At 37.5% G+C, this 288,358-nt stretch overlaps 3 protein-coding genes and 1 pseudogene across 4 annotated transcripts; 2 read left to right on the top strand and 2 right to left on the bottom strand.

Moving 5' to 3' along the window:
• Positions 1–8,821: 8,821 nt before the first annotated feature.
• Positions 8,822–10,273, bottom strand: FANCF (FA complementation group F). Its single transcript, XM_047071045.1, has one exon. The coding sequence runs from the start codon at positions 10,261–10,263 to the stop codon at positions 9,184–9,186; it is 1,080 nt and encodes a 359-aa protein (XP_046927001.1). The 5' UTR covers positions 10,264–10,273; the 3' UTR covers positions 8,822–9,183.
• Positions 10,274–42,891: 32,618 nt separating this feature from the next.
• Positions 42,892–164,617, top strand: GAS2 (growth arrest specific 2). 2 transcript variants are annotated; one of them, XM_047072359.1, is made up of 8 exons: positions 42,895–43,039; positions 55,542–55,663; positions 85,389–85,530; positions 98,058–98,121; positions 107,699–107,840; positions 114,891–114,998; positions 128,562–128,615; positions 164,331–164,617. In XM_047072359.1, the coding sequence occupies exons 1-8, from the start codon at positions 42,895–42,897 to the stop codon at positions 164,547–164,549; spliced, it is 996 nt and encodes a 331-aa protein (XP_046928315.1). In that variant the 3' UTR covers positions 164,550–164,617. The 2 variants fall into 2 exon arrangements, with proteins under 2 accessions (XP_046928316.1, XP_046928315.1); XM_047072360.1 differs by lacking the exon at positions 128,562–128,615 and having other exon boundaries at positions 42,892–43,039.
• A 4,921-nt stretch (positions 164,618–169,538) lies between these two features.
• Positions 169,539–179,240, bottom strand: SVIP (small VCP interacting protein). Its single transcript, XM_047071003.1, has 4 exons — positions 179,105–179,240; positions 176,996–177,046; positions 176,172–176,285; positions 169,539–171,559 (listed from the first exon to the last, which is right to left on the bottom strand). The coding sequence occupies exons 1-4, from the start codon at positions 179,156–179,158 to the stop codon at positions 171,545–171,547; spliced, it is 234 nt and encodes a 77-aa protein (XP_046926959.1). The 5' UTR covers positions 179,159–179,240; the 3' UTR covers positions 169,539–171,544.
• Positions 179,241–191,524: 12,284 nt separating this feature from the next.
• LOC124505165 (glyceraldehyde-3-phosphate dehydrogenase-like) lies at positions 191,525–192,507 on the top strand (annotated as a pseudogene).
• Positions 192,508–288,358: the final 95,851 nt, after the last annotated feature.

The raw sequence follows: 288,358 nt of genomic DNA on the forward strand, positions 1-288,358 counted from the left end.
TAAAAATTGACGGACCCTATGCTAACAGTCCCTGATGTTAACATTGCAAATAATATCTTCTGCTGAGGCACTTACTTTTCAAGCTAGATTTTTCTTTCTCTTAGATAGAAAAAATAAATCTGTTTCATCAAAACACATTATTGAAGAATGAGAAAAACCATCAGTAGATAGTAACACTAAAATGACATGAATGTTGGAATTGTCTGACAAGGGTTTTAAAGCAACAATCATACAAATGATTCAATAAACAATTACAAGCACTTGAAATAAGTAGGAAAAAATAAAAACAAAGGAAAGGTCCCAATAAAGAAATAAAAAATATAAAGAAGAACCATGTGAATATCTTAGAACTACAAAATTCAATAGAAATAGAAATTCAAAGGAAGAGCTCAACAACAGAATGGCAGGGGGTGGAGGAGGGCAGAAAAAGAATTAGTGAACTCAAATACAGAATTCTAGGTATTACCCAACATGAACAAAAGAAAGAAAATAAATTGCAGGGGGGGGGAAATTATGAGCAGAGCTCAGTGACTTATTTAAGTAAAACAAAATAGTTAACATCATGTCATTGGACTCAAGGAAAGAGAGGAGAAAAAGAGTGGGACTGAAAAATATTCTAAGACCTAATGGCTGAAGTGTTTCCATATTTGGCAAAAGACATAAGCCTATAGATTCAAACATGGATGGACCCTGAGGGAATTATGCCAAGTGAAATAAATCAGACTGAGAAAAGCAAACATCATATGATTTCACTCACATGTGGAATCTAAAAAACAAAACAAATGAATGAATAAACAACAAGCAGAATCAGATCTATAAATACAGAGAACTGATAGTTGCCAGAGGGAAGGGTTTGGGGGATGGATGAAATGGGTGAAAGTGGGTAGGAGATATAGGCTTCCAGTTATGGAATGAGCAAGTGTTGAAAATAAAATGCACAGCATAAGGAGTATAGTTAATGATATTGTAATAGTGTTGTATGGTGACAGATGGTAGCTATACTTGTGTGAGCATAGCATAATGTATACAAAGTAGAATCATTATATTGTACACCTAGAACTGATGTAATATTGTGTGTCAACTATACTCCAATAATTTTTTTTAAAAGAAGCTGAGTAAATTCCAAATGGGGTAAAGCCAAAGAAATCCACAAAGATATACCATAATCAAACTTCCATAAACTATAGACAAAGAAAAAAATCTTAAAGCAGAAACAGAGAAATGACATTTTCCCACTAGAGGTAAAACTTCAAATGACAGATTTGTCATCATAAACCAGATACCAGAAGGAAATGGCACGTTTTCAAATGCTGAAAGAAAAGACATGTCAGCCCCAAATTCTATATCTGGCTTCAATTATCCTTCAGAAGTTAAGGGGGAAATCAAGACATTCTCAGATAAAGGAAAATGAAGAGAATGTATGGCCAATACACCTACCCTAAAAGAATGCCTGAAAGAAGTTCCTGAATACTCATGCACTTGATTGTTTCACTGAAGAAAGGTGTAGTTAGTATTCTTATCCAAATTATATAAAGGAAAAGTTGGAAGCTTAAAGCTATGAAAAACATTATTCAAAGTTGTCCAGAGATAGTGTTTTATGATAAAAATCAGTCATAAAGAAAAAGCTATTTAACATGTTTTATTTCCTCCTTTTTGGGTCCTTAGTTACACTTTAGTTCCTCCACCATAAAAAGTGATTGTTTTCTTTAATCTTTTAAAACTCTTTAATGGAATTATAAATGCCTTTTAATTGTAATATAAGGTGTAATATTCCATTCATATAACTAGACTATAAAAATGGGTATAATACCTTTAACAAATTACAGAAACTATGTTCTTCAAATATCCTGCCTTAGCTAACGTCTATAATGACAAACAGTGAAATTATTTTGAATCTACTGGGGCCAATTTACTGGTGCAGCGCACAAGGTCCAGTGCTTCCAGCTATAATTAGAAAATGGCGCCTGCTCTCGATTAGTTTCGGTTACTATAGTAATTCCATATGCAACCTATGCCTGCTGACTAGTGAACTAGATCGTGTATCTTTTGTAAATTGCTCTTGTTAGTCACTTGCAATTTATTTTATGTTTCCAACAACAATTTTAAACCAGCATTGTCAGGAACACATGTTTTTGCAATTATTGGAAAAACAGACCAGAGAATGTGCACCCTCAACCTCATCCCCACTATTGGCTATCAATATTCATGCAAACTACTGAATATTTTTGAAGATAATCAAATCATCGTGAACATATTTTTTTTTAATACAAGACAGAAAACATACTTCCTTTTGGCCAGAATATTGCAAAACTATGAGATTGCATAGCATATGAGAATCTCTAAAAGAGACTGTAAAATAACTTACAGTCTGCATTGTTTTCCCCATTCTGCATTCTGATAGTCTTTATCAGTAATAGATTTTTTGAAATTTTATCTTAACATCCACTGTGGATTCAAATTCAGGGAATATTTTTAAGGTACCTAATGTGTCTAAGGTTAGCAAAAACCTTTTACCCGTTCTTGTCCATGGCTGCATCTATATTCAGTGGAAGCTAACAGTGTGCTATTTTCTTGTTCCATTCTGGCATATTGTCAATGCTCATAAATGTATGCATAGCCTCAAACAGAATATCCTACAAAATAAGTATTGATAATATGTCAGATGGTTGTTATAATAATGAATATTTCAACAGCTATCCCATAGAGTTTTGAACAATTATAGAAGGTAAAATATCCAATACTGATTTACACACATATCTATATTTTATATATTTCTTTCCAGATGTACTTTTAAGAAATAAAAAAATTGGTTCGTAACATAAAAATATATACACTAAATAAATTGGTTTGTAATAAGTTTTAGTGTATTAAATCACAGACTGGTGTATAAGTAGGTGATCAAGTGCTATTTGAATAAATGAGTAAACATTTGCAACACAAATATGAAACTGAAAGGTTATAGTGAGGAGGCTTTACTCGTGGTGAGAAACAAATAAATTTGTCTTTAGAATAAATTTATTTTAAATATTTATGTGATATATATTTTAAATATTTATTTTAAATATTTCAGTACAAATTTCAAATATGTCCCTAACATTAAGATTATAATAGACCTTATTCAGAACTTGATAATGCTACCTGTAATATATGCATAAATGTGAAATGTACACTGATTATTCACATTTTATAACCCTATGCTTATACTTCTGAATTACTGCATAACAAATTTTCTAAGATTTAAGTCCTGATCATCCATGAGATAAAAAGATAAAACCACAATGAGACTTTAAAACACTGTAAGCTCTTTTGAACCCAAACCTTTACCCCAATATTAAGAGTAATGAAGCTTCAAAAGACAGTTGTATACACATTAATTATTGTAATTATTCAAGCTGCTTTCCCTTAGGGCCACCAGATTTCTAAGCTGAAAGGGCATTCTTAGCCCACCAGGACAATTAGTACCTGATAAATGATGCTACTGCCACACTTCTAAGATAGTGATTGATCATTTCCAATTAATTCCTGAGAGAAATCAATGCTTCCTTCCTAGAGCATTTATGTTAACTAATTTATGTTAATATAAATTTCTATATCCACAATTATCTAGGGAAGATGGGCCATTCTATTTATAACTGGCCCAGGAATTTATAACTTTAGAGCATTGTTTCAGAGCTCCAAAAATGTGTAAAAGAGCTATAAAACCAAATGAAATTAAGCAATTTAATGACAGCAACTAAATCTTGACATTGATGAAGGTGGATCCATATCAAACACAACAAATAAGCTTTAGAAGGTTTTTCAGATTGTTGGCTTACAGTTTGAAATAGCTACCACATATTGAGGGCTCCACTCTCTTTGTTTGGATTTATATTCCTTGGACCTACTAGGAAAATGACTTGTGTTTCTTAAAGATATGACCCAAAGGGTGACACTCTAATGAATAGGTGACACTCCTATTTTTTGTTGAGTCCATTCCCACACACTCATAAATAGTTATCAACTACTTATCATGCCAGTATGTCTAATGCTATGGAGAGGACAAATAACTTGACATCAGAAAGCTATCCTTTGAATTTGGCATCAGGTATTGAGGGCAGAAGTTAAATTGGTGTGGGTTAAAGGGAGAATGAGGACTTCCACTCTGGCGAAGCTATAACTGTATGTCCCATAGGGCTCAACTGCTACAAACATTTCAATTCTCAACAAAATATACTTTTAATGCTTCATTGGAATTTTAGGAAATAAAGGAAATTTCCTAGCCGCCTCTCTCACACTTCACCACCCTACCCCTCCACCCCCTGCCAAACATATATGTCCAAAGGCAGGGAGATGTGAGTAGCATGCAAACGTGTGGCTTCATGTTTGGGGCTACAGAAGTTCCAGCTGACTTCAGCTATATGATTCAAAGTAGCTCACTAGCACCATACTAACATTCCAATACATTTGAAGGGAGAAAGGGCATAAGGAAAAATAATTTCATGATCCTAGAGTGTGAATCCTAAGCTGTTCCTATCAATTCTGCTTATATGTAATTGGCCAAAACCTAGTGTGAGGACCATACCCAACTGCAAAAGAAAATTGGATATTTACTAACTGGGTGGCCATTTCTAGCTGAAATGTGGGGTGAGATAGTTTTATATATCAAAAAAGATATGTAGTACATCAAAACACAAGACTTTCAGTGAAAGCAGAATTCAGAAGTCACTTTAAATGTTATATAATAATACAAAAAGAGGGTGCCTGGGTGGCTTACTCAGTTAAGCCTTCAGCTTAGACTCCGGTCATGATCTCCCAGTTAGTGAGTTCAACCCCACATCAGGCTTTGTGAGGACAGCTCAGAGCCTGGAACCTGCTTTAGATTCTGTGTCTCCCCCTCTCTCTGTTCCTCCCCTGCTGGAGCTGTCTCTGTCTCTCTCTCAAAAATAAACAAACATTAAAAAAATAAATAAACATAAAAAGAAGAGTTACAAATAAGCTAAATGTCTTTGTTCAAGAAGGAAAGAATAGAATAAAGCAAAAAAAATGAACTTTTGAAAAGGAAAAAAAATGTATGATAAAGTGTTAGTTTGCTGGTAAAAATTATGTAACATTTAACATCTGAAGAGACTAACTGAAAAGAAAGAAAAGACAGGCTATGTAAGAAAAAAAAAAAAGAGACAGAACTACAGATAACTAATGATGAAAAAGCTGAGAAGATACTACTGATTAAAAAAGTAAGAAACTACTTTGTTCCAATAAATTTGAAAAGTTAGATGAAATAAATTTTTAGATAAGTGTAACCTACCAAAACTGACTTAAGAAGAAATAGAAAGTGTGAATAGCTATTGTAACCACTAACAAAATTTGAATTTTAGTTAAGCAATTCAATTAAAAACCATCAAGCTCATATTGTATTAGAGAATAATTCTCTGAGCTATCAAGGAATCAATCATTCCAATTTTATAAAATTCTTCCATATGGTAAGAAAAACAGAAATAGTCCATAATTCAAACTGTATGGACAATATAATCTTAATTTCATACAAAAATAAGAATAAAAAATTATAGGCTAATTTCACTCAAGAACTGAGAATCAAAAATCTAAGCAAAATATACATGAAATTGAACAGAATATTAAAAAGTTTATACATTTGACCAAGTTGAGTATCCCAGAAATGCAATGACAAATTATCATTAGAAAAGTTAACATAATAAAGGTGGAAAAATACCTCAACATTTTCATCTCATTAAATGTAGGAAAAGCATTCAACTAAAATTTATTTAGGGCTTAGTCTATAATCAGTGCAGGTTTTCCTAATTTTAGAGACTAAATATGAAAACATTTGATAACTTTATAAAATTTAGGAATGGTATGTACATTTATTATAGCTATGGAAATAATAGACTTATGACCAAAAGATGGGAAGGAATACACAGACATGTAAATAGTGCCAAGGTGACAGGCTATCCCTTTAATATTGTCATTATATTATTTATACAACAGAAATGTGTTTAAAATATTAAACTATTTTATTTTTAAATTTATTTTATTTTTATATTTATTTTAATGGGCAAATCTAAATAAGTTTCATTCTTAGTTCTCATTATACTTGTCTGTATGGTTGCTTTTCATACTAATACTAAAGGATTAAGTGTAGATCATAATTTACAAACATGTACTTATATTTATCAGCTTAAAGAAGAGAAAATAAGTGAATCTGCCTATTTATAACTTGTGACATCATTTTCATAGGCATTATCATTTTATCTTTTAATTATGCTAATTAGTAGACAAAGTGGCATTTTTCCATTTTAAGATGAATAAACTCTCAGAGAGTAAAATAACTTGGTAAAAGGTATAGCAGGTGACAACCCAAACATAAAGAATATTGAAAAAATGTAATGCTTCCCCTGTGCCAGACCCTGTGTCAATTTGAAGTATACAATGATGACACAGACCTTTTAATTGAACATCGGTTTTCAAGTTACCAGTCACCTAAGATTACCAAAAAGATATGTGGAGCAATTCAAGTTAGAAAAGATCCAGATCTATGTTGACTTTACCACCTAAGAGCCATGCGGTGTTGGACAAATCGCTACCCTGAGCCTCAATTCCTGAGTCTCAATAAAATTGGAAGCTCATAGGACATTGCCTTGTTTTACAGAGGTTCTGCTAGATGATTTAATTGTAGAACTTTGTGAACTATAAGACACCATACATAGGACACCACACATATGCCTTATTTATTCTCCAAAAGCCAAACCTTATACGTTTTCCATTAAAATGTTACAAGTAGCCAGCATATAGACAACAGTATTTAAATTTGAAATATTTTAATATACTTAATAAACGTACAACTAGCCTAATAGAAGTTCTAAGAGAACATTGAGATAGATGTCGTTAAATAATACTAACAGCAACACAACAGACATGAAGTTGTTTTATTTGCTGACTCATGAGAAGCTTGAAGCTATTTACTCCATTTCCCATTCTTTCCTCTCACTTTTTCTTATAGATTCCTAGAGGAATAAGATTGCTATATTCAATAGCATATTTTCAAGTATTTAATGTTGCTTAAAATAAGATAAAAAATACAGATTAAGGTTCTAATCTTAGCTTCATTTATTGAAACATTTGGAGTACCTACCACATGCCAGGCACTGTGCTAGGCTCTGGGGGAAATAGGAAAAAACAAGATAGGGCTTCTGCTCCCATGTCGCTTATTTTGTGTGCCCTTGAGTATTCTACCTGATCTCTTTCAGCCTATACCCTGATTTAAAGAATACAGTCTTGGTGTGAAAATTAAACAAGATTATCTGTGTAATGAACATAACAGAGAGCCTAAAATAAGGTATGGGAAGTATAAAAATGATTTTAAAATTTTCTTTACTTAGGTCTATGTCCATTTTTATCATTTTAAATAAGAGTTTTCAATGTAGCTGTAGAACTAGGGAAATAAGTTTACAAACTGTCATTCTCTAAAACTAAAGCTTAGAATTATGGAACTTAGAGTTATGGGTCACAATTAGGACCTACCCCCGTAAAACTTCTCAGGGTTGTTTCCTGAAACAAGACTTTCGTGTAACTGATAAAAGGAATTGCCTTTCTATGGCAAGCAATCTAAAAGATATGGATGAGAGCTAGAAAAAGGAATCGGACCACAGGAAATAAAAACTGGATACTGTTAACCCAGATAATTAAAAAAAAAGTGTACATGGTAGGGGAACAGTAGTTTACTCCAGATTCTACTATAGAATTAAAAATTCTACAAGATTACACAACTCCTCATTCTAATTCCATTTCTGAAATTAGAAATTAACTTTCTGAAGCTTCATATGTTTTCCAAGAAAATGTTGCTACCAACTAACTTGGATAGGGACAAAAATTTCTTGATGAATGCAAAGCTATATCCCCCTAACAAAAATTAACAAATTGCTCTTAAACTGAGTGACTGGGAACCACTGTGCCAGCTGTGGAGCATCTGGGTAAACTCACGAAATTAGGTTCCTACAAACACTAGACAAATATTCTAAACTGTCCCCAAAGGGCCGCCACCAAGGGAAAAATGAGGAAGTTTAACTATTTTAAGCACTTCATTTAACATGAGGCAACTGTAACACCAAAGTTGTGATTTATTAATCTAGTTGGTGACAGAAGCTGCTCTAAAATCTGGGTCTTCTAATTCATGTTTTGTTTGATTCTTTTACTATCAAATGCTATATTAAACCCATGGGCATATATTCGTATTTACTATACTTTAAGCAAAGTTTTTCCTCATCCTGAAGTCAGCGCTTTAAAGTACTGTTTGGTCTTTGAATTTCAGGGAGTAGTGATTTGCAGAAATGAGAAACAAACTTGCTGAACAACACAATTTCAGTACAGGTTGAGGCTGATTAATTGGTTAGAATATTAAGTTAAAAAGGCCAAAGTCCAGGGTTTAAACTCCAAATAGCCCAGTTAGCTTTTAAAATGAATACATATATATATATATATATATATATATATATATATATATACACACACACACACACACACACACACACACCAACACATGTTGTTGGTTAAAGATTAAAGAAAGCTTTTCACTACTTGGGGGGCAGGGGAACCTAAAAAAGTAAATTATACTGATAGAAAAAAAAAGTGTTTTGTCACTTTGAAAACTACATTATCTTTTCAGCATTCGTAGAAATGAGCCTTTAATAAAACTTTTTTTTTAATGCTTATTTTTGAGAGAGAGAGCACGAGAGCACAGAGAGAGACACAGAAGTGGAAGTGGGCTCCAGGCTCTGAGCTGTTAGAACAGAGCACGAGGAGGGGCTCAAACTCAGACAGCAAGGTCATGACCTGAGCTCAAGTCGGAGGCTTAACAGACTGAGCCACCCAGGCGTCCCAGAAGTGAGCCTTCTAATATGCAAACTATTGTTAACCTCATGGCTTTAAGGTACTTGCAATGTCACTCCTCTATCCACAAAATCCATGACAACACGAGGCAGTTACTTTGCACAATTGTAATTGTAAATTATAATTCCGTCTATTACAAATTAGCACCTAAAATACTATTTTGTACACATGAAAGTACAGATCTGGTGCAAGCACTGGAATTTTAATTTGGTAAACCATACATTCAAGTAATAACAAAACATGGCCCAAAGTGAACTGGGGCCCGGTCTGAGACCTAAAACTTCTTTTTTCCTAAGTGCAGTATCATGACCCACACCCAAGAGCTAACAACAGGTCTGTCCAGATGCTGAGACCACGGACTTGAAAATCTCCATCCTTCGCCTTACAGGACTCCAGGGCAGCTAGAACGTCATCTTTCAGAGGTGGGGGGGCCTGACAGAGGCTTTGAAATTTGCCATACAACTCCTCCCAGGGCACATGTTGGGACTCAGTTCCAATCCAAATGCCTTTCTGAAGGTCGTAGTGCAGATGTCGGGCCCAGTCTGCGAGCAGACCCAGATAGACCCGGGAGAGCTCTGGGTGGCGGCCTGCCACCGAAGTTAAAAGCCCGGCTGGGAGGTTACGGCAAAAGGCGGCCATGGCATCCGACTTCGTCAAAAGCCAACGGACCAGCTCCTGATCCCCGTCTGCGAGTGTTTTGGGGGTTCCCGGTTCCAGCTCCTCTTTTTGGGGCCGGGGAGACGACGGGGGGAGCAACAGCGCGGCCGCTATCACCTTCAGAAAGTTGTTCTGAGGCAAGCGCTCCCACAGTATGCTGAGAAACCGGCTAGGGCCCTCGGCTTCGGCCTTCGGCACCTCTTGCAGACGCGCCAGCAGCAGCTCCGCCTGGGTCTTCAGCACTGAGTCCTCCTCAAGCACCGAGTTCTCTCCGTAGCCACTGAAGCGCAGCAAGTGGACAGCGGATCGGCGGCGGGCGAGGCGGGCCAGGCTGCCTTGGAGCGTCTCCGGGTCGGCGTCTGGGACGCCAGGGCCCGGAAAGAGCTCCTGCAGCAGGTAGTGATAGGCGGCATCCCCCAGGGCCCGGTTCTCTAGCAGGCGCAGAGACAGCAGGAGGTCACAGCGCTCCAAGGCCTGGAAGTTCGTCAACCCGGGGACCGGAGAGGACCCAGAGCCGCCCTCCAGTCTCCACTGGTTTTGCAACCACCGTTCCAGAGCCATGCGAATGCGGACATGGCGTCCAAAGCGCCTATGGACGTGGCGCAGGTAGCGAGCCCACTGCAAGGCCCTGCGCACTGTCGCGGGGTCCCAGGTCCTGACGTGGGTCGTGCGGGAGACCGCCAGCACCTCGGAGAAGCGCTCAAAGTGCTGCAGGAGCGATTCCATGGGGGCGTGCTTACTTCCGCGTTCACCTTGGAGACGCCGACTCTCTGCGTGCCGATTGGAGCGTCTGTGTAAGGATACGCCTCTCTACAATGCTATTGGATAAAGTCCCTGTCGCTATGACAAGGACGTTCATCCGGGTACTTTGACCCTGGGAAATTTAAACTGCAGAAAAGGCCCCGCGGTTTTAACTTTTGCCACTAAAGTTAAGGAGGGAGGGGGGGCAAATGTGGGGTGTTCAAAACAGAGTTCTGTGCGTCACGTGCGAGATACTGTTAGTCGCGAGAGTCTCCATGCTTCTTTCACTTTGGAAATAAGCCCAAGTAGAAATTTCTTGAGCTTGGCCTGAGATGGTCTGTGCTGACGTTTATTGGGTAATGCCAATTGGGTAATGCTGTTAAATATTAAATGAAATCTTTAGTTCAATTCAGCTTAGTAAAAAATGTACTGACCACCAATTAATTAATGCCAGGCACATTCTTAAATTCTGGGCCTTCACATTGTTATTTTGCTATTAGGGCTGAAGCCCAGATTAACTGAAGCAAACAAAAAACTTCAATACTAGTACTTCTAAATTTTTTAAAGGAATTTAAATTTTTATTAGAAAATTGCACTTTTTTTTGTTTTCGTTATTCCCATGGCAAAATAGCTTAGTTGACTTTCATTTCACACAAATAACTGAGCAAAATGACAGTTAAGACACTATGACAGAAATATATTTGACTAAGATTGTGGGAAGAGAGGGGAGAGGAAGAAGGATTCAATTCTGGAATGTCATCTGGATTATTCACTCATTTATGCATTCAAAAAATACTTACTTGAAAACTTCTAGAGGTTGCATTGTCTAAATATGACAGTTTCTAACTTACTGATGTTGGTGACATAATTCATTTAAGCTGAATTTCTTTACAGTCCTAAAGACACTAGCCAACACTTTTAATTTAAGTAGGCAGAACTGATGTTTCCTTTTCTTTTGTTTTAACAAAAAGGGGAAGAGAAACAAATTTAAGAGGGGGAAGAGTCATGTTTTATTAAGATGAGCATTCCCACACTTTTTTTTTTAATGAATAAATAAGGCAGTGGTGCTTATGCTGTTAATTCAGTTTTATTTTTTTGATATTTTTCAGCCCACATTCTTTTGGTCTTGAAGTATTATTTGATTTTATGCTAAGGATACCGTATCCTGAAATTCTTTGTATTGGCTACTAGAAACTTTGAGCCCAGTGTGCAGGCTGCCTTTAGAAAATGTACAGACTTCACTAATTCACTCATTTATTCATGCTTTTATGAAGAGTACTTATTACATCACATCCTGTAAGATACTAAGGATTTAGTGCTAAAGAAAATAAATGTGACCCTTGTCCTGGTGGAGAAGTTCATCTCCTCACTTTTGAGAGTGACATTAAACAAATAGCCTCAAATGTGGTAAGGAAGATATAATGGAGATAGGTCAGCAAGACTTAGGTGATAAGGAGGCCTCTTTAAGAAACTGACTTTTCCGGGGCGCCTGGATGGCTCAGTTGGTTAGGTTAGGTTAGGTTAGGTGTCGACTTTAGCTCAGGTCATGATCTCACAGTTGGTGAGTTGGAGCCCCGCATTGGACTCTGTGCTGACAGCTTGGAGCTGGAGCCTGGAGCCTGCTTCCAATTCTGTGTCTCCCCCTCTCTCTCTGCCCCTCCCCTGCTCGTGCTCTGTCTCTCTCTCAAGGATAAATAAACATTAAAAAAATTTTTTTAAAGAAACTGGCTTTTCCCTGGGAAGTTCAAAGATGAGTGTTGAGAAAAGTTTTCATGACCAAGGGAACAGTTAAGTTGCAGATACCTGAGATGAGAAAGTCAATCCATTCAAGAAGGTGAGACATCTTCTATTCAGGATGGGGTGAGACCTTATGGCAAGAATGGTTCATAACTTTTCCAGCTTCATATCTTTCCACTTACCTCTATAAAATGCTACTTTAGGGGCATCTTGTTGGCTCAGTTGGTTAAGCTTCCAACACTTGATTTTGGCTCAGGTCATGATCTCATAAGTTCATGAATGTGAACCCCGTGTCTGCTCTGCACTGACAGTGTGAAGCCTGCTTGGGATTCTCTCTCTTCTTCTCTCTCTGCCCTTCCCTGCCTGTGCATGTGCTCTCTCTCTGTCTCTCTCTCTCCCTCAAAATAAATAAATAAATAAACATTTTTTAAAAAGCTATTTTATTTTAAATCCTTACTTGAGCATTATAATGCATAAATGTATGCATATTTCACATTAGCCCATTTTCCTTTTTTTTTTTATATATATGTTTACTTATTTTTGAGAGAGAGAAAGACAGAGTGTGAACAGAGGAGGGGCAGAGAGAGAGGGAGACACAGAATCCAAAGCAGGCTCCAGGCTCTGAGCTGTCAGCACAAAGCCCAATGGCTGGGAGAGGGGGGCAGGGTGCAGTGCAGTGCTGGAACTCATTCAGGTGCCCCAGCCTATTTTCCTTAAACAATGTCTGTGAAGTTTTCCCCCTTAGAAGAAAAAAAAGGAAAAGCCTAGGGTTTAGAGCTTCTTCTCAGTGTTCCATTTAATTCAATAACATTCAATGAGCATTTATTAAGCTTCTACTCTATGTAAAGTGTTAGAGACTGAAAGCTAATTATGACAGGGCTTTCACTTCAAGAAATCTACAATCTCGGGGCACCTGGGTGGCTCACTCAGTTAAGCATCTGACTCTTGATTTTGGCTCAGGTCATGATCTCACAGTTTGTGAGTTTGAGCCCCGCATTGGAGCCTTCTGAGGCTTCTCTCTCTCTCTGTCCCTTGACCCTCACCTCTCTCTCAAAAATAAATAAATAAGCTTTAAAAAAAGGTGTCTAACAATCTTGAAGCAGGGGTGGGGAGGGGCACAAAAATACTTACCTGTAATGCAAATCGGTTGTTATATGTTTTAAAAACTGTAAGAATGATTCTATGAGAGACCAGTTGTAATCTGGAGAGTTCTACAGGAGCTTTATAAAGGACCAGTACTTTATTTAGGCCTTAAACTGAGCAATCAGGGAATAAAGGAAGATTGAAACGAGAGGAATAACACAGTAAAACATATAATGACGTGACCATGTACCATGTGGACTACACGTACCAGGAGCAATCTCCCATTTCTTGGTTATGATCCCTAAATTCCTGGGAGACAGTAAATTAAGACAGTGAATGGAAGGCTGACAGCTCAGAGCCTGGAGCCTGTGTCTCCCTTGCTCTCTGCTCCTCTCCCGCTCATGTCTGTCTCTCAAAAATAAATAAGCATTAAAAAATTTAAAAAAAAAGAGTGAACGGAAGGCCAAATTTCAGGAGATTTTTGTTAAAATATGATAATTATTCAAACCATGGCTGTTAAGCAAAGGTTAAGGCTTTTCCAAAAAAAAAGGCTTTTACAAAATACATACCTCATAGGGTCCTGGTGAAGAGCAAATGAGATAATAAATGTAAAATGCCATACTTGATATTGTGACTGTCTTTCAATAACCATGCTGTCATCACTCCCACAATGCAATAACAATGCAACTGGGGATACTGACTCAGCTCAGCCCAAGGGGTAGTACCTGGGAATTTTGAGCGAACCATTTTAATCCACCCCGCTCTTAATTCAGTAATTAATTTAGGAACCCAGTCTTTTATTTACTTTCTTAAGTTTTTTTTGTTTTTGTTTTTGAAAGAGAGAGACAGACAGAAACAGCACGAGTGGGGGAGGGGCAGAGAGAGAGGGAGACAGAATCCAAAGCAGGCGCTGAGCTGTCAGCATGGAGCCCCAAGCGGGTACACAAGAGGAGTATCAGTCATGCTTAAGAGCTAGTTTCTGTCTTCCTCTTGATATTGTTATACGTTTATATGAAGTCCGCAGCTGCCGCAGCCATCTCCTTCCCCAGAGCCAAGAGAATCTCAGAATCACAAAGAATCCATTGAATTAAGACAACCCTCAAACTAACCCTGTTTAGGATTATAGCCCGATATATTCCCAGTTGTGGTGGGTGTGTGTCTTATTTGTTTGGCTGATGGTGGGTTTTCTTGTGTGTGTGTGTGCCAGTTTCAGTTTCATTTTTGTCACTTTCAGCTAAATGCACCCAACTAGTACAAGCCCTTTAGAACACTGTACAGCACTTGTAAACAATAAGCATTGGCTGTTGTTGTTATTATATAAGCCTCCAAAGCATACATTTTCTCACATCTGCTCCAAATTCCACTCCTCCCAAATATAAAAGAGCAGCCACCAACATTGTTATGGGTGATGGTGAAGAAAATTTTATTGAAGAAAGATGCAGCTTGCTGCTGAAGTATTTACTCATGGTCCTGCGAGTTTTCTAATACACTCTTGTTCAATGGACTATAAAGACTAGAGAAATCAAATTGATTTTATTCTCTAGGTTAGGTCTAAATTTCTGATTATTTTAAGATATACCATCAGCCGGAAATTATAGGACACTATCCATCTGAGAGACCACCGGAAACAAAACATGCTGGTATCCCTTTATTCTACTCTGAACAATGTCATAGTCACATATCACTACATTAATTTCAGCTACCTGGTTGTTGAAATAATATCTTTCTATATGAACAAGCAGACCTGGACTCCCCATCTTCAGGCAAGGTGGACACAGAGGGTTTTCCTTTCATCCAGGAATGCCTTCATGAAAGGAAAGTGTTTTGACTTTTTTATAGTCCCTCTGAGAGCAAATATTATGGGCAATGATAACACCGGATCCTGACTCCATTACCTCATTCAAAACAGGGGTAAGAATAGGTCTGTCTGTATTCTTCAGTAACAACAATGAATAACAAGCTGGTACACCTTTTAAAGAATTTTATTATTGAAATATAGTTGACATATAAGTTATATTAGTTTCAGATGTGCAGCATAGAGATCTGACAATTCCGTACATTAAGCAGCGCTCACCACAATAAGTATAGTTACCATCTGTCAAGTTGGCACAACTTTTGAAGACAGATTTCTCATAAAAACTTTGCAGACACTTTCGGATTTTTTTTTTGTTTTTTGCAACAATGCAATCTATCTTTCTGAGAAACTCGTCATGGGAAAGGGGCCCAGGAAGTTAGTGGAAGCGTTCCAGATGTCCAAGAAGGACAGGGCATAGAGGAAGAAGGGATTAAAGGTGAGACTCTCCATGTAGGCACAGGTGTAGATGTCCACCCCAAATCTCTGTTTTTACAAATTTGAGACACTCCTTTCCATTTGCAACTATATGTGGCTTTAAGTGGTCTTTTAGTAGCAGAAAGGCTGCTCTAACAATGCACATATATTCTGAAAATCAGAGCTTTCACGAAAACTTTTAAATTCTTGGTATTAGAAATTTTTGGATTCAAAATTCATTTGCAACATTATTGATGAGGTTTAACATTATGTTGCCTTTATAAGGAAAGAAGAGCTTTTCTTTTAAATATAATCTCATTTCTTGGGGCACCTGGTTGGCTCAGTCGGTTAGACGTCCGACTTCAGCTCAGGTCATGATCTCGCGCTCTGTGTGTTCGAGCCCTGCCCCGTGTCGGGCCCTGTGCTGACAGCTCGGAGCCTGGAGCCTGCTTTGGATTCTGTGTCTCCTTCTCTCTGTGCCCCTCCCCTGCTCATGCTCTGTCTCTCTCATTCTCAAAAATGAATAAATGTTAAAAAAATTTAAATATAATCTCATTTCCTATAAATTTTAATTGGCACAAAAATGGTTGTATCTGTTTTATTAACAATATTTCTAGTCAATGGTGACTCTCAATGATGATCAAGAATTGTGATGGACCATACCAAACATAAAACTAGTATCTATAAAAAATCATGGACTCAAGAATTTCCCTCTAAAAAATCTCAGAGTTTCAAATGTCGTTAAGAAGTTTATTATAAATTTAATATGTAGATTCATCTCTATTCATACTAGCATAACAGGAAAGTGCAAAAAAAAAAAGTTTTTTTCACCTCTTTGTTGACTGCCAGGTGCCACCATGTGAGAAGGGTGGAAAATACTGCTCTAACATAGGCATTAGCACAGCTAAGGAAAGGGGAAAAAATAAAGGGCATTGCAATTCAAATTAGCCTGCCTGAGGTTTTTATAAATATGATGAGGCAGAAAGTTAAGTGGTTAATTATTCTCTTTTTGTACCTCCCATTTTATTTCATCCATTTTCTCCCTTCTCTCCCCTGCTCTGCACAGAGGACTGGCCTCATCCTTGACTGTGTCCATCTCTTCTCTTACCCTCTTGCATGCTGCTGAATTAACCAGCCAGAGGCATTAGCAAGCAATCAGAAGGAGAGAGTAGTAGGGTTTTTCTTTCTCTGCTCTCAGCTAAGACCTCAGGATTCTTGTTCCTTCCTCTAAAAGTTCTATCAGGCCCCCTTGAGCTTTTGATAGCAACTATTACTCCCTGCAGTCCTGGGGACTTCCTGCTGTTGCTAACCCTGGATACCTTAACACACCTATTGATTTCCTTAACCCTGGCCATACCTCTGTAAATATTGCTCTGCTAAATTATTTTCAAAATCCCTGCTGACTGAGCCTATTTCCTGCCAAGACCTTGACACAGTTATTTGAATTCTCAGCCACTCCTATAATTAACACAAGTCTGTGAGTCATAATATATCAATCAGTATATGTTTAGGGAATGCTGGGTAGTCTAGTACAATGATTCCCAAATACCTTTCATTACCATACACTGCTGCCAATCTATTACAAAGTCATCATTATTACAGTGATACATGAAAAATAGACGACAGCACAATGTGAAATGTTTTCATAAACATAATTAATTTAAGCAAAGGGAAAAAAGCATTTCTTTATAAAGCCATGGTGATATTAAATGGTAATTTTGTGTTTTCATTACTTGGAAAAATGAGAGTCTGCAAGTATTATCTTAGATGCCTGCTTTAAAATACCTATGTGTGTGGGGCGCCTGGGTGGCTCAGTCGGTTAAGTGTCTGACTTCAGCTCAGGTCATGATCTCTCGGTTCGTGGGTTCGAGCCCTGGATAGGGCTCTGTACTGACAGTGTGGAGCCTGCTTGGGATTCTCTCTCTCTCTCTCTCTCTCTCTCTCTCTGCCCCTACCCCACTTGCACACTCACTGTCTCTCTCTAAATAAACAAACCAACGTAAAAAAAAGAATATATATGTGTGTATATAGATATATGTTTCTATCTAGATATATAGATAGCTTATAAATCTATGAAATCCACAACTCTGAAAATCTCCTGTCTACTGTAGAAGTGTTTATGAAGACCTTGGAAGATTGTACTAAGTAACTGGGTCTGTGCTCAATTGGCAATCAAATGCTACTGACAACTTTGGAGCACAAGAATGACATGATTATATCTGCTAGAATGCAATGTAGAGAATTGGTTGTAGCCAGCTGGGGAAAATGGCTAGAATGGAGGTCCAGTAGGAAAATATTGCAATAGTTGAAGTGCATAAAATGACAGTTTCATTAAGGGAGTAGCAGAGGAAACATTAAGGACGGGTGGGTAGAAGTTGTGGTAAATTGATAGGAAAATTCTTTGTGAACGAGAATCAATATCTTAATGGAGAGGAGAATCAAAATTACCTAGCATATTCTCTTTAAGTGATTGGTGAAATCTCTTTGTTTTTAATTTTTTTTAATGTTTATTTATTTTTGAAAGAGAGAGAGAGACACACACACAGAGTGCAAGTGGGGGAGGGGCAGGGAGAGAAGGAGACACAGAATCCGAAGCAGGCTCCAGGCTCAGAGCTGTCACAACCCAAGCGAAGTGGGTTGTTTCACCACCTGAGCCACCCAGGTGCCCCTGGTGAAGTCTCTTTACCTTTGGAATGGAATGCTTGGATTGGTATTGATTTTGATTCATAGCAGTATTTGGGAAAAAGAAAAAAAAAAGCTCATAGCAAAACATGGCTAAGTAGACGTTTTAATGAATTTGTTTAATCCCAGACTACTGTCATCCCTTACCCTCTTTAGGGTCCTCTGGATTAGCATGTTAGATAGTAGAACAAATAATTCGTGGATCGTATGCTAACTTGAGAAGACATCTTGCCTGCATGAGGATTGAGTTATTAAAAATATGGATTGAATTATGCAAAGGGAAGAATTTAAGCAAGAATCTCTCCAGTTCCTTAAATAATCTCAGATTCAATTCCCAGAATCTGAGCATTTAAGTTGATACCTCTTGGATTGATGATATTCAGAAACTATTTAAATACTTGAATTAATCACACTTGAAGAAGCTGTTCTGACTTTTATCATTTTTATGTATTTTCCACTGCTTGGCACATGTTTTTTTTTTTTTAATTCTATATAAAAAGGACAATGATGAAATTCATGTTGACATTAATAGAATATATTATATATAGTTTTATCACTATATATCAATACACAGATTAACACCTTTCTCTATTTATATGTGTGTATTTGTACAGAAGTAAATGACATGAAATTTCTGATAAGACACTGGAACTAAATAATTGAACTACACTTATTTTTAAGATTTCATTTTTCTTTCACAGTTGGTGTTTTTTTTTTCTTTTTTCCTAACATTCATACCAGAAAGAAAAAAATAAGATGAATCAGTTTCTTTCTTTACCTTTGAATTAGGAGTTTGATTTCCATGGAGGAGAGCTCTGTAATAATGTCTGGATGCCTTTATTTTTATCCCACAGTTATCAGTATATTGCTATATAACTACCTGCCAGGAAGGGCTTTTTTTTTTTCTGGTTCAATAACTTTTTAAGTGTCTGTTGTTCCCATTTTCAAGTCTCCAAAAACTTTTATGTGAATTCTTTCAGCACATTTTTTTCATTATTTCCCAACCTTCTTTTTTTTCTGGATGGCTGAAGTTTCCAGACATATAACCTGAAATGTCCTGAGAGAATTAATATATAAAAAAATAAAACTAAGGAAATGGAAAGCAAAGTATGCATGTATAATACATGTATATAGATACGTCAATTCATTTCAAATTTTCCTTGAAAAAGCAATAGATGAATCTAATTTTCCTTATTAATATTCTCTTACAAAATCGCAAATATGGTAGAAAAGTTCTCAAGAAGCTTTCTTGTTTTTAATAACTTCCAGACCTAATCTTAGTTCTTAGATTGGGCTAGTCTGTTAATATCATTAATGTCAAGAAGTGTTTTCCCCAAAGATTCCTAACATTGCAAAATAAACGGACCGAAATAAGCCAAATAAGTGATTAAAACAAAATTCACGGTATCACAGAGACATTTTATTGGAATGTAAAAATTCTTTCTGGTAATGTTTTTATCAGTAAGTTACAGAATTTTAAATATAAAGGGAGGCTTTAAAGGGAATATTTCACTGTCAGATGTGAGGGAAACACTGCATTTGAGGGGAGGGAGAGATGTTTGAAGCAAAAGTGCCATAGTAATATTTCTTTTTCCTTTATTCTTTTGAGTGGGATAATGAAAGTTGTAACTTTCTACCTACCAGTTTGTGTGTCTTTACTTCAGCTGACCTAGCGAGTAAAAGCCCCTATTTCTTGTTATCTTAGAATATGATGAGTCTTCACCTTCCTCTAGTTGATATATTTTGGTATTCATCTGTTTTATTGATGCTGGACATAGAGGAGGAGATACATACAACTGAGCAATATCTCTTTTTCCAGGATGTTCATAGTACCTGGATCCATTTAAAGACATTTCAGTTTTCCTTGGACATCTCAGAAAATGCCAAGAGTTCAGAACAAGACAAAATTATTGAGGGAATTGTAAGGTAGAAGGAAAAAAAGCAGTTATAATAATAAAGGCAAGATTTAAAAAAGGTATGTAGCAAGTTAAATTTGACTGTATAATGGGAAACACTGAGAAAATTGTTTTTCAGAGAGATATGTGCCAAATAATGTTATTGAGATATTACAAAGTTAGGGATATTACAATCAACAATATAATTTTAAGCAAATTTGAAAATGTCAGATTTTATAGTAAGAAGCTTTGTGTATTAAAAAATGTATTTTTTAAAGTATGTCAACCTAAATAAACAGGTAAACTGAGGCAACATCAAATTACCAGAAATTGAGTCTATTTGGGAATAGCAATTTGAGAAATGCATACTGTAGCAAGCTACATATGAGTGAGTCCATTGAGGGTTTGGGGTGGGCTGTGTTTATGGTCCAGAAGTGCGAAGAGTGGGGAGTTCACCCCCAATCCAAGCTGCAAGCTCATGGGCTTGAGGATGGAGAGGGATTCTTAGCAGATGTTAGCTGGTTAAGAGATGTCTCTCTCTCTTCTGTAAACCAGGTGTTTATGGGAAATCAGTTTCTCCAGATCTTAAGTTCGGTTCTTCTGAGGGTGCATTCATGAGATTCTCTGTTTCCTATTTCCTGGGTTCCGTTGTAGATTGAAATTCTTTCACCAGTGTAATGTTCTAACTTTTCCTAGTTCAAATAGAATTTTCTGCTCTTAGGGTTCTTGGTTGTAAAAATATAAAATGTGTTTGGTTTTATTCATTTAACTGAGAAAAAACAATTTCGTATTTTTATCCTCTGCCCAACCAGGAGAATATCAATTAATATCTGCAATTGTGTATAATGAAAAGTGATTAAAGTGAACACTGTTCTCCTCTAGCTTTGCAATGTGGAAATTTTAATTAGTTTTCTTTTTCTCTCTCTTTTTTTTTTTTTACAGATTTTAGTAAAAAGGAAAAAATAGCTTACTTTAAACAAGATGACTGAGTATCTCTACAGCGTGGATTATGATGAATTTACCTTTCATTGCCTATATTAGCTGCCAGATTTTCCCTTACTTTCCTCTAATTTTTCAAACTTAAAGTACACTGAAGCTAGCGCTCAAGTTCCAGCAGTTCAAGCATTTTCAACTTAAAACAAATTTTTTTTTAATGTTTATTCATTATTTGAGAGACATAGAGAGAGAGCATGAGCAGGGGAGAGGCAGAGAGAGGCAGACACAGAATCCGAAGTAGGCTCCAGGCTCTGAGTTGTCAGCACAGAACCATAGGCGGGGCTCAAACGCTGGAACCCAACCGTGAGATCGACCTGAGTGGAAGTCAGAGGCTCAACCAACTGAGCCACCCAGGCGCCCTGCATTTTCAACTTTAAATCCATCTATGTGTTCTTGAATTTTGTAATCTCATTAGGTATATAGGTGAGGAGCATGATCTATGAATATTAATCTGACAACTAAATGACAGGAAATTGGAAGGACACCCCGCGCACATAGTTAAAGGAAATGGACCACTGGAACTACAAAATAAAACTCTATTTTGAGAAAGGTGGAGTGTTTTGGAAACAGAATCATAAGACCTTTGACTATGTTAAATTGTTTTTATATGGCATGTTTTTTAGAAGGTAATCCAGAAATCAAAAACCTCCTTCACACACCAGTCATGTCAGCGGCTTAATGAAGTAGAATTAGCACACTGCCAAGTTTGTTTTCTGTTTCTGAACTTTCCTCCCTCCCTTCTTCCTCCTCCCTCCCTCCCTTTCTTCCTTCCTTCCTTCCATTCTTTTTATCTTTCTTTTTTGTTTTTTTTTGTCTTTCTGTTCACTCCTTTTTTTTTTTTTTAAATATATATGGTCAGAATAAGACTCAACAGCTTTGCAAGATACAAAGCCCTAAGGAAAAGGGAGCTAATATTATTTTGTGCATATAACAGCTGAAAAAGTAGCAAGAAATATATGCAGGCTTTATTTTATGATTTTTTTTTTAAATATGCACCTTACCTCTAATCTGACTAAAGTAGTTTCATTTCTATTCCAGAACAGTCTTGTTTTTTCTTTTCTCAACCATGTTGGGACTAATGATTCTTGCATCTGGAACCATTGTCTTCCCTTCTGCTTTACATGAGACTCTTACTTCCACGCTACAAAACCTAAGTCAAGTCCTACCTTTTTTATGAGTCTTTCCTGATAACCCCAGCTGAAAGTAATCTGTTTCGCGTCCAGATTCCAATAACGCTTGTGGCTGGACTGTTAATTTGTCATTTACTATTTACTGCCTTTTACTACAAGTTAGGTTCTTTTTATGATGCACACAGCATAATAGTTTAATGACATGAACCTACTGGATCCGTCACCAAGCTAGGTATATTGCTACTATGAGATCCAATAGTCCAGGTTCATTGTGCAGGGTCTCTCCTCCATAAAAATGGCAAGAATACACAAGTTAATTACATTTTCAAGTGGATATGTGCATCTTAGGTCTGACTTCACATTTTTCAATGGGATGGCTGTGTTCTTAAGAGTATTTTTAAAGTCCACAATACTTTTTACAGTAACTTACAGGATGCAGGAATGCAAGATGATGGACTGGAAAGGATATTTGTCTTCTTAGATGGTAAGACTTCTTTTCAACAGACGTTGAACTTCTAGAGGGGAGGGACTAAGGCTTTGAACTTTCGGTTCTTTGAATAATCACTGTTACATAGTTGGTGGTTAGTAAGTGTTGAGCTCAACCAAAGCTTGGAATCAGACAGACCTGGGATTAATATCAGTGTTGCTTTTAAATTTTACCTTGGACAACTTACTTAACTTTTCTGAGCCTGTTCCTTCATCCGTAAAGAAGACATAATAATATTTGTTGTAAAGACTCCGTGAAATCATGTTTGCAAGGCATGTAGCACAGTTACTAGTACATCATCATGTACAATTCATATTAGAGAGTTCTTTTTCTCATTAAGGATATATAGACAATAGATAGAGATGTTAATTGGCAGACAGGAGATTGAGAAGGGTATTCTAGCTACAAGGACTGGCAATATGAAAAAATCAGGTGAGCAAGATGCATTTGAAAAATAGTTTATTCATTTTTTCAACTAATACTTTTTGAACCCATATCACGTACCCTATTATGTGCTAGATATATGCTAATGAATACAATAGAGCCTGCATCAGCAGACCCAGTCTAAGAGAGAAGAAAACTTCAAATAGTCAACAGTCATAGTTGTGATTGGGTTACTGGGTCTGGCAGTTTTAAACAGGGTCCTAGCAGGGTGCCAGGGTGACTCAGTCGGTTAAGTGCCTGATTCTTGATTCTGGCTCAGGTCAGATCTCAAGGTTTGTGAGTTCTAGCCCTGCATCAGGCTGTACTCTGACAGTACTGAACCTGTTTGGGATTTTCCCTCTCCCTCTCTTTCTGCCCTTCCCCTGCTCGCACTCTTTCTCTCTCTCTCTGTTGAAATAAAGGAATAAACATTTAAATAATAATAATAATAATTGGGGCGCCTGGGTGGCTCAGTAGGTTAAGCGTCCCACTTCGGCTCTGGTCATGATATCGCCGTTTGTGAGTTCGAGCCCCGAGTCGGGCTCTGTGCTGACAGCTCGGAGCCTGGAACCTGCTCCGGATTCTGTGTCTCTCCATCTGCCAGCCCCTCCCCTGTTCATGCTCCGTGTCTCTCTGTCTCTCAGTAATAAATAAACGTTAAAAAATAAATTAAAATAAATAAATAAATAAATAAATAAATAAATAAATAAATAAACAGGGTAACAGAAATAGTTGACACTCCTCCTATTGAAAGGATAGACTAACATTGCACAACAGAAGGCATGCTACAGGACTCCTGAGGCTAGATCCGAAAAGGGCCTGCGGCTTCCATGGTTCTCTCAGACTGCCTGCTCTCAGGACATTCCTCCAGGAACACTCTCTCTAGGAATCTGGCCACCCTGCTGTGAGAAGGCCAATTCACATGAAGAAGCCTTCTGTTATCCAAGCCCAGACACCAGATGTGTGAGTGGCAAAGTCTGCAGATTATTCCAGTTCCTAACTGAGCTTTCCCACCTGAGATGTCTTGGAACAGAGATAAGCCGTCCTGCACTGCTCTGGTTGCTATTTCCCATCGAGTTTGTAAGCAAAACTATGTGGTAGCTGTTTTCCATTGCTAAATCTGGAGTGCTTTGTTGCACAGCAGTAGAAACTAGAGCACGAGGGGATACCTGGGTGAAGGTGCTGAATTCAAAAACGAAGTTAAAGACTATGAGGTCATTATCACTTAATGGTTCGCTACTATTTTTAAATTCCTCCAGTCGGAATTATTTAAATACTTTTCTTCCTAGGTAAGTGTAAAATAACTTGTAAAGTAACTCATAGGTCCAAGTGATGGGAAATAAATAATAAATAATATAAAACTTACCGCTTTTTTCCTGATAAAAAGAGACATTCCTTCCTATTGTGTAGTGTCTACCTGGATCTTTATTACGAAACTAAAAGACCATAAAGAGTTAAATGGTTAACTATACTATTGCTCATGGTTAGAAACACAGTTTTCATTAGAGAAAAAAATATACTGTGTGATGCTTACATCTGAATTGATAACCAACTCTGTTAGAAAATTAATTGAAAGCTTGAGTTATACTATTAAGGGTCCAAACTTCTGTTTTTTAAGTTTATTTATTTTGAGAGAGAGAGAGAGAGTCAGGGAGGGGCAGAGAGAAAGGGAGAGAGAGTATCCCAAGCAGGCTCTGTGCCACCAGCACAGAACCTGATGTGGGGCTTGAACTCACCAACCATGAGACCATGACCTGAGCCGAAACCAAGAGTCAGACACTTAACCGACTGAGTCACTCAGGCACCCCAAGGGTCCAAACTTCTTAATATTGTATCCAACACTATCTAAAATCTGGTCAGAGCCTCATCCCCTGTACTAGCCTCTATGATCTGAAAGCCCAGGCTCTCCAGACTGCCTCTCATTCCCTGAAGACTGGACATGTTCACACCTCCGCTCCCGGGCTCACCTCCCCTAAGGTACCATCTAAGGAAGGGTCACCCCACCTTGCCACCTGCCCTGATTCCCAGGGACATGCTGACTCTGCATCACTTTGTACTTCTGTGGATGGCCTTTTGTACTGATATTTAACATTTATTTCATTTTGCGTTAGGCTAATTCTTCATGCCTGTTTCCTCCACCAATGGAAGATATTTCAAGGGAAAGACTGTGTCTAATTTATCTTTATATTCCCACAGGATCTATCTTCGGTACTTAATAAAGATTTCCTAAATGATAAAAAAAAAATACAGAACACACTCTGAGGTAAGTGTGTAACATGGCAAGAAGCATTCCAAAAACACTATCAGGGTCTCCATCTATTCTTTAATTCCAAAATTTGTTCAAAGAACTTGAAAAACAAGAGCAAAAAAAAAATTACTGTACTTTGTCGAAATCATAAATTCCAAATAGTAGAAAACTGCCAGTTTGTTTTGGAAAAAATTAGTGTCTCTATTGATGAAGACATCTGTCTGTATAATTCCCATACATAATTTAGTTCTACTTATAAACTCTGTCTCAATGAAAAAAATTAATGTATGGTTTGGCAGGCCTCATACATGCCTCATCTGCTGGAAAAAAAAAATTAAACCAAACCATAAAATGTAAGTAGTATTCTTTCTTGATACAGAGCTTAGCTTTATTCCCTTACCTTCTATGTGTGTAGCACAAATATTTAGGGTTAAATATTAAATTTTAATTAGCAAGATTAGTGCAATGATTAAGGGTGAGTATATGAGATTTTTAAAGTTATTTAATAATTCTGAGGAAGAGTGTCAAATAAGTTTTTTGTTGATAGTATGTTTTTGTATTTTCTGTGCCTCTTGGATCGTACTTTATCCCTGTTATTTCATAGAAATATTATTTAATAAAAAGTAAAAATATCTTTACATGGCGTCATATTGTCTGACTAAAACTGCAGACCAACATTATTCATGAACAAGGAACAAAAAGTATTTCTAAACGAATTGGAAATTTCTTATTTCAATCACAATCATAATTTCTACAAACCTTACACCAGAGCGTATCCTAGTTTGTTGATGTGTCTTCTGATTCTTGCCTTAGAATTCCGGTCTTCAACTTGGCCACATTTCCTGAAACTTGAAGCTTTCCCTAGTCTCCTTATGAGTTACAGCAACATATGTCATTAATGAAGGGAGTTGGGTAACCTCCCTGCTCTTGTTCTTAATTCAGCACATGACAGACACCAACCATCAATTAGGGAGATCTGCCTTAGGCACAGAACGTTGAAAATAAGTATCTGATGAAGCAAAGAGGATGATCTAAGAAAAAGAAAAAAAAAATAGAACAGGACTGGGTAAAGAAGAAATTGAATGAATGCGAAGAGTATGTCCATGTGTTGGAGAAGAAAAACAATGTGTAATCCAGGTAAACTATAAAGAATTATGGGAAATTAAAAAATAAAAACAAAATCACTGAGAAGTAAATCCTATGCTTCAACGAATCCACAACCAAGTGGTAAAGCAATATGAACAAATGAAAATCATCCCCATACTTTATTCACAAGCTACAAGATATATGAGCTAAAGAAAATTGCTGACAGTGGAAATAGTCAAAGGTAGTTCAAGTTACGGTGGATATCACACAGAAGTATTGCTTATTACTTTCCCACTGTTCGTGTCTGTCATGACTGTGTGTATGTCACTTATAACACCTATTTTTGTACTCTGTGCTGGATATTTTCATTTTTACTCTCTTAAAATTTTAATATTTTTCACTCTTCTTTAGTTTTCTCTTTCACATAGTATTTTGAGATAACTTTCAAAAATTTATGAGCACAGGGAAGAATGACTACTGTATTTCTATAGCAAGGAGATAGTGGGAAGGAAGGAATATTCTAAGAGAGAAGAACAATGAAGCAGGAAGAATCCAGTGACCCTGTAAGAGGGGAAGAACTCTGGAAATGTGAATAAGGTGAAGAAAGAGCAGTAGGATAAAAACAGAGTTCTCCATCTCTTCCTTCTTATTTTATAAATTTAAAGATTCTTTTCATGGCAGGACACATCAAAACATAGTGACCCTAGGAGTTGAAAGTCAGAACTCTTTGTTACAGCTCCAGATGAGAGAAGGGTGCCAGGCAGAGTCATGTAAAGTATTGCATCCTGGAACAGGGTAACAGCAAACAGGAGCTGTAGGGGACAGCTTTTATATGGCAAGCTCAGTGGGTTTACACAGTTTTTCAGAGTTCCCTGTGGACTGAATAATTTGAATAGCTTTGCAGACATAGGGCAAAGGGGCTCCCCCAATTGTTGATACCTGGCTTCAGGAAAATTAGAGTGGTTGTGGGTAAATAGCTCCTTGTCACCTCTTTCTCCTGTGGTGCTTAAGTTTATGTATCAGCCTGACTAGGCCCAAATATTTGGTCAAACACTATTCTGAGTGTTGCCATGAGGATGTTTTTAGATTAACATTTAAATTGGTCTACTGACTTCCCTAGTGTGGGTGGGCCTCATCTAATCAGTTGAAGGCCTGGTAGGCTAAAAAGACTGACTCTCCGTTGAGTGAGAGGCAATGCTTGACTAATTTTGAACCAGAACATGGCCTTTGTTCCCACCTTCAGGCTCAGACTGAAACATTGGCCCTTCCTCTGTCTTAAGCCTTCCAGCCTTCAGACTGGAACTACATCAGCTCTCCTGAGTCTTCAGCTTGTCAACTCACCCTGCAGATCTTGGGACTTGCTAAACACAAGAGCCAATTTCTTATAATAATCTCTTTTGGTTTCTGGGCTATTTGGCCTGCTTATGCAGTGGGAGCTAATTAACAAGAAGCCTTTCCTGACTCCCAACTAGCCTTTCCTGCAGCCAAACCCCTTAAGGAAGGAAACTATTTCTTCTTGACTTTTCCTGGTCAGAAAATCTGTCATCAAACCTTCTGCTGTGTTTCTTTCTGTGAGCTCTTTTTTCATACCGCTATAAGGCATTTGATTAATTTTACATGACATGGAGCCCTTGGCACCTGGGGCAGTGTATCGGGCCTTGAGTGAGGATATCTGACACAAATGGTCTTCTCTTTTCAAAATGATTCTACTATTTTTCTCTCAGAGTATTGCATTACCATATTTTAAACTTTGAACATAAATTCATTTTAGTTTTATCTCAGAAGTAAAAACTGTTAATGTATAGCTCTTCCCTCTGCTTAAAAAGAAAGTAAAAAGAAAGCAAAGTCAGAAGGAAGGAAGGAAGGAAGGAAGGAAGGAAGGAAGGAAGGAAGAAAGGAAGGAAGGAAGTGAGGAAGGAAGGAAAGAAAACATGAGTCTGAATCCCACCTCTGTGCCATTCAACAGACCATTTTTCCTATTATATTGTGAGCTCCCAGAGAGCAGGGCATATGGCCTCATTTTTATATAAGAAGTACACAGACAAGGCTGGAGAATGAATGAATAAATGAATGAATGAATGAATCATGAAGCCATTGATGTAAAAGGGTATAAAATGGAATGCCATAAAGTGGGGAGGAGAGAAAGTTCAGAGAAAAGATGAATAAAATTCGCTGATCTTCAGTACATTTAATGATGGTAATGTCCTTATCCCTGGGGTTGGGATGAGGAATTACTGTAATGAGACAATGAGATGATTTAGGTGCTCAATTAGTAATAAAATACCTAATATGCATTTCACACTTGCTATCTGCCAGAGAGTAAACTAAATATTTTACAGGTATTATATTATATAGCACTCAAGTCATGCCTATGAGAGAGGAGACATTTGTTAATTTCACTTCACAGATGTGGAAAGGGATAGCTGGAAAGGTTAAGTAATTTACACGTAATTTTTAGCAACTAAGTGAAGAAACTAGAACTTGACCTTGGGTTTGTCTTTCTCCAAATCTGGATTCTTAATCATTATGCTAACTGTAATGACTATTATTTTTTACAATTTAATATGTTTATTCTTTGACAGCTTCAGTGGGGACAATGGCTGGTGACATCTCTTTGCAAATCTCGAGTCTGAGTGGCTACTGTGAAAGCAGCTGCACTTTCCTCTGCCAAAGGAAGCCCCTGGTCACTTCCTGTATTGCTCTCTCACTTTGGGCCAAGTGTGCCACATTTCGTGGCAAGTTGCCTGGTCTAGAAAAGCCCTTTGATGAAGAGCTATTTCTCTAAATGTTTCATGTAAATCAGCGGTCGGCAAAGTTTCCCTGATTATAAACTAGGTTATAGTTACAATAATGGAAGTTTCAGCAAGTTTTCTCATTCTTCAACAAAGTAATCCTAAGTTTGTCATTATCAGTGTTCTTAAAATGTAATGGACAGATGGACCACGGTCTGCCTTGAGTCCCAAGAAATGTGACAGTAGAATGTCACTTATAATGTAAATTGTTCTACCCACAATGATGCAAAATCGGCAGCTGGTGCCATCTTTGCAGAAGAATTTCCATTTAGTTCTTTTTTGATGCACACAGTTCTTCCCTTCTTGTATCAGTTCCATCACTATTTATTCATTCATTCAACAACCTTCGGTTTGGTACCATGCTGAGGACCAGCTATGCAAAGATGTATAACCTAGTCCCTGTTCTCAAGGGACTCACAGTTTAGTTGGGGTGGGGTGGGGTGGTGGAGATATAGATACATAAGAAAATCACTGTGATGTTACATTATAAATAAGATACACAAGAGATGGAAAAATTCTCAGAGCACCAGAGAGACACAGCAGTATTTCTGCCAGAGAGAGTAAGAGAACCACAAAGAAGATGAAGCCACTCCTAGAAGAATGAATCTGATTTCTTCTGAGGGAGAAAGTAAAAGGTAAAAGATCATTCTAGTCAGCATGAGCAAAGGCATGGAGGTGTGATGGTGTACAATGTTTGGAATATTGTGACATTACATCATGTCAAGTCTACCGCTAACAGTATATAGGAACATCTGTTTTGTAGTTTATAATGAAACCATCTGTTCACTGATACCCTATCTTCATTTTGACTGATTCCCTCCTTAGTTTAGTTTCTAGGTCAGATTTTTTTTTTTTCAAACTGTGGGTTGTGAAATGTATTTAGCAGTTCTTCAACAGCATTTCTGTTCAAATGAGTGGCATAGGAAGACTAGAAAAAAGCCAAATAGAAAAATATCACAAAATTTTTTTTTTAAAAATATCAGAGTGCACTAATGGAGGAAGGTAAGTACTGTTATGTGAAACCTGGTTTGCTCCTGGGTGTCTGAGTGTGTGTCTATGGGTCTGGTCCATAATGTATTTTTTATCGTGGGTCACAATAAAAAAAGTTTGAAAGCCACTGAAGTAGTAATTTTTTCTATTACTTTTCACTGCAATCATATTATATTGGTTATGATTAAACCTTGAGTCCAAATCAACCTTGGTTTTTAATGAAGTGACAAGTGACACAGACTGACCTCATTTATAAGCCTGGCACGCAGGCAAGCATCTGTTTTACTGAACGCTAGTTACATTTTACCAGATGAAACGATTCTAGCTTGGGAATGAAACCATCATTTACAATGTTATTTTAACATTAGTTTTCTATTCTGAGTTCCAAACTACTAAATTAAAGACAATATATAAAAATCTAACCAATTAGTAGTAAGTTTCCTAAGAGACTGGCTTTTACTGTAATAGTCATTTATTCATTCAACATTTATTGAGTGCCTACTATATACCCATTGGCATTCTTTTTTTATTTTTATTTTTATTTACTTTTTTTTTTAATTTTTTTTTTCAACGTTTATTTATTTTTGGGACAGAGAGAAACAGAGCATGAACGGGGGAGGGGCAGAGAGAGAGGGAGACACAGAATCGGAAACAGGCTCCAGGCTCTGAGCCATCAGCCCAGAGCCTGACGCAGGGCTCGAACTCACGGACCGTGAGATCGTGACCTGGCTGAAGTCGGCCGCTTCACCGACTGCGCCACCCAGGCGCCCCACCCATTGGCATTCTAAATGCTGGAGATAACAGTGGTGTAAAAGAAAGACAAGGTTATTGAAATAAAAATAATTTATATTAAGCACTCATTAAATTTGAGCTTCTTGCAATTAGGACGCCATGATATTTTAACAAAAGGTTTAGAAACAAACCACAAAAAAGTTTAATGAAAGACAAGTTAAAAAAACCCACCTCCAACCTAGACAAGGAAAATCACACAACAGTCTACATTGTATAGGGTATTTAAAACTAGATGAGATAAATGGCATATTTCATGAAATGATTTTAATCTATCCCCTGTGTAAAAGTGAGAAGACATAGGCTTATATATAGCACACATTTTGCAAAAATATGAGTCTTGAACAGTAGGGAATGAACATCTCTGCTACTGTTGTGCTGTGCTTATAAAGTTTAAAGTTCTCCATTGAGAGTAAAGGCAATAGATTTTTTTTTAAGTTACATGTCAAACTGAGTAAACCTTGAGCTTTTCCCATGAAACTTCTCTCGTTTATTCTTTGTAGTTTTATACATGAATGGTGATGAAAAGTCACAGCCTCCACTTTTTATCCCTAACAGTATTTGTAATTATCACGACAGGACTTTTGTTTGCCTTATGATATTTAGAAAACATTTATTTCAATATATATCAGTTGAAGGCCTGCACCATGGGCCAAGATGCTAGGTAGGGAAATATAAACATGTTTTACATCACGGATAAAGTATTTCAATAAAATGTAAGTGTTTCACTAATTCCATGTCTTCCTGTGATTCTCCAGCATCACCACATGTGTCTGCATGTTGCTTTCTGTATCATTATTCTCACCTGCTTTTACAGCTATCACTTGCCGTCTTTAAGTGCCTTTTTGAAGTTATTTGGCAATATAAGAGTGTCTTGGTTACCTTTGCACATGTATCTTACCCAGTATATCTTTCCATGTTATTTAATGTATTCCAACACGCTTTCTGATCCCCATCATCTAGTGAAGGTTTGCCCCACTTTTCAGAATAAGTGAGTATTGATTATTTCCATGAGGGAGAGAAATGAGGGAGAAGAGAGAGAGGGGAATGGGAAGGAGGAGAGGCTGGCCTATAGATGAGGAAAAAGTAAAGAATTTATTGCTCATTTTCTCTATGTATATATTAAAAGAAAAGGCACACAGGGGCGCCTGGGTGGCTCAGTCGGTTAAGCCTCTGACTTCAACTCAGGTCACGATCTCGCGGTCCGTGAGTTTGAGCCCCGCATCGGCCTCTGGGCTGATGGCTCAGAGCCTGGAGCCTGCTTCCAATTCTGTGTCTCCCTCTCTCTCTGCCCCTCCCCCGTTCATGCTCTGTCTCTCTCTGTCTCAAAAATAAATAAACGTTAAAAAAAAATTTAAAAAAAAGAAAAGGCACAGTTCATATACGAGATGATATCCAAGGTTTAGAATGCCCGAAACACATATTAACCCCAAAACTTTCAATATGGAGATCCTCTAAATTGTGATAACTTGAAAAGGAAAACTAAACTATGCTTTCTTTAAATCTGGCTTGACTTTTCCTTTTTTCTGCTGTCAAGCTTCAGGAATGTATTTTGACATTGTTTTTTACCTCATTAGATGAGGCACTTGTTTCCTGCACCGTCACGTTGGGGAGGTTATAGTTGGGTCTGTTGGGCCATGGTTTTCTAAGATGAACACATTTAGGTTGAGACCAAGTCAAGAAAATTATTGGGTGAAAAGAGTGTCTGACAAATGTATCAGTGGCCAATCAGAATACATAAACAAGTTTGATTTTGAAAGTCACAAAATAAAAAGCAAACAGGAGTTGTTAGAAATGCTGAAAAATTGTTAAATGAAAACATTATTTTGATGCCTCATCAGAGCTCTTTTGTATTATTTCTCTTTTGTCACTAAAAGAATATTTAGCGCAATGCTCAGACGTGAAGGGAGAAAATGCATATTTCTCCTAGCATTTTCCTTTTGGCTCTTGCTAAAAGGACAGAGGATGTGCTATAATGCAGATATTAAAACTAAAAATACCTGGATGGAAAGGCCTTGGAGGGAGTAATTTGAATGACTATGCTTTCCCAATGCCTCTGTAAGCTTCTTTATTGTCCCAGATTGGGTTGAGCATTGCTCTTGAATCAACAATAATACTGCCTTAAGCTTTGCTTTTTATATTATCAATATTGAACAATATGACAAGAATATTGGTATCTGGAGAGAAATAGGATAAAAGATTTTCAAAATGCATGGTATTAGATTCTTTGAACTCTTATTATATACCCTGATGATACTTAAATTAACATCTATTGGCTGATGATATTTTGATCACAAAAAAGTATCAAGGATGTTTGATCTTCTACTTAAATTGCACAGATTCAGAAACTCCAGATACTTTATTGGGGCTCTTGGAATACCCAGATCTGGTTACATTCTGAGAAATTTTTATTATTCAGCATCATTCACTCAAATTCATCAGTAAGCTGCTCGGTATGTTTTGTTGTTTATGTGTGTCTAAGCAATAATATAAGCTTTTTATAATGCTATTTCTCCTTGAAATGAGGAATGGCTCTTTTCCCCTTCTTGTGGGAAGCCAAGGAGGACTATGGAGCTGACAGCTGCGACATCAAGCCAAATTAAAATAAAAACCTTGGAGTTCAATGACGCCCAGCTTTCCAATCTTTCTTCATTCTTTGTACTGCTACAACAAGCAAATAACTGATGCAGTTTCTAGATGTTGTAGAGCAAATAACCACTTCCAGATGAAAGCAGTAATACACGCAAAATGCCTTTTTTCCCATTATATCTAAAGTTATGCACATCACTTAGCTATGTGGACCTACAGGTAGTTACTACCAGGAGCGGGGGCAGGTGGTCTAAGTTACTCACCAGGTAAGAATATGATGTTCAACAGAAGATCAGAATACGTGTGTCCTGCAACCACATGCATGGGATGGAGCTGTACAGGCCACTGATGAGCATGTAAACACAATCACAACACAAAAGTGTGATGGTTTTCATCTACCCTCCGTGGAGAGGGGTAACCTGCCGCTATGAGGACACTCAGCAAGAGTCACATGTAGAGTAGAGGTGAAGCGGACGCTTGAACATCTGTCCGCTTCATGGGAAGGCTTTTCATCTCAGAATACACGTATTAATAAACAACAGTTGGAGAAAATTGTCCACGACATTCAACATGAAGCTGAGCTTTAACTGAGAGAAGGAAGGGTGGAATTGTACTTCCCTTTGCAAAGCGAAAACAGCCGTTGAGCGCGGCCTCTTCTAAAATCTGATATTTAAAAAGAATTGTAAGAAATCAAATTGTTCAATTTGGGACGAAGAGTGGCTGAAGTTACTGGAAAGCTCATGCCTCTGAGTCTGCAAAACCGCGGGCCAGGAGAGCAAAACTTTTCCAACACCCAATTTGAATATTGTGCTAACGCCATTGACTCTGTTAAAACCCTGGAGTTAAATAGGATCCCCTCCCCACTGCACCCCCGCCTTTTCTCTCTTAGGTTCGTGTTTGGGGGACAAGGGGGCTGGAGCTTGGCCCCAACCTCGGAATTGCTGCCAAGGGCTTGTAATACAATCTCTCCCCATTTGAAGGGTAAATCAGTGTCAATTGGGTTTGCCGTCCACCAGAAAAAGTAAGCATTTTACTTCCGCTCGGTCTATGTGGACTGATGAAATGTAGGAAATCTGTTTCTGGCAGGGGGGAAAATCGTTTTCCCAAACAGCACCGAGAGGAGCCATCAGAGAAGTATGAAGAGGGGCAGTGCGGCTGTAGCTGCTGCCGCTGCCGCCGGGCTGCTGGGGTGCGGAGCGCGGCTGCTGCAGGACCTGCGCCGGCAGGGGGCCGGCCCCGAGACGCTGCGGGAGCCCAGCCGGGAGCCCCGGCGCCCCTGAGAGCCGCCAGCAGCCAGCTCCGGACGCGGGGTGAGCAAGGCGGGCCGGCCGGCTTCCCGCCGGCGCCGCCGCAGCCGCAGCGCGCGCTCCGCAGCCGGGTCGCTGGGGGGCCCTGCCCGCCGGTGCGCGCGGGGCGGCGGGGGAGGGGCGCGCCTGACGGTGACCTCGGGGGCGCGGCCGGGAAGGGCTAGGAGCCGCGGCCAGGCGGACGGGCTCTGGCGCTGGGTGGGTGGGCACTGCAGTGGGTGACTCGGGTTCCCTGGACGCAACCATCCCTATTGTGGAGCAGCCCAGATGACCGCGTCAACGAGAGCCCGCTGGGGCGGCTCAGCCAACCAGGGACGGAAGTGAGGGTTTCTAATCAGCACATCGATTATACACGCACACTTCTGCATGCGTGCACAGGGGTCTCTGTGATGCAAGCTCAGCGTGGTCGGTTCCCGGGAAGAGGCGAGCGGAGCGAGGGCGGTCTTCATGGATTGATGTTGGGTGTTTCACTTGAGTGGGGGAGGCGGGGATGGGAGGAAAAGGGACGACACTTGTGATTTGGGGAGATACTCCTTGTTTTCAACTGATGGGTTTCACAGAGTTGAGTTCTTTTACGTGAATAACAAAAACGCTAGCCTATGAACCAACCCCTTTGGGGAGATTTTGCATAGTAGTATTGTTCTTTTCATCCAAAGAGCGGAGCTTTGGAATCCGCAATTGTTTGGGGAGCAGAGGAGCCAACTTTGCTTTGGAGGCATTAGTTATTCCGGCAAAATTAAATTCTATCAGCCCAGTAGGGTAAATTGTCATTAACCCGGCCCAGACACCCGAAGTTTCCACGGCCTTGAATAGAGAGGGAGCAAAAGCAGGGGTTAACAGATTCTGTTTTCTTCATTCCAGTACAATTGGGGTAAGGGGTGGGGGTTGGGGTGGGTTGTTCAGTACTTCCCTCCGGAAATCAAAGCCTTCGCTTCCCCACCTTCCTCGTCTTCATTCTCACACCTCCTTCACTTCCATCCACTTCTAGTTAAGAGTTTGCAAAACTTTACCGTCCCTCTTGTAAACTCCTCCCTCCCCCCAAGAAGCCTCTCCAACAAAGCTAAATCAGCTGTGTAGGGGAGATCTTTTGTGGGGGAAATAAGATCTGCGTGTGCACAGGAACACCCATTTGGCCTCCTAGTGTTAAAATAAAGGTGCAGACAGGTCGGATGTGCCAACCAGGCAGAGAAGTCCACCTTTCCCCCTCACCGAGCCCTGAGGTTCACCGCCGCAGGGCTGGAAACAAGCCCGTGTCGGTTATTGATTCCTGCCCCCAACCTCTTCCCGGGGTGGACACTGATTAGCTGCAGCTGGGGTCTAGTTTACCCAGCCTTTGAAATCGATCAATGAGTTCCCTCTCGAGGAATGCTCCCCCTTAACTGCGGAGGAGAGGGGGGTGGCTGTGGTGGTCTTCTCCAACATGGGCGTCCTGGTTCTGACTGCCTAAGAGAAGGTAAGGGGCAGATGTCTGAGGCATGGGGCAGGCGGCCTTTGCAATGCACACTGAAGCCTTCACACATGGCCCCCTGAATGGGCTCTGGAATGGAAAGGTAGCTTGAATTTCAGCCTGTGTGTTACTAAACTTTGGGCTTGTTTCTTCACCCTACTTTTTGTGATGTGGACTGCGCTTTACTGGGATATAAAGTCATATGGCACAATTTATTTCTAGTATCTTGGTAAGAAATCTTACTTAAACTTGCAGGTGTGGTGAAATGGTGGGTCTTGCATTAATCCAAGTGTGTTATGTAGAATTTTAGAATTTTGATTCAAGGCTGCAAGTCTGTATTCTAGACTTTTGGAGCCTTTGGAAGGCCAAAGTTACCTTGGGTGAAAGCAAATAATGAGGTGCTGGCAATTTGTTTGCCAAGTTTTGTTAAAACTGCAGTTGATGTTAAGGCTGTTTTGATAGCTTTGTGGTTTTGATGTTGGGGCACAAACAGGATGGCACTATTTCTTTTCATTTCTCCTGAGCAACAATCAAGATTTTCCACTCAGTGTTTTTGGACTAGAGAAAAGAACTGGAGAGAAGATACAAAATATCCCTTGTCAAAATGAGTAATGCTTGTGTAATCTTTCTGACCTAAGTGTTTTCAGGGTCAGTGGAGTTTTTACTACTGTTTTCCCCTTATATGAGACTATTCTGCACAACAGATGTATGTGTTCAATGGAGTGTAGAACTCTGCTAGCCCTCAATTACATTATAGCAATCTTTGCATCACAGACAACATCCAAAGCCCCAAAGTGTCCTCATGAATTAAGGTTTACTTACTCAACTTAGATGAAGTTTTGAGGTAAGTCTTTAGTCTAATTGATTAATTACTTTCAGATGGTTTTCTATTCAAATTATGTTTTAAGTTAAGCTGGTAGGGGTCCAAAAACCTGTGCTAAGTTGTTTGGAAAAATGGATTAATAGGGCTTTTAAAAACTTGAAAAAAAATTTTCAAGTGCCATGAAAATACAAGAATCGGTGTCTACTCTGTTATTTTTTGGGTCATGATTTGAGAAAGAATTATTATTACAGGTATACCATCATTTAGTTCAGGACAAATCATCATGGGGCTGCAAGAAGAGAAAGAGATTCCTGGAAAAAAAGTTAGCATTACTTGAAATTGGAGGCTAGGAGAGCTGAGTAGGATATTTTTAATGATTCTGTGACTAAATAGCTTTGTTGCTTTGGCCAAAGTATCTTAGGTCTCCAGTCTCTTATTAAAAACCAGAAATTTGACTGTTACATCTTCTATGGTCCTTTTGAGTTTAAAGATTTTGTTACATAATTAGAAAAATTAATAATGAGTGTCATTTTGCCTTTACTCTTGGTGTGTGTGTGTGTGTGTGTGTGGACAAGTTGTGCTTCTTAGCCGAAATGTGCGTCCATTTCTAAGATCTACAGTGACATTTCTGATTAAATTTTGGACTTTTATTTTCTAATTAGACCCTTAGGTTACAGTTTAGCATTCATGACTTGGTTGGGAAGGTGTAGCTTTGTAGAGATACTATTGGTTAGCCAAAATGGATCACATAGGAGGAAAGAACTCAGAATGATGGAACAGCACATCTAGAGTGGTCCTTGGTCATTAGTTCTTCGAATCTCAGTTGGAAGATAGCAGTTTCTCCTTCCAAATTTTGAAAGGGTGTTTGGCGTGGGGTGTTTTTTGTTTGCTTAATTAAAAAAAAATAGTGCTGGGCGCCTGGGTGGCTCAGTCGGTTGGGCGTCTGACTTTGGCTCAGGTCATGATCTCACGGTCCATGAGTTTGAGCCCCGCGTCGGGCTCTGTGCTGACGGCTCGGAGCCTGGAGCCTGCTTCGGATTCTGTGTCTCCCTCTCTCTGTGACCTTCTCCCGTTCATGCTCTGCCTCTCTCTGTCTCAAAAATAAATAAACATTAAAAAAAATTAAAAAAAATAGTGCTGTTGGCCTATAAACTTTGTTTCTGCAATGCTTCACACTCATAACACACAAAATTGAAAAGAGGTGAGGTCAGTGCTGTTAGATCAGAACAAAATTGGCCTTTAGGGATGGGAGCCCTTAACTGTGGGTTCATTAGCACTGTTTTAAATGGCTACAGTTAAGGAGTGTGTGTGTGTGTGTGTGTGTGTGTGTGTGTGTGTGTGGTGTGATGTGTTGGGGTGGGGGTGTGTTGTGAGATCTTTCCTCATTTGTTTTGGGAGGTATAGCATTCCCCCCATCTTAATTAATAGCTTCTGAGTCTTCAACTGGTGCCAAAAATGAAGTATAATTTGTTACCAAAATTTGTTTTTAAAAATACTTGTAAACTTCTCATTTTAGAACTTAACATGTCATTCTTCACCTTGGGGTTTCATCCCTGTCAATAAGAAAACTTTGGATTTTCCATTATTTATGGCTTTATTCCATCAATACTTTGTTTTCATTTCTCCTTTTTTTTTGGCTTTTCTTTGTGATTTAGTTCTATAAAATCTATTGTCTTACAGGAGTTTTATTTTGGCACATTTTTTATGAGGGTGATTTAGGCTTCGCTAGTATTTATTGGATATAAAGTATATACCTCAAACTGGCACAAATATTTAATCTTCAGAACTATCTTTGAGGTCTTTGTCTCCATTGTATACACTGGGGAGCTCCAGTACAAAGAGAAAAAGTCATCTAACTGGAGAAGAATAGCTATTCAATGTTGAGGTAGTGGAACCAGTATTTGACCCCAGCACTTCTGATTCCAATTCTAATATTCTAATCCATTAAGTAAGCTTCTTAGTGGATCTCATAGCAGACAGTAGTGATATAATGTTTATCATTTTATTCTTATTTTTCTTTCCTTCCACTTTATTTTCTATGCAATACATTTTTAATAACATGTCAGCAACTTCTAGAGATAGTCTGGAAACCATCTTGGTCATAATCAAAGCACACCTCTAGGTGGCGTGAAAGAATACTTTTTTTCAGAGTCAAAACTATGATGTCTTCAACTGGGATTGTGGAGCAACAGACTAAACAGTCTTTAAACATGTGAGATTTTACTTATGGAGTCATTAATTTTTTCTTCTTCCCCTGGGCTAGTTCAGTCTCATCATATTCATAATGGTTATTCCAGAATCAGTTCTACTATGGAAAGAAAGAAAAAATAATACACACACACATTCTTTGAAGAATTCTGTATTAAGTTTCTGCATGTTTTTCCCTTTAAGTTTTATTTTTCTGAATTCCAAATCCTGAGGGTTGCATTATCCATTTTTAGATAGACCTATATAGCTTGAAGAAGCCATAGCTCAGAGAGTCATGGAAGCATTTGAATCCTTACTTGTGTTTCCAAGGCGATTGGCTTTGCCTAGTACTTACCAAAGTCACTTATCAAGCTTTTAAAATATTTAGATTACATGAATTTTCATGGTAACATCTTTCAGTGCTTACATACCTGATACAAAACATTTTTCTTTCCCCCAAACCTAACTTTTTGCTTCAAGTCTAATCGACCATTAATCATTTTATTTCCCATCTTTAAAAGCTACTCCTTGGCATCTTTTTTGGTTTTTGAAAACTTTTGAATGGATTCAAAGGATCAGAAATTATCTTTTTGTTATAATTTGTTCTTTGTGATATAATTCAACTCATCCACTTGGTTAAAGTTGAAAATATAAAAAGATTACAATCCTGCAGTGATCTTTTTATCTGAGTGATATAAATTCATTTGGTTGTTACCTACACCAGTTTAATCATTTCAATTAGAAACTACTTCACGATGCAGTAATTCTTCCACATTCCAAATTTCGATCCGAGCTGAATTCATTTCCATGTTTCCTATTCATGTCTCTGCCATATTTAAATCCTAGACTTCCGTGTACTTTCAACTAAACCACAAAGGCATGCTAGGTTTGATGGTGATTTGAAATATGAAAAATGGATCAGGAGAACATGGATTGAAATCACGATTTTTTCCCAAGGCACATAAACAGAGGAGCCCTTGTCTATGACAGTGACCTTAGGTGTCTATGTATTTGATACATGTTTAATTAATTTCCATTATATGCTAATTACCCACTAAGCCATCTTTCTCCCCCCTTTTGCTTCCTGGGGAAATATAATCCTATTATTGCTTTTTTTCCCCCTTTGTATATAATTTTGATTATACCTGCAGCAGCATAACAAAAATTGCTTAGTTATTTTTACTTAATGATCATCTATAAATATTAGAAGATAGTTTGAATTACATTTCTGGCAAAATACAGGACAGACTACATGAGAAATAAATGTGCCACTGTCAAGGAAAATAAAAACTTCACTGTTTGGAAGGATTGAGGGGAAGGATTGTGTCCCTTTGGCTCATTGAAACTGTTACATGCCTTTAGGCTTACTGTAAACTATCCCTTGATGAATTCTTTGCTGAACAATGAGCTTAAGAATCTGAGGTGTCTTCTTCCTTTTACCGAGCAAAGTAGGCTTCTGATGCTTAAATGGAAGTTGCACAGCACATAATAGGATGTAGGTAAAGTTACTGAAGTACAACATCTCACTTTCAGGAAAGTAGTGGGAGAGATTGTGTCTTGAGAAGAAAGGCATTTTAGAGGTAACCCTTTTAAGATTTCAATGAGTTATTTAAATGTATCAATCATGTGCTTAAATGTATTATTACTTAAATGTTTGTTTCTGAGGCTAGCTAGCCTTTACCAATCCTAACCAGCCACAGGTAGACGTTTTGTTTTCCTGGGACTGGACCTATTTTTAAAAGAATTGGAGCAAAACTCTTTTAGGTTTCTGATATTTAATCACAGGGTTTGGAGAAAGCTTCAGGACATTGTATGAATAGTATGATGATTAACTGCAAAAAAAAAAAAGGCAATAATGATATTCTGGCTTCTGTAATGATAATTTAGAAACATAGGACAAATGTATTAAAATTATTTCACATTTGCACTGGTTCACTTTAGATAATTAGATATATAGAGATTTATAAAAAAAATGTTTTCAAAGACAATTTATGGGAATTTTTTTTTTTTTTTTGCAAAAAGTTATTCCAAAGCATAATTGCTTTGGAAATGCAATTGTCTGTGTTTTTAAATTATGCATCTATGACACTTTTTAGGTGTTTATTCACATTAGCAGTTTTTTCTAATACTATGGCAGAATGTTTGGGAAGCAGTCATGTTTTAGAATTTTCTAAACACCAATGTTGTCTTGTTTTTCTTTCAGAAGCAGTCTTTAAAAGGCAAAAAATTAGCCTATGATAAGAGAATTAGAGTTGGACATTAAGTAGAAAGGATTATTACGTAAAGTTTCAAAGAATAGAACTGACAAAAGTGTATACAACTTATATTGGTAAATTTAAAATACCATAAATAATGAAATATAGCTGAAAACCCCATTATATCTTACCATACTTCTTGCCAGCTGCAAATATTTTCATTTTCATTAGTCATACCATACTTGGTTATTTCATATGCACTATTTGTGTACAGAATAGAGTCCTGCACGTTGTTGAAGTGATGAGTTTATTTACTCCAGCTACTTCAATATTACTTCTATAGTCTTAGGTACTATAAATAATGCATACAAAGTGCTACATTCAAGGCCAAGTATATATTCAAACATCTCTTCTACAGCCCATACAGGGGACTGGGCTGCTCATAAGCCCATAAGGGACTGGGATAATGAAATCATCTTTTATTTTATAGACCTAAGACATTTAATTACTTCTACTCTAAAAATGATCACAAGCAAAACCTAGTGTGTAAAATATATAAAGTGGGAAGATACAAAGTAAGTTAAAAGAAAACCCTATGGTAGTATTTATTAGAATTCTGTTCAATTCTTGGGTTATAGTATGGGTTCTCGATGAATCTATTTTGTAAAAATGTATCATTCTGGCAAGAATAATGGTCTTAGAGTATGAAGACCTAGGTTCAAGCCTGACTCTGCCATGATCTTGTATATATGATCTTGGTTGAGTCACTTATCCTCTCTGGTTTTTGTTTTTCATTTTTGTTTTGCCTTTTTTTTTTTTTCCATTAACTGTAAAATGAGAAAAGTGTGGTAGGGTCTCTTTGAAAGCACCTTCTACCCTGTCTCCCCACCAATTATCTAAACTGTGAGTTCATATTAACTTACCCAGCTGAAAGAGCCAAGTGCTATACTTAATTGTATAGGTAAAAGTTTTGAGAGAGCTGACCATGTTTACAATAAATTGTGCAAATTATGTCATTGCTTGCACTCAGTTCTAAAATTTTGTGGAAATCTGTGGTTTCAAATATGAACCCAAACATTGGGAGTGTACAATTGAGATTCTAAAATTTTAATCAAGCCCTTTTCATTGCTTTTGAATAGTGGAATTTCTTGCCTTAGACGCTGACTTTTTCTAGTATGGTGTGTCACATGAGCTTAGAGCTTAGTGTTTGATTTTTCTATTTGACCTCAGATTGCTGCTGTTTCCTACCAAGTGATTGGTCAAAAGTGATAGGGCCAGTGCAGATAAAGCAAGTAGTGTTTTGTGGGGTTTAATAATTAAAAACCTCACCCGTCATCAAAACGTCCATGGATCTGGTTCCTTCCTGTGTCATTGGCAGAAAGATTTTCACGAGACAAGTCTATACAAAAAGCAACTCCTCTTTTTTTTGTTTTCAAAACAGGTATTACAAGTGGATAAATGATGTGCACTGCTCTGAGCCCAAAGGTACGCAGTGGACCTGGCCTTTCTGATATGCATCAGTATAGCCAATGGCTGGCCAGCAGACATGAAGCGAATTTGCTACCGATGAAAGAAGATCTGGCCTTGTGGTTAACCAATCTATTAGGTAAGGTTATAAGATCTTATTTTGTGAGCCAAGGTAACAGGCTGTTTTTTCTCCCCCCCTCATGTAGTGTCCTTCACCTAAGCATGTGACGGCACCTTGGGAAGAAAGATTTCATTATTTGGATTTTGCATCTGGGAAACCTGAGGCAGGTGGAAATTTTAAATGAATTTCTCAATATCTCTCACATGAACTGTGCTTAGTAATACCAGTATCATGCATTGAAATGTGGAAATGTGTGGTCAAATCTCTGGTTTTGTCTATAGGCCGGTCTGATTTATTTTTTACTTTTCTTTCATGCAGCTGACCAATTTGACCTGTTCTTTTGATACTGCACGCGGGCCACAGTCTGTGAAAATCTGACTTCTAAAACTAGATTTCTTCGTCCTACTTTTGTAGCACACCTTCCAAAACTGCTGAATACCCAGACTCTAGAACAAAATTGTCTATCCTTTGTCTAAATGAGCAGGCTGGAGTCGTCCAACCTTGAACTAAAGTTTTCTTTGCATTTCATTTTTGTTTGTAAGTGCTCTTCCAAAATTTGTCCCTGAGAAAAACGCTACCTCATGCTAAGGCTGCCTTTTTTTTTCTGTTCTGCCAGCATATTCATAGGATAAAATTTCAACCATGTGCACAATGGAATCGTGCATTTAAAGGATCATCATGTTTTCACCAGTAGCTTTTCACAGAGGATAGAATTAAAACCTGAAGAAAGGACCTTTATAGATATATGATAGAAGAGTTGAATACAGAGTAAACATAGAAAGCATGTGGTGCTTTATCATTTGCAGAAGGGATTTCACAACATTATTTTCTTATTTAAAGGATCCGTCAAGGCACATTTTTTATCTTCATTTTCCAGCTGATGAAAATGAGGAGCTTAGTGAGAGTGCCCTGTTTATCTAAAAACGTAGCAAGGTTTTGGCAGGGTTTGGCAAGATTTTAGCACATTTTCGCAAACGTTTCCTTTTGCTCACCATGGCTCTGGAGTTTTGCAGGGCTTTTACGTTTTTTAAGCCTTTATCCTAAGGTGAGATGTCTCCTTTTTCCTCAGTGTGTACATATGACTCTATGTGGTGTAGCAGGGCTACGTGTCGGTTTTCAGCGTGCCCAGCCACAGGGTAAGGACAGGAGTACCAAAGGCATTCCCAGGAAGACCCTTTATTACGCTATGACACTATATCCCCTGGAAGGAAGGGGCTGTACCCTTTTAGTAAGACATCCATACAAAGGTAGAGGTTTTATCACCATCACATACAGGGAGTCAAGTTTGTCTAGGCAGATGGATTTCCCTCTCTCTTTCTCTCTCTCTCATCCTTCAAGGGTTTACTAATGATTGTTACATTAGTACTTTATCATTAACTTTGAGCTGTCCTCAGATACACAGGCTATTGCAAGTGTAGCAGCATAGAAGAGAAATTAAGAGCACAGATTTGAAGTACACTGCCTATTGTGCTTGAACCCCAGATCGGCCACTTAACTAGCAATGTGATCTTGGGCAAGTTACTTATGCTGTCTGTCTCTCAGTTTCTTCATCTGTAAAGTGGTAATAATAGTAGTGTTATTCCACAGGGTTGCTGTGGGAGTAAATGATGAAAATACATATGCTAATTAGTACTGGGCATCTTCTAAATGCTATATGGTTTGTCATTGTTATTCCATTTATATAGTTTGGTGATAGTGTTAATTTGATTTTGTGGATAAGTTAATATATTCAACAAATATTTGAGTGTGCTACAGAATCATATATCAGTTTAGGGGCCCCTGGGTAGCTCTGTTGGTTAAGCTTCCGAGTCTTGATTTCGGCTCAGGTCATGATCTCATGGTTTTGTGAGTTTCAGCCCCACATCTGGCTCCACAATGACAGTGCAGAGCCTGCTTGGGATTCTCTGTCTCCCTCTCTATCTGCCCCTCTCCCACTCACACCATCTCTGTCCCTCTCAAAATAAAGAAATAAATCTAAAAATATATATATTATATGTATAATATATATTAGTTTAAAAAATGAACTCTGGAATCAGAGTGCTTGAATTCAAATCTCAATTCCATGAGTTACCAGCCCTGTGATACTAGGCAAGTGTCTTAATGCAATGTGCCTCAGTTTTCTCATCTATAAAATAAGTATAATATCAATACCAACCTCATAAGATTGTTGGAAATTAGAATGACATCACCAGCTTTAGAAATAGATCTGGCACATAGTAATCAACTAGCTAGGAAATACTAATTCTTGTAGTTAACTGTGTTTTAGACACAGTCTGCTAAGTCTGGAGGATAGAATAGTGATTAGGAATAGAGTACCGGCTCTTATAAGAGTTTGGAGTAAATTGAAAAAGAAACATTTTAAAGAAGTAAGTGAATAAATAATTCATTAACTGAGCTTGTAAACACTAAAAGATACAGGTTGCAATAAGAATGTAAAAAGAAGGAAGTGTGAATGGGCAAAGCTCAGGGGGCTTGTAGGGGGTATCCTCTTTAAAAGGTCTTATATTTGGGGCGCCTGAGTGGCTCAGTTGGTTAAGCATCTGATTTCAGCTCAGGTCATGATCTCTCAGTTAATGAGTTCGGGTCCCACGTCGGGCTCTGTTCTGACAGTTCAGAGCCTGGAGCCTGCTTCGGATTCTGTGTCTCCCTCTCTCTCTCTGTCCCTTCCCTGCTTGTGCTCTGTCTCTCTGTCTCTGTCTCAAAAATAAATAAACATAAAAAAAATGTTTTTAAAGTTCTTATATTTAAACTGAAAACTGAAGAATAGTTAACAGCTAGCCGGAGAAAGCATGGGAGAATAACCTGAGTGGAGGGAATGGCATAGGCTGAGACAGGAAGGAATTTGGTACCTTGGAAGAACTCAATGAAGGCTGGCATCAGTGGCACAGACCAAGAAGGAGAGAGGTTCATGTGACTTGTTGGGGCTAGATCACATACTGCTTTGAAGACCATGTTAAGGGGCTTTATAATTTTTTGTAGGGTGAAGGAAAAGTCAGGGAAAGATAATGATTAGAGTATAGCCTGTTTGTATAAGCATGTTCCAAGGTCTGGTGACTTGTCATCAAAGACATTTTATTTGGTGAATGTGATCATTTACAAAGCAGATTGATCAGGGTGAGCAGCCCAAGACATCCTCAAAGAATAGAGACTCACTGTGTGTGTAATGGAAAGATCCTTGGATTAAAAGTCAGGAGACCTGGCTCCTAACTGGGTGTCAGGAGACCTGGCTTCTGATTCTGGCTCTGCCACTCGGTAGGAAATTTGCCCAAAGTCACTCAGCTATCTGTTCTGGGCTCAGTGTCCTCAACCATAAAATGAAGGGCTTGGAGTGGATGATCTCTAATGTCCTTTCCAGTTCCAAAAGTCTAGGTTTCCAAGAAATCCATCTCTTGAGACCCAGTTTGAGATCATCAATATGCATAAACAAAGTGAAAACAATTTACATAAATGAATAATCTTTCTTTTAGAGAATAAGAATAATTTTTTTAATGCTAGTATTTGGTAACAAACATGCAACTGATGGTTTGTGAAATTTTCTCAGAAAGGGAATCTTAATCTCAAGGTACAATAACATACCACCTCGCATTGACTTATATTCGTAGAAGTAGAGAGATAATAGCTTTCAAGTGAATATTCACATGGTAACTTAGAAAGTAAACTCATAACTTGAGATTATTTTAAAGTGGTGAAGCATTTGGAGTTAAGAAAATGCATTATGTACTAGAATGGTAATGAAGAAGGGAGAAGAAAATGTATGGCTATGTTAGAAGATACTTTTATGGGGTGCCTTGGTGGCTCAGTCGGTTGAGCATCCGACTTCAGCTCAGGTCATGATCTCACAGCTCGTAAGTTCGAGCCCCATGTCGGACTCTGTACTGAGCTCAGAGCCTGGAGCTTGCTTTGGATTCTGTGTCTCCCTCTCTCTCTGCCCCTAACCCACTTGCATTCTGTCTCTGTCTCTCTCAAAAATAAATAAACATTTAGGGGCGCCTGGGTGGCGCAGTCGGTTAAGCGTCCGACTTCAGCCAGGTCACGATCTCGCGGTCCGCGAGTTCGAGCCCCGCGTCGGGCTCTGGGCTGATGGCTCAGAGCCTGGAGCCTGTTTCCGATTCTGTGTCTCCCTCTCTCTCTGCCCCTCCCCCGTTCATGCTCTGTCTCTCTCTGTCCCAAAAATAAATAAAACGTTGAAAAAAAAAAAATTAAAAAAAAAAAAAAATAAACATTTAAAAAATTTAAAAAAAGAGGGTATTTTTATTACACATAATAGATACATTTAGAATTCACATATTTTGGAAATGGAGTCCTTAAATTAAATTTTAAAATTATTTATTACTGACCATTTTGTCACCTCAGATATTTGCAAATTTATATTGTGTAGTTCTCTTTCAATTCTTGTTTTTCATCTACTTGAAAGTTAGAAATGTTTTGAAAGTAGTTTCAAAGTTGATACTGTCTCCATATAAAGTTTCTGCATTTTTTGGCAATGTAGAAATTTATATACTAAATTAAACCTTTCAATTAGATGGTGCCATTGTGATGTGGACCTTACTTGTGGAAAGGCTTTCTGCTTCTTTTAAGTAATTGATTAAAATATGACTTTTTTTGTCTTTCAAAAGGAGTATTAATGGTTGTTTAGATTCATATATTTCTGCTCCTATATATAAAATGTAAAATATAAGATATAGTTTCTTAAAGAACACTCAAAGTGTATTCAGATTTTTTGGTATATAAAAATGTTTGTTAGAGAAAATAATTACTTTGTTGGTTCAGAGACCAATATTCACATTCATGCCATATATGGAGTTATATAATACCGTAATTTCCAGGTACTTAATAGGTACTTATTAATTGGTAACAATAATAAATAGCACTTTACATTCTTAGGCATAAAATTAAAGCAACAATAGTGAGTTTTTATATGGAAATTTATATATTAGAATATTAAATGCCAGCTATCTTATGACAAATTAACTAGTTATGGTGAATAAATAGTTATGGTAGTTGGGATTTGTTTATGAGATAGCATACCAACTTGATTCATGAAAAGATCATCGTGTAATGTTTATTGACTACTCACACATTCTTGGAAATATCTACCCATCTTATTGAAAATAGTCTTTGTAGTCCAAGTATGTTTCTAGTACCTGGCACCATGGAGCGTTTTATGAGCAACATTCAGAAAAGACAGCAGAAGAACCCCAAAGACCCCTTTATTCTTCCCTATAAAACATTTCTTTGGCCATTGTGTCCTGTTACACATTAAATATATACATTTCATCTTTATTTTAGGCCTTCTGTTTTGTTACTTTTTTTCATGAACTAGTTATTGCCCATTTGTTATTTAACTGTGTCCTTAGGACACATTTGAACTTCAAGTGATTATACAAATAAATCTTGGGGAAACAATTATCACTTTGAATAAACAGCATGTTATTAAATTAACAGTCCCAGATTATAGCACCCACCCCTCCTTGAAATAGATGAGGCAGATTCTATGGATTTCATGATTGCTGATGGAGTATTGAATATTGCTGTTGGCTTAACTTTGAAATGAATATACTAATGTAAATGTTCTCAAGTTGTTTATTTCACTTGTGTTTCTTTAATCATTTAAAAATAATGGTCTACCTTTACCTTCAATTAGTATTTGGTTGATAACATTGTATGAACCATATGGTAATATATTTTTGAGAAAAGATTTTAGTTGTTAAGCATCCAAGAAATTGACATTGTTTTTAAAGATTGTAGATCTTTAGGATGTAAGTGTATAAGTATTTGGATATATGCAGGGACTTTGAGTAAATCATAAGATATATTACAAATTACATTATGCTGAATTGTTTCACTTAAATTTAAAAATGCATTATAGTAATTGATAGTATGGTGATTTACCCTTTGCCTGACTTTCCTACATGCACAGGAAAGAAAATCCAGTTATTATATGCTTAATATGATCAATATAGAATATTTTACAATTTTCAGTTATTTCTAAAATTAACCATATTTCAACATTAAAAAATTAAGCACCTGTTTATTGAAGCTGCTTCTGTCAAATACAACTGCTGTATAATGAGTTTGGAACAACTTTCTTTTCTTTTTTCTTAAAATCCTTTTATCAGATCCATATCCTGCAAAGTTTTCATATTCTTGACATAGTCAATAAAAATTCCTTAGGAGAGGTGGTATCTTATGCTAGTTCAAAAGTTTAGAGAATCAAATTCATGTTCACGAGTTAACACCTTTCAGAGAAGATACTGCCTCATTTTTTTTACCCATTTTTTCCAACAGAAACAGCTTTGTATTTTCTTGATATACATGCAGGGTAGATACTGTGAATCAGAGGGGACCAGATGCTGATCTAGGGTTTCTGGATATAATGAGTCCTTTCCTATCTCCCAACCTTCAAATTTCAATCTCAAAACACTGGCTAACCTGAGTTAAGCTAGCAGATGAGTTTCTTTGAGTTCTGCAATTAGTGAAATATGCTGGGAATGAGCGGTGCATTGAGCTTGGAGTAGAGTTTGGTCCTGCCTGGATCAGCTCTAGAGAAAACATACACCAGTTTTCTCTGCAATGAATCAGGCCTCACATCAGAACATGCCTAAATGACATTCTCAGCTATTCTCTGATCTACACAGTGGACTGCTATTCAGTTTTTAGCACCACTGTCTTCATCCCCAAGCTGTTTCTGTTTTTTCTTTTTGTTTGTTTGTTTTTGTTTTTGTTTTTTCCTGAAAGGCTTTTGGTGGAGTTTCTGCAGAGAAAAAGACAACAAGAATTAGGGAGAATGCTTTATTATAGAAACTAGTCATTTGTGTATTCAGCAAATATTTATTTAAGTAGCCAAGCACAGTGGCTAGCTAGGAGCATTGGACTGTAGGCGTAGACATCATGGGTTAAAAATCCAGATTCACTGAGTAATTTTAAGCAAATTGCTTAACCTAATACCTCAGTTTTATCATCTATAAAGTGAATACAATAATAGCCAAACTTCACAGTTTGGTGAGATGATTAAAAAACATGAATACCTGTAAAGTGCCTGACATATAGTTAGGTTTCAAATGTTAAATACCATTATTAGATGTTATCATATCTGCTAACTGATTGGGAGGAAAGCTTTCTTTCTTCGCAAGGTAGAAGTTAAAAAGGATTCTTTTTCCACGTGGCTCTAGTCCAAAACACTACAGGTTGATACTTAATCTTTATGGAAATTATGACAAGGCATATTTCTGGGAGGAATACACTGATGTGTAAAAGCGTGTGTGCTGATTTAGTTACTTGACAAAAAATTTCAGGCAGATCTGCATTTCATATGATTGTGCCCTAACATTTTATGAGGAAGTGAATTAACTACAATCTTTACTCAAACTCCCTGATCTTTGTCTATTGGCAAGCTGTCAGTCATGACCGAATTGGTGGTATGACGATCAAAGTCCGCAATTATGAACGCAAGAAGTAAAGATACTACTTCTAGACAAGACTGTTTTAGATTAACCTTCAAGTCAACAGTCTTTACATCCTAGTGTGGGTCAGTTGGTACTCCAAGATGATTTGATTATATCTATACATTGCCCTATCTTTTCTTTTCTTTTTCAAAATTTATTTATTTTGAGAGAGAAAGAGTGCACACATGTGTGTATACATGAGTGGGGGAGGGACAGAGAGAGAGAGGGAGAGAGGGAATCCTAAGCAGGCTCCATGCAGAGTGCGATTTGGGACTTGAACTCACAAGCTGTGAGATCATGACCCGAGCCAAAATCAAGAGTTGGACACTCAAGTGACTGAGCCACCCAGGCACTCACCCTATTTTTTCCTAAGCATACCAATAACCTGGGAAGACAGAGCTGGGGAAGAAGTGATTCTATTCTTCTAGAATCTTACTGCATCTAGTATTTATAATCTAATGTCTCAAAACAGTTACCCAATTCAGATTAAAGAAGATCTGGTTTTGCCTAGCAGAGATATTTCATTTTTTATAATGTTTACTTCAGAATTGGAATTAGTATTTCATACCTTGTTCTAATGGACTTGTCATGGTTAAATTGAGCTAACTTCATATACTGATATAAAAAAAACTGGTAATATTAATGTAATAAGATAATATATATCATTCCATCTAAAGTTTATATTGATTTCTTATAATTATAAAGTATGTTTAAAAATATATTTTATGATTCTTTGTGTGGAAAATATATTACACATGAAGATTAAAAAAAAACTTCTCCATCTTGCATTTTTTCCTTCATCCGAGGCAGTATTTCAACTATAAAGTATGTAACAGTGTCTGTTTTAGCAAAAAAAAAATCCACCTTTTGGAGCTATAAAATATACAGAATTGAAAGCTGACACCTAATATATTTTTCATTAGATACAGATGTTTAATGTAAACTCATTCTTTAAGTATTCAGGAAAATCAGGCTAATGAAAATTTTTCAGGTATAATGTATAAAAAGTAAAAATCATACCTTTTGGTAAATTGCTAATAACTTTTTAATGAGAGACATTTTTCTTTTTATAATTGACAAGTTCTTTTAAATTAACTGTAATCATCTTGCCACTTACCATTATGAATAGAATCTTTACATTGCCATGGAACTTCGGGAAAGACGAATACCTAAAGAGCTCTTTTAAATGAAGATAATCGTATAAGTAATTTATAAAGGGATCCTTCAACAATTTGGAGTAAAATTTACCTTCTCTACGTCAAAATGTAAATTTGGTAATTTTGAAAATATTTCTAATACTTATTTTTCCTACTTATTTCCAGAATTACTTTCTTACTAGACAATGCAGGCCAACATGGTGACTGCATAACACAAATTTTGCTGGACCAGCCTTTTGTATCTCCAGAATATTACTTTCATTCCTGAATGAAGTTCAGCTGCATACAATTTTGAAATAATAGTAGTGTTGTGTAGGCTACCTCTGTGGTGAGTAGTTAGGGCTCCTGATGTTTTGCCACCTGCAGAAGTCATCATCCTATCTGGGGGCTAAAATGCGAAGCATCCAGTAGGGAAGAAAGAACATTTTTAAAAAGTTAATTGTCTTTCCTTCTTTACCTGCCCTTCCCCCCAAACCAAATCAAACAAACAAAAAAGAATTCCAAACAGATGTTTCTTGAAATCCAAATATATTCTATGTTGTGAGTTGAACTTTAAGCCAGGACTTTATCTGTTGTTCCAGTTGGGTTATTTTTAGGTGTTCATGGAACTGAGCTGCATGCGTTGCCCTTACGATAAAAGCTGCTCCTAAGAGAGTCTCAGTACAAAACTTTAAAGCACTCCTTTTTTCCTTTTTTTGGCTTTAACTTAACCACTCTTTACAGAAATAATACCCAGCATTTTCTCCAAATTTTCCAGCAGTTTGTTTCTTTATTTGTTAATTTATGTGCTCACTGAACACATTATCTAGGTGCCTACTATGGTAATATCATTATACTTCCCTCTGTAGGACCACACACACACACACACACACACACACACACACACACACACACGATATTGCCCCAAGAGGTTTGAGGAAGACAATAGGTGCTTTTGGAGCACCTGGGTGGCTCAGTCGGTTGAGCGGTTGAGCATTTGACTGGCTCAGGTCATGATCTCATGGTTCACAAGTTTCAGCCCCATGCGGGGCTCTGTGTGGACAGCTTGGAGCCTGGAGCCTGCTTCTGATTCTGTGTCTCCCTCTCTCTCTGCCCCTCCTCTGCTTTCTCTCTCTCTCTCAAAAATAAATAAACATTAAAAAAAGAGGTTTACAATGAGATACCACCTTACACCTGTCAGAATGGCTAACATGAACAACTCAGGCAACAACAGATGTTGGTGAGGATGCGGAGAAAGAAGATCTCTTTTTGCATTGTTGGTGGCAATGCAAGCTGGCGCAGCCACTCTGGAAAACAGGATGGAGGTTCCTCAAAAAACTAAAAATAGAACTACCCTACGACCCAGCAATTGTACTCCTAGGCATTTAGCCATGGGATACAAGTGTGCTGTTTCGAAGGGACACATGCACCCCCATGTTTATAGCAGCATTATCAACAATAGCCAAAGTATGGAAAGAGCCCAGATGTCCATCGATGGATGAATGGATAAAGAAGATGTGGAATATATATACAATGGAGTATTACTCAGCAATCAAAAAGAATGAAATCTTGCCATTTGCAACTACGAGGATGGAACTGGAGGGTATCATGCTAAGTGAAATTAGTCAGAGAAAGACAAAAATCATATGACTTCACTCATATGAGGACTTTAAGAGACAATACAGATGAACATAAGGGAAGGGAAACAAAAATAATATAAAAACAGGGAGGGGCACAAAACAGATGAGACTCATAAATATGAAGAACAAACTGAGGGTTGCTGGAGGGGTTGTTGAAGGGGGGATGGGCTAAATGGGTAAGGGGCACTAAGGAATCTACCCCTGAAATCATTGTTTCACTATATGCTAACTAATTTGGATGTAAATTTTAAAAAATAAAATTAAAGAAAAAAGGAAAAAAAAAGAAGTTTGAGGAAGACAAGAACTTTACACAAAGCATATTACTAGCAGTAGAAGAAGTTTGGAAAGTTACCAAAATGAGTGATGCCTTTGAGTGTGGCCATGTAGAAAAGAGAGCAGTGTACACTGGGAGAATCTCTTTGTGGATTTCTGATTAAAGGAAAGATAGAACTTGGTCAGGCAGATATAAGGTAGGAAGATATTGTAGACAGGGGCCCACCAGGAAGAAAGGCTTGGTGGTAGGAATGGGAAGGTCTTGCTAGAGAAACAGTGAAGGCACTGTGTAGACCAAGAATCAAGGAGACTATAAAGATGCTAGGTTAGAAAAGTGGATTAGAGGCATAAGGCTCATCCTTTGGATATGTTAAAGTGGATATATTTCATATTTTGGGTAGCACAGAAGATTAGGGACTATGCAATAAAGAAGAATAATGACCCAGGAAGGGTAGTGTTTAGCAACAATAATTTTAACAATGAGTGTGATATGTATTGGAGAAGGAAGTTGAGGATACAAGGAATAGCCGTTGTTTTTGTTGCTAGAGGTTTAAATATCAAATCATGAAAATTAAAAAAGAATTTTTTTTCCATTTTATTTATTTTAGATAGAGACAGTGAGGGAGAGGGGCAGAGAGAGAGACAGAGAGAAAGAATCTTAAGCAGGCTCCACACTCAGCATGGAGCCTGACAGAGGACTCAATCCCATGACCCTGGGATCATGACCTGAGCTGAAATCAAGAGTTACATGCTCAACCCACCGAGCCACCCATGCACCCCCAAAATTTTTATTAATATTATGGTACCAGAAATAAAAGGAAGTATGGATCTATAGGAGCTGTGACTCATAAGTTATAGGAAATTAAGGCAGGAAAATAAAATATGTTGAAACTTAAGAGACTTAGAGTGCATGAAAAGGGGAGAGGTTAATTTGGGTTGCATATAAGAAAAAAATAGTGGTTTATAACACTGAAAGAAAGAAGGAATCAGGAGTAACAGGTTTAGGGTATAGGGTTTCGTTTTGGGGTGATAAAATATTCTGAAATTGTTCATGGTGATGATTGCACAAGTCTACTAAAAGCCACTGAATTATACACTTACATGGGTGAATTGTAAGGTATGTGAATTATATCACAATGAAGCCATTATAAAATAAAAGGAAAATGAAGAAACAAAATCTGTTTGGGGAGAATAGAAGAATGAAGACAAACGACCTTTAACTGGTTAACTGCCAGGGATGAACAATGGTAAATGATGGTCATAAGAGCAGTAGAAGAAGCCGAGTGGTTTTGAGGAGAGAGAAAAGCAGAAACTGAACCCAATAATCCTCAGTTCAAGGATGGTGGTAGGAAGAGGAATGGTTAGAGGGTAGTGTTTCTTTCAGGGTTGCATTAGTTTCACCTCATCATCTTAATCAGGAAAACAAACTCAATAGAACTTAGAGATGTGGTTTACACATTGGCCGTGCCACTACAGTTGCCAATGGTGGTTGACTTTTCAATGCACTGTGACTCTATTTCAAATTAAAGAAAAGAGAGCTTATGGTGTTCTTGTAGTCAAAGACATAAACAAAACACAGGATGCCGGCTCTGCCTTCTGCCTTCACCTTGTGGGCCAGAGTAATCAAATGGGCTCCTGAGGGTAGGTTGAGTGCATCTCAGAGGTCAAACTGCAATCATGGGAAAAACATTTTGAATTTCGTTGACTGGTTGGTTTTTATTCCTCTGGATTGCCAAGTGGAGGGACTCTCACATAGGGTATCTCTTTGCCATTTTGAATGTGAAATAAAACTTTTATGCAGTTGAAATTATGTCATGAACATCTAAAATGTTGAGATTCTTGCCACCAGAGGAAAACATAAAATTCCAGAGAAACATTCTTTTCCTGTGTTCCCATCCCAGATATGCAACCCAGCTGGAATAGAAGTTTTGGTGATAAAAGCTCTGTGTCAGATATGTTGGCATGAATGTCATATTTGCATTGGGGAATGCTTATGCTTTTATAATTCTCCTTTTTGTTATTGCAGGGAAGGAGATTACAGCAGAAACTTTTATGGAAAAATTGGATAATGGTGCCTTGCTCTGTCAACTTGCAGAAACCATGCAGGAGAAATTCAAAGAGGGCATGGATGCTAACAAGCCTACAAAGGTAGGGGATCCCCAGGCAAAATCATTCAGGAGGCGGATTACATTTGTAGTTGCTTATGAACAGAGGTTAATTTTAGTATTTTGTTGTCAATGGTGCATTAATATGTCTATTAACAAAACACAGAGGATGCATTTTAATCAGGCAACATGTAATTTGCACTGTACATAAATTACATAATCCTTTCAGTAAGTCTAATTAACTAGAAGGTTATGAAAATTGATGGTATTAATACAAAACAAGTACTGTGTATAAGCTGGTTGAATCTGATGTATTGATTACAAATTTAGCACAGAAATAATTTATGTAATCAGGTGATGAACAAAATCTGGTCAAGAAAGATTTACTGAATAGGTCTTTGTTTCCACATAGATTATTATAATAGATCATTGGAATAAAGTATCTGGAGTGTGTAATTTTTTTGTAAGTAGTAGCATTGAACTAAGTAACTTTAGACAAATTACTTTTTTCTGACTGCTCAGATTTCCTTTGTGCACATATTCTTTTAAGGTTATTATGAGTTCATAATGAGAGTGTGATGCTTGTTATCTTTTTAAAAATTTTTACATTGTTTTATTTATTTATGTTTGAGAGAGTGAGGGAAAAAGAATGAGCAGGGGAGAGGCAGAGAGAGAAGGAGATCCAGAATCTGAAGCAGGCTCCAGGCTCTCAGCTGTCAGCACAGAGCCCCACGCAGGGCTCAAACCCACGAACTGTGAGAGAATGACCTGAGCAGAGGTTGGACATCCAACCGACTGAGACACCCATGTGCCCCTGATGCTTGGTATTTTTTGGAAGAAACAAGATAGATGACACTTTTTAATTTTTAAAAGAGAAAGAAAAAGCATAAGAAAAAATAAGTTTAAAATAATGTTGAAAATAGCTTAACATAAAAACTTAAAAATTGTTAAATTTTCTGCAACTGTGGCAAAAAAAAAAGTAAATCTGATTACTCATGTATAGTTTCTTTATGATTACTGAACTAAAATTCAAACAAAACTCAAGCTCCCTAAAATAATGCATTTTTTTTACAGCTCTGTACTTACTTTGGAGATAATATTTTACATCACTCTGTGAAGTACTGTATGCTATATACAAAGCCCCTCCATTATATTTTCCATCTTAAAAGCAGCTCTTTGAAAGTGTTAGTTAACGCAGTGGTTCCCAAACCTTGCTGCACATTGGAATCACCTGAGTGTCTTTAAAAATGATTCAGACTGGGCTCCTGTGCCTGAACATCCTGATTTAATTTCTGTGGGGTGCAACCTGGGGATTGGGATGTCTCCAAAGTTCTGCAGGTGATTCTCATGGGCAGCAAAATTTGGGAACCACTGTGTTCATCTTTTTTTTTCTCTATCGGATAGATGCTAAGTGATCTGTGGAAGATCACCAGGCTAGTAAGTGACAGAGCAAGAATTTGCTGTGGACCTTCTTTTTCTAAGCCTCTCATTTTAGCGCACTGTGTGTAGTATAGACATGAAGAGATAGATCATTTATGAACATGCTTATGTCACACTTAGTGTGAGGACGTTAGGAAACCAATAATTCTTTTGCCGTGCTTTCCATTGTAATGAGACTCTATCAGCTGACCGAGCAGAAAACATAATGCCTAATAGGAGGACAATTTGTATAGAAGGTTCACTGTGAAATAATTAACAAAGAGGAAAAAACTGCTGGGTGCAAGATTGTTTTGAGATCATTATGTTAATATTGCATTGGTCCTGAAACTTCTATTTAAATTGCTGGTTGTTGAGAAGAGAGACCGTTACTTCAATGCCAAGGTCTTGAGCCCTGCATAGTAACAAAGAATAAACAACTCTACAAAGGCTGGTGTAAGGTTTTCTTGTTTTGTTTTGTAAGCTTATGTTTTATAAAACAGAAGCTGAGATCTCCAAATAGAATTGTACGGCCATCAGCTGTAAGAGAACCCCCAAAGCATTAACCTATAATTTAAAGGCTTTGTTCTTGGGCACATTTTGCTTGGGTTTTAGTTTTGTTATTTATTAATTGGACATGTCTATCTTTGATTTCCTTACCTGTAAAGTAGGAGTAATAATTATGCATATATACGTTCCAGAAATCATTGCACAAAGAAGACTTTAGAAAAATATTATTTCCCTTCCCTATGTGAAAGAGTTAAGAGATCCTGATGAGAATTTTTGATTTGCTAGAAGAAACTAGAAGAAAAAGATGAGTACTTTGTAAATATAACTACTCATAGTTAACACGATATATACAAATAGGTGTATCTTTTCTGTAAATCTCCATGAGAATATGTAATAGAATAGTTATGGATCAGGATTTTGATAGCTGTTTCTCCTTTGAAACATTCATTTCAAATTATATCATTTTTATAATACAACTATAAAACATAAAAAAAGAAACAAATTAAGTTTTCCTTTCAAAGTGAGTAAAAATAAAGCAAGGTCTTATTAAACTTGAAATACTTCCTTGACTCTAAGCAATTTGTTTAATTAAATATAAAGTTCAAATTTATTCTGATTATAATAAATATATTTTAGTATAAAAACTCAACTGGTAATTGAACAAGTGTAGATTTAAAAATACCCTTTATGATCTCACTTTCAGTGCTCAAAAAATCAAATTTAATTTGAGTTAGAAGTCGACACAATTACTCTTGACTGAATTACCTTCTGTGTCCTTGGCAGAATTTATATATTTTACAACTTACTTCCAACAATATGCAGCTTAAATCAAAATAGCATATGTCTTACTATATGAAAAAAGTGCAAAGAAGGTTAGTTTTCCTTTTTTACATTTTATGAAATATTTTTCAAAAGATGAGAAACCACATGGCTAATACTTCATTGCTATTACTGTTCAATTACTGTTCATAAATATAATTTTGTCAATCTATCCAAGTTTGATATGAGCAGTTTCATAAATCAAATATAATTTTGTTTTCAATCCATCTTTTGTCTAAAACAGGAATAGATGTTATATGAAACTGTACAGTATTTTGCTGTTATTAAATCTAAATTTAAACAAGAATAAATTCACTAAGACCCAGGTAGTTAGGTTGACATTGAATATTTCCCATAGAAAAACAAGGAGGCTTTCAAATTGCATATGAATAACCTATGGGTTACAATATTACCTGATTGTATGTGTGTGTAATTATTTTCTACCTTGGCACTTTAGAATCTAGGAAAAACAATAGTGGTAAAGACTGATAAGTTGGTTAATACCTTTGCTGAATTAGTGAAACTGTTACATTTAGGGAGATATTAAAACATAATTACTTTTAAAAAAATCAACCACAAACTTGATCCCTTCTTAAGTCATGTCACAGGAAGTCCTTTGTAATTTTCTCCTAGCACTTAAATCTCACATGTTCGTTCTCATAGCAATATTTTTACTTTTCCTAATTGATATTTAATTTGGAGATTTTATAGCTATGTAAACACATTCAGATGAGTAAGTTATACTTGGTACATGTGAAGTATGTCTGTGTTAAGAGTGACTTAAACAATCCTAATACTTGCAAGCCTATTTAATAAATATGTTAGACAGTTTACATCTTTAATATTTGAGTTATAAATCCATGAGTTATATCCTATTCTGGCTTGATAACATATCTCAATGAAAGTAAATGATATCCTATGATTCTTTCTTTCTAGGCATCAATAATAGATCAATAAAAGTAGCCTCTCTCTGTTTGTTAGCTATAAGTAGTAAATCCTAGCCTTTGCATTTTTTCACTTTGCATGGAAGCAATGCAGAAATTTCATAGAATTAAGCAATAGGTAGGTAGAAGTATTTGAGACTCACGTGCATCAGTTTAATGTATAATTTGGTTTTGATTAACTCATATATACCACAATATGATTAATTAAGTCTAACTATAAATGTTAATATTCCTGGAGCTGAGGACCTTAAAAGGCAAAAATCTAACCAAAACAAATCTTTCCAATATCATATCGGGGTAAGAAAACCAAAATAAGTGATAAGTCCAAGGTCATATTTTATGTTTTTTGACCCTTAGTTACCTGACTCAAAGTTAGCATCTCCAATCAGGACAGAATAATTGTTACCTTGATATATGAACTTTCACTTCCTGGTCCGGATAGTATTCAACTGTAGGAACCCCTTCTTATTGTGTATTTACTTTTCTTTTAACACCAGCCATCTTGTATACTTGCTGATTTGTATACAAGATTCTCAACGACTGGGGCATCAATATGGTGCCAGTCATTCAAAGGGTTCAACCTCTCTTTTTCTCCTAACATTCCTTTCCATTTGTCTCATTTATCTTGACAGTCTCTGCCCCAGGCATCAGAGTTTTCCTGGGTTAAGAGCTTTCTTTGACTTCAAAGAGCCCTGAATGGTTAGATCAGTTTTGAAGCACAAGAAGGGAAAAGAAAAGAAAAGAAAAAAAAAAAAAAAAAAAGAAGTTCTGTTAGCTAGTAGAATGCTACATTATGCTCCAAGGAAGGAACTGAACATTCACCATCTAAATGTAGAATCCAGGCCTTGTTTGAGGGAAAGAACATCCTAGTCAGATAGAATGTCCATAGTACATTTGCCCATCAAGAATATCTAGTTCTCAGGGCGCCTGGGTGGCTCAGTTGGTTAAGCGTCTGACTTCAGCTCAGGTCATGATCTCACAGTTCGTGAGCCCGAGCCCCACGTCGGGCTCTGTGCTGACAGCTCAGAGCCTGGAGCCTGCTTTGAGTTCTGTGTCTCTGACTCTCTCTGCCCCCTCCCCCACTTGCACTCTGTCTCTGTCTCTCAAAAATGAATAAACATTAAAAAAAAAGAAGAATATCTAGTTCTCTGAGCTGTAAGATAACACTACCTCAGGATGTCTAACCATCAAGGAATTAGATAAAACATAGAGATTTGAGTTTTTCCCTTCAAAATCGATAGCATGTTTTGTTTGGAGAACATCTTACTTATCAAGATTGATTTCAGAGAAATCCAGAAAAGTGTGTTTACTGCTGAAGCCTCTGACAGAACAAGGAAGTATGATAGAAATGATCAAAGGTTTTTCTTGAAAAGAAAATCTCAGCTGTGATTAATATAGAGTCATCTATATCTGGCTGTACAACTAAAATAATTGTGTATTTCTTAAGAAATTCATGGTTTTTAAATACAAATGTAATGCTAGGACTAGGACTAAACCAACAGAGTGAGTCATGATAAATGGAGGGACTAAAGGTGTAATGATGTGGACATAAATGTTTTTTTTTCTTTTGAGTTATTTTGCTGTCTGGGACTGAGAGGAAAAGGAAAAAAAAAGTCAGGGATAAAATCCAATTACTCAGGATTTAAAAAAAATACAAATATCTTCAAATTTTAAATATATAAAGGTGAATTATTTACCAATATAAAATTAATTCCTTGTCACCAATTTTCTAAGTCCTTGATCACCAGGAAAATCTTAATCAGAGGCCATGAAATATCTTGCTGAGTTTTTTTTTTTTTTTTTTTTCTCATTGGGGGTATTTCTGTTCTAGACCATCTTACAGGGTTATGTCTAAGTCAGGTTTCACTGCCATAGCAGTAAGTGTTGATGAATCATATAGAATGTTAGGAAAAGAAGCTCAACTTTTTTTTCTACCCATAGTCAAATAGTCATAAGAGACTTGATACTCAACTTGATCTGGGTTGCTGTATGTATGGACTAAGGAAAACAAAAGCAGCAATATGAAAGAATGGGTATAATTGGGAGTGAATGATGTACTTATGGAATTTACCTGTATCTTAAGGCCTAATTGAACGAATGCCATATGTGAGAGAATATCTGTAAGTGATAGAATATTGGTGGGCACCACCGAAAATGTGGCCAAGTTGATTATCTGGCACTAAGTTCATAGTAAACATTTCAAGTTCTATGGTCCCTGGTGTCCCAAGATGGAGATTCGACCTCCATAAGACAACAATAGCAAGTTAGGAACATGTGCATAGTATCCTTTACATAGAAGGCAGTGTTCCGACATGGCTCCTACTGCTGGATCCAGAAACTTCATTTAGTTAACAAAACCCCATCCTGAATTGTCACGTAACTTATCCCCTAGAGCGCATGTATTTTATGAAGCCATCTAGTTTGCCTGCTATTCCTGCTCTGTAACGTCAAGTCAGCCAAATACCGTGGACCTAGTAGAAGAATGTGTTGTGTGATGTTGAAATGTTCCTATAGTTTAGGTTTCAGAGCCTGAGCCGATATACAGGATAGTAAAACACTTCTGTTATTTTTGTCAAGTGTATGCAAACAGCTTCTGGAATTTTCTATGTTTCAGGATTAAGAAAATTGCATTTCCAGACCAAGAGATGCATGCTAAGTACTAGGATATTTTCTAATATGTATACTTCAATGGAAAGACCAAATCTGGAACAGCAACTCGATTGACACTATTGATTCATTATAATATCCCTGCTGTTCCCCATGTCCCATCCATCTTTCATATTGGGAATTGAATGGAGGTGTGATAGAAATCACTTTTCTGGCAATGTTCAGGTCACTGATAGTAGCATGAATCTCTGACTTTTTCTAAGTTGTGACATTTTATCCCATATGTTAGGGAACAAAAATTATGAAAGTTGCTGAGAATATCCTTGCCAATTATATATTCATGGAAAAATGTAAAAATAGCTTCTATATGTTCAAAGGCATAATAGTCATAGTGTAATTTAGGCTTAGGTCAAAATCCATCTGTCACTTGATCCCCATGCATAGCAAACTCTTCAAGTCCCTTTAAAGATTAGAAGGAAGCTTTATAGGAAAGACTTGAGATCATTACTCCTTTCATTCAATGGGCCCTGGGTCTATAAATTGGCTGTAGTCTAAGAACTAGGCCATCAGAAAGATTCTCTTATTGTGTTGCTGTTGCTGTTTCTGTTATACAACGCCAAGAACTTAGGAAGTTGCCTTTCAATTTTCAGCTAAAGGCCTCATGATTAATAAACCACATTCAGATCTCCTGTGGGGCAGGTTATTCTAAGAGATTTGATTGGCCTACTTTGTATGCTAGCAACCATATCCACCTTGCCTATGAAAGTGCTACCATGTATTTCTGCCACCCTGAGAATCCCCATTCACATTAATAAGAGAAAGCTCCTGTCACCAGCATCCTCTCTCTGAAGCGAAAAATCACATTAGGAAATTAGGGAACTCTCCTCACCAACCTGTTCTTCATATCTTAGCGAAAAATAGAGCATCTTTGGGCCCCACTGAGTGACACTGTAAAAAGTTTGCTTCGATGAGGTCCACATTACAAATTGCATGCTGCATTTCTTTTCCAAGGTTTGAATTCCTTCCCCTGTATTTTACTAAGTGATTTCTGGCCTTTTATTGTCATTTAGTGTGGGCTAGCATCACATCTACGTTTGTGTCAGCAAATCTAGCAGACTATTAACGGGATCATCTGTGGCTGTCCACGTTAGCACACCGAATTCTATTTAGTGCAGTTAAAGTGCATTAATTCTGCCAAATCTCAATTTACATCCTGTTCTCCTCAGACTAACACTCCAAGTCTATTACATTAATAAAGAAAAATCCTGCCATAATACACTTAGTGGCACTCAAGATTTTAAATGTATGTTGAGATACATAACTGGTTGGCCAGGGATTCCTGTGTTGGCTAGGAGTTATGCTGTGAGAGGGATCTAACTCCATCCTGATCTAGACTGCAGTATTTTGATACCTGATAGAGATCATCAGCTCTGACTATGGCTAGCTGAGATTTGAAGAACAGAGCAATGGTACCAGGAATGTTCAGGTTAATTCGTAGTCCTTTCTTAGCCTGGTCCAGGAGAATACCAGAGGTAGGGGAATCCACCATGTACCTTCCCCAGTTCCTGAGAAGGAGTGCTTGCTGTTTCATCCCAGCTTACCCCCACTCTTTATGTCTCTGCCACTCTCCCAAGATAAGAATGTCTAGCTGTGTCCCATTTGGAAACAGAAAACTGGTCAGGGGACAGGAATTAAGCAAAGGACAAGAGCCAATACCAAATGCAAGTCATATTACTTGAATTATTTCTATCACAACTATCCTGTGGAAAATTATTCTGCATGCAAAAGCTCACATGTAAAAGAAACTCGACAAATTTCTCTAAGTGGGACAACAGAATTTTAGTAGTTTTCAAAATTTATGGCATTTATTAATAATGAGTTATGAGACTGAAAGATTATTCTAAACTGTTAAAAAAGATTTCGTTTTGCTTAATCATGCTAAAAGAAAGACCGGGTTATCTTTCTATTCTCTCTGTGAAAAGATTTCCAAGTTACTGTTTGTGAAGGAGCAACCAGAAAGTATAAATAAAGCCAAAATCTATAAGGAAAAGTAAAATAGTGTTCTGTCAGGCAGTTAATTGATTAAGATATTATATTCTTTTTCTCTGATGGTTCCAGTGTTTATCCTCTTTAAAAGTTGTTTGTTTGTTGGGCCTTATTTTATTGCCCTAACTAAACATCTAATTCCCTATCTAAGTTTTTGTTCATAACCCTGTATTCTTTTTCATTAAGAGGATGCCAAAATAGTGTAAGCTTAAAAGCCCACAAAAACAGTTTATTCTCCATAAAGAGAATGCTAGTTTTCCGTTCCAGTATTAGCCTCAACACCAATTCCAAATATCCCATAGTTTTCTAATGCCAAATGCCTGAACTTTACTCTCTGAGACTAAAGAAATAAAAACCGATGGCTTTGGAGGACCTAGGATTTATACCAACTCTGAAGGTTATAAAGCGTGGATACATGGGCATTCACTTCAGAGTACCATTATTAGAATGAATCATTTTAAACACTTTTAGAGAGCTCAGCTAAATAGAGTGGTTAATTGTGTGGACTCAACAGGCATACTTTCTGGGTTTAAATCCTAACTCCACTGTTAATTAGCTTGGGAAAACTACTTAATTTCTCTGTGCCATAACATCCTCATTTGTAACCATGTAGCTAATAATAGTACCTAACGTATCAGTTGTTATGGAGGCTAAATTTAATATACATAAGCACTGAGTAATACCTAGTATACATGGGTGCTCAGTAACATTAAACTATTAAATCCATTTATCATTTCTCTCAAGTTTCAAATGTTAGCAAGAGGGAGTTTGTTTAGTGTGATGAACAGTCAGCTGTCTGACCAGGTCATGGCTTCACCTTGATTGATGTGTTCTCAGACTGAATAAAATGAGATAGGGAATATTTCCTAAAGAAAAGGTAGAGGGATCTTGGAAAAGTAGAGATGTTTTTAATATTTATGGTTTCCCCACCTGTCGGAGTACCTGTACTATATTGTTATACTTAGTTTTTTGCTTACCTTTATCCCTTTACTAGACCCTAAGACCCTTGAGAACTGGGTTAATGTCTTATTTGTATGTAGGTCTATCATAAAATCTGGCATATAGGTTTTCAGTAGATCTGTTTTTAGATGAATGAATAAATGAATGAATGGGCCAATATAGATATTTACTTGTAGATCCAGAATGCTGTTGTCAGTGGGTTTTAGCAATTCTCGATTTTTAACCCGAAGACTTTTGTCACCAAGTTTGAAATTCCTCCCTCTGCTGGTTTTGCTTCACTCAAACACTTTGATGTTCAAAATCATAAGGCACAAAGCTGACGTTTTAAGTAATGGGGAAAATAGAGAATCGGAGAATTTTGGGGTGGTTCAGGGAAAGAAAAAGGATCTGAGGACATTAAAAGTGCTGACAAGATATTGGTGAAGTAATAGACCATGGAGGTCTAAGTTAGTAAGGAAGTTCTGGAGGAGATGGGTCATTTAAGTTAATTGCAAATGAGATTATGTAGTCACACACTATGTTATATTATTTGAGTTCAGAACATTATCTAAAGGTAAAAATGATGACAAAAAATGAGCATATTAATATCCCAATGTTTTATTCCATTGAAGGATTACTTTTTAAGACCTGTTTATAGTGTTTGCTGTGGTTTGAATAAAATATAAAATATAAAAGGATAATAAAAGGATCAGATGAGTGATAACTAATGGCTTTATGAACTTGCTTATCATTGATAATTAAGAAAAAGAATAATTTTAGGATCTTTCATGGACTAAGTTCTCAAGGGGTACTTTTGACCTGAAATAAGGTACTACTAGAATAATTAAGGGTTGTGTCTTTCAATGACTGAGGAGCTGTAAAGATATAATCCCTGTGGAGGTGGGTTTTTTTTTTTTTTTGCATCTTTTTCTCAATAACTGCCCCTTTTGTCCAATAAAATAGTTGGTGAGTGAAATGGGAATATAAGAACCATTGTTTCTTTTCAGAGCCCTAATTAGCCATCTACCAAAACACTCTTTAACAACCAAGGTAAAAATACAGTTTCTGTAAAACTGCAGGAGGGAGTCAGAGAATTCCAGTGCGTAAGAACAACGAGCAATAAACGCTGGTGTCAGCTTTCCAAAAAAATGTGTTATTTTATTAACTAAGGGTTAACTCAAAAAGGAGATAAAAATGATCATGGAGCAGAGCAAGTTCATCATTTTAACAACCTTAAATAATAGAGAATAGTATGAACTACAAATATTTTACAATAACTGAGTCCTATTTCTTTTTTTCTTTTTCTTTTTTAATGTTTATTTATCTTTGAGACAGTGAGACAGTGAGAGAGAGAGAGAGAGAGAGCAAGGGAGGAGCAGAGAGAGAGAGGGAGACACAGAATCCGAAGCAGGCTCCAGGCTCTGAGCTGTCAGCACAGAGCCCAACATGGGGCTCCAACTCACTGACCAGATCATGACCTGAGCCAAAGTTAGACCCCTAACTGACTGAGCCACCCGGGCGCCCCTATTTATATATGTTATTTTAAAAGTTGATATATGATTGATGAGTATAAGAGCTCTTGTTAGAAACAAGAGATGACATTATTTACTGTGAATATTTCTGTGCGTATGTGTCATTGGTAATAATGGTTGTGATGTAAAGGTAGACAGTCTTCTCAAGGAATTTACTACCTATTAGGGAGAAATAAGATGCATGTGGTATTATATAGATTTTTGAGATCAAGCTCACAAAATGATTTGAAAACAAATTAATTTTAAGCAGCCACAGTTTAAATAAAAGAAAGGCAATATTTATCATGTGACTGAATTTAGAACAGAACTTAAAGCATATAGTAGTATACATTGAAAAGTTTTCATGCACAGAGTTGTTTAAAATTTTTATTTTGAGTGTGTCTCATCTGCTGTCTAAATCAAAAGGTATACCAATTAAAAACCATATCTGCTTTATAAAATAGAATGGCCATTGTGCTTAAGCCTACTGCAATGATTTTAAGTGGATTTCAGTATATTAATTTGATTGTTCCTACTACCCATACATTATTATTACAGCTTTTTCCTCTTTTATTATCACAGAGTCAAAATTTAAACTATTCTCATTTGGTTGTCCTCAGTAAATCATAGAAGAAATTGCCACTTTCCCTTATATATATATAACTCCTTCGGTGGGTGGCAAAGACAGCCAATGTCTAAGCCAGGTGGGCTGAAGTTTTTTGGGAATTACCTAAAACAGTATAAAGTTTGTTGAGATGTCTGTATGATGAAATTAGAAGTGGAACGATATTATGGGTTTACATACTTAAAATTATTTGGACAAGCATACAGGGCTCGCTAAATGGAATATAACCAGGTGCAAAGCATGGGATTAACCTTTGTGACAACACTCATGTTTGAGATGGTTTTCTTTTTATGTATAAAGAAGCAAATGAAAAGAATCAGAATTATTTTAGAATTTCCCTCAAATTACAAGAGAGTAAAATATACCCTACCATTATCATATTTGGCTCCCTACTTGTGTTCTAAACCAGTAGTTGCCAACCTCTTAATGAGCAAGAGTGAGTCACTTTCCCAAATCCTAAGCTTCTTTTCTTATTGGAGTTTGCTTCTGATGAGCTAAGAGATGTGAAGGGGTATTTCTAGCCCTATTCAGTACCCTGCCAAGAATCTCCACATTCCAGAGTGAGGGGGAGAAGAGAAAGACAAGGTGGCAGCACTGAACTTAGAAATTTGCCAGGTTTCAGAAGCTATATGTTTATGTGAATCTGCTGATAAATCGCCCTCCTTCAAAACTGCTCAGCGGTTCTTTTCTCTCAAAAGTTAAAACTGTCAGCTATTGTTTGGTAGTGTAAATAATGGTTGCATTAAAAGCATACGAAGCATAAGACTAAAAATAAAACATGTCGAATTGAAGTTCCAAAAACATGAAAAAAAAACAAAACAGATCTGGCTTAGAAGAAGCAGTACACACACACACACACACACACACACACACACACACACATTTTTTCATCTACATAATTTCATAACATCAGCAGAACATTGCCCCCGAGCGTAAAAGTAAATCTGATCGAATTTTTCCACAGTGACATCATCTTTTCCACTTATAGGCTCACATCCTGCATTTAACCGCATGCAGGCACATGGGCAAGGCGTGTAACTGGGGAACTGTTTTTCTGATATTTGATAGCACTGACTGTGGCCACTGCTGTTTCAAAGCACTGTGGATATAGAATACTATGTCAGGAAAAGTCACTCTCACCATATGGAAAATAGAAAATTAATTACTTTAAAATGAGCTGTTGCTAAATGCTTTGGAGAAATTCTGGTCCTTTAAACAAATCAATAATGAATATGCATGCCATTTCTTAAAGCAGACCATTTACAGGTTTTATAACAAGAACATTTTTAAGGGGCTGTAAATTCGAGGAAAAATGTTCCTTTTTAATTTGAAAATGTCTGAGGATTGCTAGATGATTTAAAATGTAAGTACTCACCATATGTGTGTGTGTGGTCCAAGGTATGTGGTACTGGTGCATTGCAGAGTAATGGCATAATGTTTTCTAGATGAGGTAATTGAGTTTATAGTATGTAGAGCTCTCCAACTGTATAAGCTTTTAGGAGCTGCCTACATGAATACCTGCTATTGTTTTGCTTAGCAGTTTGAAAATGCATTACATATCATGCATGGAGCTGTCTCGTATGTGTTTTGTGTTTATACCGCTTTGCTGGTCATGTCTGATTTCCCACAGGCTGTTTGTCTAATGGATGCTCCCTGTAAGAAGTAATAATGCAGCAATTCCTGTGTCTTGAAGCCAAAACTAAAATAGAAACAAAACAAAGAACTTAGCTCTATCTACAATTGTTAAAAAGAACGAAACCTCTGAAGTAAAAAGGAAGAAACGAATCTTTTTTTCTTTTTACATTTATTTATTTTTGCTAGGGAGATACAGAGCACAAGTGGGGGAGGGGCAGAATCCAAAGCAGGCTCCAGGCTCCCAGCTGTCAGCACAGAGCCCAGCGCGGGGCTCGAACTCACAAACTTTGAGATCACGACCTGAGCAGAAGTCGGACACTTAACTGACTGAGCCACCCAGGCGCCCCAGGAATCTTTTTTTTTTTTTTAAAGGTTTATTTTATTTTGAAAGAGAGAGGAAGATTGAGAGAGACAGAGTGTGAGTAGGGGAGGGGAGAGAGAGAGGGAGACACAGAACCAAAGCAGGCTCCAGGCTCTGAGCTGTCATCACAGAACCTGACACAGGGCTTGAACTCAACAAACCACAAGATCATGACCTGAGCTGAAGTTGGACGCCTAAACGACTGAGCCCCCCAGGTGGCCCAAGAAGGGAATCTTAAAATGGGAGTGAACTGACTAAATTCTGAATAAGTCTAGGGAATTTCTTGAGAGGCAGTTTTGTACTAGGTGTTATAAAGGCCAATAAGTCACCGACTCTGCCTTCTAGGTCAGAGACAATTATTTTTGTATCCTGCCTTCTTTAACCATTGGGTGAGGCCTGCCGATCCTTTTTCATGATGTTTTTAAATGCATGACATTAAGGATTATAAAACACAAAATAGAGGGTATCAACATTTTTTGAAATATGGTTACTACATTATTAAAAATAAATATTAAAGCACAAGCTAAAAAATAAGCAATGTGTTTGCTTATTTTTATTAATCTGGCATTGGTTTTGAAAATACTGTAGTTTTTTTAAAAAATGTATTTCAATTCTATTGTAGTTAACATACACTGTTATATTAGTTTCAGGTGTACCATGTAGTGATTCAACAGTTCCATCCATTACTCAGTTCTCATCATGACAAGTGTACTATTTAATCCCTTTCACTATTTCACTCATCCCCCACCCCCCACCGCCCCTCTGTTAACCATCAGTTGGTTCACTCTAGTTAAGAGTCTTGTTTTTGGGTTGCCTCTTTTTTCCCCCCTTTGTTCATTTATTTTGTTTCTTAAGTTTCATATATGAGTGAAATTATATGGTATCTATCTTTCTCTGACTAGCGTATTTCACTCACCATTATATCTTCTAGATCCATCTGTGTTGTTGCAAATGACAAGATTTCATTCCTTTTATGGCTGAGTAATAAGATTCCATTGTGTGTATATATATATAAATATATATATATAATTTATATATTATATAATATTATATTATAAAATATATACAATATATATATTGTATATATGTATATATATATACAATATATTATATTGTGTGTATATATATATATATATATATATATATTATTTACAATACCCAAATTATGGAGGCAGCCTCAGTGTCCACTGATAGATAAATATATATCTATCATATTTATATATATATACCACATTGTTTCATCTATTTATCTATCAGTGGACACTGAGGCTGCCTCCATAATTTGGGTATTGTAAATAAGGCTGCAATAAACACAGGAGTTCATATATCTTTTCAAATTACTGTTTTTGTATTCTTTGGGTAAATACCTACTAGTGCAATTACTGGATCTTAGGGGAGTTCTATTTTTAACTTTTTGAGGAAACTCCATACTGGTCCTCAGTGGCTGCACCAGTTTGCATTCCCAAACAGTGCATAAGGGTTCCTTTTTCTCCACATCCTTAACAACATTTATTGTTTCTTGTGTTTTTGAATTGACATTGAAAATCATTAGATCAGAGGGGTACTTATATTTTTAATTTTTTGAGGAACTTCCATTCTGTGTTCCACAGTGGTTACACCACTTTGCATTCCCACCAACAGTGAACAAGGGTTCTGAAAAATACTGTAGTTTTAAAGTATAAGAGAAAGTAAACTTAGTATTTCAGGTATACATTCTAGACATTACATTCATAATAAAAGTATATTGAAAATCAGAGGAGAGGGCAGCCTGGGTGGCTCAGTCAGTTGAGCATCTGACTCTGAATTTTGGCTTAAGTCATGATCTCATGGTCATGGGATCAAGCCTCCCATTGGGCTCTGCACTGAGTGTGGAGCCTGCTTAAGATTCTCTCTCACTCTGTCCCTCTCCCCCACTCTCACACTCTCTCTCTATCTCAAAAAAAAAAAAAATTAGAGGAGAGTAAAAATAAACATAATATTTTGCTCACCTCAAGTTCATGGTCTTCCCAGACCAAGAACTTATTCTGGATGATCACAATCTAGTGAAGAATAGTGTTATAGACATACAAAACTCAGAATAAACATATTTTACACAGGTACAGTGGGAACATTAAGACAGGAAAGATTAATCTCTATATTTGTATGTATATGATAAATGCATGTACAAATGTATAAAAAACATGTGTATGTATTGAAAATCATAAATGAGGAACCACCCCATATTTTGTTCTATGTTATCATATTTGCTATGTTTAAATATTTTTTAAAGTTTGAGAAGTGGCTATCTGATCTTTTTTTCAGACTTACTGAATACCATGAGATATGATAATAAAGTAAGCTTTTACTAAGTACTTATTCTTTGTCAGAGTAAACTTTTAACATAGATTAAATCATCAAATAATTTAAAACTTATATCATATCATGCTATTTTTTAGCTGACAATTCTCTAATGGCATCATGACTCACTTCAACTAAAAGCCTAAATCTTTATGATTACATACGAGGCCCTACATACTCAATTTCCTAGCTAACTACCTGATCTCGTTTTATGTGACTTTCCCCAAACTCTGCTTTGCTGCAGTCATAATGACCTCCTTGGCCTTTGAACCCAACAAATAGGTCCCAACTACCACAGGGCCTTTGCAATTGCTCTTCTATCTTCTCAGAATATTTTTTCTTCGGGCGCCTGGGTGGTGCAGTCGGTTAAGCGTCCGACTTCAGCCAGGTTACGATCTCGCGGTCTGGGAGTTGGAGCCCCGCGTCAGGCTCTGGGCTGATGGCTCAGAGCCTGGAGCCTGTTTCTGATTCTGTGTCTCCCTCTCTCTCTGCCCCTCCCCTGTTCATGCTCTGTCTCTGTCTCAAAAATAAAATAAATGTTAAAAAAAAAAATTAAAAAAAAAAAAAGAATATTTTTTCTTCAGAAATATATATGACTCGCTCCTCACTCCCTTTAGGTCTGTGTTCAAATGTTGTCTTTTGGCTGATGCCTTCTCTGACTTCCCTATATAAAGTCTTTCACAGATGATCTAGAATTTTCAATTGATAGATATGTTTTGAGTGCTGTATTCAAGATACTGATAAATAAAAAAAAGTGTAAAACATTCCTGTCCCCTCTCAAAGGGCTTAGATTCTAGTTAAGTTAATAAAATACGAACATGTAAGAATACAGATATAAATAAATGTTCAATAAATGACATATATCAGCAGTTTGTATCACCATGCCATCCATTATATTGATGCCATTCAATCAATTATTCAAAAAACATTTATTGAACACCTAAAATATGCTACCTTGTAGAGTAGCAGGTTGTTAGGAAGAATAACATTAAGCAAATAGTTAAGCTAACAGTGAATTACAACTGTGTGATGTGTAAGTATGGGAAAATCCAAGTATATGGTAACTTTAAAAGGGCAACGTTGTAGAAAGGGCAGTCTTGTCGAAAGGACTTTTATATTATTTTGAAGCAGGAATGGGAATTAGCCAGACAGAAAGGGGATCTAGAATGTTCCAAATATGGAAAATAGCACATGGGAAAACCCCTCAGTTGTGGAGGTGCATGATGACTTTAAGAAACTAAAAGTAAAGTAAGTGTTTGGATACTAGCATATAATATTAGTGTCCAGAATGAGACCAGAGCCAAATCTGTTGAATGTTGGCCCGTATATTAAGAACAACAAATAAGCTTCCCACTTTGGCTCAGGTAGTGATCTCACTGTTCACGGGTTCGAGCCCCATGTCAGGCTCTGTGCTGACAGCTCAGAGCCTGGAGCCTGCTTCAGATTCTGTGTCTCTTTCTCTCTCTTTCCCTACCCCACTCACTCTAACTCTCTCTCTCTCTCTCTCTCTCTCTCTCTCTCAAAATAAATAAATGTTAAAAAAAATTAAAAAAAAGAACATTATGCCATTGATGTATTTTAAACAGGGGCTTGATAAAATCTTTTAAAAAGATGACATTTGCAGTGTGGTGAATGGGTTGGAAGGGAGAGGTGAATATGGAAGTAAGGACCTCTCGTAGGAAGCTATTGCCCTGCTTAGGAGAGAGATAATGACCATCAACCTGAGGTGCTAGCAGTGGTACTGGAAAGAAGCACGTGGTTTTGAGATCTATTGAAACTTGGTGGGACAGGGATGGAAAATGTTTCCCGTCTTCCTTTCTAGGGTCTTTGGCTAGTCTAATAATTAAACTGACCCAAGACAGGTTAACAGACAGAAAACAAATTTAATTTCATATGTTTGCGAGTCCCATAAAAATATATGACCCAAAGAAGTGACCAAAGCAGGAAGCTCTTATAGCTTGTAGACAAAGAAACAATACATTTGTGAAGAATTGACAAGACAAAGGGGTTTGGACTTGGAGTAGTAAATTAGTGAAGAAGAAGAAGCATAAAGCTTGTTTACGTAGACTTTTTGGCCCTAAATTCCCATTCTCTGGTGATAAGGATGCTGTCTTCCCTCCTGGTACCTTTCACATGGGAGATTTATCCCCTGCTTGTTGAGAGACCAAGTAAGGTCAGAGCGCCTTTCTTGCTCTGGCTGTTTCTCAAGTATCTCTAATTCAGAATAATATGCCAAAAGGTAAGGGAGATTGGGTTTCATATGTGAAGAAATGGATGGCGGTGCTTTATTTTACAATTGGAAAATCGGGGGAAGAAAAGTTTGGGGAAAAATCATGGGTGTCTGTGCCATATACCCTCATGGGTATCCAAGAGTTATGAGCCCTGTGGGCTCATCTCACACCACTCCTTACATTTCTGCTCAAGAAAAGGAATAAGCAAATGAGTTGGCAAACTTACTTGGGCAAAGAGGTAAGGGAAGGACAGAGAGAACCTTTGTGTCAGGGCTGTGTGGTGGGAGGGAGCACGGGGAGCATCAAGACTGGGAGTAGAGGCTGGTGAGCCTGTAGGGAGCATTGAGGTCCTCTGCTAGGTCTGCAGGTAGGAGTGGGGCTAATACAAATCGTGGAAGCTGTACTAGAAGGAGCTTTGCTTTATCCTAAAAGCACTGGGACGCTAAATTTGCCTTTTTAAAAGTCTACTCTAATTGGAATGTGGAGAACAGATATGAATGCACAACATAATAATGAAAAGAAATTAGAAGATGGATAAAAACAAATTGTGATTAAATCACCATACTAATGTAGAGCATCTGCTTTAAATTTTTTCCCCTAATTACAGATGTGACGACGTAACTATTTTTCACTTCTCCTCAGGGCATTCTTTGTAAAAAGAACTGAAAGTAGACACATATTTGAAAAAAAAAAAAATAACATTCATCGAAGATAAGCTGTGGTCTAGGATAGACACTCCAAAACATCTTATTTAATTCTCAAAACATGTTACAAATGATAGATCTGAAGTTCCAAAAGGTTAAATAGATTAACTAACTTCTTGATGACTCAGTCTGATTGCTGATGAGTTGTAGTTTCAAGGCTTAAGCCTTTTCTCTTTGATTTACTAAAAGTTTAACATTTCCATCATTCAAATTTACTGAAAGTCTAGGGAGCTATCCCTATTGGTGAACACTTGTAGTGTGCCTAAAATCTGTAGTGCAGTGAAGTTACCAAAACAAAGTGAGAGAGAGAGAGAGAGAGAGAGAGTCTTTGCTCAAAAAAGTGTTTGGAAGTATGCTAGTCACTAAAATAAATTGGGTTTTCTGGAATCCATTCAGGAAACAATTCTTGGACTTCTGACAATGCTTTTCTTTGTTGGATATTTTAGAGATGCCTACCAAAAAGTAGTTTTAGCTAAAATATTAGCATCAGTGACTCTGTGAACTCAAAATTTGCTGCCAATCATTTTAAATTATTATGTCTTAAAATGTACAAAATGTTAGTGGGAAACGAAAAATTCAAGATGATGAGGGTAGGGGGTAAGCTGAGGGCAAAGTGCAGGCTAACAGCACCCCACCCCCACCCCCCATGGGACGCGTATGATACTCCTTGAATACTCCAGGCTATCCAAAAACAGGAAAGGACAAAAACAAAAACAAAACAAAACAAAATACAACTGGTTAAACAGATAAGAGTCTCCACCAGTTTACCAGAAAAAGGCAATCCCATCATAGCCTAAAGTCCAGGAACTTCCTACTGTCTTAATGTTAATGCTTTGCTAGAGGGAAAAACAACCTCAGCTTGACAATAGCTAGGCCTCCAGTAAGTCTTTAGCATATGAAAGCTTTTTTGGAAACCCTTTCTCCCTGACTCCATTAAATGGTCACCCCTCCCACAACCCCAGTGCACCTCTTCCTGCCCATGGGTCCTGTCTCTGTGCTTTATCAACATCACCTTTTTGCACCAAAGACATCTTCAAGAATTCTTTTTTGGTTGTCAGCTCCAAACCCCATGAACCCCAAATCATCCCAAAACTTCGTCACAAGATACATCTGATAAGACTTTTCTTGCTTGTTTCCTTAATATAATTCCTTAATTTTAGAAGGGACACAGAAAACTAACATACATTCTCAAGAACATGTTTGAAACTATCATCAATTTGTTTGAGCTCCTATAATTAATTAATAATTAAGAAATCTGAAGGACTGCTCTGCCTAGTATCCAACAGCCCTTTTTTTTCTCTGTGAAATCTTTCCGGTTCACAGAGTAAGTTTCTCTTCTTCTGATTGATGCCCGACTCGTGAAGTCTTGGTACTCTAGCTGTGAAGATGGAGATGGCAGAAGAAAAAGAAATCAGTTATTTTTTACTTCCATAGAATTATCTAATTTTTTTTATTCAGTCCTTTAAGTCACTGTTGACAACAAATAACATAATTATTTTTCCAGAGGATATGTGTAGTTGGATTACTTATTAGTTTATATGTTAAAATCGTTTCCTGCAGGCAAATACATGCATCTGTCTATAGATTCAATTGTTCAGAGTCAAGGAGTTTGCACATCAAAATGTCTAGATTTCCAAATTCTTCTAAAAAATTGAAATGTCTAACAACATTGAGACTGTATTTTTCATGGTGATGTCTTAGACTTAAATAAATATGTCGGCCCCTCCTGGACTGGTATGAGTTCTTCAGATTTCCACAATCCCCACCGCTCCTTATAATCTCTGGGAACTAGCTGCTTCATTCTTTTATTTGATCTGCCTGGCCACTTCTGGGCCTTTGAGTTTGTAACCCTGGTTGAGATTATAATATTGGCAATTCTCGCAAGGTATAATTATACCTTTTGTGACTCAAACCCAGTTGACTTTTCCGGTCTCATTTTCTCTTCTACGTGCATTTTATGCTCACCCATAGCAGCCATCCTGGTTCAGGCTTTGTCCGATGTTTCACTTTCTGGACAGTACTGTCCTTATATGCCTGTTGAGCACTTGAGATCCTTCAATTGTGTAAATTACTGCCCCTTTCTGAGGCTTTGCTATCATGATGTTCAATCAGCCCCTCCCCATTCAGGTTGAAATTTCCCAAAGAGCTAAATTTTAACTTCTAATTAAATACTTAAACTTCTATTGTATTTCTTATCATAAGAAGTGATGATTTTATTTATTTATTTATTTATTTATTTATTTATTTATTTTTGATGATTTTTTAATGTTTATTTTTGAGAGAGAGACAGAACATGAGCAGGGTTGGGGGGGCAGTGCAGAGAGAGAGAGGGAGACACAGAATCCAAAGGAGGCTCCAGACTCTGAGCTGTCAGCACAGAGCCCGACGTGGGGCTCGAACTCGCGGACCCCGAGATCATGACCTGGGTTGATGTTGGACATTTAGCCGACTGAGCCACCCAGGTGCCGCAAGAAATGATGATTTTAAAGTCTTTTTCTCAAAGTCACTGAGGGTCTCTGAAAAGCAGCCTCGGCTTTATCTTTTTTGTATTTCTGTCTGCAGTGCCAACCGTTGCAACTGATGTGGAGCTATGATTTAATAATGATTGCTTGAGTTGATTCAGATTAAATTATTTCTATTCAGAATTAGTAGCTGTGCCAGTTAACTGAATTTTAAAGGGTAGGACTAGACTTTTGAAATTTTTAAGAAGCTAATCTCCATGTGGTCATATGTAAATAATTATTTCGGAGAACAGAAGCTTTTCATAGTAGCATAGCATTTATATAATGATTCCCATGTGGGTGTATATGTAAAATTAGGCACAATGTACATAACAATGGAAACAAGGCATTTTTTTTTGTTTAACACCAAGGTTTTTTTTCTCCTTTGTGAAGCATTTGGTGCTTTTAAACACCTATCAGTAACATAATAACTTTTTTATATACTTTAATTTTTAGAGCAGTTTTAGATTCAAGGCATACTTGAGCAGGACATACAACTGGATGGTACATTTGTTACAAATAATGAACCTATATTGACACATCAGTATCACTCAAAGTCCATGGTTATAATAGGATTCAGTCTCCTGGTTGTGAATTCTGCGGGTTTTCACAAATGTGTAATGATGTATATCCACCATTATAGGATCTTACAGAATAGTTTCAGTTGTTCAAGTATCTGACTCTTGATTTCTGCTCAGGTCATGATCTCATGGTTTGTGGGTTCAAGGCCCATATCAAGCTCTGCACTGACAGTGCAGAGCCTGCTTGGTATTCTCTCTCTCCCTCTCTCTACCCCTCCTCTGCTCATGCTTGCCCTCTCTCTCTCCCTCAAAATAAATAAACTCAAAAAACATTTTTTTTAAAGTTAGTTTCATGTCTTAAAAATCCCATGTGATGAATCTCATGGTGAATCACCTATGCATCCTTCCCTTTTCCCTATCCTTTAATTATTTTACCGTTTCCATAGTTTTACCTTTTGTATATAATTAGAATCATGCAATACGTAGCCTTTTCACATTGGCTTCTTTCGCTTAGTAATATACAGTTAAGGCTCCAACATGTCTTTTAAGGCTGGATAGCTCATGTCTTTTTTTTTTTTTTTTTAACTTTTTTGATGTTTTTATTATTTATTTTTGAGAGAGAGAGAGAGAGAGAGAGAGCATGAGCAGGGGAGGGGCAGAGAGAGAGGGAGACACAGAATCTGAAGCAGGCTCCATGCTCTGAGCTGTCAGCACAGAGCCCAACGTGGGGCTCAACCCCATGAGTCGTGAGATCATGACCTGAGCTGAAGTTGGATGCTTAATCCACGGAGCTACCCAGACATCCCAATAGCTCATGTCTTCTTAGTACTGAATAATATTCCATTGTCTGGATGTTTGTAGAGCAGTTCCATTCACCTATTGAAGGGCATCTTGGTTGCCTTCAAGTTTGGGCATTTATGAATAAAGCAAAACTGCTATAAATATCCATGTGCAGGTTTTTGTGTGGATGCAAGTTTTCAACTCATTTCCATCTTAACTTTCCATTATCCATCTCATCCTTTCAGCCTGAAGTTTGAGCACTAGGCTTGGACTTCATTGCCAGCATCAGTTTACGTTATGCCAGAAGTATGTTTCTGATGATTCAATTTCAGATGATTCAAAATCTTAACATATTTTCTACATTTGTTTAAGTGATTTCCTCAGGATTTACTGGGTATACCAGAATTCTGATGTGAGAAACCTTTTTAAAAATATTTTAAAAATTTGTGTGAATATTTGTATGCCATACAGCATGGAGATTACACCAAATTTTGCTCTAAGACCTATTCTCTCTAGGGTAGAATATATCTGGAGAAGGAAAGGAGAGAAGAGGTTCATTTTGAGTTAAATCCAGTGAGTTCAGTTGTGACTGTACTAAATCATAGCTCACTCTGCCTGAGGCATAAAGTCCTATTGCAGAATTCCCAGGAGAGGTTGGTGGCACCAGAAAGAAGTTTCTCCTATTTTTCATTTTAATAATTGTGATCTTAAAGGATACAGTTTCATCCTTTCCAAAGCCACTTGGTAGTTCTGTTTAGATACCTTGATACTGTGAATGTTCAAATAATTTTATTGAGAGGTTTTCTTCCATAAAATATATCAGTGAAACTAAAAGCAGCAAGGGGATACAAGTGGAGACATTAATTCCATCATGGAAAGAGTGACTTTATTGCCTGTGTGTTTGAACAGTACATTCTATATACTCTTTGGAAAAGGAAAGATATTAGTTCTTGGCAATTTCCACATCTTCTTTTATGTATGTCTTCTGTTTTATATCTGAAATGTCTACTAGATGCAATCAAACTTTGGTGAAGAATGGATTATTTAAACTACTAGTATTAAATTTTCAGTTCTCTGCGTGCAGAGGACCAGAGATGCCATTCTCTCTATTCTCTTTTTAGTTTGACAGGGGAGAGAGAATACATATTCTTCATTTTAATGTTACCTGGCCAAAAAATGGGAAAATAAATCAACTGCTGAAATATATTAAATTCCAAGCATTGGTGAGCTATTATAGAACAGTTAGAAGCATATGGGTATAAGAGATTGAATAATTTGATTTAAACTATGTATGAGCTCAATTTTTTCATCTTGGAAAATGTAGAAACTGTTACCTACCTAATTCAAGGCATCATTTTTTTTTAAGAATGAAATAGGATAATCTATATGAAAGTAAGTTTTGTGTGCCTGAAGCATGGTTGTCACTCACAGTTTTAATCCTCTCTTTTCCCACCCACCATATGATTCAGACCAAAATAAATAAGTCAGTACTGCTTGTAAGTAAGGCACTAAGTAAGATTCTGGTTCTCTAGGTGTAGGCTATTGTAAGAATTATAAATAGATCTATAAGTACTATATGTAATCACGCTGCCCTTTTGAAGCTACAACACTCACAACCTTAACTAGGACATACACAAGTTGAGCTCTGCAGCATATAAGTTAACTCTTTGTAGGTGACCAATATAATTGTGTGTCTCATGTAACTATATCCAGGGGAACTATTGGTTTTGAGGGTAGTTGAAAGAAATGAAAATGGTATTAGTTCAAAGGAAACTAGTCAAGTGGCCAAATATTGGACCCTCAAACCCCAAAAGCGGCTGTCCTTTCTCTATTATGAATGTGCTAACAGGATAGCCATAAGCCACATGTGACTTTTGAAATTTAAATGGATTTTCCCAGTTTTATTGAGAAATACTTGACATACATCAGTGTTTATGTTTAAGACATGCAGCGTTACGGTTTGATTTACATGTATTATAAAATGAATCCATCATAGGTTCAGCTAACATCCACCATCTCACAGAGATTAAAATGAAGTAAAATTGACAAATTAGTTCTCTAGTTGCACCACAGTTCAAAGTGTTTACTAGCCCCATGTCACTAGTGGGTACTCCCATGGTAGTGGAGTAAACTTTATGAAACACTTGCTTCTGCACTCGAATTACATTATTTAACTCACATTCACACACGTATACCCGATGAGATGCATTGTCTTCTATGTGCATTTGAACAGGAGGCTGAGGCACTGAAACATTAAGTCATTTGCCCAGAGTATCATCCCAAGAAGGTGAGATAACTGACTTTGGCCTCTAAAGCCCTAGCAGATAATGGAAAAAATTAAAAGCCTTTAGAAGTAAATTTAAATTCTTTTTATTGCAACCTAACTTGTTTGTTGCCAGAAGGGGATGGGAAGACACTTTGGAATTGAAACCATTCTTTTGTGTGTTAATCATCCTGTCTGTAAGTATTTTGGGGGCCATGAGTACATATCCTGAGTTAATCCCACTGAAAGAAAAAATATAAACATTTAACTCGATACTAGAAAAATTAATGTGCACCCCGTTGAGTACTTGCATGTGATCCCAGTGATTGAGAGTCACTTCTCATTTTGCTAACACAAAATATCGAATCCCATGCTATGGAGGCTGGGATACAGTAGCATGACTCTTGCTAGTGAGTCAGTGAGCCTAAATTTTGACCCAGTCTCGGTTCAGTGTGGTGATTATTCTGTACTCAACCTTCTATATTCAGTAATTTTCAAAAACAGTTCAAAGGTGTTACTTTGATTTTTCAGTTATACATTTCTTAGTTTACAGAAATAATGTAATGTATAAGTTATCCTATGAATTTAATGAATTATAAAGGCCCTGGAAATGTGCCCCCTGGGAATGAAAAAACTCTGATGTAAAAACTTTGATCCTGCCCTACATTGATTCCAATCTAGTTTGAGGGGTCAAGTCTTAGCATTCATGCAAGTCTTACCAGTCATCAGTCAGGTTTTGGGGACATAATGAGTAACAACACTGCCTGGAAAAACTTACATCAGTAAATAATTGAGATGGTCTATAATTTAAATGTTGTAGGAGTTGTTTGAAGAGGTGAGCAGTAAAGGGAAAATTAATATGGACAATATGATGAGCCATGTGGGGAGGTTCCCTTTCAAATCTCCAGTTCTTTAGGGCAGAAGTATTTCTCTCCATATCTGTAGTCCATTTTCAGCTTTTCAAGTGTACACATCCATGATTACTTATAGCAGTTCTCTGTAATAAAACTCTTCTTCAAGATTTTCTAGGCAAGGAAATAGTTCGATTTTATCCAATTAGTTTTTATTTTGTTTACTGATATTAAAGAAGAGATCCAGAGTTGGTTCCCCACCCCCCACCCCAGGATTTTCATGAAAACCTAAAGAAATTAACAATTAAGAAAATAACAGGGAGAACCTGGGTGGCTCAGTCCGTTGAGCATCTGACTTCAGCCCAGGTCATGATCTTGTGGTTTGTGAGTTGGAGCCATGCGTTGGGCTCTGTGCTGACAGCTCAGAGCCTGGAGCCTGCTTTGGATTCTGTGTCTCCCTCTGTCTCTGCCCCTGTCCCACTCGCACCCTGTCCCTCTTTCTCTATCTCAAAAATGAATAAACATTAAAAAAAAAAAGAAGAAAGAAAATCACAGAACTGGAAGAGATATAATTGCCAAGGTGTTCAGAACTTTATAAATACTTTGGTATAAAATATGTCAAAAACAATTTTAAGTTCAAAAGGATTGAGGGCTGATATTATTAAATCATTTGTTCTGTAATTCAAATGAAATCAAACCTCTGCCCTAGGACTCTTAATTATAAATGACACAGTAACCCTGGAAAGACCTTTGATTTGGGGGTGGTGTTCAACCAGAAAGAATATTAGATTCTGTAAGTATGCTACTTCTCTTAGCCAGTGCACAGAGATCCTTATTCCTGGTTATGTGTTATGACCTTTATAGGTACTGTGTGTGAGGGCTCAATTAGTTAGCCATTTGGACCAATGAGGATGACTTTTTCAAATTTTGCCAAATAAAACATTTCATCTGGATGGAGATTGGAAGTTTCCTAAGTCTTCAGGTGATACGGAAGCACTAAATCTGACAGCTCCAGAACAGAAACAAACACCCTATAAATCACTTAAATAACACCTTGTTAGATTGCTATTACTATTGAATTCCTTGCACTGGAAATTCCCAAGTTATGGAGTATCAGTAGCCAGCTTTCATTTTATTTAGCCTACAATAACTTTCATGTCTTCAAATATGAATGAATTTTAAATAAAACTTACATTCAGGTATATGTTATGTAAATGGCTTTGTAAGGTTACAAGCTTATAGGGGAAAAATGCTATTTTCATTTCTGTGCTCAGTGCTTGTCCTTGTAAGTTCTTCAAGAGTAGGCTGAATGATATTTGAGGGCTTGTTTCTTGTGAGTATTCTCTCAAAATGTGTCCCTTGGTAGATTAAGTGTCAAATCAATCTCTAGCTTCTCGAGTGCAATATGGATATTGTATTCCTTTCTGCTATACAAGCTGTGAGCCGTTATGTCCTTAATGTGCCCTTAACTGTGTCAAATAGTTTATAATTTCTAGGTTATACTTCCTATATGAAAACTCATTCCTATGTTTTAAATAGCTTTACGTGTTCTTTCCCCACCCAGGGATAGAGGTGGTAAATCTTTTTTTTTTTTTTTTGAGGTGGTAAATCTTAATGTGGTTGTGTTTGAATCTGTTGATATTCTTTCTTTAGAGATGATCTTTGCCTTAGTCACATCATAAAAAACTTTATAGTCATCTCTTAGAGATTTTTTTTCCCAGAAAATCCTCTTTTATCTTTGAATGATACAATTGGCTGATTTTGACGATTTAATCTGAAAATATTGATAAAATAGTTAAAGTCATTTAAAATCATCCTACTCAGTTTGGAAATATGTAATGAAGTAAATGAAACTATATGCATCAATCACCTTCCTCAGTGATAATTACGATCAATTTAATGCATGTCATTCTTTAATTTTTCCTAAACTAACATTATTTAAGTTAGTATGATATTCATATTTATCATACGACATATTTATATGCAACTTAACCTTATATATGGCCATCTGTATCTCTCCGTATATAGTGTGTGTATGTATACACACATGTATACACAATCTTAAATGAAACTGTGGTATACATATCTGTTGGCAAATTATTTTCAAGTACGTAGTGAATATCTGTATAGTTCAATATACATACATTTTTTCCTTACTTTTTAAAAATAATTGCTTTGCATTCCATTGTATGTATACTATGTATTATTCCACCAACCAACCCTCTTTTGACATATTCTTGTTTCTATATTTTCTGTTCAACATATACTTGTACATATATTTTTAAGCCCAAATGCTATTATATCTTTAGGATATATACTTAGAAGTGAATTGCTAGATTTAGGATATATATATTTTAACTTTAATAAGTAGTGATTGATGGTTGTGAATATTTTTTAGAGGAAATATTAAACTATGCTATTTCTGATTATTTTTACAATTCATATAGAAAATCATTTCTTTGGGATGCCTGGGTGGCTCAGTTGGTTAAGCATTTGACTCTTGATTTCCACTCACATCACGATCTCATGGTTTGTGAGATTGAGTCCCATGTCAGGCTCTGCACTTGAGATTCTCTCCCACTCTCTCTGCCCCTTCCCCACCCTGTGCACATGCACCTGTCTGCTCTCTCTCTCTCTGTCTCTCAAAATCAATAAATAAACTTAAAAAAAAGAAAATCATTTATTTCAAAACCATTACTTACCCAAGATCGTTAAGGGGTTATTGCTACATAAGTAGCCCCATACATGATTTATGTATATGGCAGTAATGCTTAAAATATATAACTATAGACATATTTGTGTGAAAAAGTCTTGATCATGTCTCCTCTAAGTTAAATTCAGTCGGCAAGAAAAAGATAGACCTTTGTGATTGGACAGACACAGACTTTAAGTGAGGTAGTAACTGAATGTTTTAGGTATGTGGCTATAAAATCTTTGGACAGGAAGAACTCTAGTATGATGTTAGCAGGACTTCACCAATCTACTAAGGCCACTATCTCATTTTTTTATAGCTGTTCCTGCAAATGAACTCAACAATCAACAACATTTTGCTTCTATTTTTTCGTTTACAATGAATGGAGGAAACATTTATTTATGAATTTAAATCACAAAGTGAATTTCTCTCCTTGAGGCAAAGCTCTGTGTAGCCTCCACCATGCAAATGCATTGTTCACTCTTTCCCATCACATAGAATTGCATTCTGTGACTTCCTGGAATGCCATGGAAATTGGTTATGTTCTATTAAAGAAAGAAAGCCCACACAGTTCTTTATAACACTTGTTATGGTACCAGTGGAGATTTCCTGGCTAAAATTTTATGACAGACTGTTAATAAAAAAGTCTGTCCAGGTTCACACCCTCCCTTTATCTTAAGAATTTTCTTATCTCAGAAGAATGTCAATATGTTTCAGGGTCAGATAGCAGAAATCCAACCAGAATTGTTTTTATATTATAATGTAAAATATTAATAATATAATATATTGATATATGTGTATGTATGTAGGCACATAAGAATGCAGGTTTGTGTATTACATATTATCTATCTTCATATAGTATATTTGTGTTTCATTCTTTCACAAATGGAAACTACATTTATAAATAATTTGTGAGAAGTAATGATAGAGTACTTGGATGAAAGATAAAGCCAAAAAAAAAAAAATTAATACAAGAGAAAGAAAAGAGGCAATCTGAGCCAGGGAAGGGACTTATGTGTATTTCTACTAGATAGTAGAAAAGGCAAGGATTTGTTTATATGGACAGTTTTTTAGAATTTTTTTTTTAAGTTTATTTTCAGAGAGAGAGAGAGTGAGTGGAGGAGAGGGGCAAAAAGAGAGAGAGAGATCTGTGAATGCCAAGAGGGCCCTGCACTGTCAGTGTAGAGCCTGATGCAGGGCTTGGACTCACAAACTGTGAGATCATACCTGAGTTGAAATTAAGAGTAGGACGCTTAACCAACTGAGCCACCCAGGCACCCCTATAGTTTCTTAATGGCATCTAAATGTCATGTGCATTTCACTTCCTTTTCTATAGCTCTTCACTAACCTATTTATTGACATGAGGTTATTCTAAAACATTTTGTTGAAAACATAAATGTTTACTTAATGTGCTGCTGTGATGACTTTGCCAGACTCTCCACCAGAGTGAGATTTTTTTTTGTTTTTTTTTTCAGCGTCTGCCTTTGAAGAAGATTCCATGCAAAGCCTCTGCACCCTCAGGCTCCTTTTTTGCCAGAGACAACACAGCAAATTTCTTATCCTGGTGCCGAGATTTAGGGGTAGATGAAACCTGTCTGTTTGAATCTGAAGGTTTGGGTATGTATTTCCTTCAGAATTTTAGCTGATAAGATTATTATGTATCTTTGTCATAACTATCAAAGACTTTGTATAGCCATCAAAACTTGTTTGTGTGGTCATTTCACAGGTTAATTGAAAAACTTCATGTAAACTTGCAGTTTTGCTGTAAACTTGAATCTTTGAAGGTAGAAAAATATGCATGCCCTTTTACTGTTTGTCACTTTATGCATGAAAAGATAGGAATATGAATAGTGCCATTCTTTCCAAGCTAAAATCATGTATATACAATGCAAAATTCGGGTATTTGGAAAACGTAGGCTTCAATTTTACCACCAGACTCTAACCTGGACTAGAACAGTAGCTCTATATGTCTGCTACAGCCATAAAGGCACCATTGTCTTTTCACCTCTACAAAAGGATGAAACACCATTTCCTGTAAACTCTATCTTTGTTGAAATGGAAGTTTATTTATGTATCTATTTTTAGTGAGTTAAAAATCAGGTAAGCAAGCAGGAGATTGGGATAATTGAAGATGATGAAATAAAAGATACTTTAGTGTCTAAACCTACCCAGATAATTATGGGGTTTTTGACTTGTTTTACTTTATAATTGAATTTTGGCAAATCCACTTCCAGACCATAGAGCAAGCTTTTGTATTTCCTTGGGAGGAAACATACATTGAATGGTTCAGTGTTTTGACATCACTTGATTGGCTGCTGTTAAATGTTGAACCCTCCTGTGTCAGCTCTGCCCAGTATAGCTCTCGCACGTAAAGTATCGGAATTAAAGTCCCATTATAATGAAATAGAACTGAGTGAAGAATGGAGACATCTGTGGGGGAAGGATGGGAGCTTTGGTTCTTTTGCCTGAGGCTTTAAAAATCAATTCACAAAATCACATAATACCAAATATTAGCATCAAAGTAATCGGAGCATCCTTTAGAGAGAACAGGTATACAAATTGCCTTCCAAATGGTGAGAATAAACTTTTGCCCCGAAGCCTCACAAAACATTTCCCTGCTGAACCCAGGAAAATTGATGGTTAACAGCTAAAATCTTACCCATTTTATATGCTTATGGAAATTTGTGTTTGTACTAAGAGGAGGGAAGGTGATGTGGAAAAGATTGCCATCAAATTTCTGAGAATTCTCTCAGCAGAGAGGAAAATTATATGAATTTAGATTAGGAGAATATTTTATACTATACCTGAAAGAAAAAATAAACTGGAAGAATTGCACAGTAGCCTACCATACACAATCATGTGCTTCTTGAATGATCGTTATCTAAATGGGCTTTGACTACTGTTTCCACACATTAAAGTAAACCAACCTTGGTGGAAGATGTGTGTACGTATATCGCTCTTCTTCAGTCTTCTGCTAATTTTACAAATAGATTTTAACTTTCATGTTTATGGGAAACTATACGAGTGAGGAATTATAGGAGGGGATCGTGGTGGAATTGTTCACACGCACACACAAAAATGTTTGAAAGAGCAAGTGAATGAACGATAAGTTAAAAAATTCAGATCTTAGTCACAAGGAGTATACTCTTCCTATGTGGACAAACAACATCACGATTTAAAATTCTGCAGTGCCCCCGCGTTATGAAAGGAACTACCACGTGGGGAAACTCCTCTATTACTTGAGCATTTGTTTGTTGTACTGGTTTTCATTTAAGAAACATCTTTTTCAGTGACTACCCTAGGATGAGGAGGAGCTGGGAATGGGAGTGTGATGTTGTCTCAGTTTTCTCACTGCCTCTGAGTTCCTTTTGTTAATTGAAGTAATAAAACTTTTGGTTGGAAGCCAAGAAGCTTGGATGGCTTTTTAAAACCCCATTCAGATAATAAGTAATACATTTTATCTTGAAACAGTAAAGCCTAAAGCAACTGTATAATAAAGGTTCTGGTATATAAATACATACTCTGCAGCATATAAAATTATGTCAAGTTGAATTTTGTGATGACTTAGTTCTTCACTCTGCTTGAAAAAGAAAAAAAAACGCTGACTTTATAAAAAGAAAATCCAAGATAATTTATGCATAATAGCTACTGAGTATTTTATTGAAACCTCTTTCATTTTGAATATCTTCTATATTATAACGTGCAATTAAAATGTATTTATGTAAAATGTATTTATGACACCAAGTTTTCGAGTAATTTTTAAGCCTCTCGGTAGCAAACTAAATCAGATAGTTGGGCTTTCTGGTTTGTTGCTCAATGAAAGACAAATTTGAAATTTCTGCTGCTCAGAATAGGACATGAGGTGAGGTATAATAGACCCTGTGGAGACAGAAGGGAGCCAATATTATAGCGTTGACTTTAGGATTATTCAGAGAAAGGAAACAGCTGTGCCCGTAGATGCTAATGATAATCAAGAGAAGGACAATGAGAAATTCCATTTCCCCAAGTGGAACCCTTTCTTCTTAGATTTTTCTTATTATTCACTGTGGGTAAGGAAGCGATTGAGTCACTGCCGATGGCCTTGGACTCCGGATTGCAGAATTGACTTTCTTGCAACAATAACGCTGTGTACTCTGCTTGATGTCTTTTCACACTTCACTTTTGAAAGAGAATTTAGGGCAAGCGTTTTTCTTTTTTCCTACCTCAAGATTTCATTTCAGTGACACACAAGATGAAGTGCATCCTTTGTGTCCTGGTGTTTTGAACAGCAAATAAATGAAAAGATGCCCTGATGAAGGGGAAAAATCTGTTTGAATGAATGATAAAGTAGATCACTGTCCTGAGTGTGTATCAAGAGGCTTCTGTCTTTAGCTGTTCAAAGGTCTTTGCCTGCATAAAGCATTCTTATCTTTGTGGCAACTGATATGCTACCCTCTGTTGCAGTGTTTCTTTGTACAGTTATTTGCAAGGGGATCTAGATTCCCAACTCACTCAATCTGTTCTCTTTCCACAACAGCTAATGACAAGAAATCTCAGTGGTGGGGAAGGTATGCCAGGGATGAACTGGGGTGTATGGATAGCGGCTGACTCCATATGCTTCTCTCATGCTTCTTGTCTTTTTGATTCTTGGCAGATAGCTTTTTATGCCACCCGATATAATCACATACAGGGTATAACCTGCAGTTTATCTTCTATGAAATTCTTGATAATTATTCCTCTGTGAAATGTCAACTCTCAGATCATAAATTCACTCTATCCTAAATAGTGTTTCAGAAATGAGGCAATAGAAAAACGGACAAAAGTCATGAACAGCCTCGTCATAGAAGACATAAAAAAATCTAATAAAGATACAAAACCTTAGCAATAAGGTAAATGCAAATAAATCTATGGAAAATTAGCAAAATAGAAGAAAATTATATATTTAGGTTGAGTATGTGGGAAAATAGGATCTTCTATACATTGCTGAAGAAAATTGGAAATAGGCATGCCTTCATTAGAGGGCAATTTGGCCTTATGTATTAAAGACCTCACAAGTGTTTATTTATTTATTTGTTTTCAGCAAATTGTTCTACTTCTAAAAGTTTATCCAAAGGAAATAAGTAGAAGTAGGCACCAGAATGCCCACCGAAATGCTTTTTTTTTTAAATAATAGTAAAACAAAGGGAAATGAATTGACTCTATGACATTTAGTGATATCTTAAACTAGAGGCATCTGTAGATACGAACCAAAAATATTGCTGAGACTATTTAAGGATATAGAAAACCTACAATCTGCTATGAACATGAGGTCACACATAGATAGTAAATGACCATTAAAGTATTTTCAGAATTTGAAAGAAAGACAAACAGAAATCAGGTTATAAACGATATTATTTTCTTCTTATTGTCTGTTAACAAACATCAGTCAATAGAGGTGGCATGCCATCTGAAGTATGAGCAATTAATGTTATTTATATTAAGATATCATTGGAACCAATTTGCATAGAGAATTATTTGTTGGCCTAGAATTGTACACACTGAGAATTGTAAGGGCTATTTCCCATTGTCGAAGTTAAAGTGACATTTCAAGTGTTTGGCGAATTTTATACTGCTCTAAGAATAGATCACGTGGATCTTTGTGTGCTCTGCGGGGCAGGCTTTACCCTTACAGGTCTGCATATAATGCTCAGCTACAACCCCCACTGTTCAAACCACGCTGACATATAGGTCAGTGGCTAGAGGAGATTTGGGTTTTTTTTGTTTTTTTTTTTTTTTCATGTCTCACAATTGGTTTCATTGGATTCTTTAAAAATATTTAGGATTGTGCTTTAGATTCAAAAGATGAACATGAATGCTTCCTTAAATTTAATAGTATGTAGTTTATCATTCTAAAGACTAAATACTCCCGCCAATAATTATTTTAAAAGAAATGAACTTTTCTTTTAATGGTGGAGTAAAGAAAAAATGTTTAGAAGATTCTAGGTGTGAAAGCATTTCGGTTTTCAGTCTATAGAAGTTAATAGAATGTATTAATATTCTCCCTAATAATAAATATAATAATTTTCAAAGGTTAAATATTTTAACAACCTTTTGTAACCCAGTGCTGGATATTTTGATATGGTTCATTTTTTATCATTTAAATTAAGACCAAAAATCTATGATATACTCTCAGTCTTAAAAAGTTTTAAGTTATGAATTCCCAATATTGATGCTCTTATATGAATTACTCTAAGATATTTTAAGTAAGAAATTTTTTCATTCATTAGCAATGTTCTTGTATAGGGGATTTATTATTTGTAATTTATTTAACTATACTAATTTAGAAATTTTCAAGTGTAATTATTTTTCCCAGAGCCTTATTTACGTTGCTCAATATGTATACATTTCAGGGAGCTGTGAGATGGGGGGGGGGGGAGGATGGGGTGGGGAATACTTTAAAAATGCATAATGTTGTGTTTGCAGTAATTGTGTCTATATCATTATGTCATTGGATGATTATAGGATTTGGAAGCCAGTGACTATCCTTCATCTATTTCTCAGAGAAAGAATCTACTCAGCAAGAAAAGGGTTTGCTATCTGTTGTGCTAGCATGCAAATGTGTGTGATTTGTTCTTTATTTTTATTTTCTGTGTTTGTGTTGGCTGTGTGGCGTTGTCTTCTGTGGATGCATGACCCCAGTGAGTAGTTTTACAAAATCCTTTCTTTTACTGAACCTTGGTCAAGCACTGTTCTATTCACAGTATTGGTTTGATGTTGCTGCAGAAAACTAAAAAGGATTACGTGTGGACTTATAAATATTGTTCTCCATTTTATAGTTTAAAGTCACTTGTTAACATCAGAAAAGGAATCTATGCCTACCTTCCAGTGTTTGATAAATCATCTCTTGTTATTATCTTGTTATTATGGACTCTAGGAACATTTCTATGGAAAAAAGTTATATTAGTTTTATTAGTATAAAATAAAATATCCTTTTGTTAGGATGACAGTTTCAAGACATCCATTCAGCATTTGGGTTATTTATATTCAGTTTCTTTCCCAGAGACAATTATGTTAGACTTTTGTTTTTTTAATTTTAATTTATTAGCATCTCAGTTCACATTTTTACTTTTGAACTCAGAAATTCTTTCCAAATTTAGCTATTTGCCGTATGCCAGGGCAAAGGTATGAGAAAACAGTACAGAATCTGATTGAGAACTAAATGTCTCCCTAGAATGATAATTACATCAAGACTCAGCAAAGTCAAGGTTAAATTAGGGAAATGAACAGCTTTCTAGCTTTTCCAGGATCAAATTTTTGCTGTACAATATTCATTACTAATAACTATATGCTCAATAATGGTAGCTAGGCAGTGCACGTCTTACCATATCTACTTCTCCAACAACCTTCATTTTATAAATGAGATCCTGGGGCCCAGAGAATTAAATAACTTGCCCAATGTACATACCTTCTCAATGGCCCAGGTGGAATTTGAATTCAGCTCCATTTACCTCCAAAGATCATGCCCTTGTGTTATAGAAAGTTATGCTCTGAGTTAATTTTAGAAGTTCATATGATTATTTAAAGAGGAAAAATAAAGTGTAACTACAAACCAAATTAGAAAAGATTCTTGCCTCTAATTGCTATTCTGAGTGTTAGTGACTAAAGCCATTAATTTCACATGAAGTCCAGTACTAAAGAAAGGAAGGACATCACTTGGTGCAGGACATTTCTTGACTCAGTGGCAAAGGCACTTAACTACATTTCATTCTATACATATTCCATAACTGATGAGATTATGAATGAAATATTCTTATTTCTGTGAATTATGTGGATGTCATGGCCTTTCTAAATGTGAATAATGATTCTGAGAAATCTGGGTACACGCACACCCAGCGTTTATGAGTTGGTGAGATTCTTTGCTTTTTCTTTAGCTTTCTTGAGATCAGTTTCAAGGCACCTAAATTGCTGTACTATCCCTAATTGCCCCCTACCTTTAAGCTGAAAGGTTTCTGCATGGGTCTTACCAGGAGTGACATGATACAGGGAGCAGTTTGTGACGAGCCCTTAAATTTCTAGAATTTCTAGAAAAACATTTTTAGTACTTTATTAATCCTGGCAGGAGAGAAATGCCCATAGTACCCATTAAGGGCTAATTCATGCATGAATTACTTTCCCTCCATTCATCATCATCATCACTGCTATCTGAAACATTTGTAGAGCATATTATATATAGCAAAGCACATTGGAATCTTTTTAACAAAATAGAGGAAGTATAACTGATGTTTAATGTTTATTTTTGAGAGAGAGAGAGATAGACAGAGTGAGCAGGGGAAGGGCAGAGAAAGAGGGAGACACAGAATCTGAAGCAGGCTCCAGGCTCTCAGCACAGAGCCTGATGTGGGGCTGGAACTCATGAACTGTGAGATCATGACCTGAGCTGAAGTCAGATGCTCAACCTACTGAGCCACCTAGGAACCCCTGACTGATGTTTATTATAATAATCACAGCATTGGCTAATACAGTGCCTTTCCAACCTTAAAGTGCTTACTCATCCCCCGGAGAACTTGTTTAATTGTAGATTCTGATCAGTAAGTTTGGGGTGGGGCCCAATAATTTGTAGTTTTATTCAGCTCCCAGCTGATGCCAATGCTTCTGGTTTGTGGACCCCAATCAAGTAGCAAGGGAGTCACATTTATTGAGTACTTGCTATATGTACCAAGTGCCCTTCACCTCATCAGGAAGAAAAGGAAGAAGGCAAAATGCCTGTTTGAGAGATGAAAAAATTATGCAGCCTGGGCTAGAACTTCATCCTTCTGACTTCTAGTTAACTGTATTTCCTGTTATACCACTTTTCTGAGTATTAGAGCCTTCCTTATTCTGGGAAGGTGGACAGCTATTAATTTATGATATTTTCATGACTAAACAATATTCAGCTAAAAACATAATTGTATTTCAAATTTCCTTCCTAAATATAAATCTAAAAACCGGTTTCCCTCAAAGCCAATGTGTAAATATTGTAGTCTCTAATGTACAGACACCAAATAGACAACACAATTTTTCATGCTTTCGTTTCTTTGCCCATGTGTTGAAACTTAATACATTTAGCTAAACTATACATTTATGGTTGAATGCATTTTATACTTGCAGATTCTGTGACATTGAAACTCTACCCTTTGCTTTAGTGGAAGGCCTCATTTCTATTCCTGGAGCTAGCAGCACTCCATTTGACATTTGATGCCCATGAGATTTTTATAGAATCTAGGTTATAAGACTGAGTCTCTTGCCACATATTTTTGAATAGGGATCTGTGTTACTTTCCCCAGAGGTGTTCTGCATTCTGCTTTTCTTTGAGATGGTTTTGATTATTAAAAGAAAAACCTCAATGATAAAACCTTTGGCATAATAATTACCATTGACCAGAGAGCTTTTGATTTGTTTTAAAAAGAATTTTTTAGAGGACAGAAAAAAGTAGTGATCCCCTCTTCTAACTTAAAGGAAAAGACCATGTAAATGTTTCGATGACAGACTGAAAAAAAATGTTTTCTACTCTAAACTTCAGCATAAGTAGTTTTCTTGGTTTTTTTGAAAAGATGAATCAGTAAAGTGATTTAACATAAATATACTTAGGACTCAATACAAAGTCTTTAGTTCAAATACAATATACTAAAAGCCATATTTTTAATCATTGTGACAAAGACATGCCTTCAGTAATACATAATCAACTTAGGTAATTTACTAAACATGGACTCATCTAAATTATTTCATTCACAGATACAGGAAAATTAATGTAAGGTGTTTGCTGTTTCACAAAATCACATATTTTAATACAATTGTTACTTAAGCTCTGTATTGAGCACAAACTTGTAATAGGTATAGGATATCTGTTTTAAATTTCTTTATATGCTGACCAAATTGACCTACTTAACCTGGCATTTGATTTAGATTGGTTAATTTTTAATTATTTCTGATATAAAATAAATGATAAAATATTCAAAATACACTCATTATAATGGGACCACTTTAAATTATACACATTTTACCACTAGTAATTTTTTATTCCAAAGTTTTTTTTTAACGTTTATTTATTTTTGAGAGAGAGAGAGAGAGAGACGGAGTGTGAGTGGGAGAGGGCAGAGAGAGAGAGGGAGACACGGAATCTGAAGCAGCTCCAGGCTCTGAGCTGTCAGCATAGAGCCTGATGCGGGGTTCGAACCCACGAGCCATGTGATCATGATGTGAGCTGAAGTCCAACGCTTAACCAACTGAGCCACCCAGGCACCCCTATCCCAGAGTTTTTACAGTGCTTAGTGTAGTGACTAATATCTGACTGGTGCACACACAAAAACATGTTTTTAGGGGAAAAAATAAGTGAATTATTGTTGGCTAAGCTAAATGAAGTTAATCTTTAAACAAAGAATTTATAACAAAGATTTAAAAAATAATAAAACTAACCTCGGGAAAATCTTTCCTATGTGCCAAACACTGTGCTAAGAATAACAATAAATATTATTTGGCTTAACCCTCACAAAAATATTGCAAGGTGTAAACTGTTGTGTTTCCCAAAATGAGATTTTACAGAATAACTGCCCAAGAGAATACAGCCAGTAAGCATGAACACTCACACTCAGATCTTTGTGATTTGAATCTCTTTCTATTAACTTAGTTTAGAACTTGTTTCAGTGCAAAAACCAAATAAAGTCACCTCTTTGGAAAATTTAGATACTATTTAAAGACTCTTGAATTTAATTTTATAGCAATAGGGGAAGAATATTTGCTTTTACAATTAAACAAACATTGCCATAATTTGCATTTTCTCAAGACACCAGGTAAAGTTTTAGTCTTTATTTAGTTCACTGTCAAAACCACTATCATCGCCAGATGATTGTCATCATCCTTGAGTTTTGAGATATATTATTTATTGAGTCATTACTGTTTTGTGTTAAATTTTGCACCTGTACAGCTTCATCTCATTCATTGCTTATTAGTCATCAGATACTGTTTTTTTTGGGGGGGGGGGCGGTTGGCCATTATGAGCCAGTTATAATATGCCAATTAAAAAAGCCATTAATATGTGAGACAATAGCACAAGTGTGGTTTTGAAACAATGTTTTCCTTTATAAAATATATTTCCAAGAAAACTGGGCAGTAAAATATTATCATTCTACTAGTTTTTCCTAAGAAATGATGCTGAAGAGGTTCATTTGTCTTAAATTGTATAGGCTGAATCTGTTAAGGATACGAAGAATCATGCAGTTACTTTTTAGTTTGCCAAAATTAATTTCCTGATGAGTCCATGGTAGATTCAACATCTGAGTTTGGGCATGCTAAACCTGTTTTAAATTGATTAGCTCAGTTGAGGAAGCAAAGAAGTACACAACAGTAATCTGTCTTTCCTTTAAATTTTTTTTTTATTGTTTATTTTTGAGAGAGAGAGAGACAGAGAGAGAGAGTGGGAGGGGCAGAGAGAAAGGGAGACACAGAATCTGAAGCAGGCTCCAGGGTCCGAGCTGTCAGCACAGAGCCCAATGTGGGGCTTGAACTCACCAAGTGTGAGATCATGACCTGAGCCAAAGTCAGACGCTTAACCGACTGAGCCAGCCAGGTGCCCTTGAAAAGTGTCTTATGTATCACACTGTCTTTCCTTTACTAGCACATGATTGTTCTTTTCAGGATGAATTTTATTTTCCATAAAGTGTATCTATCCCAGTGCTTACATAGTCCTCAAAATATGTATAATGAGTTGGTTAAGGAATCAGTATAGTTGGGTCTGGTATTACTTTTTATATCTGGGTGTTGACTGCACATTGACACAATTTGGTCAGTTCACTAGTAATTTATATATTTTGACACCATTTCCATTAAGAAACGCATGAAATTTTATCCACATCTCCTGGTGCAGTAGCCATTTGCTTCACACAGCTTTCACCGAAGATGAGGGTATTAACAGAGCCTTGAAAATATTCCTGTCTTCAGTTTTTGTATATTCCTTTTTCCACTCAAAACTCCTGTTTATTATTTTGTTCTATGGACAGCATATTTTTTTAAAGAGTGAATCAGAAAGAATTGATTATCTAGACAGGAAGATTGATTTATTTGTTAGATTCTGCTTTCCAATGTTTGTTATTGTTCTCTTTTTGAAATTGATGCCTATGTGATATTACAGTCCATATGTTATATTGCACTGAAGTCGATTTAATATGTCAAAAGTTGTGATGTTTGTATCATTCCAGCCAGGGTCAACCAGTAGTGCATTTGAAATTAGAAGTAGTAAATATCCTTATTTTAAGATCTTTTAATTAGAAATAATTTTAGGTTTCTTGATTAGGGGAATTCACTGATGGTCAGCTAAAACTTTTATATGACCAAGAATTGAAATAGTCTATAATTAAGATTTTTCCATAATTCTGTCTTAAGGAGCATTGTTGGTGGGAATAGAATTTAATTTAAAAGCTTTAAAGGTGACATTTTATGTCAAGATGACAAAATTGTGTCCGTCTAAAGCCAAGTGAAATTATATACGTTTACAATCCAAGTAAATGTTTGTTTTATACTCATCACAAACAAATTCCACTCTGGCATCAGTGAACCAAATGTTGCCCCTACCATAATCTGTGGAGAGAAAGAATTAGATATTTAAATTAAAGGAATAGAATAATGCTGGGAAATGGAATTATAAAATTCTATGTTTAAGAATTAAAGCAAGATTACTTTCTTAAAATAGATCAATAAGCTATCAATAAGCCAGTATGTTCTTTTATCAGGATATTGTCTATGTAAAGACCATTCTCAAGTCAATATATTTTTTTCAGTATCTGTTGACTTTATTAGGTGATATATATAATAATATTTTTAAAATTCTCTCATCTTTGTTTAAAAGAAAGCAATACAAGCAGGAAATACTCTTTTGGTAGACTCAACAAATGCAAGCATGATTGGACAGCATTACTGAATGTGTCCAAAGCAATTAGTAAAGCAAATTTTATTAAAACATGAGATTATATTAGAATTTGATCCAAACAAAGAACAGTCTTCTAATTTTCTCATTTTATGGGCAAAGCTGGCTGATAGTATATATATACATATATATGTATATATATGTATACATATATATATATATAGGTATGTATTTGCAAATCCATTCATTTGAAAGTATATCATTCTAAAGTACCATTTAACCAGACTTGATCAGGAAGGGACATCAAATTTCAGAATCTCACTTGATGTTATTGCTTGGCAGATAACAAAGGATATTTTTTCTTATATAATTTTTCTCCTTATTCATTGCATTATTTCTGCCCAAATCACTGGTGGACATAGACTCAGGATTTTGCAAAGTCTAGTCTTTGCTCCACTGTCTTCTGTGTACTGTGTATTTTAGGAAAAAAAACTTTAAATCATTTTTGTAACATTTATTTATTTCTTTTTTAATTATTTAAAATGTTTATATTTGAGAGAGAGAGAGAGAGAGAGCAAGAAGGGGAGAGGCAGAGAGAAAGGGAGACACAGAATCTGAAGCAGGATCCAGGCTCTGAGCTGTCAGCACAGAGCCCAACACAGGTCTTGAACTCATGAACCATGAGATCGTGACCTGAGCCGATGTCGGACACTTAATCGACTGAGCCACCCAGGTCCCCCTGTAATGTTTATTTATTTATTTTGAGAGAGAGAAAGAGAGAGAGAGAGAGACAGAGAGAGAGAATCCCAGGCAGGCTTTGCGCTGTCAGTGAAGAGCCCAATGCAGGGCTCGATCTCATGAACCGTGAGATCATGACCTGAGCTGAAATCAAGATTTGGATGCTTAACCTCCTGAGCCACCCAGTTGCCTCATGTACTATGTATTTTAAAATATCAACTATTTATATCACAATACAGCTACTTCTGTTTCCGATATTGACTTACTAATATTAACTAATAAAGCATTTTCCGGGGGAGATTTACTCAGGATGAGATTTCCTGAGACTCATGGCTTGGAGGAGGGATATTGGGCAGAGTTTTGAAAGGGCTTTAAGACTTTAGTAGAGCTAAGTGTATCGTGGGATAGGATGGTTTCCGTGAATGTCAGAATGAAGACTAGCTCATTTACTGGAAGCATGAGAGAAGAGAGGTCATTGGCAAGCCTGTTCGCTATTGAGCTGCTTTACAATCCCTTCTATTGTAAAGGTGTCCACCTCTGTCTTGTCTTTCAGTCCTCCACAAGCAACCCAGAGAAGTGTGTCTCTGTTTGCTAGAGCTTGGCCGGATTGCAGCCAGGTAGGTCAAACTGCTGCCACTATGTCAAGACATGGACCATCCTCAGCATCGAAGCGATTGAGAAGCTTGCTGGTTTTTCGTTGCTAATTTAACCTGGGTTTTGAGAAGCTACTTTTTCCAATATAATCCGTCCGAACAGCTCAAGAGCAGTTGTTCAAAATAAAGCATGCCACTAATATTCTTAGCACCATGAGCTTGTCGAAGCCACTATGTCTGATAAGCATTTACTAACAGCATATCCTCCCATCCAATACATTTTTTCTCAACTGACTGAGCCACCCGGGCACCTGTCAGCTCTTTTAGCTTCTACTTCTGAGTAGGGGGATAGTTTTTAAATTATTCTCCATATTTTGGTTAGAGACAGTCCTAGAATATTATCCTTCATAAGGGGAGAGATGTTTGGAATCCTTTTCTTCTAGGAAAAAAGGAGTAATTGTAAAAGTCATAATCCTAGCTAAGTAGGCAGAGAAAGGGACTTTATTACCTCAGCTAATCTGCTTTGGTTTCACGTCTTCTCTTTTATTATCTGGCAAATGACCAAATGGAACCTCTGACAGTTCTATGAAGCCCAAAGAATTAGAAATGAGGATACAAGTGGTTGAAGAAGTCTTGATTCAAAATAAAACTTAGGAATTGATTGGAAGATGTTGTTTTCATCTAGATCTGGGTATACTTTTAAGACAGAGATAAGATGAACCAATAAAGTGAGAGCTGGCTCTGGGTGAAAATTCTCAAAGAAATTTAGAAAGAAAATCAAGGTAAAGAAAATACAGGGTGTGCACATCAGACTACAGCAGTGGGTAGAAAGCTTGCTGCAGTGAATAGACCTATGTTTTGTTTTGTTTTGATCTGACGGGAAACTAACCTGCAATCAGAAATAACTCCAAGTTCTGTAAAATGTGATAGCAACATAATCTCAAACAGTTGGACATCAGCTGTGAATTTTGCTTTACCGCAATAAGTGGGTATGAGAAAGATTTTTTCTTTTTTATTTAAAAAAATTTTTTTTAATGTTTATTTGGTTTTGAGACAGAGAGAGACAAAGCATGAACGGGGGAGGGTCAGAGAGAGGGAGACACAGAATCTGAAACAGGCTCCAGGCTCTGAGCTGTCAGCACAGAGCCCGACGCGGGGCTCGAACTCACGGACCGCGAGACCATGACCTGAGCCGAAGTCGGCCGCTTGACCGACTGAGCCACCCAGGCGCCCCTTTTTTATTTTTAAAGAATTCAAAGTAAATCTGACTGAGGCTCCACTCAAAGTGAAAAAGTCAATTTGGGACATTTGGAGGTTTCCCTATTCTCTCCCACTCTGTTCCCAGATACTGTGTGAAGGCCTTGGGAGAGGGTCCCCTAGGCCTCTATCTCTCTACCACTAGGGCTTAGTTTGAGCTTGTAGTGTCCAGCTGTTTCCTGGAACCCCACTCCCCTACAGCACTGTCACCTTCTTGGTTTCTATGAAGGAGTTAAGACCAAGCTATCAGTTGCTTCTAGGACTCTGCTAAACTACTCCTCCACCAGTCTTGGGGCTTCTGACCTGTAGGGCAAACAACCTTGAGTCAAAGGGCTACCAAGGACTCTACAGATGTCCCCTAAAAGGGGGGAAGTTAAATACTCAGGCAGGAGGAAAATACACCAAGTAAAATCTCAGTAAATGAGCAACTGTCCCTGAAATGGTAAAGTGAGAGAAACATGGATGGTCTAGAGTTCCTGCTTAATAGAAGGGTAGGCAGAACACTTTTTGTTCAGTTATTTATTAAAAAAATTTTTTTTAAGTTTATTTATTTGAGAGAGAGAGAGAGAGAGAGAGATACAGCACAGTGGGGGAGGGGCAGAGCAAGAGGGAGACACAGAATGTGAAGCAGGCTCCCGGCTCTGAGCTGTCAGCACAGAGCCTGACGTGGGGCCCGAACCCACGAGCTGTGAGATCATGACCTGAGCCGAAGTCGGACACCTAATTGGCGGAGCCACCCAGGCGTCCTTCAGTTGTTTATTTTAATTATACTGCTAGAATATTCTACAATGCCAGATTCCATTTTGTTGCTTTCATAATCTAAATATATGAATGAAATAAGCATCATGGTTCTGAAAGCTGTGATACGGAGGTAAAGAGAAGGAGTTGCACCACCTGCAGAATTAGCTGTGAGTTGTCATTTTCCTCTTTAATTTGTATTAGTTGCCTGTGTTTTGGGTTTGTTTTATTTTTTGTAATTACACTTTTTATGACCAGAACACTCTGATTAGGAATCCTGCTGAAGTAAACTTTCCATGACTGAGTCATCAAAGGAGAAGACATGCTTCCCAATGCCAAATTCCTTTAGAAATCTCCATGTCTGGTGTAAATTGCCCCTTGCCATAGTATATAAAACAAATTAAAATTTTAATTTTAATGAAAGAGGATCATAATGGCATGGTGAATTTCATGATGAAGGATCATGTCAAGTGTTATGGGTTTTTTTCCCCAAATCTTTCAAAATTGAGATTCTGGGTTGCTCCATTTCTTTCTTTCCTTTTTTTTTTTTTTAAAGTACTTTATTGCCTACGATTGGCAAAGAAAAAGCTGTATATATTTAATGTATACAAGTTGATGAGTTTAGAGATAAGTATACATCTTTGAAGCCTCCCTGCAGTCTATGCCATAAATCTAACCATCACCCCCCCAAATTTTCATCCTGCCATCAGCAGCAGCAGCATCTGTGATAGAAATGGGGTGGCTAAATTTCTCACCACACTATGACCATGTGAGCTGGTGAAAGCAGTAATTATTCACATTACAAAAAAATGTTACTAATTTCACAAAGCAGTTATCTAAGGATTAAGATAACCTTTATGTTACAATGCTTGATTTGTAAACATTGCTATTTTATTCACCTATTTAGGTGATGTGAAGTATTGCACACCTACACTGAAAACCAGAAATGTGTTGGGGTTATTCAGGGTGTTACTTTTGTTGTGTGCAGGATAAGGTAAAACAGTCAAATGCCAACTGGATAGATTGAACATTAAAATATAAATGTATAAACAGGGCGCCTGGGTGGCTCAGTCGATTAAGCATCTGACTTCCGCACAGGTCATGACCTCCGGTTTGTGAGTTCGAGCCCCACGTCGGGCTCTGTGCTGACAGCTCAGAGCCTGGAGCCTGCTACATATTCTGTGTCTCCCTCTCTCTCTCTGCCCTTCCCTTGCTTGTGCTCTGTCTGTCTCTCTCTCTCTCAAAAATAAATACAAACATTAAAAAAATAAAAAAAATAAATATAAATGTATGCACATTTTATCTGCACACATTTGAAGACCTTTTTATTTTTATTTTAATAGAAGGTCAGTTGTGTTTTATAGTCAACAACCCAATAAACCCAAATCTCATTACCTAAGCCCTAAGTTGGAGCATATTAGTTAAAGGAAAAAAAAAGGAAAATTCATCTACGTGATCTAATTTTACTCCTAAATTTTTCTGTAGACGTATTAAAACCCGTGTCTACATCTTTATTTTGTGCTTCCTCCTCTCCCCACTTCTCCAGAGGATTACATAAATTATTGAGTTAAAGCAGATTTAGCCAAAACTGGCAGTTTTGCTCTTAAAAGTCAATACATGAATTTGCACACACAGTAGATGAGTTGTGACTCTAACAAAGTCTCTAGTACAATCTTGTGAGTTTGTGTGCATTTAAAAAAATCACTGATAGATGATGCTTTTTTTTATATTTGATTGTGAACACTTACATCTTAAAATTACACAGACGTTATCTTAAAAGCATCAACATCACTTCAGATATGATTCTCAGGATGCTTCTGATTCTCTGCCATGTTCTTTTGCCTGGGAACACTCAGCTAAGCCCCATTGGAGCTGGGCTTCTCTGAGTTCTGAGATGGGAGAATGAGACCACTTGTTTTTGTTCTCATGGGTAAAATTTCCTTTTATTTTCAGCTAAATAGAGCTATCATCACTGGAGAGTGAAATCCCACTGTTAATATTTCAGAAACCAAGTCAGTTTCTGAGTGTAAAATATACATGTTTTTCTTTTGAAAAGTAAAACACTCAGCAAAAACAGGTCAATAAACACTGAAAGATCTTTTTAATGACAATGCTTTGATATTCATTGCTGAAAAATGTTCCTGTAAATTCACCCTCTTACAGACTGCAGAGTTAAGATTAGCTTTATGCTAAAAGTGAACTTTTTTTTTATATTTTGGTTTGGGGCCATAATCAATAATTAATATCTTAGTGGAGCTTTTTATATTTTTATTTTTGAGTACTTCCTTAATTTTGAACAAAATTTATGACCATTTGAAAGAAACATACTTGGTGAATATTTTCATTAGTCTCCTATTTCAATCCGTGGCCTAATTAAATGTTGCTTAAAGTAAATATACTCTTATACAAAATTTATTAATTAATGCATCCTAATTAAAGCACTTGACTCTGACTACTAAGAACATCACATGTGTTCATGTAGGTGAAATTTCCTTCCAAATGTAAATCTATCTTTAAATTACTTCAAAACAGAATAAAAATGGGCAAAACTGCAAGAACCTATAAACTATCTGTTAACCAGAAACTTATTCATTTATCTCTAAACTTATCTGCCCTAAAAAGGGGGAGTTTTTAAAATGTCACCCCCTAACTCTAGTGAAATAGGCCCCGGATGTCTTTTGTTTGAAAATTCTAGTCTAGTTAATAGTTTGAATGAATTCTCTCATTCAGGGCTCAGTTTGGAAGCTAAACCATGTCATCTAGACTAATCTCAAAAATTGTGTCATGTGCCAGAAAAATAAAAACACCATTCCTAGAACCTCTTGATAAAATCCTTAACCAGAAGAGCCTTCTCCTAGCCCTTTGCATTGTTTTTTCAATGAGACAAAACCAAATTCATTGCCCTTTCATTACTCACTCTAGTCCTCTATAACTGGAGTATACAGAAGATTTTTGTGCCTTCAACCTTCTTGCTATCTTTAGTTTGACCCTTATTCAGTGGGAAAGCAACAAACTCTCTTTTCCAAAACCCTAAAATCTTATAGCCAAAAAGGAATACAAGAGAGTATAGATTTGTGAAAGCCTCGCAAAGTAGAAATGTGAAGTGGTATAGAATTAATCATGGAAACCAGAACGGAGCAGCCTTTTGGAGAGTAGAAAAAAAAAGACCTATTTGGTGACTAAGTTGGCTTGCAGGTGCGGGCCCCCAGCCCCAGGGGAATGTCATGATTTACAGCCTGTTGACATCTCCAGACAGACAGGAAGCCAATGAACCGTATTTAAGTGTGCATTTTGGGACTAGCTGACTCTACCTTAGGCAGCTTGAAGTATTTAAAAGCCAATATAAGCAGAGATTTGGAGCTTAGTGTTGATTTTCTATGTTCAGTGGCAGAGCTAATTTTCAACATTCCCAGATAAAGAAAAGCCTCCAGGGCAAGGTTTTCTACATAAGACTTTGTTACCAACTTCATTCAAACTAAGTCTACTTTGTATCGGATACGGTGAAGGCTGTTGTTACTCTAGTAACATATTTTTTATTATTTTTCTTTGAAAAAAAAGAGAGAGAGAGAGAGGGAGGGAGGGAGGAAAGGAAGAAAGGGAAAAGAGGAAGGGAGGAAGGAAGGAAGAAAGAGAGAAAGAGAAAGAAAGAAAGAAAGCAAGAAAGAAAGAAAAAGAAAGAAAGAAAGAAAAGAAAGAAAGAAAGAAAAAATTATGCAGCCTATTCCTGAAAGGTGGCCTGATTCCACCAACAATTACAAATGAAATCATATTTTCCAATTGGCTTAATTTGTACTTTGAAATATGATGCTTTTACTTATGACTGACTTTTAATTGGCTGCGAATTCTAGTGTGTTAAATTCCTCTAGCTTCACTGCCCAGTTTGTGTTATTCTCTTAGGAACATTAAAACATAACACAATTTTATGCCTTGATGGACTAAGAATTCAAAGAAATCCAGGGAGATTAAAAAGGGTGAGGTAGTAGCAAAGCTGAATTTATAACTTGCTGTGTGACACTCCAGCACTGAGATATTTTCTGCTGTTGAAACTGGTATAAAGAAAGCCTGTAATTAGTTCTTTTGTAAAGGATACAAACAATAGTAATAATATAAACAGTAGTGATAATACTACTTTACATCTTAGTATTCAGGCTGTTACATTATTTCATCTGGTGGTGTAATATATTTTTCAAAAGCTTTGCCCAAAGTACCTTAGTGCTGCAGTTTCCTAGTGGTACAACCTTTGATATGTCAATTACCAACACATTTTCAGAGGCTATGCCATGTATTAGACCCTGTACCGAGCATATAATGGATACTCCTTTAAAATTCCTTCTAACATTATTAAAACTCAGGAGTCAGAATTTCCATTTTCCATTGAACTTAAAAGGAGCCTCAGAAATAATGTACGTCAAGATGCCCAAATGTGCTGGATACATTAAAGATGGTCAGCAGTAGTTGTTTTTCCAGCATTCTCCCTCCCTCCCTGCACTGTTCCATAGGACCTCTAGGGCAGGCCATTTTCATTTCTACTTTCCTGATAGAAAACAGACTTCCAGAGGTTAAGTGACTTGCTAAATTTAAAGAATAGGTCAATGGCACAGTTAGCTCAAGACTACCTCAGGGAAAAATGATACACAAATCTCCACGTGAGTGTTGTTGGTACTTGTCAACAGTAATGAGATGCTGGGTTGGGTTCAGTGTAATTAATGAAGTAGCAGAAAGGAAAAACAAAAGATGTATTTGGGTTGGTTTTGGACGGGGTTTTAAATCTGGAAAAACTTTTGGTAAATCATTTCTATGCACTTACTATTGACATGTTTTATTACAATGATAGGCAATTAAAGATCCAGAATAATGAAACCACATTCATATTTGGAACCCCAATCATTGTTATATGACACTATGAGGTTTTTATTTTCCATTCACATAGTAGCCATCGAGTACCTGCTGTGTGCCAAGATCTATGCCAGCTCCTGGGGTTGCTGTGAATCAGACTGTGGGCTCCACTGTTACAGATTTGCGGGCTACTGCATGCTGTCCTTATGCCCCATGAACTGAATAATATATGTAAAACATTAAAAATGCAGTAAATGGTGCCTAGGTCTTTTAGCTAATGATTTATGTAACTAAAAATTGTTATGTTCATTAGAGACATTTCCCCAAACGGCTATTGTTCGGTTGAGTTGTGGCAGCTTAAACTGTTTTGTACTAAATTCCAGGTTTTCAGCTTTCAAAGAGCCTCTGACACATCATACATCCTCAGCCTCTAAATTCTGAAAAAAATCAGAAATTGAAATAAGAGCGTTGCAAATGGAACATCAAATAGCACCTTTATTACTGATAAGATCCATGTTGACAGGCATGCTCAGCATCTTTAACTGACCTCCAGAAGTTGGCCAGTTTAACTACCTAATTACAAAGATGAGTCAGGGTGGAGTTTTCTTTAAAAAAATTTTTTTTTAATGTTTATTTATTTTTGAGAGAGAGACAGAGTGTGAGTGGGGGAGGAGCAGAGAGAGAGGGAGACACAGAATCCGAAGCAGGCTCCAGGCTCTGAGCTGTCAGCACAGAGCCCGACATGGGGTTCGAACTCATGAATCTCAAGATCATGACCTGAGCTGAAGTCGGACACTTACCGACTGAGCCACCCAAGTGCCCCAAAGTGGAGTTTTCCAATGGGGCCTTTTTGAAGGCAGCCTCTTCCCTAGAAGAAGGGGGAACTGAGTCAAGCGTGCTCAGTTGATTCTTAGATTTTACAATTTGATAAATTCCTTCATCTTGATGGAGAAGAGTGAGTAATGAAAGAGAGAGGCCAGGAATTAAACTAACTGAACACCCTTAACAGAACAAAACATCGAGAGTGGAGAAATTGCTTCCTTTACAAGTATGTACTGAACACATGTGATGATGTTAGTTAAGGTAACAAGCTGTTAGAACAGGACAATAATCTAAGCTTTTGGATTTAATGATCTTTTTAATAGACTATTCATACTAAAGTAGTAGACATACCTTCTACATAGTCTCTCTATATAGATTATTTACTTTGTAGGTTATTAGTAACCAATTTTTTAATATTTCCAAGGGACTTTTTCCTCTTCTTTCTTTCTTTTTTTCTCTCCTTTTTCCCCCCTCTCCTTTCCTCTCCATGTAATCACCTGATTAAAATCCCAGAGAAAAAGAGGCTCAGCCCTGCACTCAAAAAACTTGGATTTTCTTGTCTTGCTCCTAGCTAGTTCTGTACCCTGTCTGGATTGTTATTCTGTAAAAATGTAAGAGTATAACGAGATGATCTCAAAGGTCCTTCACAACTCCCAAATTCTGGAATTATCTTTGGTCTTCTCCACCTAAATAAACTGATACGCATCTAAGAAACCAAACCAATTTTAAATTTAGCCTAAGAAAAATATAATTATGGGAGATAAGAATGCTGATAACAACTACATCTCTTTTTTCCTTGAACTCCTATGGCACTGATAATTTATAACACAGAATTTTTAATATATTATTATTCTAAATTGCTACTCTATTTCCTCCCTATTCATTTTCTTTCACCATACCCCTATATATGCCTTCATTATGTTGTTTTTAATTTTTTTGTTTATTTATTTTGAGAGACATTTATTTTGAGAGACAGCACAAGTGAGGGAGGGGCAGGGAGAGAGGGAGACAGAATCCCAAGCAGGCTCCACACTGTTAGCACAGAGCCTGATACAGGGCTCCATCCCACGCCTGTGAGATCATGACCTGAGCCAAAACCAAGAGTCAGACGCTTAGCTGACTGAGCCCCCCAGATGTCCCTGTTTTTTAAATTTTATTAAATATTACTTTGTTTTATTTTTGAGAGAGAGAGAGCCAGAGAGCCAGAGAGAGACAGAGCATGAGCGGGGGAGGGACAGAGAGAGGGAGACACAGAATGTGAAGCAGGCTCCAGGCTCTGAGCTGTCAGCACAGAGCCCGATACTGGGCTCGAACTCATGAACCATGAGATTATGACCTGAGCCAAAGTCAGACACTTAACCAAATGAGCCACCCAAGTGCTCCTCCTTGTGTTGTTTTTAAGAGTATAACATATGACACAGTATAACCCATAGTTCTGGGCTCATAGGAGTTGTACAATTAGCAGCGAATAAGGATGTTTACCTTGGGGATTGCTATTTTTGTCTTTAACAAGTTTGTGTTCAAAATAGAAATTCAGTTATAACATTAATCTCAAAGCTAGTAAATCTAAAAGCTGAAGACGAAACTTTACATGCTAATTCATGTTATTGCCTCAATATATTACATGGGGTATTTTTATTCTTAATATGTCAGATGTCTATTAGTGTGTGTGTACACATATCTAAACATAAGTGTGTATGTGTGTGTATCTTTATTTACAGACCCATATCTTCAAAACACACATCTATAGATGCATATATCTAAATCAGATATATGTGTTTTTTCCTGCTTTAAAGGATGCCAATTTAAGAACTTACCATTTCAATGCCAGAGAAAGTTAGTTTTAAAGTCAGCAATTTGGTCCTATGCAGTTCATGATCAAACGTAACATATGGCAAGTCTATCTTTATAAGTTATGCATGTGTATTGATCTGGTGTCTTTTAAAAGGTATGGTGTGGAACCTCCTGGTTTGATAAAATTGGAAAAAGAGATTGAACAAGAAGAAACACTTTCTGCCCCTTCTCCTTCACCTTCTCCTTCATCAAAGTCTTCTGGAAAAAAGAGTACGGGGAACTTACTGGATGATGCAGTAAGTAGAATTGGTTGGACTTCTTACTAGCACTTTGTCTTTTTTGAACTTCAGAACTCATTCTGTATAATTTCTTATCAGTCTAACCTTTGAAATTCATTTTGAAATCCTATGAAAAAGTTTGTAGTCCTACAACAGTTGAAGTAGCTAATCTGTGATTCAAAACTGAGCCAGTCATTTGCAATAAAGTATCACTTAATTCTACTGAGCAGTAGCTAAAATTTTAGGCTAATTAAGTTGGCTTCCTAAAAGTTACCTTTACAAACAGTTCAACGTTGATAGTTTTGGTTCACGGTTCTTCATTTCACAGATAAGGAGCCTGAGGCATGAGATCTTGAGCTTTGTTAAAGAAGAGAACACAAACATACCACAGGGAACATAATGGCCCTTTGGTGCCTGCCTGCTAAGGGTCAGGATCCATCATTGTTTTTCAAGTGCTGTTGTTATCAGAGGATGCGTTTCTTGTTGAAGAAGCTGAAACTTTGGGGTTGAATCATCTGCTGAGGGGAGAGGAGCTTAGATCCCAACCTGGTTTTGCGAACTGTCTGGGGTCCCCACCCTTCTACTTAGCAAAGTCCCAGAGTCACAGTCTTTGGCAGATTAGGGAATAGTTTCATTATACCCTCATAATCACACAAAACAGATTCTGGGAGTAACAGCAAACTGGATGAATTAAAATGCTCTGGCTACCTCTGTTGTCTGTTAAAAGTAGCTTTTGGTTATAGGAAGCGTGTTTGATGATGTGCAAGCATTCATCTCCCAGCACATCTAATTTGAGTGCAAATCTAAAAAGTACTGATGCAACTTTTCAAAAAACTGGTTACCTTAGGGATGTGAGACTGAAGTATGTCTCCGACATGGGCAAAGTCCTTAGAAACTAGCAACAACCATAACACCAGTTATGTGGGCTAGGCAGGACTGCAAAGCAGTGCTGGCCCATAGCTTGGTTTCCTTCTCTAGGGTCTGAGCTGCAAAGAGCTGGGAAAATGGCTGACTGACACTATAGGCTGCAGACACATTGCCTCATCTTTTGCTTTTCCCCATGTGACACAATGGCCTATATTGCAGATTCAGATAAGCAGAAGTGCAACAGTTTGACAGATTGAGAATTTCCATTTCTAAGGGCAACAAGCTTCACCTTAGCTTGTCAGGGTATCTTAGCCAATACCAATTTAATTGAGTTTTCTTTGTTCAATCCACTCAGGAATTAAAGACTAAGCAGGGCATGTTAATACAATGCCATCTAAAAGGATTTTATAACCACAGGACTGTTTCTAGGTTTGGTCACATGCCTTGCTTGCTTCTCATAATTATCATTTTTATTAGAAATAAAGGAAATTAAATAAAATATTGTATTAATAGTAGATAATGGTGTGTTATTTATAAAATGATGAGAACATTTTTTTTCCTTTCCTAGCTATACTTCTTGGATTCAACTTATTTTAGAATAAGATGTTCCTTTAGTCTTTCTTATAAAGTGTTTCTCTGGGGCTATTGCACTTGGGTTTTTTTTCCCTTTTTGTCTTAGCTGTGACCTCTGTTGACTTCTTCCAGTGCGTTATATGTAGAGTTCTGGCCAAGTCAATGCTTAGACTTTTAATGAGTAAATTTCTGAACCAAATGAATTTTTTTTTTAGTTCTCAAATTATGAGACCACTTTCTGGTGTTTGATACTGTTTTCTGTTCTTATGATTTTCTCCCCTGAACATTATTGCTACCAGAATGATTAGCAAAAAATGTAACTCAGACTTGATTAAAATTATATAGGGGTTCCCTGTGACATTCCAAGGTAATGCCCAAACTCATTTATATGCTACATGAGCCCTCCATGTTCTGGCCCATTTTGTCTTTCCTTGACTTTTTATCCTCTGGACTTATTCTTGCATTCTGATATATCCATTGTAAGCATGTCTGCTAATCCCAAATTTCTAAGGAAATTTTACATTCTGTGTTTTTCCTCACTTGCTTTCCTCACCAGAATTCTGCTTACTCACCCTTTGAATGTTCATTTAAGTACTCTTTCATCTTTTAAAATTCAGTTTGCACAGCCTCCTGTAAACTTTGTTGGCATCTCTTATCCCAGGCAAAATGGACAAATTAGTCCTTGATGCCCCCAAAGTTTTGTGTATATTTAATGAGGGATGTGCCTTATTGGGCATAAATGCCCATTCTTCTCTGGGTGTAATTCTCGTTCTCAGTGACAGGACCATATTTTATTCATCTCTATCACACTGGATAAATTAACAACGTAGGTAAAAAATGTTTAAAAAAGCTTCTGCCTTTTTTCTATTTATGAAGAAAAGCCATGTGTTCTGGGGATATGTGTACTACTCAACCGTGCTGTAGCTTTGCAGAGGGTGGAGACATTGCCACTTGAAGCCATTTACGTGAACCTGGGAGAAGTAGCCAGAAAGGGTCCATTTTTTTCACCAGCTTGTCCAGTGTGTGATCATCCTCATCTTGAGTAGAGGAGAACAATGACAGGAGGGAGAAGGTGGTGCAATAAGTATGAAAGGGACTTTTGAAAAGTTTTGCCAATATTCCAGCTGAGTAGAATGAGATGGGCACTGTCTTTAAGATGGCCAGATTGTCACTCTGTGGTGGTTCTCTCTACTCCAGGCTCTGCTCACTCCACTGCAAACAAAGAAGGGAATTTCAGAAGAGCTTTAAACACCCTTTAACATTTACCAAATGGAGTTTGGGAACATAACCATCTATTTAGTTAAGGGGTTTTAACTGAATGTAGGAAATGTGTAAAGTGGATATTTCTGTATTGTTGCCAGCTAGAATACTATGTTTTAAAAGTCTTTAAACCAGCCTTTCTCAAATAATGTTTAATCAAACACACTGCCAGATGCCCCATGGGGAAAACAATTCTATGGTTATGTTAGTTTGAGAAATGCAGCTTACTACAGTCCCTATCTGGAGTTTGGCAGTGCTCTTTGGCATGTCAAAGGCAGTAGTGAGTTCTATAATACGGTCTTGTTTAATCTGGAATTTTCCAAACTTATTTGGCCACAGGAGTCTCTTACAGTCTCCTTCATGCTACATTGGGGAAATTGCGTTGAAATATTCACATTCTGCTTAAGTGATAGTTTCTCATTGGCGTATTTTATTTCAGGGACAGTGGAACAAAGACAAAAAATAATCTGAGATTCACTAATGGTTTAAATCCGAGCTTCATCTGTCAAATAGATAGAGTTCCTATGGCAACTGCTTCACTGTATGTAAGGCATATATAGCCATTGGGGAGTTGAAAGTCATGAACTGCAGAATGCACTGTAGAATAAGGTATAAGATAGAAATTGCTTGCAAAGTTCCTGTGTTTATTTAATAATATTGGCTATTTTTACTCTGGAGAAGTTATTATTTTACTAAAAAAAAAGGAAAGGAAGGAGAAGAAAGACGGGGAGCAAAAGAAGAAAAAAGCGGGGAGAGGGAAGAGAAAAGAGTAAAGAAAAAGAAAGAGAAGCTGACCTGTGCTAAGATATCATATTCCAATGAACAGTTCCAGCAATAACTGCCAGTTTGAAACTTTCAATGTTTCCTCACATTTCTTTTGAGAAATTGTGGAAAATTGAAAAAAAAAATTGGTGACCTTTATGCAGATAATCCGTGCCACCTTCTTTAATCAAGATATCATCAGAGAAACACAGTGGAGTCCATTCAGATGAATATATTCTCCAGATGTCCTGATAGAGGGAATCAGCTGTGATAAAACAGTGGGGTTAGGTTGAGTTCTCTGTTTGCCTTCCCTCATGGTGAGCGCATTCCCACACAATGAATTGAATACAGTTCTAAGAAACCATTCTTACTTTCTTCCTCTTCTCCATCAACTTCCTCAGTCTGGGGATGAGAGATAGTATAATTCTGAGTAATCAGGCTCCTCTTGAAATCCTATTTCAGCAGAAAATTGGCTGGGTTCCTGGCCAAAAACAGAACACCTGCCAGACTGACTTATCCCAAGGTAATATTAGAAGCACAGATGTCATCAGTAACTGTTGACTTAACAATATATTTCCACTACCCACAGTCTGGCCTTGTCTCTTCCATTTCTGCCTCCACCCCTCACACAACTACAAAAAAGCCCTTGGTTTTAAAAAAACAAGTCCATTTTCAAAGCTAGGAAGGCATTGGAGAAGGGCAGGTCACTTGAGAAAATGTTCCTTGTGTTTTACTTCATTTCATCCCAATAGTTTCTTTGTTTTGTATAAGAGCATTTCAAGGCGGAAATACTTTCCATATATAATTGTGATTGTATTGTCTTAGCAGAGGAACCACTTGGACACCAGTCTACTGTTTTGTCCAGTTACTATGTGGCAGTGAAGCTGTGTCAAGTATGGCTCTCCTAAAGTTTGGGCCATGTGTTTTTACAATGCTTACTGCCTGATTTTCTTCTGGATGGCCAAAGTCCTTCTCCCTCCCTCCCTTCTTTTCATCTCTCCCTTCTTTCCTTCCTTCCTTTCTTACGGAAGCCCTTATTGGGGTGAAAAGTTATGGTATAAATTAGTAGTGGTATAAATTCAACATAATTTATATATAGTTGTACTATGTATACATCTTTATTTTAAACACATTTTAAGAAACATGTATAGAAAGAGATACACATAGAGGGACTCTGAAAACAGCCTACGTTCATTGACACCTCCATACCCCAGAATGTGGTTCCTCATTATGGAAGGGAATGACACTTGTATTACCCAATTTTTGTACTTCTTGTTCGATAATTTCCATCTTGTTCAAGAATATCCCTTCAAAAAAAATCCCGAGGGGCAGAATTCTCTTAATACTGGGGTGGGTGGGTGTATATAGCTGTGAGCCAAGTTTTATACAGTACAAAAAATTCATAACTCAAAGACATGGGCCCAATCACTAACTTAATGATTGTTAGGTAGCTTCCTCATTTTTCAGTGAAAACCATTTCTACTATTCTTTGAATCCAGTCTTGATTTATTGCATTAATTTCCCCCTGTGTCCTATATAGGTACATGTCTTATTTACCATTCATTTATTATTCAATATGCATTTATTGAACACATATTCCATTAAGGCATCATGCTTTATTTCAAGAAGTTAAAACTGTAATGAGATATTATCTTAACCCAATGTAACTCACAATCAAGCAAAGAGACATTAAGGTTAACCAATAACTGAGACACAATTTGCTATGGTAAAAATAAGTACCAAGAGTTATAGGTTTGTATGTTGGTAAAATCAGGGATTCTGGAGGGGGCTGATGAAAACATTCATCCTGAGGTTGATTCTCTTTCCCTCAGCAATAGTCTTAATTCTTTATAGGTCTTCACTGAGGCATATTGTATAGTTCTTAAGGTAAGTTTTGCTTCAGGATTCCTCCACCCTTTCTAGTTTTCCCTCTAGTGTCTTATGCTTCCATTCTTTCTAAAACCTCTCTTTTTCTAGGGAAACCAAGTTGTTTGAGTCCTTCACACCAACGTGCACGTGTGTTCGTGTGTCACTCTTCCCGTGGTTTTTACCTAGTGGAAGGCTGATTAAAGTCAGACATTGAGTTGAGGGACTATTTGAGTTTCTTTAATGAAAAAACTCCTGGGGCACCTCTGTGGCTCAGTCAGTTAGGTGTCTGACTCTTGGTTTTGGCTCAGGTCATGATCTCATAGTTCTTGAGTTCAACCCTTGCATTGGGCTCTGTACTGTCTGTACTGTCTGCTTGGGATTTTCTCTCTCTCCCTCTCTCTCTGACCCTCCCTTGCTTGTACTCTTTCTCTCTCAAAATAAATAAATGTAAAATGACAAAGCTCCAGGAACCATATCTTTGTGGTAGAAAGAATTTGGGTGAGGGGAGCCTGAGTGAATTCCTTTAGGATCTAAATTTGTTCTATCTAGCTTCTCAAATGCAGGCGGCACATGGCAGCCTTTCTTTTCTTTCTTCCATGGTGACCTTGGCTCAAAACACAGGAAATTATTGTTCTGGTTTGTTTGTTCGGTTGGTTAGTTGGAGAGAGGACAGTTATGAGATACAGCATGGCATCTTCCCAGTCAAGGAAAACATAAGTATAAACTTGTTCCTAAAATCTTGGACTATCCAGGGGCACCTGCGTGGCTCAGTTGGTTAAGCATCTGGCTTCGGCTCAGGTGATGATCTCACAGTTCGTGAGTTCGAGCCCCGCATTGGGCTCTGTGCAGACAGCTCAGAGCCTGAAGCCTGCTTCACATTGTGTGTCTTCCTCTCTCTCTGCCCCTCCCCTGCTCATGCTCTGTCTGTCTCTCTCTCTCTCAAAAATAAACATTAAAAAAAAATTTTTTTAAATCATGGACTATCCATTATCATCTAAGAGCCACAACTGTTTATAAGTGTTATGTGCATATCACTTAGATTATGTATTTTTTAAAGAGTAGTGAGATAGAGAAAATAGAGATGGACTCCGATATTCAGACATGAATTCTATAACATGTAAATTGTAAGATACTGCCACACAAATAGGTTTTGGTAGGTGAGGTTTACTGAGGTGGAGTGAATTTCTGGGTGACTCTGGGTGAAATAGAGACAACTTCCTAAAGGAAATCTTAGAGTTCAAAATAATATGAAACAATGGGTTCATTTTTAAAAAATAATAATTTAATTCTCACTTATTTTTAAAATGGTAAAATTAATATCATCACAATTATAGTAAGGAAATTTTACTCTGTTAGCATACATTCTGTTCTAGCTTTCAATCTGTTTATCTTGGCAACCGGATGTACACTATCTTTTTAATTCTCCCCAGTGAGAACCTTACTCATTATTCCTCCATGGCAAGGGATTTGCTCATCATTATCCTCCAGCATCATTATTATTGTCATCATCCAACTTATGCCTTAGTGCACTTATTTGGCCTTCAGAAAATGCCTTCAGGGCCTGACTTTTACATAGTTAGGGTGTAATGTGATATTTCTGTGCTCATATCATGTCCATAGTTTAATATAGAACAAATTTGAAAACATTAATGGTCCAGGGCCTTTGAACCCATGGAACAAATCGATCTAAATGGAACCTGATTAAGGAAAATGAACTTGCTTGCTTTTCTCTTTCAGGTGAAGCGAATTTCTGAAGATCCTCCTTGCAAATGCCCGAATAAATTCTGTGTGGAGAGGCTCTCCCAAGGAAGATACCGAGTGGGAGAAAAGATCCTCTTCATTAGGGTAAAGTTTTACTTTTTACTTGGTATCTTGTCCTTTATGAGAATATTCAGGGCTGGAGTTGGTGGTTATAGGGGAAATATGACCTGTAACTAAGCAAGAACTTCCCTTATGGTGTTTACAGTTGGATTGGAAGATACCAGGTATGAACATGTTTTTAAATGTATTATACATAATTACTACTGAGGGCTAAATAAATAGAACTATCTTTCTCTTTTTACATAGATACAAACACACACACCAAACAAATCATAGAGATCGAGTAGAATGAGAAAAAGAAAAATCAAATTCCTTTTCTGTTTACACATTTAGTTACAAAGGAACTAACCCCCACCACCACCACTATCCACCGACCTCCACCTCCCATCCCCATGGGAAACAGGAATAGTGTTCTGTCCTAGTCTTCCATAGTCCAAGTTTAGGACATGATCATCCTATTGGTTCTGGTAACTTTCAAATGATTTGAACATGATTTGGGTTCAGAAGTTTGGGTAATGAACCAGAGCGAGAAGAATGAAAGCTCATTCCAATGGCATGGTTAAATAGTGACCGCCATTTCTCACTTAGTGTTCTGGGTTAGAATAAAGAAACGTGGATGTGTGCCAATGAATGTTCTGGTGGTCTCTGTCCGTTTTACAATCATTTACAATCATTAATGTCCTTTTTACTAATGAAAAATCTGACTAGATACCACAAGAGGTTTTAGGCTGTTACTAGGGGCTCAAAGTAACATTTCATGCCTTTCATTTGATCTGTTTTGTTAATAATCAAAATCATTTAATCTCAGAATAAGTTTGTGACTTTTCCTAAGACCAAGATTCTTCTTTTCAAAAACGAGGAGATGAAAATATAGTACTGACCTATACCTAGAAATCTGCAATTCATAAGTATTTTTCTACCATATTTTTTAGTCATTTCCTAAAGAACAGAGGTTATGATTCAGAGGAACTGTATTCTCTCATATGAATAAGTTGAAGTATCTTGCTTGTTATTCTGTTTTGTAGAGCAGAATGAATGTGTACATCAAGTACCATCAATGAAAATTCCTAACAATACTCAAAGTCAGTGATGACCCAGTAGCAATTTTGTCACTGTAAAGTTTTCTTAATTTCAACTTTTGACTGAAAATTATTCACGTGAGAATTTTTTAAGGCTCTACAGCATATAATTAGAAGAAAAGTTTAATCATAATTCGTCCTCAAAAATAATGTCAATCATTTTGTATTTTAATCTAATTTTAGAGCCATGTTATTGATTTTTTAAAAAACTTCCAGCTAATAATTGCTATTTGCTTTGTAATGGCAATGAAAAAAATATAATGATATGTGACCATTAGAGGTTTGAGAACAAATCTGCAAGAATGTCCTCACCCAGATAGATGGTTGCCTTAGTAATTGCTTATTGTTCTCTAATTCCTTATTACAAAGATTACATACATGTTTATTTTTGCCAAGCTGCCTTCTTTTGCTTTAGTACATTAAAAAACAAGGATTTAGCAAATGTGTTTACATTTGACTAGGTTGATCTTTCTCAATTGAAACTCATGCTTCTTGAGAACATTAGGCCTTAGTGCCTGGAATCAAAACATAGGGCTTCATTTATTTAGAAATGTTAACAAACACATGATCAGTAAATTAGATGCTTTTCCCTATAATGTAACCCAATATCTTTAGGCAAAAATATATATCACATATGTCTATTTCTGTCTGGTCTTCCATATTGAGTCAGTGGTCTGAGAATTTAATACCCACGTTTATAAATAACCTGAATTTATATCATATTGGACAGATAAGGTATTTTTTGATGCTCTGTTTTTGTGTTCAGAAAATGGTTTCCTTTCAAGTGAAATCTTTTCATGGCTTGTTTCTAGAGGTATTGAGATTTGCTTTACTGAAAACAGTTGCCTCCAAGTCCTGAGTGATAGTGTTTGAATTTAATGTCAGTTAACAAAGCAGAACATATCGCACACATTCAGTTTCATGCTTTTGATGTTCCAAGCGCACTAAGAGGGTTAACTGGGATATGGTCATTCCCTGACTGGCCCCGCAAGTTAGGGCATCACTCAGCTAATGACAAGTGCTGTAGAACAGTGTTATAATGACCCGTAGTCCTCCCCTTTCTCTTTTTGCAACGTCCACAGGTAATTTATACTGTTTTTTTTTTTTACAACAGGTTTCACTTTAAAATTGGTCCATTTTTTTTCAAATCCTTTTAAAAGGAAACTTACTATCATTGCATAAATTGGAAACTAAAACTGTTTGCCAAAAAGGAAATTATATTAATATGTATTCATTGAAATTCTTATCCCTCAGCTTGCTAGGAGTCTATTCTCCACCCCACCCCCACCATGGAGTAAGTTGATTTTAAAAACACCCTTCTTCTTGTCTCTGCTTTCCCTTTACCTCCCATTCTGTTGCGTCTAGGAGCTGAAATTTCACATGAAGACTATATCCACCTTTCATTATATGCTGTCTCCCTATTTCTTCTTCTACACTGAATTCATGAGCTAAAAAAGTCTCATTGATGTGTATGCACTTTGGCTAATACTTTTTGATTTGTGGCGCAGACCATATTTAATTGATTGTCATTTTGCACTCACTTATTGTAAGGAGCTGACAGTTACTACTCAAAAATACCTAGGGTATTGGTTTTCAAATGATCAATTAGTTGTTGCTGCTAACATCTTAACTTTAAGTTGCTCTGAACACCAGGATTAAGTACTAAGTGCCTAGAGTCAAAATCTCAAACACACTACGGGGGATTGCCTCCCTGTCCCTGAATTGCGGTTCTGTGGTTTTTATTTTTGCACTTTTAACATGGGCATATTTTAAACTTTGCCGTATCTCTTTTGAGGCTGCAAGGTATGGTCATATTTACTACATTATAAGTCAATACATTTATGCATATTATTATGTAACATGTACAAATGGTGAAATATACATGGTATATTATCATTTATCCCCTAGTGTTCTGTCCATCCTGAGAGCAGCAGTATTTTCATATGGCCATAGTGAACTTGTCCATCCAAAGAGCAATTTAGAGTCATTTAGGTCTGTTAAGACTGTTGACTTAGCATTTACTTAAAGGTAATACAATTGCCAAAACACAGACTTTCTACCCCTTAGAAAGTCATAAATACAAGATTCTCTGAATAAGTTTGTACCTTGTACATTTACTCTTGATCTACGCTTCTCAACATAAGCCAGAGTTAACAAGTTCATTGCTAACTGATTTCAAGGTTTGTTGATAACACCCAGTCACCTTACCTACATATGGTTTTATGATTATTATGTATATGAACGCAGCTTCTCCTTATACATTCAAAAAGATATAATAAGAAAAAATCAGAATGAAAAATACAAGAATGTTTGCACAGTAGAAAGAAAGAGCCCAGAAGACATTTTTGGCAGATGTTGTCTTTGCTAAGCATATGTCTTATCTGTGAGTTTCTAGAAAGCAAGGTATGAATAACTACTTTGCATATCTGGCTATGCATGTGTACTTATGTACACACATCTGTATGCTTATGTGGGCATGTTTGTTTATACACATATATATCTTCATTTAAGGTTGAGAGACTAATGTCTACCCAAATATAAAGAATGTCTGAGATTTTTGACTGTGTCTTTTAGGCAAGCATGCAAGTAGTCCCCTGACAAAGTCACAATGCTCTTGTTTCTAAATGTAAAAACAATTTCTTGAAGCCAGATTTTTGCCTTACATCTTCCAGTGGGTGACATTGTTTTTGAACTATCTGGTGGACAAGCAAGCTAAGTGCTTTCTCTCCTCCGAGGTATTTCAGTTATGTTTCACTGACTTGAAATTGGACAATGATGCCAAAAAGCTCCTTGTTGACTTCTGTGGTGGCAGATATTTGGATGTTACCATTTGGCCATGCTATGTATCTCTGGAATATAAATACATGGATCTGAGGCCTAAAGTTGTGATTTTGAGGATGAGAAACATGCACATTTTCCAGTGTTTTCGTTCATTCAGTTACTTGGTTTCTACACAGGCTTCTAGTATCAAGAAGTCAGGTGCCAATAGAAATCTGTATAAGCTTGTAGGAAGGGTTTTCCGAAATATTTCTTAGATGCCATGAAAATGTACTATTCAATTTGTCAGTCCCAATTCAATGATGATAATATTCTATATAAATGATAGTAACTTTTAAAGTGATCTCCCTGCGGGGTGCATGATTGACTCAGTCAGTAGAGCATGCAACTCTTGATCTTGGAGTCATGAGTTCAAGCCCCATGTTGAGCATAGAGCTTGCTTTTTTAAAAAAAAGAAAGACTACACTAAAAAAAAAAAAAAAAAAAAAAAAAAAAAAAGTGATGTCCCAGATAAGCAGCATTGGCATCATCTAGAAAGTTGGTGGAATCGCAAATTCTTGGGCCTCACCTGGGTGGCAGCTAGCCATCTGTTTTAACAAGCCCTCCGGGTAATTCTGATGTGTGCTGAAACTTGAAACCTCTAATCTAAAGGAAAGAAACCACTACGTGAAGGAAGAGATTTGTTGTACAACAACACAATTAGAAATAATTTGCATGTCTGATGATGGAAAAATATAACCATTCAGATACTAGAAATGATCATTTTGGAAACTTTTGTGTATCATTGTGGGGAAATACTGAAGATACAATGTTAAGTGGAAAAAAATCCAGATTTTGAAACCATACTCACATATAAAATATCTCTCTGAAATACTTATATATTATATAAATATTTCTATATTATATACATAATATAGAAATTATATATAATTCTGATTAAGACTTGAAGAGAAGAGAAATAATTCAAAAGTTTTTAATTGTTGAGGGCATAGAATTATGAGTGAGCTTCTTTGTTGTTGTTCTGCATTTATTTCCAATGATGACATGAAAAATATGAACTCTTTAGAAGAAGAAAAATCAGCAACCTGATACCGTTGCAAATTTGAGAATAACTAAAGAGACTTGTAAAAAGCATCAGGTTAATTAGCTGACTGCTCATTTTTCTGGTCACTGGCTAAGCTTCCCATCTTCTGAAAAAGGATACAGAGGTTTATTGGAATCGTGGTGTTATTTAGATGAGGGAGGACTTCACATTTTGCTGTATACTTGCAGCATATTGTTTCCTTGGATGAAACTCTCACCTTTTATTCACTTCCTTTACTATTTTATATCTCCATTTGGAAAACCGGCTCAGATTGTTTTGGGTTAGCACTAGCAAACATGCAAACATCTGAATAATGTCCCTTCTCGTTGCAGATGCCATCAGTGAGCCATACACTCAGTTTTCTCTCTCTCAGTCATTAAAGCTTTAATCATTTGATACCCCTTTCCTTTTAAGGCTCAACTTTCAGTGACATGCAAATGGTCCAATATGATAAACTGATCTCTGCCAATGCATGAAATAGGCGTAAATGGCTCTAATGAGTAGAACATCCCTGGGGTAAGATCTTTACACCACATAGTTGCTCTAATGTCCTGGTTGTAGGAATCTCTGGCAAAAAATACAAGCCAGCGGAATCACGGAATCACATGTTGTGAGGTAGTTGACTTTTTTTGTGTGTGCTACTTGATTTGGGCACTAATATGCTGAATAGTCTTTTACTTAATTACACTTTGTCACTACTCTTAACATCGTACTTTAGCATTGTTCAAAGAGTGTTCCAAGGAAAAACAGCTCCAGAAGATGTTCAAAGATATTATTTGTAAAGAACAGTTATCATGCTAAAGAGTTTAAACAGGACTCCTTTTATTGAACTGACTCTATTGGCCTCTGTCTGCTCACATGGTAGATCTCATTTCAACCTCTCCTCCTGATGGAACATACTGTTGCTATTCTTACTTTACAGATGAGGAAACTGAAACATGGAGGTTGAATAACTTCTCAGACTGATAAGCTCATGAGAGATAAAAGTGGCATTCACAGGCCTAACTCCCAAATTTACACTCTTTACCACAAAGCAATACTAATTTTTTTTTATCTGAGATTATCTGGGATTTCTCCAGGGGTTGAATATACTCATATGATCTATTAATTCCTACAGTGAGATGTACTATTTAACATTTTCTAAAATGTATCCCACCATGGAAAGTTTCTGTCTCCAGCCCTTCCCCTCCCACCCCTCCCCCCGCATTCCCCCTCACCCCCCCTCCACTCCCAGCATCGCATCATCCTGGGATAGGAGGTCATGAAAACATACTTCGGGGAAGACGTTGTCAACTGAAGCAAATTAAGAAAAATAATTTGTAACATAGAATTCTATTGAAATGAAAGTTTTCTACCATTTGCCAGAGTTGCAACCCATATATATTGAAGTACTGCTAAGAAATACTGAATTTATGCTCATTTTTACTTTCAAGTTCCATTTGGAAATTATGACATAAGGAATGACTGGCTAAAGAGGAAAGGAAAGAGGGCTAAAGGAAAGAAGGCTAAAATGTAACAAGTGTCATTTATAGCAGCCATTTCAGCAGGTACCTTGTATATATTGCCTCACTAGATTCTCTCCATCTCACAGCTGGTTTTGAAATTGCTTTTATCTTTTTGTTACAGATGAAAATACAAAGTCTTAGGGAGTTTAAGGTCTCAAGTAGGTAGTATGATAAACAATTTGAAGTCCCAGCTCCCAAACACATAATACTACACTCCTCTTGAAGCTGTCTCCCTAGGGCATGTCCATCAAATACAAGTATGCTATTCCACCAGGTTGGTCCTCTAAAAAGGACCTGCAGCTTTTTATAATATATTTAAAGCTCAACCACGTAGTAGTGTATTCCTTATATCATCTTTACTTTAAAAATATTTGGATTGAAAAGGTCATTACAGTTGCATAATCAGTAGTGCCTACTGTATAGAAAGGGATATAATGTGTTTGACTGTATTATGATAGTGATAAAAATTATAATAATATTTATTAGGATTAGGTGTTTACTTGTATGCCAGATGCTGTTCTAAATGCTTTATATAGCCTATCTTGTTGATTAGGCAAAACAAAGTAGAACTCTATGTATTACAAAATATATTTTCTGCACTGTGATTTTTTTTTATAGAAGTCAGAATTTAATTCTTCTGTATTGCCAGTAGGGTGTTGTTGAATCTTCTTGCTAATTGTAGATATTTTTAAAGTAGATTAATATCATTTCAAGACATTTTTATACCAGACCTTCACAGCTGGGTAAAATCGTATGAGGTTCCATGCTAACACTCTAATAGGTCAAGGTATTTTTCCCCTACATTTTAAGAAATGGGACTGCTTAAGGAGCCTAAAGAAAAGACAATGAATAATTTAATTGGAAGTCAGCAAAGGAATTTGAAATCTTAGGGAGTTACCTTCTTAATACTACTTTTGAATTAAATCATCTCAGATCAATGGAAAGGTCAAACACCTTGTTATTGATTCTTTGTAATTTCTTATTTACCATAAAAATTCTCCAGGTTTATACCTGTGTGATAAAGATCAATTCACTGTAACAAACCAAGCAAGAGAGGCACAAGAGCTCTGTTACTATAGCAACCCAACCTGGCAGTATCTTCTGGGACTAGCTCTAAGGGAAGGTCCAATGATAGCGAGGGATATTAGTTTCTTTTCTGCTCTTATGACACATATTGATTTACTGTGAGTAAAAAGTAGCATGGTTCCAATTGCATACCTTTCCTGGTAATGAAAAATGGGCTGTTGTGTAAAAATGCAAAGGAGTTTTAAACAACTGGCAGGGAAAATAAAACTTTCATTTATCTTAGTGGAAACATTGCACAAACAGCCATTACTCAGCAGCTGAATGTTAAAAATTCATGTTTTGAGTAACATGAATATAAACCCTTCATCTCATTTAGCAATTTATGGGAGCAGTGGTTATGATTTCAAAACTATCTAATGGCTTATATTCACTTCTATGAAAAAATATGGCCATTTTTGCCTCTGATAGATGTAAAATCTCAGGCAGCATTCATAGTGCTCTAATCCATGGTGAGAGAAACATGGCTGTTATTAGAACGTGAATGTTTTAAAATTGGATCCCTTTCTTTGCCCAACTGCCTCAAAACTGAATGCTAATTCGGGAAAAGCAAGCAACGGCATTAAAAATGTATCCAAACACTTTAATTTCAGATTTTAAATTATTTTTTATAATAGTTTTGCTCCATTAAAAACACTCTCATTTGTTTGTAACTTATTCATGTTCAGTGAGGCTGGGCTAATAACATGGATATAATTTACAATTTGGTAATACATCTCTCAAAGGACTTTGCAAATGTTAATAAGTCCTCTTCACCTTTTTTTTTTTTTCTGAGAAAGGCATAGATCTTGGATGAATGCAAAATAGTGATTAACCATTGCTGTAAAATTTTAGCTGATGAAGTACTATCTTTCCGATAGATTCATCTCTTGAGTCTGAAAACCTTTAACCAGGGAGAAACTGAAAGTTGACTTTGTCCAAGATTGTACCCACTACTACACCTGACACCACTTTTGAAAGCAAGGGAAAAAGTGCAGTTTGATATCTCTTAAAAGAATGGAAAGATTAGCTAATATATCAGGACAGTTCTTTATGTTCTTATTGGAGAATTCACTTTGTCTTCCATTGAATTGTTAACAAATGTATCAAGTGTGAAGAACAATGAATAAATGAAAACTCAACACCAAACATCCCTCTTCCCTGAGAATTTGTCACTATTGACCACTTAGCATTGAGAAGATTTTCAAGAATTGTATCTATTTTCAGCTGACCTGAGAAGCATTTTTATCCATCTCTAACTGGATTAGCAGGATTTACCTACCATATTGTACAATACATGTCTGACTCTATTTCACCTTCAATCATTTTCTTTTGCCATTGCACTGCATCTAAATAAATGGACAATTTTTTTTCAATAGCCACAAATCAAAATTATTTAACTTACAGAAGCATTGAGAAATTAAATGGCTTCGCTGAAGAAAAGCACAGGTCCTATGATCTGCATTTCCAATTTCTCCATTGCTACAACCTTCCTGCCATTAAGATAAATTTGCATGTGTGTGTGCATATCTTATATAGTAATATGTGTGTGTATGTGTGTATATACACATACATGTATGTATATGTATATGTAATGAAAAGGTACAATATTAGAGTAAAATTAGTTCAATGATTGGGCATTTCAGTTATCAAAAAATTCTCAAGTTGATTAATCTGTGCCTATTATGTCTGTATTTCTTTACATATACTATATAACACTTGCCAAATGTTTTTGTGTGTCAGATGCTTTTCTAAGAACTTCCTTGGATTCTTTTATTTAGCCCTCACCACTGTTTGAGATAGGCACTGTTATTATCTCTGCTTTAAAAGTAAGGAAACCAAACGTTAGTGAGTTAATTACTTGCCAAAAGTCATAAAGCTGGAAGAGTCAACCCTCTTTGAAATCAACATATCCGATTTCAGGGATAGGGTTTTAACTATACATTATTCCTTCTATTTCAGACCGTCTAGTCTTTTGGCGGGTCATGTTGTGAGTCTTACTGTTCAACCTTCCAGCATCCGTAAAGAAGTGATCCATACTTAAAGTGTAGCTCCTAATTTGCCTAGGCCTTTGTTGGTTCTGACAAATGGAATTGAACGGCTAATCCCTGTTGGGGTGTCAGACAAGAAGAGTACCCAGGAAACAAAGAATCTTGTAAAACAATAGCACTCCCCACCCCCATAAAAAAAAAAAAATCAGAAAAACCAGCCAGAATGGCATTCACAGTGTTCAATATATTCATTGATTTTTCTTTTCAATATATTGACCAGATTTGAAAAGTCTTCCAGAGGTAAAAGTTTACTCTGGAATCTAAGGAATATTCTCAAGCTACTATAATTACAGTTACTGTAATTACCTATTTCCAATTTGCTTTTGTGCAGTTAAGATTAAATCTCTTTAATCTGATTATATATGAAAGGATTTTCTGTACATGCTATGGTTACAGTAGGGAGGTGACATTGTCTTTTAGACCTTTTTATACTTTTATGAAAGGGTCTAAATTAGACTTAGGACAAAATGCAACCTGAACGCTTTTGGCATAGCAATTGATGCTTTTGAAAGCAAGTTCCCTAAAAACGGATGTCAAGTAATTTTGAATAACATTTTTTTCTTAACTGTTTTTCTGCTGGTACTTCATGGTGGTAAAGTATATCTTAGTTTTATCTGATTTGTAAAATACATTCACTTATACATGAACTCATTTTATTTTCATTACTACTCTGTGAGAAAAAGCAGTGTGATTGTTAATTTACACATTTTACTGATGAGAAAACTGCAGATAATAGAGATTTAACAACTTTCCCAAGGTAATCCAACTAGCAAGTGCTTGATCTAGGTTTAAATCATATTATGGTTTTTTATATATTAAATTCCACATATTTTAAGTTTCACACAATAAAATTGCCCTTTGAAGGTTTTTGTTTTTTTGTTTTTTTACCTTAACATAAATGAAAACCCTTAGTTGTTCACTGTGTTTTTGATTAAGGATCATTGGCCTTGCTTGCAAAGTAGATATTTCACAGTAATGAGATTGTAAAGTTTACAAGATTTTTATCTTCCTTCCATTTGTCATCATCCCAACAAGAACATTTCTGGGTTTATATGTCCTATGCTGATATAAATGTGAGTCACTTTTAGCGATTAAAATATCAGTGATTTATTTTGCAAAAGGGAAAGAAACAATTATGCACAATGTGTCATGTTCTTGAATTATTGATGAGTCTTCTAGAAGCCAAAGAGCAAACCAGTGAAATATCTGTCATTGTAAATTGTACATAATTAGGGGTACCTGGCTAGCTTGGTGAGTAGAGCATGCAACTCTTAACCTCATGGTTGTGAGTTCAAGCCCCACTTTGGGCGTGGAGCCTACCTAAAAGTAAATAAATAAATAATCATAATTATCCCATGGGCTCAAGTTGCATAAACAGATTGTAGCAAGATTCATGAAGAAACACACTTTGCAAATGTGGCCATCCTGAGTTTGTATGAATGTAGTCAAAATGGTGGAAGTTTTATCATTACAGCATTGATTATAGCAATTTAGGACTTGTTTATTAAAATCAGTTGGTTAAGTGTCTGCATGACTTGGTCAATTTAGACTTTGCCTTGCATTTCCCTCTAATACTTGGCATTTTGAATTTCAGTTCCTCAGTAAAAACATGGACTCTCAGTCCTGGACCCAGTAAGTGCCACCATCACCTAACTGCCCAGCCTTTCGTTGCAAGAGCCTTACTGATTCACATCAAATTTTAGTTCACTAGAATGGTGTGTTCAAAATTTTATTAGTATTAACATTTTCATTTGAAGCTGGGTTGTGTGTTGTTTCAGAGTATATTCTGCCAATTCCTGCCATCTTGTTAGAAGCATACTAAGATCTTAAGGAAATCTTTGTGTAGATTTTGGGAGGAACAAGGCATAACTAATCATATTTGATTTCATGTTAGCCTTAGGATATATACTCAAATTGCTTTATAATAAAAATCTTGATGTTACAAAAAAAATCCCAATCCCAGTGAGTTATTTGGTGACATTCTCCCTGTTTCCCTAAAAGGAACACCAGAAAAAAATCACTACATTACATTAGTCTTCTAGTTGTAGCTTTCTTTTCACATTGTCATTTCTTACACACATTCACTTCACTACACTCACACATTGTTCTAACGTTCTTGGCTATTATAAAGAAATGCCTTGTTTTTACCCCAGAGTTTTTCTAATCTACTATGTGTTACAGACAAATTTGAAGGGCCTGGAAATTCCATGGGAAAAAAAGATTATAATTTCTTGAGCTATCACCATGTAAAGGGCTTTTTATCCTTTTGTTTTTAAACCAACCCATCCCAATGTTTGACTCTTCATTTTCCCTTGGTTAACAGTCTCTTTTACTCTGAACATTCCATTTGTCTTCTTTTTCTTGAAATCCAGCCTCATAGAATATGTGGGGCAGAGATAATTAAATTGTCTGAAGCCTCATTTGAAGGCAGGCAAAGGGCAGGGCTGATTTCAAATCTGTCTTCTAACCTTGGCATTAGGCATAAAGTCTCCAAGGGTCACATTCTCAAACAGCAATATCCAAATAGTAACAGATTCATTTGTCATCATCTACCAGTGTGTTAGTCATTATAATGTTATCCAGTCTGGGATTTTTTAAAAAATAATCATGGTGTTTGAAGTCCTGGGTTAATAGAAAAATTATGGGAGCTCATATGGCACAGAGAACATTAGGAGTATTGTTAAAGTCTCATTCCCTGCCCATCTGATAGGACTAAGGCTAAGGTGGGCTTCAACCTTGCACAAAGAGGCACTTTGGACCACAAAGTATATGTCACCAAATTCCTCTCCCATCATGATGTCTACAAAATACCTTTCTACCTCCTCTATTTCCCTAACTATCTGCAGCCAACATGACAAAGAACTGGAAGTGTTTTCAGAGGCAAAGAGAGGAATGTCTCTCATAATCAACCTTGAGAATCTTATCTATCTCCTGTATTTACTCAGTATCTTACAACAAAAAGGAAATTTCCATTGAGCACTGAAAGAATTCCAGAGAAACCTGGATTTCAGTTGACACCTTGGCACCAAAGATTGAATAGGATCTTTCTTCATATACAGCATTCATATATCTGATGGATAACACTTTGACATATATCAACTTGAGGAAAGATAAGGATGGAATATTCTTAGCATGAGAGTTTCCTCTTTGACTAAAAAAAAAAAATTACAGCCATGATAGTATCTAATCATGGGAAGGGAAAGAAATGTTTCCTAAGAATGACTTTACTTTGGAACTCTGATGCTTAGGCAGAGAATCTGGGACACATCCTTCAGTTCTGATTAAAGAATTTACAATAAATCTCTTTTCCAATAATCTAGGTGTCTCCTTGTGAGTATGTGACAATTGTGAGATTAGGATTCTGCATACATTTTAACTTACAACAGAAGGAAATGGTGGAGTATCTTGTGTGTCACACAACTTTCTGAGGGTGAATATAATGGTAGGACCTTGAGTAAAGAGCAAAGGGCCAAAATGAATGAGCAGAATAGGCATCAGCAAAGTTAGAACAAGATGGCAGGATTTTCCCCTAAAACAGGAAATGTCATACAGAAAATAAACACTTTGTTTAACTTAACAATTTTCTCCAGGATTTCATTAGACATTCTCTAGAGTGTGGTTTGTTTTTCTTGTGGAATCGAGACACAGACTTGATGTCTCTTTCCCTGGTAAAATTACTTTCTTCCATATCTCATGTTTATGATAAAAGCTCTGAGCAAGGAGCAGAAGACCAAAGGACCCCAGAAAATAGGTAGTTCCAACATTTGTGTTTTAAAATGTCAACGGCCAACACTGTCTACAATTCTCAGTCTGTGTATACCTCAGTTATCACTTAGGATCACTGTAAGATACAGTTATCACTATCGGATAAAAAGGAATATGGGAACAGTTCTTACTGTAACTTGACAAAGTTTTCTCTAATCTTATCGCAAGAGATCACAATTTGCATTTTCAGGTGATGTTCGTGTACCTCTCTGCAATGGCTACGAAGAACATTTTATGAACTTCCTATCTTCTTGTTTCAGTAGGGTCTTCATGGTTGTGACTATGTCTCCACAGCCAAAGCAAAGCAGACATTTAAGGTAATTACTTAGATAATTAAGGGGAAAACCTCTCCACTTTGCTTTCACTGTGGAACCTTGGCCTCCAGTCAAATGAGGAAAGTTGGGCACCTAAACGTGAATATTGTACCTGTTTTAAAAATTTCAGCGAGGTATTAAAATGCTGTTTCTTCTTTGGTTTTCCCATCATTCTTTGTAAAAACAGCAAGGTGGGGCTTACTGTGTGTGGGTGGCAGGCAGTAACCTAGTGATTTCTGTCTTTTCTTAGTACAATTTCCATGTTCCTCGTGTGTTCCTTCCCTGAGCTTGTTATTAGAATTATTTGGAAGTATAAACCTGCTTTTGGCTTCTGTATGCAGTATCAGCTTAGTCTTTGCTTTAAAATATTTAAAAACAATACCCTTGTGGAATAAAAATGAAACACGATATAATTTCACAATATCTCCATACCGTTCCCATTGCACAAATTGCCTTTGTGGTTTAACACATGGAACCTCATGAACCCCTGCCAAATTTCTGCTTCTGACACCACACCTAACCTCTCAATGTATCAGCAGTGCTTTAACTAACACATGTGACTTACCACTTTAGTACAATAAAAGTTAAAGAGGTTGAGAATGGAATAAGACCTGAATTTGAGGCCTTGAGGTTGCCAGTGTAAGTAGAAACATTGGATCATTTTTTTTTGTTTTTAAATATCAATAGTTATGATTTAGAAAAAAGTAGCCTACTCGAGTAGGTCTTATCTATTCCACATAACTACAAAATGGTTGTTAGAAAAGCCCCATTGTGTAAATTCTCCTTTAAACAGGATGACTGTATCTTGAAGCTAATTATGAGAATTCGTTTAGATTTCTAAAGTATTGTTACATTTATTTCTTTATCCGTAATCTGCTCTGTTATTCATTTGGCAAATACATGAGTGTATACTGTGTGCAGAGAGCTACCAGAAAGCCTGAGGATACAGTTTCTCAGTAAGCTCTGTTTCTTTATAAAGATTGTGCTTAGCAATGTAGATAATGGGTCATACACTGCTAATAATTCTGACAATGAAATATGATGTCATTGGTTATCCATATGAATAATTGGCAAGCAGGAAAGAGAGATGAGTCCCCTTAAATTCACTTCTAAAATCTTCTCTGAACCTGAGAATGTCATAGAACATCAGAGTGCATGACCGACTTGGGTGGCAGAAACACTGGGCGTAACTTTGCTTGGACCTGTTGAAAGACATTGCGTGGTCTTGGGAAGCAAGTGATTATTAAATGAAGGTGAAATCTCAATCAGTTGGTCTACTCTGGCTGTGACCGCCTTGACCCCCATGTGTCACCAGAGCTGACTGAACCACTCCTGCTGTCTGGGTGTGCAGTTTCCCTTGTCACTGTTCAGGTGTCACTTGGTTAAAGAGGAAGAGGCTGCCCTACAGGTTTTCCTTGTTTAAAGTATATAAGTGGCTATGTTCTTTTCACCACCAAAATGACCATACCTCTCCCTGCTTTTCTGAAAGTTATTTGTTCTTAAAGTTTAAAAGTCCATGATGCCTATTGCAATCACACTAACGTCAAAGATTTTTAAAGAGGGCATGCATTGTTCCACTAGAATGTCAGGCAGGTGGCTACCTAATGACCCTTATCACTTTTCTTCATATTGTAAGGGTGAGTCTCTGTAGAAAGACTTTGTTGTTAGTGTGATCCCTGTAAGTATTGTGGATCTTAGAGGGGAGCTTTGTAACGAAGCTGGTGTGCCAGTTCTTTGCGGGTAGTACACATCTCCCTTTGGGGAGGCCCAAAACTGTGCAGAGTTCTCTTCTCCCTTTTTCTCTGCCTTCTCCTCTTTCCCCAGAGAAGTTTAGAGGAAGGGAGTATACGTCGCCAAGTTTTTTAAGGTGACATCCCTTTCCTGGTTGTTCTTTCTTTTGAAGCATGTGTGCTCTAAGTATGGACATAGAACAACAACACTGGCATTGTCCTAACTGGAGTCAAATGCACCAAAATCAACATCTAGGCTTGCTTCCTGGGGGGCATTGCTTGGAGACCCCCTAATGCCTAGAGAAAGAGTTCCTGGAGCTAAGTTTTATTGTTCGGTAGGTATGGTCCTTTCAGGAGTTATTTCTCCTTTTACTCTTGAACTCAGGAGCTTTTGGGAGAGTACCAAGAATTTCCTAGACAGTGGCAGACATGATTTAGGAAGATTTCTCACAGCTTGGACCCGTGAGTCAACCTACCTGGGGGCCAGCAGAGGCCAGTGCCCTCATTCTTTCTCCTCCTGGAGGCTGCAGTCTGCCTCCTGTGATTCCACCCTGCTCTCACACTGTTCCCTACAGAAAGCTCAGGCCTGTGGCCTTTCTGACTTTTGCTGGAGAGACTGTCAAGCTGTCTTCATCTGTGAGTTTCATTATCCATGTCTGTACCCAGTTTTCAGTTTTCCCTGCGTCGTTTCGTACACCTTTCCACAGGTGGGACTTATGCCCTACCCCTCTTTACTCTATATCCAAGGCCACACCACAATCCTAGTCTCCCCAATTTAGACCACCTTCAGATCTTGCCAGACCTGTATAGGCCTAGAATTGGCCACCTGCCTTGGGATTTGTTGGTATGAACTGTTGCTCTCTCTGAAGCAAGATTACCTTTTCTGCCTGCTGTTGTTGACACCCGTTAGATCAATTCTTTTTATCCCCAATATGTCACTTGCCACAGCAGGTTATAAAAAAGATGGCACGCACCATTTTAACCATTTCGATTACAGCAGTTTCTACATAACCAGTGGCTGGTGCAGGAGGTGTTGAGGTACTTAAAATGCCTCCACCCAGTGTCTGCTGCCTGGACATTACTAGTTAAATACATCAAAGTTCCATTCACGTGCAATGTTTTAAATTTATTTTTGAAAGAGGTTAGAGTGGAAGAGAGCCAAAGCATAAGAGACTCTTAAAAACTGAGAACAAACTGAAGGTTGATGGGGGGTGGGAGATGGGTATGGAGGAGGGCACCTTTTGGGATGAGCACTGGGTGTTGTATGGAAACCAATTTGACAATAAACTTCATATATTGAAAAAAAATAAATTTATTTTTGAGAGATAGAGAGAGGGATTGTGAGTGGAGGAGAGACAGAGAGAGAGGGAGAGAGAGAATCCCAAGCAAGCTACATGCTGTCATTGCAGAGCCCGATGCGGGGCTCAAACGCACAAACCACATGATCAAGACCTGAGCTGAAACCAAGAGTTGGATGCTTAATCAACTGAGCCACCCAGGTGCCCCTATGTGCAATTTCATAGTCAATGATCTTCAAACCTATTTACTGTGTAACAAGTATCTTCCCAGAATAACCCAGTGCTTTCTTGTATTACCAGGTGTTGGAGCTACTGTAAGTGGCTCATCTTCATCCACATTCTCTCTCTGATTTCTTTAAAGTGAAGGGTTTCAAACCAAGAGTTATGTCTTTGATTAAAGTATATTTGGTATGCCATTTTGAACAGAACATTTTTACCATATTTTAGAAGAACAATTCCTGGACTTTTTGTTTGTTTGATAGCAAAGCATTGGAATATTTATCTAAGAGACCCATAGTTGAATTGCCTTGGGAAAGTGCTTAAGGCAGAGCTTGTACATTGACTTTAAGAATTTAGGCCATGCTGGGGGAGATATTAAAATCAAATTAGAGCTCTATCTTTCACTAATCTTTCATGTGATACATTTCTTGGCGTTAGTTGGGGGTTAGAGTTCCCAAAAGAGTGTTATCTATCCTAGGGTTTTCCTGTTAATCTGGATCTCAGGAATCAAGAAAGGCTATCAAGGGAAAGAGAAGTCCGAGATGAGACTCAGGGAATAAGCTGAGGTTAGCCAGCCAAGATTAGAAGGAAGAGTGTTTCAAGCAGAATCAGGAAGGAAACAACATGCACAAAGGCTCAGATCACCAGAGGGGAGAAAAAAGGAGAAAGAGAAAGGGGCATAAAGGGGAAAGACAGAATGAGGCATTGTCAAAACTCCTAGAAGTGCAGCCATCAGACCAGAAGGCTCAAGGGGAGGAGAGGGTGAAGAGAGGTGTGAGGCAAGGGGAGATGTGAGGTAGGCAGGTACATGAGTCAACTCCTGAAGATCCTCCTGTGCTCTAGCACAGAGCTTTGGCTTTCTCCTGAAGAGCTTTGGCTTTCTCCTGAAGGTAGTACAGAGATTTGAAGCATTTTCAGAAGCGGAGAGATATGAATAGATTGCATTTTCACTCACTCAGGCTGTAGTACAGAGAATGAATAGAAAAGGTAGAGCACTGGAGGAATACCTTTCAACCATGTTGGCTTGGGAAGTACGTGGGTCATGACAGTGGCAGCCCAGCCTGGAGCGTTGTCTGATAAAAATCTGAAATATACCACATATTATGATCTACTGGGTGAGGCTATCTTGGCATATAGTTTATTCAGAATTGAAACACTGTTTGTCCCTTAAACAGAATATATAAAAACGAGCATGTTGATTTTGGCTTGTTCTGACACATCTGCCTGGCATAGAGGAATTGGCTGGGTTTCAGTAGGTCAGAATTTCTGCTTGTTAATAAGGAGTTTCTTTGGTGAGAATTTTACATACGATAAAATTGTAAGTTACTCATAGAAACTAAAAAAGAATGGTGGGAAACGGTGTTTTTATATTTTACAACTGTGGTGTTTTTTTTTTTTTATTTTAAACCTCTGGGTAATGTCAATTGACAGGAGTCAAATAAATTAATAAAAAGGCACAGGTTAGTGCTCCTATCAACAGGTTTTTAGAAATTTGTTACCCTAAGCTCTTATTTTCCAGATGTTACCCAGTTTCTCAGTTCCAGATCTGCCTGGTGATTTAGTACATATTTCATTTAGCATAGCAGGGCTATAAAAAATACAGTGCTCTGCCGCCAATAAGCTCCATGGCGAGACCAAGGCATTTTCAATGAAAACTGTTCTTTGGGCCAAGAATCCTCCCCTGAGTATTCTTTGGCCACTTACAAATTTCTTTACATGAATTCGTTACATATATACCCAGAAAGCAGTGATTCCAGATGTGTGGCCAAGTTCCGAGCCTTCAGAGGTACCTGTTAATGCAACTTATCCTCTTCTGTTAAGTCTACGAGTGGTCAGCAGCAGATATTAAGCATCTACAATGTCCCAAATACAAGTTTCATGGTTAGAACAGTGAACAAAACTGTCTCCCTTCATATTCTGATTGTGAGGAGACAGACAATAAGCAGGGCATGGGTCAGATAGTAAAAGGCCAGATATAAGTATTTTAGGCTTTGTGGGCCATATGGTTTCTGTCACAGCTACTCAACTCTGTTGTTTTAGCACAAAAGCAGTCTTAGACAATGTAGGATGAATGAGCACATGGCTTTGTTCCAGTAAAACTTTATTTATAAAAAAAGAATGAGTGCTAGATTTGTCCTATGGGCCATATTTTGCTGACCCCAACATATATCAAGAACTGAGTAGGCTGTTCTCATGTACTGATATGAAAGAGGACAGAACAGGATCATATAGAAGCAAGGTAATGGATGTGTCTGCTTTGGCATCAGCAGTTAGAAGACTTCTTTGTGATTGGACTAAATCAGTGTCCAAAGGATTAAAGGGAAAGTTGTTAATATCATCTGTCTTTCACTTAAAATATGCATAAAGCTATTAAAGCTAAGTGACAGATCACAAAGTTATAGAAGGTAGGGACCATATAGAACAGCCTGACATGTATAGGGACTTCATAATTGTTACACTCTTCTTGAAGAGAGTTTGAGATTATCTTCCCATAATGTCTCAGTCGTCACTGATTCACATTTCCTCTGAATTTCCATGGCATTTATTAAATGACGATACTCACTTAGCATTGAGAAAATATGGCATTGGTCAGTAGTATGTCTTTTGTGTATGTTACCTTTTGGTACCCTGAAGTGTATGGGCCCTGTTTTATACTAGTTTCTATCCAAAGTGCCTCGTTTGGTGTTCTTATGTTGTTGACACGTGATAGCTATTGGGTTATCATATCATGAGGATCAGAAAAGTTAAAAAAGAGTGCAGCTAGGATTCCAACGAAAAATGGCTACACTTGAATTTGCTTTCACAGCATATCAATGATGTTAAAACATTAACTGAAGGAAAAGGAGGAATATACTTTTGAATCTCAAGTGGTCTCTCTGATAAGGTCTGCAGGTCTTGTTGTTTTGGGTGAAGTTATTGTTAAATTCTGAGCCATACAAGAAATCAGAGAGCACAAGCTTACCAATAATTTTATTTGTGGTTAAAGCATGCGGAGTAATCTTTTAAACAACAGGTATTACATCCTGTGTCTAAGGAGCTGAATAGAAATTATGACCTCAGACCTCGAAGATCCAGTTGGGAAGGGATCCAAGAATTGATAACACAAATAAAATTTAAAAAGACAAGATAAAGGTTGCCAAAAGACAGGACATGATTTCAATTACAGATTCAGCAATTCCTTTGACAAAAATTTGCTGAGCATAAACAGTGAGCTAAACACTATTCTAGGCACTGATGAGTTTAGGAACAGGTGGATCCATGTGCATTGGATTTATCTGGAAAGCTTTCAAAGAGAAGATGGAAATTCACCAGGGTTTTGAGAAATGAATGGGATTTGGATGTGGGAGAGCATTTGGGGAGGATAATGGGTCAGCGTGGTGGAAGAAGAGGAAGAACTCAAGAGATGTTTAAAGTGAATGGGCCAGGTTACCTGGAGATCATGTAGGGAGTTTAAGTAGGGAATAATGTAATAAAGGATGCTAGGGACAACGGTGGAGGTCCCTGAAAATAAAGCCAAAAAATGTCCATTTGGACCTGAAGGTGTTAGACAGCCACTGAAGGTGTTGATCAACAGCATGATAAATTGAAATGTAAGGCAATAAATTTGGGAGAGGCTTAGATATAGAATTATCAATTGGAGCAGGGAGAGACTAATAAGTAAGAGGCTATTCCAGTTATTCATAATATGGGAGTATTAATTAAAATCGTGGCAGAAAGAATGGAAAGAAAAATATGAATAGTATTTTGAGGGTAGGCTTGTTTGGATATTAATAGAATAGAGGAAGGAGGCAAAGAAGAAACTAGAATTTGAAAATGGCGATTTTCATATGAGACATTACCTTTTTCCCGAAAAATTCATAAGAACAAACATTATAGTTTACAAGAATCTCTGAGGTCAATGTGATTGATTCTGCCATCATCAACTTGCTGTGTAACCTTGATCAAGTTATTTAACGTCTCTGTGATCCATCTGCAATGTGAATTATAATAATACTCATTTTAAAGAACTGAGCATTCATTCATTCATTCATTCAACAGATGTGACACAAATTATTTTCTAGCTCCTGAGAGTAGGGTAGTCAAATAAGACAAAGCCATTTACTGCCTTTAAGGAGTATGCTTTGTAGTACAGATAGAGTATTTTCAAGTAGGCAAATATACAAGGTAATTTGGGGTTCTGGCAAATGTTAAACGGAAACATTTTATGTAATAAAGAATAATGGAAGTCAGAAGGGGTTACTTAGGTAAAGTTCTAAAGGATGGCCTCTCCAGGGAGGTGATCTTTGAAGTAAGACCTAAACGGTGAGAAGGAGCCGGGCTCAAAAACAGCAGGCAAAGATGACAGACAGCAAGTACAAAGCACAGCTTATTTGAGGAGCAGTGTAGCAGATTTTTTTTTTTTTTTTTGCCTTCTATTTGAACAATTCTGGAAAATGAGACCAATTTAAGCGTGCGTACCGACAATCCTAGCGGTGTGGTGGTTGTGTAGTGGGTGGAAATTGCAGCAGATTTAAAGGAGACACCTGCCCTCTAGTGTCCTCCCTGGGTTATTTAATCCATTAATAGGTTTTTCCCCACCTCTTCTCAGTACTATGGAGGCTGTTACGAGTGGGTATGCGTTCACTGGTTCCGTGAAATGCATTAATGTATGCAGGAAACAAAGGGAAAAAAAAATTCTGAGAAGCCAGATTCTGTCAAAGAGCAGATTTATATTTATTTATTTATTTTTGCAAATGAGAAGGGTTGGAGACAGAGGGGAACAAGAAGTGTTCTGTTGAGAGGGACAACTTGCATATTTTGGTCTGGTCTGTTCATTCTTATATAAACTAGGGCAAAACAATGATCCCATTAAGCGCTGTCTTTTCTCACATCAGTGTTTTTCCTTTTGGGTGGGGGATAAAACTAGAATCAGGGAATACTTTGATTCTGTGGTGTGGGTGTAAATTCTAACTCCTCACCCACAAGAAAATTCAGAAAAATGGGCCATAGAATTTTTCTTCTTCATGAACTCTTGTCCTCTTTCTCATTTTTTTTTGGTCCCACCCCCGGCGCCACCTGGTTTAGAAGGTGATGGGGAGACCATAGAGAATAACGTAAAAGGTTTTGGACCCTGACTTCCTCTACACTTACATCTGGTGTCTTTCTTGCTCTGCTCCAGCCACATTGGACTTCTCTTCTCACGACACATTGTGTTGTTTCCTTAAAGGTCTTTGGAAATACTGTTCTTTGTTCTGGATGCACCTCCTCTCTCTGTCCATTGCCTAACGTCTCATGTTTAGTCATTACTCCCAATGGCCTGTTGTCTAGAAAAACTTCCTTCCTCCCCACGTTGGGCCCCTATTTAAATTAGGTTTCTTGGTTAAGGTGCATGGATCCCAAGCACCCTATCCTTCTCTCTCTCTTTACTACAAAGGACCTTGGGGGTATGACTTGTGTTGTAGTTGTTCATTGATTTCTCTCAGTACAACATACTCTCCAGTACTCTGCCTTGCATATGAGAGTTGCATAATATTCTCAACTGTATTGCACTGAAATAAACAGATATTGTTGAGACATAATGCAGAATTCTGGAAAGTTGAGGGACTCTGAAAACAAGGATGTGGAAAAGTAATTTCATTAGTTGGCCGTGAGTAATAGGAACAAACAAAACATCAGTAACTTGAAGATGGATGTGTGTCTGTCTACCATAAATGTCTGGGGCTGGTTTGGTGGCTCTGCTCCTCCAAGTCCTCAGGGACACAGGGTTTCTCTAGCTTGACACTCTGCCATTACTAGTGGTGGGTCTCAGACACATGGTCTAAGATGTGTCTGTGCCTCAGGCAGAAACATAGAGGAGAGAAAAGACAAAGAGCCTGTACCATTTAAGGAAAGCTCCCGATGCACTTGACTCATCTCCCTGCAGCGGAGACTAGGTAGGCAGCCTTTATACTAGGTAAACATGTGCCCAGTTACATTTCGACTACTCTGAAGGAAGACACAAGGTACTACAGATGGACTATATCTTCCCCAGGAGATCTGAGTAAACATCACAGAGAGCAGGTATAAGCTGAATGACCATGTGGCATATAGTCAAGAATTAATTGTGGCCTTGGATTTAAGACTTTGATTCCATAATTTATAACAAAAATTAAAGGCACAAGACAAGAGTTACTGATAGTAAAGGATGTATTTTGAGTAGTCGCTTATGTGTTTGTTTCACTGTAATCTGTACAGGAGACGTGCACATCAAGGAATGCTTTAAAAAAAATTTTTTTTAATGTTTATTTATAATTGAGAGAAAGAGCATGAGTGGAGGAGGGGTAGAGAGAGGTAGACACAGAATCCTAAGCAGGTTCCAGGCTCTGAGCTCTCAGCACAGAGCCCGACGCAGGGCTCAAACTCATGAGTTGTGAGATCATGACCTGAGCTGATGTCGGACGCTTAACCGACTGAGCCACCCAGGAGCCCCATCAAGGAACGTTTTTAAGAAGAAACAGCATGCTTTTCTCATGAAATCGGTTGACTGGCAAGCAGTTTAATTCTAACGTGGGTTCAAGGTTAAATTCAGTCAACCATGTGAGTCTCTAACTTTCAAAAACTAAGATAAAGGAGAATAAGTTGGGAAATAAAGGAGAAAAATATTCTCACTACTTTATGTTTATTTAATGCATGAGTATTGACAAAACACTTTGAGTTAGGGATATTTGACCTCATAGCAGCCCCCAAAGCTAGACAGATTTATGGATAAGAACCTGAGAAATTAACAGACCGAGCCAGTGTCAGGCAACTTTTAAGAGATGGAGTTAAGACTGGACTATGCCCATGTCACAGCAAGTCCAAGTACTTTCTCCTGTCCCCAGAGACTTGTCATACTGGGTGAGGGAGCACGTTGGAGTATGGGTAAGAAAAGATATACCTCCTAAGTGCCTTTTTGGTAAAGCAGGCCATAGGAGGGGAGCATACATTATGATGTTTATAGCTGTTATTCTTTGATCATAGTTCTTAGAGAAATCTTTTATGGAATCTTCCATGGTGAGGGCTTTTCATTACTTAATTACTGCAGCAGAGTCAGCAGAGGCAGCAGACTGCCAGGGTCTACGGTCTCTCGACAAACAAGGGACAGCACACGCACAGGAAAGATGCTGTGGTCTACACTCTGCTGTCACTAAGCAACGAGAGCAGATTTCTTTGTATTCGGAGTTATTCACCGAGCTGGGGGGGGGGGGGGTGCTCCCAGAAGGCCCTTCAGAGCTGGACCTTATGGAGAGCTAGATTAAATGAAATTCGAGGATATTATGGCTGTTCTCACGGGATATCCATTTCCTGACGTGTGTCCCGCCTCTGCTATCGCAGCAGGTCACGTATGAGTGCAGCTGCCACTTGGCCTGATTCAGAATTTTTCACTCACAGGTTTAATTAAAATTTCTAGCGAGCACCATCTATCATTTCTCTTTTGTAATTTTTCTCTCTCAGAGAGAAAAGCGTAGTGCTCATTACCTCTTGTGTGTTTATACTGCCCATGTTTCTATAGGAAGAGATTCATAACCCCTTTAACAATTCATAGATTTTCACTGGGAGCATTAATGGAAAGGCAATCATACTTGTTGGTCTGTGCTTTTAATTAAAGATGTGTGGGTAAAGTCCCTGGGGTTTACTATTTAACTCAGTGTCATATATTATAAAATATAATGTCGTCGGGAATTATTTTATAAAATAATGTAACAAAGTAGTTACTACCTTGAGATGTCTAGATCCCCAGGTCTTTGCTTGTAGAAATGGGGGTTCATAGGCTAATTTCAGTTATATATCTCCCCCAATAGCAGGGGCACATGGGCTTACCAAATTATCAGGCCTCAGGTCAAATTAGTATAATAATTGTTTCTGTTTTTTATTTTTAAACTATTTTTTCAACGTTTATTATTTTGACACACACACACACACACACACACACACACACACACAGCGTGAACAGGGGAGGGGCAGAGAGAGAGGGAGACACCGAATCTGAAGCAGGCTCCAGGCTCCAGGCTCCAGGCTCTGAGCTGTCAGCACAGAGCCCGACACAGGGCTCAAACTCACAGACTGCAAGATGGTGACCCCACCTGAAGTCGGACGCTCAACCGACTGAGCCACCCAGGTGCCCCTGTTTCTTTATACTAACCAGTTCATGTCCTAAGTAGAACAGCTTTGTTTTTGATTAACTAGAATGGAATGAAGTTATTTCTTAATGAGTGAAGTTTGAAGACAGACTTTCTCAGCAAGAGATGTAAAAGGATGTTGACTTTAGAATAATATACGCAATGCAGCCCTGGTACTGTTATGTCATTTTGAGTAAGCCATGCAAGTACTGTGAGAATGAATTTTCTCGTCTGTACAAAGGGGATCAGTGACATCTGTGACAGATTTGTTGGGAGAACTAAAGAGTGCACCTGGCCCAGTAACTAGCATACAGTAGCCTCTGTTTGAAAGCTCAACAAAGTCAAGACTCGGTCAATCTGGGTCAAGCCAGCTTGGGCGAGCCATGACATCATTTCAGAGCTCCTGACTCGTCTGTGAAAAAAAGGGGAAAGCACTGGATTGCTCATCTCTAAGACACTCTCTAGGTTAGATAGTTTCTATTCCTTACCACCCAGTCGAGACTTCCCCTGCCATATATGAACATGCATGAACATACATGTATACACAAATAGTGTCGTCTGTCATGACACCAGTCTTGTCTATTTCCTTGTCTATAAAATGGATATAGAAATATCTGCTTTCCAGAGTATACGGAAAGTGCCTGGCATATATGAAAAATTGTTTAGACTCAATGGCAGCTCAAAGCAGTCCATTCAACTCTTCCTACACTACACGCAAGGTTTTCTGGGTTCTTCACCATCCTGGTCATACTCTCTGGGTACATGCCACATTGTCCATATCCTTCCTCTATGGCTTGGAAACCAAACCAGTCCTGCACACATGTTCTCATAAGTGGCCTAGATTCTCTGCCTATCTTTGATCTCTACTCTTATGTAAGGACCTTTAACCTTCATTTCTGACACCTCTCTCTTGATAGTCTTTCTACCTGGTTTTCTCACCTAGTTGTTGACTCTGTAAGGTCTGAAGTCATGGGTTAGATTCATTTGTAGACCGTTTCCGTCTTCTGGCACGGCCACAGAAAGCTCTGTAAACCTGACATAACAGGCAAAAGCCCACGCTTCCATTGCGAAGACATCCTCACTCTTAGAGAACAAAAAGGGGGAAAAGTAGTGAAAACTCCAAAGTTTCTCTACCACACTCCAAGTGCTTCATCTCCATGAATTCTGAATGCCAAGGACAGCTTGTTTGACTTGTGTGAGCCACGGCTGTATTGTCATCTGAGTCCAACCTACTCCATGTATCATAGGTTCAAGATTCACAACACCATTGCTGAGGGAAAAAACAAGGCAAAACAAAAAAAAAAACCCACAGCACGCAGAAAGTACATCCTCATGGGCTGCATGAACAAAGAAGGTCAGTGGCACAAAGCATTTGGAACTCTACCGTCTCCTGTTTCCCTTCATCCTGAGTGGGTGGATCTTCCACCTTCTTTTAGACTCTCACCTAGCTTCCCTGACTCATTCTGACACATTATCCTCATTGGAAACTATTTTCCTGTACGCCCGACACATTCACACTGTATCAGGTCTGTGCATCACCAGAAAGTGCCAGATGGTACTGAATCACCAGCTGCTTAATATTCGAGAACAATATTATATACAGAGCAGAACAATGTACGTGCTGATTAAAGGACTTTGCTAATGTCTTGGGAATCAGGGAATGCCCCAGTCACCTCCACAGCTGTGCCTTGACAATTTGTATGGATTACCAGCTTCTCTGGGGACTGTTTGCTGCTGTGTCTCCACCTTTACTTTTGCTACTGTACCTACGGAACTTGGGAGTTTTAGCTCTGAGCTTTCCGCCATTCAAAGTACTGGATGATGTGTCACTTTCACTGGAAGGGTTGTTAGCCTCCCGAGTGCCGAGTGCCGCTCTTCAGGATGGAGTCTATAGGAACATAACTACAAAAACAAACAAGCTATCAACATAGATGATTTTACTTTTATGGAGGAATTGGCATTATAGTTCTGGAAGATGTCAATGTGCTAGCACATCTGGGGGTTGCTGTTATGCTATGAGTTATATGAAGTGATGTGAGTTGATTCTGCACATAAAGAAGTACAATACATAACAAGGCAGACCTCCTCTCAGGTACGTCCTGCAAAAGGACTTAATTTTCCATGAAAGTGTTGGTTAAAAACTAAAGCAAAGCAAACCAACAACCAACCAAACAACAAACCCACTGTTGCTGCAGCCATCTCAAAATAGCATAAAGTATTCCTGATTGTGTCTCATAGTTATGTTAAGACAATCACATTGTCTTGCCAGAACCTCATTTCTGAAAACCAATTGCATTTAAATCAGTTGGTTTAAAAAAAATGTGAAAAGGAGAATTTTATCTGAGGTGTCACCATCAATCTTTATTATTTTTTAAATAATTTGCTGGATAGAAATACTGGTAAAGATTACTGTGAATGCCCTGAACTGGGTTTTGAAGATTAACCAAGAAGACTGGCCATAGAGCTCATCACTTAATAAGTCACGGTATGTCCATTTCTCTGTGTACTCATATAGCAGTAGGTTATCACTTGTCTATTATGTGAAAGGATCTGTGTTCAATAATAGTAATTTAGAGTTGGTGTTAATAATAATCACATCTCTAGATATATCTTGAACATCTTGCTGAGGTGCTAGAAGATAATCAGTAATATAGGACAATGATGATTCTAACTGTATGTACCACTAATTTCTATGAATATTGGCTTTGCATGGAAATATTGTTCATGAAAATAGACAAAAATAGATTCCCACCTTTCTCACTGAAGTCACAAAATTGATCACATAATAGAACACAAATGTGTTCTCAGTGTTGGTAGGCTGCAAACTTGTATCGCCTTTAGTGCCAGACATCATTGAATAGCCTTCTCCATAGCTCTTTGGCATTTTCCATTCTATCTTTGAGTGCTTATCGAAAAGAAGTGAGAAAAGTCTTCTAAAACTACTCAAAACTTTATTCTCATAGTCATGACCCTACAGATTCTCAACTATAGCTGAATATTAGAATCACCTGGGGACCTTTAAGAAAACTAGTCTCTAGATCAATGGAACAGAATAGAAAATTCAGAAACGGCCCGACAACTATATGGTCAACTAATCCTCAACAAAGCAGGGAAGAATATCCGATGGAAAAAAAGACCCTCTCTTCAACAAATGGTGTTGGGAAAACTGGACAGTGACATGCAGAAGAATGAAACTGGACCACTTTCTTACACCATACACAAAAATAAATTCAAAGTGGGTGAAAGATCTAAATGTGACCCAGGAAGCCATCAAAATCCTAGAGGAGAACACAGGCAGCAACCTCTTTGACCTTGGCCAGAGAGACTTGACTTTTTACTAGATAGGTCACCAAAGGAAAGGGAAACAAAAGCAAACATGAACTGTTGAGACTTCATCAAGATAAAAATCTGCACAGCAAAGGAAACAATCAACAAAAGTAAAAGGCAGCTAAGGAATGGGGGAAGATATTTGCAAATGTCATATCTGATAAAGGGTTAACATCCAAAATCTATAAAGAACTTATCAAACTCAACACCCCCCCAAAAAAGAACCCAGTTAAGAAATGGGCAGAAGACATGAACAGATACTTTTCCAAAGAAGACATCTAGATGGCTAATAGACACATGAAAAGATGTTCAACATCACTCATCATCAGAGAATTACAAATCAAAACCACAATGAGATACCACCTGACGCCTGTCAGAATGGCTAAAATTACTAACAACACAAGAAACAACAGTTGTTGAGGATGTAGAGAAAGGGGAGCTCTCTTGCACTGTTGGTGTGGATGCAAACTGGTGCAGCCACTCTGGAGAACAGTATGGAGGTTCCTCAAGAAACTAAAAATAGAACTACCCTATGATCCAGCAATTGCACATTAGGTATTTGCCCAAAGGATACAAAAATTCAGATTTGAAGGGATACATGCATCCTGATGTTTATAGCAGCACTATCAACTAATAGCCAAACTGTGGGGAGAGCCCAAATATCCACTGATTGGTGAATAGATAAAAAAGATGTGGTATAGGGGCGCCTGGGTGGCTCAGTCGGTTGAGCGTCCGACTTCAGCTCAGGTCACGATCTCGCGGTCCGTGAGTTCAAGCCCCGCATCGGGCTGTGGGCTGTTGGCTTGGAGCCTGGAGCCTGCTTCTGATTCTGTGTCTCCCTCTCTCTCTGCCCCTCCCCCGTTCATGCTCTGTCTCTCTCTGTCCCAAAAATAGATAAACGTTAAAAAAAATGTGGTATATATATATATATATATATATATATATATATATATATATGGAATATTACTCAGCCATCAAAAATAATGAAATCTTGCCATTTGCAATGATGTGGATAGAGCTAGAATGTATTTTGCTAAACTAAATAGGTCAGTCAGAGGAAGACAAATACTATATGATTTCATTCATATGTGGAATTTAAGAAACAAAACAGATGAACATATAGGAAGGTGGGGGAAGAGAAGAGAGGGAAACAAACCACATGAGACCCTTAACAACAGAGAACAAATTAAGGATTGATGGAGGGAGGTGGATTGGGAGGTAGGCTAGATGGGTGATGGGTACTAAGGAGGGCACTTGTCACGATGAGTACTGGGTGTTGTATGTAAGTGATGAATCACTGAATTTTACCCCTGAAACCAATATTACACTGTATGTTAACTAACTAAAGTTTAAATTTTAAGAAAAGAAAGAAAACTACTCTTGTAAGAAATTCTGGTTTAAATAGGGACCGTGCTTAGTAATCTGCACTTTAATGCATCAAGGTAATTGCTTTCATTTTCCCACATGAATTATATTTACTTAACACCATCAAATGAGCATAAGCTATTCTTACAATTTATAGAATATATTTGTAGCACATATCTGTCTTTGGTGAGAGAGAATAGAAATTAAGATGAGATTCCTCATGTCAAAAAACTCACAGACTTTGAGCTCTCTGAAATATATAACATGAATCCCACTTCCATAGCTTATTACACTGTGTGAGTCTGGCCAAGTTGTCCAACCTCTCTGATCCTTGACAGTTAAACTGCAAAGGGAGAAAGCTGATACCTTCCCACAAGGTTGTTAAAAGTATTAAATGAGATAAAGTGCTCAATAGAAAATGACTGGCATTTTTGCATGTCTACTATCACTATTATAAACTGCACGTATATCACTCATGCAATAATATGCAATAAATGCAACTTATGTACATACAATATAACAATATGTATATAGTGTATGTATATGGAATGTCCACATGTACACCTAACATTTGTTACTATCACGTAGAGAAACAAATATTCTAGAGTGAAAAGTAGATTTATTAGAAAAAAAGCAATTTCATAATTTTAAGCCCAATAAGTGAAAAAAAAAGGCAATGGTGAGAAACATTGGGAGGAAACATGTTTACCCTGTTGTTCCAATAGATTTAAGCAATACAGCACTATAATTTTAATGTGGGATGATCATGTGCTTATATGCTGCTGCCACCTAGTGTCTAGATTCCATAACTGCAATTTTTGCTACTTGTTTCATTGACTGGTATTTGAGATTCGAAAACAGTTTGGTTCCTTGCTAGTCATTTTGAAACAGATGTTAAATAATGTTGAGATGTGTCTGTGGGGATTTAGTTGTTCCCCTTCCCTTTTTAAGTATGTAATTATGAAGAGCTGCTGGCCCAAGCGGAATGGGTTACCGACTTCTTGCTGGTCATGTGATTTGTCTGTCTTTAAAGTGTCAGAGTGCCTCTACAATATGAAAGGGTTTATGTTGCCTCAATTCTGCATTTTAACAAGGGATTGCTTCCCTGCAGGAAGAATTAATGTTGCCACCACTATTATGTCCTGTATTATTCCTACAGTAAATACTATTTTGTGTGCCTTGCATATTAATCTCATGTGAGTAAAAGCAGCAGTAAAAAGAGAGCCTAAGTATCAGGAGAAATAAGAAATTATGGCTGAGGTTGAGTGTGTAATTAAATGATTAATGTGTGTGTGTGTGTGTGTGTGTGTGTGTGTGTGTGTGTGTGTATTTTCCCCAGGAATGGTTTTGCAGTAAAAATCTTGTCATGCCAATCCCTTGCTTAGAACCTGTCAGTGACCTTTGTTATCTCATGTGCATAGAGAGGGATTCCGGTTCCTCTTACCCTTGGTCACTTCTTACCTCACTGGCTGTATCTCCTAGCAGTCTCTTTCTCATCTCTCTCACACTCAGCTATGGGAGTTGTGAACTACTCGGTGTTATATACAGATCATGCTGCTTTATGTTTCTGTCCCTTTGCACTGCTTTTCCTGACACTGGGAGGTCCTTCTATCCCTTCTTTATCTAGAAAAATCTCAAGAGAGTGCTCGTTGAGACTCAGATTACTTCTCCAAGAAATATTCACAAGAACACTTGCCCCTCAAAGACTAGGCTGAAGGTATTTCCAGTAGGTGTTCATAGCATCCTTTAGAAACCTTTACCAGAGCAAGCTTGAGAAAGGTATGTGGGAGATGATTGAAATTATGTTAGAATAAAAGAAATTTAAGATAAGACATGGTACACACAGAGGAGACTTATTTTTGCTCCAGAGTGTCAAAGAACACAGAAATAAAACAGCCTCTACAAATGTACCCCAAGGGAGGAGTAAAAATAACATGGGAACCTAGACAACAACAAGGCTGCAACAAAGGTGAGACGACATCCTAACAGAAATAGCTTCCATCAGAGGTCACATAGTCTCTGAATGAAAAGCAAAGACAGATCAGGTGAGATTAAACCCCCTTCCTGAAGACCTCTTACCAATTTCGGAGAGACACAGAAGCAAAAGGGAAGGTTTGAGATTTAAGAATGGGGAAGGTGAAGAATGGTTTGAGATGGTGAAGGTCTGAGAGGCTGGGTAATGGAGTTTTGTGCAGCTGTGCAAAGGGCTAGAAAAGATGGAGAAGGAGCATTCACTAAACGAACTAGGCAAGGAGGGAAGAGGCGAGGGTTTTAGGTGTGATGTTGCTCTTCCAAGATCACTGCCAGCTTGGTGTTGATGGATAGTACACCTCAGCTGGAAGACCCCGTGCTGAGGCTTCAAGACGTCAGATGGTCATGCCTCTAATAAGTTCTTTAGAAGCTAATGGGCAAAATATGAGTATCCACCTCCATTAAATGATTTGTATTAATCATGTGCCAAAGGAGAGAGGGGAGATCTAAAATCTCGAGGCCGCTAATATGACTTTAATATTAATTTCAAAATTTTCGTTTTTATCTTGCCATAGAAGTTTGTTAGACGCTAGGGAGCACGAATCAGAAAGGACAGGAAAGAGCTTTGGGTGGCCTCAAAAGATATCGGAAGCAGCAAAAGAGGACACTGAAGACAAAAGAAGGAAGGAGCAGAATCAGGGCCAGTTACACTACTGTCAGCTTGCCTGCAGAGGACCCATACATCAGATAAGGGAATGGCTTCAGGCTGTCAACCCGGTGACATCTGTTGTTAGCAAGTCGGAATGGAGTCTGCATGCAAGGCCCTGACATAAACAAGCACACTGGAGAATTAGCTGAATTTGAATCAGAGTATTAGGAAGTATAGATTCTGCTTGTCGGTGAGGAGTAGATACTGTTGCTCCTCTATCATTGAAGTTAGAGTATAAGGGACACAGGAAAGTGCGTATCCAAAAAAGCATGGTTTCTTGTTGACATGCAGAGATATATAGATGCTGGAAAGTTCCTGAAATATATGAACATATCATCACATCACGTGCATTGGGTGGTTGAAGAGAGAAAAGGACGTGGCCGAGGGACCCACATGGCTGAAGATGTGTTCTGTGAACTCTGTCATGAGAAAATTCACATTCTTAGAGTAGGACTAAACAAAAAGATAGTTACTCCATTGTGGCAGTAGGACTAAACAAAAAGATAGTTACTCCATTGTGGCAGCCAGGCCCTCATTAGGCAAATGATATCCCTCTAGTAAGAGTTGAGGGAAATAAATACATGGGAAAATGGAAATAGATGTGTATATATTTATATGAGATGGAATACACTTATGTAAATTATTTCTCTATTTATGTGTACATAACACACCCACTCCCCCATAATGGGCACTTATTAAAGACTTTAAAAAGCAAAATTGCAGAAATGAGAAAACAGGGATATAAAATTATAGAAACATAAAAGTAGAAGATGAACTGGTGAAAATTTTAGTGTAAACTTTCACATGAAAGGAACCAACATTCTTGGAGATGAAAGTAAATTTAAAAGCAAAGAAGGTCAATGTGGAAATTTGAGGAATTCATGTTTGAAAATGGTGAATTTGAGCTAGCAGTTTCTGGTGATAATTTTTAAGGCATTAGTTATGTGTGGCTTTTATCAAAAGAGTTTGTGCCTTCCTCCCTACTGGGACCTCTGGGTCGCCCCTTGGAACAACAGACTCATTTGCAAGGGAGCATGTGACCTGTCCCTGAAGCAGGAATGGGTAGACAGTCTGTGATGAATTGTTTCATTTTTCTGGACTTATTTAAGGAGACTGGATAATCGGAAGTGACCTCCAAACTTCACCTACTCGTTGTGGAAAATGAAAGAAAGAAATAGAATATTCAGCAAAGAAAGATTTTTGGATCAGAAAAAGCACCATCTATTTGAAAGATGTGCAAAGAGTATGGCTGTGTGAAAGATAAAGACAAAGTTGTTTTGATTTGTTTTTTAAGCCATATACTACTTGGTAATGAGAAAAGATGAAATCCTGCCATTTGCAACAACGTGGATGGAACTGGAGGGTATTATTTTGAGTGAAATAAGTCAGTCAGCGAAAGACAGATGTCATATGTTTTCACTCATATGTAGAACTTGAGAAACTTAACAGAGGACCATGGAGGGAGGGAAGGGGAAAAACCAGTTTCAAACAGAGAGACTCTTTAAGAGACTTTTAAATACAGAGAGCAAACTGAGGGTTGATAGGAGGGTCGAGGGGAGGGGGAAATGCGTGATGGGAATTGAGGAGGGTGCTTGTTGGGATGAGCACGGGGTGTTGTACGTAAGCGATGAATCACGGGAATCTAGCCCCGACGCCAAGAGCACACTGTATATACTGTATGTCAACTAACTTGACAATAAATTGTATTTAAAAAATAAAGATAAATGCCATATACAAAAGTAATGTTTTAAAATTTTATTTTAATGTTCATTTATTTTTGAGACAGAGAGAGACAGATTGTGAGCGGGGGAGGAGCAGAGAGCAAGGGAGACAGAATCTGAAGCAGGCTCTGGGCTCCAAGCCGTAGGCAGAGGGCCCAACACGGGGCTTGAACTCACAAACCATGAGATCGTGACCTGAGCTGAAGTTGGATGCTTAACTGAGCCACTCAGGCACCCCTACACAAGTAATTTTTATGTATATATTGATAAGTGGGATTGGTTTATATTATTCTTCTATATTCTTGAACTGTTTAAATAGCATAAGAAACTGACTTAGAGGAAGAGGAACATTTCTGTGCCTTAGAGAAGATTTTGGGAGCCAATTAGGATTATAGAGAATTCAGCGATTAAGCTATGGAAAGTGTCTGGCATTTTATTAGAGTGTAGCGAGAAATAGGAAGAACAAACAGTCATGATCTTGGAATGAAAGTTTCTGGAAGAGAAATGCTGAGATTTATAATTGTTCAAGACTCAGAAATATGGGAAAGGAGAGGATAAAACAAACTAAAAGAAAACAAAGCAAATAGCAGAGCTTTGCACTCCTAAGTTCATGTCATGGTCTTATCTGAGGATATTGTGATGATTTTATGTGATGTTGGGAGAGATCCAGATATGCATGATATGAAAATAATTTGAACAGTGACTTTAGAGGATAAAATGAATTGATGTTGGAAAGGATTTTGTAAACTACAAAGGACTATTAAAATGTTAGAAAACATATTTGAGATCAGGTAGCCAGTTTGTGCCTAAGGTCTGAATGTTCAGAAAAAAATGTAATCATTCATTTTGCAGTGATTTCAGGTCAAATTACATCCTTATATCAGGACGTATATGAGAGCCTGCCAGCTATTTTGCAAAGAAGAAGGTTTTCATAGCAATAAAATAATTTTCTGGATGCTTAAGGATATATTTTTTCCTATGCTTTGGAATTTTTTTTTTCTTTTTGCTTTTGTTTTCTTGAGTACCAGAACTGAATATTTTAAGTTGAATTTTCATTTTTATAAAGAAATACAGGTATATAGGCAACAAAACGGTGCTGTAAGATTTATGATCCCAAATTGCAAGCCTGCCCCTTCCCGTGTCCCCTCTTTCCACTCATTTTTTTCTCCTGAGTTCTCCCAGATGCAACTCGTTTCACCCTTTCTAGCTGTTTCTTCTTTTATTTATCTCCAAGTTTCTAAATTATAAAATTATGCTGATCTGTCTTAGTTTTTACATTGTCAGCATTTTTCTATGGAATACTCACAAACCCAGCAAAGCAAGAGTAGGAAGATGATGATTTAGTAGTCACATGCCTTCCCCTCACCCCACCACACACATATGGACTCCCCTTCCTCTTGTTTGCCAGGCATCATCGATGATACCAGTATTGGTCAAATCAGTATTCAGTATTTACCTTATAACAATCATGGGGGTGTCTGGGTGGCTCAGCCGGTTGAACGTCTGACTCTTGATTTCGGCTCAGGTCATGATCCCAGGGTCCTGAGATTGAGCCCCATGTTAGGCTCCACCTGAGCCTACTTAAGATTCTCTCTCTCTCTCTCTCTCTCTCTCTCTCTCTCTTTCTCTCTCTCCGCCCCTCTCCCCCACTCACATGTGCTCTCTCACTCTCTCTCTCTCAAAACAAAACAAAACAATAATCATGTAAATATAGTAGTGTGCTGTGATTACTTTTCCTTTTCTTTTTTACTTAACCATTTCTCTTTTCCTAAGTAGGACTAAGGAGCCCTTACCAGATCCCCTTAGAGAATTGTAAAACCTGTCACAATGGTGTCATAGGCAGATATACTGGCTAAGCTAGGGGTTTCGTTTCTGGTCCCTCCATGTCTCTCCTGCCCCACGTTGACCTCACAGTGTCCTCTGAGATTTTAATTTGCTCTTATGTTGGATTCCCTGTTTCCTGGATCACATGTCTTTTGTGGATTACTCCCTTATTTTCTTAGGGGTCATCATGAGAAAATGTATAGTCATTCACATATTGATTGAACATATATATTTATTGAACATATATTATGAAATAAGCACTATTCAAAGAGCTAAAGATATATCAGAGAAAAACACAGATGAACCCTGACTCCCTCGAAGACCTTTATGTTACTCTGTGAGTGCTTGTGTGTGTGTGGTTGGGGAAGTTTAGGGTTGCCAGATTAAATACAGATAATCTACTTAATATCAGGCAAACAACAAATATTTTTTAATATATTATTTTCCAAATATTGTAAGGGACATATTTATACCTAGAGAATGTTTGTTGTTTATCTGACTCTCAAATTTAACTGGGTTTTTTGTATTTTTATAACACAAATCTGGCAACTTTGATTGGGAATCTTTATATTGTATAGATAATAATTTATAGACAATAAACATAATAAATATGTAAGTTATGGAGCTTGCTAGAAAGTGATTAGTGCCATGCTCGGGTGGGGAAGGAAGAGTAGGGCAGGATAAGGCAGATTGAGGGTGCCAGGAGCAGAGACTACTATGTTAAAAGGGTGGTTAGGGTAAGCCTCTTTGAGGAGGTGAGACAGTGTCAAGGGCGTGAAGGAGGTGAGGGGTTAGCTTTGCAGTTATCTGGGCAAAATGTCTTCTGAACAGAAGGAACACCAAGTCAAGAGCATGCCTGAAGTGGCCTTCTAGTGTTTGAGAAATAGCAAGGAGGCCAATAGGCTGTGACAGAGCATGGGAGCGGCCTGTGGGAGGACATGAAGTCAGAGAGATGACAGGAGTCCAGATCACATGGGAATGTAGACGGAATTGGAAGCACTCTGGAGTTTATGCCCAGTGAAATGGGGAGCCACACAGCATTTTGAGTGGAGTTGTAAAATACAATAACTTCTGTTTTAACAAGATGCCTCTGGTTTCTCTGTTGAGAGCGTACTGAGGGGCAAGGGCAGAAGCAGGAGGAGCAGTTGGAGGGTTATTACAGTAATCCAGGTAAGATGGAGGAAATTTGGATTTAGGAATGGAGATGGGAGAACAGTTGGGTTCAGGATGAAGTTTTCCTCTAACATTATATTGTGAGAAATTTCAAACATACATAGAATACCCACAGAACGACCATCTGGGTTCTATAATGAGCACTTTGCTGCCTTTGCTTTATCATGTATTTACCCATCTCTCCTTTTGGTTCCTGTAACATTCCCTAGCCTGGAGCATCTCTGATTCAATTTCTGCAAAGATAAACCTTCAGTGTCCTGCTGAGATGACACAGTCATTTACACTATGGGATACTGTCACAGGCATAGCAAATCTGAGGTGGGGTGCAGTAAATCTAACCAGTCCTTAGACTGGCATTCAACCAATTCTCCTTTCTTCAGCTGCACATCTCTCCTCACCTGATGGAAGTACCTGGTGATTCTAAAACCTGAATTTCCTATACTTTCAAGGCATGGTTTGACTTGCTTCTTTTGGGCAAGCTGTCATTTCAGGCTTTGAGTTTCAACTCTCTCCACTCTTAGTTGGTTACAATTCATCCCTCTGTTTTCCATCCTCTAAAAATGTGTTGGCCTTTCTTCTCTACTGTAATATCCTCTCAATTTCCCTTTGTCCTGTGACTTTAGCACATTTTTATTCCTTGCCTTTCATTTGAATGGGGCTTTGAGAAGAAAGAGACTCATGTTTTCAAATATTTTGTCGATATAAAAGATCTAACTGTATTTATTAATACTTTGTTTTCCATTTTTCTACCAATATACTAAAGATCCATTAAAAACAGTAGCAAAGTAATAGTTTTTCCAGTGTCTGCATTACAGACACTGTTGTTGCCTTTCAGGACCCAGGAGGACACCGGGTTGGGAACCACTGAAGTGTATCATTGTCACGAAAAAGACAGTGCTGTCTTTTGCTGTCTTGGTGCTGTTGGGTTTTGGTATCAGTGTTTCGATGAAAGAATGAGAACTCAGATTGAGTCAGACAGACTTGAACCCGTTTGATCAGTGGAAGGAATGGGTTTTCATTGCCCCTTGGAGCCCAGCTCCCCTTGCCGAAGGTGTTGCGTCTTTGGGGTGGATGAAGTCTAGTTTCAGTTGGGCACATACCAGCTATGAATCCTTCCTGTAGCCAGCTCTTTCCTTTCCACCACTAGCATTTTGGCCTCGTTGCTTTCATTGTGCTGAGTGTTCCATAAAATATTTATCATAACTTTGCCTTTCCTGTCTGAAATGGTGCCGTAGACTGGTAATTAGATTGCAGCTAAGCCTTCTTAATTTCATTTGGTGCAGATCTGGGAAAATGGAGACCTTACATAACCAGTCGATAAGAACTGACAGGCAGTTGGCAGTAAGTACTCCTACACATATTTCCAAGCAGATGCAAATGGAACATTCTGCCAGTCGATCATTACATTCATCTGCAAGCTGCTCTTCTCATGTTTGCTTCCAGAAAGAAGCTACTGAGTCTCATTTGTCTACAACGAGCCTGGGAAGTGAACTATTCACTTTCCTTCTCCCAGAGGGAAACAACAAAAGCAAGCCAAGAATTTTTTTCTGGCCAGCCCCAATAGCCAGACTCAAGGCCCCGTTCATGTTGGAGGATGGTTTGTCACCATTGTCACTGAGTGGTTTAGCCTTCAAATGATGGTTTGAGGATTGTATTCTCCTTAATGCATGATTTTGTTACTGAAGACAACAGATCACAAAACTGGGACTCTAAAGACTAGGGCTGTGTTCTTGCTGTGTGTCTGTGAGTCACCTACCTAACCTCTCTGAGGTTCCATTTGTGCAATGGGAACAGTAATACTAGCCTGCAGAACAACTGGGCAGGGTGTGATAAAATGAAATAACTTAAGAGAAAGTACTTTGCAGACTGTCAGGGGTCTCTCCCATAGAGTTTCCTTTTACAGTGTGGAACCAACAGCCAAGCACTCTGGTGTACCTAATTTCAACATTTTTGTATGGGTGAAACATCAGGTTCAAATGTGAATAAATTCTCCTAACCACATATTAAAACACCTTCTCTTGGGGCGCCTGGGTGGCGCAGTCGGTTAAGCGTCCGACTTCAGCCAGGTCACGATCTCACGGTCCGTGAGTTCGAGCCCCGCGTCAGGCTCTGGGCTGATGGCTCAGAGCCTGGAGCCTGTTTCCGATTCTGTGTCTCCCTCTCTCTCTGCCCCTCCCCCGTTCATGCTCTGTCTCTCTCTGTCCCAAAAATAAATAAAAAACGTTGAAAAAAAAAATTAAAAAAAACAAAAAACAAAAAACAAAACACCTTCTCTTTTCTGGTGCCAGGTACATTTAGAGTTGAGCGATATGATCATCAATGGAGACACCATAACACATATTCTTAGAAAAAAGAAGTGTTGTCCATGGAAATAGTCTAGATAAGAAGCCAGACAGTCATGACCCCTGGCAAAGCCCCTTTAGGGCATATAGTTAAGTGGTAATGTGTATTATCTTTGCGGTCAAAGAGACTCAGGTTCCAATCTAAACTTTGTCAACTCCTAGCTAGGTGACTTTGGGAGATTTACTTAACCTTTCTGGAACTGCCATTTTCTCATCTGTAGGTGTGGATAGTAATGCAAACCACTTAGAGCTGTTGCAGGAATTAACTGAAATGAAGCCTGTAAGAAGTTCACCATCATCATTGCAATAACATTATTATTATTTTAATAATAATTTTAATAACAAAAGCAATGGCAGGCTACTATTGAATATCATGTGCCAGGCGATGTTGCTACATGCTAACATGTATTTATCCAAAAAACTCTATATTAGAAACATTCTACAGATGAGTAAGGGAGGCACAGAGAGATTAAATAATATCTTAGAGTTATACATATAGTTGGTGGTGACCACATCTCTCTGAAGCTTAATCTAAGAAAAAGGCATAAAAGATTATTAGGAAGATAGAAGTGAGATAACACCTATGAAAAATGTGTTGTGAACAACAAAGTGGTAATTCCAGAAGCTTGTCTATTTGAGGAGTATTTAACCATTTATAATTTCAAATAGCTAGAGAGGTTGAGATGAATCCCCAACCTTTGACAAAGAAGTCTACATAGGGCATCTGTGGTAAACAGAGTCTCACTCGCCCTATTACCAGGTGACCTTATCACTTACCTTGAAGATGCAGGTAGCAGGCTTTCAACATGGCGGACTAGCGACTGAACACCTGCCACTTTTCTCCTCCATGTGTCCATGTACCTTAGGCAGCCAGCTGAATTCCCAGTCGCCCAATTTTGAGCATATGCCATTTCAGGATAATACCAGTCGATGACAGAGTCTGTTGTCCTATAAATTAATTTAACACTCTTTCTCTGGAGAGCAGATGACTGCGTTCTAAACACAATATTTTCACTCAAGTTATGATGGCTTGTAAAAACACACAGTGAACGGGGTTGACAAGGAGGTATTAGGAAGCATATGATATCCCAGGAGGCTGAACTGATTTGAATTTAGGTGGCTTACTCCTCTAGGCAGTCAGTGTCAGAGATGGTTGTCTCTTAAAGGGATGGCTGTGGTGGAGAAGAGCAGTTAACAGATTGGGCAGAAATAGGAGCCATTGTGGTCAGTTACGTGGGGAAGGGCTTAATGAGAGCTAGAGTTATGCTGAGAGACCCAAGCATTTTAACACTTAAGCATGAATAGAGAAAAAGGAGGGGCTGCAATTTGTAATGAGTAATTTGTTACTATAGTGAGTGATATTTCTAAAACATACATTCCAAATGTAATGAGAACTTGTGAAGGGCGATAATGAAGACAATGGTATACTTGATTTTGGAATCATTTGGGAGATTTTCTTCTTCTCTCCTCCATTCCCCTTCTCCTTTCTCTCTCTCCTTCCATTGCTCTGATTCTCAATTCACCCTCCCTCTCTCCTGTATGATTCCTGTTACTTTGGGTCTTTGACCCAAAATGTATCTTTCTCTCAAAGGAATTCTCTAAGCAGTGGTTAAGGTGGATTATCATTCACATCCTGGTGTTTTTCAGACTCTCCCTCATAAAGACCAATCATTTTCATCTTTTCCTTTTTTTCTTTTCTGTAAATAAGTCATGTGTTCTACATATCACACACTACAATTGTTGTCCGGTGTACAAAGCTGAATAGGATGTGACCTTTTAGAGAGGTCACAGGGAATTAGAGAAATATGGACAAGAAAATAGGCAACAAAATATGACAGGTTCTATGCTTGAAGTTTGTAAAGGAAAATCTCAAGGTCCAAAAGAAGTAATCTAAAGGTTGGAGAGTGCAAAAATATTCCATAAAGGCAGTGATGCCCGGGTGGAGCATTAGTAGGCATTAACATTGCTTATGCATTCATTAAACAAACATTTATTGAGTGCCCATTGTGTTGTTGGCACTGTACTCAGCCCTCAGGGCATGAATTTAGTAAGGAATAACCTTGCCGGGCACTCAACACATATTTATTGAATGGCCATAGGAAGGGACTCACTTTAATTCACCTGGTGAATGTGGATGTAGAAAGGCATGAAATCTTTAGGGGATTCCAAGGAGTCCAGAAATTTTGCGGGTTATGCAATTTGGAGTGTAGGTATGGGCACAGACAAGTAGGGCCACACAGTAGCTGCATCATTGTGCATTGCACAACCTACACAACGGTATGTGGTCTTTGAGGCGGAATGAGAAAGAAGGTGGGGAAGGAACAGTAGCTGAACCATGAAGTGCTTTGTGTGTCAGGCTAGTTGTTCTCATAGCAGGATGGGGAGGGGCAGAGGTAGGACAGGGGGTATCAGAATTGCTGACAAATGGTTTCTTCAAATTATGTATGCTTCTGCCCACCCTCAAGATGCAGATTCTGCCCTGGTCCCACACACCTGTACACACACACACCTGCATTCACACCACTGCTCTTTCAGAATCTTTGCCACAGACTTCTTGTGCTCATGAGAATGAGTCATATTCTTCAGGTGAGCTGGAGCTAAAAATGGCTGAGAAACACTACAGACAATGGAGACCCATGCACAGGTTCTTAAGCAAGGCCATAGCATGATCAGATTTTCCCTTTGGAATGGCCACTCTGGCCCTGAAGTAAAGGCTAGACTGGTGAAGTGTGAGAGAGGATGAGGGCATCCTGCTGGGAAGCTTTCACATCCTCAGGGGCTGATGACCTTGGTACACAGAGAATATGACATATATTCCTCTCCCCGAGTTTTCAAGGTCACAAACACAAGATTCAAATCTGAATGAAAGAGATTTGTCAGTGTTTTGCTGAGAAGGTGAGAAGGTGGAGACGCCTGAAACTTTTCATAGGAATTATGATTTAGGACAGATGTGAACATTCACGCAGATCTGTGCTGGGGAATTGATGAAATCAAGCTACCAAATATGAATATGAAACATTTACCTTTATTTATTTATTTAAAAATTTTAAATGTGTTTTAAATTTATTTTTGGGACAGAGAGAGACAGAGCATGAGCAGGGGGAAGGCGGAGAGAGAGGGAGACACAGAATCCGAAGCAGGCTCCAGACTCTGAGCTGTCAGCACAGAGCCTGACGCGGGGCTCGAACTCATGGATGGTGAGATCATGACCTGAGCTGAAGTCGGACGCTCAACCGACTGAGCCACCCAGGCGCCCCAGAAGCATTTAACTTTAAATTATGTTTATTAAAAGACATGTCCTGCTCTTGTTTATTTTTGTTTATGATTTATATAATATAGCTATAGATAGCTTGGCCATCTTGACAACAAATGCATCACCAATAAATCCATATTATTTTCTGGCTCTGTTACATGGCCATTTCTTTTTCATTTAGTCAAACGTATGATTTTCTGTGATTTACATAGATATCAGCTGTGCCTTATCCGCAAAACGTGAGTTGATGTATTTCTGTTTCGAAAGACTAGTGTCCGCAGGAAGAAAAAAACATACTTTTCTTGCTTTAAGCTCCTTAAGACCTATACATGATGTGATTCCAGAATGTCTCTCCAAGCTATAAGATTAGGGAAAAGAAAATCTCCTTCTGAAATCCTATTACATCATAAGAGCCAGAGCACTGGACCCCTTATACCGCAGTGATCACAGCGTTTGTAGGGAGAGGTTGATTAATCATTTCTACAACTTTAAAATTTTCCATTGTGATCTAACTTAATATGGGAGAATTAATGTGTTTCCTTTTAACCCATTTTTTTCCTTTGAATTGGTATGTGGATGAACCACAGAACTTTTTGGTTATAATTTTTTTTCCCTACAGTGTTAGGAAAGTAAGATTGAAAGGTGGTGCTAGAAAGCAGGCTTTAGGCTGCATATTGTAACCTAACAAAACGTGCATTGCATCCGAAAAAACAAAGCGAGGACTTACCTGACGCGTCACGAACCATTGCTGGGTCAATATGTTAAGTGATTCACCCACCTTTAAATATAGGATTCATCTTTAGAGTAATAGTTTGGGGAGGAGTATAGCTCTCCAACTGTCAGGCTGTGTACGAGATGGGGAATAAAGAAGTGATTTCTAGTGTGGCCCTGGGGAGCCTCCTGGGTGACCCTCTGTCTGCCTGTGAAATGAGAGCATTGCCAGTGACCTCAGTGTTTCTTTTTATCTTTCTTATTTTAACAAGGCATATCTGTAGATTACCTGGCACAGTGGGTGCTCTACTATTATGACTGTGTCATCTAAGGAGAAAAAGTTCCCTTTTGCTGGCACGTAGGAAGAGGCCTCATTAGAAAACAACACATAATTAAGCATTATGATGGGAAAAGGCATAAAGCAAAATGCCCTTGACACGAATGGAAATGTTTTCTCCCATTACCAAATTATTAAAAACAAAAACAAAAACATACCTTTGAGGCATTCTGGCTCTTTTCTTGGGCAAGGAATGTATGTCACTCATAGACATCAAAGAAGAAAATATTCAGGGCACCTGGGTGGCTCAGTCAGTTAAGGGTCTGACTTCAGCTCAGGTCATGATCTCATTTTGTGCGTTTGAGCCCTGCATTGGGCTCTGTGCTGACAGGTCAGAGCTCGAAGCCCGGAGCTTGCTTTGGATTCTGTGTCTCCCTCTTTCTCTGCCCCTCCCCCACCCTCTCTCTCAAAAATAAACAACAACAACAAAAAAAAATTAAAAAAAAAAAAAAAAAAGAAAGGGGCGCCTGGGTGGCGCAGTCGGTTAAGCGTCCGACTTCAGCCAGGTCACGATCTCGCGGTCCGTGAGTTCGAGCCCCGCGTCGGGCTCTGGGCTGATGGCTCGGAGCCTGGAGCCTGTTTCCGATTCTGTGTCTCCCTCTCTCTCTGCCCCTCCCCCGTTCATGCTCTGTCTCTGTCTGTCCCAAAAATAAATAAATGTTGAAAAAAAAAATTTTTTTTAAAAAAATAAACAAACATTTAAAAAATAAATAAATAAAATATTTACAGTATCTGCAACAGTCCAGATCTGCTTCAACTTCATGAAGGCCACTGGGAGAAATGTTGGGACAGATTTTTGTTACTGTTTTGGGGTCTTTCCCCCCGCCCCCTTCAGCATTGAGAGATGTTGCTAAGTTGTGCTACGTTGGTGATGAATCTTCTTCACCTTCTTCACTTTTGGTAGGATCATAGGCACCGTGAGGAATGAGGCAGGTTGTAAAAACTAGGAGGAGCTAGAATAGGCCTGATGGGGCAACATACGGCTTTGCAACATATAGTATTGGAGATTTGTAGCAATTCTTTTTCTTTGCTTGAGAAGAAAGGCCACAAACAGCAGCATGGATAACCACTATTAAATACTCAGTTCACTTGTGATGCTACCAGTCAAGAGGAGTTATCTTTTGGAACGGAGAACACAAAATTGTTCAACATTGTGAAGCATCATAAGTAAAGGAGCTGTAACCGAACAGAGAATCAAAGTCTAGTCCTACTTATGCCGACAGATGCCTGGCTATAAGTGTATTCTATCCTATTACCTGCACTTGACACATGTTTATTGCTAAAGTAATTAGGGCCACTACAGTATAATCTTCTGAAATTAAATTTGTGTTTATATAGGGTTTATTAGAACATAGCCCCATAAATCATTTTATGTGAGCATTTGATTTGCTTAAGCTGCTTGTTACTATTTCTGACACTGATAATTCCTTGTTTGTGCTAAATTTCACTTGTAAGTAACTAAGCAGGTATGAAAATCCACATTGAAGAGCTTAACGGAGCCAGTGGGTGTGGCAGAATGGGAAAATGGGTCTAGTCCCAGACTTGTGCTGTGATCTTGCCCAGGTGGTTTAAGAGCAGCACTTCTCAGAGCATCAGTGTTGCCATCTGTAAAATGGAGTAATGCTGAAAATGACGTCATCAGTTAGGCAAAGTTAAGTAGAGCCTGCGGAAGTATATATGAAAAAGAGTATTAATATCACAATATTGATACTGTTCTGAGCTTACATATGGGAGATTAAAAAAAATGAGAAGCACATCATCACTCTTTTTGGAGAGCTCGCATGTTATTAAAAGAAGCACACAGGTAAATTAGCAATTAAAGTAGACTAAAACAATTGAAATCATGTGTCATCTAAACAGCATACAGCAAGGAAGCATTCACTTATCTGGTAAGGTGGATGATTGTTGGAAATTTTTCAGGTGGAGGTGACGTTTGAATTGATGTTTGCGGTCCAGGTAAGTGGGAGGGCAAGACAGAAAAGACACTCCATATTTAGGGGCAAATATGCAAAAGCATGGAAGAAAGGCTGTGTTGTCTGGGAACATATAACTAAAATAATTCACGAGTCCCAGAGCTCAGGGAAGGACAGGTGAGGCTGACAGGAGTGGTCTTGGTGAATAATGTATGCAAACAAAGGGAATTGAATATTAGCCTATAGGAGAGAGGGAGCTAGTGAAGGCATTTAGGCAGAAGACAATCAAACAGGCATTTATGGAAGTCCCTTTGGTGGGAATGGATTTACTAAATGGATCAGACTCCCCCAAGGCTAGAGACAGTGAATCCTCTGCATGCAGCAAAGCTTAAAAGTAGGCAGAAGAAAACAGAACCCTGAAAAGAGGCAGAGAAAGTACGAGAGAAGTAACAGGAGGTCCAGTAAAGAGTCTTGTCACAGAGAATAAAGTAGGGAGTTTCCTGGAAGGAATGGTCAATACTATCAGATACCTCAGTATCTGATAAGATCAAGACAGATAAGGATTAAGGACCATCCATTGGATTCAACAATCCCGGAAGCCATGATTCTCTTCACTGTGCAGTCAGTTAAGAGGTGGGGGCAGAAGCAACGTGTAGTGGGTCAGACAGTGACTAGGAAGTTGGAAATGAAGACATCACGTGTAAACTTACCAGAAAGCTCAGAAGTAAGGCAAAGATAGGAGAACAAAGTAGCCTGGGATGGAAGGAGCAGAGTTTTGCTTTGTATGACAGTGGTAGAGGCTTGGGGATAAGGACCATTATACAATAAGCTGGAGAGAGAGGTGAGTGATGTGATGTCTGATAGGAGCTTCTGCATAGTGGTAACGGGAATTAGGATATATGGGGAGGAGTTGACTTTGGACAGAGGGACTTCTTTCTGTGATGAGGAAAGTGGAGAAAAGGGTAAATATAGGCTGGAGTAAATAAGCCGGTGGAGGTGCTGAGAGAGAAAACCATGTCTGATGACATGCTAGATGCCATCCATAGAATGATGAGGACAGAGATGAGTGGCACGTTTGATAATATTAGGAGGAACAGGAAATGCTGCTGACCAAAACCAAAAAGCAAAAGGATCAATTGACTGCAACTGACCTAATGTCACCCATTCCTGAGATGAAAAGAGTTCTTCCAGAAGCTCAGTGGCTCTGCCCTGATTCTGAAGGAAGATTATACACTTCAACCAAGGCTGGGGTTTTGTAGGGCAAGCACTGGGTGGGGAGGGAGGGAAGAGCTGAGAGTAGTTTGGTTTATAGCAGGTTAATTTGCTTTTAGGTTAAACAGTAGGGGTTTGGTTTATGGAGATGGGGATGGGTGTTTTCTTTCCTTTTTTTTTTTCTTGAGACTTAGCACAAACTAAGGTAAGGCATGGAATTTAAATCTCTATAATCAAGGATGTAAATGCTTATGGCCATGAAATCTTAACCCCATGCCTGAAACTGTTGTTCAGTTTGACCACTGGCCTTCTTGGAGAATTACAGCTTGCTGATTAGTTATTGAAATGATATGAGGGAGGGGGTGGGCAGAAATTTAATCCCTATGTTAGTCACATTCAGTATAACTCTGCTTCATGTTGGATCCACTACGCATGCGTGGATTTATTAAGGAATCTGCGAGAAGGGTTTGTACCTAAATGACCTTATATGCCAGGCGGAAAACCATTTCTTTCACTGTTTTCCAGCGTTAGCTAATTGTTTAAAAACTATACTGACTGGTAGCTCTTTCTGGTTGAAATAGTCAGCTCACAGTCAAGTGAATTTGGGCATTCTGCCAGGCATTCATACCAAGGATGTTTAGAGGGAAAACTCTTAAATGTAATTTGTAGGGCTGGGGGGCGGGGTATGCCAGAACTTCAACAATATGCCAAGCTGTTCTCTAGAACAGTGGCAGAAAGGGTCAGAGTACTGTTTTGATGCCCGCCTTTGTAATTTTTGTCCCAGCAACTCCAAGTTTTGGAAGCAGGCAGTAGAGGCACACACAGGAGTTTGTGGGAATGGAACTAGGTCAGTCAAATTATAAAGGCCTTGATGGATTTTGCTTTACAAAGAACCGTTGGTGGGACAAGTATTAGACTGGAGTCAGGAAATCCAGATTCTAGTCTAAGCAAATCACACCAAAGATCTGGGCCTCAGGATCTTCATCGGAAAAACAAGAACACGGTACCACTGGCAGGACCGGGGAAGGCAAAATGGTTACAGCTGAATCCTGACTCCTTTTGTCTGCTTTATGTTACGGGGATTCCCATTGAGGTTTTAATGAATAGATTCTGATGCTAAAATAGGTTTAAAACTTCTAGCTAGATGTTTCTGAAGGTCCTTTCTATTCTAATTCTATTCTTAATTGTAATTCTAATTCTCTAAATGAGAATAACCAGTCGAGTTACATTTAACTTCGTTTTCTTATGAGTCTTATGGTTTCTATGGATATCCAGCACATTTTTGTTACTTTCCACAATATTTGAAACTGCTTCATGTCAACCACATGAATCAGGATTTCTTAGCTGGAGTCCATGGATGGATTTCTGGGAGTCTGTGAACCTCCTAAACACACATGCAAAATTTTGTGGATACAGACATCTGAAAAGAGAGTCCAGAATTTCCATCAAATTCTCAACAGGTGAATGAAAGCAGTAAGTATATGTCATCTTTCACTTGATGGGAGTCAAAAAAACTCCAGATCTCAAACTGACACAGCAAGAGGAATCCAAGTAGATTTTACAGGCTCTGCAATGTAAGTGACTCCCCAAATCTCCTCACCCAACTATCTGTCCTTCCCAAGACTACACTGCCAGTATGTATTCTTAACATCACGGGCATGGAACAGAGTCAGCAGGATCTCTGATTGTGGAGCAACATCTCCCCTTTATCTTACATTTTCTGATATTTGAAAAAAGCCAAGATAAACGTCTTTGGCTCTTCATGCCAGACGTCTACAGCTCTGACATGTTTTTATTGATAAAAAGAACCATACATTCTTCACTTTTTCAATATGTAGCCTGTTACCTGGAAATCTAGATGTGACATAGGCCTGAAGGTAAGTTTTTTTTTTTTTTAAAGATGTATTCTAAAGTAATTAGAAAGAATAAGAGTAAAGGAAAATATAAATGTTTGGCCATTCAACATCTTGCCTTGAAGGGCTCAGTGACTGGAGAAGACTTCAGTTTTTCTGAGTGCATTTCCTTTCCATTTCGCATTGAGCATTTGTGTGATTATTAACAGTTATTTTCAAGAGAGACATTTCCATGGTCTTTTGAGTCCTCGTTCAGAGGGGAATAACTTGGTGGGAAGAATGAAGCACTTATCGGAGACAGTGGGCAGAAAACGGGGGAAGTGATGAGGCTGTAATGGAACATCAGATGTCAGACAGAAGCCTCTATACACATCCAGCCAAACAAGGGATTATACATAAACCCGGATTCCCATAGCAGGGCAAAGCTGGGTCCTGGGGATGTGTACCCATGATCCACTTGCATGGGAAAAACAAAGCTTCTTTCATATACTGTATGCTAACTCAGGCACTGTGCACCAAGTAGGAAAACAATGGGGCATAAAAAAACAAGACAGAAAACAGTAACAGTGCTAAAAATGAAAGTTGGTTTAAGATACTGTAAGAATTCTCAGAATTTAATCCTTTTGCTCTTCTTTCATTTCAGATGCTGCACAACAAACATGTCATGGTCCGTGTGGGAGGAGGATGGGAAACTTTTGCAGGGTATTTGTTGAAACACGACCCCTGCCGGATGCTGCAGATCTCCCGTGTGGATGGCAAAACATCCCCCATCCAGAGCAAATCTCCAACTCTTAAGGACATGAATCCAGATAATTACCTGGTCGTCTCTGCCAATTATAAGGCTAAGAAGGAGATTAAGTAAAACTAGTTGGTCACTACAAGGGGACTCTCCTAATGGCCTGTACCCATTTCTCCAGTGTAGTTAGTTTAGTTCACATGCTCTGACAATTACTTTGGAAAAAGGCGTAACAGCCAGAAAAATGTCATTATTATTGAAAAATGTTCAAAGAGTAGCACTATTTATTTTGATGCTTCTGTAGAACATGACCAATTAAAAGAAATTCTAGGCTCAGATTTAAACTAGAAAAATTGTAGGCAAATTATTATTTCTTGATATGTGAACACAGGATTTAGTACACAGTACTAGAAGTACAATTCTAGCTAGAGATAAAAACTATTAGAAGAAAATACTTAGGATTTATAGATAAGTCAACAGAAAGTGCCTGCTTTATGTCTACAAAGGAAAAGCACCCCAGACATTTTTATAATTGCAGGATTTTTAAGCTAATTTTTAAAAAGTGACAATTAGTGTGATAACGTGCTACTAAAAATATTCAACAGCACTACAAATAAGTACAGAGTGTTCATAACCGTAACACTTTACTAGAAAGGCCACTTCAGAAAAGTTTACATTCACTTGGAAGATTGCCTTAAAGTTTATTCCTTATCTATGACCAAATATCTGGGGTACTTTTGGAAGTTTTCAGTACACCCCTTAGAGAATTGCTTATGAAGTGTTTCACACATTCCTAAGCACATGGCTGTGTTGAGACCGACTTAGTGTATTTCACACACATAAGCTGACATACGTTTATATTTTGACAGGATAAATTGTACAGTCCAATGTTCATTGACTTCATGTTATTTTAAAGCATTTTCTTATGAAAATATACCTTTAGTTAATCCTACTTTGCTATGCTGTCTAGTAAAGTAAATTCACTGTAGCTGATGTTACAGACGTATGTATACCCTTGTATACCTAGGACAGGGCTGTTGTGTACCCATAAACAGCAAACTATTGTCCTCACTGATTCAAGAATTAAAAAGATAAATTAAAAAAAAATTATGTCTCTATATTAGTGCTTCATTCTGAAATACAAATAATCTTCAAATGGCAACTTTCCCTCAGAGTTCTAGAAAGAGTCGCATTAGGGTTACCTAGTGCTTCTTCACTTTTGAGTGTTAGCATTGTTTGCTCCCCTTAGCAGAAAAACAAAATATTATCATAGGTAATCCCTTAACTGCCACCTTGAGTTTAATAAGTATAGGCAGAGTTAATTTGTCATTCCCTCATTCTTCTATGATAAAAAAATCCACCTCTCCTGCTCCAGAAAGTCAGGAAATACCTCAATTTGTCACATGACTGATTTAGTCAAAGTACACACAACCTGTTCATTGTGAAGTTTAGTGGTACTAGAAATGGGGTTGTAATTATGCTGGGAAAAAACAATTAAAATTAAAGTTTTATCAGAGATAAAATCACCTTGGAACAGTAATAATTGTAATATCTTTTAAAATACAGACATTGAGTGATTTGACTTTTATGTTACTAAACTAACGTTAGCACTGAATTTCTCTATATAGTAATTGGCAATAGTATTTTCCTCAAAACTTTCTCCTGTGCTTAATTTCTTCCCACAAACGTATCTATGTCCTTAAAAATTAAAATTAATTTCATTTAGTTAAAATATGTATAGGTAAACAAAAATCATATTAATCCCTTCATCTATTTTATTGGATGTTCTATGCTAATGTACTAAATTACCAGAAGCGTAGTGGCTTAAACAACACAAATTTATTATGTTATTGTTCTATGGGCCAGAAATTTGAGATGGTCTCACTGGGCTAACATAAAGATGTCAGCAGGGCTGTGCTTCTTCTGAGGAGTCTAGGAGAGAATTCGTTTCCCTGCTTTTTCCACGTTCTAGAGGCTGATTTCCTTTGCTCATGTTCTCTTTCCTCTATCTTCAAAGGCAGCAGTAGAGTATCTCAACGAGACTTCTTTCTTTACATCTCTCTGACCACAGGTAGAAAGATTTTCTGCTTTTAAGAACCCATGCGAGGGGCGCCTGGGTGGCGCAGTCGGTTAAGCGTCCGACTTCAGCCAGGTCACGATCTCGCGGTCTGTGAGTTCGAGCCCCACGTCAGGCTCTGGGCTGATGGCTCAGAGCCTGGAGCCTGTTTCCGATTCTGTGTCTCCCTCTCTCTCTGCCCCTCCCCCGTTCATGCTCTGTCTCTCTCTGTCCCAAAAATAAATAAACGTTGAAAAAAAAAATTAAAAAAAAAAAAAAAAGAACCCATGCGAGGGGCGCTGGGGTGGCTCAGTTGGTTAAGCATTTGGCCAAAGTCGTTTGGCTCAGGTCATGATCTCAGAGCTCATGAGTTCAAGCCCCACGTTGGGCTCTGTGCTGACAGCTCAGAGCCTGGGGCCTGCTTCAGATTCTGTGTCTCCCTTTCCCTGCCCCTCCCTTGCTTGCTCTCTCTCAAAAACAAACATTAAAAAACATAATTAAAAAAAATAATCCATGTGATCAGAATGGGTCCACCTAGATAACATAATGCAATCTCTCCATTTTAAGGTTATTAGATGAATCACATCTGCAAAATACCTTTTGCCATGTAACGCAACTTATTTCCATGGTCTAGTGATTAGTATGTGAACATATTTGGGGTAGGGTGGCATCATTCTTTCTGCTTATACAACATCTATGATGGTCTCTTAGGTGTTGCTAAGAATGTGGTCACAATTGACCTTGAGGTCTAGCTGCTAGCTGAATGGAATTCAACAAGGATATGGAAAAACGAGACTACATTCAGAAGGAAATGACCAAATGTAGATTGCTCTTACTCATTGACTCCTTAGTGAAAATTACTATGTTCTTTTTCCTAAATTGTTTTCACTATTGTAAATCTTGCATTTCCATGTAAATTTTAGGGTCATTTTGTCAATTTCTCTGAAAAAGTTTGCTTGGATTTTGCACTGAATTTATTGATCAATTTCAGAATGCAATTTTGACAATACTGAGTCTCCTAAACCATGAACATGCAATGGTCCCAAACATTTAGGGTTTTTTTTTTTAACTTCTCAACTATGTCTTGTAGCTTTCAGTTCAGATCTTTTACTTCTTTTATTTTTTCCTAAGTATTTTATTCTATGTGATGATGCTGTAATTGAATTTTCTTAATTTTCAGATTACTTATTACTTGCCTGTAGAAATAGCATTGACATTTTCATATATGGACTTGGTATTCTGCAGCCTTGCTAAACTCATGAGTTCTACAAATTTGTGTGTAGATACTTAAGAATTATCTACACGAGACACTTGGTATTTTTTTAACCTACTTTAAGTATGTCTGTTACTAATAACCTACCTGAGAAATGTAGGATAAGAAAAGGGCACCCTAGGAATTAGGTAGAATAGGAAGTTTAGGATAACTCCTTGACTTCTGACTGATGTAAGAAAAACAGATTTCAGAGAAATAGCCTAGAAAGAGTTTGTATGCAAAACTACTTAGTTCCATTTGAGGTTAAGTTTGAAGTACTTGCAAAAGTTGGCTCAAACCTGTGACTAGAGGACATTGATTTGAAACCCAAACCAAGTATGTGCTATAAAAATAGGCAATGCATGGAGCCTGGGTGAATCATGACATCAGCTCAGGTCATGATCTCACGGTTCCTGAATTCGAGCCCTGCAGCAGGTTCCGTGCTGACAGTGTGGAACCTGCTTGGGATTCTCTCTCCCCCTCTCTCTCTCTGTACCTCTCCAACTCGTGCATGTCTCCCCTGGACCCCACCTCAAAATAAATAAACTTAAAAAAAAAATAGGCAATGCAATCTGGGCTATAATAAAAGTATCATGTTCAGGTCAGACCATAATAGTCATATTTAGAGGTAATATTTGCAAGATGAAACATATCTGGAAGAATAGAAAAACAAAAAGCCATGTCATATGAGAAATTTTAACTGGGTTTTCGAAACAAACTTCTCTGAATCAAACCAAAACTTGTTCAAAGTCTATGAAATACACAGGTGCCTTCCTAGTGGCTTTTGAGAAAATCAAAGAAAATGGCTATGGTGTCACAGTTGAATCAGCTTAGAGCACATGTAGTAGGGGAATTTGAGATGCTTGTTTGAAAGTGTTAAAAACAAAACAAAATAACCACACACACCTTAAATGTCAACGCAGATAGGTGTGCCTACCTACCTCTCTCTTACTAACCTATTTATGCAGATATTATTCAAACCTAAAACTGACAAGTTACTTTTTCTTCTAAGGGTGTACTATAATTCCTAGTGAAGATTTACAAATCGGACTGTTGGAAAAAAAACCTCAAAGCTTATGTCAATTCTCCTGGGGTACAAAGGATGATAGCTAGAACTTTTACATTATTGTATTTCTCTAAGGCAACAGGAGACTATTACCATTTCTCCTTTATAGAAAAAGAAACATGCCTATCTGTAAATTCAGGGATTGTATGAACATACCAAATAGCCTTTAGCTCTGTTGTTCTCATTCATGCCAGAGATAAGAGCGTCATGGTTTCCCTAACCATTCACCCAAGTTCTAATTATTCAATACGCCGTGAGGATACAATTTTGTTAAAGAGATGGCCAAACTCAATTTTTATATAAGAAAAATGTATATTATGTCCCCATAAGGCAATACAGAATTTATAACAAACTATGTATGTGAAAACTATTAATTACATTCCAAATACAATTGGTGAACCATAGTATCACATATAGATGTTTTAAAAAACATGCAGCATGTTAACAAAGGGGCTATATGATAATATACAACTTTTTGTTACCAGTCATATTGTCGGATGATTAAAATTAAGAAGCAGTGGTTTTAGCATTTTACATCTTAATATGATAGTTACATAAAAGTATTTCACTGTTTCAGTTATGTTTTAGTCATTTGTTGGAGGGTTTGGGTGACATATTAAGCATTACCATGTTTTCCTACTTGAATTATGATTTATGGGAAATTGGCTCCAAGTTAAGTTTTCATCAGGAACTGATTCATAACTTGATGAGAGAGAGGTTGGATATATATGTGCTTTTTTCAGTAGTCACTTAATGGTTTCCTATCAGGCATCTAGTCTCCTCTTTTCCCTTCCCCTTCCTAAAACTATTCTTAACATTTGAGTATCACCCCTTAGCCCATGCAACCCATATCTTTTTGCAGAAAGCTGATTATACCCATGGAAGCAGGCCATGCATGATTGGCTGGAGCAGGATATCCCATTGTTCCCAGAAAGCAATACACCAGCATATCATTCATGGTTCAACAGTAAATACACATGGTCTCTGGATATAAACTCTATTAGAAACAGGGCATTATCCCCTGGATGTAAACCTTTGTTTACACCAACTCAAGTTGTAATTCTTAAGACATAGTACAGATAAAATTGTTCTTTCTATATTAAAGCAGAAGGAAGGATTTACACAGTTCAAGGTTAGTACATTCTGGCTTTATATCTATTCACCTACTGATGATGTTTTTCTTCCTTTCTGCCTTGGAGAAATTAATCATGTTCATAAAGTCAAAAATTTTATTTCTAAAATAAAATTCAATGATTTCACTATCCTTTATCAACAAAAATACCACTGACCTTCTAAAGGATGAAGAAAAACTGAGCCTGTCTAAATATATGTCTTGCCTGGATATTCATAAACTATTTTAGGCCATAATAGAAAAAATAATTTTTCCAATGAAGAGTCAAGAGACCTATAATATAGTTCAAACTCTGAAATTATCATATATGATATACTGCTATGTAATACAGGTCTTGTGAGAGGGATGAGCACAATGATGGCTCAGTTTTCTTTTTGTAAATCAAATAAGCTGGTCTAATTTATAGTCTCCATTGGCACTTAACTGTCTTACAAATTCTAATTTAGGGCTCAGATTGTGGCCTTGTCATCCAAAAGAGTTAGCAACCAAATTAAAAGATATAGGAATTCTCCTATTTTAGCTTATTATATACTAAAAAGGAAAATTCAAAAAACAAAAATGCTACAATGTTACTAATGCTCATGTTACTAATGAACAAAAACTAGAAAAGTTTATGACTATGCATCACATAGAGTTACCTCATAGTATGTTTATGTTTAAAGTAGACCTTTTAAATACAGTACCTACATGTTTCTATTTCATACATTCACATTTGCCTTGGCAATTTCGCATGTGTATAAATCTTGAGATCATTCTTTAATAAATACAAAAGAATAAAAACACCTATGAAATTTGGACAAATCTATTATCACTCAGTATAGCCCATCAGATTCTTAGTTTAACTCATTCAGTTACTACAAATATCTTTAGAGCGGAGTCTGACATCGTGTAATAGATCACTGCCCTCTGATGGTACTATTAATATATAATTTTAAATTCAGCAAGCAAAAAAACACTTTTATTGCAATGTAAAACCCTACATGTTAATTTTATAAGCCACAGAAATAGAAAATAAATTAGGAGAAATTCAACAGTTTCTACAAATTTTCATTACTCATTCATTGGTAAGATACAAAAAGTTACAGTGTCCCTTCACATAAGCCCTTCAAATGATTTTTCAACATTTTCCCTGATGATCAGTTTAAAGGCACAGAGTCCATACTTTTAAGCAAAAGCCTTCATAGATAATGAAATAAAAACAGATACAAGGCTAAGCAGAAAAATATAGATTGCTAGGTCATCGTATAAAGGAGATAAAATACAATGGCAAACTTTAATGTCTGAGGTGTATGCAGACTTTTTGCATGCGACATATATATATATATTCACTATTTAGGTCCATGTTTTAATTACTAAAAAATGGCAAATCACCCACTACCTGCACAAGAGCAAATGTAAGAAAATAAGTATTTGCTGAAGGGTCTGGCCATTTTCTAAGTTTGAACATCAAAAACAGTTTCGGTCTATCAATACTGGAAAAGCACTGACTGCATTTAATGGCACTACAATTACAATAAATTATTTTATTTATTCAAAGAGAAGACATTAGGCTGCGGACGTCCACTTGATTGCAGATATTAGTTACTGGCAGTAGACTTTTCTACTCACGTTACGCTTATGAAACTGTCCACTAGAAAAGATAAAAACACATGGAGACAAGTAAATTTTATTTAAAGTCAATGTAAAAACATCCTAGTGAACAAAAATAGAAGTATGGGCTATACAAATGTGAAGTGATTTCTGTGCATAGCAGTGATTAGTATAATTTTACATGATGGTCAACTTCTGAAATAAGACAAACGATTGTTTAAAGACATAAAGAAGTAAAACAAAATACCTGGGCAGATTAATGGGTAGCTAAATCCCAAATAACCAATAATTAGCTCAGGAAAACCAAAAGAAAGTACCACAAAATAAAAACAATGAAACTGTAAAATAAAAATACAGGAATTCTTGTTTGAGGCAGGGAGCCACAGAATGGCAGAAATTGTTAAGTAATGGTTTGGCAAAGTCTTTTTCTTGCTTCACTTGAGAAACTTCGTTGTTCTGTTCAATCAAGTCTACTACATCTGCAGGAGTAAATTCTGAAAAAGTCACTGGGATAGTACCAGGTACTTACCAGTCTCTTGAGTAGTGGTTTTCATGTACATCCAAGCAATATTATTGGGTGTTATATATATTTTTTAAATCTGTATTTCAGTTTTGAAAATTAAGGGTTAATCCAAGTAAATCTGCTTTCATTTTAGGACTTCTTAGAGACTTGGAACACTGTGCACTTTTGAACTCTAAGAAAGGGATTCAGTATACAATATCGTGTCCAGGAATTTAAAATATTTTATTTTTTACCACGGGACTCTATTTCCCACAATATATCTTTGAAGATTAGTGTTAAAAAGACCAGAGCAGTGATTCTCAATCTGGTTTGGCGCATTAGGCTACCTTGAGGAGCTTAAGAAAGTCCTGATGACTAAACTCCACTCTCAGAGATTCTGATTAGCATAAGGTGGGAGCCAAGGGTCAGCCTTTTTTAATTTTTTTTTTTTAACGTTTATTTATTTTTGAGACAGAGAGAGACAGAGCATGAATGGGGGGGGGGTCAGAGACAGGGAGACACAGAATCTGAAACAGGCTCCAGGCTCTGAGCTGTCAGCACAGAGCCCGACGCGGGGCCCGAACTCACGGACCTCGAGATCATGACCTGAGCCGAAGTCGGCGGCTTAACCGACTGAGCCACCCAGGCGCCCCCGGGGTCAGCCTTTTTTGAAAGCTTCTCATGAGATTCTAACATATAGCCAGGGTTCCGAGCCACTGCATTAGAGGTCTGCCACTACTCCTGTACTGTCATATCCTGTACTGATATTAGTTTGTACCATGTCATCATCACACTGAGCTCTTAAAATAAAGCTCCCTTGCCACTCTAGAAGAGAGTGGGGGGGGGGGTCCTCAAAAAATTAAATCATTTACATGACCCAGTAATTCCACTATTGGGTATTTACCCAAAGAAAATGAAAACACTAATTTGAAAAGATACATGCACCAGTATATTTATTGCAACATTATTTACAATAACCAAGTTAGGGAAGCAGTCCAAGTATCCATTGATAGATAAATAGATAAAGAATATGTGGTGTATGTATACACACACACACACACACACACACACACACACACACACATCACTTAGCCATAAAAAAGATGAGATCTTGCCATTTGCAACAACATGGATGGACCTAGAGGGTTTTATGCTGAGTGAAATAAGTCAGACAGAGAAAGACAAATACCATATGATTTCACTTATATGCAAAAACAGACAAAACAAAACAAATTTTAAAAAGCAGAAACAGGGTCATAAATACAGAGAACAAACTGATGGTTGCTAGTGGGGAGGCGGGCGGGAGGATGGTCAAAATGGGTTAAGGAGAGTGGGAGATACAGGCTTCCAGTTATGGAATGAGTAAGTCAGAGGGGAAAAAGGTACAGCATAGAAAATACAGTCAAGGGTATTGCAATAGGGTTGTATGGTGACAGATGGTGGTTCTAGTGAGCATAGCATAATGTATAGACTTGTGGAATCGCTATGCTCTACACTTGAAACTAAACTAATGTAAAATTATGTGACAATGAAAAGAAATTAAGAAGAAAAAAAAATGAGGTTGCCTTCCCAGAAGACAGTGAGCACTGCCAATGCCAATCATCCTGGGAAGAGGCAGCGCTGGTCAGGAGATGAATATGTGGAGTACATGAAGACAGAGAGAGGCCATGTTTTCCTCATACTGTGAAGTCTGGTGAGGAAAAATCTAGCTACACGGTAGAGGCCACACCAGGCCAGCCTGCAGAACAGGCCTGGCAGCAGCCCTTAAAGGACCTTAGGCCAACAGGTTTGAAGATTAAAGTTACTCTCTGCCTTCTGTTTCCCCTTCAATTAGCATTGAATCTCTAAAAACTTATTTTGAACTTCACTGTATGCTCTCAATGATCTACACAGGTGGTGGAGGGGAAAGGAGCATGTCTCTTAAAGCTAGTGTGTCAATGGTAGAAGTGATTAGGAATATTCCAAGGGAAAATGACCCAGAGTACAGCAGGAGTGGCTTATCACAATGAGCCACTGTCCACCTTGATGGCCTTGAGGGTGATTTTTATTAATGGAACCAGAGAGCTTTCTTGTAAGAACAGTACACAAAGAAAAACAGGCAAAAAATTTAAAATTGGGATGATTTTAATTCTGAACACTGCTGAAGGGACCAAAAGCAGTACATGGCCTAATTTATTTCTAAAGTATAGGCTTCAGGCTAGGCTTCAGATTTAATTAAGAAAGCTACTTTCTTTCTTAGAGTTTAAAATCTGATGTTAAATTTATTAGATTAGAATATGTCAAATAAATACCTTCTTAACTCTGACTATATATAAAGTATCTTTTTCTTATAACATTATATGTGATTTTGATTGTCACTCAATACCCCCATTTCTTCTATTATGAAACACTGAAATTCAGCATAATTTCTGGCCACACACTTTAATTTTCACAATTTTTGTTACTGTTTTTGAGAAACTTCTATGAAATAAACCTGGTGGCATACACCTATATCTCAGTAGAGTAATGAACGCAAACATCTATACTTCTGATAAATATCCTGACTTTGCATCAACCAACTGTTTCACTTACCAGAAAATTTATTCTCTTCTATTGTGCAGGTATATAAAAAACATAAGCACAACAGTCACAGCTATTTACCTTAAGATTGAAACCAATTATTCTATACACTGTTAAAAGTTGATAAAATCATATTTTCTTTTACTTTCATTGACTAAACAAAACTAGATGAATTAATATACAATGGTAAAATACACACAGATAAATCTTACTTCTGCATGATATTCCTGAGCCAGAAGCACCTCTTCTCAGGATGCTTCTAAACTGCCGGCCCCACAGGATAGGAGGATATATACATGTATGTATTTATATATAGTTTTAAGAGCTCCCCCAAAAAAGTCAGTGCTATTGTAATAACATTGTATGGTGACAGATGGTATCTACACTTGTGATGAGCACAGCAAAATGTATAGAGATGTTGAATTGCTATGTTGTACACCTGAAACTAATGTAACACTATATTAACTAGACTTAAAAAAATTAAAAATAAAAAAAACTGAATTGCAAAGACAGTAAATCAGCTAAATAAGTGCTAATAAATCATTGACAAGTTAGATATAAATGACTGAAATTCAGGACATTGTCCTTGTCACAAAAACACTTACTTGAAAAATTTATTTCCTTTAAAAATGGACCAAAGAATAAAATCTTTTCTTTTTTTTTTTTAATTTTTTAAAATATTTATTTATTTTTGAGAGACAGAGTGAGACAAAGTGAGACTTGGGGGAGGGGCAGAGAGAGAGGGAGACACAGGTTTGGAAACAGGTTCCAGGCTCTGAGCTGTCAGCACACAGCCTGACACGGGGCTCGAACCCACACACTGTGAGATCATGACCTGAGCTGAAGTCGGACGCTCAACCGACTGAGCCACCCAGGCGCCCCAAGAATAAAATCTTAGTATCTGAACAATATTTTCTTGTGCTTTAACATGTAAAATAAAACCTTTCTAGAAAACCTTTATAGAAAACTGTAAAGATCCTCAAGTTCAGGGTCCTGTTTAACTTGTCCATCATTGTATTTCCATGTCAAGAGCTGCAATTGCTACATTGGGAGGTGGGAGGTGTGTATGTCACACTCACCCTGTATAGTCTATTGTCCAAACTGACATTTACTGAACTATGATAATGAGTGACCATGAAAAGCTCAAAATCCTCAAATCACTCAGTGAAAAAAATGTAGGTTATTTAAAAAAAAAAAAAAAGGAATCTACAGTGTAATCCAATTCAATTAAGATTGATGTACAAATGGAGATTAGAAATGAGGTCTGTCAAAATGACACTGAATTGGGGTGAATTTTATGTTCTTCTTTATACTCTTCCATGTTAAGTTTCTATATATTGTTATTAATCATATAAATACAAAATATTAAAATATAGTGCTAAGGTAATCAGGAAAAACAATCTATTTTCATTTTTGGAAATGCTGGAATGTCCACATAAATTGGCACTTCTTCCAATCTATTTATTTATGCTTTTAAATTAATTTAAAATTTGCTGATAATCCATTTCAAGAAGAAACTATTGAACAGATTGCTACTGACATTTTTTAACATTCCAAATAAATTAAACTGTAAGTAAATTTTAATACTTACCCTAAGTCCACCTTCTGGTGGGGGCCCAGATGTAGCAATTTGTTTTTCTATTTTTTCCTTTTTCTTTCTCTTTTCTTCCACAGACCGAACATCCAAAATGCCCCGAGATGCAGCCTTTAGAAAATGTATTAAATGGTTTAGAAGAACAACAAAAATTAGCATCCAGTGTCCAAAAGGTATTTGTTTGTTGCTTTTTAGGTTTTTCTTTGGAAGAGAGTTTTATTTGTGGTAACAAAGAATTAGACTACTTCTATAGAAGCTTTGCATAAAGCATCATTTCTTCACTGGGTATTTTTCCCCTAAACTTAACTTGACATCTGTCAGTGCTTTATAAAGTATGGTCACTTTATCCCAAAGAAGAAGGTTTTATTAAAGGGGCATCTCACATTACAGAAGACATCTGTAATTTTCATGCATTAAATGATATAATTGCATTAATGTATGTTATGGAAATACAGAAATCATTTAAAAAATGATTATATATAAATTTATAGGCTATCAGACACAATTTTCATTACAGAATACTAGTAATAAGCATCTATTGAGAATAAAGAACACAATTATCTATGTGGGCAGAATTTTATTAAAAAAATTTTTTTTTACTATTTATTTTTTGAGAGACAGAACATGAGCAGGGGAGGGGCAGGGAGAGAGGGAGACACAGAATCCAGAGCAGGCTCCAAGCTCTCAGGTGTCAGCACAGAATCCAATGCAGGGCTTGAGCTCACAAACCGTTAGATCAAGACCTGAACCGAACTCATATGCTTAACTGACTGAGCCACCCCAGCACCCCTATGTGGGCAGAATTTTATTTCTACTCTTACCTCCTTCTGTCTTCTCTCTGCAGCCTCTGCAAGCTTTGCTCTTTTCTCTTCCTAGAGAAATTGTGTGTAAAAATATGTTGTAAAATAAAACCAAACATCATGGATAATTTATACATTATAAACCTATATAAAACCAATTTACAAAAATATTTAGTACTCGTTCAAAACGTCCCACTAAGACTGCCACTATTTGCAATATTTATGAAATACTTAACTTCCTGAAATTCATTCTCCAAACCGATATACCCTCAAATAAGCACATAAGACACATATACATAACATGTATTATAAACGCATATATATTATATATATTCAGGTTGTGCTATAAAATAATATAGTTGCTTTTTTTTTAAGGCTTACAAGCTAGTCAGTATAATAATAAAACAAATGGCATTTAATAAGGCAAGAAAGGAAACATGTGGTTTGAGGTAGGTGGTATTTTCAGGAAACAGTCATGAATGAAGTGGGCTAATCTTATTGTGTAGGACATGAAGCCCTGAAGGAAATTTTAAGAGGTACTGCTCCATGTTGGGACACACTGAACATTACTTTTTATATCATGTATTACTATTATTAATTATAAATTATAAATTCATTAAATATATAAGACAGTAAGCAGCATTCCCTTGGCAGCTGTGTTAATAATTTCTTTGTTTACCCTACCACAATACATATATTCATTCATTCATTGGACAAATATTTATTGAGCAACCATCATCCCCCAGGAACTTTTCTAGGTGCTGAGGATGCAGTGGTAAAAAAACCTGACAAATGTTTCCAACCACATGGAACTTACATTCCAGTGAAGGCACACAGTTAAATATAATCAAGTCTGTTTAACATGTCTGTTAAATAGTTGTGCTTTGAGAAAATACAAAGAAGAGTATGGTGATTAAGAATTGGAAGGGTGGGTGGGCGGTATAGTGGGAGATCTATTTTACTTTGGGAGGTCCTGGATAAACCCCAAAGATAAAGTGACATTCCAGTAGTGAGCCATGTGTTTATCTGTGGGGATAGCGGGGAGGGCTTAACAAATGCTGGCATATTGGTATTTTACCAACAGCCAAATAAACAAAATTAACAACATTTAAAAGCAACACTAGCAAGAAAGACAAGGTAAATTTTCCCATATCAACTTCCAGATCATTTTTAGTACCTATAATCAAATGGCTGAAGAGTTAATGTACTTCCCCAAACACCTTACTTCCTTCAATGAATTTTTAGGTAGAAGAAGAGAGTAATTTAGGTTTTCTATTATCAACAACCTGTAAGGACTATTAATGTAAAGATACTGTTATAAATAGAAAGCTACAAAAGGTATAAATGACTTGTACCACAAACCAAATACGAATTTCAGCTAAACAATGAATAATTTCTAGTATATGTCCCAAATATTGCATGAGATACACCTATTCTTAAAATATATATTTTTTTCATCTACAAATTCAAATTTAACTGGGCCTTCTGTATTTCTATTTACTAGATGTGGCAAAGTTACAAACTCTACATTCCGTACTACGTAAAATCCTTATTGTTTAAAAAGAAGAAATTAATAAAGAGATAAAATGGTAATGGGAAATAGCTGATTATTATAATATCCAACAGAGCACAGGAGCGTAAGAGATTTTATTAAGCACCTTCTTTATACAGTTGGTACAGACACAAGAAAACGCACATCGCCTAGATTAAGAACTTCAGTTGCACCCTGACTTCATCCACCGCATCGCCAAGAATGGCCCACACACCGCACCGTCTGCGTACGCCTGCGTCCTTAAGAACTCCCAATTTCCCCCAAGTCTGCGAAAGGTAAACAGACTCCGGAGCCGCCTTGGGGCAATTTTTTGTAACGGAAGTGGAGAGACCGACAAGGAGGCGGCGGCTGTGGTCCCGCGGCCAGACCCAAGGTCCCTCGGAGCGTGTCCACACGTCTTCGCCAGCAGAGACCCACCGGCGAGCTGTCCGGTCCGCGCCTCCGCGCCCAACGGCCAGCCCGGGAGCCCCCAGCTCGCGGCCTCCGACGCGCACCTCCGGAGAACAGGTGCGCGCGGCGCGGGTCGGCGGACACGGGAACCCGGCGACGCGGGGACGCGGGGACGCGGCCTTACTCACCAGGTCCGGCGAGGGAGGCGCGGACTCCCCCGGACAGGGAAAACACATCCCCATGGGGAGAGCGGCTAGGGGGTCCCTCGCTGGGCCCGCCCAGACCTGACGGTGCGAACTGCGCGGACAGATCCGCTTCCCAGGTTCGCGGCGCTCGCCCCGCCCCCACCCCTGTCCGGCGCCTCGGCTCCGCCCCGCCCCTCTGCGGCAACGCCCCGCTCCACCCCTCCTCCGCTACAACGCCCCCCCCCCCCGCCTGTCACTCCACCACCCCGCCTCTCCCTACCGCCCTCTAGAGGCAATTCCCCACCGCTCTCAGCACAGCTCCTCCTGGCGAGTGCCAGGGTGGCAGGCAAGCAGGCAAGGCCTCCACGCCAAGAAAAGCTTGCTGAGTTTGGGCAGCTAGAGGGAGAGAGAAAAATAGAAAAACTACCTTTTCTTTACTCACTTGTCAATGGACAGATTAAGTTGTTTCCCTACGTTGCTATTGTGAGTACTACTGCAATGAACATGGGGTTACAGATTCCTCTTCCAGACGATGCTTTGGTTTCTGTAGTCTATAGATCCAAAAGTGGGATTCCTGTATCATATATATGGTAATTTTAATTTTAATTTCCAAAGAATTTCCATCATGTTTTCCTTGGTTACTCTACCGGTTGACAATCCCAGCAACAGCATACAAGGGTTCCCTTTTCTCCACATCCTTGCCAGCAATTATAACTTGTCTTTTGGGAAATAGATATAGTAGCAGGTGTGAGTTCATACCTCATTGTGGTTTTAATTTGCATTTCCCTGATAATTAGTGAGTTGAGCACCATTTCATGGACGTGTTGGCCATTTGTATGTTGTGGGGAAAGTGTCCTTTTAGGTTCTTTGACCTTTTTTTAATTGGGTCATTTGCGTTTTGCTGTTGAGTTGGACTTAACTTGTGTATTTTAGATACTAACTCATTATCAGATATGTAATTTGCAAATATTTCCCCCATTCCATAGCTTGCCTTTTCATTTTGTTTCTAGTTTCCTTTGCTGTGCAGGCGGCTTTTAGTTTGATGTAGTTACACTTATTTTTGCTTTTGTTGCCCTTGCTTTTGGTGTCAAATCTAAAATATCACCAAGACCAAAGTCAGGGAGCTTACTGCTTATGTTTTTTATTTTAAGGAGTTTTTTGGTTTCAGGTCTTATGTTCAAGTCTTTAATCCATTTTGACTTCATATTTGTGTGCAGTGTTAAAAAGTCCATTTTTGTTCTTTTGCATGTAGCTGTGCAGTTTTCCAAACACCATTTATTAAAGACTATCCTTGGGGTACCTAGTTGGCTCAGTCAGTTGAATGGCCAACTCTTGATTTCTGCTCGGGTCATGATCCCAGGTTTCTTGGACTGAGTCCCACATGGGGTTCTGAGCTGTGTGTGGAGCCTGCTTGGGATTGATTCTCTCTCTTGCCTTGAGCTCCTCTCCCCCGCCCTGCCATGCTCTCTTTCTCTCTGAAAGAAGAAAAAAAAAGTTTAAAGAGACTATCCTTTATATGTTATTGGGTCCTTTGTCAAAAATTAACTGATAGTATGTATGTGGGTTTATTTTGGGGCTTTCTATTCTGCTCCCTTGATCTTTACATCTATTTTTATGACAAACCATGCTGTTTTGATTGCAATAGCTTTGTAATATAGTTTGAAATCAGGAAATATGATGACTCTAGCCTTGTTCTTTCTCAAGATTGCTTTGACAATTCAGGTTCTTTGTGGTTTCATTCAAATTTTTAAGATTTTTTTTCTATTTCTGTGAAAAATGACATTGGAATTTTGATAGGGATTGCATTGGATCTGTAGATTGCTTTTGGTAGTATGGACATGTTAACAGTATTAATTCTGATCTATGAACATGGGATATTCTCCCATTTATGTCTGCGGTAAACACTGCTTTCTCTCCCTATAGGTTAACTATATTTTCTAGAGTTCCAGATAAATGGAATATCATATGTGCTTTAACTTCTTTCCATTCAGATAAAGTTTTTAAAGCTCATCAATGTTATGTGTGTGTAAGTTCCTTCAATAATATTCCAGTGTTGTAGACATATCTTTTTCATTTCATTTCATTTCATTTCATTCCATTTATATCCAGTTTAATTAACATACAGTGTAATAGTTTCAAGTGTACCATGAAGTGATTCAACAATTCTGTACATTACTCAGTGCTCATCAAGATAAGTAGATATACCACATTTTAACAATCAGTTTTCCTATCCATGGACTTAATGGGCTATGTACATTTTGAGGCTGTCATGAACAAAGCTCTATAAATATTCCTGTGCAATTCCTTGTGTGAACATGTTTATTTCTCTCTAGTGAACATGTGGGTGGGATAACTGGGTCATATTTCACATGTATGGAAAACTGTTAGAAATTTTACAGTGCTTGTTCCATTTACGTTCATAGCAATGGTATAAGAAAATACCAGTTGTTTCTTATCCTAGCCAAAGTTGGTACAGTCAGCTTTTAAAATTTTACCAATTCAAATGGGTGTGTAGAGTGGTATTAGTTTGCATTTCTCACCTTTTCATGTACAACTTGGCTATTTGTGTATCTTTTTAGAAATAGTTCAAATCTTTTGTCCGTATTATGGTATGTTTATATTCTGTAATTTAATTGTAAAAGTTTTTTATTTTTTTAATTTTCTGGTCAAAGAACATATTCTTTATCACTTCAATCCTATGAAATGCACTAAGAGTTACTTTATGGCCCAGCAGATGGTCTATTTTAGTGTTCTGTGGTGTACTTGAAAGAATATGTGTTCTGTTTATGTTTGTGGAATATTCTATGAATATCAGTAAGATTATTGGCTGGTAGTGTGATTTAAGTCTTCTATGTCTTTGCTGATTTTCTATTTGTCACATCATTTGCCTAAGCGACGAATGTTTCTATTTCAGTTATAATTGTGGATTTGTCTATTCTTTGAATTCTTCCAGTTTTTGCTTAACATATTTTGATGCTCTGATATTGGGCGCATGTGTTTATGATGATTATGTCTTTGTGTGAACGTTTTATCATTATAAAATGTTCATCTATGCACTGATAATATTATTTGTTCTGACAACCAATTTATGTTAATATAGTCATTCGAGTTTTCTTAAGATTTTTGTTTTCATTGTATATATTTAATTTTTAAACCTTTTAATATTTATATACATAGTGTGTTTCTAATAGTTTGTAGTTGTTCTTGCATTTTAAAAACTCAGTTTGACAATCTCTGTCTATTGGAAGAAAATTCTCCATGGGTCTTTCATGTATCTGTTTTCTAAGCAAAGATTTTAATATAATTTGTTCTAGACTATCTTTTCAAGGATGTTTGTATAGTAAGCAAACTTGGAAGATATAGTCTCCTCTAGAGCAGATTTGTTTACTTTCCGATATAATAGAGATGATGTCTCCCTCCAGAACAAAAGTTGGATAGATTTGCTAGTAACTCTTTATATAAGATTGGGGTTACTTTAGCCGTGACACAAACCCACTGTGTGCACAGCATTCACCTGGGCATACCTCTTACCAAGGGAAACCAATGTAAGCATGTTCTTGAGGTAACAAAGTCCTTTGTTTTCTGCCAACATCTTTGAAGGTATGACAGTCTGACCTCTTATCTTATGAAAATAAAGTCTCAACTCCTTCACAGTTCTTGCTACTTTCTTTTAGTTGGAATGCTTAGACCATTTACATTTAATGTAGCTAATAATCAATTTGGGATTGATAATCTTGCCATTTGTTTTCTTTATTTTCAAATCTGCTCTTTTTTCTTTTTTTGCTTATTTTTCTATCTTCTTTGGATGGATTTTCAGCATTCCATTTTTATCTTCACTAATGGCTATATGTCTTTGTGTGTGTGTAGTTTCTCTAGTATTTACAATACATTTCCTTAACACATCTGAGTCTCCCTTCAAACAATGTACTTATTTGTGTAAAATATAAGAAGCTTTCATTGAATTGTATTTCCATTAATCCTCTCCCACCCTTTGTTATTGTCATACATCTTATCCCTGCATGTTATTAATATCACAATACATTAATTTTGCTTAAAACAATTATTTTTTTATTAAAAATCAGAATAAATTTCTCTTATGCTTACTCATGTATGTATCATTCCCAGAGCTCTTCACTGTTTTGTGAAGATCCAAAAATTTATCTGATATAATTTTTCTTCTACCTGAAGAACTGTCTCCTGCATCTGTGGGTAATAATTTTTTTTTTTTTGGCTCTTCTTTTCTGGAGAAAATATGCTGTACTTTTGCTTTCAGTTTTAAAGGATATTTTTGTTCCATATAAAACTTGAAGTTGACTTTTTTTTTCCTTTAAAGATGTCCTTTTGATTTACCTGGTTTCTAATTAGGTTTGTGGTTTTCTTAAACTTGTTTCTCCATATTTAATGTGCCCCAGTCCCCCCTGATGCTTTCCTTTCTCTTTTCAATGCTTTTCAGCAGTTTGATTATATCAGGTAATTTGGTAATTCTTGGTTTTTATCTTGGTTTCTATTAAACTTTTTGGATCCATGAAATTCATTTTCATCAAATTTGGAAACTTTTTGGGAATTTTTTCACTCCCATCGTCCCGCATTCAGACCTTCCCAATTATTCATATGTTAGACCACTTGAAATTGTCTCAAAGTTCAACAAGGAGCTAATCATTTTCCTAGTTTTTTTTTTTTTTCCTTTACCTCAGTTTGAACTATGCTATTGCTATATCTGCTATATCTGCTATATCTTCAATTTCAGTGACTTCTTTTTTACATCTAATATACTGTTAATATCACTCAGTGAATTTTAAAATTTCAGATATTTCTCATTTATGAAAGTTCTATTTAGTTCTTTATAATATCTTTCATTTGGAGCGCCTGGGTGGGTCAGTCATTTGGGCATCTGACTTTGGCTTGGGTCATGATCTCACCATTTGTGAGTTCAAGCCCCATGTTGGGCTCCATGCTGAGAGCTTGGAGCCTGGAGTCTGCTTCAAATTCTGTGTCTCCCTCTGTCTCTGCTCTTCCCCTGCTTGTGCTATGTCTTTCTCTCAATAAAATAAAATAAAATAAAATAAAATAAAATAAAATAGTAAAATATAATATAATATGATATCTTTCATTTCATTCTTGTTATATTCATGTTTTTCTTTAAATTGCTGAGCACAGCCAACATATTTATAATAGATGTTTAATTCTTCTAATTCTGTCATCTCTTTACATTTTGTGTCTGTTTCCAATGGCCTGATTTCCTTTTGATTATGTGTTACAATTTCCTGTTTCTTGGCATGCCTAGAAATTTTGATTGGATAATAGACATTGGACACTGATAGTAGACAGAGAGTAAACAGGTATGATCTTTTTGAGTTTCACCGTATGCATATGCAGTTTAGCATTCAACAAAGACTCAATACAAGCCATTGCAGATCTACAAAGTACTTTGAGTAGTTCCTTACTTTCTGGAATTTGGCCTTACAACTTCCAGTTACCCCAGGATTCCTGAATTCTTATCTTTGTTCCTCAGAGTTCATCTTTACCTCAGGAAAACTACTGTGCTCTGCTTATGGTCCTCTTCTCTGCATCAAGATCTGGAACACTTCTCTAGGCAGTAAATGGGATTCATTTTGTTTCTGCCTTCTTAGAGATCACAGCCCTTTTTGACTTTTGCCTAATTTCTGAAATTTTGTTTTTAGTATTTTGTCCTGTTTCCTAGTTGTTACTGTGAAAGCATAATTCCAATAACTTCCTTTAACCCAGAATAAGAATTCCCTGTACTTTATGTATTTATTTTTTTTAATGTTTATTTATTTTTGAGAGAGAGAGAGACACACACACACACACACGGAATCTGAAGCAAGCTCCAGACTCTGAGCTGTCAACACAGAGCCTGATGTGGGGCTGGAACCTTTGAACTGCGAGATCATGACCTGAGCTGAGGTCAGACACTCAACTGACTGAGCCACCCAGGTGACCCCTCCCTGTACTTTACTTTAAATTTTATTTTGGAAACTGCAAATCAATTATCAAATATAATGTTTTATTAATTCAGCAGTCAGTACTTTGTTTATAAAATAATTGTGATAATTCTATTTGCATGTTAGAAATTACTTATGAAATTAAGACAGCATTTTACAAAGATAGATGTGATTATTATTTATACATAAAAGTAAAATTTAATTCAGTATTTAAATTTTACCTTAAATGAAAATTTTAATCACATGATAGCTCATTTGCAGTATGGAGATATAGTATAGGCTTTAGTTATATTAAAACTCTTTCTGGGGAGTCTGAGTGGCTCAGTCAGTTAAGCATCCAACTCGTGGTTTCAGCTCAGGTCATGATCTCACAGTTCATGGGTTCAGGCCCCACATCGGGATCTGCCCTCGCAGTGTGGAGTCTGGTTGGGAGCCTCTCTCTCCTCTCTCTACCCCTCCTCTACTCTCTCTTTCTCAAAATAAATAAACTTAGGGACTGTGTAAAGATTTTAAACGTTTTATTTAAACACAAGTCGTTATCTATACAGCAGAGAAAATATCTTTTCCCCTTTTGTTAAAGCATAATTCTAAATCTTTAGATAGGTGATATATTTCCATGCAGAAATTTAAACAGGTGTATATAATTTTTAAGGACCTATATATTTTATTATTCGTTGAAAAAGCAGAAAATCCCAAATTTACCACAGGAAAAAAATGGTGATAATGAATTATGGTATTTAATAAAATTCTAGACCCTGTGGTTTGGATGTTACATGGTTGCACTGCATTTATTTTGCTGAAATGACAGAGTATTGCCTTTATTTTTCGAATGAAGTCAAATTATGAGATGCCACTTGATGTTATAAATCTGCATGTTATGGTCTGGCATGATTTCTTCTGTACAGATTCCAGCTTTATGACCACTAGAAGAAATTAAAATACATAAAGAAAAATAGATTCAATTAAAATGTATACAAAGAAAATTTTATATAAAGCTATAAATTATTTGGGAAAGGCCTCGAGAGGGAGTATATTTTCTTCTACAAAAAGAATTTTATAAAGAACTGGAAATGCTATTCTAAATTATAGCAATGTCACATTCAGATAATAACCAAATATGAAAGGCACTATTATCAAATAACTCATTACAAGGAATGAATATGATATAAAGATTTTTTTCCCCTATGAGTCAGGTAACAAACACTAACTATAAGCAGGAAGAATTTGTAGAAATGAAAAATAACAGTTTGGAGGAAGGGTTAAAGTCGTTTCTAAACATAATGGATATGATGGAGATGTTAAGCATAGGGTTTTTTTTTTTTTCTTTTCCAGTCTTATGGCTTGTGGTTGCAAAAGCATATTATAGGTATCCGTTGAGAGTGTTTTAAGTCTTGAAATGACTTACAGTGAACAACAGGGACAAATAAGTGAAAATAGAAAGAGTTCATATACCAGTATTGGCAGGAATTTAACCATCAAATACTATTTCAGGATTATTTTAATATCCATGATTATGATTAGTAATGATATAATTAAGAGATAATTTTGTTATAGAGACTTTCGACAGACAAAAACCAAAACAAAAACTCCTTTCAAACTTTTTACATCTAGGTGGTGCTCTAGCCTGATCAGGCATATCCTCTCTTCGCCTGGGCACACCCCATATGTTGAAAATACTTACCTGTATGGACTCAGGTTTTTATTTTCATCCCAAACCATTTAAGTTGTACAAATACTGTTGTTATATATTTTCCTGAAGCCAAAGGTCAATTTAAGAATAAAGAAAAAGAGGAGAGGGTATTAGTAGGGATGCCGTTGACAACCCGGCAATTTGCAGAAGATGTAAGAGAAGAAAAAGTGCAAGGATCAGTACAGTTGAATGCCGTGTTACCCTGTGTGGTCTGGTTTGCTTATCGTCATTACAGCTTTGCAACAAGATCAGTTAGACAAATTGAGAGTAAACATTTACGTTCACTTGAAACAATTTGAAAATGCTGTGACATTTTGACCATGTGTTACAAAATGATCACGTGTCCACAATGATTTGGAAATTAGACGAAACCAAGCCAAATCAGACAAAATTGGGCCTGACCACATTTGAGAAGCACTGAGAGTTCAAGCCTTAATATGATACAGTAAACCTCTTGGTCAACATATAGAAGAAACACTAGAACAGGGTTTTCACAGTACCTCCCTGCTATTATTACCCTGTGGGGAGTGGGGAGAGGCCCTTTAGCCTAGGGTGTACTTTGGGGCTTTGAGGCCCCTGATGTTCTTTCTTGGTAGAAGGGTGCATTTTCTCTCTTACAGGATATAAGAGCTCTCATGACTACCTAATACTGCCGAAGGAAAATATCTAGATTCTTTGAAGACAATTCCAGAATCCTTGTAGTAAGGAGAATAAGTACTAGATTGAACTCAGGCTTCTCATATGTCATACATTTTATATTCTATATTTTTATTTACTTGGAGACATTTTAGTTGTCTCTGAAAGCTCAAGTAAGTTGGTTGGATAATTGATATAGAACAATTTTGTAGATGCTTCTATAAAAAAAAATCTGGCAGCTCAGGGAGAAAAAAAAAGAGTTTTTTAATGGAGAAATCCTAAACGGTGTGTTGTTGAGGGGCAAGTCACAAGGAGAGAAGATTCCTGGCAGGAGATATCTGAACTGGCAATGAGATTGGAAAAATTAACCAAACTAATGTGTGTACATAAATTAAAAGTTAAAAGGCTCGGAAGTAGTGGCAATTGCCAGACCCTCTAGGAAGGTGGTTGCAAGAATCACTGCTGCCTTCTCCCTCACATCCCTTATTATTATACTTTCCCAAGGCATAACTGTTCTGATGTAAAATACGTTGTGCGAGCATATTTCAATGCATATCTAAGAGGCCATGATTATGTGGCGGTATTACAAACACTAGCCTATCAGCAAGGAAAGAGCTGTGTGGATATTTAAGACAGTGCAGTAACTCTGTAAGGTTGAGGATCCTGGATTTGTAGGTGGCAACCGAAAGCTCCTTTGACTGTGCAAAGACAAATGAAAGGGCGGGGGATGCTGAAGGGTTAAACTGTTACTAATAATTTGTAGTTAGTCCAAAACTAAAGAGGAGGGTGAATTTTAGAACGAAGACCATCACAGCCTGGAAAAGGAAGGCACTTTCCTCCATGCTAATGGAGTCTTGATTCTCTTCAGAGCAGCAAAGAAGCCAGTTGAATTTTTCACCACTCTAAACATACTTGCAGCTAGGGGTGGCCAGTGACTCCATTTGGACAAAAGAAATATAAGTGGGGGTTTCCAGACTGACATGTAAAAGAACTTGGAAATCATCAGTCCCATCCTCATTAGAAAAAAGTTGAACCAACTGAAAATCAACAACTCTTCTACATCCATCAGAGAATTGAGGTCATGGGACACACTGCTGTCCTGGAACCTGGAGAGACCAATGATGCTCCTGGAGCCAACACTATCCCAATAGGAACACTCAAACTTTAATGGACAAATTGCTGCACCTCAGTATGGATAAGCTTCAAAGTTAAAAACTCAAGGTGGGGGGCCAGTCTTAGGGAGGCCCCCATATTTCCTTGAGTTTTGCCTCCAGGAGCCCCACCAGGTCTTACTGTGATAATCAGGGGAAAACCTCCTTTCGCATCCAGCAGTAGGAGGGGAAAAGCAACTATTTTGAAATTCTCCAGGGCTCTCTCTTCTCCTTAATAGGGCCCTCAAGGGAAACTATTTTATCAGAACCTAAACAATTTGGGCTTTATTAAACCCTCACTGACCTGGGGAAGGGGAATAGCTGAATCCAGACTCTTCTACATGGCAGAGAGAAATACCCAACTCCAGTTCCCTATAGACTCCCTGTTTCACTTAAGGGTAAATGTAGCTCAATAGTTCTAAGGACACAGACTCACTAAAAGCCTGAGACCTAATCATAGGCCATAATAGGCTTCTCTTTCCCCCACAGTTTACCACCACATTAGTAAGACTCCTAATACAGTATCAGAAAAGTCCAACGTAAAGTGCTGCAAGCCTCAGTTCCTGCTTAGAAAGAGTCTCCAGGGGAACTCAAATACAAGAGGAGACACAAAAATAAGGACACCAGAGTAAACTTTCACCTCTGACACTACAGGTACAGCACACAGAAAACAGCCTAAATCCTAGCCAGATAAACACAAAATCTCACACTAAAGGTTTGTCTATCTCAGTTTCTAACTTACTCAATGTATCATGTCTGGCCCTTAACAACAACAACAACAAAATATAAGACATGCCAAAAAGTAAAAACAAAAACAAACAAAAAACAGCCTGAAGAGATAAAGCAAGCATCAGATCCAGACTCAGATATGGTAGAGATTTTGGAATGATCAGGTTTGATTATGACCAGGGGTGCCTGAGTGGCTCAGTTAAGCATCCAACTCTTGATTTCAGCTTAAGCCATGATCTCACAGTTCATGTGAGCCCACATCGGGCTCTGTAACAGCATAGCCTGCTTGGGATTCTCTGTCCCTCCCCCTCTCTCTTCCCCTCCTCCACTTGCTGTCTCTCAAAAATAAACATTAAAAAGAATTTAAAAATGAAATAAAAATGATCAATACACTAAGGACTCTACTGGCAAAATGGACAAGATGCAAAAACAGATGAGTAATGTAAGGAAAAAAAAAGAAAATTCTAAGAGAGAATTAAAAGCAAATGCTATAAATCTAAAACACTGGCATACATTAAGAATGCCATTGATGGGCTCTCATCAGTAGACTGACACAGTAGAGAAAAGAATTGGAGCTTGACACTATGTTAAAAAAACCTATCCAAACTAAAAAGAAAAAAGAAAAAAGGATGAGAGGAAAAAAAAGGGAATAGAATACCTAAGAACTGTGGGACAATTAAAAACTATAAAAACAAATTAAATCCAACAATATATATAAGTTATTAATATTTTATTGAAGATTTTTGTATCTGTGCTTTGAGAGACAGTAGTCTGTCATTTCTTTTCTTGTAATGTCTTTGGTTTAGGTATTAGAGTAAGTAATGCTGGCCTCACATAATAAGTGAGGAAGTTTTCTCTGTGCTTCTATTTTCTGCAAGAGATTGTAGAGAACTCGTGTAATTTCCCTTTTAAATGTCTGGTAGAGTTCACCAGGGAACCTATCTGGGCCTGGTGCTTTCTATTTTAGAATTTAGTAATTTAATTTTATTGATAAAATTTATTATAGTTGACTCAACTGCTGGTGTGAGCTTTTTGTCCTCTGTCCTATAATTTTTTCTCTTGGAATGTAGACACTGTGTCTACCATTGTGGAAGCCTTTTTGAGACCATGAGAATAAAAATCATATGAGAAGTTTGAAGGATCATAAAGACAGAGGGAACCTGGGACTTCTTTCGTGATTTTTGGAGCCAACATGTCAGTTGTAGACTGCCTAGGTCAGGAGTTCTTCTTTGGAGACAACATATACTCTAATATGATTAAACCACTGAAGTTGAGTTTCTGTTATAAAGAGCTAAAGTTAGCAATTCCTATTTTACATAATTATTCATTAGTTGTGCTTGTAAAATATTTTCTTTCAAAAAGAAAACCAACAGGAAAAAAATCATAATTATTGGAAATAACATTTTTCCCAATTTTTTCTATAATAAAATATAATATAATCCTAATCCTGGAGATTGCCTGAATAAGGCCAGGGCTCACTACTAAGTTGAAAGAGGAATGTATGAGGAAAATGGGGATTTTCACCCTGAAAAAAAGCCTAAATATGAAGGAAGGTAACAGTTGTCCTCAAGTATCTGAAGGGCTTTAAAATGGAGGGCAATTGGATTCATGTCTGGGTACAAGAAATATAATTAATACTACATGTAAAAGTCTCATGGAGGCATTATGACATGTTATGTGGAAGCACTTCTGAATTCTTGTCAAGAATAGGGGCTCAGTCAGTTAAGCATCCAACTCTTGATTTCAGCTCAGGTCATGAACTTGTGAGTTTGCGCTCCACACCAGACTCCACGCTGACAGTGTGGAGCCTACTGGGAATTCTCTCTCTCTCCCTCTCTCTCTGCCCCTCCCATGCTCTCTCTCTCAAAATAAGTAAAATAAACTTAAAAAAAAAAACTAAAAAAATATATAAATAAGTAAGTAAATAAGTAAGTAAGTAAATAAATAAATAAATCCACGTCAAATATATGCAAAAATGGAATAAGCTGTAATTGGTGTAGGTTGTTCTGATGTTGCAAGTGATCAAGCCTAGGCTGAATAACTATTTGGCAGAAGATTTTGTAATTTATTTTCTAAATAATACAATCCAAAAGATTTAAGTAATGATTTGGGGAAGTCAAGGCCATATATGGTAAAGCAAAAACTGAAAACCAGAGTGATGTGGTATATAAGATTTTAGTCTTTTTAGTAAACCCCATCATCTCCAGGAAACAATCTGCAAAGGAGATTTAAATAGGCTCTCTACTTCTCTCCATTGGACAGAGAGCCACTTCTTTTTGTGAAGTGCCAGCTAGGTCCCTGAGATACAATGGTGAAGGTTAAAATAAATGTATTTGGACATAATGGGTTCCTGGTCATCAGTGCTGCTTTTAACTCTGAAAAACCAGATATCATCACCATCTATTACTGCTTCATTGATCTCAACTACATGTTCTACATGTTCCAGTATGATGATTCTACCCTGGCAAATTCAATGGCACAGTCAAGGCTGAGAACTGAAATGTGTTATTGATGGAAAGCCCATCTCCATCTTGCAGGAGCAAGATCCCACCAACATCAAATGGGGTGATGCTCTTGCTGAATATGTTGTGGAGTTCACTGGTGTCTTCACTACCATGGAGAAGGCTGGGGCGTGCTTGAAGGGTGGAGCCAAGAAGGTCATCATATCTGTCTCTTCTGCTAATGCCTCCATGTTTATGATGGGTGTGAACCATGAGAAGTATGACAACTCCTTCAAGGTTATTGGCAATGCCTCCTGCATCACCAACTGCTGGGCCCCTTGGGCCAATGTCATCCATGACAACTTTCATGTCATGGAGGGACTTATGACCACAGTCCATGCCATAACTGCCATCCAAAAGACCTTGGACCTCTGGGAAGCTGTGGCATGATGGCTGAGGAGCTTCTATTGGCATCACCAAGACTGTGTGCAAGGTCATCCTTGAGCTGAATGGGAAGCTCACTGGCATGATCCATGTCCACACCCCCAGTGTGTCAGTCATGAATCTGATCTGCCTGGGGAAAGCTGTCAAATATGATGACATCAAGAGGGTGGGCTACACTGACCTGGTTGTCTCCTGCAACTTGAATAGTGACAGCCACTCTTCCACCTTTGATGTTGGGGCTGGCATTGCTCTCAGGGACCACTTTGTCAAGCTCATTTCCTGGTACAACAATGAATTCAGCTACAGCATTTGGGTGGTAGACCTTATGGTCCACATATCCTCCAAAGAATGAGAACCCCCAGACCCAGGGAGAGGACAAGAGGAAGAGAGAAGCCCTCAGCTGCCGGGGAGTCCTTGCCCCAACTCATCCGCCGACACACTGAAAATCTCCTGGGCTGAAATCCATCGTAGAGCCCCTGAAGAAGGAGAGGGGCTTAAAGAGCCCTACCTTGTCATGTACCATCAATAAAGTACACTTTACCCAGCCAGAGAGAGAGAGAGAGAGAGAGAGAGAGAGAGAGAGAAAGAGATTTAAATAATAGATGAGAATTTGATTAGAGGAGTTTTAAGGCGACTTCCCAGACTACTATTACACATTTCTCAAAGGAAAGGCGAAACACAAAATTTAGAGTACTGCATAAATTAAAAATAAGGATGTGTTTTGCATTTAAGGAGCTGTTGATTTCAGTGAAGTCTCTATGTTGTACTTACTAGGAGTCCTGGTTCTGGAATAGGAGCAGGTCTTGTAAACCATTTACTAAGTTTCCTCTTCTGTTTCCTTAGGTTTTGCATATTCTCAATACGTTTATCTCTGAACTTTTGGAAAATTAAAAGGAAGGAAAACAAATAATACTTTTTATAACAAAAAGTTAACATGCTGATTGTATATTTTTAATGTCAGTAAAAAATATAAATACAACCAGTACATAGCTATGTAAAAGTAGGAAAAAAATCCTTTTTCAAATGTGTGGTTCCTAGATGAAGAAAACACCCTAGAGCATCCCTAGAGTTTTCAAATGAGCCTGTTTCATCTCTCTCTCTCTTTCTCTCTCTTTTTTAAAGTTTATTTATTTTGAGAGGAAGAATGGAGGAGGGGCAGAGAGAGAAAGAGAGAGAGAGAGAGAGAGAGAGAGAGAATCCCAAGCAGGCCTTGCTCTGTCAGCATGGAGCCTCACGTGGAGCTCTTTCTCACAAACTGTGAGATCATGACCTGAACTGAAATCAAGAGTCGAGTGCTCACTGACTGAGTCACCCAGGGGCCCGAGACTATTTACTCTCGATTCCCATTTCACCAACTATGGGATCCCAGACTCATATATATATATACATATACACACACACACACACACATATACACATATATATGTATATATATATACACATATATATGTGTGTGTGTGTGTGTGTGTGTGTGTGTGTTTTATTTTGAAGTGATGTTCATTTGGGGCATGGGGCTGGTTCAGTCAGGTTGGTTCAGTCAGTTGGGTTAAGTGCCCAACTCTTAGGATTCTGTCTCACCCTCTCTCTCTGCTTCTGACTCTCTCTTTCTCTCAAAACAAACAAAAAAACTTAAAAACAATAAAATGAAAATAATGTCATTAAAACCCCCAAAGGAATTTCCTTTATAGAAATAAGAAAACAAAATTTATGCACATTCTTTAGTTACCTTAAACACTGCATATGCCAAGCAGAAATTTTTATGTTCCCATTTTATGCCATCTTTAAGTATCAGAGACCTTAAGGGATCAAACTAGAACACTTTGAAGATGAGGAAGAGTATTAGGATGCAGAGTATATGCGTACTAAAAATTTTATTCACTTCCAGTAGGAGTGCAATTGGTATAATTGCTTTGAAACCTACACGGTATTACTTTATAACAATGAAACATTGTCTTGTCCTATTATCCAGCCATTCTATTCCTATTATGTTAAAAAAACCAAGAATACAAAGCATTTAGGTTATTCTCACTCTAATAGTAGTCACAGTCCTGTGAAAGATAACCCAGAAGTATCTAGCTAGTAAAAGTTCTATCATATTAGAGACCCCTGCACGTAAAGGAACAAGATAAAGTCACAATCTTGAAGTACCCAGAATTATTTATTTTTTATTTTTCAGAGTGACAGCATGAGTGGGGAAGGCACAGAGGGAGAGGGAGACAGAGGATCTGAAGCGGGCTCTGCACTGACAGCAGTGAGCCTGCTGTGGGGCTCGATCTCAGGAACCGTGAGACCATGACCTGAGCTGAAGGTGGACACTCAACAAACCGAGCCACCCAATGTCCCCAGAGTTATTTATTTAAACATTACCTGCCGTGCGGTGACATCTGAAGGGTGTTGCTGTCTTGGCCCTTCCTACATAATATGTAAAATTAAAACAAAACCATAAAAATCATGAGCAAACAACTATTCAGTTATTATAATGGGAAGCCTATGCTACTGTTTTTTATTTATGTAATATATGCTTATTATCTCAATTTGCAAAAGGCAGGATCAGAATAAGAACATGAAGATGAAAATCAGAGTGGAAGATGGCAATAATATCACGAGAAAAAAGAGTCAGCTCTGAATCATATCACAAAGACCACGTAGCATACTGCGATTTATCATGGAAGGAAAGACAGGTATGAGCAATCAGAAAATTATGTTTCTGCTGGTCCTCAGGATGATTAAGGAACCCCAGCAAGTAGTATGGTTTTCTGAGACACAGGGAGCTTGGCTTTACTTTCTGGGGTTCCCACACCTTCCACTAATTTCTAAATTGTGCTTTAAATACCTTCCGCTCCCCTCATTTTGCTCCAGTTGTTTAGCCCAAAGACCCAAAAGCAATCTCCTCCCCATCTCAATATTGAGAAACTTATTCTGCCCCACCCCCACTTCTGTAAGCCCCATCCCACCTCCGGGACAAACGACTGAGGGTGCCTGGTTTCTAGTAGGCACAAAGGGAGGCTTTTCCTCCTTCAGGAACCGGCTCAGGATCTAGCCTGTCTACCTCACCTGGGGTTCTCAGCCCCCAGCACCAAAGCGCCCACACTGGGCGTAATCGCCAGTGATCAGTAATCCCAAGTGTCTGAGGCACATGGCCCGGGAAAGGGGCAGACAAGTTGGGTTTGGGGTCTTGGAGAACTCACGGGGTTCACTTGGATGGCTTCATCCCCCCTACAGCACAGACACATGCTGCTGAGCTTTGGAGCATCCCCCGCTCGGCAAAAGCCCCTGGTCCTGACCAGGACCAAGTCACTGAGGGGAACACCACGCGACACCCCGGAGCCCCGCCCGGCCGCGTCACAATTCTCTTTGTCCTCCCCTGCGGCCCCCTCCCCCCACCCCCCAGTGCCACTGTGGGATCAGAGCTGCTGGGTTACCACAACTGCCTGTTCTGCCAGTACTCTTGCTCAGACAAGCACATGATACAATAAACAGAGTTTAGTCCTCAACTCTGCCCTCTTTCTGTGGACCTCTAACTTAGTTCCATGGTCCTTCACTTCAGCCTGTCATCGGGTTCTCAGTTCCATCTCCTGGTTGTTCTTCCGTCATGACTTCCAGTTGGGTCTATCCAGCTATCTGCCTCATCCCTGTCAATCACCGGGCTAAAGAGGGGGAAATTTGAGAATTGTCACAATTGCCTAGACATCATCTCCAACTTAAACTGGGTCTTCACCACTGCTTCCCACCTCTTTTATGTTTGCCTTGCTTTTTCTTGTTTTCACTCGGCAGTGTTCCTTCAAACTGTCTCTCCTCTGTTGAAATCTCTGAGCCCACTGTCCTCCAGACACTTTCAGCAGAGGTAGGGCAACTCTTGCTTCACACACCGAGAGTGGCTAAAGCTTCAGTAGAGCTTATGCTCAGCACTGTTAGATGAGTGCATATATATTAAATCATCAACTTCTTGCAACAACCCGAGAGAACAAGAGCATGGTTATTGTCATCTGGGAAAAGAAGGCGTTAGTAGGTTAAACAACTTGCCCGAGGTTAGGCACTGGGACTTAAATACACAGAGTCCACTAACGGGACCTGTGCTGTTTGATCATGGTGCTGGGCCGCCAATTGCTTTTAAAAGCCCAGACTGGGGCTACCTCAATTCCTTCCCACCTGTAAGTCTGTAACATTGTCTGTATCCACATTATTCTTTTTTCCCCTGTAACCCCATTAAATTGAAAAAGTTGTTGCCCTTCTGTTTTTGTCTCGAACAAATCTGTTCATTTTTGTTCCCATGCCATTTTCCTCTTAGAAGCCTCCTCAGAGACCTTGCTCTAGATTATTCCCTCCCCTTGCTAACATCTGTATCTTGCCTGTTTTCTTTAAACAATTAAATGCAAGATGCTCAACTCATCCCCTATTTAAGGTAATAAACCAAAGCCCTTTGAACAACAGCTAATTGTAACTATTGCCCATCCCCTCTATTTACAATAAATAATCCTAAAAGCTGCTGGATGAGATCGGATTCCCGTTCCTCTTCTTTACGTCTGATGCAATATTTGGCTTACTGCAACCTTCAACCCCCATTGGTACTTGTTTCAAAGTAGGTCTCTGGTGATCTTCCTACTGAATCCAGTGGGCATTTTCTATTACATGACATTTGCTTCATGTTAGAAGCTGCAGAGATTTCTCTTGGAAGAGTTAGGCTTGGGAAAATTAAATAATCTTACTCACCCAGGGTGCTGAAAACCATTGGCCACTTCCTTCCTGCAACTCTCCTCTCTGGGAAGAATACAACTTAGAAAAATTGTGTGATCTTGCTCATGATCACGCTCCAGAAACTGATTGGAAATCCTGTGATTTTTCTAATATGCCATGTTGCCTCAAGAACATATGTTTTGGGTACTTACTATTACAGATCTCACTAGGTCCTGGGAATACAAAGATAAATAAACTCATTCGCTGCGCTCAAGGAAAGTCGACAAACTAGCAACAATAAAAAAGTAAAACAGTGTGTTGGGAGTAGTAATAAGGACACATGTTCCGTTAGTATGTTAATTTTGTGGCAAATCCTTGTGATTAATGGATAGGGAATTCAGTGCAGTCCCTTCAGGTTTTTGGCGCCTCTAATTATTGTAACCCTCTTACTTCAATCCACTATTTTTAGTTCTGTCCTCATGGGCCTCATAAAATAAACTCATTCTCCTCTACATGATGATAAGGTTGGCGAAGAGGCTGAGGTTGTCAGACTCTACAGGCTTTGAGGAGGGAGCCCACAAATTGGGAATCAGACCTCTGAGGAGGGGAATATCGACAGGCTGAACTGGTACCCCTGGATGTTGGTTTGGCGGGGGGATCCTTCAGAGCTGGGGATCAGAGATCTCTTAGGAGCCACTATCTGGCAGGTGCTGTAAGACCAACTCTGATTGTATAGAAAAGATAGAAACTGGAAACAACTGTTGCTGTAAACAAAGGCTACTGCCAGGTGAAGTGTCACTGCTGGGGTGACAACTGAGGGCAAGAAAACAGGCACAAGTGAGATCCTTCTCCACTCCACTCACCTTCCTATCTCCCTCCAGCATCCTCACCCCTGATTGGCTAAACCTACCAGGACTCCAGCTGGCCAGATCTCCAACTTTTTATTTCTAAAGAGAAATAAAATATGCAGAGTCCCAGCCCAGGCTTTATTTACAAGGTAGGATATGGAAGGGCAGGTTTGGAGCCGAAAGACAACAGGTTAATGTGGCACAGCGACCATCGTGCCCCACATCACCTGCAGTCCTTGGATTATGCATCTTCGAGAACAGTTTCAAGCCTCCCCATTATCCAGGTTGATAACTTGTATTACACTACAGTCAGCCAATGTCCTGCACCAGACACAAAACTCAAAGTGTGGTATAAGGCAGAGCCAGAAGGGCAAGAGCATTAACTTCCCAAGTTCAGGCAGTACATTTGCATACACATTACCTTTGCAGAAATGGATAAAATTTAACTGTAATATAAATTATGAAAACTCCTGAATACTAAATGCAAGCATAGTCAATATTCCTGTTTGTTCATGTTTGATCGGTATAGAGCTATAATTCTCAAAGTAAACTCCAGAAACTACCGTTTCAAAGTGTTTATAATTTTATGTGAAAAATAAAACAAGTAAATAAGCCACCCTTTCCCCTTACATAAAAATAGGTACCAAGTTCAAATAAGTTTGGGGCATTCTAACAAAGGTTAAACAAAGGTAAACACCTAACTTTACTGCAGGGCCACTCAGAACTGGTAATATGCTGAAGTAATTATGAATATACTATACAATGAATATACTATACAATGTATAGTATATACTATACTATGAATATACTATACAATGTATAGTATATACTATACTATATATATATGAATATACTATACAATGTTTCTCCAACTTATTTACTTGTGGGACCAGACCCTCTTTTTTAATGTGCCATTCATAATGGAGGATTCTATATTAAAGATAGTAGTTATTTCTGAATAACTAAGTATTATTTTATATTACTTCAAGCATGACATATTAATTATGTCACAAACTGACAACCCTGGGTATCCATATTTAAATCACAATTTTTTCACGTTCCAATTATTTTCCTCATTTTCTTCCTAAGGAACATTTGCTGATTTTTGTTTTAGATTTTAAATGCAGTTTCTTAATGCAAGTAAGATTCACTGTTACAGTGTTTCCATAAAACAGAATTTATAGAAAGATGTAAATATTTCATTCACATCTTAAAAAACAGCTCATCCTCTTTGTTTGATGTTTCCATAATTAGGTTTTATTTTTGTAAATTTATACAAAACCAGAGCAAGTTCTTAAAGAATTAACTTGTAGGCTTTTCCACATAAATGAAACAACTTATGCAGAAATATAGATAGAATATCAACATTGATCTAATTTGTACCATTATTCACAGATTTTCGGTTTTGTTCATTTTCTGGGTTTACAGTGGGTCATGGAATCTATTTTGGGGCATTAAGAAACTTTAATTATTTACTTTGATTTCAATGCAACTGTTTACCTTTTGATGTGAAACTGTTTTACAAAGTAAATGGAAGAACTTTGCCTAATTTGGGTATTTAGGGTTATCTAATGACTTTATTTTTTAAAATAAAGTTTGAGGGAGTAAATCCTCTTTAAGTCATAATATTCTTTGAATACTGAAAATATGTCTTACGATTAAAGTCTGTTCTCTTTTGATGACAGAGTGCTATTTTTTATTTAGTAAGGAGATGTGTACAGGCTCACCACTCTTTCTTCTGGACTGTTCTTTCATTCAACAGATATCTGTACCCACTGAGTGCTCTTTTGTTCCAGGCTCTGTGCTTGTGCTGAAGTTTTTGTGCTGAGCAGGTAGATAGGAGTCCTGTCTGAATAAGTCCTCTTTAAAATAATAGCCAGTGCAGGGCCAACTTCACGGTTGCAGGGTCTATGCAGTCACCCAGGGAGTCATGCTTCAAAAGATTAATGCTCTGTTCTTGCTGTCTTAAAACGCTTAATTTTTAAGCAGCCCTGCATTTTTCTTTGGCCCTACGACCTGCAAATTGCGCTAAATGGTCTTAAACCTAGCCTCCGAAGTTTGTGAGAAATTGTCTATCTTTCTGCCTGTCTGTACTGAGTTTATAACAGATGTTCTTTTTTTTCTGTACCTAGGCAATTATATTGTGAAATCTAGGTTATAGACTTTAAGTTTGTCCATATAGTAAGTTACATCTTTTTAGATTCAACTTTTTCCAACCTGTCAAGAACAGTTTTTTTTTTCTTTTCTATAGCACACCTTCATGTCTTACGCCATGAACCTTGCTGCCATTCAATTAAACTTTCTCCTAAGTAGGTTTACATTTGGTCTGCATTTCAGCCTCCTTACCTTTGCTGACTCTGCACCTATCATGACTGCCCCAATATAAAGCCAGATCTGTCCTCGAAATTATTCCTCAGAGGGGCGCCCCGGTGGCTCAGTTGGTTAAGAATCCAACTTAGGCTCAGGTCATGATCTCACGGCTGGGCTCCTGAGTTTGAGCCCTGCGTGTGCTGATAGCTTGGAGCCTGGAGCCTGCTTCAGATTCTGTGTCTCCCTCTCTCTCTGCCCCTCCCCCGCTCACACTCTCTCTTTCTCTCTCTGAAAAATGAATAAACTTAAAAAAAAATATATATATATCCCTAAATTGAGTCAAGATAAAAGAATTAAAAAAATTATTCCTCAGAAAAGAGTAAGTTGCTTTATGCCAGAATCTTTATGAAGTCTCGGTATTTCAGACCCCTTTAGTTTGAAAAAACAGAGTTCTTCAGAAAAATGTATTGGTTGGGAATGGACTTGAATGCCAGCTTTGGATACTTATCAAGGTCCCCTATATGAATTGGCAAAACAAAGTAATTTAGTAATTATCTCTTTTAAAAGTCATAAGCAAGTCTTTTAAAGATCACTTTAAAGATCAATTGAATAAATAAGTGGCTGTATTTTGGAGATCTTTAATATACACTTACAGCACAAATGAACAGAACAAACAACTTCTAATGTTATGTGAAAGAGTACTTAGGCTTTGGATAAATTTCCAGTAACATGTAATAGGATCAAACTAGAATTTAGAAAGGGCTGTATTTCAAGGCACTGAGATGGGAATGAAAAGTTAATATCTTTAAAAACTGCTCAAAAAGTGGCTTTGGCAACAATTAAGACAGTGACGTTAAAAATGCATGCAAAGAGGTTGAATAAAACTGTCTAATGAAATGTGGGGACAGAAATAAACAATATTTTAAAACTAATATATTGTTTATGTAATGTGGTTTCAAATGTGGATGTGTAAAAAAATTAAATTAAATATTACAAGTAGACATTTGGCTATTATAGCTACATCTCTAAAAGTTTAAATGGTCAAGTTGACCAAAACAAACAACTTGGGTTTATTTGCCCTTCTAAAATATCTCTTTCTCTTAATTGAAATAGTTTAATTTTTTATCAATCCTATATTATAATTCAAAATGTTTGAAAAAGACTGTAAGCACAATTTCTTATCAGAAAGAACCCAGTCTTAATTATTGATCATCAGACACACACACATACACACACACACACACACACACACACACACGCACGCACACACACATTCTCTCTCTCCCTCTCTCTCTCTCTCTTTCTGTCTCTCTCTCTCCAAATAATGTTGTTGTTAAAAGAAACTGAGGCATATTAAAATTGTTTAAACTTCATTTGAGCAAGAATCAATTCAAATGGGACAGTGGTTAGGAAGTGGTTAGTAGGATTGCCAGCTCACAGGAGCAAAGAGGAAAGACTTTTCTAGAGAAAATGCAGAAGCAAAGAAAGGAAATCATTTGTTTGGTTATAGCTTAGAGCTTAGTTGGCGGTTTGTGATTGGTTGTCCTTAGAGTCTTGACTTTGTAACCTTGAGGCATTTACGGTTTAGATTTTGGTTTGCTTATATAGGCCGCCATGGCATGAGAGCCACATCAGGCTCATGGCTTCCTTGTTTAATTAATTTAACAGAGCGTAACGTTTTTGCATCCCTCAAGTGTATGAGCAGACTTACCTTTCGTGACATACAGTCAGCCTGGAGAAAAATGTAGGAGCCCCCTCTTCTTGGTTTGTCATCTGTGCTCTGGTTTGGGGAAGTCTAGGTTATATGATCCTTAGTCCTTGCCTCCGTTACCCTGAAAGGCAGATCTTTACACTGAAGGGTAGGCTGGATCTTCAGTGTTTTCTGAACGGAGTATCAACAACACAAAAAAGACTTGTTCCGCTAATGATGATCAGCTTTCACAGCCAAATTTAAATGATCTTTTCCCCACAAGGGGTGAACTTAAGAAAGGGGAAGAAAAACCCCTTGTGGCCTAATTTCTATCTGGAGAAATCTTCCAAAAGTGCTGATAGCTTCATGATTCCTCTTGGAAATGTTATGAATCTAAAGATGACATATTAATAAGTTACCCATCTGCATTGGCAATTAATTCTCTGTTGGGAAAAACAACCCCAAATTTAAGAATCTTACATTATTTTTTAGGTAATCATCAAAGCAAAGATGAAATGAATGATTTATAGTCACACTTCATAATTGTTGAGTATTTAACTTTATAAGTTTTTAATGTTTATTCATTTTTAAGAGACAGAGACAGAGCACGAGAGAGGTAGGGACAGAGAGAGAGGGAGACACAGAATCTGAAGCAGACTCTAGGCTCTGAGCTGTCAGCACAGAGCCTGACAAGGAGCTCAAACCCACGAACTGGGAGAACCTGGGACCTGAGCTGAAGTTGGACGCTTAACCGACTGAGCTACCCAGGCGCCCCTATTTAGCTTTAGATCTGGGTAGGGCATGCCTTAAATGGCTATACTGGATGTATCTTTATTAGACAGAATGCATTTCTAGGAATTGTCTATTAAAAGTAACTTGATATTAGAGTCAGTAATGTTCAAGACTCATGGTCAGTTATAGTAAGTCCTAGCTTCCCTTTACTCTCCATTTTCCTCTATGTTCACACTGTTCTATTTGAATTTACGGGGACAAAAAATAAAAGACTCATTTGAAAACTTTTCTTATTCAATTTGTTTTTTTGCGACTTTGGATTATTTAGTTTATACTTGTTGAATAAAAAACCACAAACTATTTTCAGAGAAAAGATTTAAGAGTTAAGCTGTAGTGATGGAGAGAGCTCCTCTAACAGTATATAAAAGTCTTAAAATTTCATTTGATGGAGAAAGTTGGATGAGAGAGGTAAATATGCTAAAACTGTTGTCCTCTGTAAGATATATTCAGGTTCACAGGGATCACAAATCTCTTCTTCATATATTCTCTAGTTTTGGCTATCATGCAATTTTCTGCACTAAGTTGCTATTTTGAGAACACATGAAAATACATAGTACAGAATAGGAGATTCACATAGAACACAGACCTGTTTGTTAAGCGAGAAATATATAACCTTATTTAAGTTATGCTCATCTTTACTTGAAGAAGTAATTCTTTTAAGATATCTGATTCCATCTTATCTTCAATCTTTAATTAGTCTACCAAGACTGCCTTGGGTACTTAACAACATAGAAATAAATATGAATTGCTTTGGTAATTCTTTTTATACAATCACAAGAACATTAAAGGTTGAATCAATATTTCATAGAAGATGTTGTCCAGTTAGCAGGAACTGAAAAATCAGTGTGGGAAATGATCCTCACTTTGCAGTGCCAGACACAATGACTTTACTTTGCTACAAAAGAGAAAAAAAAATGTAAATGCAATGTTGTTTCTTAGGAAGCATTTTCTTTCAAGTGCCTACTGTATGTCAAATACAGATGTCAGTGATCATTATACTGATACACTAACTTAATCAACTTTCTTTGTCATAACATTGAATGACAGTGCTGTATTAAATAATAAGTCCTTTGGAAAACTCCCCATTCCTATCTTCATGTGTTAGAACTGACAGCGTACAGATTAAACTTTATTGAACATATACCATATTTAAAAAGCGCTCTGCTGGGTGCATGGATTGATTTCTTCAACAGTATGATAGGTTTATATTTATATAGCACATTTATAATAAGTTTCCAAATTTTATAATGAGAAATCTTTCATTTCATGTGGTCTTCATTTCATCTGAACTCCGTAAACCTTGGGAGGGAAGTAAAGTATGAATCCATGGATTTTATAATGGAATTTAAAAAGAGGAAGCTCGGAGAACTTAGGAGAACTAATGAAGGTCATCCCATTCAACATTTCTTAAGTCAATAAATATTTCTGGAGTTTTGTGTTAGGTAGTATTCTTTCGGTGGCGAGAACAGAAACATTGAGGAAGTAACAAACTGAAAGGGATTCTTTTTCGGTTTGCATGAGTAGGAAATACAGGAGGAAATTTCATTCGGTCAAATAATAATTACTCATTTCTGTGAGCTATGCTTCACTCTTCAGGTTGGCCTTTGTCTTGCTGAAAATAGATTTTTCTGTAGCTAATGGGGACCTCTAGCACCTCCTCTATCCTGCTAAACTATCATCCTTTGCAGTTTGACCCACAACCTGGGAGAAAGTCCTCACTCACAGCTTTTGGGGAGGACTCTGATTGGCACATATTACCAGTTAAGCGGACATATAAAATGCATAATTAAAAAACTCAAGTGGAATCACATTAAATATGACTAGTGTTGCAAATTAACGGAGCATCTCTTTTTTTTTTTAACTCAGAAATTTTAGCATTCTTATTTTAAGTTGAATCTAATCAACACTTTAGAAAAAGTGACAAATTATTTTTTCCTTCTTTGGTCTTTTTTGTCCAGATACCAATATGGAAGATGTAAATTCATCGTTGTTTTTAAAGATATCCAGGCAGAAAGAAGCCCAGGATGACAAATACAAAGTGTGGAATTCAACCTGTAAAAAAGTTAATAAAGGGTATAAAATGATGTTGACCGAAAGCTAGAAAGTTCTGACAAGGAAACATATCCATTGAGATTAGAAAATCCTTTAATAGGCTTTAGGGGCGCCTGGGTGGCTCAGTTGGTTGAGTGTCCGATTTCAGCTCAGGTCATGATCTCACAGTTCGTGAGTTTGAGCTCCGTGTCGGGCTCTGTGCTGACAGCTTGGAGCCTGCTTTGGATTCTGTGTCTCCCTCTCTCTCTGCCCCTCCCTCACTTGCACTCTGTCTCTATCTCTCTCAAAAATAAATAAACATTAAGAAAGTCCTTTAATAGGCTTTAAATAATCATATTTATAGAGAGTCTACATTTACCTAAATCTTATTAAGTAGCAATGAAAACAGGGTAGAAGAAAAAGAGGCTTCTTCTAAAAATACCTTGGTTCAAAATTCTCTGTGTTCCATTTTGATATAAGGTATTTTATGCAGCTAAACTACATTTCAGTTTTCCAGTGGGGCTAATAGGGATAATACTATTTCTTAGAGTTGTAAAATTTAAGGAATAATGTATTCAAGTATGCTCCAGTATTATTTTATTTTCCTCTTTAACTAATGGGTGGGTAATTTCTCGTGTGTCTAAAGGTTTCATGTGGGTAACAAAAGAGCTGAGAATGGGTTGCCAAAGGAATATATAGCTTCTTTCTCCGTAAGAATAAGTAAAATACATAATAACTCTTTGGATTATTAGAATATTATGTGTGGGTACTTTAGAATACTTCTTAGAATCAGGAGGTCTAGCTGTTTTGCAAATATCATTTTTTTTTCTAGGGCGAGTAGAAGTCTTGCCCTTGCAGATAATCATCTAATGTCTCAGCAGCTCTTCAGGGTGTTTGTTTTTAGACAAAAAAAAATCCAGCAGGTGGCGCCTCCATCATAATATTTACACAGTAACGATTTGAAGTGAGAAAGAAAACAGAAAATTATCACATAGCCAGAAGATGGTGCTAGATGACCAATCTTTAAAAAACAACGTCTGCATTTCAAATAGGCAACTTCAATTTTACCGAACCTGAGAATTTATAATAAGGGTATTGTTGACACCATTGTTTGGGATTCTTCAGTAACTTCAGGAGCTTTAATTTTAAACTTCCAGTGTATTGCTTGTACAATAAAAGAACCTGACCAGCACATGAAAGAAAGAAATGCTTTCTGACTCTACTTTTTATCACTCACAGCTTTTACAAAGAAAGATTATATTTAAAATGTTTTATTTTGCTGTCCCTCTATCCTCATATGTTTCATGATTATACTTCTAAAAAATATATAAGCACTACTCACCTCAAATTCCTTGCTCCTTTCCTTTTATTCTTTCTCTAAGATTCTCTCAAGAAGATGAGATAGTAAATTAACATACCTAGAAACCCACAGATACAGTTTCTGATGTATCCAAATAATAAAAAAGAAATGTGTAGGGGCGCTTTGGTGGCTCAGTCAGTTGGGCGTCTGACTTCAGCTCCGGTCATGATCTCCTGGTTCCTGAGTTCGAGCCCCTTGTTGGGCTCTGTGCTGATAGCTCAGAACCTGGAGCCCGCTTCAGATTCTGTGTCTCCCTCTCTCCCTCTCTCTTCGCCCCTCCCCCGCTCTCCCTGCGCTCTCTCTCAAAACTAAACATCAAAAAACTTTTGAAAAAAAGAAAAAAGAAATGTGTTGAAATGCTTCTTTTGCTGTACTTTGTGGACTTAAAAATATTTATTTATTTATTTATTTATTTATTTATTTATTTATTGTGCTTTGTGGACTTTCAAAAACTGCTGTTTAGTTTTAGTATCTTTGTACATTCAGTATTCAAGCCTTTCATCTTGCAAAATAATAGGAAATTAAAATTAAACTGCTTTGTAACTTTGTTTTATAAAACCAAGCAAAATTGTATTAGCAAAAATTATTTTCTAAAAATTGTTGCTGGTTGATTTGGCATTCCAAACACTTGCCAGTTAAATATCTCCTAAAGCATCTATTTCTTTCTCACCAGCCAGCCCATCTCCTTCATCATCTACTCTTTGCTACTGGACCATCACGGTAGCCTGCCAATAGTTGACTTTCCTTCCTTCTTGCTTTCCCTCCATGTGTTTTCTCTCACAGGATAAGAGCCATATTTTATAAGTGCAAATTTGGTTATTTCACTCCTGTTCTTAAAACCCTTCGATAACCTCCCATGGCTTCTAAATACCCAAACAAACCTTAACCACACCCAAAAGGCACTTCTCCAGGCGTACTCATACCATTCTTTCTAATCATTTTCTACACACTTGCTACACCACCTTCCTCAGACTCTCTGCTCCCTCCTCCTAGAAGTCTGGTACAAGTCTTCTTTCAGTCAGGAAAGCTCTTCTCCCATGTCTCCACCTTTGTGTCTCATACGTGTTCTTCGGATCGAACTCAAACATCACCTTTTCCAGGAAGCCCGATCTATCACCGAGGTTTAGATCAAGACTCTATATTATGTGCTCACACAGCACTGAGTGCCTCTCCTTAATGGCACTCCCCTCTGTAACTGGACATGATTTATGGTGGACATATCAATCAATGTCTTTTTTTGCCCTAACTCACATAAGCCTTATGAAGACAGAGGAGTGTTTGCTTTTCTCACTATTGTATTTCCAGAGAAGAGTGTCACGCTTGACATGTGGGAAGCTCTCTATCAATTTTAGTAGATTGATAGAGTGAATGATCAACGATAAAAATCAGAGGCTTCTGAAAAGTCCAGAGTATTTTCCATTGGTGAGATGTTTACCCTTAAGAGAATGTCAGGATGCAGGTGATAGCTGTCATCAGGTATCTACAAGGCTGTCATGTGGAGGAGGGGCTCCAAAGAGCTGATCTAAAACCAACAGCTTACAGGAGAAATTAAATCCAAGATTTTAAAAACACAGTATCTGAAAATAGAGTAAATTTCTGTAGTAGGTAAGGAACTGCCTACATCCCAAGTTCGTAGTTTCTTGGTGGGGAGAAGAAAAGGGAATTACAAGACCAACAGGGCAGTTAGGTGGCTTTTGAAGTCTCTTTGAGCTTTGGGATTCTATGGAAGTATGATTTGTTATAAAAAAAAAAAATCTGTCTTTCTTTCCCATGCTGGTTGCATTCTGAGGTCAATGATGAATGAGGTGGGGATTAGAGTTCTCCTTAGAGTTTTGGGGATTAAGTTTCATTATGTTTAGGACTTTAAAGAATGGTGATTGCCTAGCATGATCTGTACCATTAATTTCAGCTTAAACTCTTATTTCCAACCCCTTCTTGGGATACACTTGAAACAGGATATACCTAGAACTTGTTTCAGATGTACTACTTTCTCTGATAACTGAAATCATCTATTTCAAATTACATTTTTGATCTTTTTACTGAATCACTGATAATATTTGCTTTCAGGAGGTGGGACACATTCTGTACTTCAAGTACATTAATCTTCTTAATTTCATCTGTGAACATAAGTAGTTAATGAGCTCTTTGTACCATGAATCTATTTTTAGTCTACTGGAGGAAAAAGGTTCAAGATCTTTACACTTAATATACTAAATCATCACTTTGCTGCCTACCCAGATTTTAGATCAAACTACAAACAAAAATATTAATTCATCCTCAAGCCTCATAATACATAAATTAAGTAGTTCTTAACAAATTTTTTTTGGTAGATGGCACATGAAACCTGCATTTACATAGTTTTTTCAGTCAAGTGAACTCCAGCTGTACTAAGACACACATTACCTCATTGTTTAATCAAAATGAGGAAGCGATCTCAAAGTTGATTAATAGGATAAAGGTTAAATAAACTACATAAAGTGGGCCACATGAGGCCTTTTGAAAGAATGAGGTAGTGTAATAAGTACTGATATGGAAATATGTCCATGATATATTGTGAGGAGAAAATATCAAGTAGCAGAGAGTATGTACAGTGTGGGCATATTAAAAAAAAAAAAAGTAATGTATGTAAATGCATCAAAAGAGGTCACAAAAGTTTTGTCCCAATTGGCAACAGTGGTTATCCCTGGGCAGAGGGATTGCATACTGGGATGGCCAAAAAGATAAGAGGTCAGAAACTCCCTTTTTATATGTTTTTTTTTTTTTAAATACCTTTTATTTACTTTGAGAGAGAGAGAGAGAGAATAAGCAGGGGAGTGGCAGAGAGAGAGGGTGATAGAGAGAATCATAAGTAGGCTCCAGGCTATCAGCATGGAACCTGATGTAGGGCTCAATCCCATAAACCATGAGGTCATGACCTGAGCTGAAATCAAGAGTCAGAAGCTTAATCAACTGAGCCATTCAGACGCTCCTTTGTTTTTACATGTTTGATATACTTTGTAAGGTGGATTGTATTTTTCCTACATGCATTTACCTTAAAAAAAAAAAAAAACTAAGAAGGATGCAAAATAATACAATCTAATGTTAGCTTTCTTCTATAAGAACAAAGAGGAGGAAATGAATCATAGCCAAAGAGACATAGAAGATTTTCATTTCCAGTGTGCACTGTTCAAATTCAGAGTTGTGTTGGGAGAAGAATAATAATGAAATCATACATAGAGATCAGACTATACAAACATACACTTCTGAATCATCCTTGCTCTTGTGTCTGCCAGCTCAAGAAGAAGTTCTAGACTTCTGAAAAGTCTCTTTCCACCTAAACTTTTTGAAAATCTTTTTTTAAAGTTTATTTATTCATTCAGAGAGAGAGAGAGAGAGAGAGAGAATGAGTGGGTGAGGGGCAGAGAGAGAGGGAGAGAATCCCAAGAAGGCTCTGTGCTGTAAGCGCAGAGCCCAATGTGGGGCTTGATCCCACGAACTGGGAGATCATGACCTGAGCCAAAATCAGGAGTCAGACACTGAACTGACCGAGCCATCCAGGAGCCCCATCCACCTAACATTTTTATGGGCTCGGGGATTTCCTAGCACACCATCTCACCATGTTTTTGTCCTGTCAGATAGCCCACTGCAGTTTCTCTACACAGATTGCTGTTGCTTTGCCGGGCGTGGGGGGCTGTGGCAGGAATGTGAGAACTCTTCGCTGCTGCACTATGTGTCCTGGTTTCTCTCAGGCTTGAGCAGACAAAAGGGAGACACAGACAGTACAAATGCATACACGGAAGAACAAACAAAGGGCATTTCTAGGAGTGGTAAAAAGGCCAACTTAAGTGAGAAATTTGTGTTGGAAAGAAATGGAATGAGATGTAAAAGAAATAGTTTTGTTATACAAGGTAGCTATGCTTACCGTCACAATAAAGTGAAATATAGGTGACTCGGTAGGGTTGTGTGCAGGAAACAGAAATTAAGTATATTCAGCGGAAAGGGATTTAATACAAGATATTAAGTACTTTCACAGTTGTTGGAAGGGCTGAAAGAACAGTTTCTGGGCCTGCCTTTCTGGACTGGTTTCTGGAATAATTCAGAGCTGATCCACAAGGGAAGCTCCTATCTCTGAAGCAGCCACACTGCTACATGCTGTCACAACTGCCTCCCACCCTGGAGAAAGAGCAGCTGAAGCTGTGATCCAGATGTTAGGAAGTTAGACTAGGAGTCACTTGGTGTTTTCATGCCCACAGTAGTGGAGCAAGGACATGAGCGCAGCTGCAGGAAAGTCTCACATTTCTATATCACCAGCAACAACAGCCAAGAGAGGTAGGGAAACGGTCACCTTTGCATTCTGCCTTCCAAATCTCTCTCAAGTACTGGTGGCACATAATCTGCATCCAGAATGCTAGCTGCAAGAATATTGGGGGATCTAGATGATAGCTTTCCAGACCCTATGAATCAAAGAAGAGTAGAATGGGGGTTGACAGGCAAAGTATCCTCCATACATAGAGAACTTCCAAGTAGGAAGACTCTCACTGATAATATCACCATCTGGATAAAATAGCTGTTAATATTCAGTTACATATCTATTATTTTTTCCATCTGTGTTAGTCCATCTACTTATCTCTCTAACCAAATATCTATTTCATCTATTCAATTGGAAGTAGTTACTATTTTTCTAGCTTGTTGAGCAGACCTTCCTACCCTTCTTCGGTACCTCAATCCATTCACCTTTTTCTGGCCAACAAACCTTATCACCTCCAACCCTAGTACCCTGAAGTCTAACTTACAGGTTATAGGAACCAAAAAGTTCCTTTTTTCCCTAATCATTATTCACCTCAGTTTTTGTCAGTGGTATCTGTTATGTGACAACTCCTGATATGTGATGTGTATTTGTGTATCATAGAATAGGACATACTTTGCAACCTGTGTTTTTCATGTATAAATATGGAGCAAGAGAGAGAGAGAGAGAAAGAGAGAGAGAGAGAAGAAAGAGACAGAAAGGAGTGGGGAGAGAGAGAAGGGTTTATTACGAAGAATTGGCTCACGTGATTATGGAAGCTGAGAATTTCCTAGATCTGTGATCTGTAAGCTATAGACTCAGAAGAGTTGGTGGCATAATTCAGTCCTAGTCTGAAGGCCTAAGAACTAGGGGCCAATGGTTTAAATCCCAGTCTGAGGGCCAGCAAAGATGAAATGAGATATCCCAAACTCAAGCAGGCAGCAGGAAACAAAAAGGGGTCAATTCCTTCTTCCTTCACTTTTTGTTCTATCCAGTCCCTCGATAGATTGGATGATGCCCATCCTCCCTGAAGAGCCTGATCTAGTTGACTGAGTCCACTTATTCAAGTGCTGCCTTCATCTGAAAACACCCTCATAGACACATCTGGAAATATTGTTGAGATATTCCTATTAGTTATTGGACTGACGAAAATCTAGAACTTCAAGGTAATGATATGAATTCTTGATGAATACTGCCACTATTAAGATCACATGTTGTTTTCATTTTCTTATGTACTTTCCCCCACTATTTAAAGAAGCATTTCTCAGCAGTCAGTCCTCATGTTATAGGGACTTTGTAACAGTCTTTTACTCCTGCCCCTTTCCGTGCTCCTCACAGGACAAGATTTTCGTCCTCTTTTTTGTGGCTTTGTCCTCTTTCTGTCTTCCTCATGTTTGGCATTTTTGATGGCCTGAAGTATCATTGGTTTTAGGGGAATTACTAGCACATATGAAACAGTATATTAGAAGATAGCAATTAAAAAAGCTTTAGCATCAGACAAACTTGGGTTTGAAGTCCAGCTCCATCTATTATTAGTTGCCTAATCCTGGGAAAATCTCTTTGAACTTTATTTTGTTATTTGTAAGGATTTTTACAGAGATAATATATAAAAGCAAGGTGTTTAGCACATAGGAAATTAACATTACGAAGACAAATTGTCAATATGATTAGTATCCATTTTTCTGCAGTCTGATGAATAAAACAATAATGAAAGCTTTTCCTGTACATTGTTATACTATTACTATTTTCCATCTTAAGCAATTGCTACTCACAATGCTGAGCTGTTTTTTTTTTAATAAAGATTTATAAAACATAGTTATTTGAGATGAAATAAGGCTGGTGATTCAGGTTGAGGATTGTTTTCTGGAGTAGATGATACCAAGAAAAGTAAAGCTTCACAGAGAAGTTTCTATTGTGTGGCGATGATTTCAGCCCGACCTATTCTATTCACATAGACAATGGCAAAGTGTGTTATGTGGGCATGGATATTGACTGAGGACTGTCTGTGCTGCGATAAATTCTGTTTTAGATGTCTATCCTAAAGCCTTCTATTTTAGCAGAGATCCCAGCAAGTCAGCAGCATTTTTTTTTTTTTTTTTTTTTTGTGGTGCAGTCAGAATAGTTTTCAGCTGAGTCCCTCTTTCTTCTTTAACATTTATCACCGTGGGTTCCTCGGGGTTGTGCAGCCCATACGAGACAAGGTTTACATCTGCCTTTGGCTCATTTCTCTCCACATGCAGCATTCACCCCATAATGGGCTGCGCTGTGCTCCAGCATCCTGCAGAAAAAGCGCTGGTGTGATTCATCTCCTTCCTGTGGATGTCTCAGCTGCTTTGTCACCCCTGCCTTACATTGCAGCCCAAGAATGATGAGAGGAAACAAGAGCAGAGATGTTGCTTATAGTACCTGAAGATGATTTCTCAGGGGAGAGTAACCAAAGGGCTCCTCCTGTAAGCAGCAGATTGCAATTTTAGACTGCATACTGCACTTTGCAAAGGAACGAATACTAACTAACCCTTTTGAATAAAACTTGAATTCTGTTTCCAAACTTCTGACTTTTTTTTCTGGTTACTTTTTGAGAAAAGGGTGGAAAGAACAAGGATAGCGCATACACCACCATGCTTTTCTCTACTCCTGCTCAGGGCTAGGGTGGTTGCACATCCAAATGTGTCTCTTCCTTTCTTGCTAAAGGGATTCCAAATGGGTCTGTAGGGTGCCCAGTATCGTGATATTTTTTTGTCTGGGAGTTGGAGGCCAATGAGATGTAAGGTAATCCCAGTGGGGGATATCCTAGAAATAATTTGCCTTCCTGGGAAAAGCATGCAAGCAGAAACCTGTTTTGTCCATGCTTCTTTCTTCTTTTTATGTCAGTGTCGAAACATGGTTTTTTTAAATTAATTTTAATTAACAATGTACTTAACTAGCGTTGATATATTAGTACAATACAGTATTTCAACAATTCTGTATGTTACTTAGTGCTTATCAAGCTAAGTGTACTCTTAATCTCCTTCACCTATTTCAACCATTTCCCCCAGCCACCTGCCCCCTGGTAACCCTCGGTTTGCTATAGCTAAGAGTTTATTTTTTGGTTTGTCTCTCTTTTTTTCCGTTGTTCATTTGTTTTGTGTCTTAAATTCCACAGAAGAGTGAAATCATGTGGTGTTTATCTTTCTTTGACTGCTTATTTCACTTAGAATTATATACTGCAAAAATGGCAAGATTTTATTCCTTTTTATGGTTGAATAATATTCCACTGTGTGTGTGTGTGTGTGTGTGTGTGTGTGTGTACCCATGTACCACATATATCACCTCTTCCTTATCCATTCATCTATCGATGGGTACTTGGGCTGTTTCCATAATTTGGCTATAGCAAATAAAGCTCCAATAAACATAGGGGTACACATATCCCTTCGAATTTGTGTTTTTGTATTCTTTGGGTAAATGCCCAGTAGTGCAGTTACTGGATCTTAGGGTAGTTCTATTTTTAACTTTTTGAGGAAACTCCACACTGTGTTCCAAGTGACTTTACCAGTTTACATTCCCAAACAGTGAACGAGGGTTCTTTTTTTCTCCACGTCCTCACCAACACTTCATTTCATAGGTTTTTGATTTTAGCTATTCTGACAGGTGTGAGGTGGTATATCATAGTGGTTTTGATTTGCACTTCCCTGACGTTGAGTGATGTTGAGTGATGTTTCATGTGTCTTTTGGCCATCTGTATGTCTTCTTTGGAGAAATGTTTGTTCATTTCCCTATTTTTTAAATGGGATTATTTGAGGTTTTGGGTATTGTGTTTTATAAGCTCTTTATATATTTTGGATACTAACCCTTTATCTGATATGTCATTTGCAAATATCTTCTCCCATTTCTTAGGTTTTCTTTTAGTTGTGTTGGTTTTTTCCTTTGCTGTGCAGAAGCTTTTTATTTTGATGTAGTCCCAATAGTTTATTTTTTTCCTTTTGTTTCCCTTGCCTCAGGAAACATTATCTAGAAAGATGTTGTTATGGCTAATGTCAGAGAAATGCCTGCCTGTGCTCTCTTCTAGGATTTTTATGGTTTCGGGTTTCACATTTAGGTCCTCAATCCATTTTCAGTTTATTTTTGTGTATAGTGTAAAAAAGTGGTATTTCACTCTTTTGCGTGTAGTTGTCCAGTTTTCCCAACCCATTTGTTGAAGAGACTGTCTTTTTCTCATTGCATTTTCTTTTCTCCTTTGTTGAAGATTAGTTGGCCATATATTGTGGGTTTATTTCTGGGCTTTCTACTCTGTTCCACTGATATATGTGTCTCTTTTTGTGTCAGTACTATATGGTTTTGATTACTACAGATTTGTAATATAACTTGAAGTCTGGAATTGTGATACCTCCAGTTTTGTTTTTGTTTTTCAAGATTATGTTCGTTATTCTGGGTCTTATTGGTTCCATACAAATTTTAGGATTGTTTATTCCTGTTCTGTGAAAATGTTGTTGGTATTTTGATAGGGATTGCATTAAATATGTAGATTGCTTTGGATAGTATAGACATTTTACCAATATTTGTTCTTTTAATCCATTAGCATGGTAAATCTTTCCATTTCTTTGTGTTGTCTTCAATTCTTTCATCAGTGTTTTATAGTTTTCAAAGTACAAGTTCACCTCCTTGATTAAGTTTATTTCTATGTGTTTTATTCTTTTTGGTGCAATGGGATTTTTGTAAATGGGATTGCTTTCTTTTTTTAATTTAAAAAAAAAATCTTTATTTATTATTTTTGAGAGAAAGAGAGAGTGCAAACAGGGGAGGGGCAGAAAGAGGGAGACACAGAATCTGAAGCGGGCTCCAGGCTCTGAGCTGTCAGCACAGAGCCCAACATGGGGCTCAAACTCACAGAATGTGAGCTCATGACCTGAGCTAAACTTGGATGCGTAACCAACTGAGCCACCCAGGTGCCCCTAAATGGGATTGTTTTCTTAATTTCACTTTTTGTTGCTTCATTTTTAGTGTATAGAAATACAACAGATTTCTGTACATTGATTCTGTATCCTGTGACCTTACTGAATTCATTTATCAGTTCTAGTAGTTTTTTGGTGGAGTCTTGAGGGTTTTCTACATATAGTATTATGTCATCTACAAATAGTAAAAGTTTTACTTGTTTACCAATTTGGATGACTTTTGTTCCTTTGTCTTGTCTGATTGCCATGGCTAAGATTTCCAGTGCTATGTTGCATAAAAGTGGTGAGAGTGGACATCCATGCCTTGTTTCTGACTTTTCAGGAAAAGCTGTCATTTTTCTCATGGTGTCTGATGTTAGTTGTGAGCTTTTCATGAAGGCATTACACACAGCTGTTTCTTCTAAACATACTTTATTGAGGATTTTTATCATGAATAGATTTATACTCTGTCAAATGCTTTTTCTGTATCTTTTGAAATGATGATATGGCTTTTATCCTTTCTCTTATTGATGTGATGTCTCATGTTGATTGCTTTGCAAATATTGAATTACTCTTGCTTCTCAAGAATAAATCCCACTTGATCACTGTGAATGATTTTTTTTAATGTATTGTTGGATTTGGTTTGCTAATACTTTGTTGGGAATTTTTGCGTCTATGTTTATCAGAGATGTTGTCCTGTAGTTCTCTTTTTTTATTTTTTATATTTTTAAGTTTATATATTTATTTTGAGTGAGAGAGAGCATGTGTGAGCAGGGAAAGGGCAGAGAGAGGGAGAGGGAGAATCCCAAGCAGGGTCCCTGCTGTCAGTGCAGAGCCTGATTCGGGGCTCATTCTCACAAACTGTGAGATCAGGACCTGAACTGAGATCAAGAGTTGGGAGCTTAACGTACTGGGCCACCCAGGTGCCCCTGTAGTTCTCTTTGTATGTGGTGTCTTTATCTGGTCTTGGTATCAAGTTAGTGCTGGTCTCATAAAATAACTTTGGAAGTTTTGTTTCCTCTTCTATTTTTCAAAAAAGTTTGAGAAGAATAGTTATTAACTCTTCTTTAAATATTTGGTAGAATTCGCCTATGAAGCCATCTTGTGCTAGACTTTTGTTTGTTGTGAGTTTGTTGATTTCTGATTCAATTTCATTGCTGATATTCAGTCTGTTCAAATTTTCTATTTCTTCCTGCTTCAGTTTTGGTAGGATATATGTTTCTAGGTATTTTCCATTTCTTCTAGGTTGTTCAAATTTTTGGCAAATAATCTTTCATAATATTCTTTAACAATTGTTTGCATTTCTGTGGTGTTGGTTGTTATTTCTCCTGTTTCATTTCTAATTTTGTTTATTTGAGTCCTCTACCTCTTTTATGAGTCTGGCTACAGGTTTATCAATATTGTTGATCTTTTTAAAGAACCAGTTCCTGGTTTCATTGATGTGTTGTACTGGTTTGTTGTTGCTGTTGTTGTTGTTGTTGTTGTTGTTGTTGTTGTAGCTATGTTTTTAGTTCCTATATCATTTATTTCTACTGTTTTGGGGTTTTGTTTGTCCTCTTTTCCTAGCTGCTTTAGGTAAGGTTAGGTTGTTTATTTGAGATTTTTCTTGCTTCTTGAGGTAGGACTGTGTTGCTATAAATTTCTCTCTTAGAATTATTGTTGCCATATCCTGAAGTTCTTGGACTGTTGTGTTTTCATTTGCATTTGTTTCCATGTATTTTTTAACTTGTTCTTTGAGTTTTTGAATGACCAATTCATTGTTTAGTAGCATGTTATTTAATCTCCATGTATTTGTGCCTTTTCCATATTTTTTTCTTGTGGTTGATTTCTAGTTTCACAACACTGTCAGAAAAAAAATTATGGTATCTTTTCAGTCTTTTTGAATTTGTTGAGACTTGTTTTGTGGTGTAATATGTGGTATATTCTGGAGACTGTTTCATGTACACTTGAAAAGAAATTGTATTCTTCTGCATTAGGATGGAATGTTCTGAACATATCTGTGAAATCCATCTGGTCCAGTGTGTCATTCAAAGCCACTGTTCCCTTGTTGATTTTCTATTTGAATGATCTGTCCATTGATGTAAGTGGGGTGTTAAAGTCCCCTACAGTTATTGTTTTACTGTTGGTTAGTTCCTTTATGTTTTTTATTCTGTTTTATGTATTTGGGTGGTCTCACATTGGGTGCATAAATATTCATAATTTTTATATCTTCTTATTGGATTGTCCCCTTTATTATTATATAGTGTCCTTTATCTCTTATCCCAGTCTTTGTATTAAAGTCCATTTTGTGTGATATAAGTATTGCTATTCTGGCTTTCTTTTGATATCTGTCTGCAAAATAAATGTTTTTCCATCTCATCACTTTCAATCTACATGTGTCTTTAGGTGTGAGTCTCTTATAGGCAGCATTTAGATGGTTCTTGTTTTTTTTAATCCATTCCATCACCCTTTGTCTTTTAATTGGAGCATTTAGTCCATTGACATTCAAAGTAACCATTGACAGGTATGTATTTATTGCCATTTTGTTACCCGTTTTGTGTTGTGTTTGTAGTTCTGTTACTTTCTTCCCTTGCTCTCTTCTCCCATGATACATTGGCTTCCTTTAGTGATATAGTTGCGGTTTTTTTCTCTTTATTTTTTTGCGTATCTATTACTGGATTTTGATTTGTGGTTAACATTAAGTTTGTATGTAACATCTTCTCTATATAGCAGTCTACCTTGAGTTGATGGTTGCTTACTCCTCTCCTTGCCACATTTTAGGTATATGGTGTCATACTTTATGTCATTTTATTTTGTGAGTCCCTTGACTAATTTTTAAAGATATACTTGTTTTTACTGCTTTTAGTTTCTTTTCTTATTCTTACTTATGGTCTTTGCTCTCCACTGAGAGAGTCCTCTAATATTTCTTGTAGGGCTGGTTTAATGGTCATGAATTCCTTTAGCTTTGTTTGTCTGGGAAACTCTTTATCCCTCCTTCTATTCTGAGTGATAGCCTTGATGGATACAGTATTCTTGGTTGCACTTTTTTTTTCCCTTTCAGCACTTTGAATATATCATGCCACTCCCTTCTGGCCTTGAAGTTTCTGTTAAAAAGTCTCCTTATAGCCTTATGAGGTTTCCCTTTTATGTAACTGTCTTCTTTTCTATTTCTTCTTTTACAATTCCCTCATTATCACTACTTTTTGCCATTTTAATTACTATGTATCTTGGTGTGGACCTCCTGATTTTGTTTGGGGAGGTTTGTGTCTCCTGACACAATCTGAATATTTGCTTCCTTCCCTAGATTTGGGAAGTTTTCAGCTTTTATTTCTTTAAATAAATTTTCTGTTCCCTTTTCTCTCTCTTCTTCTATGATCCTTATTATGCAAATATTATTATGCTTGATGGATTTGGTGAGTTCCCTAAGTCTATTCTCATTTTGAATAATTTTTTTCTCTCACCTGCTCAGCTTGATTACTTTCCATTACTCTGTCCTCAGGTTGCTGATTTGTTCTTCTACTTCCTCTGGTCTGCTCTTTATTCCATCTAGTATATTTTTAATTTCATTTATTGTGTTGTTCATCTCTGATTGATTCTTTTTCTGTTTCTTTTTTAAGGACTTTACTGATGTTCTCCACTCTTTTCTCAAGTTCAAGGAATGTCTTTATGATCATTACTTTTAATTTTCTATCAGCCATATTACTAATCTCTGTTTGATTTAAGTCTCTTGCTATGGTTTTGTCCTGTTCTTTCTTACCAAAACTTAGCACTTCATGGGTGTCTCCTATGAGTGTTGTGTGCACAAAGGCTGAGCCGTCTTTACCGTGATCTGCAGTGCCTGTTGTGATAACTGTTTCATCCCTGAATTGTTAGTGGATCAATCTGGGGCTGCCTTGGTCTTGAGTTGAGTCAGATGAGTCATTTACCAGACATGCAGTAGCACCAAACTGCAGGACACTTCCCTTGTGTTGTCCCCTTTATTGGTGGGCAGGGCCTATAATCAGAAAAGCTGTCTGCCCCACCCTGCTGCTGAGGCCACAATCTAACTGGTGTATAATGGTTATCTTTTTTTCTCCCCATAACAGGAGTCACTTTACACTGGTGGTGCTGGCCCCTGTTGGCACTACTTGCATACTGCCAGGCTTGCGATCCTGGTTTGAATGGACTCTGGCCAAGGGTATATTGGAGGGGACAGATCCAAATGTGCTGGGGGGATGGGTCACATAGTGCCTGCAAAGTTTGTGCACTACTGAGAGGGGATGTGCCACCATTGCTGAGACCAGGGCCAGCTGACTGGATCCATAAAATGTGCATGGGCAAGGCATGCAATTTTAACAAGGTGCATGCCTGTCCTCCATGGGAGGGGATCCGCCACAGCAGCAACAACTGCCGCAGCAGCCAGAATGAAGCTTCAAAAAGTGTGTGGGTCAGAAGTTATGTTGTTCACAATGGTTATGGAGGTCTTCAGAGGGAGGGGGCTCATAGAGCTGGGACTGAGGCAAGTATGAGTGGAAAGGGCAAATTCACTGAGGCAGGGGCGGTGAGTGCAGTACTCGTAGCAAGTTAGGTAGTGAGTGTCAGCACCAGGCTGGGTTTTGCAGGTGGCAATGTGTTTATGTTGGGGGATGGGGGAGGTAAATGGTGCCAGCCAGCTCCTTTTTTCCTGGAAGAGTCTCCCAGGGATCTCTGTCCCTCTAGGACATTCTCTGAGATTAGTAAATAACTCTCCCTCCTATATGCCCCAAACATTTTCAAACTGCTTCTTCTATGCTGTATCTCCACAGACTATTTGTTGTGTTGTCTCTTTAAGGGTGGGGACTTAGCTTCCTATGCCCTTCCTGCTCTTCCAGAACTGAGTCCACTGATTTTTAACATTCTAAGCTTTAAGAATGTTGAAAGAACTCACAGAATTCAAAATTCAGCCCCTCTAGTTTTCAAAGCCAAATGCTATGGAGATTAATCTTCCTTGTGTGGGCTCTCCATGTGATCCTCTTTTTCTCTCCCTTCTCTGTGCCTGTGGGTCCCTCCATCCAGCAGACAGTCCCATGGTCTGTTTAACTCCCCACTGTGTCTCTTCCCTTCCTATCCTCTTTGATGTGGCCTCTAAATTTAGTTGTGGAGTTTGTTCTGCTATCCTTCAGGTTGTTTTCTGGGTTATTTACACTGATGTGTGTGTTATCTAGTTGTATCTTTGGGATGGTGTGGGCTTAGGGTCCTCCTACTCCATCATCTTCCCTGCCACCAATTCACCCATGCTTCCTTTTTTCTGCTTGAAAAGACTGTTGTGCCCCAAGCTGTGGCAGCAATCTCCCTGTCATGTTGGGATTCATTGCCAGCACAGGGATGGCAGAGGGAAAATTCAGAAAGAGTTTGGATCTTCGATAACAATGTCGAAAGGCTTCTCCAACACTAGCATGTCCTACCTCTAGACTTCTGATTTGGTATGATAGAAAGTGCCAGTGTTGTTTTAACTGGTTTTAATTGGAGATTTTGTTCTTTCAGTGGCAGGCTTTCTCATTGATGAGCATGGTACTTGATGTCCTTTTTGATTTTTGGAGCAGGCTGAGTCATCCTTTCCCTGAATTTGTGCCAGGATGTAGTGGAATAAAATGGAGTCAGGAGGGATGGGCATCTGAAGCATCCAGATGAGGAAAAAGTCTTCACACTAGTGCAAATCAATTTCTAAGAAGCTTAGAGATTCAAAGCCAAGGAAAATCCTAACGTCCAAGTATACCCAAAGCTGATAATAAAACATGAAACACAAAAGATCACAATTCCCTGGGTGGGACAGCAGAAGTAAGAGTATGGGTCAAGTGAGATAATTAAGTGTATTTCCATGAAAAAGATAGGATGCCCAAGGCTGATAGTTATTGGATGCTTTCTTGCCCCCTAAGGAGTATGTGATCCTGGCTTAAAAGCACAACTTCAGAGAGATAAATGAGTCTTCTTTCTAACATCCTAGCATCTTTCACATTCCCCTTTCCCTAAGCTCTGAACCACAGAAGGCATCTTGTGGTAAGAAGCGGATTTGTAGGTTTCTGAATGAAAAGTTATGCTCTGTGATTTTCTACAGAATAGCTCCTATTCTAAAATCACCAGCCAAAGCAACATTCTGCTCAGAAAGTGGTAAAAATATGCTTAGGGAATGTTCATATACTGTGCTTCATATAGTCAAATTAAGAAGCCTTTCCCCAGAGCCTTTTATGAGTTTGGCACTGGACTAGTTACCATCTTTCAGGAATAACAGTGCCATATTGTACAGGAACCTTATAAAATTCACAACAAAATATAGCAAAGAGCACAATTTCTTTTTCTATCAAGTTAGTTTTTCTCTTTAAAGACAATCTTTATCTATCAGAATCAGTAGAATCTGTTTCTCTAATACAACATGAAATACCTATCTATGACGTTTCTCTTCTAATAAGTAGACATCAATAAGGGGTTGGCCAGCCTCTGTAGAGAACAGAGCAAGAACACCCACCTGGAAACAAATTATATGTATTTCTTTTTATTTTTTTTATTTTTTTTATTTTTTTTTTAATTTTTTTTTCAACATTTATTTATTTTTGGGACAGAGAGAGACAGAGCATGAACGGGGGAGGGGCAGAGAGAGAGGGAGACACAGAATGGGAAACAGGCTCCAGGCTCCGAGCCATCAGCCCAGAGCCTGACGCGGGGCTCGAACTCCCGGACCGCGAGATCGTGACCTGGCTGAAGTTGGACGCTTAACCGACTGCGCCACCCAGGCGCCCCAATTATATGTATTTCATAATCATTTGTTAAATCTTCCTGAAACATCTGAATTCAGCATTAGGTGCTGTATCAGTCAGCATTATTAAGTACAAGCAACGGTAATAACTACTCCAAGCAGAAGACATATCAAAAGCTTATTGCCAGCTGTCAGAATCTCTAAATGGTACAAAACCAAGGCTAGAAACTATGTAGCCAATAACAATTCCCCAAATGACACTGAAGAACTGGTCTAGATGCCACAGCACTGACTTGGTCATAGTTACCACAGTTTACTCTTCCCACACCATCAAAACCGATCCATGGCACTATCTTTAGATATGCAGTGTGGCTTACCAGGGATGGAACCCTTCTACTGATGGCACCCTTTGCAGAATAGACTCTATGTGGTTACTGGTTTTTGCACTATTAACATAAGATTCAAAAGCTAGGATGTATATGTGATTAGAGGAGACCGGAGACTGGACTACATCCCTGAGCTTCAGTTGGAAGAAAGACCAGGAAAACAAGCATTTGGAATATTCTTCTTTAATAATAGAAAATGGATTTGTCTCATTAGGTAGGGGTTTGCTAAACCAGTGATTTGGGGAGGCATTTAGCCATGTCTGTAGACACTTTTTATTGTTTATGCTTTGGCTTCTAAAGCCTCTGGTATTTTTTCCAGTCAATCTCTAAATTCTTATGCCAGTAAATAGCTGAGTGCTGGTCACTTTAAGAGTTCTATTAGAGGATATGCAGCTACTGTGGCCACATCTTGGATTTGAACCAAATCTGCCTGACTTTAAAGTTTATGACTACTCACTGGAATAGTTCATAGTATTTTACATGTATATAGGCTGCTGGAAATATTTTGGCCACCATAGTTTATTCCTGGATTGCTGAATTTTCAAATCTTTAATTGCCAGTCCGTATCCTGTTCTAGGTAATAAAGTGAATGATGTAATTGTTCCCTTTAAAACACTGGGAAAAAAGAAGCATGTGGGGCTGCTAGAGAATGGCTTATACTCAGAAAGAAAGAATAGAGCCTGCTAATTGTGCAGACTCTGGTGCTAGTATTCTTGGTTTCTAATCCTGGCTCTTCAGGTGATTAAGGGGGTAGATTTGATCAAATTACCCATCTTTGTGTCTCATTTTGCTCATCTATAAAGTGTAGATAAATGTACTTCTCACAGAGTTTTGCTGTGAAAATTAAATTAATTAATGCACAGGATGCACTCAGAATAGTGCCTAGAATGTGATAAAAACTCAAAGAGTGTAGATTATTATTACTTTCTTGAAGTACTGATTTTCATTTTTTTTCATAGTGAAAATATCACTTCAGATGGAATCTTAACGGAAAGCCAGAAATGAATGGAAACTGAATAATAGCAGAGCTGCTTTGGTAAGTAAGATGGGAGTCCTCATTTCACTCAGTCTCAGGCTTCCTTTAAGGCATCGCCGGTAGATGACAATAGTTCAGATTTGTCAAACTTTTACCCTGTACCAGGTTCTGTGCTCAGTTGGCTTGCATTTTTTTTCATGTGATAAGTACAATGACCCTGTTAAGTAGGTATTGTCTCCATATACAGATTTACTTATTTATAGGTGATGAGACTGAGGCTTTTTGAATGTTAATAACTTGCAACGAGTCACATATCCAGTAACTGTCAAAGTCAAGACTGGAGCCAAATCTGCCTGATGGCCTTGAATCAAATATTCTTAACCAACTCATTGCGCTGCCTACCCTTGTGGATCAGGTGCCTGGTTTTAACACAATTATAGATGAATTGGGCCATTCTTGCTTCTTGCAGTGATGAAATATTGGTTGGACTCCTGGGTATTACCCAGGAATCAATTAGGAGAACACTTTTTTATATGAATTTGGGAATCTCTACTGTATTAAGTTATGTGAGATATGAATCCAAAGAAGCTGAATTCACTGGGATGAGTATAACTATTAGGTATGGAAGTGAAACAAATACTATGCATGATTATAAAAAAGATAGCTAATTAACAAAGAAGCAATAAAACGCTCAGATTAGTTTAGAAGGGCAAAATATTATTGATGCTTATTTCTTTGGGTCAATGTTCAGAATCATAAAATTCACAAAAAGCTACTGGAAACTCCTATGTGGAGAAATTTCTACTTGTCTGACAGCCAGAACCTTTATGATATCTGGTGATGGGCAATCTCCTGCTCAGAGTAGATGTTTTCCTGGTAGTCCTCTTGATAATCATTTATCTCCTTTCTATAATGAATCCTTCAGCAGGAAGCAACTTTTTTATTCTTAGGTGCTGCCATCTTGTGTTCTATTTCCCACTGATATCTGGAAACTTGTCAGGAGAAGGCACTGTTTTTCCTTTGTTCCTCCTTCCTGCTGCTACTTAGGTGGCAGGAAAGAAATTTCGAGACTTACTGCATCATAAAGATCACAAAGTGTATGACTGTTTACTATCTCCCTGATCCAGGCCTGAAGGGACAATTGGAAGAAATTGTTGCAGGACCATGGACAGAGTCAAATAAGATGTTCATTGTGATAGGAGAAAAGATCTTTCATTAAGATACACAAATTACTTGAAAGGAGCTAGCTAGTGGAAGCAGTACCATGATCTTACTCTTTGAAAACTGCTCAGGAGTACCCTTTGGGTAAATCCAAGTGGAAGCCAGAAGGTACTAAAAGCTATTGATGTAGCTCATGCAAGTCAGCCTCTGAAGGCAGCAATCAAGAAGAAGATGGGTAAAAAGTAGAATGAATGAAGAAATGTGTGCACGTGCACATACACACACAGAAATACACACTTAATGAAAATCCACTTCATGCCAGTTAGGGTGCAAAATTCACTCCTTGGCTACAATGACGGAATTTTTTATTATCAGTGGAGCTGGCCTTGGCAAAAAGTTTCTTGTATTTCATTGCACTTTGTTATAACTCTAAATCAGCCAGCTAGAAAAATTGAAAAGTAAGCTAATTTACTTCTCAAAATTTGCAAATACTTGTATCAGATGAAACTGCAGAACAAAAATCTCATTAGTCCCCAAGAGACAATTTTTGTAATAGCATAATTAAAGCTGTCAGTCATAGGTACTGGAGCAAATGATCAGAAATATATTATCCCTTTAGTCCTTCAGCATGGATGCTTTTCAGACCAACCCATACCTGTTGCATAGATTGGATACATTTTTATTCTACATATTAACTTTAGTGATCTACAGTAGGTCTAGCTGTATAGTGAACCATGATATATTCTTATCATGAGTAGTCCAGCTAATTTAAGTGCACTTCCAAGGGAATTCAAGCACATGGTCCCTAAGGCTGAGAAAAAAATGTGTTTCTTTCTGGATATCATGTATATATAGCTGCGGGTTTGCATTAAAGGAGATTTTCAAGGTTCCTGCTAAAGGGGTCTAAGTTTCAGAAGTTACATCATTACAGTGAATTCAACTTTACTGTCCCTGAAGCTTTCAACATTTTTGAGTTTTCAAAATGGTCATTAATGGATGTGTATGTTAACTTGTTAAATAAATTATGAGAGAACTTTGCCGCTGAATTGAGGGTGTCAGGGAATTTGTTGGTTGAGGTGGCTGTAAAGGTAAGGTATCCATTCCCCTGAAACCAGGCCCTCTGTAGTTAACTCTTGGAGGGATACTGAACCAAGAAGAATTCTCTGCTCTGCCTTCCATCTCAGACTCCCAGCTCTTAGGTATTATGGACATCTCGCCTGGCTCCAGTCCCTCAAGGACATAACTCTGCTCATTAAAACCAGTAGCACTATATCTGGTCAGAAACAGGAAAGGAACCATTTAACCCAGAGGAGGTGATCTATCAGGAAAGTTCAGAGAGGAAGAACCTTGCAAAACCACCCCAACTTCTCAGGACCAGCATTCTTAGTCTATTTTGGCTGATATAACAAAATACCCTAGACTGGGTAGCTCAGAAACAATAGTGAGAAGTTAACTATGACAAAAATGCCTTTCTCACAGTTTTTGAGGCTGAAAGTTTGAGATCAAACACCTGTTATGTTAAGTCATTATTTGTTAAATTTTCAGTTTTCTATAGGTAAATAAATTCTTAAATTTCCATGAGACTCTGAAGATCTCTTGTTCTTTACCTTAAAAAGTCACATAAAGATGATTGTGCACCCAAAATGGTCACTTCTACTAACTAAAAAAAAATATTTCATTGATAAGTATCAATGTAATTGACAATTCTTATCGAAGTTTTGGGGTTTTTTTTGGTATTAAAGATATCTCAAACTCTCTCAACTGATAAAAGACCACACTAAAAATCTTTACAAAGGCATATTTTGGAAATTTCATTGATATGTACCCCCTTATGAATGAATAAAATGATAATAAATTTAACTGTAAAGTTTACCAAAACAAAGTTAGAAGCACCCAAGAAACACATCCTTGATAAGGAAGTGAATAGAGATATAATCCCTAGGCATATGGGGATTGAGAGACAAAAATCTAAAAAGGAAAAAAGTCTAATATTCATCATTGATTTGAAGGTTGCTATTTTGGGTATCAATGCATTATGCATCTGGCCATTGTGGTACATAGTAAAATGACGGACTACAACTGGTTGGACTCTCTGGTCATTTGAGTGCTTTGGTTTTAATTAATCAGATATTGGAGTACATAATTTAATTATGACATTTTATTGACCTGTGCCAACAACAAAGGCACCATTTCCCAAACAGTATGTTAAAAATAAAATAAATGATTAGAATATTTTGATCATTAGTGTATTTAAAATTATTTCTCCATCTTTTATTTACATTTTGTTCAATAATGAACAGATAAGGCAACATCTGGGTGGCTCAGTCGGTTATGCATCTGACTCTTGATTTCAGCACAGGTCATGATCTCTCGGTTGTGGGATTGAGCCTCGGCATGGAGCCTAATTGAGATTCTCTTTCTCCTTATCTTTTTGCCCCTCCCCAGCTTGTGTGCTTTCTCTCTCTCTCAAAATAAATAAATGAGCATTAAACAAAATAATGAACAGATAACGAATAGCAGATCTGTGCTGCACCTGCTATGGAGGTCTCAATCGTGTACAGCCAGGATATGTTGCACATTCAGCAGCTTCACGCAGCTGCCAAGATAGGAGGGAATATGGGAATAGAAATGATTCTCTTTGACTTTAAGTATAGTTTATACCTTTCATTTTGCCTCCTATCTCCAAATATGAGTATGTTGCAAAGTTGGATAGGTTTTTTCTACAGAATGACTATGTTGTGGCCTACATCCTATGGCTCCTTGCCATTTTCACTGCTCCATTGTTTACCATAGTTGTAATATATGGCTGCCTTTTTGGTTTTGTCCAGTAGAAACCCAGGCATCACATTCTGGTATTTTGGGGGATTCTGGTAACAAATACCTGATGGAAATTGAAGCTTGAATGGCAATATTATTTTATTCCTTTAAATGGATTTGGTTTTTCATATCTTCATCATTTTTATGTAAAGCAGGAGAACCAAAAGGGGGAGAAGGAGACCGAGACAAAGAAAGAGAAAGAGGGAAAGAACAATGAAATAATTAGGAGGAAGAGAGCCAGTTTCATTCTCTTATGAGCAAGTGATCTTGGGAATCGTGATAAATTGAGCCTCACTATCCTCATTTGAGAAATGGAGAATATAATATCTCAGAGTGTTTGTTATAAAATTGATATTTTTTAAATAAAAAAATGATTTTTTTAAACCCCTCCTTTGGTTTCAGCTTCCTCAACTACGGAGGGGGTGTATTCTAGGTGACCTGAAGTGCCCCAGTGTTCAGCTGTGTCACTGGGCTGTGTATAATCAGGTTCAGACTGTGAGGCTGTTTCTATTTTAGGCCTAAAGCTTTACCACTTTTTGGTTTGCATGACTAATACAGCTTCTGGCAATACACATGGTTAACACATAATAACGAGAGAGAGAGAGAGAGAGCATGGGGGGGGAGAGAAGTAGAGAGATTGAGTATAACTGGATATATAGAGAGGATTCTGAGTTTCCATTGAGTTCTCATGTTCCTTCTTCATGAATACACATATATTTAATTGCAGTCTTGTCTGCTGTATATTTTAATCTTTTTATATCACAAAGTTTGGCTAATCTGTATATATCACTTTCTACTTTCACATGTATAAAAGTCACTTCCCAAAACCTTAGAAATGCATATTCTTTGATTTTTCTATACATTTATAGTCTATTGAGATAGATCTTGAGTAAAAGTAGCTAAACTTGAATGTTATTCATTTATTAAGGCTAGCTAGCCTTTTACTGCCTATTTTATCTTGCTGTCAAACATGCTATTGACTGTAACCTATCATGGGCAAATGTTTTTTAAACTAAGTCAATTATATATAACTTATACTATTTAAATTTATTTTCTTTTTACTCAAAACGACTCTTCTGCCTATTTGTATACTACTAAGGCACTTGTTTTTAAGGATTTATTTTTAAAAACTTACGTTTATTTATTTTTGAGAGAGAGACCGAGCATGAGCAGGGAGGGCCAGAGAGAGAGGGAGACACAGAATCCTAGGCAGGCTCCAGGCTCTGAACTGTCAGTACAGAGCCGGACATGGGGCTCAAACCCAGAACTGAGAGATCATGACCTGAACCGAAGTCGGTGCTTACCCAGCTGATCCACCCAGGCACCCCAAAGATTTATTTTAAAGTAAACTATTTTAATCAGCAAAGAAAATATCTTTGTGTATGCAAGTTTATAAATTAGTTAGCCATATATGCTCTAAACTGAAGTGCTTTCCTTTATCATTGCAGTTAGAAGTATAGAAAATTGAATAATATTTTCAAAAAGAAGAAAAAAGCTTCCATAATTTTGCTCTCCTGATGACAGTCTCACTTTCACAGAAGAAATTTGATTTGTATTCAACATACATGTGCATATTTTAAATAGTTGTAGTCATTATGTTGACAGCATTTCTGATTTTGAAATTTTAATAAACTTTCTCCTGTGTCTTAAGAGACTTGATAATTATGAAAGATTGTTATATTACACTCTGTTGACTTAGCATATCAACTTTTACTTTTTTATGGGATATTTATGTGTCTTTTTGTTTTCTTTCCTCCCTCCCTCTCCCCTTCCTTCTGTCAGTTAATCAATGAATACATACAGTGCTTTCAAAAAATACCATATACTGGGAGGGTTATAAACAACAGAAATTTCTTTCTCGCAGTTATGGAGGCTGGGAAGTCCAAGATCAAGGCATTGGCAGATTCAGTGTCTTTTGAGAACCTGCTTCTTGGTTCATAGGCAGCTGCCTTGTTGCTGTGTCCTCACAAGGCAGAAGGGATTGAGAGAGCTCTCTGGGTCTTTTGTTATATGGCAATGATCCCATTCTTGAGGGCTCCACCCTCATGACCTAATAACCCCCTGAAAGGCCCCACCTCCAAATACCATCACTTGGGGATTCAATTTCAATATATGAATTTGGGGAGGGAACACATTTAGTCTATATATGGCACCTTATGAAGAAATCTTATGAGTAGAATTATAGCATCAAAGAGTTTGAATGCCTACATGGTTCTTTCTGTGTTTTGCCATATTTTTTTCTAAACTAGGAATAGTGCTTTTGAAAAACTTTTAAGTTTGGAGAGTCCAGTGAATATACAGAAATAGTCTTAGTTTTCATGTCTAATGTGCTAGTTTGGCTCACATGTCAGCAAATAAGAAACTCACAAAGTGCTGGTCATCCACGTCAATGCTACAACAATTTTTATTCTTTTTTAAAATATAATTTATTGTCAAATTGGCTAACTTACTGTGTGTATAGTGTACTCTTTGTTTTGGGGGTAGATTCCAGTGGTTCATCGCTTTACATATAACGCCCAGTGCTCATCCCAACAAGTGCCCTGATCAATGCCCATTACCCATTTTTCCCTCTCCCCCCTCCCCATCAACCCTCAGTTTGTTCTCTGTATTCAAGAGTCTCTTCTCATTTGCCTCCCTCCCTCTCTGTTTGTAACTATTTTTTTTCCTTCTTTTCCCCCATGGTCTTCTGTTAAGTTTCTCAAGTTCCATGTATGAGTGAAAATATATGAAAACCTCTTTATCCATTTATCAATTGATAGGCATTTAGGCTCTTTCCATAATTTGGCTATTGTTGAAAGCACTGCTATAAACATTGGGTACACTTGCTCCTATGCATCAGCACTCCTGTATCCCTTAGATATATTCCTAGTAGTGCTATTGCTGGGCCATAGGGTAGTTCTATTTTTAATTTTTTGAGGAACCTCCACACTGTTGTCTAGAGCGGCTGTACCAATTTGCATTCCCACCAACAGTGCAAGAGGGTTCCCGTTTCTCCACATCCTCTGCAGCATCTATAGTCTCCTGATTTGTTCATTTTAGCCACTCTGACTGGCATGAGGTGGTATCTCAGTGTGGCTTTGATTTGTATTTCCCTGATAAGGAGTGACATTGAGCATCCTCTCATGTGTCTGTTGGCCATCTGGGTGTCTTCTTTGGAAAAGTGTCTATTCTTGTTTTCTGCCCATTTCTTCACTGGATTAGTTGTTTATCAGGTGTTGAGTTTGGTAAGTTCTTTATAGATTTTGGATACTAACCCTTTATCTGATATGTCATTTGTAAATATCTTTTCCCATTCTGTTGGTTGCCTTTTAGTTTTGTTGATTGTTTCCTTTGCAGTGCAGAAGCTTTTTATCTTGATGAGATTCCAACAGTTCATTTTGGCTTTTAATTCCTTTGCCTTTGGAGATGTGTTGAGCAAGAAATTACTGCAACTGAGGTCAGAGAGGTTTTTTTCCTGCTTTCTCCTCTAGGGTTGTGATGGTTTCCTGTCTCACATTCAGGTCCTTCATCCATTTTGAGTCTATTTTTGTGAATGGTGTAAGAAAGTGGTCTAGTTTCATTCTTCTGAATGTTTCTGTCTAGTTCTCCCAGCACCATTTGTTAACAAGACTGTCTTTTTTCCATTGGATATTCTTTCCTGCTTTGTCAAAGATTAGTTGGCCTTACATTTGTGGGTCCAATTCTGGGTTCTCTATTCTATATCATTGGCCTGTGTGTCTGTTTTTGTGCCAATACCATACTGTCTTGATGATTACAACTTTGTAGTAGAAGCTAAAGTCTGGGATTGTGATGCATCCCACTTTGGTTTTCTTTTTCTTTAAAAATTTTTTTAAAAAAATATTTATTTATTTTTGAGACAATGCAAGAGACAAAGTGCAAGCAGTGGAGGGGCAGACAGAGGGAGACACAGAATCTGAAGCAGGCTCCAGGCTCTGAGCTCTCAGCCCAGAGCCTGACTCAGAGCTTGAACTTACGAACCATGAGATCATGACCTGAGCCGAAGTCGGATACTTAATCAACTGAGCCACTCAGGCACCCCTCTTTTTCAATATTACTTTGGTATTCAGGGTCTTTTGTGGTTCCATACAAATTTAGGATTGCTTGTTCTAGCTTTGAGGATGCCGGTGCAGTTTTGATTGGGATTGCATTGAATGTGTAGATTGCTTCGGGTAGTATTAACATTTTAACAATATTTATTCTTCCAACCCATGAGCATGGAAAGTTTTTCCATTTCCTTGTGTCTTCTTCAATTTACTTCATAAGTTTTCTATAGTTTTCAACATACAGATCTTTTATATCTTTGGTTAGGTTTATTCTTATGTATTTTATGGTTCTTGGTGCAATTATAAATGGGATCAATTTATTGATTTCTTTTTCTGTTGCTTCATTATTGGTGTATAGAAATGCAACGGATTTCTGTACATTGATTTTGTACGCTGCAACTTTGCTTAATTCATGTATCAGTTCTAGCAGCCTTTTGGTGGAGTCTTTCGGGTTTTCCATGTAGATGATCATGTTGTCTGCGAAAAGTGAAAATTTGACTTCTTCTTTGCCAATTTTGATGCCTTTTATTTCATTTTGTTGTCTGATTGCTGATGCAAGGACTTCCAACACTATGTTAAACAACAGTGGTGAGAGTGGACATCCCTGTTGTGTTCCTGAGCTCAGGGGGAAAGCTGTCAGCTTTTCCGCGTTGAGGATGATATTAGCTGTGGGCTTTTCATGTATGGCTTTTATGATGTTTAGTAATGTTCCTTCTCTCCCAGCTTTCTTAAGGGCTTTTATTAAGAAAGGATGCTGTATTTTGTCAAATGCTTCTTCTCTATCTATTGACAGGATCATATGGTTCTTATCCTTTCTTTTATTAATGTGATATATCACATTGATTGATTTGCAAATATTGAAGCAGCCCTTCAGCTCGGGGATGAATCCCACTTGATCATGGTGAATAATTATTTTTATATGCTGTTGAATTCGATTTGCTAGTATCTTGTTGAGAATTTTTGCACCCATGTTCATCAGGGATATTGGCCTGTAATTCTCCTTTTTAATGAGGTCTCTGTCTGGTTTGGGAATCAAGGTAATGCTGGCTTCATAGAATGAGTCTGGAAGCTTTCCTTCGATTTCTATTTTTTGGAACAGCTTGAGAAGGATAGGTATTAACTCTGCTTTAAATGTCTAGTAGAATTCCCCTGGGAAGTCATCTGGCCCAGGACTCTCATTTGTTGGGAGATTTTTGATAACTGATTCAATTTCTTCACTAGTTATGGGTCTGTTCAAATTTTCTATTTTTTCCTGATTGAGTTTTGGTAATGTGTGGGTGTCTAGGAATTTGTCCATTTCTTCCAGGTTGTCCAGTTTGTTGGCATATAATTTTTCATAGTATTCTCTGATAGTTGTTTGTATTTCTGAGGGATTGGTTGTGATAAGTCCAATTTCATTTGTGATTTTATCTATTTGGGTCCTCTCTCTTTTCTTTTTGAGAAGTCTGGCCAGGGGTTTATCAATTGTGTTTAGTTTTTCAAAAACCATCTCTTAGTTTCATTTATCTGTTCTACTGTTTTTTTTTTATTCTATATTGTTTATTTCTGCTCTAATCTTTATTATTTCTCTTCTTTTGCTGGCCTTGGGGTGTCTTTGCTGTTCTGCTTCTAGTTCCTGTAGGTGTGCTGTTAGATTTTGTATTTGGGCTTTTTCTTGTTTCTTAAGATTGGCCTGGATTGCAATGTATTTTCTTCTTAGGACTGCCTTTGCTATATCCCAGAAGGTTTGGACTGTCCTGTTTTCATTTTCATTTGTTTCCATATTCATGTTGTTAATATTGATGTTATTTTATTGTTAATTGTAACAGTTTTAAAAAAAAGATTTAAGCCCTGGAGGCATTTGCAGTAGTTAGGCAATATCTCTGTGGACTGATTCACAAATTTGGAACAAAAATTTCTCCTGACTAAAAAAAATGTGCTTTAAATATATTACTATAGATTATATTATCTTCTTTTTCAAGAGTTTTAAATTTTATATTTTTAGAAATTTATATACAGTAAAAGTGATCTTTTGGGGTGTATAGTTCTCGAAATTTCACTACATATATAGATTTGTATAACTACAACCACTATCAGGATACAGGAAAATGCCATCTCCTTTCCAAATGTCCTTGTGCTATGCACTTGCCTGCCAACTTTAACTCTAGACCATGACCGAGGTGCTCTCTGGCAGAGTTTTGTTAGCTCAAGAATATAATAAAAATGTAATTATATGATATGTAACCTTTGAGACTGACTTCTTTTATTCAGCATTAGATTTCCTGTTTTTTCCCTATTTCATTTGTCTATATCCCCTTCCTTCCTTCCTTCCTTCCTTCCTTCCTTCCTTCCTTCCTCCTTCCTTCCTTCTTTCCTTCCTTCCTTCTTCCATATCTCTTTTCCTTCCTTCCTTCCTTCCTCCATATATCTTTTCCTTCCTTCCTTCCTTCCTTCCTTCCTTCCTTCCTTCCTTTTTCCTTCCTTCCTTCCTTCCTTCCTTCCTTCCTTCCTTCCTTCCTTCCTTCCGTCTTCCAATTTGAACATCTTGAATATCACATTTAAATTTGTCATTAGTATATTTGATACATATTTCAACACAGCTTTTTAAGAGCAGGTCTTCTGGGAACAAGTCTTACTATTTTTTCATTTGGGAATATCTTTATTTCATCTTCACTTATAGTGGATGTTTCACTGTATATAGATTCGAGGTTGACAGTTCTTTTCATTTAAAATTGTTTTACTCCCTTCTGGCCTCCATGGACGCTGATAAGAAATTCTGAGTCACTTGAATAGGTTTTCCCCTGTAAGCAGCGTTTCTCAACTTTAGTATTATTGATATTTGGGGCCCAACTCTTTGTTTTGGGAGACAGTCCTGTGTATTGCAAGGAGTTTAGTAGCATACCTTGCCTTTACCCACTAGATGTCAGTAGCACCTCTCCCTCTGTCATGACTAAACCTGGCTCTAGACTTTGCCAAATGTACCCTGTGGGGAAAAAATCACCACTGCTCTTTACATAGTATGTCATTCATCTGGTGACTTTAAAACACTTTTTTTCTCTGTCTTTGGTTTTTAGCAGTTTGATTGCTGTGTGTCTGGACATGGAGTTTTGTTTTTGCCTTCCCTGTTTGGATTTGCTGAGCTTTTTTTTTTCTTGTCTATGGCCAAATTTGGGCAGTTTTCACAAATTATTCCTTAAAATCTAAAGTCTGTTTTTCTACACTCTGTAGTCTCCTGGGACTCCAATAACATGGATGTTAAATCTTCTGTTACTTTCTCACAGGTTCCTGAGTCTTTAAAAATTTTTTTTCACTGTTTTTTTTTCGCCTTGTTGTTCAGATTGCACAATTTCCATTTATCTATCTTCAAGCTCACTGTTTCCTCTGTAATCTCCATTCTGCTACTGAGACTACTGATTGAGTTTTTTTTAATTTCAGTTATTGTATTTAGTATTCTAAAATTTTTATTTGGTGCTATTAAAACATATTTATTTTTGAAAAAGAGATACAGAGAGCACGCCAGAGTGGGGGTGGGGCAGAGAGAGAAGGGGGAGGGGGCCAGAGGATCTGAAGCAGTAAGCCGGATGTGGGGCTGGAACTCAGGGACCCTGGGATCATGACCTGAGCTGAAGTCAGTCGACCAACCAACTGAACCACCTGGGTGCCCTTCATTTGGCTTTTTACATCCAACTTTTATTGCTGGTATTTTCTATTTTCTCTTTCTTTTCTATTTCAAAACCTTTACCTTTACTTCTTAGAGAATGTTTTAATAAAAGCGACTTTAAAGTCTCTGTAGTAATTTCAATATTGCTGTCATCAAGACATTGGTGTCTATTGTCTTTTCCATGTGAAATGTCACTTTCATTGCTCTTGGTATGGCAAGTGATTTTGAGTTGTATCTTGGACATTTTAAATATATGTATATGGAACTCAGGTTTATGTTTATATCCTATGAGCAATGTGGATATTTTTGTTTTAGCAGGTAATTGACCCAGTTGGATTAAGGCTACAAGTTCTAATCAGCTTTCTGTGAGTCAATGTCATTTATATTTTCAAAGCTTTAGTAATATTATGATAGGGAAAGGTAGGATAAAATAGGCAGAGGGGGAAAGGTTAGGACCTGAGGTCCCTGGATGGGGAAAAACACATATATTTTTTAAAATGTTTATTTATTTTTGAGAGAGAGAGAGAGAGTGCGCGCACAAGCTGGGTGCGGGCAGAGAGAGAGAGAGAGAAAGAGAGAGAGGTAGATACAGAATCTGAAGCAGGCTCCAGGCTCTGAGCTGTCAGGGCAGAGCCCGTCGAGGGGCTCCAACCCATGAACTGTGAGATTATGACCTGAGCCAAACTTGGAAGCTCAACCAACTGATCCTCCCCAGGAGCCCTGAAAAACACATATTTTAAAACAATGTCGGGAGCATTTGAGCAAACTCCCTCTGGCATAAGGTTTCTCTTAGGAATGTAACAGTCACCACCCACTCCCCCTCAGGTTTCCCTTAGGAAGTTGACCATCACAATACCTAACTAAAATAGAGAAAGTATAAAACTTATGTTATACGAAGGACAGTATGACCATAGTGTGATCCCTCACACAATGGAATCGAGCCAATCAGGACAACCCAGCACCTAGAGCTATCAAGCCAGTAAGAATAGAACCTGAGAAGGAACAAGGGGGAAGGGAGCAGGCGACCAAAAACCTATAAAACAAAGTCCTTTGCCTATTGTTGGGGGTATTCACTTTCGAATACCCCCTCTCTGTAAAGAGAGCTTTCATACTACTCTTACTTTCTGATCTTATACTCTAATAAACTTTTGCCTGCTGCTCATTTTATTTTGTGTCCCCCTCTTCATTCTTCAAAGTGGTGAGACAACCAACCCCAGGTACTGAGGTAAAAAAAAATCCTGCAACAATATTATTGTGATCTGTCTCATGTATGCACCATCCAGCAACTAGTTGGGATCTTGGTAGTGATCTATCCTGTAATTCAACTCTTAACATCTTTGGCATGCTATTTAGTATCCAATCCATGCATGCACATCTCACAGCTCTATGAGGTGCTTTCCTGAACTCCTCCCTCTCAGTGATCTCTCCAGCCCTTTCTGTTTCTCTGGGCTTCCTTTCTCTGTCCTCTGGCTAGAAATCTGGGCTTTATTTACCTTACTCACGCTATACACTTTCCATGGCTATGCCCTCGTTCAGGACCAAACAGCAGGAAGATAGGAATGGGGGCTTGTCCCATCCCCTTAGGACCTACAGTCAGAGAGAAAATTCCCCTTTCCTTAAAGATTTAGTCTTGTGGGCCCTGTTGTCACCAAGATTACTTCAGCATTGCTTGGGAGTTGGGAGACCCTAGAAGATGAGAAAATAAACAAACAAATATGGGATCCTCACCCCCACCCCCATCTCCACCTGTACACCCCCTTTCCCACCAGCATGAAGAAACCCTGTTCCAGCTCACAGAGGGTTCCCTATGGAGCTCTCACTACCCATATCGTTGCCCATGTCCATGTTTAAGGCTCTGTTGAGTCTAGGTTGAGGATATACCAAAGAGGGAAAAAAATGGTAAACCGCCTCATGGTTCAATCGCCCTTTAAATGCTGATCTTTCTCGGTCCTCCTGCTACCATTTCCTTTTCAGAGTCCTCAAAGAGCTGCTCCATGCATTCTGTACACACTTTATAATTACAGTCAGTGTGAGTGATACGATGGGGCATGCTTACTCCACCTTGCTTGGAGCAGGAGCACATGTTACCTCAGTAATTTTGATGTAAATAACCTTTCCGAAATAGGTCCTTAGAGTAGACTGGGTAATTAAATTCATACCTGTCAGATACGTTGCAGTCAGTCTCTTTCTGCCAGGGAATAAAGCCCGTGGTGCTGTTGTTCTTCATTCACATTGTAGTGATTCCAGAATGCCTAGACCTGAGGTAGTGTTTCTTGTAAAGGCGTTGAAGACTTAACATGTGGACTAAATAGTTTGTCACATGTCCCATGGGAGAGTTGTGGTATATAGATTCCATGTGCTTGCCTTCCTGGATCTACATGACTTCACGGTAGTCAACATCTATTAATGAGTGAAAGCAACAATACTAATAATGATTAATGAACCGTTGGTGCTTTGTAATCCCCCTGAAAATGAAGTTCTGCTTGGTCAGAGGGAATCATGTCCACCACTGATCGCTGGTATCTCCTTTACTGTGCAAAAGCATTAACTATTTCTGACATTCATCGAGTTATAACTTAAATACTTTGTCTACTGGCTTCAGTTTCAGTTAAGTCACTCGATGGTAGTGTCTAAATTTTGATAGTTCTTAGCTCTAACTTGACTCACTGTAGGAGATAGCATTTTTCAATGCAGACTGTAAAACCAAGTGTGGGAGTCTTTAGGAAATCTGTGGGAGTCTATATGGTTGCACAAATGATTGGAGATGCCTCTGTCATTGAGTTGGTAGGTTTTAGGAATTCTAGAAAGTCTTCAATGTGAAGGAAGACCTGGTTAAAAAAGAATATCATTCTATTCAGCAGGACTCCAATATCCAGTGAAAGAAAATTTACAGACACCCTTAGAGTATTGCAAGAGGTGTTCATATGCCAGACACTTGTGAATAACCTTATCCAGATCCTATGGAATTTTTAAAAAATCAGTTGCCTTATGTCCTTGGAATAAGATAATAGCATTCCTACTGTGTAGATACATACCTCGTGTCACTGCTTCCATTAAGAACACATTGTTTTGGAGGGCAAGGATGATTTGAGGTACAGAAATGCTTGTTTAAGAGAAAAGACAAATTAACTAATATGTCATATTACTTTTCTAAGATAGGATGAATGTAGACAGTTCTTGCATGCGTAAGTACAGTTTCATGGTAGTGCTGAATGTCCATTTTTCTTTTGCTTCTGTTTGTATTCCAATTTATGATTACTTACAACCTAGCACAGTATTGAAAACCATTGTACACAGAAACTAAGGATCATTTTACAGTACTAAGGAGTTCACATCACTCTTAAATTTGCATATAGATATATATGTATATAGAAACAATGCACATGCAATCACATATATGTATTCGTTACATTGGCAACAAGAAAATGAATGCTATAATTGTGAATAGTTTTATTTTTAAAAACTATTTAGTAAGGTTTACTTTAAATTAAAAGAAAAATATTTTACCTTACTTAGTTTTTATTTGAAGTGTTAATGTTACTAATTATAATTAGTGTGTTATTTTGATTTTAATAGTTTGAATATTTTAGAAAAAATAAGTTTTTATTCTAAGGCTTCCTTCTTCATAGTGATTTTCTTCTAAATTCCCAGCTTTTCTAGTTAATTATTAGAAAAAGTCTTCAGTATTGCTACATACAAAGTACTAAAAATTTACATTTATAGTGGAATCGTCCAAAGAAACAGAATAGAATGAAGGGCTTGCTCTTCTAAGTTTTGCATTTCCTGTGTCACCTGATTGCCACCCCAGAGCCTCTCTGACAAGAAAATTCTGGGGCCATCAAGAAACCCTCAACTACTTCAGGCCACTGTAGCTGCTTTGCAGAGGGGCAAAATTTTGAAGAAAATTCAGTTTTGAAAAAGCCAATAAGCCAATAAGAGGGGTGCCTGGGTGGCTCAGTTAGTTGAGCATTGGACTTCGGCTCAGGTCATGATCTCACCATTCATGAGTTCGAGCCCCACATCAGGCTCTCTGTTGTCAGCATAGAGCCCACTTCAGATCTTCTGCCCCCAACCCTTCCCACTCTCTCTCTGCCCCTTGCTTGCTCTTATACTCTCCCTCAGAAATAAATAAAACATTTAGAAAAAGCCAGTAAGAAAGAAAATCATTTGAATACCAGATCTCTGTGTGAGCTTTTGTGAAAAGTTTGCAAATGGATTTATGTATTTTTGGGTTTTGCGATATTTAAATAGAGAGAAGTGAAGAAAATTCACTGTAATTAAACATTTGTTGAGCTCAGACACCATGTGGGCTCTGGGAACATACAGAGAAATCAGATTCCTTATCCTTGAAGATCATGTAATCTAAGGTCATGTATCTTAAATGTTCTGTCCAAAAAAAAATTTTTTTTTTTTTGTAGAGAAAAGTAAATGTGTAATCTCAGGACTCCTGGGAGCAGGGACTTCTCCATAATGTCCATAAATGGGGGGCTTAGAGAAACACTCTTAGTTGGAACAAGTTTAGAAGATACTTCTTGTTTTCACTTCAACTGCATGTTAAAGACACTGAAAACAGCAGTTTTCCTTTCATCTTTAATATATAATCTTTCCTAAATAGGAACATTGTTTTTATTTTCTCTGTTTGGCAGTGGCGGAAAGAGACATTATGCCATTGTGGAAAGATCTCAAGTCCTCCTGTGTCATTGCTCTAGGCTACCATTCTCTGGGATGTGATTTGAGTTGCCCCATCCACGCCGCAGTTGTCCTTTGAAGTCTAGAATTCTATTTTAGAAGATTATGTAGATTTTTCATTTTCCTTTAAAATATATCTTGTTTTAATATAAAATTAACTGTCCTGAAATTTTCCAGAAAAATGTATTCTTCAGGTATATTTCATGGTTTTGTTTTTGCTTCGTGTATCCTGCGTCTTGTGGGGTGTTTGGACACTAGCTTGAGAAACTCAGGCAGTGGGAACATGGAAATATGAAGGCTATTCAATGATATAAGTCAATTTGAAGTGGTCTTTCCTTCATTAATTCATCATATTGAGAAAAGTACTTTTGTTAAAATTACCTTGATGTAAAAGAATCACAGAAAGTACGTGTTTCAGTGCTTTTCATTTTTCATATCGTACAAAATTTTGGCAACCACTCAATGAAACACTTTTTTCAAAGGAGCATGGAAATGGTCTTGCCTTATGAATGTTCTCCATTTCAGTAAAATTTTAACTAATTGGCCTCACTTTCTACTTAGACTAGTGATCTCAAATTCTGCATCTCAAGATTTATTTAAAAAAAAAGAAACTTGGGGCCCCTGGGTGGCTGAGTCGGGTAAGTGTCTGACTCTTGGTATCAGCTCAGGTCATGATCTCATAGTTTCGTGAGTTCGATCTCTGTGTTGGGCCCTGTGCTAGCACTGTGGAACCTGCTTGGGATTCTCTCTCTCCCTCTCTCTCTGCCCCTCCCAACTCACACTCTCTCTGTCTCTCTCAAAAACAAATAACTAAACTTAAAAAAAATTGTAAAACAAAGAAACTTACCTCTGAAATTTTTTGGCAAAATAAAGACAGAATAGAAATCATTAAAATCTACATGGACCTCCCCAAATTTATTACACCTCTATGTAGTACTCACAGATATTTCAAAGGATAGAGTTAAAACTCTTATGCCAAAATAGTATTATATAAACAAATCACAATATTCATTATAAAATAAGGGGAATTTCTAAACTCTATCGATGCATCTGGCCTCACTTCCCTGAAAGCACGATTATATTCATCATTTTTGGAAGCTTATGGTTAAAATTTTGCACACAATTACTTTATCCTAGAAAAAAAAAGAAATTAATATTGTTTTTCTCCACATCTTTCCACCCCCAGTTTTATATTCCTTATTTTTTTATATCCATTGTTTAGGTCTGCCATAACTGTGCTTTTATCTCGAACATCAATCTCTTGGAATTGGAAAGGATAAAAATCACTTTATTGCTAATGAATTATCTAATTCTACGAGTTGTTTTACACCTTCATGCTCTTGAAATAAGAGACACATGCACACAGGAAATCTGGCAGGACGGTTGGCAGCACCCATTTCAGAATTATACCCCCCAGATCTGCCTATTCTGGCATTAAACGTTTAGCTGCCGAATTGAGAGGGATTCTGCATGATCCACGTAAACGTAAAGGTTCTTCAGTTCAGGCTTTCCTAATGATTGGCTTAACTCCCGCTCTAGACTGAAGACACTACGTTGGTTCCTAGAGAGTGAACTTATAAATATTCATACATTCAGAACTATAACATATACAATAGGGTAATAATTTTAATTCCGATTCATTCTTCTGCCCTGAAAAATTGATGGAATCCATTCATTCACTAAAGTGGTTAAGAAAATTATTTTTCCGTCAGTTTTCTAGATTTTGCTTATTGTCTTGTGTGTGTCCCTTGCTATGTTAGTCCTAGGGCATTCTGTGCAATTTGCTCAGGATTCTCTTTAGGAAGAGAAATTATCTTTTATAGTTTTATTGATAAGAGGTTTAAGTTACTTCCAATGAGCAAATCATTACTTATTATGGGAGAGCGACTTCATTTTCTTTTTATAGGACCCCGAAATTTCCTATGTCTGTTTAACTAAGTGTTCTGTGTTTTGTGGTCAGCTGATTAAGTATTCTGTTGCAAGGTGGTATGCCTTCACAGCCCCATCTCTACAATTTTGAAAAGTATCAGAAAATTGTAAGATTTCGTGGCAAAACATGAAATGATTTGGTCTGAATCTATTAATGGTCTTTACTTTTCCCACTTGTATGAATGGTCACACATCTCACTGCAGTAATATTAATGTGTTTGGTGGACGATCCTGCCTTAGACCCGTCTGGGGTAGAATGTAATACCCAGATTATGCACTTTACTGCTTTTCCAAAATCATACAGTTCCGGACTCCAGAACAATGTGCCCTTGAGAATGTCAGATAGGGGATTATGAATCCATCAAAGAAAGAACCTCTGTTTTTCAAATCAGATTATACCTCCTGTTGAGGAACCATAGAATGATTAAGTACCTTAATGGCTATATATGAGTGTTAGTGCTCAACTATTTCAGTGTCACTGTTAGGTGACTTATGATGACTTTAAATAACATGGACCAGCCTTCACTAGAAACTATTATAAGACAATCTGAGCAAAACTATACTAAGAAAAGATGATTTCCTGGGTCTCTTCCTGACCTATGATTCTCCTATAAACATGCTTTTGCTTTAAGTTTTTTATTCAATTGATTTCAAACAATTACTTGGATTTTTTTATGCTACTGGGTATAAAAATATGGGGGGGGGAGGGGTCTAGAGCCCAGTGCTGATATTTAAAAGGTATCTTGAAAATGTTTTATTTTAACTGTAGTATTGTTTGAATAATTTAACGATGTCAGAAATTTCTAAAATAAATGTTTAAATTCATAGTTTGGATTTAATGTCAAATTCTTATGTAATAACATGCTAAGAATGCATTCTTCTTGGCTCAGTTTTAGATATTTTAAGGACACAAAAGTGAGTGTCAGATCAAACACATCCCCTTCACCCATAGCTATTATACAAAGGGAATGGAGACAAGCTGTTCTATAACCTGTGAAACCCTTCATGCACTTCTAAGATTGAAAAAGATCAAGAGAGGAGAGGTTATTGGTGAAGAGCTTTCTCTGGAGAGCTGTGGGTGTATTACAAGTGTCCATATGGTGGTGGGTAGGGGTGGGCTGTTTTCTGACTCCACGTTTGATCAAAAGTTCCTCTTGGAGAACTTTAAAATATGTTTACTGTAGTGAGAGTCACAGAGAATTGATGCCTGACTCACACTTGAGGAAGCCAGCCTGATGTGACTTCTACTCCTGGGAAAACAAAACCACAAGACAGGGGATTACCAAGAGTTTTGTTGGGGATGTTCATGGAGATGATGGCTGTGTTGAGATTAGCCTGAACTGTCTGAATGAATGGGACCAGGTCTCTCTGATTACCAAGCTTGTGATCCTGAATGCTGTACGATATAGTATACTTATACTTAACTCCATGTGAAATAATACTGTTCATAGATGGATTAAGTAAAAATGAATGTAAATTATACAAAGTAACAGGTTTTGTCAGACAGTGGGGCCATATTTGTATCTGCTATTGGTAACAAAACTAGACAGTTAGGAAAAGAATACATTTCTTCAAACTTGAGTGAATTAGATGCTAACAAGCTAGTGGATTGAGAAGAGAGTTTACTCGCAACAAGAATCTCCAAGATGAGTGGTGAGAAGACCTTTATGTATCCCTTAATTCATAAATGATTGCAAACCTCCCTATGTTTCTTGGGAATCTATTTCTACACCCCCCCCCGCACCCTGCCCCACTGTCTCTCCTTCTCATGTTCTTTCTCTTCAAGGGTTATACTTCCAGGTATGTACTTACAAAATCAATAATCATAACTTTTATTATGTTTATTATAAATCCTCAAATGTATTTTTATTTCACAAAGAAATGTATGATCAACTAGATAAGTATGGACAAAAGTAACCTCTTGGAGATATGGCTGTTGGGCAGTAAGATGGATTCTCCTGCTAGCTAAGTAACTGCCACTCCCCACCTCTGCACACCCCACTCCCCAACACCCAAACCTCCCACCTGCTTTTTGATTAAAAGTCCATCTCATCAAAACAAATTTTGCCATAGATAAAACTTTTCCTTACCAATAACCAAAGTCTTTGCTGCACATATTGTTTCCTCTGTTTCCTTGAATGCCAAGTACTGCACCCACACCCCCACACAAATTCTGTCCCTTATAAACATTTTTATCCAATTAACTAGTATTTGGTCGTTCTAAATTCACGTTAGGTGTTTCTTATGTAAAACTCTTCTGGTATGATTCAGATGGTCAGATTTGACCCTAAAGAACCCTCTGCACCTATCTATTGGAACTTATCCTGTGGCTGGTGGTTTATTTGTCTGCCTCCCCCACTAGATTTTACTCTTTGCAGGTGTTAACTTAGGTTGGAACAGAGTTACTCAGATCAGAGGACTAAAAGGTATCAGCAAAAGGGAGGAGAGGGAAGGGCCAGAAGCAAGAGAAGAATGTGTTGGTTTTGCAGAAGAAGCAGTTCCCAACAAGGAGAGGTAGGGCCAAGTGTTCCACCAGATATCCCCTTGGGTGAGCCAGTTTGGGCAGGATTGGAGCATAAGGCCTCTACAGAAGCCCCCTGAGTTGCCCTAAAGTTACCTTCTGGTCATTATAATACTAAGATCTCCTCATATGGGCGGGATTTAATGCCAGGTTTTGGACATAGGAGGTATGCACTGGCATGTAGACATGCTAAGCATGCATGGCTAAACTTAAGTTCCTAAGTAATAGAATGTTTGTAAGCATCTTAATGTATATACAAGCTCCCTAGCACCCTGAGTAGAAGTTTTCTGCTCTAACCCTAAGGGGAGACAGTGCTTTGAGAGCTATCTCCCTGCCTCCTTACTTATAACAAGTAATACAATTCGTTGTTTTCAATACTTCCTTGGGTTGTGTTCAATCTAATGCACCCCAAGAAGTGAACACCTTTGGTTACAAGGATAGAGAATGTATATACATATTTGTTATTATTTTTCCTTTAGTGTCCAGTACAGTGCCTTGCACAGAGCAGAGGCTCATTAAGTATTTGCTGAATGAATGCATAATTGAATAAAATGTGAAAGACCTGATAAGGACAACAGAACAAAGAGCCCATCTGTAAAAATGAAGAATCCTGTCCACCTCATAGGATTATCATAATTTAAAGGAGTTAAAAATGCTTAAGTAATGTCCAGCACACAACAAGTGTTAGCTATTACTATTAGCAGTAAATACAGTGAGCTGGGACGTTGAGAAATATCACCGCATCCCAATGTAGATATCATAGGGAATTAGACTTAAGGATGCTGCTGGGTGGCAAGAACTTAACTGAGAGGTATGAATGTAACCTGCTTTATACGTCTATGATCTTTGTTTCAAGCTTGGTCCAAAGTGGCTTTGGAATCTATCAGTGGAGCACGAATATTGGATACTATGATAATGCTGTTAACTTTAATGAATGGAATAGTGAAAGTGAAATTGGAATCAGTGGGCCCAAGTCCAGGGATGTCTTTCAAACTCAATAACCTGAACTTACCCAATAGAATAGGGATAGATGATGATCTCTTGTTGCAAAGACTCAGACTTAGGAAGACAGGTGTTGTTCAATATCATTGCATCTGGCCCTAACGAGGCAGTTTAGTTGGACCCTGAAATAGAAGCATGCCCAGAAAACAGACTGTAAGGAGAGAATAAGCTGAAATCTGATTTAGCATTCTTGTTTGACCTCTCCCTATATAATTTGGAATGTTTTTAAAGAACTAGATATGACCATCACTTCCATTTGACCTTCATAAAATAAAAGTCTTCCAATAGAAAAGCTATTAAAAATGACCAGCTAGAAAACTTTTTAATGGAGTAGTAAAAGTTTCTGAACTTTTCCAATAATTGTTTTTTCCTTTCCAAAGTGTACAGCTTTAATCTACTGGGTTGGCTATAAGCATCGGTTTACTCATGTGTGACCAGCCCTTTCAGAGTCCATTTTTCAAAATGTAGGTATATTAACTTACAGTGGAAAGACTAATTTTTTTTATTGGGAATTCCATCTCTAATAAGGAAGTTTGACCTTGTGTAATTGTCTTTTCTTCCGTATTCTTTGTGCTAATCTCAGTATGTTTGACTCCTTCATATATTCTTGCTAAACCTTGTGCTAATATGATATTGATTTTTCTCTAAAGTTACATTTTGTGGCAAATTGTAAGCATTTTTCAGATCAACTTATATACTATTTCTTTAATATTACTAAAAGTTTTTGAATAAGATGGATTGCTAGCATAGTGAAATAACTAGAAAGTTTTGATACCTTTAAGAAAAACATAGTATCACAGAAATTTGTAGGAAGGGCATTTCATTTACCAAACTTCACAAATAATATTTTGTGAAACTGTGAAAGAGAAGCAGAGCAGCATAAGGATTAGAAATGTGTGTTTATTGGAATTATATAGAAAGGTACACTGCAAAACTTTGTAGAGCACAGGCAAGAATTCAAATGTAGGTCATGTATCTAAATAGGTAAATGTTGCAGAATTAAGCGATTTATAAAACATGTCTTATCTTCTTATGTAAATATTCCTCATAACGACTTGAAAGACCGTATTTTCAAATTTAGAATGCTCAAACTATGGAGTTTTACATTGAAACATGGCAGCATGGAGAGAGGAGGATGAAGACTTCTGGATCACGGCTTATCCCCTTTTCTTCTCATCCCTCTGTGTGTTCTGAATTGCAAGGTGTCTTTTCTACCCATATGGAAGTCCTAAGCTTGCATGTCCAAGCTGTGCCCAATTCTTTCACACCTGGGAGTTCGTTTCTAACAGGAGATTAAGGTCTTAGGAGACACAAAAGCAGGAATAGACATGCTTGGGCTGGAAATGGCAATTCTGGGTGCTAGTTGCTAGCAATATGGTTCTGAAAGGTGAGGTAGGATCAAGGTGCATGGAAGGGAGCCTGGTCAGCGGAGGACCAGAGAGGAAGCCCTCCAAAGTGCAGGACCCAGGATAGAAGTTTCTCTTACTTGAGTCTAATGGTGATACTTACAATTAGACTTTGGTTTAAATCTTTTTCATTCATTATTAACTGTTCATTCTTAGACAAGTAACTGAACCACTGTAAGGATTTGTCTGGCTTCAGAATGACATGGTTTGAAGTCCTTCTCCACCAAAAACTAAAAGTATTACCTTGTGTGAAATAATTAACCTGTCTGTCTCTCAATTTTCTCCTCTGAAAATTGAGGATAATCATAGTCCCAATCTCAGAGGGCTAATACGAGGGTTGAGAAATTTAATATTTCTAAAGTGCTTAGTATGATTTCTAGCACTAATAAGCACTGTGCATTTGTTTAAAAAGTAAAATAAATGGCTTTCTCATTTTTTCAAGTTTACTTATTCATTTTGAGAGAGAGAGCAAGTACATGCATGTGCTCATGAGCAGGGTATGGACATAGAGAGAGAGGGAGAGAGAATCCCAAGCAGGCTCCACACTGTCAGTGCAGAGCCCTTCACGTGGGGCTCAATCTCACTAAATGTGAGATCAAGACCTGAGCCAAAATCAAGAGTCAGATGCTCAACCGACTGAGCCACCCAGGGACCCTTGGGTTCCTCATTAAAAAAAAATTTTTTTTAATTTATTTTTTGAGACAGAAAGAGAGAGTGTAAGTGGGGGAGGGGCAGAGGCAGAGGGAGAGAGAATCTTTTTTTTTTTTTTTGATTAAATGTTTATTTATTTTTGAGAGAGCACAAGTGGAAGAAGGGGCAGAGAGAGGGAGACAGAAGATCCAAAGAGGGCTCTGCACTGACAGGTTGACTGCAGCAAGCCCAATGTGGGGCTCAAACTCACAGACTGTGATCGTGACCTGAGCCGAAGTTGGTTGCTCAACCAACTGAGCCACCCAGGTGCCCCCTGATTTTTAAAAATGGGAATATACATATATTTATGCATAGAATCATTGCAATGATTAAATAGATAACAACTACAAAGTACTTACTTGGAGTCTGGAACCTGGTTATAATACATGTCCCAAAGTGTTAAATGATAAGAAAAAGGGAATGGAAAAATTATAGATCCACATGCAAAAAAAAATCTAGACACAGACCTTACACACTTCAAAACTAATAACTCAAAATGGATCACAGAACTAACTTATAAAATGCAAAAGTATAAAACTCCTAAAAGATGACATAGGAGAATATCTTAACTTGACCATGGGTTTGGCAATAACTTTTTAGATAAAACACAAAAATTAAAAATAAATAAATAAATAAATAAATAAATAAATAAAAGCTTTGATAAAATGGACTTAATTAAAATTAAAAACCTCTGCTCTGTTGCAAACTTTGAGTCTGGAGTTCACACTTGTTCAGCAAGAGAGTGGATGCAGAATTGAATACAAGAGAGGCTAATATCCGGGATGAGACAAGAGCCCCGAGTAAGGATCCTTGATTTATATTTATTAGGATCAGAAGGCTTACAAACGTGATGGACGTGCAGAAAGAGACAATAAAACAGTGATCATTAACTCATATGTATGAGAGAAAGGGGTTTTGAAGGTATATACAAATCAAAGTCCTGGCTCTGAGCAGATGGCTATTTTCTGCAGGTGCCAGGCACCATGTCTGTTTAGCTTAACTTGTCTAGGGGCTAAGACAGATAGAGCATGCTACCCCAAGGTTAACAAGGCATTTTTCTTGCTAATTAGCTCTGGGCATTTCTACCTGCTGTGGCAGTTTTTTGCCTCTCCCCTTTCTCGGATGCTTTCATCCCATGGGAGCAGCTTTCCACTCTTAAGCTGTGTTTGATGCTGGAGGCGCTTTCACCCTGTGGTGGCTTTCTGCCCTAAGCCTTGTTAACCCATGCAAGCTCAGGGAATTCCTAAACTTATTTCCAACACTGCCCTGCGGCAGACAGTGTCAAGATAATGAGAAGACAGGGCACAGACTGGAAGCAAATATTTGTAAAGGACACATGTGATGAAAAACTATTACCTAGGGGCACTTGGGTGGCATGGTCAGTTAAGCTTCTAACTCTTAGTTTCAGCTCAGGTCATGATCTCACAGTTTGCGATTTCAAGCCCCATATCAGTCTCTGCACTGACAGCACGGAGCCTTCTTGGAATTCTGTCTCCCTCTCTCCCTACCCCACCTCTCCCCAACTCAAAAATAAATAAACATTAAAAATACTTAAAAATATAATAACTACTATCTAAAATATACAAAGAACTCTTAAAACACAACAATAAGAAAATAAGCAACTTCAAGAAACAACAAATGTGCATGGAAGGTCATAAGCTTCCTGCTCTTGATTTTGTCTCAGCTCATGATCTCACAGTTTGTGAGATCAGCTGGGTGTCAGCTCTGCATGATGGCATGGAGCCAGCTTGGGATTTTCTCTCTCTCGGTCTCTCTCTCTCAAATTAAATAAATAAACATTAAAAAAAAAAGAAATGTTGTCAAGGATGTGGAGAAAAGGAACCCTAGTACACTGTTGCTGGTAATGCAAACTGGTGTAACCACTGTGGAAAACAGTATGGAGTTTCTTCAAAAAGCTGAAAATAAAACTACCCTATGATCCAGCAATCCCACCAGTGGGTATTAACCCCTAAATACAAAAACACTATTTCAAAGGGATACATGCACCCCTATGTTTATTGCAGTATTATTTAGAATATTCAAATTCTGGAAGCAGCCCAAGTGGCCACTGACAGATGAATGGAGATAGATAGATATAGATATAGATATAGATATAGATATAGATATAGATATATAGATATAGATACATAGATATAGATCTCTATATATATCTATATCTATGTATCTATATATCGATATAGATATTGATATAGATATAAATATAGATATATAGATATAGATACATAGATATAGATCTCTATATATATCTATATCTATGTATCTATATCTATACCTATATCTATATCTATGTCTATATATCTACATATCTACATGTAGATATATAGACATATATATCTACATGTAGATATATAGACATAGATATAAATATATAGATATATATTAAATTATAAAATATTCAATAAAAAAAATGAAATCTTGCTATTTGCAATAATACAGAGTTGGAGAGTATAATACTAAGTGAAGTGAGTCATTAAGAGAAAGACAAATACCACGTGATCTCACTCATGTGGAATTTAAAAAATAAAACAAATGGGGGGCGCCTGGGTGACTCAGTCGGTTAAGCGTCTAACTTCGGGTCAGGTCATGATCTCGCGGTCCATGAGTTCGAGCCCCATGTCAGGCTCTGTGCTGTCAGTCCAGAGCCTGAAGCTTGCATCGTATTCCATGTCTCCCTCTCTCTCTGCCCCTTCCCTTCTCATGCTCTGTTTCTCTCTGTCTCTCAAAAAATGAATAAACGTTAAAAAATTAATTTAAAAATTTTTAAAAAGAAAAAAATGAGCAAAGGGAAAAAGAGAGAGAGGCAGAAAGAGAAATCAAGAAACAGAGTCTTATCTATAGAGAAAAAACTGATGGTTACCAGAGGGGAGGTGGGTGAGGAGGGGGGGGTTAGGGAAATCGGGGATGGGGATTAAAGAGTTACTTGTCATGATGAAAAAAAATAAAATAATTTGAAAAAAATGAAAACAACCTGAATAAAACATGGGCCAAAGATACCTTAAGATACCTTAACAGATATCTCATCAAAGAAGATACACAGATGGAAAACACGCATATGAAAAGACAATCCACATCGTATGCCATGAGGGAAATGTAAATTAAAAAACACAAGGAGCTCCCTCTACATACCTATCAGAGTTGCCAAAATATGGAGTACTGACAATACCATATGCTGGTAAGGATGTGGAACAACAAGAAAGGTCATTTATTGCTGGTAGAAATGCAATGGCTGGTAGTACGGCCAGTTTGGAAGATGATTGGGTGGTTTCTTACGAATCTGAACGTCCTCTTCGTATACAATCCAGCAGTTACACTTTTTGATATTGACTCAGAGGAGTTGAAAACTTACATCCGCACAAAAACCTTCACACAGATGTTTATAGTAGCGTTATTCATAACTTCCAAAACCTGGAAGCAATTAAAATGTCCTATAGGTAAATAAAGTGGTATATACAGATAGTAGAATATTATTTAACACTAAAAGAAAAAGGAGCTATCAAGCCATGAAAACACATGTCAGAAACTTACATGTATATAGTAAAATAGAGCAATCTAAAAAGGTTACATACTGTATGATTCCAACTATGTGACATTCTGGAAAAGGCAAACCTATGGAGACAATAAGAAGGTCAGTGATTGCCATAGATCAGTGGGGAGGAAAGGTTGAATGGATGGAGCATGAAGAAGTTTTAGGTCAGTGAAGCTGCTCTGAGTGATACTATAATGGTGGATACGTGTCATTATATATTTGTCCAAACCCATAGAATATACAACACCAAGAATAAGCCCTAATGTGAACTATGGACCTCAACTGATAATGATGTACCAATGTGGACTTACAATTTCAAAAAATACATCACTCTAGTGGGAGCTTTAACAATGGGCGAGCTTATGCATGAGTGGGGCAAGGGTTATATGGGAAGTCTCTACCTTATGTTCATTTTTTCTGAGAACCTAAAACCGCTCTAAAAATAACATCCATTAAAATTAATGAGAATATAGCTCCAGAAATATATGTATCAAGATATTAAATTATAATATTTTCAGATTTTCACTATGTATTATATGTGTATATGTGGTCTTTTCACCGACAATCACTGGTTTTGCTTAAAAGTTTAAAAATGGAATTTACTTGTTTAATAAAGGTTTATATGCTTTTTCATCAACATCAGTCTGAATAACTGTAAAGCCTCATTTTATTCCTGTCATTGCAAACTAACCTATCTATTTAGCTCATGTTTGCTTTATGTCTAGCAAACTGAGAAAGCATTGGGCATGTTTGCTATAAAGCAAAATGCAATGGGTTAGTAAAATACATGAACCCACATTAATTCTCTCTGAAGCAGTCTTTTATCCAGTAAGAAAAATATCCTAAAACATTAATTTTATCCTAGAGAAAAGGAGTCTGAGAATACATATCTTCTGTGTTCTTCTGGAAGTTGTTTTACAGAAGAACTTGAAAACTGATCATTTTCTTGACTCCAGTATTTATTAGAAAAGAGAGAGAGAGACAGAGACATAATTTAACAAGCACTTAATGCCCAGATATGGCAGATGTGATTTCTGATTTTAGGTAATGGAAATTGACAATCTGTTTTTCTTTCTAAAGTTTCTAACATTACCCATATCTTTAAATAGGACACTTGTGTATGATAATTCATAGAGTCATTTGAGGTCTTGAAAAAACTGTTCTTGTGTTTTTAACAACTTTAGATTAAAATATTGTTCATAATTTATTAGATGGAGTTAGAAATGTTATGCAGTCTTTTAAGGGCCAATTTTTGAGAAAAGGCCAATTGTGGAGACTTTTCAGATTTGAAATGTATGCTGATGTGGTTAAATGATTCGCTTCAGCCTTGTAAGCATTAGTAAGGTTATTTTAAATAATACTGAAATGTATCTAATAAAACTTAATTTTTATAGCTCTTCTGAGCTTAATACTCTTGTGGGCAACTATAATCTGAAGATGGTTACCTCTCCGTCATCAAAACAGAGAATGTGTATATATTTCAAACTAAACTCCAGTTTCTTTGAAATGCCATAACTAAAGATCATGTACAGAGCACAATTAAATAAAAAGATTGATAAAGTCAAGATAGATATGTTTGGGACAGAGGATCTGTTTTTCACACCAAGAGTTGACTTGAATCAGTAGCCTAGAGTAAATGAAAAGTTAATCTTTCAAAGATTCATAAGACATTTCAACATAAACTTTTCAGTTTTAACTTTTGGTATCTTGAAATTTAAAATAGTTCCCCAGTTTTCAGTTTTGTGTTTAGCATTTCTGAGTAGAATGGAATCAATAACATCTGACATTGCCCGATTAAAAAAAAAACTACTCTCATTTGTAATAATATGTACCCCCCAAAATGAAGACAGAATATAATAATTTAATTTTTTTAACGTTTGTTGAGAGACAGAGAGGCAGAGCATGAGTATGGGAGGGGCTGAGAGATGGGGAGACACAGAATCCGAAGCAGGCTGCAGGCTCTGAGCTGTCAGCACAGAGCCTGATGTGGGGCTTGAACTCACAAACTGAGAGATCATGATCTGAGCGGAAGCTGGACGCTTAACCAACTGAGCTACCCAGGTGCACCTAGAATATAATAATTTAAAGCACCTAAACATAATATAGTGCCTGGAAAAATATGAATCCAGTTTTCCTGCTCCCACTTTACCTGCATTCAAGGGCTTGTCTTTTCTCTTTCTCTCTCGCTCTCTCTCTCTCTCACACACACACACACACACACACACACACACACACACCCATCTTCTCTCTTTTGTTCTTCGTTTTGTTTTGCAAAAAAACCTTCTGGTCATATTTACTATGTAGTTAATTTATGGCATCATTTATTTTCAAACACCTTAGGTCTTAATCTTTAAAGATACCAATTTAGGACTGAAGGAAAGTTAATCTTCCTGGGCAGAGGAATAAATAAATTTGTTTTGTAATCTTTCTAAACGTTTAGGAGACTCTTTTATTTATTTCCTTTAATATAAACTATTAGAAGTTCAAAATCTTATCAGAAATATTACATATGTTTGTAAATTGGAAAGATGGAGTTAGTGTGTGCATTAGTCAACTCCTACAATTAAAAGACATAGGAGTGGTTTAATCAGGCAATCTTTATACAGTCTTGATATTCAAGTCCAGAGATATCTTGTTTTTTTTTTTAACCTGAATGAATCTACTAATATCCATTGTCTTGATGACTTCAGGACATCAAAGTTAGACCTGATGTTTTCTATATTCAAGTCTCTGGTTTGAATAAACAAGAACAAAAAAGATATTCAATAATTTTGTTTGTTCTTTAACAGAAAAAAAAATATGTCAAGAACAGGTTGTCAGATTGGGGTTGGCAAATATTTGAAACATTTGGACATTCTAATACAAAAATAATTATTTGTTGTTTACCTGAAGTTCAAATTTGACCTTGCACCCTTTGTTTTATTTCTTGAATCTGATAACCCTGGTCAAAAAGAAACTTGTGATCTTGAAATTATGAAAGAAGATTACAAAGTGAAGTAAGCATCCGTTAAGAAAGTCATTCAAAATAAGGCTGGGAGGATATTGAGGAAGCAGGACCTATGCATGTCTCCTGTTTCAGTTCTTGGAACACCATGGACTTTGACTTTTGTCAATTGCAACTTGTCAATTGCACCTTGGCCACATTCTGGAATACATCCTTCCACTTTGGACTGAAATAAGTTAATGCAACATGTATTAACTAAATACCCATTTGTGTATTAGTCAGTTTCACTCCCTAATTTCCAATCATTCTTTTGAAACAAGTTACATAACCTTGTGGTTTTTGCCTTTGTAAGCCTGCACTCCCTTACTTGCAATTCTGAGCACACTTTCAATTTTGGTCCACTCCGTGTCTCCCAGATTGCAAACTCTAAGACCCCAAATCAAGACCCCTATTCGACAATTTGGATTGCTTTACAGCCTCTTCTTCTTGGTCAACAAAATTAATGAATGAACAACCACTTTTAATAAACTTCAGATGTTTGAAATTTAATTACATAAACCAACCATCCCATATTTTAATTATGATTATAATTTCTTAGAATTCTTTCTTCTTCCCTGCCCCACTGCTCAGTGAAAAGTTAAGAGGATTGTACTAAAGAACAGTTTTTTTCTGAGAGAATTTAATAGTTGATAAAAGGCAAACATTTTGAAGCCACATGACATTTATGGCATAAAAATTAAACATCTGTTGCAGTCCAGTGAATAGCAAATCATAGAACATATCTCTAAAAACATGAAAATATTCTTTTCTCAACACTTTATTAAATATACACATTATCAGGATCAATATCATGCCATCATTCTTAATTTCTGTTATTTTATAAATATCAGGTATATTTAGACTTCCTTTAAAGTGTGTCTTTTTAGAATTACCTTTTTGTTCCCCTCATGGCTCTAATAATGAAAAATTGCCTTTATTTTGATTGGCCACCCTTCCTACCTTTAGGCTTTTTAGCCTCTTCCTTCTCAAATATATTCTATCAAACACTGTAGTTAACCTTCCTTAAAACATATTTATCATTCTGCTTCTCTAGCTGATGGTTATCAGTGGTTTCCTACTTCCTTTTAGCTTCTCTTCCAAACCATATCACCTTCCAAATAAATTTGGCCTTTTTGTACTTGACCAATATTATTTCCAGTGGCTCTACAACAAATATTATTCTTTCACTTCCTGCAATACTGATTTTAACCTCAGTCTGGTTCTGGATCTAGTGTGAGCATTACAGTTCAGAGCCCCTCGCTTAAGGACGGCTTGAATCTCACAGCATCTGCTGAGCAACACTAATAACCAACATGACATATCTAGGGAGGAAGCTATGAGAACTGAATCTCTTTCTGCTGTTTTGTCTTTTTGTTCAGCATAGGTAAATTAATCTCGTCTGTCTTCATCCAGCCTTTTTTCATTGCTTCCATGACCACTTTCCTCATCTTTCTAGATGCTACTGATATTTTGTCCTAGAGCAAAGTTCAGATTTTCCTTTCCTACAACAAATTCTAACAGGGCTTGTGGTTTGTACCACTGGACTCAACATTTAACAGTGTTAAATACTATCTCTCTCTCTCTCTCTCTCTCTCTCTCTCTCTCTCCTCATTCCACTCCCTCTATATCTTGACAGTGTCCCTTGCCCTTAGTTCTTACTCTTACCACTTTTTTTACTATCCACCCAAACAGACCCCGCTGTTTGTTTTCACTTTGTGTAGAATCACCCTACAAATCTTAAAAATACTACAGTTATATGACACTCTAAGTCCATAGAATTGTTCTGGGGCCCCTGATGCATTGTGTTGAAGTCCGTCTGAGGTGGTAACTAGATGGTAACTGAGTAACCGAACCTCTGGTTCCAAACACTTTTATTTATTCTTTAAGAAATAATTTATCGCCTATCTAGTGCTGTCAGGCTTTTTGGATTTATCAGTGAAGAAAACAGTTGATGTGTGCCTGCTGGAGATTAAAGGTGGTGTGACCCTCCAGCCCCCTGTGACTCTTCCTGGAGAACTGTCACCACAATAGCAACGTTTCTTACTTGCCTAGGACATACAATTGGAGCTCTGGAGCTCTGTTGATATCAGTAGGACATGTGTGTATGTGAAGGTCATAGGAGTGGGTGATACCAATTTCTCTGGCTTGGTGCCCAATCCATTGATGCTCAATAGGTGTTTTACGATGGAGTTCAAGGTGTGCTTGGGTGGCTCAGTTGGTTAAGCACCTGACTCTTGATTTCAGTTCAGGTCGCGATCTCAGGATTCATGAGTTCAATCCCCAGATCAGAGTCTGCACTGACAGTCAAGAGCCTGCTTTGGCTTCTCTCTCTCTTTCTCTCTCTGCCAACCCTCCACCCCCCCTGCTCGCACTCTCTATCTCTTTCAAAATAAATAAGTAGACTTTTTAAAAAAAGACAGAGTTCAATAAGTTGTGTAGTAATAATATGATCTTCTTTGTATCAGAGAGGAAGCTGTGTACTCAGAGTTTCATGAGCCCAAGTTCAGTTTGCCAATGCCATTATATTGGGCATTTACACTCAGCTCTTCTAACTCAAAATTCCCTATCCTTTGTCTTCAACTATGTTTTGAGCTATTTTTTTTAAATTTAACTATTTAGTTTTATCTTTTTAAAATATTGTAAGCCTAGCAAGATTAGGGATTATGTCTCTTATTTCTGCATTATTCATATACACCTTCTTGAGGGAGCAGAATACAGTAGCTGCTCATGAATACATATGATTATCCTTGTGCACTTTTTTTAAACAGAGAATGCTTCTAGGGCATAGGAATTATGCTTAGGTAGCAGTGAGAGCTTGCATATTGTGTAGTAAGTATCAAAGGTAAATCTTCAAGAAACAGATGTTACCATTTCTCTGTTATCTCCCTTTCCATTAACCAGCTCATTTGGATCTGCAAACAGATGTTCACTGAACAAAATAGCTGCTTACATGTACAATTGCCAATTCTGTATGCACCAATGAATACTCCAACTTTAGAAAAAGTTAGCTAAATATGTTCAATTTCACTGAACTATATTTTCTATAAGGGACTAGAAGTCTTGATCTTGCTCTCATGCATTAAGTAGATAAATTGCTTCTAATTTGTCTTTTCCATTGGCCTGCAGCTATAACTTATCTGCTGAAATAGGACATAGGTCTTCTGAAGACTCTTGGACATATATTCACGGTCTCTCATAATTAAAGACACCAAATTTTCTCTCTATGCTAGAAATAGAGTACAGTTGCAGTCAGGAATAGTTTTATTTGCACGTTTTACCTACTATGGTGTTTTCCTCAATGAAGAAAACAGTTTTAGGAGACCAGAGACAGAAAATAGAAAGCATCAATTCACCTATCCATTTTGAGTCTCCTAACCTATCCCAAGAGTCACTGAAGACAATCAGGCTTTGACTGTCATTTCACAGCATTTGGGTAAAACATAAATTTTAATACAAGTTATAATTTTTAATTGTTCTTACAGTGTTTTTCATTTTGACAATTTAGAAGAAACCTGGTTAAAACAATGCACATTAGTGGGCTTTCTAGGGAAAAAACAGAACCTAACATCAACAGTTTTAAAAATTGGACTCTTAAAGATGGAAAACAAATTGAGGGTTGATGGAGGGAGGAGGGTGGGGGCTAGATAGGTGTTGGGCACTAAGGAGGGCACTTGTTATGATGAGCACTGGGTGTTACATGTAAGTGATGAATCACTGAATTCTACTCCTGAAACCAATATTGCACTGTACGTTAACTACTAGAATTTAAATAAAAATTTAGAAGAAAAAAAGTTGGACTCATGTTCGTTAGTGTTAAATTAGCTTATATTTAACCATTCCTTAAAAAATATCTAACAAAACAGTTTATTTCTTCCCAGCTCACTAACTGTATACAAGCGCACCTGCGCGCGTGCACACACACACACACACACACACACACACCTTTCGAAACACCTAGACTGAAAACAGAGTTGAACATAGACATATTTTTGGAGTCAGTTTTGATGTTGACTTAATATTTTTAAACCAGTTTGCATATGAAGGTGTGCTACAACATTTATAACCTTTCAGAAAGAAAAAGAAGGCATCTCAGTCAATGAACCGGTGAATTTGCCGATTGTAATAATTGCAAAGCTATTACCTAAGAATAGCCAATTACTGTAAGCTCTCAGAAAATATTAAGCCTTGGTTATATTTTGGATTGATATAAAACAACATACATTCCAGTTGGTAATTAATAAGATCTAGAGAAAAAAATGGCGGGTGTTCTGATTAAGGGATTGGCCAATAGCACACACAGCTGCTTTAAATAGAATCGCTGATTGAGTAGAATGGTGGATCCCAGAGGCTGGGGTTTGGGGAGGGAATTGGGGAGATGTTGGTCAAAGAGTACACATTTCCGTTGTAAGATGAATAAGTTCTGAGGATCTAATGTATAGCGTGGCGATTGTTGTTAACAATACTGTATTACATACTTGAAAGTTGCTATGAGAGTAGATGTTAAATGTTCTCACTACAAAAAAGAAATGTTACTTATGTGAGGCATTGGGTGTGTTAGCTAATGCTATGGTGGTAATCACTTCATAATATATAAGTGTGTCAAATCAACACAGTAAGTTTAAACTTACTTAAACTTAGTGAGTAAATAGATGAAACCACTGATAAAGTTATGTTTTTTTTCCTTAGAAATGATAACATTAACAAAATAAGTTCAAAATAAACTCAAACAAAATGAATATGAGGTCATTGCTATAGTTGGAAGTATGGAGTCAAAGACTGTGTTTTTTTCAAAATAAGCTTTATTTTAGAAAAGTTTTGCATTTACAGAATTGCAAAGATAGTACAGAGAGTTCTCATATATAGCACACCCAGCTTCTCCTATTATTAACACCTTACATGTGGTACATACTAAGTACCATAGTATGGTACATTTGTCAGAATTAATGAACCAATACTAATACATTGGTATTAATTAAAATCTATATATTATTTCATTTCTTTAGTTTCTACCTAATGTCTTTTCATGATGATATCCAGGATATCACATTACATTTAGTCTTCACGTCTTCTCAGGCTCCTCTTGACCATGATGGTTTTTCACACTTTACTTATTTTTAATGACTTGGATAGCATTGAGGAGTACTGGAAAGGTATATTGCGGAATGCCCACATTTGGAATTTATTTGCTGTTTTTCTTATGGTGATACTGGGGTTATGTGTTTTGCAGAGGAAGATCCCAGGGGCAAAGTGCCATCCTCATTATATCATATCAAGGGTATATGCTCTCAAAATGATTTATCACTTTTGATGTTAACCATAGTCGCCTGGCTGAGGTAGATTTATTAGGTTTATTTCCTTTACTTTCTATAATTTTTGGAAGGAAGTCTTTATGCACTGCCCATAAAGTGCATAAAGTGTAGGGAATTACATTCCATCTGTTTGAAGGTAGAGGATATATATAAATTATTTGGATTTTTTTTTTTGCACAGAAGACTTATCTATTCTCACTCATACATTTATTAACTTACTTAATCATATATTTATGTCAAGTGTCAGTATGGACACATGGGTATTTATTTTATATTTTGTGTTATAATCCATTTGTCAATTCTCTAGAAAAAATAGGATCAATCTCTCTCTCTCTCTCTCTCTCTCTCTCTCTCTCTCTCTCGATTTACTTAAAGGAATTAGTTCACATGATTGTTTGGGGATAGGCAAATTCAAAATCCACAGGGCTGGTCATCAGGCTGGAGACCTAGGGAGCTTGATTCCAAAGACAGTCTGGAGGCAGAAGGACCTTCAGAGGACGTCAGTCTTTTTCTCTTGAGATCTTCAACTGATTGGATAATGCCCGCCTATATTATGGAGGGTAATCTGCTTTACTCAGTCTATTGATTTAAATGGTAATCTCTTGAAAATAAAAAATACCTCCACAGCATCATCTATGCCAAATATTTGACCAAATATTTGGGTACCATGGCTTAGCCAAGTTGATTCATAAAATTAACCATCACAATCAACTATTATTTTTTTTTTATCAAAATGTACCAGTTTTGGTCATTAGTAGCTTTTTCAGTGGGCACCTATGTCCCTTTGACATACTCATCTTTTTCTCTTTTTTTTTTTTTTTAGTATTTGTTTTCTGCTACATATAGTGCTCCAGGTTCATATTGTATATTTCCTTCTCCAGTCTTAAAAGCAGCATCCATTTATCAAAGGAGCTCTTTTTTCTTTAATTAGAAAAATAGTATTAGAAATGAATCTGAGAACTATATGTGCTTGGTTCTACTGGAGAGTCATTGCTTCTTTGCCCTCTCAGCTGACAGAGCAAGAAATGTATCTGTCTATTTATGTGTGTGTGTGTATGTATAATTTTAGAGAGAGAGTGTGGAAATGAGAGAGGAAGAGGGGGAGAGAGAGAGAGAGAGAGAGAGAGAGAGAGAGAGAGAGAGAAAGAATCTTAAGTAGGCTCATTGCTCAGCACAGAGCCTGATCTGGGGCTCAATCCCATGACCCTGGGATCATGACCTGAGCTGAAATCAAGAGTTGGAGGCTCAACTGACTGAGCCACTGTGCACCGTGTCTATATTTGTGTGTGTGTGTGTGTGTGTGTGTGTGTGTGTGTGTGTGTGTATTCCCACATGGATCATTCTGGCCATCTGTCTCCTCCTGCTTGCCTGTAAGCTCCCACAATGAGAAAGGTATTTTCCATCATTGACCATCCATTGAGTTACTTGTTCAGTTCCTGTTTACATGTATAGTAATTTCAGAATGTTTAACCCACGCTTCAGTTTGAAGCAACCTTATCAATTAGAGTACAGTGTTTTATGTGCTTTTTTTTCCCTTTTACTCTCTTATACTTTACTTATTTCCAAAGTTATTTAGATTAGGTAAAAACCTTTTCCCACCCCTTTCAACAATGTTGTTTCAAGTGTTTGTAATACAATTAGAGTATTTTTTTCACAATATATCTCCCAACCAAAGTTTTCTTGATCTCCCAAATAATTTTTTAAATTTGCATACATTGAGATTCACTTTTAAGCTGTAAAGTTGAATGGGTTTTGGTAAATATATAATGCCATATAACCACCATTAGAGTATCACAGAATAGTTTCACCACCCTAAAATATACCCTGTGCTTCCTGTATTCAACACTACACTCAATTACTTGACGTGACGTGATTGTTTATCATATCTGTGGTTTTTATTTCTGTATAAAAATGCATATAAATGGGATCATACAATATGTAGCATTTTCAAACTGGCTATTTTCATTTGGAAATGTGAAGTGAAGTTTCTTCCATATCTTTTCATGGCTTCATAACTCATTTATTGTCATGGAAAATATTTTAATTTTTATTTTTTAACGTTTATTTATTTTTGAGAGAGCAAGAGAGACAGAGCATGAGTGGGGGAGGGGCAGAGACAGAGAGGGAGCCACAGAATCCGAAGCAGGCTCCAGGCTCTGAGCTGTCAGCACAGAGCCCGATGAGGGGCTCCAACCCACAGACTGGGAGATCATGACCTGAGCCGAAGTGGGATGCTTAACTGACTGAGCCACCCAGGCACCCCTAAGTTTTAAATTTTAATGTATTTTTATCTAGTGATGTATTGAAGGGTGTCTTTGGTGTTTCCAGTTTTTTGTGATTATGGATAAAGCTGCTGTAAATATTCACGTGCTGGTTTTGTGTAGACATTAATTTTATTATCAGTGGATAAACATACAGGCACACGATTTCTGGGTCTTATTATAAGACTGCTTAGCATTGTAAGAAACTGCCCAACTGTTTTCCGAAGTGGTTGTGCCAGTTTACATTCCTGCCAGCAATGAATGAGAGTTTTTGTTGCTCTGCATTCCTGCTAGCAATTGGCAGTGTCAGTTTTGGGGAATTTAGCCATTAATAGAATTATTATGTTATCTCATTGTTTTAATTAGATTCCCCTAATGACAAATGATGTGGAACATCTTTTAAATGATTATTTGCTATCTGTAGATCTTTTGGGGGGAGATGTCTGTTTATACTGTTTGCCTATTTTTTCATTGGGTTAATTTCAGATATTGGGTTTTAAATGGTCTTTTTGATTTTGGATTATCACTTTATATTTTGCAAATATTTTCTCCTGGTGCGTCTGGGGTCCTTTTATTCTCCTAACAGTTATTTTTTTCACAAAGCATAAGTTTTAAATTCTAATAGATTCTAGTTTATCAATTTTTTCTTTCATGGATCATGCTTTGGGTGTTATATACAAAAACTTATTACCCAACCTAAATTTATATAGATTTTCTCCTATATTTTCTTCTAGAAGTTTTATAGTTTTATATTCGATATTAAAACCTATAATCCATTTTGAGTTCATTTATTGTCAATAGTGTAAGGTGCGTGTCTCATATTTTTACATTTGGATATCCATTGTTCCAGCATCATTTTTAAACAAAAGACAATCCTTTTTCCATCAAAGTGACTTTGTACCTTTGCCAAAAATCATTTGAATACATTATATTGGCCTATCTCTGCGCTCTTTATTCTTTTCCATGTATCTGTGTGTCTATTCATTAGTCCATACCACTCTATCTTGATTAGTGAAACTTTACATAAGTCTAAAAATATGTCTTCCAAAATTGTTGTTCTTCTTTAGTATTGTTAAGGTATCCTAGAGTCTCTTACCTTTCCAGATAAATTTTAGAATAAGTTTGTTGGTATCTACAAAATAGCTTGCTAGGGTTTTGACTGAGATTGTTTTTAATCTATACATTAGGTTAGGAAGAATTGACATCACCTAGGATGTCAGGGTGCCAAATCTACAGACTGAGTTCAGTTTATGGATGATTTTTCCATCTCAAAGGTATTTTGACTGTTCCACTTGTACTGTCTTCATTAGATATCACTTTAATCTCGCCATTCCCCAGTGCATTTACAACATTAATTAAGGCAAGTTATGTTGCATTAACAAGTACACCCTGAAATTACTGATTTAACATAATGAGGTCTTAAGTTTCGCTCAAGCAAAGAATTGTGGCTCAGGTAGCTCTCCTCTTTCCTGCAGCCACACCATCTGGAACATAGAATTGAACATGGGCATCCACGTTCATCCTCAGCTGAAGCCAGGATCTTTGTCTCTTCTTTTACGTCTCCATCCAGGGTTCCTCATATCCTTCCTCTTCTCCAAGCAGCCAATCACCCTTACAGCCTTTTGGTTTGTTTGTTTAATTCACATCTCTGCCATACTGGCTATGCCTTGAGGTCTGCATATGAGTTTTGCTTCAAAGTGGAAGCTATCTACACTATGAAGAATATATCCCACTGATTTCAGAAGTAGAAGGGGGTGCAATCAGATAGATTGTTTTTTTTTCTCCTGAAAATGCACTAGAACTTCTTTATTTCACTGGTGTAGGAATATAAAAATGAAGTCAGTTATTACTTTGATAAATCAGGTTACAACTAACTTTTTTTCAGGGACATTATGCAATTCAAGATATGCTAAATAAGGACTTTAAAAGCAAAATATAATAATTATTGCAATTGAGGTTACTCCTGATTTATTCAGTAGCAAAAATATTCAAATATTTTACGCACTGTAAATTTAAGACTAGTCTCTGCTTTATTAACTAAGCTAATTTTGAATGTGTTAAAGTAACTACAACTGAATGAAAGTGAAGTAATTAAAATTAAAGTAAAAAAGCAAGAAAGAATTCTGAAATCTAACTATGGTATTAATGTTCATATGTTATACATTGTTATCTAAAATCTACATGTATTTTGTGCTTCCCTTTCTCTTACACCCCTACTGCTTTCTCAGAAAGAACTTAAATAGCATTTTTTTTAAATTTTTTTTTTCAACGTTTATTTATTTTTGGGACAGAGAGAGACAGAGCATGAACGGGGGAGGGGCAGAGAGAGAGGGAGACACAGAATCGGAAACAGGCTCCAGGCTCTGAGCCATCAGCCCAGAGCCCGACGCGGGGCTCGAACCCACAGACTGCGAGATCGTGACCTGGCTGAAGTCGGACGCTCAACCGACTGTGCCACCCAGGCGCCCCTTAAATAGCATTTTTTTAAATAAACACTAATTTTTAGAGAAGTTGTTGGTTCACAGCAAAATTGCAGGGCAAGGTACAAATACAGAAATTTCTTGTATACTCCTTACCCACGTATATGCATAGCTTTCCACATTATCAACATCCCTCACCAGACAGGGACATTTGTTACAATTGATGAACCTATACTGGCACTCTATAATCACCCAAACCCAGAGTTTACATTAGGGTTCACTCTTGGTGTTTTACATTCTATTAGTTTGGACAAATATGCAATGATGGGTATTTACCATTATATTCACTGCCCTAAAAGTCCTTTGTGTTCTCTTCATCCCTGCCCTCCCCTCCCCAAACCCTGTGTGTGTGTGTGTGTGTGTGTGTGTTTTACTATCTCCATGGTTTTACCTTTTTTAGAATCATACAGTTGGAATTGTACAGTATGAAACCTTTTCAGATTGGCTTCTATCACTTAGTAATAAGCATTTAAGTTTCCTTCGTGTCTTTTCATGGATTGATAGCTCATTTCTTTTTTAGTGCTGAACAATATTCCATTGTCTGGATGTACTATAGTTTATTTATCCATTAACCTACTGTGGTCATCTTGGTTGCTTCCAAGTTTTGGCAATTATGAATAAGGCGACTATAAACACCTGTGTGCTGGTTTTTATGTGGACCTAGTTTTCAGTTCCTTTCGGTAAGTACCAAGGAGCACAATTGCTGGATCATATGTAAAAGTAGGTTTAGTGTTGTAACAACTGCCAAACTCATTTCCAAATTGGCTGTACCATTTTGCATTCCCATTAGGAAGATATGAGAGTTCCTGTTGTTCTACATCCTTGTCAGCATTTTATGTTGTCAGTGTTTTGGATTTTGACCATTCTAATAGGTTTGTAGTGGTAATTGCATTGTGGTTTTTTGTTTTGTTTTGTTTTTTGTTTTTGCATTTCCCTGATGATATATGATGTGGATCATCTTTTTATATCCTTACTTGCTATCTCTATATCTTCTTTGGTGAGGTGTCTGTTAAGGTCTTTGTCTCATCTTTAAATCAGGTTGTTTATTTCTTATTTTTGAGTTTTAAGTGTTCTTTGTATATATTGTACAATATAGTCTTTTATCAGATATAGCTTTTGCAAATACTGTCTTCTTACCTGTGGCTTATCTTCTCATTCTCTTTACATTGCCTTTCACACAGCAGAAACAAAAAAACAAACAGAAACAAAACAAAACAAAAAGATAACAAATAATAATTAGGATATAGAGAAATCGTAACTGTTTTACACTGTTGGGAATGTAAAATTCTGCCACCACTATAGAAAAGTCAAGAAATTAAAAATAGAACTACAGGGGCACCTGGTGGCTCAGTCATTTGAGTGTCCAACTCCTGATTTTGGCTCAGGTCATGATCTCACAGGTTGTGAGTTCAAGCCCCATATTGGACTCTGTACTGGCAGTGAGGAGCCTGCTTGGGATTCTCTTTGGATCCCTTTCTTTCTGCCCCTCGCCTGCCCACTCTGTCTCTCGAAAATAAATAAATAAATAAATAAATAAATAAATAAATAAATACTTAAAAAAAAGTAGAACTACCATATGATCCATCAATCCCTTTTCTGGGTATATGCTCAAAAGAATTGAAATCAGGATCCCTAAAAAGTATCCATGCTTTCACGTTCACTGCGGCACTATTCCCAATAGCTGAGTTATGGAAACAACCCACATGTCCATTGACATATGAACGGATAAGGAAAATGTGGTATATACAAACAATGGAATATTATTCTGCCTTGAAAAAGAGGAGGGGCGTCAGGGTGGCGTCAGTTAAGTGTCTGACTCTTGATTTTGGATCAGGTTATGATCTCACGGTTTGTGAGATCGAACCCCATGTCGGGTTCTGTGCTGGATGTGGAGGCTGCTTGAGATTCTCTCTCTTCCTCCCTCTCTCCCCCCCCCCGCCCCCGCCCCTGCTTGAGCACACATGCTCGCTGTCTCTCTCTCTCAAAAAAAAAAAAAAAAAGGAAATGCCATTTCCAACAACATAGATGAACCTCAAGGACATTATGCTAAATGAAATAAGCAAGTAGTATAAATATTGCATGAGTTATCTAAAATAGTCAAAACTAAAGAAACAGAGAATATAATAGTAGGTACCAGGGATTGGTGCGTGGAGATGAGGAGTTGTTCAATTGGTGTCAACTTTCAGTTATGCAAGATGAATTCATTCTAGAGACCTGTACAGCAGAGGGCCTATAGTCAACAAACTATACCACACACTTAAAAATGTGTTAAGGGGCGCCTGGGTGGCTCAGTTGGTTAAACTTCCGACTTTGGCTCAGGTCATGATCTCGCAGTCTGAGTTCAAGCCCCTCATCCGGCTCTGTGTTGACACAGCCTGCTTCGGATTCTGTGTGCAGAATCCTCCCCCGCTTGTGCTCTCTCTCTGTCTCTCAAAAATAAATAAACGTTCAAAAAAATTTAAAAAAAAGAAAAACGCCTGTCCTCACAAAGGGGTGAGAGAGAGAATCCCAATCAGTCTCTGCACTGTCAGCACAGAGCCTGACTCAGGGGCTTGAACTCATGAACCAGGAGATCATGACCTGAGCTGAAATCCAGAGTCGGACACTCGATCTACTGGGCCACGGAGAGGTCCCCTGTTAATTCTTTCGAAGAACCAGCCCTTAATTTTCTTGATCTGTTTTACGCTCTCACCCCTCTTTCTAGTCTCCAGAGCAAAAAGTTCCCGCCTTCAGAGACACGCGATCAATCACCGCTCCTGTGTCCGCAGCTTCTGTCAGCGCCTCCGCCTTCCCCCAGTCTGTTTCTGAGCTGTCTGGCCACCAGGTGGCGCCTCTTTCCAGAGTTTTACCTCGAGTCAGGCTGTGTTTCAAAACTCCACACTTCAGAGAACATCCCCCCCGCCCCCCCGCCCCGAGTTTGGACCCACAGTGGTCTTCTGGGGGAGGGTTTCACCGCAATATGGCCAGGGCTGGCTTGTCCCATAAAAACAGCCTAGCCACCACGCAGCAGCTCAGAGTTGGTGGTAGATCGCATCACACGGCCACACCAGGGTTTGCTGCCCTCAGCTGGCCTTTTTTTTTCCTATACCGTTGAAAGTGGTGGCTTTGATGGCACCTGCTGGGTCTTTTGCCTGTGGAGAAGCAGTATCACCTCTACCAAATGTACTCCAGTCAGGGGAACCGCTTCTCCCTTTGCGAGCCAGGGGATCCTCAGACCGTGCGGCCTGTTCCTGGGGCTCCACCTTGCTTCCTCGCTGGAGCACCACCAGGGGCCGACCTCTGAAACTTCAGACTCTTTGCTCCGCAGTTTATAAAAACCGTTGGTATTGAAGCCCTATCCTTTCTCCCCCATCAGTGGTTTTGGAGAAAAGTTTTCTTGTGCAGCCCCCTGTGCGTGTGTGTGTGTGTGTGTGTGTGTTTTGCTTTATTTTTTTTAACGTTTATTTATTTTTGAGACAGAGAGAGAGAGAGCATGAACGGGGGAGGGTCAGAGAGAGGGAGACACAGAATCTGAGACAGGCTCCAGGGTCGGAGTTGTCAGCACAGAGCCTGACGCGGGGCTGGAACTCAGGACTGCGAGATCATGACCTGAGCCTAAGTCGGTCGCTTAACCGACTGAGCCACCCAGGCGCCCCGCCCGCCCCGTGCATGTTTTCACTCTTTCTCTGCGGCTGCTTTCGGCTGCTTTCGGGGGGAGTGTTTCCAAACCAATGCACTGCTCTCTTCTCCCCTCAGCCTTTGCCTCTCCACCAACACGTCTCCCTCCGCTCTGCAGCACGGTGCTTTTCTCTTCCCCAGTTCACCCCTCTGCACCTCTCCATACCTGCCATGTTCCTTCCTTAAAATTATGCAGATTGTTCTGTTAATCCTTAGGTCAATTTTTTTTTAGGTGTTCAAAATGGCTTGATGTTGATTTAGCTGTGTTTGAAGGAGGAGATGGCCCCTTATTACTCCGCCATCATAACTCCTCCCCAGATCCCAATCATTGTTGATCAACATTTAAATTTTAATAAATTTATATCTTGGGTTCTTTAAGCCGCATATATTTTTTGTGGTTACATGGTTTTTTATGTATTTCTATTATGGAGAGTATTTACTTAAAAAGTTTGGGGTTTTGGGGGGGTTTAGATTTAGGTGTTATCCAGCCTGTTTTCAGTTTATTTTTTTATTTTGAAACTCAAATCTAGGTAAAAAAAAATTGTTTTACAGTGAAAATTGTTAGAATGTTTCACAGTAACTAAGTGTTGACATTTTTTTTCATATAGAACAAATCCAAAACAGTGATTCAGAGATCTTCAACTCTTTCATATTATCCAGATTAATGAGAGAAAATTTCCTGAAATGCCAATAGAAAGCAGCAATACTAATGACCTTTCACAGTCCTTTCTTTTATGGAAAGACATTATCTTTCTAACACATTATTTATTTAAAAACAATAATAAATATGCTTTATTGTGTCGCTTTTAAGTTATATATTGTAATATTGCAAGTGTAACCTCTATTTTATCCTTATTTATTTTGATAGTTAAAGCAAAAAAATTTATTTGTTTAGCGTAAGTAGGAATTTATTGATTTACAAAGCAGGATTATATGTTAATCTCTAAGACTGATTAAAAAGAAACCAACATTTTTCATCAGTGCCTATGTCTCTGTCTAGAAGGGCTTTATTTTAGTTCCATAAGAAATTCATCAAAATTTCTAAAGGTTCTGCCTGGTATGAAATCAGAAAAGCTTAACACAGATAGGTGGTGAGTAAATGCCCAAGCTATAACACACCTAATGTAGTGTCCTTGGCAGGACAAGAATGAGGAGACATTGCATTTACAGCTACTGTTGTTGTTCTGGACTGGAGAAAATATGTAAATGCCAAGATAAACACAGACAGAATAGCAGAACCTCCTTGCTCATAAGCCAAGGAGAATAGATCTGGCTCAAAACATGAGAACCTATCTTTAAAATCCACACCACTGGTAGAAATGATGGAAATGGATTAGTGGGGTTGAGGAGTGGGACAAGAGACGGCAGAGTCTGGAATCACTCCCAACACACAAATCTACACGAATAGTGACAAATGTGTGTTGATAAAACAAATGTTTCTTGCTTCTTCATAAGCATACTTTTCATAAACTCATCTGGATTCATGCATTCAATTATTTGATGCCTCAAAAAGGCCATAAACAGCATCTGGAAAAAATGACACCAAGAAACGTGGCCTGCTCATTTCAGTAGCTAAAGCTGATACATCAGCGGATCGTGAATAATTATGCACCTGTGGGCCTACCATTATTGGATTGGAGGTGCAGACAGACAGGGATCAATGTTATATAAGTCTGCCTGTACTGTGCATCAATGCCAAATGAAAGACCCCAAAGTCTTCCATAAATATACTGTCAAAAGGCTGAACAATATGCAAAGCAGTGTAGAAATCATTTTCCCAAAAGAGAATGCAGCTGTAACAAAAGAAGACACATGTTCTTCCTATAGAGATAGAAAAACTCCTCTGGGAAATTGAGACTGTTTAGTTAATGATTTGCTATAAAATATTTTTATCAAAATGCTGTGGTTAGCAACAATTCAGTCTAGGAAATAAAGGGCTTAAATAGATGGAGGCTTCCAGATTACGTAATAACAACTACATTGCCTGTAAATAAAATGATAAATCAAAGATGGAGAGAGAAAGAGGGACACAGAGAGACAGAATTCAAGAAAGTTCCTGATTAAGTAATGGAGGGAATAGGACCTTCCTGTCCTGGGAATCCTGGGAAACTTAAAAGAATACATGAATCTCAGGATTCTGAAGTTTGGTCACTTAACTATTCCTGTTTTCTGTTGTTTGGGTAAATATTACCTTTATCTTCCATACTGTTTCCCAGTTAGGGTTGAGGATAAGAATGGTACAAGCATTTATATCTTTGACATTGTTATACTTATATAATGCAAATGAGAACAAAGGTGTAGACACATCAAGCCTGATGGAGTTATGCTCGTTCATAAGGGAAAATTCACATCGATGGCATCAGTAGCATGTGTCTGTACGGGGGCCCACATCACCATTTCATTTTAGGGTAGTGCACAGATATCTAGCAGGGCCAGATGTCATCGTCTAGGAAGAAACCTTGACCCTTTGAGCTCCGTAGCTTTTACAAGCTCTACCTTACCAGCTCACATTCACGGTCGTTCTTAGCACCAGCTGTTCCCTTGGAGTGAGGGTAGGAAGGCTGAGGTTCAAGACTTGTAGTTGACTAAGATCACATTCGCCTTTAACACTGATCTTCATAGAACTCTGCAGGAGGTAATTTCTCTTCTGAGAGGCCAGCATTCAGGGAATCAATCCTGATAAGTGAAATCTGCCTCTCATCTTGTAAATTTTATTTAAATTTTTATGTAAATTAGGTAACTCTCTTCATGCATTCATGACATTTTTGAGGCACATGACGTAGATTTGGGATTTTATTGATATAAAAAACAACTTTTAGCAACACTGATGCAATGGTTTCTAGATAAAACTGGCAAGACTTCCTCCTTAGGCTACCATCTTGCTTGAAGATGATTGTCCACTTGGATTTCTTTGTCTTTGGGGGCGAGGCCTCCTTATCACTAATGTTTCAACGAAACAAAGGATCAAAAATTGTATTCTCTATTTCCTTCTGTTCATGACTTGAATATTGTTTATTTCTTAGTTTCTCTTATTTTCTCTCTAATCCTTAAAAGCATATAGAGAACATACACACTTTTATGAATTTACCTATGTAAAGTTGTTTCTCTGATTGTGATTATATTCTTTCTTCTTTCTCAAGTGTTCTCTCCACTGTTTCTGGCAGACAGTCAGGGAGCAACTTCCTGCCTCCTTACAACTTGACCCCCAATGTACACCTTGACACTTCCCAGAGTGACCCAGTTCACTCGTGAATGTGCTGGACTGTGTCTGCGTGAAAATGTGTCAGGCGTGAGCTTTGGGACAGGGCTAGATAGAAACTTTGAATCCATTAGTTATGTGATCTTGAACAAATCCCTTCTCTGCTTCATAACATAATTTCTTTTCATTTCAAATAGCGATAATACTATGTATTTCTAGGGATTTCTGTGAGAATTATATGAAATACATAATACATGGACTTTTCCTTCCACAGTGCCTGGCTCTTCCTAGATACTGAGAAAATGTGTATTCCTTCTTTATGTTCATATTATAAGTGTACTATAATGATCATCTTTACATTTTCTGCAAGTACACAGCAAAGACATAGGGAATGAAAATTAGAATGTAGGAACATGGAGAGCATCAGTGGAATTACAAAGAACAATGAGAATTTTAATCTCAGGCTTCCCAGCTAAATCTTCATCAAGTAATAGTCCACACCAAGATGTCCATTAAGCCACAGTGCTAGAAGAGCATTTAAAAAAATGATCTGTATTATGAATTTCAAAGACCTCACAACAAAACACAAGAGGTTTTTCTGCTTTTTCCTAAAGAATAAAAAAAAAAACCCATAGATACATATCAAAGTTTAAACTCTTCAAGAGCAGGAACTCTGTCGTATTCTCCTTTGTTCCCCGAGTAAATATTTCTGAAAGAATATATGACTCCCTACTGATGTTTTTTATGTTCAGAAACTACTAGAGATAGAAACCAAATGGCCCCTGAAACCTGAGGGGTTTTTGTTTTAATTATTTGCTTTGCTTTAGAGAGTACATCATTGGGAGAAGTCAAGGGGATTTAAATAATTATTTCTTTATCAATTTTTTGCTTTTGTATTTGAGCCATTTACATTTTATTGAGCAATAGTAGTTGCCCTTCAGAAATACTACTCTAAGTTTATTGTGATCTTTTGATCTTCTATCACGCTTGCATAACTAATATGCATTGAGTCAGGAGTTAAAATTCCACGTTACCTAGTTTCTCGTACTAGACTGTACCATAGGGAAACAGAACATACTGGAGAGACACTGTATGGTTTTGTTTCTGGAATAAGGATTGTCTTAATAGTATTGTGAGAGAAATTATGGCAAAGGCTTCATTTGACAAATATTTGGGCCACTGCAACTGTGATAAAACCATCTATGAAAATAATAGCCAACAGATGGAACTAGGGCAAGGCCAGTGAGACACTGGCCTCAGACTCAAGATTTAAGGGGTGCCCCAAAACTCAGCAATTGGGATAATATTTTAATGTATCATTTTTAAAAATAAAAATGAATGCAAAAACTAAGGTGAACGTCAGTATTTATGATTTGTTCTTTCATCTCAAGCTCTAGTTGTGGCACTTACCGATCTTGTCTTTATTTAAAATTGTTACATTTTTGTTCATCATGGAGCTTTTGTATTCATTTTTATTTTTAACAGTTGTGCATTGAAATACGATTTGTCTTGAGTGGGTTTTTTGGTGCCCCCTTAAATTTATGCCTGAGGTAGGTGTTTCACTTGCCTCGCCCTATTTTCCTGCTTCCTACAATAAGGCAGAACACTCTGAATGTGAATGCCAATAGAATAAAAATTGAGGGAAGCCCAAAAGAAACAAACTCAGAGTTGCACCCATGGTGCAGCACAAACCTAGAACAGTAGCAGGAAATTGTTAAAGGTTACATAGCTAAGAATAGAAATTAAAATAACTTAATTTGAAGTAATACATTAAATGCATAGAACAATGCCCGGTGCATTGTAAACTGTACTTTTCACATTGTAAGCTCTTGTTAGCTATTACTATTAACATCTTTATCACTATTATTAGTGGTTATATGGCTGAGTTATAAATTCTTGTGCTCTATTAATAAACCTGTACTCTTTCTGGGGCACCTGGGTGGCTCAGTCGGTTAAGCAGCCAACTCTTGATTTCAGCTCAGGTCATGATCTCATAGTTTATGAGTTTGAACCCCCCATCGGGCTCTGTGCCATCAGTGCAGAGCCTGCTTGGGATTCTCTCTTCCTCTCTCTCTCTCTCTCTCTCTCTCTCTGCCCCTACTCTGCTTGCTTTTGCTCATGCATGTTCGTGTGCTTTCTTTCTTTCTCAAAATAAATGAATAAAAACTTTTTAAAAATAATAATAAATCAGGACTCTTTCTAACATGCTCAATAATCTTTGCTGAGCCAGGTTATAAAAGTTCAGTGTTTTTAATATTTGCTTTGCAGAATTGCTTACATAATTTATGTTATTAATTACTGCATGAGTTGCTTTAGAGAGAATTGTGTCAAAATAGTTTTCTCTCCTCTTTCCATATTTAGTGTTCACTTTATCCTTTGGAGAATGGCTGATATCTGCATTTCAGTAAATTCCATAAAATTTAAGAATCATCGAAACTATCAGAAATCAGGGGCGCCTAGGTGGCTCAGTTGGTTAGGCGTCCGACTTTGGCTCAGGTCATGATCTCAAGGTTCGTGGTTTTATGCCCTGTGTCAGGCTCTGTGCTGACACCTAGGAGCCTGGAGCCTGTTTCAGATTCTGTGTCTTCTTCTTTCTCCTTGCCCCTCCCCCACTTGTGCTCTGCCTCTCTCGGTCTCTCGAAAATAAATAAATGAAAAAAAATTTTTAAAGCTATCAGAAATCATATAAAGTGGTATAGCTCTTTTTTCTCCTTCTAAATTTTTGAAATGCAAAGTAAATATTTTGGAAAAATATTGGGTTTAAACTAGAGAAAGAGCTGGATTAAGTTAAATTTAAGCATGTAACACTAAAAATTATCACAATTTGTACTTAATATTTAAACGTATGCATTTTTAACTTCCAGAACTTTTTTCTTTTGTACAGGATCATCATTCTAATACTATTACACTTTTCTGAAATTCACCTTTAAACTTATGTTACCTACAAAATTGAGATCCTGGTCCAGATAAAGATGACTGTGACAGAAAATCTATGAAAAAAAAAGAGAATCCATCCAACCTTGCCAGCCTTTGTGCAGGTGTTTTCTTAGATGAATAAATACCAGCCAGAAAAAGCCGAAACTAAATTGTCTATTAATTTAAACTCAGATTGTAAACCTAGAGTGGCTCAATAAACCATTTTTTTCCCGCTTCAGTACTGCCCCCTTTCAAAATTGTGTCCTTTATGGAAGACCCAACACAATATCCAATTTCCATGCAAAAGGAAGAAATAACATTTGTTGATAATAGACACCATGCTAGGCACATGTTTCCAGGCAAAGGGCTGAGGACTTTCAAGTCAGCACACTAAAGTGAGTGGTATATGCCCAGATATGCTGTTATCAGAACTCTGGGAATCAAAAATGCTACATGTCTTGCCCAAGTTAATAAATAATAGAAGAGACATTCAGAACTAGTTATCTGACGCTCAGTGCTTTCTTCCATAGGGATCATGACCCAACTGAACCTAATTAATTCTAATGACTTGTTCTCAAAACACTTCTTGATTTAAATCTTCTCTGTATCAAAGCCAGTAATTAGCAAACAATAATACTTGACACAGGTTTAGTAACTGTGTAACTTTGCCCTGATAATATCTATTTCTACTGCATATTTCATAGTGTCCTGTGTGTGCTAGGTTCAGAATAAATACCACATTTTTTGAATCATCCTTAGGGAGAGGCTTTTATTGCATAGCTGCCTTTAGAAATCCTTTCTCTTAGTAATCCACATTTTCACAGAGAATGGATTCTCTCGTGGGTCTGGAGGCTGTCTCAACCTCTGTGTGTTTTGGACAATTTGCATAAATCAACCCATGATGACTTCGCAAGGACACCAAAACCAGTAGCAGTACCGTCTTGCCCCTTTTCACCAGCTTCTCTTATATAAATATTAGTCGGTCCCTTACTTCAGTGCAAAATTACCTTCTTGAACTTTCCCTTTTTTTGAGTGCATTTCAAAAATACACACTCCTGCTATGTCATCCTCATCTTTTCCCCTCTTTTCTTCCCAAATTCCAATTCCCTTCCTTCTAACTCTCAACACATACCCAACTCATATGCTGAAAGCTATGTCCTAAGCAGAAGATAAGCATCTAGTCTATTAAGTTGAAAATCTAATCCCATGTACAATCAACAAAAGCCTTCTTTGATTTTTAAATTTGCCTCATATTTTTCTAAAGTTAGTATATGAAGAGATCAACTTTTGTCCCAAATATTAAGATAAATTAGTTTCAATATACAGGGCGTGACTTATGCTATTCTTTGGAGTAAATCAAACTTTTCAAGTTTATTCTTCAATGAGAATTGACCATAGGTAGTGCATATGACTCAGCCTCTATTATTATAATCATTATAATCTAACTGTAATAATAATAATAATAGTTGGCATTGTTAATCTATTACTTACGTGAGTTACTCATTTTTCAGCTCAAAAAACTTTACAGTATAATGTATTTTACATCCTGACTAATTAAGTATTTTATTTCAGTTCATTTTAATATTGTGGAACTTTGTTCTTTCACTCTCTTTTTAAAATGGAGAGAGTTTGAAGTTAGAAAGACTAGATATTTAACCACCTCTATATACTTCCAAGTAAAACGTCTCATTGCTACTAGAGGAGTTGATGAAAGTTGTTCTCTAGATCCAAATAAGCTCTTTGACAGGTTATACAATTAATTTTAATAGTCAGATGAGGAGAAGTATTTATTTCATGGGTAGGGCCTAAGACAAACATCTAAAAGTACCTCAAACTGATAAGCGTTTTGCAGGAAAATATAATTTTAAAAACATAATTTCACCTAAGGCTTATATTTCTTCAATAAGAGCATAGAAATACATGAAATAAAAATAATGTTCTTGAAGTTCTTTTTTATATCAACGTATTTAGGTACTATGGTCCATTTTACCTTATAAGCCTAACAAAAAGATACCCATCTAAGTGAAAGAAAATCAATTGCATATGTCTGATTTAGAATTATGTTCACTTACTTAATAGTTTATGGTCTTGAAATCTCTTGTTTATAGCATTACCAAAAGGATAAATATTTTTAAATGACTGAAAATTTCCAATCACCCGAATAATAGTTTTGAGTTGCCAAAATCATTAAGAGCTTATGAGTTGAACCAGAATGTCTTACTTTTCTTCACATTTCTACTTTACCCACAAGAAAACTGACATTTACAAATATAGAAGGAATTCAGATAGTTCTATAAAATAATTGTGATTGCTTTTAGGAACTAACAATTAAATGATGTGAGGAAATTGACACTTTTATGAGTGACTATAAGCATTTTTCTTTTCTGTTTACGAAAGAAAGAAAAATGAAGAGTCTTCTAAGGTGACACTGAGAATATGTAGCAGAAAAGGGGAGGGTGTCTTTTCCTCACTCTAGCTCTTTTGAATCCTTCCAGTAGGGCTACCTCTCTCTGGTGTGCTGTGTAATCTTTCAAAGAGAAAACTGCCTGCCTATTCAAAATATACAGACTTTTTTGTAGTTAGACAAACTGAATCCCAGACAAAATAACGCATAATTAAGAAGATTTTAAAAATAAACTTTTAATTCTGAAAAAGACGGACTTTTAAAAATCTTTAAAAAGTCCTTTTCTGAATGCATAAGCTTTTAAAGATATTTATCATTTTCGGGGCGCCTGGGTGGCGCAGTCGGTTAAGCGGCCGACTTCAGCCAGGTCACGATCTCGCGGTCCGTGAGTTCGAGCCCCGCGTCAGGCTCTTGGCTGATGGCTCGGAGCCTGGAGCCTGTTTCCGATTCTGTGTCTCCCTCTCTCTCTGCCCCTCCCCCGTTCATGCTCTGTCTCTCTCTGTCCCCAAAATAAATAAAAACGTTGAAAAAAAATTAAAAAAAAAAAAGATATTTATCATTTTCCATATCTTGAATTTTTTTGTACTTGAGACCTGTACTTGAGATCTTACATAACCATAAGACACACTGGAATGAACACAGGGCTTTGAAAGATGAAAACAAAAGCAAGATCTTTGGACATAGATAGATACAAATATAATGCATGATTCTTTTTTAAACCTTAATTATTTCTTAGTGTGAAACAGGTAAAGGTAGTGGGTGAAAGCAAGTACTTTAATTCAGATAGACCATATTTCAAATCTCAGCTCCTCTAGTTTACCTAAACTTATAAATTTGGGAAAGTGATTTAACTTTTCTATGTCTCTGTTTCTGTGCCATAAAGCATACCTAACAGTTAGTGGTAAAGATTGAAAGACTATCTATACAAATGGACAATGACCAGACCCCCTGTGATAATAGGTCTGACCAACAACCTCTGTAGCAACCAGCCCAGGATGATCAGGACTTGCCAGTTTTCCTATTTTTTGCCCCTGTTTCCAACTCAGGATCAACCACAGAAAGCCAAATACACTGCTTAAAACAACCACTTCCTGCACCCCCCAGGCCAATGACCTCCAGAGCATATCAGAAACCCCCCCTTTTTAAAAAAAATTTAAAATAGCTCTTTCATTCCTCTGCTTACCTTTGAGTTTCTGCCAAATGCAGTTAACATGGCTTGCTAATAACAAACTCTGAATATATAGCCTCTGTTTTCATTTGTGTGGTCTTCATTTAGTTCCACAAGAGTCCCTGAAAAATGAATGTAAAGAGCCCACTTTCACATTTAGTATAGGAGTGCTCAGTAAAATGGACAGAAACACCTGTTGCATGATGGAGTCTACATCCTCCTTAATTCTGCTAAAGATGATGTTTCAAACATGTTTAACATTTTATATTGTGTTGGAACAGTTTAACTCACAAATATTCTTGCATTCATGCTGACTATCTGGAGCTAGTAAAACAATTATTTTGATTTAAAAAATAGATTATTTTGCAGAGGAGTAAATCCTTCTGGCCTAAGAATCAAGCACATGATGGCAAACAACCTCTTTAAGATACCGATGAATAGGATGGGAAGTTGAGCTAAAAGAGGCACATCAGAATTAACTAGTAAGTATTTGAAGAATACAGGTCACTTGTCCCAATTATAATCTAATGAATCTGAATACATAGCGGGTGGGATCCAAGAATGGGATTATGAAAAATCTCTCTAGATAATCCCAGTGAGAATGAACTATAAACAACATTGGCAGACACCTAAATTAGATGACTTTCCCACTTTTAAAAATTAAAACAAAAAATCCTTGTATTACTATATTAAAAATAGAAAGTAAGACAAATTTCAGCTACATCACTAAGAGAATTCTATATATTAAGATTAACATCAAAATATAGTTTCTCCTTTCCTGCATCCTCTGGACTGGAGAGGTGATCTGGTTTCCAGCCATCAGGGAAGACAAGACTTTTTTTTTTTAAGTTTATGTATTATTTATTTTGAGAGAGTGAGACACACACACACACACACACACACACACACACACAGAGAGAGAGAGAGAGAGAGAGAGAGAGAGAGAGAGAGAGAGCCCATGTGTGGGAGGAGCAGAGAGAGAGGGAGGCAGAAAGAATCCTAATCAGGCTCCACACTACAGAGCAGAGCCCAATGCAGGGCTTGAACCCATGAGCAGTGAGATCGTGACTTGAGCCAAAATCAAGAGTTGGAAGTTTAGCTGACTGAGCCTCCCAGGTACCCCAAGACAAGACTTTTGAGTTCAGGCTGCAACTATGTTTTCATTCACATACATATACAATAAAAATCATGGGAAACCTAGTAAGAGCCAGGTGCTATTCTCTTCTGTTCCTTCACACCCTAGAGTCATTGCCCTATCAATTCTGCCTCTCGCTCCTAGAATCCCCTAAATTCTTCATTCCCTGGCACTATGCCTAGGGAAGAGGCAATTACTGCAAAAAACTCTTGTGGTTGAAAAACTGTATTTCCTATGACGATAAATATATGGGCGAGGAGGACACCTACGCACCGGCAGGAGCTCTCCTCTCTGGGGACATCTTTGAGCTCCAATGTGTCCTGAGCCCTGTGTGTCACTGCATAGTAGACAAGAAATGGAGGCAGTGGGCGCTCTCAGCCCTGACTCAGTGAGGTATCTGCCTTTCTTTAATGTATCTGCAAAAATGAATTCCAGATACTGTACTGTTAAGAAAATCTGTGAAGGAAATTTGGAATCTGTGTGCCAAAGACAGAAATGCTAAATGGAGGGAAAGCATTGCCAATGGCTTGGCATAGCTTCTGAGACAGAGGAAAAAAAATGAGGATGTTGGGTAATGTAAGATAATAGATGCCCCACTGAAAATATAGTGAGTAACTTCTCATGCAACCATCTGTGCCCCAACTTGCTTAGCAGGAAACTGGCATTTATAAAAGGATTTACTCCATTTACTGAGGATTGTCCACAAGGTGCTTGCATTTATGCTGTCATATGTGTCTCTGGCTTCTATCTGTTATTCACTCAGCTAGCATTGTCAAAATCTCTTGGTTTGAAATAGGTTGCTTCAGTAAGATCAGAGAGAGGATCTATGCTTCCCCAACTCCCTTCATTCACGCAGTCAGAAGCTCTTGTTAATTGCATATAACCTCAGTTCACATGCCAGCTCCAAATGATGCAGAATGACAGCTTGCGCCACAGTGTTGAGAAAAACGGTGAGACCAGGTCTTGACTCAGCAGAAAAAAGAACTCCATGCAAGACTGATGTCTTCCGTTGGCCTGGGGTCAGCGTGATCGCATCTTAGAATCACCTGCTTGCATGTCTATCACCCCACACTATAAGCAGTAATTAGATTGTTTTTCTGTTCCTTCAGAAGGTAAAGTTTATTGTGATGACTGAAATACCACTCCTCGTCACTGCCATGTTCATCTCTACCCAACATTCTGCCTCTGAATGGAAACCAAAGGCTATTCTAAACTCCTTCATCAGCTCCATATTTTTCTAAAAAGCCTGTTACAAATTTCTATGAATAATTAATATACCCATCCAGCCATAAAAAATAATGAAATCTTTCCATTTGGAACAATGTGTATGGGTCTAAAGAGTATAATGCTAAGCAAAATAAGTCCGCTGGAGAAAGACAAATACCATATGATTTCACTCACATATGGAATTTAAGAGACAAAACAAAGAAGCAAAGGAAAAAAAGAGACAACCAAGAAACAGACTCTTAACTATAGAGAACAAATACGGTTAACACAGGGGAGGTAGGTGGGAGAATGCGTAAAACAGGTGAAGGGGACTAAGAGCACATTTATTTTGATGAGCACGGAGTGAGATATGGAGCTGCTGAATCACTGTGTTGCATACCTGAAGCTAATATAACTGTGTATTAGTTACACTGGAATTAAAATTTTTTAAGAACATATGCTTGAAAAAAAAGAATTAATATACCTATATTTCTAATCTTTTGGCTTCTCTTAGAGTAACATGTTACAGAAAATAAAATAATTCTAGTACTTGATTTTTAAAAACCTCCTTCAAACCTCAGATAAATCACATAATTTTGTAACTTAATTAGCAGCTTAAATACTATACTGTATTAATATACAAGTAAAAACTAATTACTAAGTTAAGTAATATATGTGTATTTATTTTATGTGGGTATGTGCATACATTTATATATATGAATTAAAATGCTTTGTTAAACAGCCATTTATTTACAGTTTATTAAACAATGTTAGTAAACTTAGAATATGACTTTCCTTTATATAAACTGTTTCTTGGATTTTTCTTTTCCTCATACTTGCATACATTATGATTTTTTTTTCAGTTTGCCACTATTAAGAAAAATAAAAAATACCCAAGTCAGCCATTTTTTGCTTTTTAAGAACTCCAGGAGATGAAATTAAAATGAGTAACATAAGATGTGTGAATCTTTCTTCTTCTTCTTCTTCTTCTTCTTCTTCTTCTTCTTCTCTTCTTTCTTTCTTTCTTTCTTTCTTTCTTTCTTTCTTTTTTAACATGTGAATCTTTCAAAGTTTGTTAAAAGTAACTCTGTTCACCATAGAAGTGAGTACTTAAGTCTTGGCATCATTTAATGTGATTGAATTGGTTAGTTAATAGCAAAGAAAGTCACTGATCCCTGGCAGACTCCAGTCACCCCCAAACTGCTTCTTCTCTACAAACATTTATTCCATTAATCATTCATTGAGTGTCTGTTTTATATCCAGAGCACTTTGGCTGATTTAAGTAATTCTATACCATGGCATTGTGAGGTAAAGAAACTTCTAATCCATTCAAGGGAAAGGGTCATGTAACAGAAAAAGGAAGATATTATGAAAAAAAAAAAGTTGCCATCTAACCACTAATTTGTTCTATAAACCCTGGGATTTTCCTTTACTCTGTTGTCTCCTTTATCTGTCTTCATACCTTCATTTAATCACCAAGCCTTGTTAACTCAAACAGCTATATATTTCATAAACCCATCCACATCACCTTATGTAAGTTTCCATTGCTCTGTTCGTATGTTCTTTACACTGAACTCTTTGAGGACACTTTTGTATGTCACTCACAGACATTGATAGTATACATAAGGCACAGTAGGTTTTTCAGTAAATTATACACAAATATATATTTGAAGATGAGGCAAGGTAGAGGAAAGGCTTGAAAATAAAGCTAAGGAGGGGCGCCTGGGTGGCTCAGTCGGTTAAGCGTCCGACTTCAGCTCAGGTCACGATCTCACGTTCCGTGAGTTCGAGCCCCGCGTCAGGCTCTGGGCTGATGGCTCAGAGCCAGGAGCCTGCTTCCGGTTCTGTGTCTCCCTCTCTCTCTGCCCCTCCCCCGTTCATGCTCTGTCTCTCTCTGTCTCAAAATAAATAAACGTTAAAAAAATCAAAAAGAAAAAAAGAAAAGAAAGCTAAGGAAATGCAGGCAACATTTTTTTTGCACCTACTGGTTCCCAGGACCTGGGCGCATACTAAATAAACTTTCTCAGTATCTTTGAAGGGACAGTCAACTTTGTCAACAAAGGAACTGACTTCCAATAGTCTTTAAATCACAAAATTGCAAAGTAACAAGGTAGGGATCCAAACTCGTGTCTCTACAAATTACTCTCCCATTAAGTATTGCCTAAGTTATTTTACTTTTATCCTAAAGGAAATGGGGAGACGATAAAGATTTTTGAGTCAGGAAAAGCACGGTAATAGTTGTATGAAAATTTGATATGGCAACAGTGTGCATGATTTTGAACAGAGACACTGAATTCAGGGAACTACGAGTCTAAATCAGTGACTAAGAGGATTGGAAATAGTGTCCAGGTCAGAATAGAGCCAGTGGAGATTAAACGAAGGAATAACTTCTGCCGTAAATTATATTGCAGCTTATGATATATTTATGAGAAATTGCTGGTTCTTTTTCCACTGCATAGGAAGAAAAGATTTCTTAAAGAAAAGAATCACCTTCTAGAAAACACAGGTCGAGTACAAACTTGAGGGCATTTCAAAAAATTCATGGTGTCGTTTTTCTAGTTTAGGAAACGTGCTGCAATGCCAGGCCAATTTCTAATAGTGCCGTAGCTCTTCTTCTGTGTCTTGGAGCAATCCATCAAAGTACCTATAGGCAAAGGAACTTAAAGGTTTGGTGTTTGTAATTTCATCAACCGATGACAACCCTTTCAGCAAACTAGAAGGAAATGCAAGTTAGAAAAATGGAAAGGTAGGCTCCTGGAGAAGATGCTCCATAGGTGTCTGGGAAGAACTACTGAGTAGGGCACACCCAGCAGGCAGTTGTTGCAAGCCTCAAAAAACACATCTCAAATATAAGGTTTATCAAGAGTTGTTTATAAGTCAATTCATCATGAGTTCCAGTACCTTTTCGTAGGGAAAGTGCTCATTGCTAGGCTGTAGATGGTCTCAATAAGAATGGGAGTCAAAAAGCTATGAGTTAGATGATGTAATTATAAGATAGGAGCCAAAAATTCCAGGCAGAGGAGATATAGTCTTCAATACAATCAAAGCACTTATGAAAAGAATAGAAGAAACACCTTTCGTAATGCTGCGTGGCCAGAGAAGGGTGAATGCTATACTTTACCGCTTTGGGTATCTAAGACTCATTCAAATTAAATGATGAAATTTTGTCCCCATTTTACATTACTAGAAACTCTTCTGATACAAAAGCGTAACTCTGTAAATATACTAAAAACCATTGACATGTAGATTTTAAATGCCCAAACTTTATGGGTTATAACATATTTCAATAAAGTTTTTAAAAAAGGGCAAACAACAACTGAATCAGACCAAAGATATATAAAAACACATGACAAAAAAGTCACAGAAAAACAACTGAAAGTTTGTGAGAAAACTTGGTGTTACAATAAGAGAAATTTTCATGTGAGAATTAGTTTCAGGAGAAATAAGAGAGATACATATTTACAGCCAAGAAGAGACAGATTATGTGTACTGAAAGATTCATGTCAGGATTACGCCTAATAACAGATAATTAGGAACAACCTAAATGTTCAAAACTGAAAAAATAAGTAAGGATATTACTATACATATAACCAAATGCCTTCTCGGAGTTAGTCCCCAAGACTATCCTCGCTTCTGATACCAACTGTAAATTCAGGGTTTCCAGAACTAAGCTTGCATTTAGTAATTCACTAGACAGTCTCACAGAACTGATGGCGAAAGCTGTTTTTCTGGTAGTTATCGTTTGTTATAGGGCAAGGAAATGTATCAAAATAAGCCAAAGGAAAAGATACATAGAGCAGGGTCTGTAGAGGTTACAAACACAAGCTTTTGTTGTCTTTAGAATGTGTTAACCTCCTGGCATTGATCTGTGATGATATATAAGCAATAATGCCCCAGGAAGCTCATCTGAACATCAGTGTCCAGAGTTTTGGGGGGACTTATTTGGTAAGCATCATTGACCAACTGATTGCCCAGACGGTGTTTCTTGGTCAGTACCCATTCTATGATTATGGGATGTGGCCAGCCCCACTCAAAGATGTAGTGTGAGTAGCCCCCACACTAAGCTAAGACATTCCTGTCATATCTGATATCAGTTACCTTCCAGAAGCTGAGGACAAAGGTCAGACTGATTTCTCTTTGCCGAAGCCAATTCTTTGCTACATGATGATGAATTAGGAATCCAGGGTAAGATGCAACTAATATGAAATAATTACAAATAATCTGTGAAAACCATAAAAGCAGCAACACAAAATGGTGGCTATGTGGATGTTGCCAATACTTTTGAGGAAAGGAAATAGTTTACTCTCCTCCATCATTACATGAAATCAAGGTCACTAAACTTTCATCTTCAGCTCAAATAAAAGCACAAAGAGAATGACTCTTCCAGACGGTCAATTCAAAAGACGGGATTTACAGGAGCAGAAGAAGTACAAAATTGAGATTCTCCTGTAGCAAATTGACCTTGACTCTTTTGTCTGTGAAAAGTTATTATTATTAGTGGTGGGCAGGATTTGTATCTATGAACCCCATAGGATATTCTGCAAGTGAAAGACAATTTGGTACATCCCTTTTGGGACCTGCAATGGAAATGAAGTAGAAAAAATAAGTTTTTGCTCTCTTGCTGCCTAACTAAATGTCAAAATAAAAACCTGGAACTGTATTAATTCATTATATGCATTTTCAAGAAGTTCACAAATAGTGGGCTGAGTGATATGGATTTTTTACATTCAGTAGAATTGTGTTAAAAGAGAAATAATAGCTATTCAAATGTGCAGTGATTACATTTTCGCAAAACATAATTTTCCACCAGAAAAACCAATAATCTAAATCATTTTTGCAGGGGATGAGGAAGACAGAGCAGAGTAAGTGTCAACATGAGCTTTGTTCTCCAATCACTCTCAAATTATGTTATTTAAATTTTCTAACATCATTCACAATTTTATTATCAAGGCTCTTTTTTCTTGTCCCATTCATCAAATTTAAGTTTATGTGAAAAATGTGATCTATCTCATAGTGTGATAGATCTATCTTAAGTAGAAAATGTACTCTATTTAAAAGGGAGATAATTTTGTGTGTGTCCTATTAAAACTTGTAAAATTTCACTCCAAATGCTAACACTTCAAATGTGGGGTTGTTTCTCAGCCCATATTTGATTTCACCCATCTATGTGAATCCGGCTACCATTACTGTTTTTTCTCTTCTCCTTGATCCACTAATTTTAATTATGTAGCATCAAAGAAAAAAGGTCTGCGTATGTCTCTAAGATATTTTATTTAAAAATTTAGTTTTCAAGGACTAGTATAAATGTCTGTACTTAAATTTACCAACAGTGGATTACTTCCAGATGCATCCTTCAATAGCATCATGTAAACATAAACTTTCTTCTCATAGTCATTACAGCTAGCATTTATTGGACATTTACTATGGCAAACATTGAGCAAATATAGTACATGAAATATCTTGTTAAACTGTCACCAAAAACAAATGAGCTAGATATTGTTATTATCTTCTTTTTATGAGGAACAGAAGCACAGAGGTTTATATTTGAAACCCAAGTCATCTGAATCCAGAGTCTGTGTTCTTGACTACATTATGTCCATCCATTTAGCATAATGCTATATATAAAAAGGGCTCTTGCTAGAAGCACAGTGAAGTGAAATTGAAATTCAAGGTTAGTGAAGGACGCTTTTATTTTGGTAAGTCAGTTCTTCATAGGAAAACAAGAAAAAAAACCACCTTAGTTTGTGATTTTAATCACAGACATCAGTCATTTCTTCAAGGAAGACTAGGATTTGCCCAGATAATATTTACTGAATATCTACCGGGTAAAAATTATACAGTATTGGGGAATATTTAATTCTCATGATTACCAGAGGGAAGAGGCCCAGGAATTTCAGAACTTTCCTAAGTTTGCATGCAAAAATTTGACTTTAATATATATGTGTACTTTTCTGAATAGGATGCTAAGAGCTGTCATCAGAGTTTCCAAGAATTAATGGCATTGCCCATAGGATTCACAACCACTGTCCTGGGGGATGTGGGCCAAAGAAGACTGGGTTTGGACCTGGCCATTCGGCTCCAGGTGAGAAGAATCTTCTTAACATATGTGTACTGAGCCAGCACATTAATATCCAGGGCCCACATGAGGTGGGGGTTTCAAACTCTGTAATGTTTATAACATATGATTTTTGCCCAGAGCCCCTTTGGACAAATGAGGATTCCAGAGACTTGAGTCCAGCCAACTTTCTCTTTCCACTCAGAAGACTCGTCTAGTAGTAAGTACAACTATAACCCCAGGAATGATCATCTGACAGGACAGCCACAGGCATCAGCACAGTTAGCACTGATGATACCATAGTTTTATTTTATATTTTTACCTATAGCAGAACCTGCTCAGTGTGTTGAAGAAAACTTAATAATAAAATCCCCTGTCAGCCTAGAAAATCCTTTCCTCAACGTGGCTGAGAAAGAAAACAATCAAATCAGACTGAGATGTACATCACAGGTAATCTGCTAATGACATTATAAAGACAGGACAATCCCATCCTTGCTATGCTACCACACAGACATGATCCATTATGCACGTGTTCTCAAGATTCATTTGTCTTCTTGGAATAAGACGTGACAGAACTTCTGGCTGCACGTTCTTTCACAGTTCATCTCCAATTCACCTGCTTGATTGGGGTAGCCATCTGGGCTAGCTAACTGCTTTCAACTGAAGAGGTAATAAAATTTCTGTATCTCTTTGACAAGCAGGTGGTTACAGCTTGGAGAAGGCCTCGAGGCTAAGATTCTGTTGGCAAGAAGATAAGGGCTCCAGCTTCCCTTATGTTTACATTTCAAAGAGAGAGAGAGAGACCCTAGGCCTTTAAGGAGAACTTTCCTAGACTCTAAGACTAGTTTACTTATCCCTTAAAAACGTTTATGTACAAATCAAATGGACACAGAAAGAATTTACAAATACTAGGTTTCTCAAGGACATGTTCTAAGAAAGGGGGTGGAGAACACCTCTTTTTGACTTGTCGCATCAGGGAAAAATCTAAAAAGAATATTTTACCTTTATAATATTAACATAATTTCTTTCCAGAATTACAGTGTAAGGAAAAGGTGGGGCATTGGCTTCACATGTGACCTTTACTTACACCCTCCCCCAGAGAGTGCTCGTGGGTGCAAAAGTGGGGGAGGGGCTAAGGGAAGGCCTGGGAGAGACTCTCAAGCGTGCTCCATGCCCAGCACAGAGATTGATCCAGTACTTAATCCCATGATCCTGAGATTGTGACCTGAGCCAAAATCAAGAGTTAGATGCTTAACCAACTGAGCCGCTCAGGCGCCCCACATGGGATCATTAAAATAAGATTTTTTCCCCCATCCTTTGAGATAACAGTTTTAAGAGCTAATGGATTCAGTATATGTTTCTGGTTATGTTCTACAGAAAGGAGATTTGGAGATGGAAATTCATGCTCAGGGCATTTAATGGGGAATTCTTAGACTCAACACCTGTGGAGAAATGATGGCAGCAAGTTCCAGCAAAGGGAGGGAGTGAGCATTAGTTAGCTCTGTGGCCTAGAAGGCCCTGCATATTTGCAGAGCATTGAAGCAAGGAGGGTGGGCTTTTCCAAGGGGACTTACATTAACTAGCTGTATGTTGACTGCCCCTGGGAAGGCAGTGTTACCCTGGCAGAGGTCGTTCTCTTCTGAAAAGGACAATTCCCAGAGGATTCAGCCACCAACCATTTGGAGAGATAAGTGTTTCTGTTCCAAAGAGAGGGGCGGGGACCTGGGTGGCACATCACATCCATTACAGTGTCTGACTTTTCTTTAAATCTAAACTCTACTCTATTTCAACACCATTCTTATAAATAGTGTGAGTCAGTGTGTGGGTGAACAATTTTAGAGCAAAGAATTACCAGAGGATTTGTGAATAGTCTCTGTGTACTTAAGGAATAAACGCAGGAAAAAATAGGGTTAGGCTGTTTGAAAACCAGGCTACCTAGATTCAGCTGCCAAGTGTGCATCTTCCAAACTCTGCCTCCTTCCTTTCTCCCATCTCTCCTAAGGAGGCCAGGAGGCTCAGCCTGGACATTTACAAATCTCCTTTGTGGAAAATCCATTACTCTCAGTGCCCTGAGTGAACATTATCAGGATTAAATCCCTGGCTTGGCATGGTTGTGGAGGGTTTTTTAAATAATAAAGCATCACATGTGATAAATAGCAATGTATACTTTAATTATGTAGTTGCCAAGTCTAATTATATGTATTATGCAGCAACTTAATAAATGGGTTCTCTCAAAGAAGGTTACACTATGTATATAGCATTACTTCAGTGCCCGTGAAAGAAAACTTTCCTGCCTAAGCCCATCACTAATTTGTAGCTATGCAAATAGTAAAAATGAAAAAAAAAAAGTAGGCTATCTAAGACATTCACTTCTGAAAAGCCTTCGATGGCTCTCTTTAGGCTGCAAAAAAAGTCCCAGCTCTTATGAATAGCTTATAAGGCTGCCAGTCTTAGACCCAAGCAAGGGGAACCCCTTCCCATGTCCGTGAGCTTTAGAGGATATCCTGTGACTCTCCTCTGGCTTTCCTACAGGAAGGCAGTCTTTGGGGCCAAGGAGATATGCCTACTTATAGTCCTTGCTCCTGCATCCCCTGCTTTTCAGCTCTTGCTTTAGAACCTCTTGCCCAATGGTGACCTGTTTTCAGGGACCAGGCAAGGCCTGACCGGGGTCAGCTCTTCACACAGGACTTACAACTTGTAAACCTTTTAATATATGATCTGTAAATCTTCATTTGTATTCTTTACTCATGTTTCACAAATGCTGAAGTCAGGCCTGGTCCATGACCTAACCCCTAATTTTTGCTTCAGCCCCATCTTTATTCAACCTAGTCTCTTCCTTTGTAATGTGCACTTGGAACATACTTAGCATACTTTACTATTGACAGTTTCCCAAACAAATCAATCTGTTTCTTATCTCTCCGTGTTTGCATTTGCCTCTGTGAATAATTTTCTTTCCATTGACTATCCCATGCCCCCAACTCTATTCTGCCTTGTCTACCTGGCCAATTTTCACAGAAGAGGCAGTTTAAATATTGCTATTTGGTGAATCTTTCCCTTGT

The sequence above is a fragment of the Lynx rufus genome, unplaced genomic scaffold (assembly GCF_022079265.1).
Source record: "Lynx rufus isolate CCGP_SWC_20201006 ecotype Redwood Valley unplaced genomic scaffold, mLynRuf1.p SCAF_9, whole genome shotgun sequence".
In the NCBI taxonomy this organism is placed as follows: domain Eukaryota; kingdom Metazoa; phylum Chordata; class Mammalia; order Carnivora; family Felidae; genus Lynx; species Lynx rufus.

Bases quoted from the DNA above. Each gene is read 5' to 3' on its own strand.
- FANCF (XM_047071045.1), bottom strand. From the start codon at position 10,263: ATGGAATCGCTCCTGCAGCACTTTGAGCGCTTCTCCGAGGTGCTGGCG.
- SVIP (XM_047071003.1), bottom strand. From the start codon at position 179,158: ATGGGGATGTGTTTTCCCTGTCCGGGGGAGTCCGCGCCTCCCTCGCCG. The intron at 177,047-179,104 runs GTGAGTAAGGCC...CAATTTCTCTAG, and splicing joins CGCCTCCCTCGCCGGACCTG to GAAGAGAAAAGAGCAAAGCT. The intron at 176,286-176,995 runs GTAAGAGTAGAA...CATTTTCTAAAG, and splicing joins CAGAGAGAAGACAGAAGGAG to GCTGCATCTCGGGGCATTTT.
- GAS2 (XM_047072359.1), top strand. From the start codon at position 42,895: ATGTGCACTGCTCTGAGCCCAAAGGTACGCAGTGGACCTGGCCTTTCT. The intron at 55,664-85,388 runs GTAGGGGATCCC...TTTTTTTTTCAG, and splicing joins ATGCTAACAAGCCTACAAAG to CGTCTGCCTTTGAAGAAGAT. The intron at 98,122-107,698 runs GTAGGTCAAACT...GTCTTTTAAAAG, and splicing joins CTTGGCCGGATTGCAGCCAG to GTATGGTGTGGAACCTCCTG.